The sequence below is a fragment of the Myiozetetes cayanensis genome, unplaced genomic scaffold, assembly GCF_022539395.1.
Source record: "Myiozetetes cayanensis isolate MyiCay16 unplaced genomic scaffold, myiCay2020 scf5-8, whole genome shotgun sequence".
Lineage (NCBI taxonomy): Eukaryota > Metazoa > Chordata > Aves > Passeriformes > Tyrannidae > Myiozetetes > Myiozetetes cayanensis.
Genome location: NW_026087742.1, coordinates 98928075 through 99216432, shown reverse-complemented (window position 1 = coordinate 99216432; position 288358 = coordinate 98928075). Strand labels below are relative to the sequence as shown.

Here is a 288358-nt window from a genome sequence, read left to right as displayed (position 1 = left end):
ACACTCCCCACGTTTCACAGAAGATGCTTTACAGCGCTGAGAGAAAGATTGCTGAGAAGTCCAGCTGTGCTGCTTTTGACTGAGGTAATTTTCTTTACAGTGGATGGTATGTGGCTCTGTTTTGGATTTTTGTTGAGCACTGTGTTGATAATATAAAGATGCTGTTGCTGAGCAGGGCTTACACGGAGCCAAAGCCTTGTTTGCTTTTAGTATTGCCATGATGGCAAGGATGTTGGGGGTGCATGGGAAGTTGGGAGGAGGCACAGACAGGACAGGTGACCCAAACTGACCAAAGGGATATTCCAGGCCATATGACATCATGTTCACGTACATAAAGTAGGGGGAGGAAGGAAGAAGGGGGGATGTTTGAAGTGATGGCATTTGTCTTCCCAAGTCACCATTACATGCGATGGGGCCCTGCTCTCCTGGAGATGGATGAACATCTGCCCGACCATGCGAAGCAGGGAATTAATTCCTTGGTTTGTTTTGCTTGTGTGCATGGCTTCTGCTTTCCCTATTAAACTGTCTTTATCTCAACACACAAGTTTTCCAGTTTTTACCCATCCAGTTCTCCCCCTAATCCTGCTGGTGGGGGAGTGAGCGAGCCGCTATAGGGGGCTTGGTTGCTGGCTGCGGCTAAAGCACAACATCAGCTAACACCAGCTTTATCCAGAAGCATGTGATTTTTCCCAAGGATTCTCCAGTGTCTGGCTTCAACCTGCTGAAGAAGAAAAAGGAATTAAAGTAGGTTTATTATTGTGTACTCCATCTTACTTCTCTTCCTTGTCCATGTCCTCTTTCCCAAAAGTGTCAAGCACACGAGAATGGATCCATTTGAAGAAGGCAGTTTATTTTCACAATATGCAATGACAGCCATAAGCATGCAAAACGGAAAGCAAATGGTTAATACTGAAAGAATGCAAATAAACTATTTCCAAATGCACGATTTTACAGCACAGGCAAAGAGAAGTTTCTACGGAATAAATCAAAGCAATGAAATTGGAAAAAGGAACATGCTGAAACCTGTACTTCAGTACTTAGATAAAATACCTATAAAATTTAAAGCAAGCTTTGCAAGCAATTCACTAACTGGTTGTTCAGATTCCATGACTTTTCATAACTAAAATGACAAATATGTAAGGTAAACATCCAGATGCAGCATGTCAGTTTTCCCATCTCCAAATCCAAGTCCAAAACAAATTACTTCCCTTCTGTGCTTGGACTCAAAATTAGAAATAAGTAGAGCTGGTTCACTTTGTGCTCAAGGGATTGACTTTCAATTGGCTTGCTGAGTTAGGGAGCAGCAATAAGCTTCCTGTTTGTAGAATATAATCTTAAATTTGGCACTTGCTCTCCCTGAAGTCCTCTGGCACAATGGCATCTATTCAGACTCCCTACTTTAGTTGCTGAACATGAGTTCTGAACATCTCAGAACTGGATTCCTGGCGACTGCAGGCATCATTAATAAGATAACTCAGAGTACCCAGCTTAGGGCTACTTAGAATATGGAAAGAGCCGGGCCTGAAAGAAGGCTCCTGAAGAATGATTCAAAGCGCTAAAGAAGATGCCAACTTCCCCTTGCAGCCTGGAAGACCCTTAACAATGAAGAAATAATCCTGAAAGTTTCCTTGGGAGTACTAGTGCATAGCTGAATAGACAATTGTGTGAAGAGGAGGAGGTATACTCTCAGCAGGTGCTTCTCTGAAATTTTTGCATTAAATGTTTGTGTCTGCATGCATTCAAAATGACAAGTCCTCTCCTGTGGGCACCACATCACCTGTATCTGATTATTTGATCTTTGATCTTGTGCTGTCCTGGGGACTGGAACCCTGGCTCAAGATAAGCACCCCCAAACAGAGAGTCAGTGGGGACTTGATCCCAATGCCCTCTTCCCAGAGATGTGCCATTTGTTGCTTCCCTAGAAGTCATCTAGGAGAGCCCATCTTCATGCACTCACATACCACAGCAGCACAGTGGATACTTTTTCCTGAGTAATTCATTAGGTAAGTGAAGTAGACTATATTACAGCCCCCCACTGCAAGTTAGGAGCTGATGCACTGCTGGCAGCACAGTGATACTTTGTTCTAATACATCCTGAAACATATATGTGTCTACATCCATATATATAAGCCATAAAATATGAATATACGCATTCGATATATTTATATAATTTCTAATATCTAGATTAAACACTATATCATACATGTTACAAACAACTGCATTCATTATGAATATTTATATATTCTATATAAGTAATATATATAAACTGAGATCTTATTCAGAAAAATTATAATTCAAAGTTTCTTTCAGACTTTCTGTGCTGCACTTGTTAGAGCATCTGCCACTGTCAGAAAACCTTGATCCTGTCCCCCAGAATGGGATCAACAAATATAATGATGGGGTTTGACAAAACATAATGCTGCAGTGAAAATCTCATCAAGATCTGAAATGATATAAAGCAATCAGCTAAACTGAACCTCTACTTCCTCTGCTTCAATTTTTAAGCATGAATAAATGTAACATAAATGTAGAACAACCATAACTCTTGCAGCATCTGCAATCTTGTCTTTCTAGTTTTTGATTGAATTTGCTTCATTTTGTGACTTAGTTTTCCCAGTACTGCTTTCTGATTCAGTGCAACATACTGGCATCGTACATTAAAAAAGTGTAAAATGTACAAATAAATTTCATTCATAGTTACAGCAAGTCACGCTAAAGCTAAGCTGCTCTGCCAGATAATGGCCTGTAAATATCAAGGTGAATTGCACTCTGTTAGTATACGCAAATATAGAACAATTTAGCTGGAATCAGTGGATATTCCAAGTTTATATCATCACAAGCAAGTACAGAAAGTAGATTAACACCTAATACTAGTAAGTAAGCTTTAGCAATATTCTGCCTATTTGATGAAGTCACATTTTTCAGTTTGTTGTCAGCATGACAGAAAGAAAAGACAATGAGACCTATAACCCTTTTCTTGAAGAGTAACTTATGTGAAATGTATTCTCTGTCCTGTGTCAGTTCTCTTATATTCGCTCCCTGCATCTTTTCTAGAAATTATCTTCTTCATGTTTCTGTCTTCCCCTGTGTACTGGGTTTGTGTGGCCAGGTTTTTGTATCAGGAGGGCTACAGGGGTGGCTTCTGCCAGAAGCTTCCCCCATGTCCTGCAGAGTCAATGCCAGCCAGCTCCAGGACAGACCTGCCACTGCCAAGCCCAAGCCAACCAGGAATGATAGAAAAGTCTATTTGACTTTCTGTGGGGCAGAAGAAAATTGCAGCAAGAGAAGAGCAGAGTAAGAACATATGTACAACAGTGTAGACGCCAAGGTCAGTGGGGAAGGAGGGGGAGGAGGTGCTGCAGGCACCAGAGCTGAGGTTTCCCTGCAGCTCATGGAGCAGACCATGGTGAGGCAGCTGTGCTCCTGCAGTCCATGGAGGACCACCGGAGTGCAGAGATCCACCTGCAGCCTGTGGAGAAGATCCACACCAAAGCAGGGGAATGCCCAAAGGAGGCTGTGACTCCATGGGAGGCCTATGAGGGAGCAGAGTCCTACCATGGACCTGCAGACCCGTGGGGAGAGGAGTCCACACTGGAGCAGCTTTTCCTGGTAGGACTTTTGGCTCTGTGAGTGGCCCACACTGCAGCAGCCTGTGCCTGAAGGACCCCACCCTGTGGAAAAATAACCCACGTTCCAGCAGTTTGTGAAGAACTGTTGCCTGAGGGATGGACTCACGTTGGAGAGGTCCATCAAGGGACTGCCTCCCGTGGGAGGGACCCCACAGGAGTAGGGGATGGACTCCTCGGCTTGAGCAGCAGCAGAAATAACTGACTGTAACCCCCATTCCTCATCTCCCTGCACCCCTGGGTGGGAGGAGGTGGAATTTAGAAGGAGAGAGGGGTGGGGGAAGATGTTTTTAAGATTTATTTCTCATTGCTCTCCTGCTCTGATTCTGTTAGCAGCAAACCTAATTAATATCCCCATTTCGAGTTTGTTTTGCCCCTGACAGTGATGGGTGGGTGATCTCTCCCAGCCCTTATCTCAACTCATGAACTCTTGGTTATACTTTCTCTCCTCTGCCCAGTTGCAGAGGGGAGTGAAAGAGAGACTTTAGTGAGTTTCCGGCATCCAGCCAGGGTCAACCTACTACATCATGAAATAGAACTTTCTTCCCTTGTGAAATGGTTTTTTTTCAGAAAAAAATATCAGAACACCTGTGTCAGTATTGATGTTGTTTTCTAGGATTTTACAGTCTTTGGCCACAGGTTATGTTCTCTCCCAGGATGCTACTTGCTTGGCCCCAGCCTCATCAGCAAGTAAAAAAACCCCAAATGCCCTATTGTCATATATGTCTGGTTGTCGAGTACGGACATACCACGGATCTGGCCATAATCATTTGTGGACTCAATGTCTTCTAGGCAGCATAAATAAAATTCCCTGTATCATGGACAATAACCAGAGGTAACAGAGAAAAACTGAAATGATACAAACTTTGGCTGTGCACCTGCTTAGCAGCACAATTTGCTTTGCCCTCAAAAACTGGCAAGTTATCTGCAGAGAGAAGGCTGTAACTTATAATAGCACGTCATTCAAATTACAAATGTGGCAAAAAGAGAAAATTATATTTGAATAATAAGTCACCAAATGTAAGATGATTGGCATTTGCTATTTTTTCCTTCATCATTTATGTGGCATCACTGATATCCAAAACAGTATGCAATAGCTGAGCTGAGGTAAGGTGAAGGACTGGTCATTACAGAGTCAGTTGAAATGCATGGCTCATACTCCAAGACATAAAATATTGTGAATTGTATTCTGGCTGTAGGTTCACTGACTTTCCTCTTCAGCCATGGTCAGCTGAGCCATGAATCGCTCCGTTGCTGGGGGCCACATCCTCACTGGTACATACCTTGTGCCAGGAGATGTACACCCCAGTGTCAGTATCTCGTGTCTGTGATCTCTACTCCCTCACAAGTCACCACCAAGTCCTCCAGTTCCTCCACCTCACAGCTGTCCTTCCTCATCAAAGTGTTTAATGGGTTTATCATAAAAAACATTGCGTAGACTAATATTAATCTTCAATACCACAGAGGCCTGAAATTTGATTGTTGTGGGAATTCCTCTGGCTTTGCGGCATTTAAATTCTCAGCCACAATCCCGTGTTAATGTAGAAGTTATTGTGTCTTGAATAGGTTTGTGCCTTCCCAGAACAGCATTAGATTAGAGCTTAACACTTCGGTATCGCTCAGCTTCTTGTCGCATGGCTTTTTTTGCAAAATTAAGTCCCGCTTTATCTAGTACATACTAATGAGTCCAAGCTTCTTCTGTTTACATGTTGGGAGTTTCCTAAGGCTAATGTTACAGGTTGGAAAGTCTACCGTGTATTCTGTTCCAAGGAAAGAATAAAAAAAGCAGAGTGGAAAATTAAATCCTTAAGTAAAAAGACAAAACTAAGAAAATTCCCCAGGCCTTCAAGTACGTGCTTGCTTATTCAGGCCTTGTTATGTTGCCACCGACTACACACTGATAAAACCAATTTTGGACTATTTAGACTTGAGCAAAAATTCTGTGAGTTTAGGGAGTCAGCATGAAAATCACTGGCATAATGACAAGCTCCAGTAATAAGAAAATTCAGTTAAATCATTACACAGAAACATAAGCACCAATGGAATTTTCACGGCTTTAATGAGGCTGGTATGGAGTTCACACCCTCTGTGAAAAGTGTGTTTAACGATTATGGGCTGGGCCACTGAGTGCCATTATTTATTTAAAGTCCTAAAAGGGAGCTTGTCTTCCACTGTGGATGAGTCTAATCAGCATTAAAAAATGTTAGCCTAAATAAAAGATATGTCTCTGCCTTTTTCAGCCTTCCCTTTACTAGCACCAGAAAAGAAAGAGAAAATATAAGTTTTGCAGCAGTTCAACTTTATCCATGGGTCATGACAATACTTTCATGGATGTGGGAAAAGGATTATTATCATATTTCAACAACTGCTAAGAAAGTTGTCAAAGTAGAAGGAGAACCAGTGAACTGGGGTTAGAGTGCACAAGAGAAAGAACTGTTTATATGGGAAAACAAACAAGGTAGGAAGCTCCTGAGTTTAAAAGTAAAGCATGACCAAATAAATCCAACATATAAGTGATGATAAGTTTAATGGTGGATAGTTGAAAATCAAAAAGACTATTCCTGTAAATCAAATGGCTAATTTCAGATTTAACACTGCTAGGCTCCGTTCTTTACATCACTAAATTGTTAGCGATCCCCAGTACAGTTGAGGAGCATTTCAACTAACACTATTCAAAAGTTTCCAGTCATGACATTTCAAAAGTCATCACAGATAATCCATTGGCATGCGGCAGCTTGTATGAAAGGAGGATTGCTTATCAGTGTGGATTCAAGGTGTCCCATCTCATGCAGCAACAGCACCAGGCAGCACTCCCAGGCAATTTCCATGAGCTGATGTAGATATAGCTAGAAATTTCATCTCTTTTTCTCCAGTTATAGGAGCTGTACTCATTTCTGCTCCTGAAGAAAGACAGCAAGAACTGATGAATTTCTGCCCCAAGCCATTGCTCGAGAGGGCAGGATACTGGCATTTACTGCAGTGCTGAGTTCTGGGCGTATGGTCAGAGCTTTTACAAGAAATTAAATCCAAACCAGAAAAAAATGTCAGCTGAACGTGTCATGAGACAATTTGTGTGGTCATCTTTATTTCATTTGGTTTACTTGGATTTCAGATCAAGCCTTGAAAACACTAAGTACTTTGGACTCCACATGAAGTCCTCAAGTCAAAATTTTATTAAGATAAAACTGAATTCCCTCTTTAGGGAGTAGACAAAATGAAATCCAACACCAAGAAAGAGAGAGAATTACTTACTTCAATTCTCACAGGAGAAGTGAAATGCTATTAAAAAAAATGCACAGTGGGTAAACACAGCTCCACATTCTCTCTCAGAGTGCATATTAGAAATATTTTACTAGGGTTAATACTACTCTTAGAGTTGTTTTGCAGACCTGGGGAGAAAACACTCCTTGGCTTTCAAAGAACTGTGCTCTGCAACCTTCAGAGGATCTTTTTTGATTTTCAAACTTTCAGTGTCTCCATCTACTTCTCTTCCACATGCAGACAGGACCCTTGGTTGAGTGTTTATTAAACAGATATATGTTTTCCTGCCACATAAATACTGTTGTACTGACATTTCCCATGCTAAATAAGCCTTTCTTTGGCTGTTTAAAATTCACCATGTAATAGTCAGTGTTTGTAGAAAGGTGCTAAATAAAATGAAGGAGAATAAAAGAAAGGGAGAAGAATGCTTCAGGCAAAATTTCCCATCACCTTCTTCTTACTGCAATTACCACCACAAAGCATAGCAAAAAAATGGACCAGAGCAAAACGATTTATCTAATGTGATTAAGTAATAAAGGTTCGATTCCGATTTTCTGGTATTAATCAGTATTAGAAAGAAGTCAGCTCCTCAGTATTCTACACCTTTCTTATAGCTAAAATGACAACACAAGACCCAGAAGAGTGGGGACTTACACATTTGGGAACATTACTTTATTTCCTCCCAGACCCTGATCCAGCCTGTTTTCAATGTTCCCACTTCCAAGGAAGCCCTCCGATGTGCTGTTTTCATCACTCCCTGTTCTCAAACGTCTCCATGCTGCAGGGGACAGTCTGCAGTCAAGGCAGTTTGCTCAGGAGGATGCTATATATTGTGCTGACTATGGCCTCTGCTCCCTCTTTAAAGAGCAGAAAGAAACATCTGTAGATAAGCCCTATTTTCTGAGGAGAGAGAAGTTATAGAAGTTATTACTAAAAGAAGCAAGGCAAGAACAGAGAAAAAAAGTAGGATAGGTCCAGGAGGGGACATAGGAGAAAAACAAGCCCTGAGTTGCTGTGCTTTTTATAGATGTAGAGGGATTGCCTTTCAAATGTTGATGTTTGCCAAAGTAAATCAAATATTTATTAAGGAAATCGCCTGCCTGGGTGGAAAAAGGGAGCTCTTCAGAACCGATGATGTGTTTACCTGGAGCAAATAGAGATTATTTTTTCAAAACAATCACCTGCTACAAAAAAAAGTAAAAACCAGACTTTGACGCAGCATAGTCAGAGCAATTACTCTGCACTGTAACATTTGGAAAGAACCCAGGTGTTCCAACATTTGATATCTAATGTAGCTCAGATTCCTACTTGCACTTCTAAATAAGCTGCAGCCGCTGCTATAGGTAATGCCTGTAAAACAGGCTGTGTTGCACAATATTCTGATGGGGATGATTTCTGCTTTGTCTTTCTGCTCTGCAGCAGATTATCTTGCAAGTGTTTGCTGCAATGTCTGATTATACCTGATGGAAATATAAAATAAAAAAAACAAAACACCACCCAGAATGTTCTTGCCAGGAACTGCAATCATTTAATCTGATTGCTATGGGGTTTTTTCAATCCATGAAAAGGACTCGTGCAACTTTAGTCTGAATGCCTTTACTGGGGAAGGGGGGGGAGAAAGAAAAAAAGGGAAAGAAAAAAAGAAAACAACAACAGCAAAAAAACCTGAAACCACCCACAACCACTTCTGTGACAGAAATTCCCAGTGTTTGTTTGCTTTGTTCTGCCCCAGTAACATCTCTGTTGCAGACAGCTCTTTAGAAACCAGGAGGCAGAAAGCAGAGAAAATCAAATGATAATTGCATCCATGTCTTTTTCTTTTTACCCAGACTGGAAGCTGTTCCCACAGATATTTTGTGAGAATTTTCCCTCCTGTTTGTTAGGTGCAGAATCCCCTTGGGGTTTTAATCTATTTGTGAGAGTCCCCGAGTTTGACATAGGAACACACACTGATGCATTTCCCAGAAAAGGCTTGAGTTGAGGGTATTTAAACATTAGCTATATATCACACAGTTTTCAGGCATGTGAACAACAGGTGAAATATAATAAGGCTTTAGAAAAGAAAGCTTTTTATTCAGCTGTCCTTCTCTGATGTCATTATTTCTTGCAGTTTCCAGTGCAGCTTATTTGTTATGTTTTGGACCATGATCATGAAAGCTCTGCTGTTCATGGCCAAAGAAACAGCTGTGAACAAATGGAATATTTTATGACCATTCTTGTTGCAGGGTGATACAATGATTTCTGTAAATGACCATCAGAGCTGAAAATTTTCTCTTGTCAATATTAGTTGACAGATGCTTTGTCTTTGACCTATAAAAGCCTATATAAGGACTGGATGTTTTGAAAAGCACAAAAAGACAGTAGTGAGATGGCAAGTTTAAGGAAATTAAACCACCAAAATTCAGTTGTTGTCAAAATGCGTATCCAAAAAAGATTTGATGAAACAGAAGGCTATTAATTGTACAGCTACAGCAAGAGCATTAAATAGGTGACAACCATATTTCCAAAGTTAGGTAACATTTATATCAGGGTCTACTCCTCTTTACTTGCATTAGTTTGTCTACTCTGCTGCCTCCACCTCCTTTATAAATATAATTACTTTTATTCAGCCTTATGCTTCTGCCACTCCAAACCACAGGCTTGTTCCCAGCCCTTCCAAATGCAGCAACTATTACCTCTTTTTTTCCAAACAAATCCTTACAGTGCAAGTCATGTCCATCCCAATGCTCTATATTCCAGTCAGGACTGCAGCTTCTACTAGGAGCTCCCAGCACTTTGCCTCACCCAGGTCTCAATATCTTCTTACTTTTCAGCCAGCTCCCTCTACATCTACGCAGACCACTCAAAAAAATCACTCTTTTCCAGATATCACTGGGATTTATCCCTTCCTGCTTCCATTTCTGGTGTGCCCTCCCAGCTACACGAACATCCCCCAAGAGAACTGTGCACCTCTGCCATGACCACCGTATGCTTGTACTGAAACCCCCCCCCTCGCCTGATTTGAATGTTTTAAGTAGTATTCTCAATTATTTTGAAATGTTTTATGATTTAATATACTTTATATTATTACTTTCCAAGCTCTGTCATCAAAATTCCTGCAGTGGCAGAGGGAGAAAATGTTGACAGAAAAACTTGTGGCTGGCCACCAGCACAACTCTGCTGGATTTGTGCTGCTTCTGTTTTTCTTGTTTAATGAAGTTGATGGAATGTGGCCCATTTGTATACACGTGAAAACTGCATCTCATTAGTTGATAATCCTCATAAATGTGTCAAATACTATAACATGTATTAATGTGCTAAGGAAAGACTTCTACAATCATTACAAGATAATGAAGACATTGTGATCTTGGTTAAATTTATTGTAGGAAGATATAATGAGCCAAAATTCTAAACTAAAGAATTTGAAGGCTGTCTTGAGAGTTTGAAAAACGTAATGCCTTATGAGCAATGCCCAGACAACGTAACACAATTAATTTTGAATAATATTTAGATGCCAAGCAAAGGCAGAGCACCCTACTTCAAAATGAAAAATACAAAATTACAGATTTCTGTAAAATCTATAGCAATGAGAATAGCAATGAGATAAATGAGAGGAAAGGAGTGAAGGTGAAAGAAATTAATCTCTTAGACACTTGTGATACAAAGCTCATCATTTAGTTTTTCTGGGTTTATCTGCATTATTCTTGGAAAAGTTTAAGGAATTCTGTGAAGATATTAGCATAACATGTACAGCACTTTTTCACCTAGAAAGGCATGCTGCAATAAAGACTATAAGAAGAACATGCCTACAGGGAAGTCTGAGTAGCACCCTAAATGTCTTCTGCTTTTGAAATTCACCTTTGGGACCTCCATATCCTAACCACAGGAGATGTTCTAGCAGAAGCACTGGCTCAGTTGGAACAGCCTCACACAAGAAGACATGGCTTTCCCTTGGCCACTTTCACATCCCACTATTTCCAGAATAAACAGTCCCTTTCAGAACAAGAAAAAGTGCTTTGAAACCACCTCCAGGCTGGATTGACAACCAAAGAGAGCATTACCACTGCTCTGCATAGTGAGTGTTTGTGATTGTCAGTAACCCGTCTTCAGCACAGCTGCGCCCATCCTTTGTAACAGAGTGAAAGCGTGTCAAAATGACAATCTCTCTTCCAGTCAACACAGTGATCAGAGGTACCCTTAGGCTACACAACCTCTGAAACCCCTGGATGCAAAGGTAATGAAAGTATGTAGTGCAGGCTGTATGCTGTTAACAACCCACAGGCTGGAACAAGACTGGTGAATCAAAAATTATTGATGTCCAAGCAAGCAACTGTGTGTGGTAGGACAAACTGTCCTGAGGGTCACCTCATACTCAGATAACTCAGACCTCGGTACACAGCACCAACAGTTGCCATCTCCTACAGATATGCTGTCATGTTGCTATATTGCTGCCTTTTCCTCCTCTAATGCTCACACTTGCAAGTAAGCATGCTGCTCCTCTTGCTTTGCCCTGACCAATCCTCAATGCTGGCTCATCCATACACCTTCAGAAGAAATGCAATCCATACACCTTCAGAAGAAATGTAATCGCAAAAGCTTTTTTTTTTTTCCCCCAAGTGTATCACAATACTGATGTGTTGAGCGGTATTATGTTCTCAGGAATAAACCCTGGAACCACCTCTGGATCTATCCACTGATGTCATATTGTACCCGTTACAGCAGCATTTGAACACCTTCCAACTACTTATAGTACAAATAACCATCTCTGTCTCCTCTTCCACAATAGAATTATGTTCACATTCATAGTTGGTTTGTGTTTCTGGTGTCTGTGTAGTGTGTATCGCAGCTTGTCCAGTGTCTCTGGGTACAACATACAGTAACTATAACAAGAAATAACAGAAGTGAACCAATAGCTGTTTTTTCTGGTAAGATTGTGTGTTTATACAAGCCTGGGAAATTGAATGGGGAAATATTGCATTTGCTTTTGAAAGCAAGTATTATTTATCACACCAGCATGTTTCTCATTTTGTAGAGGCAGATTATCATCTCTACTGCTGAAGATTTGTTGTCACACTGGTTCAATCCCATGTGCATCTCCTTCCTTGTAAGATAAACCCTCCATGAAATACTGGTAGTGAGATTTTGATTTTCACAGTCATTTAATAAAAAGCACTTCATTATTCATTCTATAGGAGTCTCTCTGGAAATAGCAAGCTCTCTTTTAACAGGGAGATGCTTCAGCTGTAAATCATAGGATGTCAAACAGTGCAGATAAAACTTGCAAAGAACTTTTTAATTAAGAGAATGGATGAACAATTCATAATTAATTATTTGGGAATTAATGCCACCTCAATTTATCATCAAACATTTGCAAAGGCAATACATGCACTTGTATGCCTTTTACAGTCTTTATGGTCACTACTGAATGCTGGCCCAACCCACTAAAATATGACAGATATAGTCAGGTTATTAGTCCTTCATTGACTTATCTGCAAAAACTGTATGAATAATGATGTGAGTAATCATTTAAATGCTCAGCTTCTCTGGGGATAAAAGAAGCAGGAATTTCAAACTTTGTGCCTATTAATCACTTCTGTGTAACTGGCTGTAGGTTGTTATGCAATAATTTGTGGAATCTCTTTATGTACAATTTGAAAATAGTTCAAATTATGAATTCTCTGTGTTTAATTTGTGAAGACCAAAATTTCACTTCATATACAGAGTTTGCCTTCCCTCACCTTTGGTTGTCTTATCTCCTCATTTTTATTTTATACTGAAATTCTCAAGGATAGTGATTCATAGCTAATAGCTGAGCAGGGATGCCACCTTTCTGCCAGCACATGTCACATAACCTGTTATGTTATGGAGACATTCAGCAACTATTCACCACAAACTTTCTCATTCATATAACCACACCTGCAGCATCGGAGGAGCATTAACAGGATCCTTCCTCTACTATGGTCATTAGGTTTATGTACCATCACATACATTTGCACCATTAGTGCAGAAGGAGTATTTTGGGCACTCCAAGCCAAAAGACAGTTCCAGAGGATGGTGAAAACTGGAGTAAGCATATATGTGGAGACACTCTTATTCTGATTTCTTGTGAAAGGTAACAAAGAATTACCATTTCCTAGAAAAGTTACCACTTGCATCTCCACACAGTCAGAGCTCTGAGAAAGATTGAGCAACACGGTGTGAGAGACAGCAAGGGATCATTTTTGCTCCTGGCTAGTTGAGGCTTCTAGACATTGAAGACTTGTTTCTGATAAAGATGCTGAGGCTTCACAGATTAAGTTTATCAAAGAGACAGAGGAAACAATACCAGAATTACTCAAGGGGCAGAAGGCTTAAAAGTACACAGGATCAACAGAATCCATCCCAGCAGTGTGACATGTACCCAGATTCTTTAAAAATCTTGGTTCAAAGTTCACATTTTGTCATCTGTCAGGATTATCAGAATTCAGCTTGGGCCTTAAGACAGAATGTCTAACACAAATGCAACACAGATAATGAGACTCAGAAGTAGCAATTAATGAATTCTCAAAGGAAAATACATTTACTTTCAATGTTAAACAACCAGTTTCTGTACAAAGACATGTTACCAAAATATTTTGAGAATTTCCAACACTGTTCTGTATCAATGTTAGCCATACTCGAGGTTCTCATGCAACTTTTATTCAGATTGGGAAGAGAAAGATTAAGTGAAGCCTTTGGGATTTTTTTTAGTTTGTGTCTCACAAATCAACACTATCTACATGTTGCATGCAGGCCACTCCTTTGGGCTTGCATGCAGCTAGAGTCTCCTCTTTTGTCCATTGTGGGAATTTTTGGTGGAGGAAATACATTTGTCTGCAATTCCTGGCCTGTTGTATGTGAGGAGGTTCCTGAGGTTGCATTGCCTATGCAGAAGTGAACTCAACACTGGCTCTGGAACTAGATAGGGCTGTTGGAGACTTGCTGTAGAACAAATCTCATATACCCAAGCTGCCCTATGGTTCCTATACATAAGCAAATCAGTGGCACCGCAACAAACAATAGATCCAACCTTTCTCAGTAGCAGAGGTCTTTCTGTGCTTTTAGGACACAATGTATAAACACATACTTCTGACATTTCCAAGGCTCAGATTTCAGCTCTCCTTCCCGGAAGCAGAAATCAGCTTCCCACAGATCACCAGCACTCAGATTCCATGGGTGAGAGCGGAGAATATAGTGAAGGCAAGATCAACACGACTCAACTCCTTCAGACCACACACAGGCTTTCTTGAGGAAAGTTGTTTGCCTTCTTATGCCCTTATTCCTAAGGAGACCCCCACAGTGGTGGGTCCTCAGGTACTTCTGTACAAGAACAAACTACGCTGAAAGAGCAACAGTAAATGTTTCAACACAAACAACAACCTAGGAAAGCATTCTCACCGAAATAACATAGTGGAGGTAACTATACAGAGGAGCCAGGTCCAACTCATGATTACGAAAATGAAGTAAAACAAACTGATGATGCTCAAAATACCTAATAATCTACCTGGGTTTTTTATGAGTCATTCCTACTGCAACAAACATGCTATTTGTTCCCCTAAATTGCTTTTTTTCTCTAAGTTGACCAAAATATTTGTGTCTGAGTACTGCAGTATCTCTGTCTAAGCTAGCAGAATGGCTTGCCAAATAATGTCTGTGGACACAAAAGCTGGAATGAAAAACAAAACGTTTTCGCTGGTCTATAAACAGAAGTCAGGCTTTCAAGGTCAGCTAGAGGTAAGTGGTTTGTTTGTTCTCATGGGGGTAAGTATTAAGCCTTTGAGGCTTAGAAGGGAATTAAGCGCAGATGTTTCATTTTCTAAGGAAGTGATGTACTCAGCAAGCCATTCTATAATCAGCAGGGGCACATTCATCATGACTTTTCATTGCCACCTAAAAGAGAGAGATGGTGTCCTTTTTTTAGGGAACAGCTGCAGATAAAGTTGTCTCCATGCTGCAGTTTCTTAACCTTGTTCTCACCTACCTCTGAATACACAGCAGAAGTACCCAAGCTTGTATCTATGTTTGGTCTAAGGTCAATGGGGTCAGCCAGAGAGCTTAGCTGAGATGCTACGTAGGACTTTTCTCCCGTAGATGCAGATCTTCAATGACTATAAAGTAAGGACAGGCATTTCAGCTGGAAACTTGATAGGAAAGTTGATAGAATAAACAAAAATACCAGTATAAAGGTTTTCAAGTAACTCTCTGGGGTACTCAACTGCCTTCCTGAGTTGAATAGAAAACCACAGACATGGCTTTTGGCTTTGCATCCCACCTTGTGGATTAAGGACCTAAAAGTCATCCACCTATGTCTTCTACCACATCTGTCTTTTTCTTTTTCCCTCTCCTCCCAGTTACTCAACTCCACAGTCATGTTCAGGTTTCACAGATCTAATGTTGATCCCTAAGGAACTACCCTGGAAAACCTCAGAAACCCTCATACTAAAGAGCCACATGTAGCTCCTCGGCTGCAGGAGATTTACAAGAAGTTCAGATGTCACTCTTACATTTAAGCTGTACCTCTCAGGGCTGTGCTGGCCCAGAGCCAGTGGGTCATCTCAATCTTTGGCTGATAGAAGAAGCTGCTGAGACTGACTTTGCTGGTTTCCAATCCGACTGCACCTAACTCAAGAGCCATTGCCATCTCCTGTCCTTGCGTTCAGAACATTCTGTAGTGGCATTAACAGGCATTGTGTCATTCTCAGTCCTATGGAGACTGAGCAATGAATTTGCAGAGTCAGGTAGTTTCCCATTATTTGGAGCAGGTTAACATGAGTACACACCTAATTATATTCTTCACTGCTTCCCATCTCAGTCCAAAGTATCTGTGACTAAAGCCTTTCATAGTCACAGAGGATATAGATAACACAGAGCAAGCCTTTTGCATTGTGAAAGACCTCCTGTAGCAGGGAGATCTGTCAGCAAGGCTGTTGTCAGTCTCAGGATCTAGGTGCACCTATGTGTAGAATTACTATCATGCACTGCACTGAGCACAGCCATCTACAATTGTGGAAATTCCAAAGGTCATGGAAACACCATCACTGAGGCAATCTGCAGTAACAACTCAAAGTGGCTCCCAAACAAGCAGCCAGCATTAATACCTGTGGACACAGCAGGGAAGTACAAGAAATAATAGAAGAAAGACAGAAATAGAGGAAAGATGGAGGACAATGCTAGCAAATCAAACAGCTACAAGGCCTGACAAGGTATGTAGCTGAGGGATTTTAACTGATCTCAAAGTGTTATTTAGCTCTTCTGTGACTAACCACTGGTCAGTCGAAACCTGACTTTTAAGGTTATGCAGAAGTTAACACGTGCACAATGATGAACAAACCTGATTCCAAACCACAGGATTTCCACGAACTCTTTCCACACATAGATGCCTATGTTTTGTTGGAATCTGCATACCCATGCCTCTCAGGCAGTTCATGATATTTCAAAGACCAATGAAGAAATTCAGTGAACAAATAAAATCAATAAGAACCTATAAATTCTTTTAGGATGCCAGTTGTATCTCTAATATACCTTGTTTTTCAAAGCAGAGGGGGAAAAAAACCTGACAAAAAAACCCTGACCAATGCTTTATTAAAAGGCTGAATGTTATGTAGTCATTACTGATCCTAAATCATTTGCAAATTCTTACAGTGTTAACATACAATTGAGTGGATTAAATATGAGTTTGGGGCATTAACTTGGATATCACTAGTTTTGTGGACTAAATTCTAATAATTAGAGGGGCTGGTATTTCAGTATGTCTATGTTGCATTCCATATGCATTTGGGATTCTTTTGAGAGTTAGTAATGTTACAAAAACTGAAGGAAAAATGCAATAGTGAAGGCAGGCACAGGGCCAATTTAAGCCACATGCAGTTTGATCCAACACACTTTCTTGGGGCCACATTCAGGTGTGAGGAGCTCATATCAACCAGACACTTACTTTGTATGCAGTAGCATTCAGGCCAGGAGAATTGCTGATGGAGTGGAAGCTACTCAGCCTAGGCAGACCAAGCACAGGATTTAGGAAGAGACCTGGTCCCATCACTTGCTATTGTGGTTACTTCCATTTGACTACACAACTCTTACCTGATCTAATCAAGGCACAAAGTCTCTCCTTGGGCAAAGAAATCAAAGGAATCATATGGCCACATATTCTGATGTCTTTACAGTCTTCAATCTTATCATAATCTCTTCACATGTTATCTACTGACTGCCTGCATTTAAAGCACATCTGATGCTATTACTGAGTTTTCTCAATTAAAAATGATTGATAACAAATTGAATGACAATTCAATTTTTTTCTAAACAAGAGAAATATCTGTATTTTCTAATTAAAAACTTCAAATGTTGTTGTTGTATAACAGTGCCAAAATTAACAAAGATACATAAAATAAATCCAATTACTAAAGACCAACAGAATGAAACTCAAAGACAAGATGAAAATGTATCATTATAATGTTTTATTGTGTGTGCATACTGCACACAATTACCTCATAAATTTCTAATCTAAATCATCATAAGTTTCTATGTCATGTGTTCCAGTGTTAAGCGTCCAGGAATGGAAATTTAAGAGTTAGCTGAGTGTTCAGTTGTCTTTTGCCTTTCGAACTCTGGAAATCTGCATGGTTCAAGATCCTTCTGTTAGCTTTCAAGAAAAAGGGAGAATTTTTGCCATCTGAAAGGTGAGAGGAGATAGCATATTTTAGCAAGCCAGAGGTACAGGAGTCACGGTTATTTGGCAGCTCTTTTACTCCTCCAGAGCAACCGGTTTAGACTCTCCACAGCACCGCTGTTTTGGGCGGAAGGTTCTGCATTACCATTTACAATGCTGCCATCTATTGACGTCCGCCGGCTTTTATAAGAGCCCTCAGCAACTTCTTGCACTTCTATTGTTTTTCTCAATGGGATTTATCTGGCTAAACATACACACCTGCAATAAACGCACCTTGTGAGAATTGCCTCAGGCTTCCTCGAAAATCAGTGGAAGAAGAAAGCACTTCTGGGGTGTGATTCATTTCTACCCAAAGTAGATAACCAACATGTATCAGATGAACAGCACCCAAAAAGCATTACTGTGCTTTGCCCGTGGCTAAAATGGTATCTGAAGAGTGACTAGCTCAGGTGTAGTGATCACTGTCAGACTGTAAGTAAGCACATAAAGACAGCAAAAGAAATGCCACCCCCTTATGCAGTGGGGAAAGGTTTCAGAGATGCTGCTGATTTTTAATTCATTAACTTGTATCCATGTTCAGTGAGGCCACAGGCACTACATAAGAGACATGCTATCTATCTACATCTAACTTTGAATAAGAGTAATGTCATTTGGTGTAGAAGTCCATTTCCACTTCTTATTTTCTTTGGCAGTAAAATTTTCTTTAAGATATTTCTACCTGTCCCCCAACTCAGCCTCTAGTAGCCTGTCCCTCAGAAAGCTAGAAGTGATTAAGAGAAGTCTCACATGTAGTTTCCCGCACACAAACACATGCACACATTTCCTCCCTTCCACCACCCTTCCCCACCCCAACCCCCCCTTAAATTTTATGAATTGTAGATTCAACTTATACAAGAGCTAGACCTAAGCAGGACCTGTTTTAATCCAAACGTGGAATTTGCACTACGGTTAAAAATCTGCTACAAATAATGTAAAATATGATTTTGTCTTAATAAAGGACAAGCAGAGTCAATACTTTGACCAGTCAATAACTGATACAATAACAGATGCAAACTTCTTGAACAGTGACACAAGAAAAACAGGTTACTGCTTACTTTCCAAATTCCTGTCATGGCCCCCTGTTCTGGAAACTTCCACCCTTTCAGATCTGATGACCAGAATGCCGTTTTCAGCTTATATAAGCAGTAAAGTGTGTTGCAGATCTAAACTTTCTATACTTTTTTACAGAACTCCAGTGATTAAACTCATTGCCTCCTAAAGAATTCATTAATTAAATTAATTGGCTAATTAGTGAATCAGAATAGCTGACAAAGGTATTCTAGGATGTTCAGACTTCACAACTTCAAATGCTGCTTCTCATGAAGAAATTTTCCTACTCTAATAGCTGGTCTAGTCTAACATTTCATTCTCTTGCCAGGAAACATTTGCCAGCAAATAATGTCCTTATTTTCAGCCTACTGGAGCAACACTGAAAGCTGCAGGGAACACAGTCATGGCAGAAAGTAGTTCCAAAGGGACATGCTGCATTATGGGACACCATTGAGAAAACTGATCAGTGAAACCAAAGCTCCCCTGTGATGCATCTGGCACCCAACCTGCAAGAGAAGATCTCATGTTGGAATCAATAGGAGCTACATTTCCCTCACCAGCACTAGCTTTGAGAAACAAACTGCAGGAGTACTCACTTCATTCCAGACCCAGATTACATTTTTCATATTTCATGGGTGCAGAAGAAAAGTATTTACAAATCAAAAATTAATGTGAGACCTTCTCTACTGTTGGGTTGTGTGAGGGCCTACATAAGGATGTCGTCTTTAAAAGCAAACTTTTCTTCCAGGTTGCTTCTTGTCCTCTAATAAAGTAGACTTCAAACTCATTAAATATCTACATGAGTTTCAAGGAAAACACAGCTCTTGGAGCAGGAGATATTTTGTGGACTAAATGATTCAGAAGTGATCAAGTGAAAGTGATCAGGTGAAACACAGAGAAAGAAATCAGTCTTCAGCAGGCAGGAAGTTCAAAAAATTTATATAATCAGAGGTTGATTTAATGTGATATATATGTATATCTTAAAAGACATATATATATATCTTGTAAGATAGATAACTTTTTTTGTTTTTCTGGACAATAACTGTGAAATCACAAATATGTCTAAGTAAGGCAGGTAGAAGGGAATAAGTAGGAAGCAGTGAACAAAGAGAATTTTAGAAGTAAGACTATCCTAAAAAAATAGTCTTTAAAACTGAAATATTACAAAACTAAGAACAGTATGATTCCATTTGCAAAATCTACATAGTGTTACTTGAAGTCTTTGCTTGAGACTGATAACGTTAATAAAACCAACACACGGGCCAAGACTTTGTGTAGTGTGCCTTGATGCCTTTCTCCCACACAAAGTACAGCAGTCCAGCAATAATTCATGCCTTCATTTTAATATATATGTAACATAAGAATCGCTTCACTGAGTCCAACCAAAGGCCATGCTCATGTGTTACAGCCCAACACGAATTGCCCAGAGAAGGGCACAAATGATGGGGTTGCATGGTCTGGTGAGAGAATTGTGCTATTCAGTACAGTACAGCTGAGAGGTTTATTGATCATGAATAAACACAATAACATTATGGCACCTGTGAGGAAAGGCTGAGAGAGCTGGGTTTGTTCAGCCTGGAAAAGAGAAGGCTTAGAGGTGACCTAATTGCAGTTTCCAGTACCTGAAGGGAACTTATAGGAAAGATGGGGCAAGACTATTTACAAGAACATGTAGTGACACGACAAAGGAGAATGGCTTCAAACTGACAGGGTAGGTTTAGATTAGATATTAAGAAAAAATTCTTTACTGTGAGTCTGGTGAGGCACTGGAACAGGTTGCTCAGAAAAGTTGTGAATGCCCCATCCCTACAAGTGTTCAAGGCCAGGTTGGATGGGGCTCTGAGCAACATGGTCTAGTGAAAGGTACCCCTGCTCATGGCAGGGGGCTTGGAACTAGATGATCTTTAAGGTCTCTTACAAATCAAGCCAGTGTATGATTCTATGATCCTATGATTCTATGCTAATAGCAGACAAATTTAACAGAGATAATATAAAATGCTACATGAGGGAAAACACAATCACTGCTCCACTGGCCATGACAGGTCCCCAGAGGGCTGTTCACACACAGTCCTATGAAAATACTAGCTCAGTTCAAAACCTGAACAGAAAGTTTAGAAATTAATGAAGGAAACAAATAATAACCAAAGGGTGAAGTATGACAATGCCACAGTTCACCCAGGTTTTGAGATGTAAAGCACTGTACTCGCTCTGGGACTAGAGGCAGGAATGAGGGGTTGGGTAATGAGGGGCAGCAGGAGCTCACAGCTTGTCCAGAGAAGGGCAACGAAGCTGGAGAAGGGTCTGGAGCACAAATCCTATGAAGAGCAGCTGAGGGGTCTGGGGTTGTTTGGCGTGGAGGAGGCTCAGGGATGACCTTATTGCTCTCTACAACTGCCTGAAAGGACGGTGTTGCCAGGTAGGGTTGGCCTCCCAGGCAACTATGAGAAGACAAGAGGCCATAGTCTTAAACTGTGCCAGGGGAGATTCAGGTTGGACCTTAGGAAGAATTTCTTCACAAAAAGGATCATTAGATGCTGGAACGGACTGCCCAGGGAGATGGTGGAATCACGATCCCTGCAAGTGTTAAAGGAAAGTTGGACGTGGCACTTGGTCTCGTTGATATGATGGTGTTCGGTCACAGGTTGGGCTCGATGACATCAGAGGTTTTTTCCAACCTAATTTATTCCGCGATCCCGTGATTCTGTGAACTCCCAGTGCCATCTCCGTGCGGGGCAAGCGGCCCCACGGGGCACGTCCGTCCCCGCGGAGGCGGCTGCGGGTCCGGCGGCGCCTCGGCCCGCACCACGAGATGGCGCCGCGGGGCCGGGCAGCGGCCGGGCGGAAGCGGCGGGGGAAGCGCCGCTCGGCCCCGCCGGAACGGAGGGAGGGAGGGAGCGCTGGAGGCGGCACCGCTCGGCTCCCTTCGCCCGCCAGAGCCTCAGGCTGCCCGGGTGGGTGCGGGGACGGCGGAGGTGTGGCGGCAGGAGCGGGAGAGCCAAGGGCTCGGTGGGGAGGTGTGAGGTCGCCTAGCGGGGCGGAGCGGCGCTGGCTGTGGCACCATGCGCTGGCTGTGGCACCATGCGCTGGCTGTGGCACCAGGCGCTGGCTGTGGGACCATGCGCTGGCTGTGGCACCAGGCGCTGGCTGTGGCACCGTGCGGTGGCTGTGGCACCTGTACGGGCGTGGGGGCTTTTCCATTCCTTTTCTCTGCAGCACGTCGTCCCCGGGCCCGAGGCGGCGGTGAGAGCGCTCGGGCGAGAGCGCTGGGGCCGGGGGGGCAGCCGGGGCTCAAGGCACGGGGGGCGCCGAGGCACAAGGCCTGTGCTCCTGCCACCCCTCGGGTATAATTGTTTGCCCTGTTTGCAGAGGCGAGAGCTGCCCATCGCTTCTGTGAGCCTTAGAGTCAGTGGCCAGAGTCGGGGCATGACCTGTGTGCCACCAGGAAATGAACTATGCTTTCAAAAGGAGTAGTGGTGAAGTTTCATCCTTTTCCTCATTTATGACTAAACTTACCAGCCATACACGAAACATAAGCTTACTGGGACTACTGATAATTGTACAGCTTTAGCACTTTGCTTTTGGCCTCTGAGTTTTGGCCCAAATAGCTTTTGGGTTTATGTCCTGGAGCTCAGAGAATAAAGACCCTCTTTTGGGTAGCCACCGATGATAACACTGTCTCAGCCTCTGCTCAGGCCAAAAGAGCCATACTAAATACACTAAAGTCTAAAAACATTACTTTGCTTTATGTGTAATTTGTGTCCCATCCACAGGAATTGCTACTGTTGTTGTAAGGACCCTGATGTGGCACCACTGATGTGAACATTCTAGTGATAGGTGGGTCTTCATAGCACTCCTGTTGGGATGAGGAGCTGTAACTGTACTGTAAGTGTTGGACAAGTCTTGGATTTACAACCATTTCCAAACAAGTATGCGGTGTATAGTGTTGGGAATTTCTACCTCTTTTTTTTAAGGGATATAACTTTTGCTACCAACTGTCTTGGCAGTTACAGGCTTATATTTCTCTGTGGCTGTAACTAGGGCGCTTTGGTATTAAAGTTAACGTCATAGACTAGCAATGCACAGTATTAATCTGAAGCACAGGATGTCAAACTGCTTTTCAGACATTTCCCTCTTCTGGTAGTAATTCTGCACCAAGAGTAAGCATCAGAAGTATGAAATTAAATAGGTGTTTATGGGCGGATGCTCACATTTTGCTGAAGTTAGGAGGAACGTGCCTGAAAAAGTAATTCCTGTGTGCATATTCAAGTGTCATGCTTTACTGAGCATCTCTTACTGCCAGAAGCTGGATGCTGAGTTAGGGACAGCTCTGGCCTGACACAAGACAGGTCTCATAGCAGGGACAAAAGCAGCAGTGGGCTGAGGGGGTGATCAGCTGTCTCTTGTTTGAGGCATTTCTGATTCAAACATAGTTGGTGTTTTCAGGAAAGCTTTGTGTAAATGTGTTTTTTCTAAACCTGCTGAATTTAATGCCAGCTTATCATAACACCATGCAACAGGTTAATTAATTAATCTTTCATTGATCAGTGTTGGAATAGTTGAACCCTCACTAATCCCACACTGGGCTGTGAACTGTCCCTGTCACCTCCAGACCACATGGCAGCGCTAGATCCAGCACACCAGTAGTCCCAGAGCGGGACTTATTTACCAAGTTATAAACCCCAGTGTGTCATGGTTGTGTCTCACGATATGACAGTCATGGTCTCAATTTCTGTTGACTCCGAGGGAATTAAATGCTGTCATTGCTTTGATCAGATTTGTTTATTTTCACTGATGCTCACCTGCCTCAAGCTGGCAAGGGGACAGGCATGTTTTGATGAAAGGGAGTGAATCCCTGATTAATTATCAGTGAAGAAATACTTTAAAAATGTGAAAAGGACATAAATAATATTAATTAAAAAATGCCATCATTAGTGAGTGGCATAGGCAGACAAATCTCTTTCTCATTTTAAATTCCACATTTGCTGGTGAGTTTCATATGTTCAATTGCTTCAATATTTTATTTTTAAAAGTGGAAGTTATAGAAGTAGACGTATCACATTTATTTTCTGCTGCTTGTCATGTTTCTTATTTTATGTAGTTTGTTTTGGAAGAGTAATTCAGCTGAAAATAAAACAAACTCATTCTTTAATTTAGTGTCCAGGCTTGCAGCATTGTTTTTCTCTGCTTTATATTTGTAGTCTAATGTTTCATAAATTATTTATGACAATAATTAAAGTTTCTGTGTTTGGCAAAACAGGTTTTTCCTATTTGGTAAACTAATATAGCTGGATATTTTTACCAGGGTTTTCCCCCTCCTTCCTTTTCAGAAAGCATATGTACATGTTGGGTATTAATAATATTAATAATATCAGACTTCACCACTTACTGCTTTAAAAATTGTAGTTACATTAAGCTTGAACCTGATTTCTGTTTATGCTGAAGCTATTTCAAAGAATTTTTTGTCATGTAGGAATTAGAGTGAACGTGAAAGTTAAACACGTACTTTTTCTGAAATGGAAAATGAAAGAATTGGCTACATGGGCTTAGGTTTCTAAGTATGAGAAAAAGACATTATGGCAACCTTTACAGCATCCAGATGTGTGTGGGAAAGAGACAAAAAGTATATGTGTACATCATGAGAGAGTGGAGATAAAAGTTTTGAAGAGGGTTATTGTTAGAAGTGAGATGTTTGAAATGCACAAAGAGGGATGGCACAGGAATCTTTTATGCATGTGTGGGTTTCAAGTGTTATAAGTAATCAAAGTGTTTTGCGATGACCTCAGTGCTAGGTTTCCTTCTTCCTCCAAGCAGGCAGGAGAGAATAAAGTGAATTCACATGCTTTGGTTGCCTGAATCAGATTGACTGGATCTTCAACCTTTGCTGGCGTGAGTTGTCCCATCAATTGCAGTGCAACTGCTCATGTATGTAGAGCTTCTTGTAGATAGGTTGGTGTTACTGGGGATTTATGAGTTGGAGATTAATGTGGGCTTTGGAAAGGACAGTAATTTGCCTTTTTGGTTGCTGCATGATTTGCATTTTGTTTGGATATAGCCCATCCCATTCTCCTTTCACACAGTCTGGCTGCGTGAGGCAAAAACCCGCTCTTTAATCAGTGTTGTTACATATGAGGCCGAACACAACTGGTGTATGTACTGTATTCATAATCATTTTGAAAAATCCTAGTTTTATGCTCTTATAAATCTACAGCAGTTTTAAGTGCTGTCTTGGCTGTATTCCAGTGTTTCTGGGAATAGTATTTGACCATTTCTTAGGGGTAGCAATAGGTAGTTTAATGTATTGAGTTTCTTTTACCTTTCACTGGCACTCACCTACCAAAGTTCAAGTTGAGGGTGAGAGAAATATCAGGAGAAATATGTGGATGAAGCAGCTAATGTCTTAAAATAATAAAATAATTGCCAAATAGGGAGGGGATCCAGAATGTTTCTCAGTGATTCATACTGGTAAATCACAGTGAAAATGTTGGTAATTAAAAATCCTGCCTGATGGTTATGGATGTCATGCTCTCCCTCTTTCCTCCCCCTTTTTTTCCCCTCATCTAGTTGCTTCTCTCCTTTTCCTCACGTTTAAAAAAGGTGGCTGTAACCTGAATTGACTTGTGTTCTCTTTATGGGAGGCAGGATCAGGGGCTGAATGTGAGATAAGGGAATGTATGAAGTTATAAGGAAGTTATAAGGAAGTGTATGAAGTTATAAGTGCACCACAGGTTTAAACAGAAATCTATTGCTTGAGTGGAGTGAAGATAGGTTGAAACATTTAATGTCAATTGCTTCTTTTATACAAGTCCCTGTGCAGACACCGTGAAAAAGGGAGAATAGTGTGTTTCCTTCAAGTATATAATTTTTGTTTGGTATTAATTTGGAAAATAAAGGTTGTAGAAGCATGAAGTGTGGGAGAAAAGTAGAAAAGAAAAAGGTAATGGAAAAGTGTTCAGTCCTAGTGTTTTAGGCTGCATTGTTTAGAAGGTTCTCTTTTACCTTTCCTTACAGTAGTGGGTAATTTTAAGGAATGGGATTTTTACTGATGTTAATCAAAATATATAAATAAGAGACTTCAACTAGCCACAACAGAGAAGGTAAGTTTAATAGTTGTAGGCCATAGGACTCAAACATAACAAAACTATATTCAGTGCCTATGGCAATCTTAATACCTATATTACGAATTTAAAAGCTACTGTTTTCTTTTCTAGTTCAACTTGATCATCACCAGGACAAACTCTACAAGAGATGGTAAGAGGTCTTTATGGGTTTCTATGTGATAGCTTAGTCACATTTTATATACAAAATGCATATAAACACTTATTGAACTGTGAATGCAGACATTTAAAAATCAGACGTGAAAGTAGCTAAATTGCTTTGAAAATAGAATTCAGATTACAACAATGAGTGATTTGTCTACTCCTTGGAAGACTCCAGAGACATAAGGGGAAAATAACAGAGGACTCTGATCATTTGCCTTAGATTTATAGCTTTTGTTTCCTTGAGGAAATCTCTTATTTCCATTTATTCCACAGCTGAAAAAGCACAGACACAGAACTAAGTTAGACTAAAAGTATTCCTTTCCCTTTTCCACCCCAGTGCAAAACATTTCTGTAATTTCTTTTTTAACAGATGTATTTTTAAAATGCAAATGTAAGAGGGTTTTCAAGGGTCACTTTCAACAAAAAAACCCACAAAAAGTAGCTGGATGAGCACCAGGATCACAGTTCTGTCTAAATGAACTGGCTTTTTGTCTTCCTTTCCCCTAAATTAACAACTGGAACTAGTCAGCTAGACAAGTCAACCAGCTGGATTCCAGAGCTTTCAGTAAAGTCATCAATGCCATTTTTAGAAACATTGTAAAAGAACTGGAGAAAATTTTTGAGCTTTAAAAGAATTTATTGTCTTCTTTGGAGGTATATAGAATGTAGGAGATACCTGCTTTTGTCAAGCTTCATGGTATTTCAAAACTGGATTTTAAAGTATTTTAATATTTAAAATAAAAAAAAAAAGACAAAATGTTTTAAAAGTAACCTGTGAATGTGTTAGATTTGATAACAGGACATTCTCATCTGTCTACTGAAGGATGAGGAGTCAGTGTGACATTCTTAAGCAAAGGGAAACTAATTAAAACATAGTTCATCCTAGCTTTTAGGTAGTTGGATGAATAAGAGTGAAGAAATTCCATATGGAAGGCAGATGCTTTTCTTGTACCCACTCATTTTGGGAATAAATAATCTAAACTGCATGGTCTGGGATAGCAGAGTAATGTTAGACCAAGAGGAGACTAACAGTGAAGTTTCAATTCCATGAATTCTTACTTTTCAGGAAAGATAAGTTGTCTCAAATAGGTTGTAATTTTTTGATCAGAAATATCTTAAGGAATTTAAGTTTGTTGTGGTGGTTTTTCTCTATGTACCCTGTTAGCTGAAGGTATTTTGTTTCTGAGAGTACTTAGCAATGACCTTAAAAAGAGATAGCATTTATAGATCTCTTTTGGGATAATGGGCTCAATTTTGCAGAAATGTGGCCGCATGGGAGTTACAATTATTATTCCAAATTCACTAGTATTTGCATTATTACCTGAGAACCAGAAAGTGAAAACAAATGTAAGTAAACTAAGTTAATCTCTCTTGATAGTGTTAGCGTTAAATGGAAAGTATTTCTTGGGTTTGTGTTTTCTGTTTTGCTTTGGGATTTTTTTTCCCAAAGAATTATTATTTTAAGACTACAGAATGGCACTGATCAAGAAAACAGACTTAAAGATTTTTGTCTCGTATGCCCTTTAAAAAAAAACCCACTTAATAAAGGACTGTAAATGTCACATTCATCTCTGAAAACCTCAGTTAATCTTGCCATAGTTTTGAGTACTTGCCAAATCAGGGCTTAATTAAAGTTTTCCAATTTGAAGTACAGGCTTTCCATTTTAGCCCAGATAAAAGATTTTCTGTGGAAATTAAGACGTGAGTAGGAAGGAAAAAAAAGATTTGCTGTTTAGTTTACTTTATGGCTTTCTTTTAAGATCCTCTATTATTGCACTTTTTGAGAGTAGGATAGAGAAGGGAGATGAAATGGCTTGTATGAGGGGAGCTTAAGGCTAGAGGGAATGTGGAGCTTTGTGCTTGCTGGTGAAGTGAAATCTGAACAGCATAAAACTGTTTTTTTCAGGAAAACTAACATTTGCTGGAAGACAGGAGAAGGTGTGTTACAGTATGTTTCATTCTGTGGAACTGTTTTTCTCCGTACTTTATCAGTGACACTTTATTACCTCTTTTCATGTTTTGGTTGCTGATGAGTACAAAAGGGAGATTTACTGGCAGCTTGCATTTGGCCAAATACAGTCTTGTTTTTGATCGAGGCCATGATGGATATATGAATTGTCTGAATTGCCATTTGACCTTTTCTGAGAAACTTTGGCAGGCAGAGGCAGGAAATATGTTACTGGATAAAATGAATGCCTTTGTTTAATATGGAGGAATTTTAATCTCCTGTGTTTTCTGTCTGCGGATTTGGAAATCAGGTGTGGGTTGTAATACCTACACCTTGGAATGATTCAGTTCTTACAACTCATGCGAGGGGCTAAGGAATTGTGGAATATATCCACACAGCACATTCCGTAAAAAGAACTGATTCCCACAGTAGTAGCATGAACACTTGGAAAATACGTTCTGGATACTACAGCTCCTCTATTACTAGTTCTTCACTGGTAGTTGTGTAGATGCCAAAACAATCTCTTGTAGGAGTAATGAAGTGTAGGAAGTAATGCACGTGCACTGTGTTACCGTTTTTCAAATCTGCATGTTTTATCATAGATAAAGGATGACTGGTAATTAAAAGGCAGAATTGTGTGTGCATTTACAGTGTTTCTCCCTTAATTATCATTTGTTTACTCTCTCTCTCTCTGTTTGTGGCTCTTTATTAAAAAATAAAGAGAGGGTTGTAATTTTTTTGTGGTCTTTCCCTCTCCCCCATGTTTTGGCCACAGGAGGACACCGAACCGTGGTATTCTCAGAAGGTGTACACGAGATACTGGAAGCACTATGACTTAGCCATGCGCTGGATGCGGAGGCACCAGAAAGCCTACAGGAAAGCCATTGAGTCCTTTTATCACCTACCATGGCATCCTCCTGCAGCTTCTCCAAGTAGCCACTACTCAGACTGGGATGGGAATGATCTCCTACATACCCAAAACTATTCTGCCCGGTATCAACCGCATGGCAGAGCTCCGTACCATGGGGGAGCTCAGCAGTGCACAGGTGCCCACCAAGGGAGGCAGGATGCTGAAGAAGACTCTGAAATGGAGGAGGATGCTGAAAGGGACTCCGAAATGGAAGAAGACTCCGAGTCTGAAGGGGAGATAGAATATGACTTGAGTAACATGGAGATCACAGAGGAGCTTCGCCAGTTTTTTGCAGAGACAGAGAGACACCGGGAAGAGCTGCGTAAGTCCATCCTTGTTCTGTGTTTTCTGGTATCTGATGGCCATAACATAGAGTGCTGGATGGCTTCAACTTTGCAAGAATTCACAGAAATAGGCACTGCAAGTAAGCATGCCAAGCAGAATGAAGTAGGCAAAACTGATGGCTGTGTTTCAGTACCATTTATTAGAAATAAATCTGTGAAAATGTTTGGGAGTTTTTTGGTGAGGGAGAGAGGGAGAATTACGACTGCAAAGAGGAGAATAACACTTTTGTTCAGAAGACAGTAAGTCTTCAGCATTGAAGAAAAAACACCAGTATTTTTATGGTTAAATCTAGTTAACATGCTATATTTCTGAGAGGAGAACCCACAGGAAATGCTTTATTACATCACTGAACCCGAGAGTAAGCCTCAGTGTATTTTATAATGTGGAGCAGCCATTTTGTTTGTTATTCTTTGGCTAACCCGACAGTAAAATTTCATGACCCTTTTCTTTTCCCCCTGCATCCTCTTCATTCTGTACTGTACCACAAGTTTTGTTTCACATCTTGATCTGAACCCAAGTCCTTTAGCAGGGATTGTAAGCCAAAGGCTTAAGATTTTTCTCAGGTTTTGATCCTCAGAGGTATTGGTCATCTTTTTTCTGTGAAATCCTTAAAAGAAATAAAGGATTATACTGCACTTTATTGGCACTTTACTCATATACAGATGTTACAGGCAAATTTATTTTGCTCTTTTAAGAAAGCAGCATGATGAAAATAACTTCACACATGACTCCAGTAGTAAATGCCTAGAATGAATGCTTAGTAGAGCTTTCTCTGAAAGAGAAAATGTTCTGAAAAGGTATAATAAAGGCAGTGATTGGGAGGGAAAGACAGAAATGGTTTTAAGTTCTTTGATCAGGGGGTATCCAGTGAGTTGAAACAACTGCAGGCTAACTTCACACTTCTTTCTCATCAGTATGATGCTCAGTTGATCTGGTTAGCAGAGGAAAGTGAGTTAAGAAACTCCATTGTAGTGCCTGACATGAATCCCTTTCTCATCATGCTTTTGCATAATCAGCTTGGTGTTCTCTGTTGAAACATTCCTTTGATGAGGTACATGATGCTTTAAGATGCTGGGCTGCTTCTGAAAATGCAGAACATTTTCTTTGGATTTATTTTGATTGTTATAGGTTTGTGGTGTTTAAAGGTATGTGAGTGATTAAAGTGATATACTGGGAATTGGGAAATCTGGGCTCAGAGATGTTCTCTGTTGCAAATATCCTGTATGACCTTGGTATAGCTATTTAATCTCTTCCTGACCCCTTGCTGGCTGCTCTTGCTAAAAATATGATTTGGTTCTTTGTGATGAGCAGGTGAATTGGGAAGAGGTTTGTGACTCAGAATACAGATTTTACTGCTGTTCCTTCCACCACAGCAGTACTTGGAGCCGTTTGGAATGATTAGGTCTCTGCTGTGTGCTATGGAGCAACCTAGTTCTGGATAAGTGTAACTCCATTCACCTCAGTGTCACTGTTGCAGATCTTCATGCAAATTTAAGTGGGCTCTGGTCTTTAGCTACTGCACGCCTCAGTTTCTTCAGTAGCCTCCCTGGCAAAGAGAGGATAGTACTAAGTAATTGTCTGTAATTCCTCAAAGCAGGAAAAAGTAAACAAGTACTCGATTTAATTGAAATTTAGAAGTGCCACAGAAGTCTTGGTTGAATGGTGCCATCTAAATGCTAATTTTGTGAGTAATTAAAAATACATTTTGATCTTGTTCAGAAATAATTTTTTGTGCATCGTGAGGGAAAAGGAAAATAGAATAAATTTTTTATTCTGTTGAAGTTTCTCAAAAACATAAGCAGCAAGGAGCAGGGGAGAGTCATTGTTTCCCTGATGGTGTGAAAGTGAGCTTGTGTGGAGTTGAAGGCAGTACTACTGTACTTCAAGAGATAGTTCTACTAATTTTTCTGGTTGCTGTTTATGAACAAAATTAAATTTAGAGGTTCATTGAGCTATGATCCATAATGATGCTATCATGTTGTATCTTTCATACTGTGTGCAAGAACAGTTGTCATTCTGTATTGATGTTTGAGAGATGGGGACAATGCATCCACAAAAGAAATCTGTGGTTACTTAAGTATTTTCTCCTTAATGCCTTTTCCTCTTAATCCCAAACTGCATGTCCTGGGCTGCCTCCTCTAATTTAGGAGCAGATTTGCAGAGAAACTTGGGCACTATAAATCTCAGTAATGCCTGAAATTTAGGCCTCCATGTCTGAAAGAGGCATTTGTAATCGTGAGTTCTACATATTCTTTAAGGAGAATGGAAATGTTTGGGTATGTCAAAGTGGAATACCAACAGAGATCTGGATGATTAGTTGAAGTATAAGCCAACTGTTAGGGAACATTAAGGGGAAAGGCTGTGCCTCATGTTTTCTTCCTCTGGCATAAATAAGGGACTCCAGGTGGAATTCACAGCCTTTGACCCCTGCACTTTGATATTCACTTGAGAAAAGACACCCAGCTTGCTCTTCCAGTAAAAGAAGAGTTTGCAAGAGTTTGATACGTGGTTATCTGCAACTTACATGGGTAAAAAGCAGCAATGGGACAAATAAGAGAATGGAAGTTGGCACATAAGGGAGGGGATACTAATCTTTGTGAAGGATAAGTTCTGTTAGTCTGGTGCTTTTCAAGCCCTGCAAAATTAGGAAATACTACACAGCGTTAATGCAGGTGTTTTGGACATGCATAGTGAGAGTCTGGATTTTCCAAGTAAGATATAGTTGGTTCCCACACATGATCCAAATCTCATCACCATGTAGAAGGATAATCGAGTAGACTAAAATGAATACCAGCTGATGTCCAACTCTTCAGTAACAATGCCTGATCTAGAGCCTGATGGAAGTGAATGTAATCACAAGCATCAGAGGATAAGATCTTGCAAGCTTTAACTTTAAAAAACTTATATAAGCCTGAGATGTAGGTGGGAATGAGATGACTCGAAGATCTTGGAGGTGTTTTCCAGCCTTAGAGATTGTATGTTTCTCTAGTTCTTGTGCCTGGATAGTGACATACAAGCCTTAATGCTAACTGCAGAGAGAGGAGTTTCAAAGATAAGAAAGCCATTGTGTCAGACTAACCAAAGAAGAAAACTTCAGGTTCATTTCATTTTTTGGTAAACGCCACGAACTTGAAGAACAAGCAGATTCCTTACTTTAGTAAGCAATTGCTTTGTTTTGTTTTCACAATGGGCATTTGCAGTGATTGGCTGACTTGCAAGGTAAGGGCTTTGAAATTGGCAAACTTGCTGCATGATTTAACACTTCCGCAGTGATACAGTTCACAAGCAACCTCTTTTAAAACAATCTTTTTTTTTGTCTTTGAATTCATGTCAAATTCTTACTAGTCTTTAAATTCATGTGGTGTTGCAGTCAAGTTACATGTTCCTGGAATGCCCAGAATTAATTGCAAACAAAGTTTTGCTGAGGCTGTATGAATTCAGACATATTAATGCACTACAAACTTATCTAGGTATATAGTGCATTTGGTTAAAATCCGTTACAGACAATTTTAATTCCTTTCCTCTTCAGCTGTGTCTTCATGCACAATCATAATTATATAGTGATTCTCCTTTTTTAGAGGGTTTTCTTGTCAGGCTAGTCTGTTGTTCTGGTTCTTTCTTTAACTGGGGATTCTAATAGACTATGCTCCTTGGGGATATCTTTAGTTGCATTTAAAAGTCTTCCTTCTGGCTGTTGGAGAGCATGAAGTTGTTATCCTGGGTTACCATGCCAGCTGAACCTAGGTAGGGTACCAAATTCTCCAGACATCCAGGATATAAAGGACAGAATGCACTAAATTGCCTTTTATATTTGCAAGAATTAAAAGGGTAGAGACCAAGAAAGGAAGCTTCACAAGCCTAACAATTCTGTAAATTTTCTAATTGCACATATTTATTACACTTTTAAATTTAGCTTTGCAACATGTAGTTTGTCCTCATGTAGTTTTTCTTTGTTCCCTTTTACATAAAAGAGAAAACACTGTAATTGGGTGAGTACAGCATTGTGAGTACATTGAGAACCATTCTGTAGTAGTTAACAGGAAACAAGACAGTGTCCTTTATTTAAAAACAAAGAAAAGGAAGGGAAAGCACCGTCATGTCAGTTCATTACTGAAGGATAATAGTCTGTCATTTGTTAATGCTCTGAATAGTTTTTTCCTTTAAAGCTCCTGTTTCTATTGCCCACACATACCCTCCAGCTTTTCCCAAAAATATTGTTGTCTCAACTTAAAATTTTCATACTAAATGGAAAACATTTTTTTAAAAAAACGAAAGGAAATGGTGAATGAAGATGTTTCTTTCGAAACTGCAGTTTGTAAGTTTTTTTCCCTCAGGTTTCTTTTTCTCAAAATTCATAGTTACCACTGCCTCTTTTGTGAAGAGGGAGTAATTTAATTTTCTGTGTTTTGAAATTTGTTTGAATTGTACCAGATCCGTGAAGCTTTTGGTTTTGTTTAAGGCCCATGTGCGGCTTTGGAAAAAAGACTTTGATTCAGGGGGTTTGCAAGTATGTTTTCCTTCTTTCCTTTCCTTTGCTTTTGGAAAATGTTTTGCCCTGTTTTGTCTTTTTCTCCATCAGACTGTAGCTCAGATTCTTGAACTACAGATTCCTGGTCTCCAGCATTTCTGTTTCTTCCTCCCTGCCCTAAGCTGTCCAAGTATTATGGATGGTGAACTTACAAATATCTGATCAACTTCCTTGGCTTTATCAGCCTTGGCTGACAAACTTTTTGACAACCAAAAACCCTGTTTGGCATGAACTTTCACCACAATCTTTAGAAGTTGAGTTGCTGAAGCTTCTGACAAATGCCTGTGAAATAAGAGTGCTCTCTGCAATGTGTGTGGGTGCTTAAGAGATGCTTTTGAAACACGTTTTAATGTGAATTGAAGAAGAAATATGAAAGTCGCTCCTTTTTTTACCACATCTCTGATCTTGATGATTGAACATTTTATTGTGTAGCAGCAGAATCTTCTCAAGTGCACACACTGTGTCCAACGTAGAGGCTGTGTTATTTGGTACTGGAAGCCAACGGCTGAGAATGTGCTTCCTTACTAGAGAAACAAGGAAAAGTGCCACAGTTTTCGCTGCTTTAATATTAAAAACCTATCTGTACTTGCAAAATTAAAGGGTCTGAACTGCAGCTGGAGAGCAACAGTTGGGCACAGTTTTATATCCATTTCATGATAGACAAGGTTTTCTTTGTACTAAGAGTATCAATTTGGGAACACAGCCATTCTTACAATATATGATAGTCAAGAAGATGTCCTTGGATCTTATGCTAGAGACAGAATTTGGGCTTAGGAGAACGTATAACTCTGCTGTGTGACCCTGCATCTTTCCTATCAAGCCAACAGCAACAAGTGGACATTGTGCTGTACGGGTGGACCTGCTGCTGGAGGAAGTAGAGGAAGAAAGACACTATAAAGCTTGAGGAGACTGCACTTTTGTGCCATTGGACCAAGTGCAGTGACAAGTGGATATCCTCTGCTGCGTGCTCCGGAGAGTTGCATGGGAGTTTATGTGTATACCTGGAAATTATATGTAAAGTCTTTCTTATTTTTATGTGCCTCAGACTGAAACTGACAGTGTTGACAACCAGTACAAGGCCAGGCATCTTGTTTTGCTGCTAAGGGATGCTGCAGGTTTCAGCTCCTAGGTGGAATCTGGGGATGCTGTGGACCATTCTCCCGTGTGTGCAGTGTGGACCATTGGGTAGAGCTTGGGCCTGGAATGCCACTTCCCTGTCTGCCAGTGGCTGTACTTGATCTCAGTTCTCCCTAAGCATGCTGTGGAGTAATGGTATTCGAGTTAAAGCAGGTTAATGCTAGGAGTGTGGGAAGAGAAGCTCTTGTGGTTCAATGTAACTGTAGTGTAGACATTGCTTTAAGAGGAATGCCAAGATGTCAAGTGCCTTTACTTCCTCTTACATTTGATGGAAATGAAGAATGCTGTCCTAATATGAAGGTATTACTCTTCAGGAATTTGTGTGTGAAATTGTCACCTGTTATTTGTCTTTCTGCTGTGTTCCTGTTATTATAGTGAGCTGGTACATATGTTAGATGACTTCTTGAGAGGTTCAATTTATTCATCTTTATAAGGCATTTGAGTACCTCAGCAGGAAGTAAGCAAAAGCCGCAAGTGTCAGAAGGATGAACAGTATGATCTGAGAGAATTGTTCTTTACAGACCTTAACATGCCATTCCTGTGCCCAGAACACATCTTGTTGACATCTTTGCTGAACAAATACAGGATTGGAGCTACCCTGTCTCCTAGAGGGCTATTATCCCAAAGTTTTTCATTTCAGTAGGAGAAGTCTGGTAAACTTGAACTGTTGCTGTTCTTGCTAAATCAGTGTTGTGGTAAAATTCCTTCTGACTGGAAGGATATTCCTTGTCTTGAGGATATGGGAATAAGATGTGCAGAACAGAGACAGGTCATTGCTGCTCTCATCTGCTGTATCCCTCACCATCCGTGTGCTATAGCTGCTTTTGATAACTGTTTCCTCATAGTGGCTGGTCGCAGAAGGATCTCCTGGCAACAGGTCAGTGGCTTGTTCTGATGCATTAACCCTTGGAACTTTCTGTTTACAAAGAAAATACGTGCAGTTTTAGATGAGTTAAGCAGAGTGTCAGTGCCTGTTTTGTGTCTGTGGGGTTTCCAGAGTGTGAGGGTATTGCTGTGACATACCTGGTCCCTGCAAAGTTTTGGCAAAGAATAAACAGGCGGGCCCCAGGGCTGAGAGGCCACTTGTGGAAGAATGAATCCTTCCCAGTCTTATTGTAAGAACAAAAATAGCTTTCAGAATGCTGTTTTGGAAGATTGCTTCATTTGAGAACAGTTTAGTGTGGGAAGATGCAGACACTACTTACACTCGGAACCAGTCCTGGTAATCTTTTGAAGGCAGGTCTGCCTGCTTGCTTATTCCATTAGCATCTGCAGCTGCTCTGAGTGGCTCCTCTGGTCTCCCCTTCATTCTTTGTCCCTGTAGGGGAGCCTGTGAAAGCAGCTGCAGCTGCTGTGGAAAAGAGCAGGTGAGACCATGCTGACAGACACAGCTCTAGAGAAAAGTGGCATAAAAGTATCTCTGTGCTAATCACTCAACTAGGGCAGTCTGTCTTCACAGTTGATGCACCTTTCCTTTTTCCCTAAAATTCCTCAATTACTGGTTCCATCTGGGTGCCACATGCAGCATTTCTGTATCTCTAAATGATTTTTCTTAGGACAGGGCTCTGTCTCAGTTTTCTGCTGATAAATCTGAATTCATCTGCCTTTAGTGTAATACTTTCAACCTCGTAAGTGGACAGTGACAATGTGGGCTGTGAATTAACACAACTTGTTTTGCTGTCTACCTGGGGGAACTGTTGCTGTAGAAAGAGTGTTTAAAATTTCAGGGTGTTCCACATTGGAGTAATTGAGAAAAGTGAATGTCAGAGACCAAGGTAGAAATGGATGTAATAATGATGGCTGCTTTCTGAGTTCATTGTCTACTAAATCTGTTCAGGAGCTACAACAGAGCATGGCAGCAAAATACCTCAAGCGTTACACATTTAAGATCTCTCTGTTATAAAGCAAGCCTCTTGTACAGATTTGCTTGGAGGCACATAATTTATCCCTGCTAATTTTAATAGAGTGTTGTTAATTCCAAGACTTCAGAGGCAGCGTTTGGTTTTCAACTTCTCTTACTGCGCCTCAGTATTATAAGAAGCATCCAGATGGAATTCACATTCCTCATCATTAGGGAAATGTGGGTGCTGTGATGGCAGAAACTGAAAGTTTGGAGACTTCTGTCTACCTGGGTCTTTTCAAATCTCATTTCTTCTCATATTCAAAATCAAGTGAGAGAGACAGGCAGAGGCTGTTAACGCCACTCATCTGAGAATTGAGTGGCCTGTACAGGCTTCCATCATTGCATGGGGCTAGATCCACAAAAGCTTTCAACATATGTGAAATTTTAGAAACTAATATCCAAAATAATAATCTTTCTCTTCCAACCATGCCTTCCAGAAGAAGCAAGCTAGTTGTTTATACCCAAAGGATGATACATGTTAAACCCAAAGGTTCGAGGGAGCATTGTCTCTCTTGTCTTTTCAGGGGCTGAGTTGAGCTCTGTGCTACCTTGTGATATGATCTACTGTGAAGCCTGTTCCAAGGAATGTAAAGCACATCCTGCTCTATGAATTTGTGTCCATTTTCTTTTTATTTAGATGTGTAATACTGAGGTGATAGCACTTCTTTGTCACTCAGGAAAATAGAGAAGGTTGACATGGCAACATACCGAGACACAGTTGTGCTGCAGCCCTATGAAATACTCAGTTCATCAGTGTTACAATTGTTGCTGGCCTCCAAAGTACCCAAAGCTGTTTATGTGGATATCAGAATTTCCTCCTGATATTTTGAAGGACATGTGTCTGAAGTTGTCATAACACTGCTCTGGTACACTGAAATCATGGAGGTAATGTAAGTGAAGGCTAAATGTTAAAGGAATATTTGTACTGAAATAAATAACGCGGGTATTACACTATTGAATGTTATTGTTAACATTTAGCTGGATAAGAATCTCCTGGGTTTAATTTCATTTGTAGTTGCTGAAGTGCTTGTTGCTCTAAAAGTCAGCTCTGTATTCACAGAAATTGGAGAAACTTTGCCAAGGAATGTAGGTCTCCAAAGAATATGCTGGGCCTCAGCAATTTATAGTTGTTCAACTAACTAACAAACCAACGCACAAGCCTTGCAGAGCACCTTCATTTCAAGGAGGTCTGCAATTTCTGATGTGGTTGCTGAGCAGAGGGTTGGAAGATTCACTTTAAAATTCATCAGTTATCATTGCATTGGGATTTTTGGCCACTAGTAGGGTGGGAGGGAGGCTGACAAATGTGGAAGAGTCCAGACTTTGAAGACTGCATCATGTGTGACATGTTGATGGAGGAGGTGTTGAGGTGGTAGATTGCAGAGCAGCTGGCTGGGTTTGGAGGAGTGCAGGAAGAAGTATCTGCCTTTTTCTGATCTCTCCATTTCTCCCTAGGTAATTTTAGTGGTGTGTAGGGAGTTGCATTCCCTGCTTTTGTTTTCTTCCCTTGGCATTAGGTACTGACCTCTGTCCTGAACAGGCTGTCAGGCTAGATGGGCTTCCAGTCTGGTGGCTCTCCTTGTATAAAGTCTTCTCTTCATCAAGTCACTGAAACACTTGCTTCATGTGTGAATTATCCCATTGAAGTGACAGGACACATGGAGCTCCTGAGTGCTAAGAAGTACAGCTTAACTTTCTGAAGGGTGGGATGCCAGCTGCCTCTTTGAAAGCAGACAGTGCTGACTTCTACTCCAGCAACCCAACCCAGAATTACTTCTGAAGTCAAACATTTTCCATTTGCAGAAGGTAAAATACGCAGACATCTGTAGATTTCCTCTGGCATATTTTCCCGATGTTTTTTGTTGTGTTTTTAACACTGGGCATAGCAGTTACCCTCATCTATTTAAGTATTTAGCTTACTAGAGTGCTGAAATGAGCAATGAGAAATGGAAAAGGTCATAGTTTCCGAATCTACCTCTCAGCCCTTTCTTTCACAAGTTGTGATATGCTTAACTGATTCCTTTAGTTTGACCCTCTTTCCAGATGTCTCTTTCCAAATGCAGCGCACGCAGTTTACTGGCAGCATGGAGAAAATGCGTATTTACTTGCTGAAATTAATTTTCTCTGGATCAGACCTTGTTATTTAATTCTGCATGTCTGTGGTAATACTAAATTATGGACGTGCCAGTTAACTGAAAGGTCAGTTCATAACCTGAGTATACTTCCCTCCAGAAAATCAGCAACATGGCTACGCATTACTCTCAAAAAAAAAACGTTTTTCAAATGTTTCTGATAACATAGCTTCCTCATATCAGACAATAAACCAAACTTCACTTCAGCACTGTAGTCTGTGGCTGGAGTCAAGAAAGAAATTTCAGTGTGAAGTTCAAATGTGTGAGTTTGATTTAGAAGACTGACACAGGCTGCTTCCTTTCTTTTTTCCTGAGAACACCAAACTCAGTATAATTTAGCTGTCTAGCACTCTGTGCATCGTGAAACACATTCTTCCAAGTGCATATGCTTAATTTCTATTCAAAGTACACAAAAAAAATTATTGTGAAACTCATATTTCTTCAGTGTTCTGGTTTGCTTTTAAAGAGGCACTTTTAAATTTGAACATTTCCTTGTTCAAGCTCCTCTGACTGTACCATACATGTATGTGTAGATACAGTTATATATAGATTTAAGTAATCCTTCTGTTTACTCTAGCAGTGTTGTCTTTGTCTGGCATCAGCATTGTTGCCATCAGTGACAGATTGGAGTTGTTTTGGGGGATGGGAGTGCAGAGTCAGCTGGTCTGTATTTAGTCTTATTGCTGTAGACTTGATCCTTACTAGAGGCAGCTGCCAGTGCCTGATCCTCTACTAATTTTTAAGCAGTGGTTGGTCAGCAACTTCACAGCAGTTTAATTCTGTCAGATGGCACCAGCACAGTCTGGACACCTTGGTTGGTGCCTCTGGTATGATACAGACCCCTGATTACACTGGGTTCACCGGTGTGTTTTGTATCCTAGATGAGCAAATGCCTGATTATGAATTACGTTAAGAGCATTCGAATTTCTAGAGCAGGCTTTCACTTGAGGTTCCACTGGACTAGCTTCATGTTCATAGGGTTTAATTGTTTCAGTTCATTTTCTGGTTGGGATAAGGATATCCCTTTTTAAGGGTTTCATTATGAAGGTAATAGAAGAAAATAAAAGGTGATTTCATGCTTGGCTGGGCAGTAACCATTGTAGCCTGGTGCTAGTGTAAACATGGACATGAGGGCATATATTGTTTCCATGTAGGACTGTTGGCAGTTTGTTTTGGAGACCACACAATAATCCTTCTCAGGTTTTAATCCTATTTCTAAAACAGAAATCGTCCTCCTTATTGTCCTGTTAGCTGTCAAAATTTCTGCCAGTTACTTAACCCAAATAACAAAATAATGTGAGGTAATTAATTCTTTAAAACATTCAGGTAGGACAGATTAATTACAGTGAGGCCTGTGCTTAATTAACTTAAGAATGATACATACCACCCAGTAGCAAACCTTAAGATGGAACACCTTGGCTCTAAGCTTCCTTCCTTCCTTTCTGCTTATTTTTATTTCAAAGGTAATTTTCTTCACTCGCTGTCTTGGTAAGTAATTTTGTCCTGTTTCTACAGAACTGTCCTCTTCAAAATGTGTAGAAAAGTTGGATTACAGTGAAAGAGAAGGTATTGTAGTACTTCAGATTTGTAAAATCTGTTTGCTGTCTGCTTAGACAGCCTGTTGCAACTGAGTCTGTCAGAGAGAGTGCAGTCTCTCACCTGAAACTATTTCCTGCTCTTACCAATAGGTTTCAGTTGGGCTGTGCTTCAAGTTCAGTGCCAAAGCCAGGATAAGCAATTTTTCTTCTTAGATGTTTGCTCCTGCTCTGGTGTTGCCAGGACACTGAGCTATACCAGAACTAAATATAGCTTGCTGGGGTTGGGTTTGGGGTTTTCGGGGAGGGGGGTGGTGGTGTTTATTTGGTTGGTTAGTTGGTTTTTGTTTGGTTTTGGTTGGTTGTTTTTTTGGGGGTGGTTGGGTTGTTTTGGTTTTTTTTTCAGGATTCATTCTGTGGCCCCTTACACAGTTGTAACATCGTCCTTGAGGGGCCTGGGAGCTGGAACATGCATGCATGGAGTTAAGGGAGAAGGAGGGAAGCAGAAATTGCATAAGCTGGTTTTCTAGCTGAGGAAAGAAAAACGTCCATGGAACCACGGTTTCGAACTGCCACAAGCTTGCCAAGGAATCACATCTGCTCTTACTTCAAAGCCTGTAACAGAAAATTTTCTTTTTTCTTGAGAATATTGCATTGCTTGTAGATACATGTGGTGAAATATTCAGTTTCTTTTAACTTATTCCCTCCTCAACTAGCAGATGGAAGCTTTGTCAGTGTAGATACTTGGGGCTTGAATACCTTCAGCATCTTTATGGTGGTTGTGACTCTGTTGAAAGCTTAACATTGCAGGCAATTACTCACACTGGAAGTAATTTTTATTCCAAATCAGTTTTTTCAAGCCAGCTACAGCACTTGATTTTTCTGAGTAGATCATACTGCTGGCATAGCAATATACGGCCTAGCTGTCTTTGGAGATCAGACTTCTGTTAAAAATGGGAAGGGGAAGGTTACATGGTATCATGGGGAATCCTTTCATCAATTTTTTGCAAGCACAAAGTTTTAAATTTAAGAATAAGTTTAAATAGAAGTCTATTGTCCCCAAACCAACTTATAGCTAGAATGAAGCTGTTCATTCTGCTATAAAATCTTAATTTTCTTTTTTCAGTATGTTTCCACAATTTCTGTAAGTTACTTAGTGTTCCAAGGTAACCCTCCAGTAAGCAAGACCATGCTGTTTTCGGCAACCAAGAATATTTATCTTTACACATGTGGGGGTGAGTCACAATTGTTTGTATCTTGCAGGCTCCCACTGATGGAAACTTCTGTCCTGCAAATCTTTGCACTTGGTGAAGAGTAGTACTTGAGATGTCAACCCTTTGGAAATCCAGAGCTCTGTGGAGCTCTGCAGAAATTAAATTCTTTGAATATCCTGTTTACAAATCCTCAGATTTAAATCCTTATTTTGCTGAAATTCCTTTAGGCAAAGATTTTGGTTTTCCCCATGGTATGCCTGATTCCTGCAAGTATGGGCACAATAAAAGGGCCTGATTCTATCACCTCAGGAAAACTCTTAGGTTTGTGGTAAAGGTATTTAGCTTTTCTAGGAAGATGAAGAAGCTGGCATTTTGTGAGAATCCTGTGTGGGCAGAACACTTAACACAGCAGATAGGCTCGTGGGAAGTGGCATTCAAAGAGAGAACTAGGAGTTTTTAATCAGTAGAAATGGGTAATGTTTTTAACTCTGTTAGTGTGGGCTGCTCAAGATAGCTCAGGTAGCATTTAAGATGAAAACCTCAGAAAGTGCACACGCAGCAGTAACAAAATAATTCATCACTTGAAGTAAGCAAAGATATGTGAAGGGGTATAGGTCAGTCTGAAATCATGGAGAAGAAAAAAACACAGTGGGACTGGGTAAAGTGCAGTATTTCCTTGAAGAATCATATGCTAACTAAGCAAGAAATTGAAAGTCAGTAAAGGCATATGACACTTAGGAGGAGCAAATCTCTTACTGTAGGTACCATTGTGTGGGGCAGCAGCAGAGTGTGAGCACTGAGGGACCTGGGGGAAGGCTGGCTGTAGAAGAAACGTGTTCAGATTGCATATGATCACTGGCTGCAGTCAGCTAAGGGTTGGATGTATAAATACTGAGAGCTAAAAATGGCATGAGAAACCACACAATGCTGGGTATGAATCTTTCATTAAAAATCCGACATAGATAATTACCCTCTCTACTTCTATCTCCTTTTAATGTTGCAAAGTCTCTCCATGGAGACTTTTTTCTAAATCAGGGAATTTATTTGGATTTTGGTTTTGAGGTTGTTTTTTTCCTTGTTTTGTTTTGTTTGTTTTTTCTTTTAATAAGAAAAGGATAAATTCTGGAGAGCTAATTTTTTTTATTACTGCTTAAGCTTCTCAAAGGATATTACAAAGAAAGGAAAGTGAAGTGGATCAAACTTATGGCAAGTGTGTGACATGTTCCTGTTTATAAAATGAGAGAAACAAGACATCTGAGTTTCTAAGGGCCTTTGGGGAAAATAGGTTATGCCTTGAAGGGCTTAGGTCATTGTCTTGCTGAAAGTATATAAAGTTGTTTGTGTGCATATGAAGGCCCAAATGCAGTGAATAGTTAATATACTAGTTACTGTTCATCCTGCTTCTGGCAGACCCTGGGGATAGAGGTAGTTGTCTGTATTTGTTCACTTTCATTTTCAGCTCATAAACACTAGATTGAAAGTCATCCATAAAAAGTGGGAGAAGAGTTGGAGGGGAAACAATAACCCAAAGCTTTCTTTTGGAAGGCCTGGAATCACTGAGGATGCAGTATTGGTTAGGTAGATATGCTGGTTTTGGCTAGGGTAGAGTGAACTTTCTTCACAGTGGCTGGTATGGGACTGTGTTTTGGATTTGTGCTGAACACAGGGTTGATAATATAAAGATGGTTTTGTAATTGCTGAGCAGGGCTTACACAGTCACCAGGCCTCTTCTGCTTTCTGTGCTGCCACACTGGCAAGGAGGTTGGGGGTGCATGGAGTCTGGGAGAAGACACAGACAGGACAGGTGACCTGAACTGACCAGTGGAATATTCCAGACCATATGACATCATACTCAGTATATAAACCTGTGGGGAAGAAGGAGAAAGGAGGAGATGTTTGGAGTGATGGCATTTGTCTTCCCAAGTTACTGTTACACACAGTGGGGCCCTGCTCTCCTGAAGATGGCTGAACACCTACCCAACTATGGGAAGCACTGAATTAATTCCTTGGTTTTGCTTTGCTTGTGTGCATGGCTTTTGCTTTCCCTATTAAACTGTCTTTATCTCAACCGACGAGTTTTCCAGCTTTTACCCATCTGATTCTCCCCCTGATCCCACTGGTGGAGGAATGAGCAAGCAGCTGTGGGGGGCTTGATGGCTGGCTGGGGCTAAACCACAACAGATCTCAACTTTTTTCCTTCATGGTTAACAAATTATATTTACTGTGTCTGGAAAAAGGTGTCCCAACTGCCTTTGGCCGGGTAATGATGACTTCCCAGCAGAGCTGGACTTGGTAGGAATAAGTTTTGAAAAGAGCTTCAAGAGAGAGAAAGAGCATCTTTGAAAAGAAATGGAACTGACTAATTGGGAAAATGTCAGCAGTGCTTTTTCTTTGTGCAGGAACCAACTACCACTGCAACTGTTTTCCTGCCTTATGAGCATTTGCAAGATACTGTTCCCTGATTGGGGAAAGCTTGCCAGTAGTTGAAGCTGAATGCTGTAAAAGAAAGCGTATTTATTTTAGTCTGTGTGAACTGGAAGGAGGAACTACTTAGAACTGTGTAAAAATTACTTGTTTCATGTCTATAACTTGGCAGCACAATGACTTGTGAATTTGGAATGTGAAACTGATCTGAGGATGAGCTGGGGACTTCATTGCTGCAGGCCGAGAATTAGTGTTTGGATAAACCTTGCTACCTGCTTCATGGATGAGTATTTGGTGCTTACTTCAGATAAATTCTGGTTGCTTCTATGGGCTCAGGCCTATAGACAGTTTATAATTTTGTGTTTTCCATTTTCAGGTGCCTGTTGTCCTCTTTTTGATGAAGAGGTAATTGCACATTTAGCTCAAGTTGCTCTGCCTTGTATTGTTTTTAAAGTAAACTCTGAGGTAATGGAAAGAACCCAGACTGCTGCAAATGAGAGCAGTTCTACTTCCCAGCCACTGCCCCACCAAAGAAAGTTTAGTGTTCATCTCAACAGGGCAATACTTTCTCTGCTGTTATCTGTTCCTTATATCTATGTTTGTCTGGAAATACTGCTTTTGGAAAGGCAGCATTAGGTTTCATTACTTCTTTACTGTCCTTGGGAGCAAATAGTGCTGCCAACTGTGAGGTGGTGGGACACTGGGACAGGTTGCCTGGAGAGGTTGTGGATGCCCCATCCCTGGAAGTGCTCAAGGCCAGGTTGGATGAGGCTCTGAGCAACCTGGTCTAATGGCAGGTATCCCTTCCTATGGCAGGGTATTGGAACTACATGATCTTTAAGCTAATCCCTTTCAACCCAAACCATTCTATGATTCTTTCTGTGACTGTGGATTTTGTCGCAGTAGTATCTCTCCTCAAATAACAGATTTGAAACTGCAACATATTCCACACAGCTGCAGTAATATTACCAGCAACAGCTGTCATGTTCTATGCTTAAATTCAGCCTTTGGTGCAAAAAACTGTGGGTCTCTGTAGCCCGTTTCTGTCCCAAGCTTCTGCCTGGACTCTGTAGGCCTGATTTATATGTCTGAGGCTCTGTAATGCAATCACTCTGGGACTTTTTTTAACCAGTAGCTGTGAAATAGCAGAAGTCAGGTTAGAAAGTTAGGGGCAGTACATCTAATTAGTGTAAAGTAAAACATATGTTCCAGATGTCCAACAGGTAATTTTGAGAATGGAATTTAAATTGGTATTATTATTTTGATTGTTACTACTAGCATCTGCAGATTTATGAACTACTCAGTGCTACAAAATGGAGATTGATGCACCCTAAACTGTAATCCACTCATCCATCATAAAGCTTCTGCTACAGACCCATTTAATTTCCAAACAGAAGAATTCATTATCTATCTCCAGGGAAATTAATTTTTCTTAATAATAAAGCATTAGTGTGTTCAATGAGCTATCAGAGAGCATTCTATGGCAAGCAAGTGAGGAAGCAGCTGTCTAGCATGCAGCTATGGAACTAAAGAATAAAGAATTTCCATGGGCAATACAGAAGTACAAGGAATTATCTTTGTGGCCCAAGAGAGTTAACAAATACGGGTTCAGTTCATTGCCTTGCCAGAAGTTTGCTGTGGAGAGACATTGGTGTCCCAGGAAATCGATTTCGGTGGGACTCAAGTGATCTGTGTAGTCACAGCCTGGGTGCTATACCTTGTCCTCAGAGTGCTGAGCCTTCTGTAGGCAGTGTTAGCTCCTCCTTTAGTTCAGACCTTGTGGTTAAAATGGCCTGACACCAAATAAATCTGACTCTTCCAAAAACACATATGGACTCTAATGTATGTTTCCATGTGAATTCTGGCAGTGCAGCCAATTCAGGGTGTGCCCATAAAGCAAAGTCACAGAAACGGCTTTCTGGAGTAGATTGCTAGTAACTCCTCAAAGCCTCCTGTCCTTTGTCGAACAGCACAAAACTGTTAATGGTGTTTCAGATGACAGGACAAAAGCTTTCTGTGTCCCTGTCAGACAAACAGATGCCAAAATTGAAGTTTGTGATTATATTCTTTAAAATACCTATTTTATGTGAATGAGGTATGGGGGATAATTCCTTTAGGAAGGCTGACAGGCAGTTGGCTGCTCTGTACAGTACTTTTCCAGTGTTGCCTAAAAGACTGAGGAGGAAAAAAGACTCTAGGCCAATTAGGTAGGAGATAAGATAAGGGAGCAGAAGTTTTAATGAGCCTCCAGGCTCCAGGAATACAAACCCATGTGCCCGCCTTTCAACTCAGGTGTTACAATTTTATAATGATTTCCATCCAGTCCCCGTTCGTCCATTCCCCGGTTCTACCCCGCAACATGCCCCTTTGGGAATTGAGTCTTGGGGTGTTTGGGGGACCCCCTCTTCCTCATCTTCATCTTCTTTGCAGCACATGCAGTCCTTAGAGCTGTTCCAAAGCTCCAGGCTTGAAGATTGTTGCGTCTATGTTTATATCTTCTGGTGCAGATTTTAAGGTGTTTTTCTACAATTCTACCTTGAAAAGGAGACTAAACACACTAATGGAATTTAGGGGAATATGGAATGGAGTAATAGGGTTGGGTATGTGTAAACATTATGCTGCAGGGTAAGAGGTATAATACAACTACGTTAAAATCTACATTCACTGTACAACTACTTCTAAAATCTACCAAAAGAAATTAAAATATCAAAACAATCTGAGGCATCACCAGTATAAAAATAAACTGCAGATGTTTGACACAGATCTGTCAGGATACTTAACTTTGGGTTGGGGTTTGCAGATGTCATGTGTGTTGTGGAAGCTAAATCTTTGCCTTGAGGGGAGAGAGGGAAGAGGTACATGGCAGCAAATACTGAGAAGCATGTCCTGTGTGTGTCTAATGCATTCTGACCTGTGAACACTGTCCTTTTTGATATTTTAAAAACCCCAATGCTGTCATTAGTAGTGAACTGTGTCTCTTATGCAGTTTTGAGGACAGTTATTTGTAGGCAAAGGAGTTCAGCTGCCAGGTGATTTTCTACATCTTGTAGAAATGTCCCAATAAGAGGAGAGTTTTGTATAGAACTTCACTGTTTTAACTGCACAGAGCATTATTTGTTTCATCAAAGCAGCACCCAGGAAGCAGAGGTAAGTTTGGACATGCGAAATCAAGTTCCAAGTTGGGCTTACCAAAGAGAATTTTTGTTGACAGATTGATCCAAGTGTTTTGCCTCTGTGAATTGTTTTAAATCCTCTTTTAACAGACCTGATGCATGGATTTATATTGGTGATGTTTTGTTTGTCTTCAAAGCAACAGAGTAAGGCTGCCAGCTGTGAACTTTGTGAGCCTTGAGAAGTGGATGAGGTTGGATAGTTTAGTAAACACAGTGCTTACAACTGTTTCATTGAATGCACTTAATGGCAGACATGACAGACCGATTTGTTCATTTTCATAGAGTAGCAACTGATTACATTTTCTCTTGGCTATGGTTCAGCTGAAGTTGCATTGTCCTGTTGCATTGTTTCCTTTCTCAGCTGCTAAGTCATTACTTTGGAAACAACTCTCCAGTTTGTTTGGGGCTTTTTTGTTTGTGAGAATGGATTGGGATTTTTTTGGTTGGGTTGTTTCTGTGTTTTCTTTGTAGGGGGAGGAGGATTGTGTTTTGGGTTTTGATTGTTTGGGTTTTTTTGTTTTTTTCGCGGCATGTGTATGTTGAGAAGAAATGGCGCTAATTTTTGCTTACTAGTAATAATACAGAGGTTTTCTACAATTTTAGGATTCAATTCCAGGACCTTCTTCCTTTTTTCCCTCTTCTTCCACCCTGGCTTTATCATGATATTTAGTAGGAATTTGTCTTTATGCAAAATGAGCACAGCTGCACCCTGGAACATGTGAATTTTGGCCTTTTAAGACCCAGCAAAAATATGAATATTTTTAAAAGCTAAACTGAAGCATGATTGGTTGATAGCTCAGATAGCTCAGTAATTTACATCTCTTATGGTTTGATTGTCTAGGGAGGCAGCAGCAGCTGGAAGCTGAGGACCCATACGTGGAGGCTGATCAAGACCTTCACAGGAGGATGGAGCGTTCTGTGGAGCCGCCTAGGGAAAGACCTGGGGAGAGGCGAATGGCGGAAATGAAGAAACTGTACGGTGCTGATGCTGCCAAAATCCAGGCAATGGAGGCTGCCATGCAGCTCATCTTTGATAGGTGCTGTGACAAAAAGCAGCCCAAATACTGGCCCATTATTCCCCTTAAGCTGTGAGTACCTGGACTGTGCTCTGACATGGCACGGAACTGTGCCTCAGTCAGGTTGTGCTGCTGAAAGAACAAGCTGCCAGTTTTGGGTTTGGATGGGCTTTGGGATGGAATCTGGCAAGGACAGCATGTGTTTCTTTGGCCTTTGTTTCTTTTACACTGTCTGTCAGCGATGCTCACTGTCATTCAATTCCATACAGTTGTCAAGTAGTAATAGGAGGGATGGGAATATCAAACCCATCTTAAGTCAGACATTTACTCCTTTGATATGTGCCTGCCTTGACCATACTTGCAAGAAACAATGTCTGTACTCAGTGAACTGAGAAAACTTAAAATGATGCAAATAAAGACTGTAGGAATTGTCTGCTTTTACTGTTTAGGAATTTGAGTGATTCCATTTTTTAGTCTTAACATAGTAGTATTTGGATCCTGTTTCACATAGCACAGCTTGAAGTGTTATGTCTGCTAATCTTCGATTTTTTTTGAGGACCAGGAGCCCACTGGCCAAGATACAACTTATCAAATTACCGTAGCCCAGACATTTGAATTCTTTTTCAAAGGTTTATAATAACGCAGGAAGTTTTTCTTCCAGACTGATACTCATCTGGCAGAAGTTTGTCTCTAAAGCAACATTATATGGAAAAATGTTTTAATGAAGGGAATGGGAGGGTGGGACAGAAGCCTGATGTGGTCCTGTCTGGTTAGAGATCTGTTTAGCAGAAGAGAAACTTAAGAGGACACATCATTATAGGGGACAGTGTGTGGAGTGATTTTTGCTACTCTAATAAAAAGCATCTGACAGGTTTGAAGCTTTACAGAAGGCAACTTTACAGAAGGCTTATTATTTTGATAGACTACATCTGAACAATATATATGAAGGTATGGAAGCTGGGTAGCCTTGCAGGCTGTGTCTCTTCTAGGTGCAGCTTTCTAATGCCCACCTGCCCATGACATGCACAAGGCTTAAACACAAGCAGGTGGATGTGCCTCTGTGTGTACTCATCCATCTTTACAGGCTGTTTGGTTCCATTTCTGTCACTCTCTACTTTTGGTCAGTTGTGTTTGCCCTACCAAGAGATAACGGGGTGGAGTGAGGCACACAATTGGTCTGTGTAAGAGAGGCAGAACTGGCCCCTCAAAACCAGTGATTCCTTAAAAAACAGTACCCTGAGCACTTCCAAGGACTCTCGGTGAAGCACTCCTGCTGCTTCTCATTGCGTGCTGAGGGGCTGCAGTTTGTTTCGCAGCATTTCCATGCCAGGGCAAAGGAACCTTCTGCTCATTTAATAGTGACATATTCATCTGCCTTTCTGGCAGCAGACGAAGGTCACAACTAAAATTCTAGCTTCAGTTTATTCCCAGTGTGTCCAGAGTATCCCTGTATCGTGTGTAGTTTGTAATGCACACCAGCCGTTGCTGTGCCCTCTGCAGCAGCCAGCTGCAACAAAGCAAGTCTGCAATGCAGTTTGAAATATCTTTGCTTTTACTAGCAGCTACTAGTAGTTACTCTGTTTTTTCCGAGCAGCATTTCCATGTCAGTTCCACCTCTTTCACTTTGGGTGTGACAAGATGAAGTTAAATTGAACGCTGATGTTAAAAAGCGCCTAGTTTCCAAGACTTATTGCTAATGTGATTAATCTGAGAAACTTCAGTGAGACAGAAGAGGAAAAAGGGTTGTTAACAGTCATGCATTTGTCTTCAGTCTTGGTTTTGGTGGGTTTTGTCAAAAATTCTGTGTTTTGTTTGGGTTTCCTTTCATTGACCAAATAAATTTTCTTCATAACACTTTGTAATTTACTTTTTTTTTTTTTTAATAAACAAACTTCCATACTTAGAGCACTTCAGTTCTCATATGCTAAAGCTTTCTTTTAGCTGCTGCATTGTTTAAGGAAGATTGAACTTAGAGCAAGAACAGTTTTAGCATATGGAGAAGCACAAGGAGCGTTGACAGGAGTTTTCACAGGAGTGCCAGTCAATATCACACATGTATGATATTGTACAAAATGAATGGGAAGTTTGCTGCATCCACAGGGGGAAAACCCTGTCCCAGATTAACATACATAAATCTCTCTGTTCCTAGTTGAAGTGTTTCCAGTGTGGTGATGGTGTTTTCCCTGTGCAGTTCAGTTCAGAAAAAAAGGAAGAATGGGTAGGACTGTTCTTGCTTTTTAGCACAAATCCCAGTTCTTACTGTGGTTTATTCTGCACCCAACTGGTTCTTCTAGCAGAAGCAGAAATTCCAGTCTCCAAAAGTATTTGTAGAGACCTCATACAAGACAGCATTGAATTCCTTTCCTACTTGATATAAAATACAAAGGAAATTTCCTTTTCTTTGGTTCTTTTACCTACTTCTAAGAGGGTTTAATATACTTCATGATGTTAGAAGTAGAGGGAGCTGGATGAAGTGTTCTCTAGAAACTTTGTACTAAGGCCTGAAAGGGAGGAACACACTACTGCAGACTTAAGAGTTGCTGCCAAATGATGTCATTTCAGGGGAGGGGCTGTTGCTGGTATTTGGCCAGATGTCCCATCTTGCTGATAATTCAGCAAAACTTGAAAATTCTTTGTTGCAGTTCTTTTACTCTGTCTCCCATGTGGTTTTAAATTTTTTAAGAAATGTCTCACATAAAAACGTGTGATCATGGAAGAAATGCAACAGCAACTCAAAAATACCAGTTCAGTCATCTGCAACATTCACCTTTCTTGCCCATATGTATTATGCTGCAGTTCTCAGTCATGGGAACAAGTGCACTTTTTTCCCCCAAAGACACAATGTTACACCACCCTCTTGACTAGAATGCAACTGTGATGCTGCAGACCAGATTCTTTCTTGTCCAGAACATTGTACCTTTGCTTTCAGTTGTGCCAACTGCTCTTGTAGTCCTGCCTGAAGGGAATTCTTCACTTGGTGGTGGTGCTGTTTCTCATGAGCTTTTTCCAGCTCCAGTAAAAGGAATTCCAGCCTGAAGTTACAACTTGTCATGCAGTTAGTCTTAATTTCAGAAACTGGTTTCCTCATTTGTTACGTGCAAAATCTGCAAATCAGCCTCATTTTCAGGAGAAGAGTTTGTGATTGGCTGAAGTCACTTCAAAGATTGGAGAAAAATGTTATAGGTCTTCTCTACCGAAAGCGTTCTTAAAAGAAATTAAAAAAACCTTTCAGAACTGGCACAGTATAATTTTATAAATTTAACATACAAATGAAGTGATGACCTCTTGTGTTTCCTACCAAAAGAAAAACTGCTTACTTTTATGCATTGCTGACATTGTCAAGAGCTCTTGTTCTTCTGAAATTGTTTCCCCATGAAGCAGGTGGTGGCTCAGTATGCCTGTGTGTGCAGGCAGCCTGAGAAGAGATTCAACCATTTTACCAAGAGTAACTTTTTTCAATCAACATAATGGGTAAGTATTCATACCTTTTGACAGTGGTTTTGTTAATGACTCGTACTTGGTAGAAGCTTTAATAAAAAACAACTTAAATTTCTGTAACAGCCTTTGTGAAGGATAAACACTTACATAATCCACATGGATTTGTTCCCTCGTGTCTTTTTCTCTTTGTAAGAGCTCCTCGCTCATTCATTACATGAAATACATTGCAAATATTTGTATCTTCATCTCTTGTTATACTCATAGCAATCCAACTCTGAATAGAAACTGAGAAAAGCAAGACACTGATTCAGCTGCTTAAATTTCAAGTTTTAAGTGTGATTTTTGGCATATTGGTCTGAACACTTTGGCTGAAAGAATTACAGAGGGGCCAAGATTATTGCCCAAAATGTGAAATACAGTCTGTCAAAAGGAAACATCCAGAACTCTATTTTCCTTGTGGTTTCTTTAAAGTTTAAGCTCCTGGGAAATACGCTATTTGATAAATAATACATTCAAACTGTGACAATTCTGTTTTCACGTTTGTGTGCTAATTAATCAACTGCCTACCCTGTCTAACCTGTTGTCTCCCATGATCCGTCTGGATAGTCCAAAGTAAAGAAACTCATATGGGCTCTTCCCTAGGTAGAATAGCAGCCCGTGAGGGAGTCTTAACTGCTCCTGAAGGGTGGTTATAGCTGGAGTATGTTCAGAGCTTCACATCTCTTCATATATTCTCAGACAGCCGGAGTTGCTGACATGAATAGACATGAATAGACTGTGCCATTGCCATCTGGGCATTGTCTTGGCAGCCTGGCTGTTGTAGCAGAAGAATTGCTTGGTCTCAATCTTTGGAGTAGATGAGCACACAGACATCAACCTCAACTTAATTTCAACAGAACAGGAGCGGCACAAAAGTCTTGCTTGGCCAAAAGTGCAGAAAGACTTGCTCGTCTTGAGCTTGCAGAGTGTAAATGAGATTCTCTGAGCATAGATTCTATTACACAGTCACAGAAGGGTTTTTTTTCCCCCTTTAATCATGAATCTTCATCTTCTGAGAAAGCAAACAAGCAGAGTAAGAACATACATAGTTTCTGAAAAGAAAATGCTTTTCAATCTAATGATGCCAGTATCACTGGTTCCCTAAACTAAATTGAGATCTTTTGCCTACAAAGCCTTTTAAAAAGCCAGAATATACATAACTGCCATCCCCATGACTTTACAGCCATCCCAAAGACATACCTTTGCGGGAAGGAAGGGATGAGAAAAATGGAAGGGCTGGATAGGGGTTTTTTCCAAATAGAAGTGGTCCTCCTTAACTTCTACACTTTGTTTTAATAAAAGCAACAGTTTCTCAACTTAATAAAGATGTGAAGCGTAAGTGTATGAGAGGCTGTTAAAAATGAAGCTACATCACTGTCTTGGGATGTCCCTAAGCTACACCTTACTGGAAGTTAGGAAGGAGTAACAAAATACTGCTTTATTCATGAAGTTTTCTTACATTGTCCTCTAGACAGCTGCCATTGGGTAATGGCCTAGGAAGATAACTAGATTTCTGATCTGTTTATAGAGATGTTTAGAATCTTTCCACATGCTTATACTGAAGATCAAGACTGAAATACCAGGCTTGAGCTCCAGCTTTCAGTCATCTCATGCATCCTTTATTTCTAGATACAGAAATTGCTCCTGGGACTCAACTCCACCAAAGTTTACTATCACTGAGGTCCAGAGGAGTCATGTTGGAAGAGACTTAACTGCTGTGCTGTTTAGTGTAACCCAGTTTATTTGTTTTTTGGCCCAAGATTCAGTCAGCCCTTTTGGTCTAGACTTGTACAAGAATCCAGCAATAAAAAGTCTGTGCCCTGTATTTAATTAGGTTTGATTCTCACATAGCTGTCTTAGTCCCATCCTTTGCACTGGACAGGAAAAGATCCAGGTCATGATGTCTAGTTTCTGCTACCTCCAGCAATCACATCATCTAATACATTTCAGAAACTAATTAGGAAATTCCATTTCCTGTCACCTCTACTTCTGCTAGTTAAGACTGCAGGGCCTGCTTCTCTCTTGCAAAACATAATAAAATATCAGGAATGCCACGGGTTTAAGTTGTCCTTTGTCAGAGAGCTCCAAAAAATGTAAATGCAGGTACAGATTATGTATCTTGGGCTTTTTTTGTGTTAATTACAATCATGTAATATCCTCCCCCTGGACAGAAGGAATGGAGTAACTGTTGTGACAGAAATAAATGCTTGAAGTATGTTTTTACTTAAGCAATAACTCATCAAAGGCCACACTTCTGACCTGTAGCATATTCCATGAATTGGCTGAGTAATAACTGAAGGCTCCCATTCGACTGTCCTTTCATGACAAATGCTGAGGTTGACCTAAAACTTAAGCCAATGCCCATGAAACACACGTTTGATGAGTTGCTCCAAACAGAATAATCCTTATGTGACTGCACCATATAAATCTGAATATAAATCTGGACTGTAAACCAAGAGCAATCAAAAAAATAGACATTACATTATTGCATCTGGGAAGACAGTTTAACATTCATTACTTTTTATCAATTTTCTATATATCTGTTGATAAATTTAGAATTTCCAGTAATGCCAGATCACACTGCACTAGAGAGAAGAAAGTATTTATTGAGCAAAACAGGACGTTTTCATTAGTACTGCTCTACCACAGAGCTGTGTCTCAGCAGTGCCACAGCTGCTTTGTGGTCCTGTTTTAGTGTCACTGGCCTGCCCTGTTTTCAGGGGCACACAGGAAGTCCTTCCTTGGCACCTCCTCTGAGAAGCCCTGTAGCTGAGCAGCACTCCTGGCAGCTGTTTTTATGGTTTTATGCTGGCCCTGTGGTCCTCGTTATCTTTTCCTGCTGGCTGTTGAACATGCAGAGCTGTTCTGCCTGCTCTGAAAGCCTTGATGCTGAGTGTGTGATACATGTGACGTGACAGTCCCATGACAACAGAACATGGTCTCATAAATGCCAGATGATGAATTCATTTCAGGGACACACCAGGGAGAATATCTGCATTGTGCTATAGAAAGTCCTTACTCCAGAACTGCTCTAGAGAAAATGACAGACAAAATTAAGTGCTCGGTTTTCCCTCCTTCGCTTTTTCTGTTGAGCAGATCCCTCTTGAGGTCACCTACAGCTCCAATGTGAGAGCATAAGCATGTCTCTCCAGAGTGCAAAAGTGCTTCTATGGATAACTTCTAATGAGATTAGGTATTTGCCCTTCCAGAGTGTGTTTTACTATGCAGACCTGCTTTAGAAAGATGTCCTGTACTTTCCCTGTCAACAGCAGTTAAATCTTGTTTGGAAGGAGAAAAAGAGTTGCCTTATTGTCTCTTCCCTTCAATAGCTCTTTTAGTCTAGCAGTGTTACTTGCATTATTCAAGTCTAACAAGATGAAATCTGTTTCTAAGGCATGGCTATGTCTAAAGTTTTTTTGTGGTGAGTACATTGATGATAAGTAGCTGCACTAGTTACTGTGTGGAAACTGTCATTCCAGGCACAGCCTGCAGTGCCGTAGTTCCCATCATCATGACAGAATTGTTCACTTCAATCGAAGAAAATACTAAGTTCTACTAGAATAAAACTTACCAACTGTTTATATTGTTGAAATTTTTTAAATACCTAACCACAAATCAGTAATTGAGCAATTTTGTTTTGCTATTTTAACTTCCTTCATGCCAGGCTATGAAAGTCTGAATTTATGTAAAACCACTATAATGCTAGAAAACATTCAGCATAAGTACAGTACAGATTATTTTTTTTTCCTAGTAGGGTGCCCAAAATTATTATAATTATTTTAAAGGGAAAAAAATTGTGTTTGTTGGTTTTTCCAATATTATTTTAATTTCCTGGTTTCCAGAATTAAAAGTTGAGGGTTTTTTTAATATACTTATTCGTCAGGCAACCTTTAAAGTATTGAATGTCTCAGCAGCCTCAATTTCAAGGCCTGAAATAACATCTGAATGTATACTAAATGCAGGAAAAACACCTACACTGCCTCTCCCACCAGTACCGTCCCCATGAAGCTACTTGGAATTAAATGGTTATGCACTGTTATGTATTTCTCTTGCCACATCCATAATACTTTAGATCTCCACGGATCCATCTGAGCAGTTTCCTGGGTTTCTCTTTATCTCAGCCTTTTTCAGCATACTTATGCTCTTTTCTTGTTCCCTTGTCTTCTTTTTCACAAAGGCTCCTTCCTAACTTGTATCTCTGCACCCCAGCAAACACTCTTCTGCAGCCTGATGATGCTCTCTCAGCTCCTACCCTCCTGTCTGCCTCTCACCTGTAGGGCAAAAAATGCTGCCTGGACACTCAGTAGCCAACAGAACAAACAAGAAGGACTAATCTGGACCAGATTTTTCTGATCAGTGCCTCTGGCACCATAAACACTGAGAGCAGAAAGCGCCAAGACCCTTCCTACAGCATTGTCCCTGACCTGTCAGTGAATGAGGAAAGATCCTTCTCTCCTTTTTTCCTACCTAAGAGACAAAATTTCCTTACTGCTGTGCAAGTGGTGGGAATTGTGTCAGTGCCAGTTCATTTCTCCCCACTCCAGTCAATCACCCAAAGCCTTTCTAAAGTTGCAGTGCAGTGAACCACCACAATCCTGTTGAACACCAGGGGAAGTTTTTGTAAGACTTTCCCCTAGTGGGAGAAACAATTGCTGGATACAGTGCCTGGACTTCACAATCCATCTGTTTAATTTATAGTGTGTCTCAACCGTACATCTCTGTCAACTCCACCTCCAATGGCAAGGCATAACTGTAACGTGGGAGCTCAGCCATTTGGAACACCAACCAGGCAACCATGATCTATTCCCACCCAGCAGATGAGGATGTTGCTAAGGCAGTTTCTTGATGTAAGAATGATTTTATCTCTTTTTCTCTCTTTTCAGCCCTCTTGGCCAGCTGGCATCCCGTTTTCTACTTTTCCAGCAGGCATTGGTTCAGCTTGGCCTGATCCTTCAGAGTGGGAGCAGTAGCCCATTTAGAGCTTAAAACTCATAAAGCCTAACTGGCTGCAACCCCAGAGAACAACCTAGCAAGAGGCTGATGAGGGCACTTAGCCAGACCATCTCCAAAACACTGTTGTTAAAAGAACCTGATATGCATGTTAAGTAAACATCAAATATGCAAAATCCAGCACACATAACACACAGCTAATAGCAAAAGGTAATGGGCTCTAACTCCAAATAAATAATAGCACCCTCATTAACCACAAGCAGTTTCAATATTTTCTGTTCACTTTCATTGTCCTCTGGATGGGTCATATCTATAGTATAATAAAACTCCCACAGTCTCCAGCATGACTAGGATTTAGTGTTAAACCCTGGCTAAAATGAGGGGAAGAAATTTCTCTAACACACAAACAGGCAAGAACTCTAGAATAAATGTGATCCAGGAAGTGATTATATAAAGGCATCGATAATTTCATTTGCATATAAAATAATAACAACAAGAACGGAAGCTAAATTATCCATATATACAGAAACCCTGGGTGTTCAGGATTGGCTATTCATTATTCTCTTGTCATATAAAGCAATTCAGTCTGCAGCTGCATTTCTCTTACAAATCCAATTCAATCAAGAGAACAGAAACATCATTAGCAAACCCACTGATTTATCCACCAGTAAAGTGCTGATACAGGCTTCTGTTCCTTCTGCTAATAAATTTTCTGCATAGGAGTGTTTGCTCTCTCTAGGGATCTCCCATTATTCTAATGGCTACAGATTTCTAACTTTACCACTGGAATTTTTAAACCTGAAAGTCTATAATAGTAGAGTTCAAAACCTGTGGGAGTCATAGGAAAAAAACAATGCAAGCCATGTACCCAGGTGCTTCAGAGATGTGGTTAGATGTAACTGCAGGTGAAGCACACCTGGTGCCTTAGAAAGCTGCTGTAGTAAGACCTTTTTTTTTCCTTTCTGAAATACAACCATTATCTCCTGTTTTGCTCATCACTTCCTCTCCCTATTTCCCTCAGTGGGTTTGCCTGCAGAGCCTTGCCTCCCTCTCTGTACTTTTCCCTGGCTCCTCCTTGGTTTGGTGCCTTAACTGCCAGCCTGGCAGGCTCATTTACCTCTGCCTCAAACCTCTTTTCTGTAGAACTGTGGGGAATGCTCTGAAAACCCCTGGTAGGTGTTATCTCCTGTTCTTCCTGCATGTCATCTACCACTGGGGTTCTGGGTGGTCACCTCCAAGCTCATCACAGCACTATCTCATTGATGTTTTCATATGCATGAGCTCTTACACTGTATTTCAAGGCCTGGGCATGTACTTCTGAGTCCTTTTCGGGGTGGACTTCAAACAGGGAAAGCCCATAGGGTATTAGGAGTGACGTTGTCTTTCGGGAAAAATTTCCCAAGATGCAGTTCCCATAACTTCTTTAACGGCCTTGGGTAATTTTGTCTGCCAGATTCATGTGACATTTGTTTTGCCTGTGGCCCTGTCATCTTTTAAACACAAAGAAGCTATTTCTTTGGAATATGGAGGGCAGAATTGATGTTATAGGCTATCTGGCAGTTACAAAACATTCACATTCATCCCGAACTTAATTTTTTTTAAAAGAGTACATAAAGTAAGAATCCAGACCCACCTGTGACAGTAGAATGTGTTTAATATAGCTTTAATAAAAAGATTTATTACATTCCTCACTTGGTATGGTATTATGTTTCTATTTGCTGAACAAGATATACAGGATAACAAGAATCAGATAACAAGTCTTAAAAAAAGAGTTCTTTATTTAAAAAATACAGTCTCTCTTATCTATCTTATGTATGCTATAAATAAAAGATAAAATTATTACCAATATAAGACACTTGACAGTTTCATTTACTTACTTTTTCATCTCTCCTAACTGGAGAATGGTTATGTATGGATGAGTAGTGTGTTCTGCTTTTATATTTTTAATCATATACTCATGCATTTGCAAAAAATTCACTGTCTGGACTGAAAACAGGAGGGAAATTCTCATGTTTAGAACAGTTGTTTGGATTTTTTTAAGGAAAAAATCACCATGTTTATTAGTCTAGGGAATGAGAAGTTAAACTAATATTCTAAACTCAATCTTTAATATCAAAACGTCATCTCATTGTTATTTTTCAAGTTCCTCAGTTGCATTTATCCTGGTTGGGCTTGCTGGGAGGACTCTCACTCATCTGACCAGAGTGGCTTGTACTGGTTTACCCCATGAGTTTCACATTTCTAGCGGGTCTAATATGTTTGGCTTTCTCTGAAGTCAGAAGGAGGCGAAGTGTTTCCATGATGTCAGCAGATCTGAAACCACACCTTCTTTCCAAAACCACACCTCATGAAGCTGATGGAGGATGTTGCGCCTTATTCCATTACCTCCCAGTGAAAAACCTTCAGGGTTTTGCCATCTCCTGTAGCTCCCACAGCCCAAGACACCCATCTTCTGCTGCCTGTTGGCACTGTGGGCATGCCAAGCACATTACACCATTGCTGGGTCACTGAGTCGTTCCCATCTTTTCTCCAACACATCATATTTTTGCCACAAACCATAACTCTGGTTGTAGCCATTTGCCAGAACTGGACTGTGCAAAGCAGGAAGGGTAGTACAGAAGCAATAAAACATAGTATGTGTGGGGAGAAAAAACCCCAACAGAGAACCCCAAACAGCATTTTGGAATGTGTGTTAGTAGAAAGCTAAAGCTGAGTAGCCCGTTAGGAGAAAATTTAATGTGGCTTTGTAGTACTGTTTAAGGCACCATTCATGTTTACAGACCAGCATTAAAACCTGTAATAAGTTATGAGCTTGTGCCTATAGACAGAATTAAAAAAAATGAGAACTAAAATGAAATCAGCTGGCTGTTACTCAGACTCCACTGCCCAACTAGATCAGGAAAAGTGTTAAAATGACTCCTGCAATTTTTCTTCACAGCTCTTTGAGTTTAATTTTCAGTTTGCAGAAAAAGGCACCTGAGAATGTTCTTAAACTCTCTCTGTGTCTGCCATCAAAGGAGTTTTCTACTTCAGAAAAAGAGAGCGAGCCTTGTCTCAAAATGTACTTTTGCCAGGAATTCTGTCCTGATTAGGCTGCCTTGGAGCACTTTCTTGGGTGGGTGCCATACTGAAGTTATTGGATGGCAGCCATGTGTTCAACATTCTTAAAATAAAGTCTATTCCCTTAATTTGCAGTGCAACAGAAAACTGAGGTTAAGTCTATTGATGCCACTGGAGGGTGGGGCTAACATACATATGTATGCAATTATTTTCAGGATATTGCAGTGAATACATATATGCTCACACAGAAGTTGCTCTGAAGTCGAGTGCTAATGTTCCTTGGGTATGCATTTTATCCCTACCTGGGTTCTTCATTCGCAAATTATTCCACATTCAGATCTCTCCACTGGTACTAATGAAAATGTTGGATAATCCATACATTTGAGTCAGCCCCTCCTAAAAACTCTCCAGCCCACATGATCCTACCCCACAACAGGAACTTAGCAAAGCACTTCAGCAAAGATTTATGTCCAAGCCTTCTAGACTGAACTCATCTCTGAGCAATCTCAAGTGCTTTTTGAGCCTAAATGTTTTAGAACGAGGCATGTGGAAGAATGCCTTCACAGGATTATTGTATTGTGATTCACATAGCAGGAGATAAGAAGACTTTTCTCTCTCTCACTTGGAGAAAGAGTTATCAGCGTTTCTCATCTACATTTCACAGATCCATCAAGGAGGATGAAATGAGATGGGCTGCAGGTGGAAGGAAAGGTTGTATCCACTTATGTTTTTTCTGTATAACAGTGATCTGTTTTTCAGTATGTTAATTCACTCTTTCACTCACGTGCTTTCTACTCCAGATAATGCTTTACTGAGACCATTCATGCTCTTCAGACCTCATACTATCTCCTACATGGTTCCCTACCAGGTGTGGGTTATCTGTGTGGCATGCAGAGAAAGGCACAGAAGCAAGAGTGTATATCCAGAATAAAAAGAGCTAATATTGTAATCTTCTCTCTGGTGTCCCCCAGACGTGGATCTCTCATAGATGCTCACAGAATATCCATGTGCACAAGCATATAAATACTTGTGCTTAGGGTGAAGTCCCTCATGCAAGGAAAGTGAAAGATGGTTCTTTAGTTGCCAGAGGTCCCAATAAACGTACTAATCCTTCATTTCCAATGATATCTCCTAAAATTTTTTGTACCTCTAAAATCACAAAGCAACATTGGTTGTTCCACAAGTGACTTGGGGTATATCAGTACAGAGATGAGTCTATCTTTTAACACTGAAGATGTATTTAGTACTCCATAATTAGCACCAAAATGGTAATCACTAATTTTCAGATAAAATTAACTATGCTGCATTGGGAAAAAATATGCATTCTGTTGAATATATAATTATATATTTTCTAAAGCAATCACAGCTTATATTTACATTTTGAGAAACAGTTGTTGGAAATGTGACCTACTTGGTAATAAGAAACAGTTTTCATTTTGAAAACTATTTATTTCCTACAGTATCATACCTGACTGTCAGATTCTAGGAGGAGTATCTAAATGCTGGCTAAATTGCATCAAATTACTTCTCATTTTTTATCTTTTCCTTGCTCTCTTTTCCACCAGACTACACAGTACCAATGATCTGAACAATTTCGTTCATCATTTTGCTGGATGAGCTTTGCAAACACCTCTCTTCGCTGAGCACTGAGAAGGGGTTTTGGTAGCAGAAGTTGGAGTCTAAAGTGGATCAGATTCACATAACAGGTACAAACAACCCAGGAGAGCATGAATCATTCCCCTTAATCTACACCAAGATACTGAGAGGTGACCAAAGAGGTCACCTCTTCTTTACACACAGATGACAGTATAAAGTGATTCAATTGCCACCTTACTTCTCTTTAGAATCCATGGCCTCTGTAACAGCACTTTGAATGGAAGATCACATGGGAGAGAAAAGTCCCAGTAGGCCTTAACTGTATGTGGAATCACAGAACCTCAGCACAGAGAGGACGGATGAACCCCCCTTGAGAAAGGCCAGAGAGAACATTCACTACAACTGAACCTGGTTTCTATCACTTCTGATTTCCTTAAATCTAAAATACACTCATGTTAACATTCAAAAGGAAGCTGGTTTATGACTCCCTGATTGTATAATCTTCTGGAAATTTGCAGGGTTTTTGCAAAAGCATAGGAGTGGCACCCTATACATTCGCTCTAATTCTCTGGAAAGAGGCAATGACTGCTATCCACTGAGACTGCCTGTGTAGTAGTCAGAAGAGGTAATATCACGATTAACCACTAGCTTCACTATTAGCAGAGGGAGCCATGGGAAGGGGCCTCACATACAACCAACGTGGGACCTGAGAACCCACTGAAGCACACAACCCATTAGAACATCTTTTTGTTAAACCACTGTCTTTAATGCAACTGAATGTTTAGTCAAAGCTAAAACATTAAGTGGAAACGTACTGCCTTTGATTCTGTTTTTAGTTGAGAAGGTTTTGTACCTAGGGCAATCTGTCTAGTTAGACAGCCTGAGGAAGGACAGTAGGAGTGGAAAACAGAGAGAAACACATAGGCGGCAGTAGTTATCACGCCTCTCTGTCCACACAGAAAATAAGACTCATTTTAGAGCTAGGATGTTCTACACTGGAGAAGTGAAGAAACAGATGGAGCCTGGTAAATGAAAACAACAAAAAAATTAATTATGTGCAATGAGCCTTCCCTTGCTTTCAAAATCTGTTTCACCCCTCACTGCTGGAAATGGTCAAATACAGTAAAATACAACATTTCAGACTGATGCCACACCCTCAGTTACAACTAATGAGACCCTCCCATGCCATCTCACCTCTTCCTGACTGATCTTGAGATTGCAGTTAAATTTCCTTCTGCACATTAGGTGGCCTCTTTAAAACATCTCCAGAGATGAACACACTGCTCCAGACTAGGTTAAGGGGTACAAGATATCCAAGGGTATTGCTGCAGGGAGTGAAGGTGTCTTTTTGAAATACCTGGTATCACATTAGTATTAGAGTATCACTACATCTAGAGAAATGTTTGTAGGTTGTTACCTAAACTATGGAAAAGGTTTTGAGCACCCAGCGTAGACAAGGACATAAATCAATAAAGAATTCTAACCTTCACTTTCTCTTTTATAGTTCAAATCTGCAGAGACACCAGGTCATTTTATAATCCCGTGATGCCAGCACTTTCTGGATCAGTCTGGCTTCCAGTGTAATTTACAGCAGGCCTTCAGCCCTACCTTACAGCTACATGTGTAGCACCCAAGGAGCCATTCAGCTACCGAGAGTCAGCTACAGAAATGCTGCACACTCCAGCCTTTCTTCTCTTTGTTGTGTACTAGTTACAAGAGCAAGAGCATGGACCAGAATCCAGCTGTAATTCCCAACTGGGAAATACCTGTTTCTACAAACATCTTGGTTCTGAAATGAAATCCATTCGTTTCTATTCCTAGTAGAAATTTCAGCCAAGTATTCTATTGCTGTCTTCTTGACTGCAATTGAGTATTGTAATGTAGTTTTGCTTAAGGAACCAAAACTTCCAACATCAGCCTGGTCAGTTCCTCTCTGCACTTGTCAGAGACTCAGCATCTCTGTGAGTGGAAATTCCCATTGACTGCTGAGCCATAACCAATGCTTGGACAGCTGTTCTTTGCTTTACTCTTTGGACAGAAAAATGACCAAGATTTCTGAGTATGACAGAAAGGGAGTCCTTCCTCTCACTGCGTATGAGTTAAAAGGGATAACTTCTTCTGAGCTACCATAGGAATGTCTACCTCATACTTGTAAACCCAGTCTGGGCAGGACTGTTCAACTTCCCTTAAAGAATTAGTCCTATGGATTTTAATGATGCAAAGTTGTCCATAAGTGCAAGTACAGTCTGAATCAGGGACATTTTTCAAAAGATTCTAATATTAATCAAGCAGTATGCTGCAAGAGCTTCACAGAATAAATTTAACTAAATAATATATTTTTAAAAAGAAAATATTTTATACCATGTTGCACACAGTGGGATGCTCTTACCATTTGCCTGCCATTCCCACCATATTTCAGTGCTATTTAGTGGCACTCTAGTTAAGGGTCATGCGCTATTTCCATAATTAGTCTAATTTTTCAAAGGTGCATAGCTCATCTACTTTAATTCCCACTAGGGTCTGGAAGCAGCTTGCTAGTGATCAGCTTTACTATCATTTTTTTCCCCCTATCTTTACAAAATGGCTTACTGCATCAATCCACTTATTACCTCTTCTCTAAGAGGCATTTACTCCTTGATCCTGCAGTGCTTGTATGGTGTTGGACCTGTAGTCCTTACCAGAAAAACATATGTGTTCCTTAATCAATGCAAAAGCCTCTGATCATTTTAGCCTGAGAGACTGGGATTATTGTAATGGAAAAGAAACCACACGTTAACATTGCAACTTTTTATGTGAGCACAGACACACACTACTTCAGGAGCAGGAGCCTGAAATTGCAGGCAAAGTACAAACTAATTTCCTTGAAAATTAGGGTTCACACTTTTGTCACTCCTTTACCTTTGTGTTTTATTAATATGTTCTTAAGCAATCGATCTCCTTTAAAGTGAATAATATAGTTATACAATTGAATAGATCAATTTGTTAATTATCATGGGAGAAGATGAAATATATCCTTCTACTTCACATAAATAACAGAAAATTAGGGTATTATTGTTGTCACAAAGACAAAGGATATGCATGCCAAGTACCCAATTAATGAAAATCAGCACAATCAGACTGATATTAGTCACTGTAGATTCACTTACTCTGACTGAAGCACTGGCCTTTGCATCTGAAGCAATCAGACTGCTCTAATGGTATAAGTCCGACTTAGGAAAGCAACTAAACTGCAAAAAGCTGACTTTGCTACTCTCTTCTATATCTGTCCTCCATGTCTATGAATGCTCACTCCTGTGTGACACCTGTTTTTGCCTCCAGCATGTCTAGGTATGGGGTGGGGGTTACTGGTAATCTCCGATGGGAGAAGCCATCCATATGGCCCCCTAACCACCCAGCCTGTTACTTCGGGGTCCCATTTACTGTTTCTTTCCAAAAGCTAATATGCAGTGTGCTTAATTCGTCACAGTGCTTGACGAGATGACAAAGTCACTGCAAGCACCGTTATGTGGCTGGAACGTCGTTTAAGTGGCAGCTCCCGCAGTGCCGTGTGACGCTGAAAAAGCGGCATGAGCCGGTTCAGAGGGGGATGTGGAGGTAAGAATCACATTGCTGAGCACGGATACAGACATCAGTGAAATAATGTTATGTTTGGGCACAGTGCCCTTGCTTTTGTCATAGAGAAACTTAAGAGGCAGTTGTCTCTGAAGGTCAAGGGTGCCCCTCAGCCCAGGGTTTCCCAGGAGAGAGGGTCAGGGGTCCTGCCTGGCTCCGGCTGTTCATCCCTGGTCAGCCGCCTGAGGACGATTAATGACAGACTGGAGGAAAGCAGTATGAAACTGACATGAACATATGTAAACAAGCGCTCCTTTCGGGGACCCCAGCCCCGGCCGGGACCCCGCAGCCGCAGAGCCCGGGTTTCCCCGGCGGCCGCCGGGCGGCGCTGCCCCCCCTGCCCCGCGGGGCCGGGCCGGGCCGGCCGGGCCGGGCGCCCCCCGGGCGGTGCAGGCAGGCGGGGCCGGGCCCGCCCCTCCCGCCGCGCCGCAGCCGCCCGAGGCGAGCGGAGCCCGCCAGTGTGTGCGAGCTGCGCTGCCGCCGCTGCCCTGCGCCGCCCGTCCCGCCCGGCTCACCCGGCACAGCCCGGCTCACCCGGCACAGCACAGCCCGGCGAGGCACGGCACAGCCCTGCGCCCCCCGCACCGCCCGGGCGACCAGAGCCAGCCATGGGTAAGCGAGCCGGGCTGCGGGGGAGCCCTCGCCACGGGGCCGCAGGGGGAGCTGCGGCTGCGGGCGGGGAGGGAGCGGGGGCAGGTGCGGGGCAGCCCCGGGGGTCGCGGCGGCAGCAGCTGCAGCCTGTTGAGCGCCCCGGCAGCGCCGGGCAGGGGGAGCGGCCGCCCCTCCGCCCCCCTCTGCTGCCACGGGAACTCGGCACAGGGACCGGGAGCGGGGACCTCCTGTCTAGCAGGGCAGTGGGACCTCGCTTGCCAGCTGCAGAGCGCTCCCTTCCTCTGAAAATAAATCGGTGTTAACACGGGATCGCGGAGCTGTAGTTTCTCCGGGCGGCTGTGCGCGGCCGGCCGGAGCGCGTCCCCCGCCGCGGTCCCGCAGAAGCCGAGGGGGTGCGGGGACGGCCGCGGGGCCGAAGCGGCCCCGGGTCTCCCTGCGGGTCCCGGTGCCGCCGCCTGGCTCTGGGACCGACTCGGTGTCGGACCGGCTGCCCCTCGGGGTAAGGCGGGGCGGGGGGAGCCGCTCAGCCCCTCTGCGCCAGACCCGCGTCCCTAGATCAGTTTTTGGCGGGGAGTGAAGTGTGGTCGGGAGAGGAGGAATAGCCTCGGGGGACAGGAAGGAGAGCCGACCTGCCTTCTGGAGATGGGCAGCGTTGAGTACGCCCTTGTGCTGGGCGTGATGCGTTTCGGTGTGAGCATTAGGGAATCCTGCGGGCTATTGGGATAACGTGGTGCGCTTTTCTCTGTTACAGCTTGGGGTCTGCGTGGTGGAGGGAGTTGGGTGTGGATGGAAAGTGGCAGCTTCTGTTCCAAACTTGTGGGAGGGGGTAGCCCTTGCGTGAGTGTGTTAACAGGAGTAGCAATGGGGCCCTAGGGAGGGAAAGATTCGTAGTGCACATGGGTCGCTCGGTAGTAAGCACTCACCTTGAGCATTCGCATCCTTTTAGCATGAGCCTTTTAGCGTGGGCTGCTTCTGGGAACTCTCCTTTCGACCAACAATTTTTCCAAATTAATTAAGTAATAATGAAAGTTATGAGGTTTGGTGGGGGGGGAAGGAAAGAAAAGACAGAAAAATGCAGCTGTATCTTTGGTTTAGTTTGCCAATGGCGTGTTACTGCTTAGAGGTTGCAGCTGCTAAAGCACAGCTATCAGTGCGTGCCCGGGTGTTAATATGCACATACTGATGCTGGCACTGTCTTTGGTTTTAATTAAGAAGAAAAAAAATTAATTACTCATCCAGAGCTAAAGGAAGCTGACAGAATTCCTATGGTTGCTACTTTGTTAAATTAATTCGCATCACCTAATTCCTTAATTTCTAAATGCTTATTAACTGCTTTGTTCCCTGGCTTAGTGAAGATCAGACTCCTGTAGTATTACCATCTCTTTACTAAGCTTTTTTTAACTTTCAACACACCCTTCCATGCATATTAAAGTACTGAATCCTGTGGTGTCTGCAACTCTGACAGGTGAAACAAACCAACCAGCTGTATCAAATCAGCATCAAAAAGCTTATTTTTGCAGGCATATTCTGATACTCACTTTTTAGACTATACTTTTCCTATGTGAACTTTTGGTATTAAGTGAAACTGCAAACTGGAGAGCCTCTCCCCTGTCTAGACCTTACTATTCTTCTCTTATCTTACACTTTTACTTTACTACCATGGGTTAATGTCCAGTAAATCTTGGAATGGGGATGGAAGAGGGAAAGAAAGAAATAAATGATTTTTAGTGTCTTATTAAGAGAAGTGTATTGATTTTTAAGATAACACATGTAAAATTGTTCATAAATGTCTTTGCTGCTAAGCGTATGAAATTGATTTTTCTTCGGTAAATTAAGTTACTAGCAGTTTGAAATCAAAAAGTTGTTTTAAATCTTTGTCAGTGATTCATGTTGAGGAGAAGCACATTTTTATTTTAGTCCTAAAATCTTATAAAAACACCAAAGTTAGTCTTGGAGGTTATGGGTCTGCAAGAGTGTATGAAATATATCATTTATGTCTGTATAGAATGTGTTGTCCTGAATGTAGCAACTGAGGAAAAGAGGAGTGAAGAGAGAAAACATTTCTTGAACATTTTGCTCATAATGGTGATGATAACAAAAAACTCCAAGGTCTGTTGACTTCTTTTCTTAGAAGCATCGTTGGATGACCAAGCTGTGCCTGACTGGGCAATGGCAGTGTGGTCAGTCTGGAGAGGGGACTTGGAGCATAGATTTCAGATTAAATACTTCAAAAAGAAGTCACAAAAAGAAGCCTTTGTCAGCTGGGAATACAGTCCCCCATGAATACAGCATTTTGTTTCTGTCATTGCATAACTGTTGCCTTGGCATTAGGTAGGCTGAGGCTGATGTGATTGTCTCACCAGGACTTGTTTGGAGCCCCAGTGCTGTTGTTGAGCTTCCTGATCTGATGTCAAGGATGTGTTTGACTGGTTCTCATTAGGGCTGTTTGATTGTCATTGCTTGCACAGAATTTTTATATAGAACTGGCTTAGTAAGGGTGATTTTTTTTTTTTTAATTATTTTTAGAGACTGAGAGCCCACCACTGTCACTGTTCATTGGGAGTTTGGCTCCCTAAATACTTCTGAAAGTCAGTCTTCAACACCAGTTAGGGTTTGTGTCAGCTGGAGGGAGGGTTGTCAGTAATAACCAGTGCAGTGCTTTATGCATCTCCTCTGAGAAGTCCTACCTGTGGCCATCTTACATCTAGAAGATTGGGAGTGGGGCTGTTACTTGACAAAATGAACAAAAAATGCAAAAGATTTTTGTTCATAAATGTTTGAAAAGCATGATACAGTGTCATTTCCTGGGAACTGTGTGTTCTCATAATTTTACAATTTTTCTTCTTTGTACTCCCCAAACTGTTGCTTTCAAATAAGAAAAGTGGTTGTAGCGGAGTGGGTACATGTATTATGTTTTGGTTGTTGGTTTGTTAAGAAAGAGATACTGAGAAGAACACTGCAAACAGGGGAAGAAATTACTGCCTGTCAGACTGCTGCCTTGTGGAGCCTGCAAGCCCAGGAGTTCTCAGGGACATCACACTGTGCCATGCTGGGGCCATCCTCTGTGCTTCACACCTTCTTCAGCACATCCAGCTCCCTCATCAGTTGTTCTTACATCCCTGTAGCTCTTCCCTGCATCCCAGAGGGGAACATCCCTTTCCTGTGGGCAGTAACCTCAGGAGTTCCACCTCAGGGTCTTCTACCACCCATAGAAGTGGTCCTCGCTTTTACGTGAAACTTATCTGAACCAAGTTCAAATATGCCCTAAACCAGGCTTTCTTCTTAAAAACAGCTGGGGGCAAATTCTGAAAGAGAATCAGTCCTCATTCTTTCTATTCAGCTATACACTTCATTCAGGCAGGAGCTGGAGTCTTTTGTGTCTAACATTAATAGTAAAATCTGATTAGCTTTGGTCATTAAGGGTGGCTGGATTTCAATTGCCAAGTGTTGTAGTCCATATTTTCTTAAATCATACACCTCTTAAATATAATTAACCTCATTCTCATTAAACTTAATATTAGTTTCTCTTTTTTTAATCTTCTTTTAAAACTTGTGAAATGCAAAATTTTATCCCGCTGCCCTTCCTCTATCTCCACAACACCTGCCTGTGCTGTTAAAAAGCTACTTAATTTTTACCTTCTCACTGTAATCGTTCTTGTCTGAGAAGGAGGCAGAGGAGAAAAATTTGTGCATTTCATATATTCCTAGTATCCTAAACAATTTGTGTTTTCACCATATTTACAGGTTCTCCCTCTTGCTCTCTTTCTAAACATGTGGTTCTGTAATAGAGGAAGTCTGCTGCCTTGTGTATGAATTCTGTGTCTGATAGATCTTGAATTTTTACATTTCAGAAAAACATACTGGATTATAGATTACATCCCTGGGAGGTCTGAACTGTGTGCCTGACTACCTGTCTTTTTGAGAGTGTTTATAGAGTTTTTTAATCCAATTGAAGTCTGCAGGTGTCTTTCAATGTTAAAAGGACTTTATTTTTCTCAAGCCAGCACCTTTTTTTCAAGTTTTCTTCCCTGTGTGATAATATGCAGTTGTCATGTTTCAGGCATAGTTTCTTTAATGTAATAGTTTTTCTATAACCTTTGTTTTTCAAGATTAGTGCTTTTAATCATAGAATGTTTTGGTTCGGAAGGGACCTTTAAAGATCAATTAGTCCAACCCTTCTGCCGTAGGCCTGTTCAAAGCCCCATCCACCCTGACCTTGAACACTTCCAGGGAAAGAACATCCAAGGATGAGGTATCTACAACTTCTCTGAACAATATTTAATAGTATCTAAAGTCATTATTCCAAAAAATAAGCCCAGTGTGTATTCAGAGTAAGGTTAAAAAAAATTGACAATAAACTCAGTGAAGCCCACTTCTGGGTATCTCTTTTCCTCATGCAGTGACATTGTGTTGTCCATGAGTGGGTGCACGTTCTCATAGCGAGGATTTTCTTTTCCCTGAGGTACACAGCTGTTACAGCCAGATACAGAATCATTGCAGCTATTGTATTTCCACTGATGGTTTTTGGGTATAAATGTATTATCTTTTTAGAAATGTGACAGCATTGTATCCAGTGAAATTCCACTGAGTTAAAGCGTTTGCCAAGGGAGCTGCTGTGGGTTGTTGTGTTACCACACTCTCCACGATGGCTGCTCTTCCCATGGAAACTGATGGATTTCTCTCCTGTTTGACCTCCCCTGTGTGCATCCCGGCTGTGTGTGCCCTTTGCCTTTCCTCAGACATGCACACACCTCACACCTGGTCCCCATTAATACATCACCTTGCTCCTCTGTGCAGCTCCTCAGGCTGTTCCCACTGAGGTTCCGATAGCCTGCACAGAGCCATGGGAACTGCCTTCCTGTGAGTTACTCAAACCCATCTGCAAAAAACTAACTTTTTAAGGGACTGTAGTATTAATGTTGTGGAAAATGTTTGAATATGCTTATTAACATTAACATGTGCACTTTTAACATAGTTGCTTTTTGTCCTGGGGCGTGGGGATAAGGCTTACTCCTCATGAAGCAAATGGCATCTCGCTTGGGTTCCAGTTGTGTGAGGTGTGTGGTGACACATTTGGGAGGACACAGGGTTTGCTGAAGTGTGCTTGTGGCTGGATTGGTTTGAAGGAAATCAAAATTCTTTCTGTTCTCCTGGCTGGCTCCTTAAAATATATTCAGGTATGAGTGCCTCTGGGTTTGAGCTGGTGTGAACAAATGTAAGGAAAGATAGTTTAGTTTCCATGTGGGACATCAAAGATGGTTGTTTTAAAGTAATGGATCTCAGTTGAGGCTATGAGGCTCTGTACAGATGCAGAATCCTGTGCTGGTAGCATTACTGGGTCAATACCCACTGCGGTCAAAAGGCAAAACAGAGCCACATCCATCTTGTAAGGTGGCTTCTTCCAGGTCATGTGCAATTGTAGCCTGTGGCCCAGAGGAAGCAAACTTGGCTTGACAGTACCCAGTGAGGAATCCACACCTCCTGATCCCCTCTCAACCTTTCTTCTGCAGGCAGGCATGAACCTCAGACAACTTGGATGCAGGGATGGCTGTGCCAGTCAAAATCCTGTCACCCCCCCCCCATAAATACACTGATTATCAGTGGAGATGTCACCATTCAATGCAACAAATAGGTAGCATCCTATGCACCACTTAGTTCTCAGCTGTTTGTTACTTTCTGTTGCTGCTCTCTCTTGGTGCTTTGGCAGTCTTCCTCTCCATAATTATTTGTCTCTTGGGTTTTAGGCTCAAAGGCTTGCATGGGGAGCTGTGGCTTGGGAAACATTTACGAGCAACACAAAGAACTATGAGAATTCAACGTCTTTTGTTTTCCCTGGTTTTGGAGCTGTTTGACTAGCAGCAATTTCAAAATGTGAATGGAGCTTATGTTTCATTAAGAGAAAGATGTGCCAGATGCAGAGCTATCAAGAGCTAAAACCTCAGTGCCTTGCTCCACATCAGTTGTGGGTGTGTTTGTTTTATGCTTTGATAATTGTGTACATGTGACACTTGGAAATTTTAGCCAGTTTACAGCCAATGACTTTCAGGAATGTGTTTGTGCTTTGATGTTTGGGACTTTTTTTTTTTTTTCTGAGAGGAAGATGTTGAAAAGGACTGTGGTTCAAAGATAGCTGGGACCTGGGTCATGAGTAAGACTGGACTTCTTGAAGTTATGAACTGATTTGAAGTAAGATACATCCTTCATAATTTTTGAGCTGTTTTGAGTTTTTTATAATGTTTATTAGGTGCACAGAGCAATCATTGCATACTGCAGCCTAAAATTTGTTTGTGTATACTTTCTTTCAGTGCCAGGGGAAATATAAGAATTGCCTTGGTGTAAACCAAACACAAATCAAAGAGTTGGATTGCACTGAAGGCAAACAGGCAAACACCGTTAGGGAAAAAAAAAAAAAAAAAAGGGGGAAACCTGTGCAGTTAGTGGCTTGGGAGTAAGGAAGCAGCTGGCTTGCCTTCCAGGTGCTTGTCTGTGGATTGACAGACAGAAAGGACACCTTGTGTTAACAATGCAACTGGTTGGGAGATCCAAAAGGTGGAGTAAATGATGGGAGTCCAGCCAGAGGAGGATTACATTTTGAGTAGTGCACTGGTTTTCTCAATATTGGAAACATACATTTGGACTTATTGGTTGTTTTGCTGAACTGGAGCTGTGGAGCCTGCCACCAGTGGCTGACTGAGGATGAACCTGACTCCCCTCGTGCTGCCAGCAAGGCATAGCTAACTGGCACTCTTCAGTGTCTGGTTTTACCTTTTATGTTTTTGTCAGCTTGCATGTGAGCAAATTCATTAAGGCTTTTCAGTCCTAATGCTGAGTGTGCATTACCATCAGTGAAGCTGCTGGGTGCAGGTGAGCATAGGTTGCCTGCAGTCACCTGCTGACACCCTTTGGGAACTCGCTTGGGAGGGTGGCTGCTGTTGGGTCTTATTTTTTTTTTGCTCCCTGATGGGACAGAAATGTTTTAAGACAGTGCTTTCATCACCTTAAGTCTTCTTTTTAAAGCATCTGGAGTTCTAGGTTCTGGGAAGCGCTGTCAGGATTTGCTGGAATGAAGTCCTGGGCACACACCATGCAAGTCTGAACTAGTGCAGAGCACTGACTGCTTTTGTAACTTCAGTACTTTTTGTAACTTCTATACTAAACTAATTTTAAATTTCTTGTTCATTGTGTTTTCTGTGTATTATGTTTATAGGTTTATTTTTTTTGTTTGTTTGTTTTTTCTAAGGAATAACTTGTGAAAGGTTTTAAGTGATTGCTGTTTGTGTGTAAACTTACGCCTTTGTTACCAAAACTGTGTTGACATAAATGTCCTGCACTTTCCCAAACAAAAGCGTAAAATGAGTTGTTGTATTTGTTAAGCACACAGCTGAAAATAAGTTTGCCACATGGAACTTCCCTTGTGGGAAATTAAATGTTTTTCTTGAGCTGTGTAGGCAATGTATTACCAAAAAAAAAGAAGTCATGAGGAAAGAGAGATGACTAGTGGGAGTATTTGGAGTTGAGAACTTTTGGTGCAAGCACAGGGATCTGCTCCAGCACATCTGTCAAGAATCCATGACTTGCAAGGTGTAACAAACAAGAACACTTCATGCAACATCTGCTTAGGCTCTGTGAAGGGCGCTGGTACAAAAGCCTTGAAATCTCTGAGATATTTGTCATGCCATGTCAGGGGAATGTAACAGAATATAGTACATCGTTTATTACTGCCTGCTCCAGCCAGGGAAGTTATTAGGTACTAAAGCTGATAACAGTTACATTGAGCCAACGTTTTAGGTAAGCGAACGCAAGGAATGCAGTGTAGAGGGGGCTTTGCTCTGTGTGGCTGATGTAGCCTGTGTTAGCAATTACTTCCCTCATGCAATGTGTACCTTCACTTCATAGACATTTCTCCCATTCTGTGCCGAAATCGAAATAGTGATTTCTCATGCTTGGTAATTGTCTGATGAAAGTCACCCAATTAAGATAATGTCTGGAAACTTAAACAAATAGTGAGGTGGAATGAAAAATAGCCAGTTAAGTAATTTTGCTGGTTTTAGTCTGCAATTTTTAGTCTCTCCCTTTAAATTATTTTTAAACAGTTTGAAAATACCTATTTTTCTCCTCAAACTTTATCTGTGACAAACATATAATAGATATTTAATCTTTAACCTCCTCCTGAAATTCTTTGAGGTTTTTCATTTTATCTGCCACTGATAAACTTGCAACACCATGTTTGAGAAATTGTTGTAATCTACCACATCGTGAATTCCTCTTATTCCTTGGTGGAAACCTCAGGGAAGCAAAAAAGAACAATGAAGGCATAAAACAAACTCTTAAAAGCACTAATTTAAAATAACCATGGCAGACTGAGGTAGGTATTTGGGGAGTGGGTGGAACTGAAATAAAAGACAAATAAGGTGGCAGCACGAGTCAAGACTCAAATGATTTTAGCCTTAAACAGTCTGAAGATTTCATTAAAGTTATTTTATCTTCCTGTAAAACTTTATTTCTGGATTTTCTTAGGTTTCCTATGGCTGTTGTCAGAAAATCTGCTGAATGTTTTCCCCATTATGGTCAGCTTCCCAGCATGGTTTAGGCTTTTTTCATCATCGTCACAGAGAGAAAATTCTGCACATCATGGTCAAACCTTGTCCTTCCCTCCCTCCAGGCTGTTTTCTAGCAGGCTTTGTGGGCAGGCTGTGTGTGTGGGTAGATAGTTCCCTGCCTACCTTATTCCTTTTGGTATTTGATCCTCCACGGAAGACTTTCTCCCTGAAGTGGCAGCCAGAAGCGCGTGCTGGTTTTGCACGCATGTGATTCACTCGTGGTAGATGAGCACAGCTGTGACTGTGACTTGTACTTCCAAGTAAGTGATGTACCTCTCCTAGAGATACAAAACAGAGAAGACCTTAGCAGAAATATCTTTAAAATAAACAGAAAGTCAGGACACACTTTCTTAAAGCAAAATTAAGTGCTTTACTGGAGGGAAGTTGGAGTCTTGAATTTCTATTTCTGCAGCAACACATGGAATATTAAATGTTGTTGCCAAGGCTAATGGGAATGTCCCAGCTGCTGTTCAAACCTGACATATAACTGTGTTAATTACTGCACACTGACTCTTCTGTTCTTATAAGAATATACAAAGAAAAAAGTTCAGGAAAATACCAGTGTAGTTACAGTCAGTGCTAGCTACTTCTCCCCTTACAAAAATGCATTTAGTTGATTAATCTAATTTGTTTCATGTTTGGCTACTTGATATTAGATAGCATAGGTATTTTTTGGCTATAGAGATGCCTGCCAAATTGGTCCATATGATGGCCACAGGATGGCAGTTTACTTTCTGAAGATTACCTACCCTCTTAGAAAAAATTATGTTCAAAGGGGTTATTTGCCACAGAGTTGTTAGGGTTTAACTGAGGGATGAGAATGGAAATAGTACCTGAGTTTCTGTTAATAAAAAAAGAAAAAAGAAGAACCAAAGAAACAGAAGAAACTTACCAGCTACTTGTAAATGTGGTACCTTTGTTCATTAGTTATTCCTTTGGCATGCCAAATGGGTCCCTACGCAGGACTCCTGAGAAGAGACGTATGTGGACTTCATAAGAAGATACAGAAGGGGAGAAGCAGTTATCCAGCCAAAATGTGAGTTCCCAAAGAATTCCTTCCTTTCTCATCGTATAAGGCAGGTTTATGGATTCAGAAAATGCCATCATGCTTGCTTAAATTCTCATCTACTGTAATCCTTCCTAAAATACATGATCCTTAACCCTTTGTTTTTTAGGGAAGAGAATGGTAAGATTAGTAGGAGGGAAGCATGCCTTTCTCCTTCCATACGTGTTCGCGAGCGTGACTGCTGTGCCCACTTCCCACATGGTCAGTAGTCTGTCTTCTGCATGTGTGAAACGTCCCTTATGTTAGCTCCTGTACCTTGTAAATAAAGTGTTTTCTATTGCCTTACTCAGAAAATATGTCAGGCATTTCGTTGCATATGCTTCATTGCTCCAACACTTGCACTTTGCGTTTGCATGTGGTTATTAGATCTCTGTGGAGAGACATTTCTTCTCCTTACCCAAGTTTAAACATAGGAGAAAAATCAAAGAATCATAGAATGGTTTGGATTGGACATTAATTTAGAGGTTATCCAGTACCAACTCCCCTGCCATGGGCAGGGACACCTTTCAGTAGAGAGGTTGCTCGGAGCCCCATCCAACCTGGCCTTGAACACTTCCAGAGATGGGGCATCCACTTCACTGGGCAATCTTTTCAGTGTAAGCTTTTTAGTATTTAATCTAAACCTGTCCTGTTTCAGTTTAAAGCATTACCCCTTGTCCTGTCACTACAATCCCTGACAGAGTCCCTCCCCATCTTTTCTGTAGGCCCCTTTAGGTACTGGAAGGTGCTGCAAGGTCTCCCCAGGGCCTTCTCTTCTCCAGGCTGAACAACCCCAACTCTCTCAGCCTGTCTTCATAGGAGAGGTGCTCCAGCCCTGTGATCATCTTTGTGGTTTCCTCTGGACTCACTCCAGCAGGTCCATGTCCTTATTGTGCTGAGGACCCCAGAGCTGGATGTAGTACTCCAGGTGGGGTCTCACCAGAGCAGAGTAGAGGGGCAGGATCATCTCCTGACCTGCTGGCCACGCTGTTTTTGATGCAGCCAAGAGTACAATGGGCTTTCTGGGCTGCAAGTGCACATTGCTGGTTCATACCCAGTTTTTCTCCCACCAACACACCCAAGTGCTTCTCAGTAGGACTGCTCTCAATCCTCTCACTGCCTGGCCCTGTGTGCATGGTTGGGATTGCCTCAACTCAAGTGCAGCAGGACCTTATATTTGGCCTTGTTCAGCTTGCATTTATTTGCCATTTTCATATTATTTTCTTGTTTCAGGTTAAATCACTGGCATCACAGCAGTATCCCAAAATGGAATTGATCCTGAGCTGCTGCATGTGCTCCCAGAGACATTCAGGCTTTTGCTTTTTTGTGACTTCCATAGTCACAAGTGGACTTGCAGAAGGAACCTTCACTTTTCAGTGGCAGACAGGGATGGAGCTGTGGTGCTTAAAGCCTTCAGGCTTGGTAGCTGCTGTGGGTCCTGCTTTATCCTGAGGGGGACGGCTGGAAAGTGCACCCCAGTGATAGCCTGCATCCCACAGGCTTCCCACAGCACTTAGGACATACCGTGACAGTGCTTCCCTATAGGAGATACTGGCAATTAATTTAAAATCCTTCCCCTAGGTCATCATGACTTTTAAGGACCTTTTGCACTTACTGTCTTAGAAATTGCCTTTCTTCTTTGAGCATGACCTGCCAAGGCAGCTGTGTTTCTCTTAAACGTTGAAGTTACTGATACAAAACATGATGCTTGAGAGGAGGAGATCAAGATTAGAGTTCTTCTTAGCTGTGTACTGTCACCGACCCTTCTGTGGGAGACTAGCATGATCAGGGCTTTTTGTGGCTGCTGGACAAAGAGTAAGGCCTGGCTTGGGCATCTGTGATCTTTTCTGCAAGGGCTTTTGAGGATGGTGCTCGTATGGCCTTTCTGGGCTTAGCGTGAAACAAGGCAAGCTTTATTTTATTCCCTGGTGCCTGTTTTTGTTGTTTGTTTGTTTTTTTTATGGAATGCAAAGTAAAAAACTTTTTTCAGAGGTAACAGTAACATTGCATAAAAAGGTCCTCCTTGTGTTTGTGATGCTGCCGACATACACTTTGGTTAAGCTAAGCCCTGTGGAGAAGGTGACTTTGAATCAGAGGGTAATCACAATGCCCTTGGTATGTGCTGTGGCACAAGCTGTGCAGTGTGGAAATCTGGTAGTGTTTTGTCTGGACCGTGTAGCTTCTTTCCTATCAGGGTGCACATAGTAACCTAAACTTACCTCTGTTAATGTAACCTTAAATGGGCCATCAACTCAATCACACATTGGCATGCAGACTTTCTCATTTCCTACTTTTGCTTGGGAAATCCATCTCCTGCTGTCTCCTGCATGGGCTTACCTGTATTTGCATGGTAGGAGTTTGTACAAGGAAATACCTTCCAAATATTAGCCCCAGCAGCTGTACCCCTGTGGAGGCACGTGGAAGAGGCAGGGCAGCAGTTGCCAGCAAACATCACCACCATCCTTTGTTTCCCTCATAGCTATGGTGACCCTGGATGTGAGACCAGGAATGTATGCACTGGACATGATTTAAGGAAATGTGCAGCACTGCATACTAATTAATTCAGGTCATGGTACTCATAGGATAAGCACAGCAGCTTCCTGCCTCCCAAGTGGTTGCTGCGGTTCTGATTTGAACCTCTTTGGTTTATGCCAAGAAAAAAACTGCATAGTAATTAAAATTAACCTGACCTGCTTTAGAGGAGCCTGGTTTGAATTAGGGCATGATTATTAACTCTAGCAGTATTTGGCTTTGCTAAATCTTTCCCTTTCCTTCCATGTTGTTCACTCCCTGCCGCTCCATCAGTTCAGTAACGTCTACTCAATAACTTCTTCCATCTATTTGTAGGAGACCCCTCATCTCTGTAGAGGAGACCAAGGCTTGGCTAATATATACCAAAAGCCTTGGTGGGACACTGTCAGGGGTGTGGTGTCTGCTGCAGAGCTTGATGGCTGACAGGGTATTGCATTGTCCCATCTCCAGAAAGCCAGGACTATGGGAGTAGAAAATGGGAAGTGAAAAGGTAACTTTATTGTGTGCATAACTGACCTGAATGCTGTTGTTCTCATGGGCATCTAAAATAGTTAAAATAATCAGACTGCTTGGAGTTTACAGCATTAAATCCAAGTCCTTTGGGCTTTAAAGGCATTGCCTTTTGTATCTGTGTGTGGGAAATTCAAGAAAAAGCAGGAGTGCAATAGAGTTTTAATCTCAAACCGTGGAAGCTCTGTTGGTTTGAAGGCTCAAAGTCCCTTGCTTGTGGTTTTCTTTCACATGAGCTAGATGATGTATCTGTTTTATTCTTTACATGTAGATGATACCATTGAATAGTATCTTCAAGACCTCTTTGTGGGGTGGGTAATCTGTGAACATGAGTTTTCATCAAAAAATGCAGCAAAGGTTTTTTTGAAAAGAAACATTTTTGCATCAGGTTGTCTTGCCATCAGGGCGCCAGTTTGAAACAGAGTGCCAGTTTCAAAGCCTCTCGTCACAACTCTGCTACTTTTTTTCCAAGGCATTTTTCAGACAGGAGCCGTTGGAAGCTGCTAAAGTGTTTTCCCAAATTCTTCTCTGGTATAGCGCCTGGACGCTCTGATGTCCCTACCTTGTTCTGCTGTGCCATACAATGATGTGGAAAGACCCTCCATGTCTGTGATCCCTGGTGATGGAGTGAATATGCTTTTTTCACCATTGTTTGTTTTTACAGTGTTTAAAAAGTTAATGCTGGCAGAAGAACAAAAAACGATAGGATTTTTTTTTTTAATCCAGACAAGCAGGATACTTAAGTTCTTTCAAGACAGAAAGGTCTTTCTGTCAAGAAATTGAAACATCCTTTGTGGAAAAAATATTTGAAATGCACATTGTGGTATGCTGCCTCTTTTTTCCTCTGAAAGAATTGTCTCTGCAGTGAAATGAAATTGATGTTTAGTTTGAAGGCTCATATCGGACATTCCCTCAGCTTGGGAGCAATTGGAAAGCAAAGAAAATGTAGGTGTAGGCTATATTTTGGGGTCTGATTTTCGCTGATTCTTCCTCTGAAGTTCTAATTTATATTTGGAAAGCATGAGAAATTTGAGGTCACTAATCATAATTTTCTTTTCTCCCGTAAAATGACAAAGCATTGATAATCTCTAATCATGGCAGTCCCTTCTCCCTTTTCGAAGAATCACATTTTTGCAAGATATCATTATCCTCCACTACCAGTGAGATGTCTCGTGCTCTTTAGATAGGGCATCTCTGCTGTCTCCTTGATTTCTGTGCAGGAGGTAGATGAGCATCTTTCAGAGAGATGCTGATGTCTAATTCATTCACGCTGCAAAATCTTTGCTCTTGGTTCCTGCTCCTATCCAGCCACTGTCTTTTGTATTCCTTGAATGGTGAAAAATAATCACAAGACCTGCTATTGTTTTGGAGGTTTTTGCTTGCTGTTGGTTTTCTGAGCATTTAGTGGCTGGTACTTACTTCAAATGTTCCCCCTTCCATGGTGATGGATGGAAATCTACTTTCTGGGGGTTTTTTTCTATTTCATAATAAAAGATGCAGTTTTTCATGCAGGCTTCAGAACTGGGACTTGAGTTGGGCACCAGATCTTGATAAGCTTGGTGATGGTATTGCAAGAAGTAGTTCAAGTGTACATAGCAGGCCTCTCTTCTTGCATGACTCTAGTACCTTTGCTCTTGCTTTGGGAAAAAAAAGGCTAAAAATTTACCACACTACTTCCCCTGCTTTTCATGCTCTTCTCTTTTGTACAGGGATTATTGTTTCAGATCTACAGGAAAGCACAAAGCCTAGACGAACTCTGAGCCTATAACACCTATGAAAGGCCTATGTTTTAAGGAAGCATGTCTGAAACTGAAACAAAACAGGGATCAGGTTTTTTGGTAGGTGATACCTATTTCGATAAAGCTAATGTGTCTGGAGGAAAAGTGTTGTCACATAACATAGGGACAGTACACTTTAAACTATTGGAATACTCCGTGTTTCTTTTCCTGTCTTTTCCATGTAGTGAAACAAAATCTTGCTATAAATTTATTGTCTACATTTGAGCGATGTCATATGTCTGTCTGATACTTCTGTGCATTCCCTGTTCAGTCACTAAAGGGGCTCCATAAATGTTTAGTTTAAAACCAATAAATTTGAGGGTGGGAGAATGGGGATTTTCACGGTATGTCATTAAGGAAATGTTGCAAAACTGACGTAAGGGTCATATTTTTTTACTCTGCAAGCTCTGCATATTTCAGGCAAACTTTGCCATAACGGAGCAGTTAGGAAGCAGTGGTTAGTGGGTCAGACAGGCCCAGGGGGCTAAATTGGGTTTTGTTCAGCTAAATGCTAGTGCTTTTTAATCAACACTGAATTTTGCGTGCAATGCTCACTTCCTTCCCCAAAGCCATAACAAAAAAAAAAAAAAGGTGTTCAATTGGGTCATGCACAACATCTGTCCTTTACTAAATCAGTTAGGGGGTTACCACAGCAAGGGAAGAGAAGCTGCCTATAGCTGCTGTTAGAGCATCTTTTCACCGCTGTGGCTTTGGTGATCTGGTCCAAGCAACTGTCGATGAAGTTCTGTGTGCAGTCCTCAAACTCCCTTTAGAAGGAAAAGGAGAACTTCCTTTCATGTTTTGTGCAGTATTTTTACAACAAGCGCAAACTCCCAACCCAACACTGTCGTGAATTTTGGAATTGCAATTAATTTACAGTGCTGTGAAATAATTGCATAGATTTCTTTTCTCGCTGTACAGCTTCCTTAGGTGTTAGGCTGCTTCACACTAAGAAATTGTTTTTTCCAAATCTCTACTGCCACCTGTTCGGTCTCTAGTAAATGTAACTAATGTGAGGGTAAAATGACAGAGGTTTTGGCCTCTCTTGTCTAGAGGTTTTATATATTCTCTACCATAGACTGTGTGTTAATTGGGCTAGCCTAATAAGTTTTTTGACAAAAGGCTTCATGGAGGCCAATTTGATTTTTTAAAAAGTCCATTGCAGTAAAAAAGCTTTAGTGAACACACAATACAGGCATCTTTGGTTTGAAAGTTTTAAGTTCAGCTAAACTTCTTCAAATTAATGGGAGTTTATTAAGTTCATCACCCAAAGTAAACTGAGTCTGTGCTGTATTTCAAGCTAAAATTTAATCACAGTTTACTGGATACTTACTGGTGTCTGCCGTAAAGGAACCTAAGAGGGAAAAAAACCGGTAGTTTTCTTTTTTTAAAAGTTCTGAAGTAATTCACTCTCTTCCATGAGAAGAAATATGAGGATCTAGTTTGAAGAGACCCACAAGGATCATCAGAGTCCAACTCCTGGCCCTTCACAGGACCATCCCCAAGACTCACGCCATATGCCCAAGACTATTGTCCAAATACTTCTTGAATTCTCTCAGGCCTTGGTGCTGTGACCACTTCCCTGGGGAGCCTGTTCCAGCACCCAACCACCCTTTAGATTAAGAATCTTTTTCTAATATCCAACCTAAACCTCTCTTGACACAACTTCAGGGCGTTCCCTGGTGTCCTGTCACTGGTCACCACAGAGCAGAGATCAGTGCCTGCCCCAGAGCTTGCCTTCATGAGGAAGCTTAAAAATAAAAGGAGTAATTATTCTTAGAGGGTGTTTTTGTACAAAATGTTGTGGCAGTGGATGACTTCCTCCTGAAACTTCCAAATACAAGTAAGTTTGAAAAGTCAAGAAGATTGGTCTGAGCTGGATAACTCCTCTCAGGAAAGCCGAGACTAGTTGTCTTCTCATAATGCTCAGTGTTGGCTTCTCCTTTCCTGGTGTATGGCAAGCTGCAGAGAGGTGGTGGGTGCTAATGGAAGTACAAAATTCATATTTTAAAATCCCCAAACAAACATGCTAAAACATGAAACAAAATGCACACTTTTTTAACTAACTGATTCTCAGAGCAGAACTGTGTTTCAGGGTAAATCTCTTGGCATCTTGTGCTTGTTAATGTGAAAATCTGTCCCAGCTAAAAAATGCACTGATAGATGTGTCTCCTTAGAAGCACCAACAAGTGGCCTTGTGAGCTTGAGAGGCAGAGTTGGTGTCCTTGGCTGTAGAACATGCAAAAGAGTCTGCTAGATCAGGGTCTGTATGTGCATGCTTGTGTTAAAAGACATGTTGGAAAATATCTGTGGACAGCAGATAGAACTTAGCTGATTTGAGACTTTGCCATAGAGTTTTATTACCGTTGCAAATGCTTGTTTACCTTAATGAACAGGAAAAGTTGTATTTTGTGTTACACTTAGAAGCAGAAAAAAAATGGTATGGAGTGTTGTTTAAAGCATAACTTGGAATAATTTTTATTTGGCTGAAAAATTGCATTAAAGACCCAATGGAATACTTCCTTAGCTTCATCTTTCAGATAAGTAATTACAGAAATATGCATTGGTATTTGATAACCCAGGAAACAACTTTTGATTATAATGAGATCTACAAAACATATTTCATGCTATGAGCGCAGTCTTGGAAGTGTGGTTGAAGAGCACACCATGGAAATGAAGTACGATGCAACTTGGATACAAATGATTAAGCTTATGTAGAGAAATGATTCATGAGAGCATGGCTACTGGCCTCTAACAGATGTTTCAGGCTAGCAATGGGGCAAAATGCATACACACTCTGGCTTGGAACTCTTTTTTCTTTCCGGAACCACAAAACACTTTCTTTTTGCAAGTCTGTTAACAATTACCACTGCTTTCCATCTAGCACTTAAATACATTTTAATAAGTAAAATCTTGTTCTGCCGTGGAGATTGTAAGTATAATTTCAAAGTTTTTGCTGTTTCATAGTTGCAAAATACATTCATTAAAACCAGGGCTTCTGACAGAGTCACGAATGTGGTGGGAAGTGCTGAATTGATAGCAAGGTCTGCAGGAGAACAGGCTTTTCTGAGTTGCATTTTTCAGTCTTTTGTAAAAATGCAGAGACACACCAAATGCCAGTTAATTTTTCAGTAAAGAAGTGCTAGCAATTACTTTTACTGCAGCCTTTCTGGATAATAATTCTTATATAGATAGCTCCCCTTATACACGCATTTAATGGCATCAACTAATTCTATAATACATACACTATTTCAAAACTGCATTATATTTTGAAGAAACTTTAATCTCTGAAATGCTGAAACTCCTTTAGATATAAGCATACATAAACCTACATGTAGCAGCTAGGTGGCAGAAACTGTGCCTTTTTAAAATAAAGTGGCACTATAAATGCAACAGTGTTGCTTTGTAGTGACTGCTCAGTTTCTTTTAAAGATAGAATTTCGTGATACCTTTGTATTGCCACGGTGTATCCTTTGAGAAGACACTAGTAAGCAACATCCTTTGGTTTTATTGATGGCATCTTTAGGTGTCTGAATGGTCAGAAATAGATTCTTCTGTTGCATGTCTAGCATCTGTGTGGTTATAAAAGAAAAATAGCTGAGAGATGTCACCTTGTGCTTTTACCACTATGACTTTCCTAATGTCTGCTCTCAAGTCGTTCACCTGTCATACCTTGTAAACTATATAGGTACACCAGTTAAACATTATAATGCAACAATTTGGGGGGGAAATGGGGGAGGGCAGTGGGGAAGGGAGATTTATTCAACTTTGAGATATGCTACTGTTTCAAAAAGTAAATCAACCTCAAATGGAAATGGTGCTGGTAACAAATACTATGCCCTGATTGAAAATTCTTTAAACTCAGTTGATTACTGCAAGTCCACATAGAGTTTGTTCAGTCCTTTGCTGGGCAGTGCTCACCAGCAGAAGTAGTCAGATATTTTGGTGTATTGCTTTAAATTCTTTGACCTTCCAACTGTTTTTATGTAGAATCGAACTGATGGCCACTGTGTTTGGGACAGTAAATCAGAGAAAACTTAAACTCAACTCCGCACATATGTCTGAACTTTGAGACAGGGCTATCGTTAATGCTAGCAACTATTAGACTGAAGCAATTAAATGGTTAGGGTGAAACCCTTGCTTTCTTGCATAAGAAACTCCATAGGGTTCTTCAGTTGTACGGTCATGATGGTGATACAAAGAACAGTCAAGTGCTTTGAGTTAGAAATGAAGCAAAAAACATCCAGCAGTCTGTAAGCAATGGTGGCCCAGCCTTCTGGGTTTTCCCTCTGCATAAAATGTTGGCCCAGCAATGTGTGAAGGAGCTGTTTAATATGTGAGCTACCCGTGCTGTATCAACAGCAAAAAAAGTACTTTTGTGTGCACCATCTTATCAAAGTTACACAACTTAGCTTGTTTTAAGAGTGCAATAGAGTTACCGAGTAAGAACCAAGGTATTTTGGTGACAGGTTGGGAAATAAATGCCTTGTTACAAAATGAGGCGTTTAAGAAAGTGCTTGTGGATGCAGAACTCATGCCCTCTCTAACTGAACACTGTGTACAAAAGCTCTCTTAACTCTTGAATTTCCAAAATGCTTGATTTCTTAACAGCCAGGTTGGTGGGAATTTGGAACATAGGAGCTGCAAGATAGTTCATTTGTTGTGATGTTTACACTTCAAATTAAATGTTAAACTAAATAGGATTTTATAACTTTAGTAGATTCAGAAGACAACATGCAAGTTTTCCTAATAGCTGAAATTGTCAAGAGCAGGGTGTCCTAAACAGTAGTGAGAGGGAGCAGTGTATCTTATATGTATTGAACACTGAGGAACACAAATCTCATGTAGCAGTTGAATAGTTTGTACAGTCACTGTAAAGTCCTTTCAGTCACTCTTGCTTTTTAATGTCAGTTTTGGACATCAACATTATTAAAAGAGCACTGTTTTTGACTACAGAGAGTGCTACCTGATTAATATGTTGTTGAGAATCTTCCCAAGTGCTTTTTTTACAGGAACAAGGCACATTGGCTTAGCAAAATGCTAAGCTGTTGATTAAGGCAATATGCTGTAGCTGCCAAGCTCATGTGATTTACAGGAGTTTGAAGCTGTATCTGTACCTGTTTTTTGCTTTTATGACTTTGAGCAAATGAGTTGAATTCTTTTAGCACACATTCTCTTTCATTCAAGATGCTTAATGGGTTTAATTATTATCTTCAAAATGCTTCAGTGCCTAAATGGAGGATGACGCTGAAGGGGCTTCTCTGGAAAACATGTGATTTAAGAGTTCCAGGTTTGAATCATACTTGTTCTTAGCATTATCAACTACTGTCTGTTTGCACTCTCCAAAAGAGTGATATCTGAAAAGGCTCATAAATCCTGACACCTTGGTTTCTTCTGTTGCAACTATAAAGCAGAAGATCAGAAACCAAAATGGGTGGTAGCTGAGGAAAGAGACATTACCTTGCCTTTCAGAAACCAATGGCATATTTTCCCTGCAATTTAGTTTCCTTCTAGCACTCTCTGGCATGTTGTCTTTCTTCCATGCCTTTCCATCTATGCTAGTCTAACTATGAAAGACTTACAGTTTCTTATCATTTAAGAGGAGGCAAAAAAACCCTTCTACAAAACAAATCCCAAAAACTAAGCAAGAAAAAAACCTTGGAGAAATCCATTACCACATCAGAATTTTGATTTGAAACTCTCTGGATCTTCAGAAACGTGAAGCATGTCTCAGCTTCCAAACAGCCTGTTGTTGCTTTGTGTATTTACAAGAGAAGGCCGAGTTGCATCGTCATCCAGTTGACAGAGGGACCTGTGCCTCTGCTATGTGACTGAGAAAGAGCTGGTTGACAGGGTTTAGGGTTTTGAAAAGAGTAACTGCATTTCCTGGAGTTTGTATGCTTGGAGGCTCTTGAATGGAGAAGCTCTTCTACTCTTTCCTGGTCTTAAGACATGCAGTCCCTCTCTCTTTGTCTTCCCATCTTTAAAGATGAATTTTTCCTTGTGCTCTGCAAGTGAAGTTAGCTGTACTCTGTTAGTGGTCATTCAGAGGAAGGCAGAGACCCTGCAGCTGGAGCGGGAATGAGGTACATCTGCTGTGAGCCCCTCTGAGGCTCTAATCCCTTTTCAGCTGGTGACTGAGTGACCTGGGTTGAGGAGGAGAGGGAGGGGGATTGCACTAGATTTGGGAAAGGCTGCATATGGGGGGAAAGTGGAAAGTCGTGGGAAAAGAAACACTTCTTGCATATGAGGTTAAAAAAGAAAAAGTTGTCTAAACGGGAAGTGAGTTAAAATTTGTGCTTGAGACCCTGTCAATTAAATCTTGATTTATCTCTTCATACAACTTCTGTACGTAGTTTAATATATTATTACTGCTGTGGATGTCAGTACATGCATTTTATTTTGGATATGCAATGCTAGTAATGGAATGTGGCATAAATCATCTGGAATTTAGACTTGTGTTGTGCCTATTTCACAATTTAGTACTTCTTTCCACTGTTAAATTATTACGAGTTATGGTCTCTTGGGGCAAATTGGCTACATGGCAAATTGTGGGAGAGAAAGTGTATGTGAGTATTGCTCGTTGCAATTTTAAGTGTAGCTAATTTCTCTTTGTCTTTCTCCCTCACTTGTTTCATAAACTAATCTCAGTCTTAGTTTCAGAGCCACAGATTTACTTGTATGAGCAGTTTCTCAGCTGAGCGGCCTCTCCTCCAGCCTCAGGTAATGATTCCTCATGAAATAAATACAGAATTCACAGTCTGGTTCAAAAGAATTTGGGGAGATGTGTCAATGCTTTACATTTCTAAAGGACAACAGGGTATGGTATTTTCAGGCCACATTCTGATATCCCTTCTTAATCAACCATTTTCATTGCAAAGAAGTCCAAATACAAACACTGAAAGTGGCAAATCAGATAAAAGCAGCAAAATTTTACTCTTTTTGGCTTTTACCATGTCCTCTGTGAACTTCAATAATGTTTTTTTCATGATGTTTGTGAGATAATCCCTTTCTTTTCTGCTTGATTTATTTCTAACAACTCTGAAGGCCAATGAATATGGTATTTTCTGGAATAAAGTGTGTGTTTGGAGGCTGGGGGGAGTGTCAAGCTGGTTTTTGTCCTTTTGTTTTGAACTCCTCTTCCATAGAAGACACGGTGTCCTACAGACAGTTAGAACAATGCTATATTCCGTTTTAGCATCGAATCACAAGCAGGGTCTTTGGAATTAAACTTGGCGAATTGCCTGGATATGTTCAGTTTTTAACAAGCACTGCTTTGTGCATTAGCACCCTACGCTTCCTCCCTCCCTCCCCCTGACGCTGCCACTGAAGAGAGAAGGAGAAACAAAAAAAAAACCAAAACAGAATAAAAGCATCTGTTAGAGTGAAAATGAGGAAGAAAGAAGGGATGAAAAGGGCAGTAAAGATCTATGCCAGAACAGCTGTCAAATTTGTCAAAAGAGCTGGAGAGCTGGACATTTTATGTTAGTCACACTGAGTATCTGATTACCTATGCATAATTTTTTTTTTTAACTTTAGGTGCAATGTAGATGCAACACAACTTTTAGTACAGAATGCAGCTCGATTTTCATCAGAATGTTTGAATGCTCATTTACCAGGACTTTGTACCAAGGCATGAGCATGTGAAAATTTGATGCTGACATGTTCAGGCTCAAGAGAGTAAGTCATGTGAGGAGTGACTGAGGCACTGGGGTTGTTTAGCCTGGAGAAAAGGAGGCTCAGGGGAGATCTTGTCGCTCTCTACAAATGCATTGAAAAGGAGGTTTTAGCCAGGTGGGGATTGGCCTCTTCTCCCCAGCAGCTAGTGATGGATTGAGAGGACATAGCCTCAAGCTTGCCAGGGAAGGTTCAGGTTGGACAACAGGAGGAATTTCTTCCTGGAAAGAGCTGTTAGGCACTGGATCAAACTGCCCAGGGGGGTGGTGGAGTGACTGTCCCTGGAGGTGTTCAAGAAATGACTGGGTGTGGCACTTAGAGCTATGGTCTAGTTGACAAGTTGGTGATCAGTCAAAGGTTGGACTCCATGATCTCAAGGGTCTGTTACAACCTAAATGATTCTGTGATTCTTTTTTTAAGTATACAATTGGACATAAGCTGTGGTAAGCAATATAGATCATATTGAGCATAATAGATGTCAGGCTGTAACAGGTACATGTTAAAACAGTATTCTATTAAATGTTATTGTTTGTGCTGTTTTTTGGGTTTTTTTGTTTTGTTTTTTTTTATTTCTCAAAGGATAAGTGGAAGTGTCAAGCTCAAAGGATTTATTTTCCTTGAAAGAGATCTGTGAAATTATGTATCTCATGACCTGAAAGACCTGTGAAGAAAAATATTGTCCTACTGTTTGTAAGCTTGTTGTTAACTTATTGACAAAATTGTAGGTGAAGACCTCCTTCCCACCCCCTGGTCCCCTGCTTTAGTTTTGTCAGACAGGGTGATTTATTGTAAATCACCATTAAGGTACCATTTTCACTCAGCTGAAAAATGTTTGTCTGCTATATTTAATGCAATGTGTTATATCAGCCTGTCTACAGAGCAAATTTCTCATTTAAATGAGAATATATTCCTAAAATTACTACCTTGCAGTGGCTGCACCCAGTTCTGTGCTCCAAAGAGGAAGGAATCATGAACAAGTGTGCAAATTAGCTAACTCTTTAATGAGAGAGGGGAGTACAGAGGAGGTGGCCCTCTGTGCTCCCCAGCTGTGCTAAACTCATAGGAGCTGGAGTTACCAGGCAAAGCTGAAAACTGAGAGCTGTGAAGCTGAAAAGAATTCTTATAATTCTTCTGAACTGCAGGCAAAATTATTTCACAGTGAAAATTCTAAGAGAGGAATGTATAATCTCAAATATTTTAAATTTAGAGACGAAAGGGAAATCCATAGTCAAGTAAATGGCCATAACAGATGGTGGGTATTTTCTGCATTTACATTTTATTTTTGACCCAGGGATGAAATTCTGAAGCAAATCTCATTTTTCCTTATGCACTGTGCTTTGATTCAAATCTCAGAGCAGTCCTAGAGTCTATGACCTGGTTTCCTTTGGGACGATAATGGACAGAAACGTGCCCTCCAAGAGGGCACCTGGAAAGTTTCTGGCATTGAGGGTTGCTCAGTTCATGGGATCAGGCTGCAGCTGGTTTGAAGTCACCTCTTCTCCTGTGAAAGTGCATGTTCTGTGGGTACTGAGACCCCAGCAGAAACTGTTTGCCTTGCAAGTCTGCTGCTATTGCATAGCAAATTTATTTTCCAGTTGGATTTCCAGTGACCACTTAAAACATGTTGGCTGAGCTATAGATAGCTTTTGTGATAAATTTGCATGTCGTTTTGCAATGCATACAATTTGCAGATCTAATTTAAGAAGATACATAATCTAAGTTTTTGAGTTTATTACAAGATGGAGGATAAATAATAAATCAGCTTAAAGCCACACTTTAAATGAAGAGCCCATCCTTTTAATGCACTTCAACATTTTCAGTATTTATCACTTGACTAAAGCAAGGTTAAATAAAACTGTATACCAAACCTGCCTTAAAAAGGGATGCACAGGTACTAAGTAGAAATAGTTGCTTCTGGTCACTCTTGACCACATGTATGCTGTGTTTTAAACCTGCATGTGACCTCCCACATGGTGTCAGTGATCCACACTTGTTTGGACACAAATCTTTGTGAGAAGGTCTGAGAGGAGCTGGAGAGGTGGGGAGCCCTCCAAGGGAGGTGGGGGATCAGGGGAGCTCGTGCTTGTCCACCCTCATGCAGTCCCTCTGCCTCTCCTTTCTGCAGTGGGGGTGGGCTGTGAGCACCCGGCCTCCCGGCTGCCTCTGGCAGCATCGTGAGGAATCCTGCCTACAGCAGGGTTAGTGAGCTTAGATGACTTGTACTTGTGCTGTCTAACGCAGCCTGGCAGTGCACTGCTTTTGGCAGAATGGTGATCCACGTGAGAGGCGTGCAGGACCAGCTCTGGGAAGCACTGCCTGGCCCATGGGCGAAGGGGGTGGCTAAGGTGTTTTTTTCCCCAATATGAATTACTTTTTCAGCTTTAAGTGACCAGGCTAGGAAATAAATAAAATGAGCAGGAAAATGAGAGTTAAAAAAAAAAAAAGCTATTTTAGTAATCTCTAATTCTGGGTGCTTAGCTAGTGACTTCTTGCTAATCTGATTTGTCTTCCTTTGAAACCTAACAGAAAGCATAATCTGTTTGGGTATGTGCTACATGCAATAATCAGGTAGGTGATAAATCAATGTAAACTTCAGCATAGGTTTTCAAAGATAGAGGTAGTTTTGCTTATGAGGAAAACTGACCAGGGTTCAGAGTAATGTCTGTGCCGAAGGAAATGGTGCATGTGAAGTACAAAAATATCAGAAGGTGAAAGGCATGTCACAAGGGAGTGAAGTTATTGTGACTTATTTCACCCTGGCTTTAACTATGTGATGCTTTTTTTATGTTTGTAGGGGTTTCTGTAATTCTCCCTTTAAACTGTGTTTCGATTTGACAGAGCAGACTTCAGGAACAAGTAAAACAATCAAGTGATGCTAAAATGGTGGTGTTGAATAGGCTGCAGCACAGCTTCTGAGCTTCTAAAGAGCTTATTAAGATAGAAGGACCACCAAGTTGATCAGAGGGATGGAGCACCTCTCTTGTGAGGAAAGGCTGAGAGAAATGGGTTTGTTCAGCTTTGAAAAGAGAAGGCTTAGGGTTGACCTAATTGCAGCTTCCAGTATCTGAAGGAAGCCTACAAGGAAGATGGAGAGGGACTCTTTTACAAGGGCATGTAGTAATAGGACAAGGGTGAAAAAAAGAGAGTAGGTCTAGATTAGACATTCCTTACTGTAAGGATGGTGAGGCACTGGAACAGGTTGCCCAGAGAAGCTGTGGATGCCCCCTCCCTGGGAGTGTTTAAGGCTAAGTTGGATCTCTGAACTGGAGCTCTGAGTTGGAGCTCTGAACACTGGTCTAGCGGAAGGTGTCCCTGTCCATTTTAGGGGAGTTAGAACTGTACGGTCTTTTAAGATCCCTTCCAACCCAAGCCCAATATGATGCTATGATATTTTTAGTCAAACTGGACACTCGCCACAACTTTTTGCAGCTCAGTAGCTGAAACCTGGATCTCTTCCTGGGCCTAATGAGAGCTGTGGCTCTTCTGCACCAGGTCCAGGTCTGCATGGAGTGGGACGGAGGTGGCCATGTCCAGTGCAAGCAAGGAGTGTGACTCATTAGGGTTGGTTCTGCAGTGTGAAACCACTGTTGGTAAGGTCTCAGTGTCCTTGCTGAACATGTTACTGTAGCGTGGAGGGTCATCAGTTCTGGTTGGGGTGCATTGTGTGCTCCTGGAACAGAGGTTTTTGCTTAGTTTCATTAAACAAAAAGTCAGTTTGTGTGCTCTGAGACTACACCACAATATGGGACAAGAGGAATGGCAAGGGGGGGTGATTGGGAGATATGTGGAAGATGTACACTTGTCACTCCATCTAAATAGTAACTTCTTAGGGTTTTTTGGTCCCTAGCTGTTAAATCTCTGTGTTTTTGTAAAAGATCAGTGCTGATTTTTCCTATTGAATTTAGCATTAATGTTCCCTGGCTATTGAAGGTCTTCCTGCAATGTCCCTAGCTTTTTGTTTGTTTAGTTTTGGCTGAAGCATATCACTTGGTTATAATTCACATGATATTGTCTGTCACTACTAAACCTCAGTGTTGCCCTTGTCAAAACTTGGCTCCAGCTGTTCACCAGAATGGTGTGAATGGTGTTTGAGTGTGCACATCTGGTCATTTTGGAACAGGTTTAGTACATTCTTTTCTGTGCTAGAGTTTAATTTGCAGCTGGAAAGCAGACCAGCACAGCACTAAATTACTTAGTTTCAGATAAATGCTTTCTTTGTGACTGCTTTGTGAAAATGATTTATGGGAATACTCTGTATCCTGATATGTTTCTTCCCCTTCTTCTGCCACTTGCCTGAAGTCTGACATCCTAAATTTGTGTGCTAATCTTTGCATCTTTTTGTAAAGTATATAATCATTACATCAGCTGAAGATACAGTTTGTATAATTAAAGCAATAAACTGAAATAGAAATTTAAATTGCATACCTTTTGGCAGTTGTAGAAATTGAGAAGAATGAAAAATTGAACTCTTGCAGATGAGTACCAGCAAGTTCTCTGTCCTGCACTTGAGGAATGTTTTTGTACTTTGTCTCAGTACTCTTAAAATAAAGCTAAGAAAAGGAACTTTCACTGTCTGGGAGAGCCAGAAATTGATTCTGGGCAGGCAAAATTAGATTTTTTTTTTTCCTATGGAATTGCACTTGAATGTTTTGATTAGTAAGGCCATTTTCCAGAGGGGTGTGTGTGCAAAGATAATTACTGATCTGGCATAGATCACAGTGATGCTCAGATTCAACAGAGTTCCATTCTCAAGACTTACAATAATAAACTTATTATTTATTAAGTGAAATATTAAAGTACTTATTTTCCCTTGCAGACTTAGATCGTGATATTTCTTTCTAAATAATAAGGGAAGAAGGAGAAGTGGAGAATGCCTTTTTGCCACAGTTGCATCTTTGTCTCTGCTCAGTTTTTGACCTTGTCCTTGGTAGTGTCTTTGCCTCTTGCATCTCCTCTGAGTGAAGATGTTAAGGCTGTACCTGTTTTACCATTTGCAGTTTCTAAAAGGATCAGTCTACTTTATTTTTAATTAATAATAAAAATTAAAAATTTGATTATAAATCATAATAAGTGAGAAGTATCATTTATTCATTAAATTTGAGCATAGAACTTCAACACTTATGGTTACCTGTATTATAGAGGTGGTTTTTTTAAGGTACAATGTCTTTTACAGCCAGTTGCTGGACTTTGTTTCCTTCTTCAGTTCTCATTACTGGGTGAAAATTCTTTTTGTCCCACCTTCCCCCAGCAATTTCCTATCTGCTTGATTGCTAGAACCAGTTGGTGCAAGCTCTTTCCGTGTAATTACCAGTTTGCTGCTTCAGCAAGTTTTTGGGATAGCTTGCACAAAGAAATGGTGTTTCCAGGGCCAGTCAAAATTGGTACCAAGTGTTAGAGAGACCATGGGAAGTGTGGCTGATGATAACTTGCTATTTGTCACCTGACCTGAACTGTTGCATAGTATTTATGCATCTTGCTTGGGATGCAGGAGGAGAACTTGCTGCAATTATCTATAGTCTTCTCTAAAAACCCTCTCCATTTTACTCTGCTTTCTAAAATGACTTTGAGAAATACATCATCCAGTTCTAGCGAAGAGGAAGCATCTAACTGTTTATTGGTTGTACCATTCGGAAGATGGATAATTGAAGTGGAGGCCCAGATGTGTTTGCTTTGTATCCTCATGAGCAAACCTGATCAGGCCGTATATGGTGGAAGCCACATGCATCACTATGCACAGGGATCTCAGGACAACCTTTCTACTAGTGAGAAAGTTATTTCTGTTGTGGAGGCTTTTCCCCTCTGCCTCAAAACAACGTATGCATCCACTGTGATAGTATACTCACTTATTTTTTATCTTTGCCAACTTAATTTAACTGAGTTAACAGACTGCTAACTTAAAATCATTCAAGTGCTTAATAAATCACTTACTAAATAAATCACTCAAAAGTATTTTACTCTTAAAAAACTATAACTGACTACTACATGTTTTTCATTTGATGTAGGTCAGTTTTGAAGCCTCATGATTTTTGCAGACTGCTATTTGGGAGGTAGTTTATGTAAAGAGAAGCACTTTCTGAGAAATTTCTGAGTGTTTTTTTGTTTGTTTGTTTGTTTTAGTATTGAGCTGAAAGAATTCTACATTAATGTGGAAAGTCATGTTTTGTTTATTGGGTGGGAAGCAGTATGCTGTTTGCTTTTCTCAGATGGCTTTATGGAGCTGAGTTGGGGCTTGGATGGTTAAATTGCATTTCTTTGCAGGAGACCACAACTCCTTTAAAATCAGTCAGAACACAGACGTCTGGATTTTCCTTCCTGTAAGCCAGCAAAAATTCTTAGTGCACATACATGCACAGGCACATATATGCAGACATATAGATATGAAAATACCCTCTTGTACATGGTCAGAGTATTTATGTAGTATTGTAATCCTTCTGTTTTATCACAAAATGCATATATTATATTTGCTGGAATATTTTATGAAAATTCCTCTTGAACTTTCTAGGTACCTCTTACTGCTCATAAGTAAAAGAAGTAAACTCTTCATGTCCAGCAAGTTTGGTTTTTATCCAAATGCTGTCTTGATTGATCTTGGTTGTTTTTGCAGTGCATTTAGATTTATTCCTTTTCTCTGTTATGGTAGAAGACTTTTGACAGGAGTGGTGGCTCTTAGTGAGAGGTCAACGAGACTGAAGTTGTTGACGAACTTCACTGTTGCAGACAAGAAGGAGCATGTCTTTTGGACTGCTTTTTTATGATCACTGCTTATTCAGAGATTTGTTGGTGCTTCTCTGTTGTGTCAGTGTAAAACCCACTAAAATGCTCAAAGCAGATTAATAATGACTTGTTGCTCCTTGATCTGTCACTCCTTTGTAACTACTTTACATTAGATTGAAAGATCAGAAAGGGAATTCCAGCAGAAATCCGGTGAAATATTTAGGGGACTGGAGCATATGAGAAAGGAGTCAGAGGGAAGAAAGAAGGTTGGGGTGCTGAGGGGTAGGTCTAATCCCCAAATCATAATGGAGTTGTGTAAAGAAAGTGGAGATGCACACCACAAGGATAGGGGGCAGTTGTCACTTGTTGCAATAAGAGAATTTTTTTAATTGGACATAAAGAGAAAAAACTGTAGTGAGAGTGGTTAAGTGCTGGAAGTCACTCAGAGAGGTTGTGGAAACTCTGACCTTGGATATTTCGAAACTCAACTGGACAAAGCTTTGAGTAACCTGGTCTAACTTTGAAACTGTTCCTTTTATAAGCAAGAGGTTGGACTCGTTCAGCTCCAGAGGTCCCTTCCAAATGACTCTGGCTTAATTTACACAGTTCATGACACACCTTTTTGGGGTGTGTATGGTCCTGGTTCTTCCCCCATTTCTCCTGCACCCCTTCAGGGAAATATGGTCACATAACTGTGGGAGAGAAATTGCTAGAATGAAAAAGGCTTTGTATGCTTATTATCAGAGTTACTTGAGAAGGTTCTGACAGACAACTGGTCTTTCAAACTACTGCCAAACTTCACAGGGAAACTGATTTGTCACGACTCTCTAGGTGAAAAAGACGCGGGTCAAATTTTGAATAGATATGAAATATCAGTGGGAATGTGTTCCTATAACTCTTAACAGCTGTATATGACCTTGTAGTGTTATACATAACTTTTAGTAATGTCCTGCTGTGAGGTGAAGACTCTGCAATGAGGTTGAGTTTCAGCTCTCAGTTAGTGCACATTTGTACTCTTCTCCACCCTTATCATCTAGTCTTGTAACCTATTACTATTTTTTGTTGAGTACGTCATTAATGGAAGATTTAGTGTGAGTGCCTGTTGTTTAAGCATTATTTAATGAGTCAGGCTGTTTTATGAGAATTCATGGCTGGCTCTGTAATCGCTGCATAATGCCAAGACTGGGCAACCACAGATGAAGATGGAAGTGACATCAGACAACCAGGCTATTTTCCGTTTTCACCTTGAAACAGCAAACATTTATTTTAAAAGGTTGATGAAATTTTAATAATTTCTCTATACATTAACTGGTCAAATTAATAGGTTCATCTGTTACTATCTCTGTTCAAGGATCAGATCATCATTTTTAGAAGCCAGAACCAACAGTACAGCAAATGTTAGTAATCTTTCCCAGCTTGAAAAAGTATTGTGTTTAAGCTAAGGTTTTTTTTTTTATTATCTTCTACCACTTTGGGTGATCAGTGACTCTTGTGTTTCAGTTAAAAAGGAAAAGACATGAAGCACATTAACTGGCTAGAAGAGGGAGAAACCAAGGAGTTCTGCACCTTGATCCTCTGTGTGTCACCATAGTATTGCCCAGCTCTACAACTACTTCCGTATATGAATGCAGTTGTGTGATGTAACTGATTTCATAGGCACAGATGAAATAGTTGAAATTATTATTCCATGTTACTGGATTAAAAGCTGTACAGATTTTTGAAGTGTTTACATAGACATCCATTGAATTGTTTTCTGACACTGAGTTTTTTAACCACAGATGCTGGGTTTTAACTCCTTGTAAAAGATTGTCTAAAATATATCTGGTGGTTTTTAAGCAAACTGTCATTGAAAAATACAGTTGTTATGTGGCTACTGTATTGTAGGTTCATAGCTGGACTTTTCCTGAATGGAAAAATTGCTTCTAAGAAGCTGATGACCAAACAGAGCAAATACATATGTTGAATAGTTTTATTTGTGGAGTGCAGCCAATACCAATGTATGGAAAGAACTGCATAAGTCTTAGGAGATACTGGAAAGAACTGGTCACTAATGAACTATAAAAGATTTTCAGAAATTCCTGGTCTTATTTTTAAATTTTCTTTTGCTTTCTGTGATAGCTTTAAGGACAGAGATGCCAAAAATCTGTGGATGAAAGCTGTTATGCATTATCCAGAGCATTATGGTACCATTTATTTAACTACACAGTTAAACAAAGAAAAGCAACTTCTACAACACTTCATTTTAAAGGATTAATATATATGAGTATGAAGAGGGAAGAAAAGAGCTTAGTTGTACTCTCTTGGAGTCAATAAAAACCTCAGCGTGATCAAAGTTCTTTTACTGACCTAATGAGAAAAAATTGTTATGCTTTCAAAATACTGATCTTTATGGATGAACAACAAAATATCATTTTCTGTCATGTACCATTCAGTAAAAGATAACTGGGTAGCTGAAACTGGTGAAAAAAACCTTTATTTCCACTCACTCTTTGGATCGAAAAGGAAATTGCCAGTGTCCCAGCTCCTCAAAATCTGTCAGATTTCCTTGGATGGATCTTTGCTTTGTGTTGAAAGATGGGAGGTGTTGTTCAAGTCATGAGATGGGGCAGGGGTGAATTGTGGAGGCTAAGAGCTTCTCCTCCTCTCTTTAGGCCTTTTAAAACATCTTAGATTGCCATTCACCTCTGGTGAATGCGTTTTCTCTAATGGGTAATCTCCTGTCAGCTCTCTAATAGATACATGGCTGTTGATGAAAGCACTTGTAAGACAGAAAAAATGAATTAAATCTGGTAATCGTGACACTGTAAGAAAACACACTGATATCTTCATCCCTTTGGTTCTGTCTTGGTTCTGCTCCTTGCAGTGTCTGTGCAATTCCCAGCATACCTTTGTGTCACCTGTTCTGACAAACCTCCAGGGACTGACACGGTGGGCATGTCTAGGTGACCTGTTCTGGGCCTTACACCCAGGGCAGGCCCCTGTCTTTTCCATTTGTTTTTTTTCATTATTCATCTTCCCTCAATCACCACCTCCTCACAGTTTCCTAATAATCAGTCTAAATTTCTTTTTATCATCATTTTAAACCAAGTGCACTTTCTGTCCCTGGGGAATAGGGAGGATGTTGCTCTCTGATCCTCTTTTCAGAAACCTTTCAGATATTCAAAATCTTTTGTCATGCTTCATTCTTTTCATTATAGACTATTGATCTAATGACAGATGGAGGTCTATCTGAGTCTAAAAAAAATAAAGATATCTGTGAACCTACGGGTGTGTTCAGTAGCAAATACATAGCATAAGCAGTTGGAAAAAAGCATATGTACACTTTCTTCCTATTGATCATTCTAACCTTGATTTACATGGTATTAGGCTGTGATCCTGAGTTAGTGACCCGTAATGCTCAATAACACATAACTAGACAATGAAGAATGACTTAGAAACAGCTGGGAGCAGTAGTTCAGCACAGCTGATTGTTTATTCTTGTCTATCTGGTCCAATATCTTGGTCCGACAGAGAGATATCCGCGATGTTCGTCACACCCACCTGATGCCTAGTGCAGAATGCCAAACAGATCATCGCCTTGTGCGCTGTAAACTTAACCTCCACCTTAAGTTCAAACCTAAAAAGGACGGCATTCCTAGAAGGAGACTTCAAGCTAACAGTCTCCAAGCAGCTACAGTGAGGGATAGCTTCCAGGCAAATCTTCAGTCCAGGCTCGAAGCTCATTCCACAGATCCCTCTCCTGTAGCGCTTTGGCAACTTATTAAAAATAGCATTCTGCAGTCCTCTGAAGAATCCTGAGGGTTCTCCTTCAAGAAAAACAAGGACTGGTTTGATGAAAACAATCATGAGATCGAGGAATTGTTGAGGAAGAAGAGAACTGCTCACCAAGCCCACCTTGCTCAGCCATCTTGTCATATAAGAAAAGCAGCCTTTCGACTTGCATGCAGCAAGCTGCAACAGAAAATTCGTGACATCCAGAACAAGTGGTGGACCAGTCTAGCGGAAAAATCCAATTATGCGCAGATACAGGTGACTACAGGGGATTCTGTGAGGCTCTGAAAACAGCCTACGGTCCTACACACCAGGTTCAAAGCCCTTTACTCAGTGCAGATGGCCAAATGCTTCTCACAGATAAAGTTTCCATCTTGAATCGATGGTCTGAACACTTTCAGACTCTCTTCAGTACTAACCGTGTAGTTAAAGACTCAGCATTGCAGTTCATTTCACAACAACCCGTGAAAACTGAACTGGATACTGCCCCCACCATGGGAGAAACTCTTAAAGCAATACAGCAGGTGAAAATTGGCAAGGCAGCTGGGGTTGATGGAATCCCACCTGAAATCTGGAGGCATGGTGGCCAAGCACTCCATGCTAAGTTTCACGAATTTGTGGTGCGCTGTTGGGAACGAGGTGAACTACCTTCAGACCTTCGTGATGCTGTCATCGTCACCTTGTACAAGAGGAAAGGAGATAAATCAGACTGCTCAAATTACCGAGGTATTACTATGCTCTCCATTGCTGGTAAATCCTTGCAAGAATTCTTTTGAACAAGATTAATACCCACCATAGCAGAAGATCTTCTACCTGAAAGCCAGTGTGGTTTCCGAGCCAACAGAGGTACCACAGACATGGTATTTGTTCTCAGACAACTGCAAGAGAAGTGTCAGGGAACAGAACAAAGGACTCTATGTTACCTTTGCTGATCTCACCAAGGCTTTCGATACTGTGAGCAGAAAAGGTCTGTGGCAGATTTTGGAACGTTTAGGATGTCCTCCCAAGTTCCTCAAAATGATCATCTCGCTTCATGAGGACCAGCGCAGTGAAGTCAGATATGGCAATGCACTTTCTGAACCGTTTCCAATAGCCAATGGTGTGAAGCAAGGCTGCGTTCTTGCACCAACTTTATTCACAGTCTTCTTCAGCATGATGCTCCAAAGGGCCACGGCAGACCTTGATGATGAAAACGGTGTCTACATTCGATATCGTACGGATGGGAGCCTTTTCAACCTAAGGCGACTGAAGGCTCACACTAAGACTTTAAATTATCTTATCCGTGAGCTGCTTTATGCCGATGATGCCGCCCTCGTCGCTCACACAGAAGTAGCTCTGCAGCGTTTAACATCTTGCTTTGCAGAGGCTGCTGAGCTGTTTGGACTGGAAGTCAACTTGAAGAAAACAGAAGTTTTATATCAGCCTGCACCTCAGGAAGTCTCCCATCATCCCCATATCACCACTGGTGAAACAGAGCTCAAATCAGTCCAGCAGTTTAATTACCTGGGAATCATCATCTCCTCAGACAGTAAGATTGATGCAGAAATAGACAACAGGTTAGCTAAGGCATACAGAGCTTTCGGTAAACTCCATAAAAGAGTGTGGCAAAACAAACACCTGAAGAAAAGTACAAAGATCAGCGTTTACAGAGCTGTTGTACTGTCTACTCTTTTATATGGATCTGAATCATAGATCATTTACCGCTATCACTTGCGTCTCTTAGAACGCTTCCATCAGCATTGCCTCCATACAATCCTAAACATCCACTGGACTGACTATGTGACCAGCACATCTGTCCTTGAACAGGCAGCAGTCACGAGCATTGAGGCCATGCTGCTGAGAACACAGCTGCGCTGGGCAGGGCACGTCTCCAGGATGCAGGACTACCGCCTCCCTAAGATCGTGCTCTATGGGGAACTTGCTGGGGTTCCCCAGCTTATGGGGCTGCCGCAAGAGAGGAGCCCCAAAGAGGAGATACAAGGACTGCCTGAAACACTCCCTCAGCCTTGGCCATATTGATCACCACCATTGGTCTACCTCCAATCGGGAGGCCTGGAGACACACCATCTATAACGCTGCTGCTGCTTTTGAGAACACACGCAGGATCACTCTCGAGGAGAAAAGACAACGCAGAAAGAATCGCGTCTTGTCAATATCACCTGGGGAATCTTTCTGCTGTACCTTCTGCAACTGGACTTGTCTATCTCGCATTGGCCTTTTTAGCCATCAGCATGCTTGCAGCAAGCGTGGGTAGAGCCCTTCTCAAATCTTTGTTCACGAAGCCTAGCCATGATGATGATCTGGTCCAAGCACTGCCTGTAGCTGAATTGGAAAGGTGGATTTGCTTTGACATAATTAGGTTTTGTGACTCTGATGTCCACCCAGTCCAGAACCAAGCACCTGCTTGTGCCTGGGTCAGTCTCCACAACATCTGCAGTGAAACACCCCTCTGCCTGAGCCGGTGGGGGGATTCTAATCTGGCACTGCTTGAAGTGGCTGTTTTTATGGAGTGCAAAGAGGCACCTTTCTGCTGTTTGGCTTCAAAAGGTCCCACTGGTTTCAGTAAGTGTCCCCATCCAAGGTCCAGAAATAGTCCTGGAGGCCCAGACTTGAGGTTTTGTCATTTTATGATTTCTTTTAAAAGCGCATTCACAGAGTGAACTGTGCAGTCTGCTTGCAGAAGTTCTAGATGTTGCCTGAAAGTCTTCCTACTCAGGAAGTAAAAAATGGCTTTTTAATTAAAGCTTTTGGATTAAGCAAGAGCTTAATCAGCTGGAGTTTATGTTGGTGTGTATAAGCTCTGAAACAAGTCTTGGCTTGAGCTGGCCGGGTCACGCTGCATTTGTTAGTCCAGTGGCAATTTATAACTGTTAAATTGAAGCAACCTTGTTTGGTGGTACAGACATGGCTTTTTGCATGGTTTTTTGTGTATTTTTTTCATCCAATTTCTAAAAAAGGAATGGATATAGGAATGAGGCTGTTGTATACATAGGAATTTGAGGTGATGACAGAACTGGGGAGAAAACTGAGAGGAAAAACAGCTGGCCTGTATTAGTTTTCTCCTGGTAGAAATGGGATTTGACATCAGTTGATGAGTATTCTAAATTGCAGGAGGATGTAGTAGGGATGACAGCTTAACCCCAGCCTCTTGGTAAAGATTCACTGGGATTTCTCCTTTGTGAATGCCACAGCACTTTGGATGATGCCCAGGAAATACTGTTGTGTTATTTACTGTTTGTTGGGTTTTTTTTTAATTTATGCTCTTCTGAGTGTAGTTATGAGCTTCAGAATAAAAAAGAGAGAAATTAAAACAAAACTGAATAATACACAAAGGACTTCTGATGGCTGCCAGTGATGAAGCTGGCTTTGATGCCTTGTTCAAACACTGGTCAAGGCAGAGATGAAGCCCTGATCCTGTCTCCAGTCTCTTTTCCCCTTGGTGTGGGTGAACCCACACACCTGCCTGTGTGACTGAAAACCTGTTCAGCTGGGTTTGTGGTGGCCTCTGCTGGTGTTCCTCTGCAAAGGAAAGAATCACAAGCTCAGCTGTTCTAGTTTGCTCCTTTGAAAACATAATATTCCAGAAAATCTCTCCTTGTTAAGTGAAGTTATGGGTGGGAACTGAAAAAGCCCTTCTAGCACATCTGCTGTTGTGCCCCTTTGAATCAAGATCTGCCATCAAAAGTACAGCTCTCAAGGCTGCATGTGTTCCTCTGCTGAACATTATGGGTTTATTGCCTCCAAGAGCAGATGTGACCTGGGAGAAACTTGTCTTGAGCCTCAAAGCATCTCCTGCCAGCTCTGGCACTGTGTTGCAGCTGCAGACTAGCTGGGGTGAGGCAGCTGGGGGAGTCGGGATGCTCTGCCCTGTGTGCTCCTTGGCGAGGCTTTCCTGCTTTGGGTTGGGAGTATCTGCATTCTGTCTTGCTGTGTTCCTGCCATTCCAAAATAATTCAGTACCACAGGTTGTTAAAGCTATTTAGAAGTCTTCTGGCTGTCATGGACAAAATAAAATGGATAAAATTAAAAGAGACCTTGAGCATGTTTATCGCTGAGAGGATGCTTCAAACTGATGTAGGTACAAGGCTCTTCCCTGCTCCTGCTAGGCAAGAGAAAGCATCTCAGCAGGTTTGCCTGCCAGGGAGAGCTTGGTGTGGAGAAGCTGGTGTCGGGGCAAGAAACATCATGGAGAGGAGTTGATGTCTAGACTGTGTCTCTGTCCTTTTTAGCTGAAGAGCAAGGCATTACTCTGAGTAGCAAAAGACCTTCTTGCTTCACCTTCTTGCTTCAGGTTTAAATGACTCTTCACATGCTTGTGAACATCAAACCTCTGTGTGTTTGTAAAGCCCTTTTGCCAGTAAATTATGAGTGGAGAGAGGGGATCTGTAAATGGTTTATCTATCAGGTGTGTTTGGCTTTTGCTCAGAACTAGAAAAGTTATCAAGCTCTGGGATGTTCTGGTCCCACCTGGCAGGTGTAGTGCAAATAATGTATGGGCTCTTATCTTTCAGTTTGTTTTTTTTTCCCCTTGGCTGCCCTAAAGTTGAGCTCTGGAGGTGGCAGAGCAGCGGTCAGAGCTTCTCAAATCAATCTGTCAACTGACCTGCTACACTTACCTATCTCAGGGGGATGGTGGTCTGATGTGGAAAGTCAAGCTGTTGGAAAGTCATGGCCCAAAAGCACATGACTTGTTTTTGAATCGTGTGCTTGGAGTGCATCAATTTTACCTGTTGGGGAATTGTTAATGGTTGCATATTTAGGCTTTTTATCAGAAAAAAATGGAGGCTAGAAAAGTTGGGTTTGTTTTTTATTTTGAAGAACTTATAACTCAGGTTTAGCTGCTGAGAAATTGAAGTCCTGTTAACAGCACTGAATATCATGAGACTTGAAGTAAAATCATGAGATGGCAGTGTTGCTTCTAGCAGCTGATCTCTTTGGCAGTGCTTCATTTTCTAGGTCTCTGTGCAAATGCTTTTTGCTTGCTAAAAGCCTTGTATTGACAAATTACAGCCAAAGCTAAATGCATGATTATTTCCACTGTCTAACCTGTTTATCACTTCTGTGTTGCTTCTGGATTTGTCACTTGAATTTCTCATGGGCACAGATTAGTGCACTTGTTTTCCTGGCAATGCATAGGTTTTGAATATGGTTAAATATGCTTAAATTAATCTGACATCTGGAGATGTGGGTAGTGAGAACGCGTTTCCATGTTACCAGCTAACTTTAGCCTCGTAGCTGAGGAGACTATCTAGCTAACTGTGTGGGGTGGCAGGAGGGAGCTCATAAAAGAGTCCTTCGGAGACTGCAGTTGGTGTCAGGTGTGCTATGGCAATGCTGGCCTTCAAGAGCACCTGAAGGGACTGGCCTCTTGACTGATGTGCTATAATTTAATCCAACCCATTTTGACCACAAGAGCACTGTTGGCCTAAGAGCAACCAGGGAACTTTCCCTGACAAGTTCAAGTGATCCTTCAACTCCTTCTGGCTGCTTCTGTGTTTAGGTTTTAACCTGAGTCTATTCAGGCATGCTTTGAAGGAGGGCATCGCCAGTAATTGCGGGAGTACCCTTGGTCTGGAGCAAATATTCTACGTCATGCTAATGCAGGCAGTGCTTTATAAGCTTGTGTTTAAGTGTTTGAAATTTAAATGTTTAAGACTCTGCCTCCTTGGGCTTGCCAGGTACATCAAGACTCAGCTAACAGTTGCCACCAGAAGAGCTTTCTGTGAGTCAGTGTCATATGCCGCTTGTTTGTCTCAGTCTGGTGGCTCTGTAATAACACTGCAATGCTTCCATACTGAGCTTAAAAAAAGGTCTCGGCTTTCGCAGCCCTTTGAACAGGATCCAGTGCCTAGCAAGATCTTTTCACATGGATCAAAGGGTAACTATACCCTTTAGGTACTTGGGGTTTTTTTCCCCTGGTCTGTCCTTCCTAGCCGAAAGCCTTTCTTCAGTTTGTATACTCAAGGGGTAACGTTTTGTTGCTTTCAGACAGAATAATGGCTGCTTTTGCTACACTTGAATAACGCTGATGTCCTTTGAGCAGTGGGAGGCAGAAACATTTCCTGGCTGGACAGTAAACCAAACTGGTGCAGGGATAAGCTTTTAAACAGCTTGCATGCTGTGTGAGCAGCCTTGTCCATGGACTACAAGAGTGGGAAATTAACTTCAATATCTGGATTTTTTTGTATGGAAATCGATAGTCTTATTTTATGCAAATATGTTTGAGAGATTAAGACCTGAGGTTTGTTGCTCTTGACTGTGGCTAAGCATGGTGGCAGCTACTTCAGAGCTGCAGCAAACTCAGGTGACTGAGCTTGACTTTGCATGATACTGTGGTGATGGCCTTTTGGTTCTCTGTAGTGCTGTGGAAGCAATGAAACGTGGCCTAACAGTGTGAACTCGGGAGGAACAAGTACAAAAATGGTGGGTTAAAATAGGGCAATGAAATGTAAAAATATTCTTCCCTGGAAAGGGCCTTCATGCCATTTAGAGAGGAAAAAAAAGATGTACCTACATTCTTCTGCCAGGATCCCCAGTGCACATTGGCTTGGCTTCAGTAATTTTTAATAGAATTCAACTTCAAGTGCTTCCAAATGAACGAATAGGAAATGAATTAACTTAAAGAAGGACTTGAAGGACTCAAAGGACTGTGTCCTTTGGAGGACATTGATAACAAAAGAAAAATTCATTATAGATATTAATGAGTTGCAGATAGCTTCCTGCGCCTCATTATGAGGTTTTTTTTGTATTGCTGAAATTTTTGCACTACTGCTGATCAAGCTTTGCAGGATCTGTCACAGTGAGGGTTCATTTTGGAAGGCTATAATTTACAGGTAGGAAAGGATTCAGGATTTCAAGGAAAATTTCGGTGCTAAGTTCTAACTCCCCACTAACAGCTTTAATATAGCAATTCCAAATCCTCAGTGAGTATAAGGGGAAAGAGATGCAAAAAATGGCCAGACTCACATGATCTTTTTAACATCTGCTGTTGTCATTGTCTGAGTCAGAATACCAGGCTATTGCTCCGACACAGCTGGGCATCATTACTTATGTTTTTAAGCAACATGAAATTCCTCTTCCCTTGTTCCCACAAACATCATGCTATAGATATTTTTTCTCTGTGTATACATATGGACATGTTTATTTCCTAGGGGATGCATGCACTCTCATAGTGCTTATCTTCCCATGCTATTATTTCAAGACTAGTTGATGGCTGCAAAAGATAATTCCCCAAACAGGAAGATATCAGGCCTAGCTTCTTTTAAAGCTTATCTCTGGCATAATGCTCGTTAGATGATGGGAGGTTTCTTACAGTGTAATGTGGGGTTGAGGAACCTGAAGGGGTCAGCAGAAAGTTTTGTTGCTCCACTTAATTTTTTCAGTTAGGTGTTTGCATCAGGCTATATGGAGACAATCTGCACTGCAGACTCCATATAATCTCCATGAAAACTTCCCAAGTTAACTCATACAGAGTAGCTTCAATGACACATTTGTTAAAACTTTGTCACCTTGTTCTCAGAAAAGTCGAGTGAGGAATTTCATCTTGATTTTCTTAAGTGGATTAGCCCTGGCATAGCCAGGATGCTACTCAGTCTTCAAGGTGCCTTCAAGGTTGCAGTGTCATAATGGCTTTAGCAATATTGCACTCAAAATGTGCCTGCTAGCAATTTTCAGCACTAATGATAAACAAAATGAGGTGAATTCATGTAGAAAAACTTTACAGGGAGTTTAATCTTCTATCACAGTGTAGAAATGTTTAACTGATGTGTAACTTCTTGTACCTTAAGATTATGGAATTTGTTTTTTGGTTGGGTTTGTGTTTGTTTTTGTTTTTTTCTTTTTGCAAATGTTCTGTTTCACAATCTGTTGCAACTGGTTGACAGTCCATGTGTCTAGTTCAGTTGGTTTTGGAACCAAAATTCTAATTGGAGGCTTTAAAGAGCGAGACCCAACAATATTAAGGTGTGGTCCTCTAATAAGTTATATCATTTATGGACAAATGGGGAAGAGAGGATGTGAAATTCTGTCCTCAGGACAGATGATTGAGAGCCTGACTTGGTTTCTCCTCATGGGTTTGTGTTGCGTTGAACTGAAGTGTCAGTCCCTTCAAAGCTGAGGATGGATAATGTTTGTTTCACTGACATGAAGTTTTGAATGGATGTTGCTTTAGATGTGCAGCTTCCACAAGCAGAGTAGTACAATGTCTGTCAGACTGTTTCAGGTAACAGTTGACAGTGTTGCAGAGCATAGATTACACAAAGTTTACACCTGACTTTGAAAATTGTTAAAATTGGTACTGTTGTCATGCAAATACTGGCTGTTGCAAGCGTGCTTTGGGATTGCAGTGTTCTGATTCAGAGGTGCCATTGTATCTCCTCCAGTGCTGTTTATCCATCTGTGCTGACAGTTTTCTCCTGACTCTGCACAGGGATAAAAGGGAAAGAGACAAGTCTAGATCTGATGATAGGCTCCATCATTCTCATATACTTCAAAGGCTATTGCTTGTTCTCGTCACCTTCTGCACTATTTATATTTTATGTAAATCATCTGATCCACGTTGTGCTCCTAATAATTCTCAAGCTGTTTGCCAGAGTTGCTCATCACTGTCCTTGCTGCTATGGAAACAAATTGTTCCCAGTTTCATAGGAAGTATATTTTCTGTTTCTGTGACAGATTTGGTTATGATGCATCAGAAATTGAAAGTCCAGGCATCATTCTCTATAACCAGGTGCTCTTGAAAGAGTTTTTGGAGGATGGGTGATGCTGCTTAACATTTGTTGTTTATTCTGTTTGGAAAATCAACTGAAAGAAAGGGGGGATGGGTATTCAATCATATTTGCTGCATTCTGTTAAGGAAAGCGCTGCCCAAAATCTTGCTGCAACACGTCATTTTAAAAGATGAATGACTGCCATTGTCTTTCCCTTGTCCTTTGCATCTTCATGACAGTATGACTAGTGTGTTCTCGTTGACTTTTTCCTCTGCCAACATTGAGCAGTTGCTACTTATCTGAGCCACATTTGAACTTTGCATCCTGGTGAACAAGAAGTGATGAGTGGAAAAAACAACCCTTCTAATTGCAGTATCCTATGCATACACTAGTGGGATTTATGGTGGTACAATGCCAACTTTTGACTGTTTTTAGCTAATCTGCTGCTGGACTGTTACTAAAATCTCAAAAAATTGATTAAATAGTTTTTCCTTTTTTATGCATGGGAACAATGCATGTTTTTTATGCATGGTGAAGGGCCTTGAGAGGAACCCATAAGAGAAGCAGGTGTGGTCACTTGGTCTGTTCAGCCTGGAGAGGAGGAGACTGAGGGGAGACCTCCTTGCAGTTACAACTTCCTTGTGAGGGGAAGAGGAGGGGCAGGCACTGATCTCTTCTCCTTGAGGACCAGTGACAGGACCCAAGGGAATGGCCTGAAGTTGTGTCGGGGGAGGTTTAGGCTGGATATTAGAAAAAGGTTCTTCACCCAGAGGGTGGTTGAGCACTTGCACAGGCTCCCCAGGGCAGTGGTCACAGCACCAAGCCTGACAGAGTTCAAAAAACATTTGGACAACTCTCTCAAGCACCATGGTGTGAGTCTCAGGGATGTTCCTGTGCAGGGCTGAGTGTTGACTCTGATGATCCTTGTGGGTCCTTTCCAACTAAGAATGTTCTGTGATTCTGTGCAACAAGGTATTCTGACATCTGTTTATGAATTCTTACTCAAACAATTCTTTTGACTTTCCTTGTGCCTTTTTTTTGCACACACTTTTGGTGGTTCGTAATGGTGTCATGGGCATGTAGAAAGAGCTCCCTGTCTGGAAAGGTGATGCTTAGCTAAACACACCCTTCCCTATCAGGCTGGCCATGATCTCGAGCATCTGATTGAAGTCTCAGATTTTGATAACATGTGCCCTGATTTCACTATTGCTTTATCCTGTTAGTCCAGGGGTATTCCTTCCCATCTGTTTTTTTTTGTTTGGTTTTTTTTTTTCTGTTCAGCTTCTTGTCTATATAGCATAGGATTCAGTCTAGGATGACAGCAGTCTGCTTTCTTTGTTTCTGAAATTCCTAGCACAGCAGGAGACATCTCCCTAATTGAGCCTTGTAGGTTTTAATGCACTAATACCTTTGCTGACAGCTCACAGGATATGGCTACTTCTCAGCAGAACAAGAATACCCTCACACAGCAGAACTGCAGGGTGGACAAGATATCCTCAGCAGATCAGTTGCAGTTTTGCATTTCACCGAGTGGAGCAAACTTGCATCAAAATGGCTGTGGGTTCTCCTTCTTGGTACCTTGAGTTGAATTTTATACTGCTGTTATTGAACATCTGTGCTCTGGGTTCTGCCTGTCAGCGAACTGTAGCAGTGTTTGATTTCAGATTTGGTGGGGACCCACTGCTGACAGAATGAGGAAAAGGAGAGGGAACAGAGGAAATGGAGATGGTTTTGACTTATTTGGCTCACAGATCATTGAGTGACAACTGAAATAGGCAGAGGAGAATGAGCTCCATCACTCCTATTCTGTCTCCCCCTTTCAGCAGTTTGGAACTTGGCAGATACATTGTTTTAAGCATATCTAAATTAATTGCTCGATTTTTCATCCTTAAATTTGGCAGGAAATACATCAGAAAGAAGCTGGGTTTTTTTGGGTTTTTTTCGACATTGAGCATTTTAATGTAAAGAAGAGATTTCTAATGAAAACAGGAAATCTGCAAGCAAATCATTAAATTACATACTAGCTAATGATCTGTGCCTGTCTCGTACTCCAGCAGTCCTGATGGTAAACCTTGATACAGGACATGGAAATGAAAATTAAGTCTTTGTGATCTTTGTGATTTACAACCAATGAAACTTGACAGTGGAACAAGAGAAGAGAAGGCTATCAGAAATACTCTTTTGTCGAATACTGTAAGTAAGCAAGAGTGTCCAGTGCCCTGCCAGGAGGATTTGATTGGGTGGTGGTGTTCTCAGCCATCCCGTTTTGAGGCGGATCAGGTGCAGGGCTCTACAGACATTTCAGAGTGCAAAGTAGTTGGGGGTGAGTGGGTGAAACACTGACTGACTTGTGTTGGCAGATGGGAATTCAGGGATTCATTAGTCATGCTATAGTATCTTGTTTTGCAGTGTGTCGTGATGATATGAGAGAAGAGAGTTGCCTTTCGATAGCTGAAAAGGGCTTTTAAATACTGCAGGCTGAAAACCCCTGTGCTTGAATGATGTTGTCTTCGACAGCATTTGATCACTGAGATAGTTGTCTTGCAGATCAGAGAGACACATATGATGGGATTAGCATTATCAGGCTCCTTTGATTACAGAAAGTGGGCTGCTGGACCTTATTTTGGAATGAGCATAGAATGGTCCAAAGAGACTCTGTCCACAGGTAGGAAGATGTTTTTTAGCTGCAGCATAATCATACAGTACTACAGTTCTGTGTAGTACTCAGTTATCTGACAAAATTAGGGTCTGTTCCAATAAAAATCAGTCAACTGGAAGATAAACAATTTTTTTTTTCAAACCATCTTACTTAACTGTACCTTTATGATACCCAGATGTGGGTTCTACATCTGTCTTTGCTTGCTCTTTCCCCAGGAGGCTGTAGTGTGCCTACTTAAAAGAAGCTTTGCCTTGACATTCTTCAGTGATTCACTTTTTGGGTGGAAATTAGGTCTAGACCTGTGGTATCTGTCAAAGATGTATATGTTATGAGATATGCTGTCCTGGTCACATCATTTTAATTTTAGATCACAGGAGGGAGGAGGAAGACAAGCAAGTCTTTCCAGCCACCTACATCTTCAGGATTGAAGTCACAAATGTCTAAAAGGGTGTTAGTAGAAATGATTAGCAGTGAAATCATCCATGTAAGTTAATAGACGGGTAAATATACGATGAAGTGAAAGATGCCATAAAATTAATAGTTGAAGAGACATGAATATTTGTAACCTTGCTAATGTCTATGGCAAAGTGAAGTACTCTGGAATAAATTAGAATAACAATGAGGGGAGTAAGCTTATGAACAGTTTGGAGTATATTCTGTCAGAATTGGGCAATGTTTCTTAATCAGTCAGATCTCAGATATACACTTCTGCCTGAGGAAACACAATCAACCCTTGTGAAACGTTCCATACAAGAGGAAACCAAATTAATGGACCATTTTGCAGTGCTTGCTTGATACAGAAAAATGCAAAATTCCTCCACACAGTGAGATAATTTTAAAGGGACTAAGTGCTGGCAGCCCCTGGGTGAGAGACTTCAAGGCTCATTTTCACCCCTTCTCCTACTGAAGTCTAAGTAAATACAAAGGTTTAAAATAGGTGTGCCTCAGTGTAGTAAACGCAGTTTCACCGAAGCTTTTCACCAAGTCTCCCCTTGGCTGCCTCTTAAGACATTAAAGGTTATGCTTTCCCCATGGTCTCTTCTGTACTTGTTGCCTTGCAAGCATTGGAAATTTTTCATGGTAGCACTCAGCCATTACTCTTTGGGTTGCAGTGCTGGGCACAAATACCCTTCTAGCTCTTACAAGAAGGGTCATAAACTGCTCTGTTTTAGATAGTTCAGGTAAGCACAATATTTGGAGGTGATCTCAGACTGTTCTTGAATTAGGGGAATTAACCTTTTTTTTCATTTCTTTGTTAGCTGTGAGTGTCTGACACGTGCCACTGACTGCAGAGCCTTTCCAGGAATGGTGCCTTTGGAGTGCTTAAATACAAATCAAGGGACCACATTTGTGTATCTCTTAAGGGGCTGCTTCTGCACAAGTATGACCAGGGTCCTTGCAATGCTGAGGAGAACTAGCCTGATAAAAACTGAAGCCCCATCTCTGAGCAGCTTCTGGATATAAGTGCAGTGCAGGAGCAGCTTTTTTACACGTGGGGCGGGGGGGAAGAGCTGAAGAGTTTGATATTTCCAAAATGTTCTAACCATACTGTCAGTGTTGCTTAGCAGCAGAGGGTTTAAAATAGCGGTATTACTCAACAGTGTGAGCCACATTTGCACATGGTAATGTTCTGTGTCCCGTATTGACTTGCTGCATTATAAAAGTGCTAAGTTAATGTAAGGAAAGTGAAGATAGCTCACCTCCTCCTCTCTTAACTTGATGAGCAAATGGCTGAACGGTGACATGTCTTCCTTATAGTTTCAACCAGCAGATGTCCAGTACAGACATGCCATGATGTTTCAGTCCCCATAGGTGAAATGCACATGCACATGTAAAGGCCTTTCACACTCCCATTGGCCTCTGAACAAATTTAGGTCTTGACCCAGCAGCCTGTACTGGTGCCAGCTAAGGCTGTACTGTTAATGCAGCATCAGTTGGCTTGGGGGGCACTGGCAATGAACAGCAGAGACACTTGCAAGTGCAAAAAACACTCAGTGATCTCCCAGCAGCCTAACTTCTCAGTCCCTGTTAGGGCACATTCCCACCACTGGTCTGCCTCCTGGGTGGTTTGTCTTCTCAAGTGATGCTGAGGGTACCTGAGGTGGGGGTATCACTTACCAATTGTCTGTGGGAGTCCCAGCCTCTGCTGGAGTAAGTCAAAGGACTTGTAGGACTGCAGCTGTACTTGCTGTTGTCTCCAGAAGAGTGAAATTATAGTGATGAAGGCAATAGATTAAGGTGGCCTAAGTGAAAAGCTTGAGTATCAAGGAGTTCCAGAGTTTTGTCCTCTACAGGATTAAGCTAAGGGCGGATGGTTGTTAAGTTATATGATAGCTACTGAAAGATATTATTTGCTGATGTAAAGATGGACAGCTCAGTGTATTACACATTCTTCCTGCTTTGAAGAGCTTCAGTTATTGCTTTAGAGCTATAGAAATTATCCCTTAGCATTGCTAATGATCTTCCTAACAAACATGACTACGTATTGTTGTGTCAGTATAGGATCATATTTTAAAACCCTGAAGTAAATTAAAATAGCAACTGGATCTGTCTTTAGCGTTTTGTATGCCGTACCATGGAAATAAAATGTTTACCAGATGTGGATGTTTAAATGCTGACCTTAAAATAAGGCAAATATGTTTCTTAAGCGGATCTCCCTGTTTTTTTCAGTATTTAAAACCATGGCCCACTTCTTCAGTGAATGCTTGTAAACAACCCATCTTAAATTGCACAGTTAGAACATCATTTAAATTTACAGTTATTTTATTCACGCTTTGCTTGAAGTATCGGCAACTTTATGACAGGCATTGCCTCAGCACACAGTATATGAACAGTGGAGGAGTATGGCCATTAAGTGTTAATCTAAGACGGGGAGCTGTGCAAATAAAGTACTCCATTCAGCCACTTGCAGTTTGCAGGGTAATGTTTTAAAAAGAAATGTGGTAGTGCTTGTGACAAATAGCATAGTATAAATTGTGATAATTAATATTGAACTTAAAATGCTGGTTTAAAGTTTTTGAGGAGGAGAGCTGAGTTCAGTTAACGGTTTGGGGTTGGAGGTAGCAGTGGATTTAATTCTTCCATGACTTACCACTGTAGAGACTAAAGATACAAGAAACAAGGACACTGAAAAAAATGATTATGCCACTATTGCTTGTAAAGACAACAATTTTCAGTTGTTAAAAGAAAACAAAACAGACATCCCATTTTAGTCAGAAAAAGAACACCTGATGTGCCAAGGGCTGACACATTTTTTTTTCCCCAGAATGATTATGAAAGACATGAAGGTCATATGAGAGACTTCAAATTTCCCTGCACACATGCTTTGTAATTCAGAAAGCAGTGAATCTCTTGAGATGTCAGTTGCTAAGAAAAATATGCTTCTGTTTCCAATTAGGCAAGCAGGGTCTTGTGAAACCATCTCTGCAACCTCTTACAGCTTTGTTTCAAAGCTGGTGGAGGGGCGTTCATAGGAGCCAAATTTGCAAATTCTTCAGGTGCATAGGAGATGGTGCAAGTAATTTCTGCACTACTGGCTTTTTACATTGGGCCCATATGTTACCCAGCTGATGTACAGTGTCACGTGCAGACTGAGGATGTCACTGTCTTATGCTGGCTGTTTAGCCTCTGAGCTGGCAAAGCCTTTTAGAGAGTGTGATTCAAGGGCAGTGCTTAAGGATGCACTGCAAAGAGGAGAGAGCTTTTTCAACTGGGATCCCTGTCAGTGAATTGCTCTAAACAGATTCTTGACTGGAGGAAAGGAAAAGTGGGAGATTGGAAAGAACTCGGTCCAGCTGAATGCCACATAGATATTATTTACCACTTCTGGTTGGTCCCTGAACAAATAATTTTTCCATATCTGTGTACATGAGGATGCCTGTGTGCTATAACCAGGCATTGAAATGTTTATCCTATATTTCAAAAGTATCTTGTTCTTGTGATTTCTAGTAACAGGGCTTATCTATGACCTGTTTCCTGGATGGTTTCCAACAAACAAAAATGTATTTAGTTAGAGGAAAGGAGCTGAATGAAAATTAGCTGGCTACATACACAATATGGTCCTTTATATGACTGCCTGCCCTTGCTGACACATAGAGATGAGCAGGTCTTCTTTTCTTTGTAGTAGGTAGAAATCTTGCTAGAGCTTGAAGTTTTTCACAGGTTTGCAAAATGATCTCTTAGTAGCTTTACAGGACTCACATGGGCTTCAGCAGGGCTGGGGTTTGGTCCTTTGACAGAGTTTTTTCTGTATATGCGCTCAAAATGTGTGTTGTCTCAAGGCTTGCATGTTGCCTTAGATTATCAGTTTGTTTTCTTGGAGACCTGGTGACTCCGTACAGGAGGAGGAGTGAGATCCCAGTTCTTTTCTGTAACCTTCCTTGACTGTCCTACAGGTTGGTTTCCTTCATCATTTTTTGTGTCCCCAGGCCAGTCACTATATAAAGGAGGAAAAAAGCTCCATGTTCAAACTGCTGCTGGCACGAGCCCAGATTTGCCATGAGTGTCTCACATTAGGCTCTGAGGCCAGGCCAAGCAGAGAGATACATTTCCGGGTTCTCTTTGGCTTTACAAACTTGTTTTACATCTGGAGACAATACTTCCATGAATCACTTATTCCCTCTGGGCAGAGGCAGATGTGGGCCCTGCACACAGGCTGTGTACCAGCACCCGGATGTTTGTGACGCTCTGCTCAACTGCTCATTCGAGAGCTCCTGGGTTTGCAGGGGCAGAGATGGGGGAGCAGCACCCCTCCTGCTCAGACATGGGGTGATGGGCACTTCAGGGCAGGCAGCTGGGCAGGTGCCTCTTCTCTAGTGGAAACCCAGGAGGGACATTGGTCTGCATCTTCTGCCTCTGGTGCATAGTGAATGTAGTGGTGTTTCTATTTGTGCTTAAGTATTGCATAAACTACTGCATAAATTGCAGTGCTGATGTATATGCACATGCCTGACCTAACTGTGCAAGCTCTGTTCTTGCGCTTTTGCACCTTGCCAATTCAGGATCTAAATAATGAAAAACAGAGCTCAGCTGCATGGTTATGACTTCACTTCCCTGAAGTTTGTTGCTTTCCCACGTCAGGCCTGGTTTCACTCTCTTTGCCAGCCCTGCAGGTAGCCATAAGCTGTGGGGAGCTCTTATGCGTGTCATCTCCTGTTCTGGGATGAGTTAGCCTTTTGCTGTTCCTGACTTTCCTTGTTGTCTTGAAGGGATTTTTTTCTTAAAATTTTTCCTACAGCCAAGTGAACAATGTGGTTGCATGTTTTTGTTTAATCCTAGGGCTTCTGTTTTCCAAACATGGATTGGCTTTACTCTGTTTTGCTACCCCGGAGCAGCAGTTGCTGCTACCTGAAAAGGCTTTGTGCTCGCAGTGTTTTGTAAGCGTGTGCTGTCTACATGTAATTAAGGGGCAGGCCAGAACATGACGACATGTGGCTTTTCTTCTATTCTGTCCCTGGCTGCCTGGTAGATGGTTATGTTCAAAGTATCCGTCTTGGTCTTCCTTGCTGAGGGAGAGCTTGGGATGTCACTGCTGCTGCAGCTTCTTCCCCTCCAGGGTGACCATACTCCTGACAGCACTTGTATGCAAACCGGTATGGATTGGTAGGAAAAGCTAAACCTGACACAGCACTGGGATCAGCACCTAACTGCTGGCTGAGGTGTACTGTTTGGTGCCAGGTTTCTTAACTCTATGATTTTCCTTTTGGTGGGTAGAAGTGTCTAGAAATCGCTTCAGAAGCTTGTACTTGCAGAACTCAAACCAGTGCAAAGTCCACTTATAATTTGGTGGACATTTTTTTGTTCTGTCTGCTTATTTCCTGGTGGTCTTTCCTCTGCAGTTTAGATGTCTCAGAGCTGCCAACACTTAGTGGTGTGTAAGAACTGCAGGATGGGAGGGTGTGAGCAATGCAGTCCTAGATATCTCCTTGCTGCTTCCTGCCTCCTCCAGCCTTTCTCTGTTGCTGTGGCAACTCTGAGCACCTACAGGCGTGGAGCATTTGTTGCCTATCCTTGACTTCATGCTTCATAATCCTTGTATTACTTTGCCTCTCAATTTATCGTATGTTTTAGGACTTGGGGTTTCTTTTGATTAAGGCTAGAAACTGCTAACTTTTTAGGAGGGCATTTGTCTAAGACAAGATGTCATAGATTACTTTTCGTCACGGTGTATGTTGTATTGCGTTTGTGTTTGATTAAAATTCTTCAGGCATCTTTTCTGAGTAAAGCGAAGCATGTGGTCATGCAGTGTCCCAGTCACACGGTAACAAAGGACTCCATTACAATATTTCATTAGAAGTCTGTGTATATCACAGTTGTTTTCATTTCCAACAAGAAACGCGCGAACAACCCAAGGGAAAGTCAAATATGTGTACAGTGCTGTCCAGCTATCTGCAGCTGTCTGGAGGTGTTTTTGCAATCCCCATCCTCTGTTTTGTTAAATATTTTCTTGTGCTCTTTTTAATTATAGGACTTTTTTTTCTTCCATTTTATCAATTATTAAAAAATTTGAGAATTATACAGAATGTATTTTGCTTCAGTTTCTACAATTTAATACTTTATCTTCCACTAATTAAGCTCTTTATCATGAGCAATTACTGTCATCTTATACAAACAATTGCCAAAAGGTTATCTTGCTTTAATAAGAGCACAAGAAATTGTGCTAGGGATTACAGGCCCTGTGGAGGTTTGCCAGTAAATCTTCTGCATAAAATATTTGTAGTCAATGTAATTGCATACTGTGCTTTGTGCTAGTGCAGAATCACATTCTTCCCTCAAGTTCATTGTGCCTAAGTCTTAGAGCTTTTACGGTGCATATGTGTTTGACATGAACTTGCTTCTGCAGCCAGAAAGTAGATTTAAATTATGGAGGAAAGAAAATGGCAAATATTTTGCTTGTCTTTATTACTGTGCTATTAACAGTAGTAACACAAATACAGATATGTGTGGTGGGCAGAGTGTCATACCTGAAGTGCTGTGTCAATCCCTGTTACTGGATATGCCTGTAGAGAAAGTGCAGGTAAGAATGAGTGGTGTCAAGTCAGACTCATCAAAGTAGACTTGCTTTGATGGGGACTGCAGTGAAAGTGTGGTGTTTCACCCTTCATTTCAGATGAACTGACTTCATACAGCTTGTTTTTGCATCTCTTTCCATTTGACTTGGCTTGTGATTAATAATGATACAAGTCAGAGAGAATCTAATTTGTCTTCCTATGCTACCTCTGCACATCTAACAATGATGTGTGCTGGAGAAAAATGTATGAAAATTGTATGGGTCACTGTGAATACTTCCAGTCATCCCCATTCCCAGTTTACAGAATCACAGAACAATCTTAGTTGGAAGGGACCAACAAGGATCATTGACTCCAACTCTTAGCCCTGCACAGGACAATCCCCAAGACTCATGTGCCTGAGAGTATCGTCCCAATGCTTTTTGAACTCTGTCAGGCTTGGTGCTGTGACCACTTCCCTGGGGAACCTGTTCCAGTGCCTGACCACCCTCTGGGTGAAGAACCTTTTTCTAATATCCAACCTAAACTTCCCCTGATATAAGCTGAAGCCACTCCCTGTCACTGGCCACCAGAGAAGAGATCACTGCCTGCCCCTCCTCTTTCCCTCACTGGGAAGCTGTAACTGCAATGAGATTTCCCCTCTGTCTCCCCTTATCCAGGCTGAACAGATGAAGTGCCCTCAGCCACCTTTCGTGTGGCTTCCCCTCAAGGCCCTTCACCATCTTTGTTACCCTCCTTTGGACACCCTCTTATGGCTTAATGTCTTTCTATATTGTGGTGCCCAAACCTGCACACAATATTCAAGGTGAGGCCGTACCAGTGCAGAGCAGAGCAGGACAATCCCCTCCCTCAACCATCTGATGATGCTTTGCCTGATGCCCCCCAGGACATGGTTGGCCCTCCTGGCTGCCAGGGCACTGCTGACTCATATTCAACTTGCTGTTGACCAGGACCCCCAGGTCCCTTTCCATGTCACTGCTTTCAGCATCTCATTCCTCAGTCTGTACGAACATCTGGGGTTGCCCCATCCCAGGTGCAGAATCCAGCACTTTCCCTTGCTGAACTTCCTGTGGTTGATAATATTGTTCTAGCCAGGAGTCCTGCAAAAACAAACACTGAGTATTAGAACACAAACAAAGCTTTTTTGGTTTTGATGGTCTTCTTTTAAATAACGAAATGCCTTCTTGATAATTAAGATCAAATGAGGTCTCTGGAATAGTATAATTAGTTCGATATTGACCCCAAAACGTTTTGAACAGTGATATCTTTCACTAGCAAACTGATATCCAAACTTTGCCAATTGTACATCCATCTATAGGAAAGGTCCTGCTGGTTATTGGACTTGTAACATTTAGTTGTGTTTGCAGACACATGTATCATAGCTCTGTATGTTCTATTTTGATTGCAGCAATAATGTGTCTGATATATTGTATCTGAACAAAAAAATTATGGTGCTGTAGCAGCAGAGGCAGTATCATTGTGAGGGACAGTAACTTCAGACCAAACCTCACAGCAGAAGAGACTTCGGCTACAGAAGGCCAAATTTACAAATGTGAAAATCCCTACCCAGTTAAATTCAGAAAACTTGTCAAGTGGCATGAGCTTGCTTCTGGGTCCCAGCCTGGCTGCCAGCCTGCATCACCCATCTTCTGCAGAGCCTCCCTGCCTAGCTCAGTGTACCAAAATCCAGCCAGAGTGAACCAACTGCAGCTGTCAGCCACGTACAGCAGCTGTTTGTTTTTCATTGTGTAATATGTTGAGTTCCAGCAGCAAGGCAGTGCTGGGAGTAGAGATGTGCGGTGGTGGGGTATGGAGAGACCCTGCAGTGCACTTTGCATAGCAGGTCCATTCTGTAGCTGATCTATCCAATCCTTTGGTCCTTTTGTCCATAACCGTAGCTTTTCCTCACCTTTTCTTCACAGGTAATCTTGCTGGTATGGGTGGGATGTGTTTTGACTCTTACGTGGATTGGGATTTTAGTAGGCAAACTGCATTCAGGAGTGTTGTCCATCCCTTGATCCAACTCATGCTATTTAGTGTGTCAGGAGCTCTCTTCTCATGTCGTGCTTACTTAAAATATATAGCATTTGAGATTGCCTGAAGTAATCAGTTCTAATGCTTATCTAAAGATACAAAACTAAAATGAAATCTAAATTTAAGGTTTCCAGTATATTGTTTAATATAAAAATAATATTTTCTCACCTCAATTGCAGACTTCTGAGTCTAGTTCTTCAGTGTCTCAGCAGGCCCCCAAATCTACTATGCCACATGCAAAATGAAGCTACCAGCTACTCTGAAGCCAAAACTGGCCATTATAAAACCTCTGTAAGCTGGCTGGTAGTCTCAGAGTTCATTATGAGAGGAGGTCATTCTTCCTTTCTTCCTTACAGCAATGAATGTAGCTTTTGAGTACATTTTAAAAGTTTCATTTAATCACAATGTGGACGAATTGTTTCAGTCGTGGTCGCCTGATGGGAAACTAACTTTCTTCTTCCTGGAAGAAAAAATACTGTGTTGATTCTTGCAGCAGCTTTTAGAACTACAGGATGTGATTTCCTCTTTCTTTTTTTTTTTTTTTTTTTAAAGACTTGAAGATTTTGGCAGTGACAAAGGAATTTTCTCTCTCTCTCTTCTCTGCTTTTTATTTTTTCAGTCAGTTTTCTTTTAATATTGGTCAATATGCAGAATAAGGTCTTTAATGGGCTCTTTCTGTACATCCTCTCAAAATATTTTTCCCCAAATGTGTTCAGCTTCTCCATAAAAACTGTGATTGCAAAATGCTTTGAAGAGTGTATCAGTTTCATATTTGGCTAAAATGTTTTAAATAGTGGAAAGAAAACAAGCATATTCTTATTTTTTGTCGTGGATAATCTTTCATTCCCTAATGGATGAGTTTGGAGAAGATACCAGGCTCACCTAGGAGATACTACGTATTAGGATGAGGAACCATGTCCTCACACTGGAACACGAAAATTGCCAGTGAGATCCAGGGAAATCTTTTCCCTATAAGGATGGTTAAGCATTGGAAGACATTGCCCAAGGAGGCTGAAGATGCTCCATCCTTAGAGATCACTCAGTGTAGAACTGGGCAAAACCATGAATAATCAGCTGACCCTGCTTTGGCCTGGACATTGAACCAGAAGCCCTCCCAACCTAAATTATGCTGTGATTCTGTGAAATTTATCTTCATTGTGTGCAGTATCTATAGGATTGGATGAATTTGTTTTTCTATTATGCAACATTTTCTGTATGATTGCTGATAACTGCAGAGAAATGGAGAAGGGATGGTCTTGGTAGAAGTGAGAAATCTACAGTGGCACCTAGTTGGAGAGCAGTTAGAGTCAAGAGTCCAGTGCAGCAGGGTACTGCATGTTCAGGATATTATCCTGCAACCATGAAATTATGGTGAGAGTGTGTATGTTACTCCTTGGCAACTGTCTGAGGATTGTCATGCTGTAAGTAGCTGTGAAGAGGTATCCCCAGCTTTGATTTTCATTATGTGCATAAAAATGTGTTGGTGAATGAAAATAGTAAGCTTAAAGTACTGTATAGCTTTACTTTCCTAGTATGGACCCTTTGCCAGGACCAGTTTAGAAGAATCCAGTCTCATAGCACTAGTCCGTGAATGCTGAGAAAAACAAATTAGCAGTGCTAACACCTGTGTTTTCCCAGCAAAACTCCAGGACTTTTTCCAAGTAAGTACGTGTTTCAAAACCTGTTTAAATGTTACATTTTCACATGACTTAAACTAAACACATAAAGTATCTGGGATATTCAGTTCTAATCATCTCTAATCCTTTTGATTACTTTATGGTTTTTGAAAAAGCTATTGACTGCCTCCTGCCAGAGAGAGTCAAGACAAGCAAAAAGGCATGGTAATATGTATTACTTCCCAACCCAATAGATCAGAAAATTCCTTGGCATTAATTATATTTAAATTTTTCAGCAGAAAACCATTATGGTTTCCAGAAAATGTTGTGCTCTCTGTTCTAGATGTTTCTTTTCTTGCTGTTTGGAAGTAGGTCATTAATTCAGGTTATCTTAGTTTTTAACATGGATATACCATTGCTATCCTGTTGCAGGTCCACAAAAATTCTGAGCCTTCATCATCAAAGAAATTCTAAAACAATTAGGTGAGTGGTCTAGGCTGGAAGGAGATAGGTAAGATAATCTAATTTCCAATCACAGTCTTCATGTTGGTAAGGAAGAGTACAGACCTTAGGAAGCACTAGACAAAGTTCACTGAAAGTCAAAGTGTTTTGTTTTCAGATAGATCTGAAGAAGAATTTTTTTTCTGAAAACAGCCAAATAGTGTTGAGATATATCTTCAACCCTACACAGTTGCAGAAGCCATTTAAAATGGTCACACTGCTAAGCTGAGATGAAAATCTTTGTAGCTGTTAGCTGTGATTCAAAAAGCAATACCTGGATTTTTTTTCATCTCTCCCATCACCCCTAGAAGTGGAAGAGTAATTCCTTTAATGCTAGCTGTCCCTGGAGTACCCAAGCTGCATAGTCCAACAAGTCTAATTAAGGGTGAATGTTACATTCTTATTAACCAACAAGGAAAAAGAAATACATCAGAAAATTTTGGTAACACCATTTAAACAATAAAGAAATGCTACTATGAATAAATTATACACGACATAAAGTGTCTTCATAAAAATCCAGTGGGCTTCAAGTAGAAGTTGGAGGGGAGGGGGCAGTGTATGGATAGGGGAGAAAGATGATCTGGTTTTTAATTAATTCAACCAGCTGTAGGTGATGAAGATAGAGTATTGATACAGTTGAAAAAGAGATTGCATCTAGAAACTAAATGTAGGTCACAATCCAAGAGGGGAATGAATTCCAGTTTGAGAGGCACATACGGTTTGTGAAGGATAATGAAACATGAGCCCTCAGTGCAGAGCATTCACGGAAGGGATGCAGCTGATCCTCAGTACAGGAGTGATGAAGATTCAGCACTGTGTGAAAGAGATTGATTCACAAGAGTTGCAAGGAGAACAGTAAGTCTAGAAAATTGTGAGGGAGTGAGGTTTTGCTTTGATCCAAGAGATGGTTAACATGTTGCCAGGTCAATCTCTGTATGGGAGAATACCAGTGGACAGAGAATTGATTCATAAGGCAGTGGCATAACAAGTTCTAATGTCTGGAAGCTGTAAAACAAAATACATGCTACTAATAAGTAATGCTCTTTATTATGCTGATGATTCATCTATGAAGGAACTAAGCCATAAATTTAGTAGGTTCCTCATATGGCTTTCAAAACATCAGGTTAGCTGTCTTTCCCCAGAAGAAATGGTATAGCCTTGCCTACAGGGCAAAGGTCAAAGACAGTGAGATGACAGAGGGAGTCTTGTGGGCCATAATACCCTGTAAGCTTTGTGAACTGGAATAAGTCTGTCAGGAACTGGAGTGAGGCCATCAGGTTTTTTTCAGATAGGCTGCTGAGCAGCTGTCAGACACTAGCTGCCAGATAACATAAAGAATGTGTCCTGCATTGCCAAAATGTCTAAGTGGTTTTGGCACTGGAAGGAAATGTGGGCTTGCTTCATAGTCTTTTCACCACAGGAATGCATGATGCACATTATAATATGTTCTAGCAGAGCATTTGGTAGGGCATCAGAGGAAACAAAAGAAAACACAGATCAGTGCCCTGTGGAAGAGGGCAAGACCAGATCTTGGACACTTTTTACATAAAGTTTCACTCTTCAGGAAACTTTTAGAAGCAACTTACTAAATCGTGTAATATTTTCTGTTGGCAGTTCCGAATTGTTTGAAGCTGTATGCATCACTGCTTGAGAGTGGCTTCTGCTGGACTCACCAAAGTTAGAGATGGGAAATTTGTCTGCTTTTATATTTCTGTTGTCCAGCAAGCCTTATTTCTCTCTGTTTAGACTGTGCCAGTTTAGGGCTAATGCCCTTTCACAAGTGTCAGAGCTGAATGTTATGCTTTATACCCAAATGGATGCTGACATCCTGCTGATTTAGGTGTCCCCTTTTCCCAAACCCATCTTCCTGGGGCCTTTACTCCTCTCAAACCAGGTGCACATGGTTTGAGATGCAAAATGTAGACCATGCAAATGTTGAGAGGGAAACTAAAATTCCTTGTACTACAAATCTCTTCATTTTCTTCACTGCTCTGGAGTTACCTTTTGCTGCAGTCAGTCTTGTCCTCCAACGTGTCTTGTGACAAGGCTTGCTATAGCACTGCATCACCAGGTGTTGGGCTGGTTCAGTGATTTGTCTCCTGCCCATTAGGACAGACTGACATCTCTAGGTGCCAGATTTTTCTCTAGAGCTTTTCAAGTGAATATCAACTATGTTCAGTGACTCTTCATTACTAACTTGTTGTCATCACTCTTTGCAACTTTCTTACAAGAAAGGGATAGAAATGGCAAAGATGTCAAACATAGCTTGAATTCCTCAGTTTGTAGACATCGTGGTACAGTCTATAGACATAAAAATAGATAAAAACAAGGTACCCTAGATTGTACAGAGACCACTGTGAGCTGTCTTGAAGGTACCTCATCTGGAGAGAGGCATGAGGAGGATACCAATGCTTGTCAACAGTGATCAACTGGCAGCCATTCCCAACCTCACAAGCTGATAGTGAAGAATTACGTTAAAATAGTGACTACTAAGTAAATTCTAATGAATTGGAAATCAGGAAATAAGGACGGATAAATATACTACATAAGCACAGCATTATTCAGATAGCGTGGATGTTTAAAATATAACTTCTCTGCTAGTACTGTGAGTCTGCTGGAAGTCAGTCTTAAAAAATAATCCATTGCAATGAAACACAGCAAAGAAGTTATAATTAGTTATCTCTCATAATAATCACAGATATGTGTAATTCGTGACTATTCAGCTCTATGAGATACTTGTATCTCTAGGAAAAACATTCAGGAAAGCTTCCAGGGTTCACATGAAAGAGGGGATCAATGCACTTTCAAGTAAGTTTATTTGATCAGCCAAAAATAAGCATATGCAAACATTGTAGGGTTCAAGGGGAAACCAGTGAACCAGCTAGCTTCCAAATGAAAGATCTTACTGCCCATGTGTTTCCACAGAAAAGCACCACTAGCCATCCCTGTATTTTGAAGGACCACTATTGTTGGGTACTTTGTTCTGTAACTGGTATATAATCAAAAATTACTAGGAGCAATTAAGAAAGTTCTTTTATAGTAATTCAGGAATCAAATTCAGTGCCATCAAAAAGAGTAATTGAACTGGATGCTATCCCTCAAATGCCTTTTTTGTTACTGTTGTCAAATCCTCACTTCTTTCTGTAAAATACTTGCTTTGCTGAAGACTCCCCATGTTTCCCACAGCAAGTCCTCTCCCCCACTAACTCCAGGCTGTGCCTGTAGATCAGGTCTTTCTCCTGATAAGGTGACAGTTTGCACCTCATCTGATCCTGGGAAGTTCCCATAAGCTTCTTGAATTTGCTATGCTTTTCTGCAAACAGTGCTATATTGCAAACTTCTACGTGGTGCTGTGAGTGGTGAAGGATGAGAGCGCAGCTTAAATTTCTCCTTTGCACGAGGGTTGACAGAGAAACCCCAATGAGGTTCTCATGTGCTCTGGTTACTTCTGAGTAGCAGCCCAATCTGGGGCTATGTATGTGCCTTATGCTGTTTAGTGCTGCTGTGTGAGAAAATGAAGCAATAAGGCAAAATCTGAGCAAAAATTTACCACCTTTTACCAAAAATGTATTTTGCATACCAACCTTTCTGATTTTTCAGCCTTAATTAATCCTTTTCCTTGATTACTCACTTGAAAATGAGTGAAGTCTAAAAATTTGCAAAGTTTATTTAGGTATATAGAGCCATGAGATATATTTACATATGGGATGATTACTTCCATGAACTTTCCATGATTTTTGTGACTAGCTCTCTGAGTCTGGCAGCGTGACTGATTTCCTGGCATTGTAATGCCTTGCTGGGCTGTCATGGTGCTTTTGGAGAATATCTTAGGTATCAAATGCTGGAGGGAGAGAGGGGAGCACCCACCTTCTACTTGTAGTGAGAACTAGAGAGAGTGAGAAGAAACCCACTGGCAAGTTCAGGTGTGTCTACACTGCTGTACCTGCATTTATAAATTTATGTGGTCACAGGCAAAGGTGTTGCTCCTCCTCATGAGATGAGACAATTCACAGAGAAGAGGAAGTTTCTGCACCGCAAGGGCATTCCTGCCAGAGGAGAGATTTTTGTATCAGAAACATTGAACAGGCTGAAATTATATCTAATTAATGACTGCGTAAGCTGGCCTTGTGCTAGAAAGCCATATGTTCATTTGTGTAGACACGGTGAAGACAGGCAAACAGCATCTGCAGCGATTACAGACCTGCCCCAGAGCTGCTTACTCACTGCGAAGCACTTGATGAGGGAGGCAATGCTGATGCCAGCCACCTGAAGTAGCACTGGTGCTCTCTGATGATACATGAACAGATATAACAATATGTGAATTACCATGGCATGTTGCTGCCTGCAATGTTTTGTCACTATGGGATGGGGTCCTCGGCCTGTTGACTGGCTGGGGGTACCTCGTCTGTAGAAGGGCTGGGTTTTCAGGTAAGTCCTTGGGTACTAAAGGCAGCCTGCGTGTGCAGCAGTAGCATGGCAGAGAGTGTGTAAGCAGGTGTTTCTTTCTAAAGAGAGGGTGGCATGGGTGGGAATGGCTCACCTGTGTGGAGTTACAGCTGAGAACTTTTCTCCAGCTCATGGGAGCAAAGTGTCTTTCATCACCAAGTCCACTAACTCTGAAAATATGTACCATGGTTAGCAGAAATGTGCATGTGCATATACCTCTTTTAAGTATATTTCCTGCCAAGGACGGAAGAGAAGGTGTGCTTTAAAGGTGGGCAAATAAAAAATCCCTTCCAGAAATCTCTTTTAGAAGGTACTGAGAGTGCTTTTTAGTTGCTTTTCTTTTCTTCTTGAGGACTTTCAGGAATGTTTCAAGGAGCAAATAGGAGACTTGGGGAAGGACCAGAGCAAAGAAAATGTTTTTGCTGTTACTCATTTTGGTGAGTGGTGACCATTTACCTTTCGCCGCAGTTGCATTGTTTCAGGGGGGAATGATGCCTTGGATTGTCTGAAAAAATTCTATTGAGCTAGAGGAGAAAAGGCATTTCTTTGTCCTTGAGGTGTTTTTCAGTTGTCCTCTGCGATGAAGAATAAATCTAACAGGCTAATTTTGGAAAACTAAGAAGTCACATCATCTTTTCCCCTGGCATTTTTACCATTTCAGACAGCTCTGTCTTTCTAATACCATTTTTCTTCTGACTCTTACTCTGCCAGGAACCAGCATCCTTGGTGAATGGCTTCCAGTGCTCTTCTGCATGTGAGGAAGAAACATTAGCCAAGGGAAGAGTCAGAGAAGGGGTATTGTTCAGCTTTGAGGCCACATATATCCTCCCTCTCTCTGAAGAGGAGCCCTTAAATCCTTCAAAAATGAATATGAATAATGAAGTGCATTAGAAGATCGGAAGTTTTGTAGTTACTTGGAGTGATCTGGTACCATTTTAACATCTGCCTGTACACCATCAATGGGCAGGTGGGCTTTTCTGATCAATTGCAGAAGAAATTGGAGAGATTTTAGTTGTCTCAGTATCTCTGTGGGTTTAGTCCTTAATTATCCTTTTGTGCCACTCTGCTGAAGCGTGTTTGCTAATCACTCCAGAGTACTTTAGCTTCTTTCAATATATTGGATTCCACTTGGATGCTTTTAAAAGTGTTTGCGCAGCATATGCCTTTCTTAGGAGTATGGGAAATGTCCACAGTCTGAAACAAAAGTGCAGTGTTCCAAACTCAACATCCATGTTGTTATTCCGTAAATTAGTACGTACTGTGCTGTTACGTAATTTTGTCTTGTGTCAGAATAATAAAAGCTGAGTGTGCTAAAAGGCTGATAAGCCTGCCATGAAGAATTACATTTTTCAAATTCTTCTGCCTTAAAATAACACCTGTTGCTTTACCAATGTGCTGGTAGTATAGTGTGTCTTGAAACCTAGTATAAAAAAATTAAAAAAACAAAAAAAAAGGGGCATTTTTTTCAGCCGTTCAGGTCTGAGCCTTGGCAGCCTTGAATTTAGTATTGTCTCTGAGCCACTCTTATACAAAAGGACTACAAGAAAGCACAGCTGTTCTGTATTTTTGAATATTAAAAATGGACAAAGTCACTTTTCAGTAATACTGCAGTAGCCTCGAGGACCAAATGCAAAAAAACAAGTGCTCCTTCTGTTGGCAGGTGGGAAGTTCAATCCCTTAAAATGCAAAATAAAAAAATAATAAAATAGATGGTTGTGCAGATTCTGAGGGTAGCCTGCAATGAGGGCGAAGGGACAAGCACGCCACAGCTGCTGGTGGAAATCACTGCTGGCAGTGTGTGCGCATAAACCAACAGTGCACTTCCAGCAGCCCCTAAATAAATGGTGGGGGGGAGAGGGGAAGTTCACCCCTGATACCACAGCTCTGCACAATGACCGCCTTTCTGGGTGCCGGGGTCACAGCTGCTGTCTGGAGATTACGTACAGAAGCACTCTTCTTCTCGGGAGAATGAGGTTTCCTGGAGGATTAAGCACAGGCTGAAAGCGGGAGGAGTTATTTTGGAGGGAGACAAAAGAAAGCGAGCTCACGGCTGTGACAGGCGACGGGGGCGGAAGACCATGAGTGAGAAGACGACTGCCGGTAGTTGCTGCTTGGATGGGAAAGTCTCCAGTTTGGGATCCTGAAGTGGTCCAGTTGTTGGGTGAAACCCACTGTGGGTTTGGCACGACCTTGCCTGCTTGCAGGACCCAAAGCGCTGTTTTTCCAGTTGTGTGGGAGGTGGATTGGGTCTGACAGGGCTCTGCCTGCCACCTCCTGCATCTCAACTAAAGTAATTTCTTTACTTACAATTGGAAGTGCCCTTCAGAAATAGTGATCAATGCAGTAATCTGAATCCCCATGTAAAGGTACATTTGCACTCCCCATCTGCTCAGAAAGCTATGCTTTTTTGCATTTTCCTCTATCACAAACATGGTGTCCCCATGCCTTCTGAGTCTGCTGCTTTTGTGCTTCCTTATTAGCTTTCTTTTTCTTTTTTTTTTTACTCCTCTTTTCCCTCTTATCCTGCTATTTCACCTCTTGAGTGCATACATTCCCAGGCAAGTATCCAGAATATCCTTCTACCCACGTATCATGTGCCAGCACCTCTGTTTTGTGTAGGAAGGTCTTCTATATTTGAAACCAGGGCCATCTGCCTCAATGCTAAAAAAAAAAGAAAAAAACCCCCAAAAACCAAACCAAACAAAAAAAATCCCAATCAGGTTTCTTGCTGTTTTATGCAAGGGCAGTGGCCACAGTTCTTCTGTAAAACTTCAAAAGGAAAAATGCAGCCCATTCTGTATTAATAATATTTGAAACTTCTAATTATCGGTTCTAAAGTTGAGTCTTATTTCACCTACTGGATCAAGTTTCCCACATATCCCATATGTCGACAACTTCTTTTTAGTGGCTTCAGAATCCACTAGTGCTTTTTATAATCTGAAACAAATGCGTGCTGCACATAATGTAGGAAAGGAGAGGTGGAGGCAGAGGAGGCTGACAATGCATGCATTCAAAGCATGAGAAAATGCAAGTGGGAAAAATATGACTGTGTTGGTAGAGCTTGTCAAAGGACATTTAAGGCATATCATGTATTAGCAAATCATAGCTATTTTGAAGGCAAAAGAATGAAACTTGTTAAAAGGAGCAGAATTCCAGAAGGATGGTAAGGAGTAAGTATTGGGTGTCATTGTTTAAATGCAATGTCATAGTTGCTAATTATTGACCCTACTGCATAGATATTTCATAAGAGCAGTATGAGTTTTAACCAAATCACTTTTAAAACTGCATTTCCATTTGCATTTCAGTCCATCAAATCCTCTCTAAAATGGAGCATTGTCAAATAAATTGGTAAGAATTAAAATACTGCTGTTGCAGCTGAAAGTAGTTCATGCTTTTGATGTTGCATGTAGGTACAAATATAAATAAACAGGAAATCATACAAAAGCTATTGAGGGGAGAAATTCTGTATGAGGTAGAAATGTAACCTGTGCTGCTTGCTTCAGGCCCTGGTTGATACTTTCGTTAAGAGCAAAATGCTTCAGTTCCTCCTTGCAAGGAGGAACTGAAGCAACTTCAATTTTTTTTTTTTTTGAAGCACAAGTCTATAATATGAATAGTACTGATGACTGCCCACATCTGGTGAATTGGATTAGAATCTAATTAACATGCAGAGTTTAGAAAACTTTTATAAAGTTTCAAAAATAATATGTGAAAGAAATAAATAGCTTAGCTAAAAATTCAGAGAAGTATTACTGAAATGTTCCTTTGGGGACATCTTGAAAGTAGCTTTCCTGCTTCTTAAAGATGTAGCACACATGAATGGTAACCTATTTTATTTGTTAACATTTTCTGTTCAGATAATTTGGTATGTTTAAAGATATCTGTTGTATCTAATTGACCCCTGTAGCTTCAAGTCCATCTGGAAATCTAGGCACATACTGTGAAAGATCAATAAAGTGATTTTACTGTTTGTGAAAGCAGTTTTTCTGGCCTAGTTTTTGCATTAAAAAGGATAATACACCTGTCCTACATTTGTGAAATATCTCGGCAAACACGAAAGGATAGTGTATTCAGTTTATGTACTTAGTTTTTCAACACTGTGTTGTAATAGCATGTTTCCAAGCAAAACTGTACTTTCCCCTCTAATCTCATTCACTTACATATACATCAACTGTATATGTATAGCAGAGAGGTTAAATTCAGGCTGAAATATGATCCAAAGCAGAAATGGAGGCAGAAACTCCTTCTATAATTCTTACTGTAGAGGAATAGAAATTCTTTCCCCCTGTCTCTAATCTTAGGGTTTTCATCAGCACTGAGAAGTCTTTTTGAAGCGAAAAAGATGATTTATGAAATAGAAATTACAAATATTTTAAGATGCAAACAGCTGCCTTTTTTGTCTTCCCTCTCCATTGCAGTTCTGACTATCTGCTCAACTTTAGGTGTGCAATTTCTTTTTTTCTGTGGGACTGCCCAGGGCTTATTTGCAGAGCATATAAGTCCAACAGTGCTTCAGCTTGTTGGAAAGTGGAAACCACTCTGTATTGTTAGTATGCATTTTGTGTCACAAAGGGAAAATCTCAAACAACATTTATGAGACTGGACCAGCATGACTAACACTATGTCAGATGATTCAAAACTCTGGAAAATTTACATTTCACTTATGTAGGGCATCTCACATACTTAGTTGCTGCATCTTGGATTAGTTGGGAATTTTATTTATTTATTTATTTAGTTACTCATTTGTTTATTTATTTTCTTTGCTCTATTTAGAAGAGAGATGAAGTCTTGTCAACATCTGTAGTGATGTTATACTGCAGATAGAGCATAGGTAGAAGGGAAGGAGGACTGTATCTTTTAGGGAGAGAAGGATTTGTATGTTTTTAAGCATGCAAGCCCTTGAGTGTTTCTGGGCTTGTTAGCTCAGTGGAGTATTTTCTGTGAGGAAGTCTCTCTGTAGCAGAACACAGGATATTTCTCCCCAGTTTGGGATCATCTTGTGCAGCATGTCTGGGACCATGAAGGACCCTCGTGGGAAATTTCATTGCTGTAGAATGATAACCTTTGTCCAGGCAGTGTATTCCAACTAGGATGGAGTGGGATGATACTGATGAGATGTGGGGAAGCATTTACTTCCTCTTCTCATCCTGCTCTGTGCCTACTTGCATCACCCTGCTGATCTTGGTCATGGTGTGACTGGTGGCCTAGCTTCAGTATTTGTTGTTGCTTGCTCTCCAGCCTCGATCTGAATGGAATTTTCTATTTTATGGATCCTGATCCTTTCTCCCAGGGCAAACTTGAGAGCCCAGGATGCTTTTTTCTTTAATATCCATGTGTTTGTCTAAATGAGTTCTGGGACTCTCGCATTTAGAGCATAAAATTTAGACTAGCAAATTTCTACCGTAGCCTGAGAAGTCTGAAAAATCACCTCTGCCTTGATTCCTGGAGCCAGGTTCCCCAAGTCAGGGCAATATTTAGAACGTAGTAAAAAGAGTAATGATCAGTTTTGTTGGACTGAGTTAAAAAAGGACAAGGAAACATGAGGGGCTTGTCCTGCTTCATAGCACATCAATCTCATGTTCAAATGCCAGTAGTTTTGGGGTTTGTTTTCTTCATGAGATTAATTTAGAAGGGCAGAAACTATTTCTGCCTACAGGAGCAGGCATAGTATGTCCTGAATGTTTTCTGTGGCTTCCTTTTCTCACTGAAAGCTGAAGCGTGAAGCATATTCTGAGATAATTCTGTGCTGTGCGCTTGCACTGAAGAAAACAGCAGCAGGTGGGATACTGGAAAAGTTAATAGCTCTTACTCAGTGTGGAGGTAAGAAGGTAGTTTTGTTTCAGCAAGGTAAGTGATTCATGATGCCAAAATGAATGTAAATGAGGATGGTTTATTTTAACTTAGTTATCATACATACCTGTTGAGGTCTAAGATGAAGCAAGTGAACCTTCAGTAAGTATACTGTCAGAGTTCAATACCCTGTAGTGATCCAAGCTGTAAAAGCCCTCCTCATCACATGAGAACACAGAGTGCTCTTTCTGGGGCCCTTTGAAAGAAAGAGTGGTGCCATTGTTGGTGGGGTGCTGCCCTGTGCCAGAACGCCACAGCGGATGGCGGCATGTGCTGTGAATTCATCGTTGGTCTGAATCCAGCGAATCTGAAGAATAACTGAAATTTGAGATTATTTCCTCGATTGGTTAGTGCTGTGGTCAGGTCCCTTGGGGGCAACGGCAACATGAAAGGCACTGCTTTACCCTACTCTGAGTTCGTTCACTTCTTTTCTTCTTCACACCCCAGGCATCCTGAAGAGAAATTCTGCAGGTGAGGCAGAGTATCTCCAAGTAAGCGGAGGCCTTTTTTTCTCAGCTTTCTCTTTTCTCAGTTTAAATTCAAAGTTAGGAGACTATTTTATGTGAATTTTCTGTTGATAGATCCCATCCCTAAGAAGCCTAAAATGTCATTGCTGAGTTTACTGGACCTTTTTAGTGGACATATCTCTTACCACCTGTGGTGGATTTACCCTGGTTGGACACCAGGTGCCCCTCAAAGCCACTCTGTCCTTCCCTTCCACAGCTGGGCAGTGCAGAGAAAATATAATGAAAGTCTTGTGGATTGAGAGAAGGATAACTAGAGATCACTCACCATTTAGCATCATGGGCAAAACAGATTGGACTTGGGGAAATTAGTTTATTTTACTGCCAATCAAATCAGAGTAGGGTAATGGGGAATAAAACCAAATCTTAAACCACCTACGCCCCTGCCTTTTTCCCAGGCACAGCTTTGCTCAGGATTCTTTACCTCTTCCCCCATGTGGCACAGGTGGACAGGAATGGGGGCTGCGGTCAATCCCTCACACATTGTCTCTGCTGCTCCTTCCTCCTCAAGGAGGATCCCTCACACTCTTTTCCTGCTCTGGCACAGGGCCCCTCCCAGAGGTCACAGTCCTCCCTGAACTTTTCCACTGTGAGTCCTTCCCACAGACTGCAGTTCCTCACAGACTGCTCCAATGTGTGTCCTTCATCAGATCACAAGTTCTGCCAGGAGCCTGCTCCAGTATGGGCTTCTTTCTCCATGGGTCCACAGGACCTTGTCCAGTGTAGGTTTCCCATGGGGTCACTGTCTCCTTTGGGTGTCCACCTGCTCCAGAATGGGGTTCTCTATGGGCTGCACAGGGACAGCCTGCCTCACCATGGTCTTCCCCATCGGCTGCAGGGGATTCACAGCTCTGGCCCCTGGAGCACCTCCTCTCCTTCCTTATTCACTGGCCTTTGTGTCTGCAGAACTGTTTCTCTCGTATATTCTCACTTCTGTCTACAACTGCTAGTTGTTGTACAGATTTTTTCCCCCCTGCTAAACGCATTATCCCTGAAGTGTCGCTGTCACTGATGGCCTTGGCCTTGGTCAGTGGTGGGTCCATCTTGGATCTGGCTGGTCTTGGCTCTATTAGAAATGGGAGAAGCTTCTGGCATCTTCTCGCTGAAGCGACCTCTGTAGCCACCAAGATTTTGCCAAGTAAACCCAATATGCTACTTTTTTGTGACCTATATGTCAATGAAGCTGAGATCTATTTTATTTCATTTTCTGTGTCAAGCTGTGGTGGCATTTGATTAAACAACACTTCCAAAGAACTTAGCTCAGAAAGAGTGCTTGCAAAGTGAAGTTCTCATTCTAGTCTGAGTGAGAAAACCGGTCTCCATTTTGGTCTTTAATTCCCTTTTTCTCCTGCCTAGACTGCTTTATTACTCTCACCCATTTGTTAATGACCTAATGGAGGCCTCTGAAAGGCCTAGTAAGTCCTTCATCCTTTTACTTTGACATGAGACCTTTCTGTGGTAACTTGTGGAGGTCATATCTACTACTTTGGTACCAAGTTGTGAAGTGTCTCGGAGCATGGGAAAATGCATGTTTAAAGGCATTTTACAGGCAGTGGTAGAGAAATACTGCCAAACAATGCATAGTCCTCTCCAGCCAGATTTCTTTAGCCCCCTGAACAAACACATTGTTAAGCTGAATCTGGAGACTATGAGGAAGATTTCCTGGGGGTCATTACTGGCAGAACTGGTGCATCAGAGGAGAGTGTGACTCACTAACAGACAGACCCTTGGGCTGTAGGTGCTTGATACTGCAGAGGACATTTTGGTGAGGAGGGTGTGAGAGCATCTGCCAGAGGGAGGAGTATGTCTATGGTTAGACCTCAGTCACTGGTGCACGGTTGCCATATGGACACTGTAATGCATCAGCGCCAGGAGCTCTGTCATTCTGGTGGAAATCAGTAAGTGAAATGCCTCTCCTGCCAGGTAATGCAGATCTGCGAGGGCTGGTACCCTGCAGGAGGGAGCACGGTGCTGTGTGGACTGCTTGGCACGTGGAAGGGTTAAAGTGGATGGTTGAGAGCAAAGTGCTTGTGCACAGCAGGGACTGTTGGCTATCTTAAGCATTGCTCCTAAATAATCAAGGAGTAGAGATAGACCCTCATCCTCAGGAAAATTTCCTGAGGCAGAACAGAGGAGTCTGAACAAAGCAGACATTTCTCCTACAAGACTCCTTCTGCAGGCTGCAACCCAGGCTTTTTTTTCTGAAGAGTTTTTATATCCACCTTACTTGCAAGCTGCCTGCCTGGGATCTCATTGGCATTCTGCTTTTCTGCTGTAATCTCATGTTGTTAAGGAGCGTGATTTTTGTTCTTAGCTGTGCCGCATATAGAAGATTACATAAATACCTTGGAAATCTTGGGAGAGGCAAGACAAAGAAGAAGAAGAAAAACCAAACCTAAAACACCAAACCCTTCCTCTGAGAAGCATGTGTAGTCTTCCTCTCAGAGAAAATTCTGTTTAATGTAGGAGGAAGGCAGTCATGTCTCTTTTACAAGGAAAGCCTCAAACTGGCTTCCTAATGGTCCAACTGTGTTAATGAGCAATTACAGACCAGCACACTGAGCAGAGGTAGATTTGTTCTCCTAGCAGCTGTTACCCAAAGATGTTTTGATGCGGGAGTGCTTTTCCCTCCTCTTGTGCCTGTGTTGAACTTGTGTCATTTCCATCTCCTTCCTCTTGCCCTCCTTGCCCTGGTAAATAGCCATTTACTTTCTAACTTGAAGCCATTTTGTAAAGGTTGTACTTCTCAGGTTCAGCTCTCCTGCTCATAACCCTCAAGTTAAACCAAAGGATAATCTTGGGATGGGAGGAGGGCTTTCTTTGCTCCTCCTTACAGCGGAGTAGTTTAGTTTCTCATTTTTAAAACTGGTATTTTCAACAGTGTGCCCCTGGCACAGTGGTAAAATTGAGCTGTGAATACAGGACCCTTTCTGTTGGGCTACTGTGAATGTATTCGAGTTATGAAATTCTCGATGACAGGGTCCATGCAAGTGCTGAGCGCAGCCAGACAAGCTCACTGGGGAATGGACCCTGAGCTGCAGTTCAGTGGAAGCACTACACAGCACCGTGTTGCTCTTTAAAAGAAAAAGCCAATCATTCCATATTGCAAAGTCTGAACCTGATCAAATAATAAGATTTTTATCAGTCGTGCTTCCTTCTTTACAGAAAGAGTGAAAATTTGTTAAATATGCTTGCAACTCGGGAGGGAGAGGGGGAATAAAACTTCAAACAGTGCTGCTAAAAACAGCCTGGGCTGCTTTTGTTTGGACTTGCAAACCGCAGCAGCTTAATGCCTCCATTGTATGCAGGGGGAAATATGCTAATTCGAAGCACATTTCCCATCAGAAGCCCTTTCAGGCCTGTCATCGTTGAGATATGAAGGATGATAAAAGCGGGGAGAAGGGGGAGGCCCGTATTCTGGGAGCGCGGCTGCTGGTTATTGTGCGCAGGGAGCGGGGCTGAATAGGGCTGACGAGCCCGGTCACCCGTGAAGCCCCAGGGCCGTGCGGGTTCCCATGGGCGGCCCTGGCCCTGCTGGGACCCCCGCCAGTGCCATTAGGGCAGGGGTCCTGGAGGGCGCTCCCCAGGCAGCCGGGACAGGGATGGTTGGGGTTGATGGCAAGATTCACAAGCGCTGACCACCATCACCCGTGCTGCAGCTCTATAAACCAGTATTTCTTTCTGGCTAACACGGACAGCTACTTTCTGTTCACTTTAAGTGCAGTTTAAGCTGAAATAACAGATTTTTCATGACAAGACTTCCATCGGTTCCTTTCCAAGTTGCTGATGTGTGCAGGGCAGTGGTGCTCACTGGCTGCACAACGCTGAGCTCTCTCAGTAAAGAGCCGCTTTGACTCGGGAAATGGGGGCTGCTGCAACTGGGGTGATTTTTTCCTTCTCGGTTATGCAACAGAAGGGAGTCTGTGAAACGCTACTTAGTCTGTTACCACATGTATATGATTATATTTGAGGTTGAAATAAATAGATTCATCAGTGTTTGGTATGTATTGAAAAAAAATCCCTAAACACTAGTCTTTACTGAATGATGTAGATAAAAGCCTAGAGTTTAATTTTTTCCTTCTCTCTTAAAGGTATGAAAAGGTCTTTAAATGGTGGGGTTTGTCACAGAAGCCTGACACTGTTGGTCCAGAGCTCAGGAGATGCTCAGTTCATCCAGGACTATATTTTCTGTTTTCTTTTAGAAGATGCTAGTGTTGTTTTATTGAAGAGAATTTGGGATTAAGTGAACTTGACTTCTGATAATGTTGCTATGATATTTGCTTGAAAACTGCTTGAAATGGCAATGGAAATTTAGTTAGAGTTGTTTGTTTGGCTCTATAAACCTGCAGTGTACTAATGGCAAATTACACTAAGAAAATGGGCTTTTGATTGCATTTGCAATCTGGTGATGTTCTCTCTGCATTAGAAGTATGTGCAACCCTTGAACACACAATTAGTTTCTGAGGACCGTAGCTGGAATTAAGTGCTTAGAAATACTTTTAAAGCTGTGGGTGGTCTTCAGTTTCTTCCCTGTACTAATGAACTTGTGAACAGGCAAATTGGGCTGGTTGATTTTGGCTTGGCATGAGAAGCTGTGATCTTTTTCTGAAACCTGTGGGCAAGTCTCTGATCTGCAATGAGAGGAGCTCTGTCCCAAGTTGAGCAACATGCCTTTGGTCACTTTGAGGACAGTTAGCCCATACTTGACGTAGTAGAGTTTTTTGGATACAGAGACACAGTTTCTCCTACAGACAAAAGAAAGAACGTTAGCCAGAGCTTTGGGTGCTTTTTTGCCTTATGCTTTTCTCATTGTTTTAATTTTTTTCCCAATATATCCATCTCTTCTCCCTTTCCTTGATTCCTTGGCTTCTTTCTTTTCCTCCCCAAATGGTGCAGAAAGGTAGAGCAGATGACTGTACTTCAGGAATTGGTGGTGGTGATAGATGTGTCTGTACTACTACTGAGATCAAAAAAGCCTGGTGCCATTTTGCATAATGAACGTGAGGGTTTCCAGAGTAAACAAGTAACTATAATGCTTAGTGTTTACACTTGGGAAGCTCTGAGTGCAAGAGAAATTGTTACAGAAGTACTGAAACCCAGAGAGCAGAAATAAAATGGGATGGGAATGATACAAGGAGCAGATGAAGAAGAGTACATGCTAAATGAATTTCACTCTGACTCATGACAAAGTGCAGAAATGAAGCCTTTCAGCAGTTTAAAACAAGTGAATGTCATGTTTAGAAAGAAACAGAGAAATGGGGCAATAACTAGGCAATGTTGGGGTGGGATCGCTCAACAGAGAGTCTGGGTGGTTTTCAGGCAGCAGGACTGGAGACCATTTCAGAGGCTGGGATCCTGCTACTTCTGGAGAAGCTGCTCCATCTGCATTGACTGCAGTGGGGGCCTGTCATTGTGCAAGCCCTTCTTTGTGCCAAGCCTCAAAACCTGCCGGGCCACAGAATGGCTCTTCCCGCGAAACAACCGAAAGGCTCCAAGCTTGAGACACTTAGAAAATTAGGCGGGACAGTGTTGGAAACGTATACTCTAGGGAATAATCCTGCCCTGGCAAGGGATTTTACTTGACAGCCTATCTGGGAATCCAGGCTGAAAGCTGCTACTTTGTCCTTAACTCACCCTATAGCACTTTTGTCTTGGAGCTCACTTTGTATGCAGGATCACCCACTGCTGAGGTTCGGCAAAAATGGAGGCATGACATGATCCAGACAGAGCTCCAACCATACTCGTTGTTAGCAGGTTAAGTCATTCCCTGTTTATAAAGGTAGAGGGTGGGTTTTTCTCTTAATTTTGCTGAACTCCCTGAGTGCACACTTAACTTTCTGTGGGCGCAAGTGAAAGACCTGTTAAACATTTCAGCTGCCGTTGTTTGTTGTTCATCGGCGGCGTTCTCAAAGGCTTTGCAGAGCTGCAGAAAGAACGACTGCTTTATACATGACTGGGATCCCAATTGCTGCAGCTAGAAAGAGAGGACTGGAAAAGCTAGGCTGGGCAAAGTTGCCTGGCACATATTTAGTCGATGAGTTAATTGGACACCCTCAAAGTGGGACTTGTTAATGTCCTGCTGGTTTCCTAATGAGGATATCTGCTCTTGCAAAGAATACAATGATTAATTGGGGACCCTTTCATTAGTGTCTTAACTGAGGATTTCATGACTAGTGTCTTGTGTGTGAACAGAAACTATACTTGCAATTCAACTGGCAGTCCAACGCTGCATGACAGGACTGGTCCAGGATCTTTCCCAAAGTATAGTTTAATTACACTGGAATGGGAACTTTCTGTGTCAGGGAAACAACTGTAGTTGTGGTGATTTACAAGGTGCTGAAACTTCAAACAACGAATTTCAGTACCTCATACCAATCATTATTTTGATGTTTTCTTTTACAACAACATTTTGACTGCCAAATTAGGTGGGCTTTTCAAAATGTTGACACACAACTACTCAATAATCCATGAATGGGTCTAGGAGTGACGTATAGCTGAGCCTTGGACTGGTGGGGCCATCCTTTCACCCTGGGATGCTGAGGTGAGTGGATAATGGTGCCTAAGAAATGGTGCTCCTGCCACACAGTTTAGCTCTGCTGCAGACTCAGTCTGATGTTGGGTGACTTGGTTCCTGGCCCAGAAATCTTGAACTGGAGGACCACTGGGATGGTTGTGCATTCACTATCAAACTGAGTACAACTGTGTGACTCTGTAAATTAGTTTGCATTCCTCGCAGTGGTTCCAGGGATGCTCATACGCTTTTCTGCTCAGTAAAAATATGTATGGAATCCTATGCATCTTTATATACACATGAATACACACACATACTTGTTTTCTGCATATGTGTACATACACACAGCTACATGATTTATGCATGAAATCCTTCATGACATTGATGAGGATTCTCCATGCCTTACTCTCCCCATGTGCACCCCCAGTGTGGGGTACCCCATGTGAGGTACCTTTTTATAATCAGTGCCCCTTGGTTTCTTTTTGGGGAGCTGTAGCGTTTTGCACTTCTTTATATTTCCCTGCTTTTTTCCACACTTTGTGAAAAGACTGGACTGAGGCCAAGACTGAAGAACAAAACGAGCACTGAATAGATGAGAGATTGTAGGTGGGATCCTGAAGTCTATGTGAAGAGTGGGAGGGTAATTTTGAAAATCAGAACTGGATGTAAAGTTAACACAGGATTGTCTGGTTAAATTTCATTTTGTGGAGAAAAAAGATAAGTTTGGGTCAAGGCTGAACTCAGTGAAGTTGTTTATAGATAAGAGAAAAAAATTCAACTGGTAACCTCCCAATACCAGTCCTGTCTCAAACTCTTATGTGTTTGGAGATGAAGCAGCTGTATTAGCAGGAGTATATTATGATACCTTTACTGCCTTACAAATCCCTGGCAGAAATAGCTCTTCTGCAAGTACAAGAGGCACTTCTACTTGAGTCCTAGCAAGTGAGACATAAATATCTAGGATGCTATTTCAGTATGTCCAAGTATTCAGAAGCTCTAGTTATTCTTCTGAGATGGCAGTAGGCTTTGGCAGTAGTATTGGAGAAGAGGGTTCACAGCAAAAGCTAAAGATGTTGGATTGTCTTCAAGGTGCAGAATTAAGGGAACAAAGACAAAAGACTTGAGCATATTATTTTCCTGCTGCACTGCAAGGCAGAGAATCTCCCCTCAGTTGTGAGGGACAGAGGGAGCAAAGAAAGGTGGTTATGTGTGCCAATATCAAGAACCTAGCCCTTAAAAGTATGGAGCAGCATTTGAAGTATTGTTGAAGGGTTTCATAAATTAGTCATGTAAGTGAGGATCTTGCCACTGTTGAAGAGAAGAATTATGCAAGATTGGGTATCTCAAAGCCTTGTTTTGCTTCCTAATTGCAAAATTAAAGCATTTGAAACTTGCCATGCAGTATACTTGTAGAAAACTATACATACTGCCAGAAAATTGTTGAGCTGTAGTAGAAGCTGAAGACAGCCATTGGAGCTGGAGCTCTGAACACTACTTGCTTAATGAAAGCTCCTTCTAGGGGAGATGCTAGGAAGCCTTTGCTCTGGTTTTCTGTATTTCCATGCTCTTTCAACTGTAGAGCTCCAGTTGGGCTCCAGTTTGTCAGCATATTTCTTTCTGGCTTGCCAAAAGCATGGTGCTACTCCAGGCAGCCTCATCAGAAAGGGGTGCAAGAGGTGATGCTGCTTCCAGCTTAGTTTCAAATGTAACCTATTTTGTTTTCATTTTTATTGTTTTTCCTCAGAAGTCTTGGACATGATTGAGATTTCTGTATTTTGTCTGTCAGAGTTCCAAATTGTTTTCCCCAGGGTTTTGTTGTTTTGGTTTTTTTTTTTAATACAAGTTTCTTATGCCCAGGAAAATGTTACTAAGGCCATTAGTTAGATTAGATAATTTTTTTTTTCTGTGCTGTTAACCACCTTTCATAAGCAGAAAGGAGCTCCCACCTGCTTAAGAACACAGCTTTTGCTTTGGTTTTGACTTTGATTACAACTCTTTAGGCTTTTTTTCTTTAGTAGCCTTCACATCTCTGCCATCTGAGTCATCTTTGGGACTAGGACTTGATGAGACCTAGCTGCTGGAAAAACTGTACAGAGCCATCTATTCACTTTCTAAGGGATTTTTTTCCACCCTTCCTTTATGTTCCAACTAAAGGTTAGCCATCCGTGTATGTTCTGGATCTGGGCTGTTTATTGCCTTTGATTCTCACTGGTGGCTGTGACTGCAGTGGACTAAAGCAGCGGTCCAGCTGGAAACAAGAAGGCTGGACAGAGAAATGTATGAAGCCCAACTACTGAACAACATCTACTTTGCCTGCCTGCTTACTGCCAGGCATTTAGCTTGGCAGCAGTTATTGCCATCTTCATGTGGTTTTATTAAGGGGATCACAGAACTGGTTAATGTTTGCTTACCCTGGTGTAGGTGCATTGGTTAACTCAGTGATTTTCTTTGGTTGCAGACATAACCACTTAAGCCTTTACTTTTGCTCTTCCTTATGGAAATCTGAGATTTAAACCCTTAAGTGAAGTGCAGACTCATATTTTTAGTAGTCTGTATTTTATACTGTGTAAAAGTACAGGGGTTTTCCACTATTATTCATTAATTAATTTGGATTTCATTTTCCTAGCAATTTAGTATGGCTGCAAGAACAGACCCCAATGTTTTTTCTTAAAAGTACTTGCCAGATATATGATTGCTGCACAGCTAATAACTTGTTGTCATGCTTTGATTTTATCACATGGAAAATTTACCTGCTTTTGCATAAGCATTTGGATTGGGCTTTCTATGCAAGTCTTTGGCAACTGATCTAAAGCTGGTTTGAACGCAAACAATTACATTGCACCAAATGACTTCATGTGTATTTGTTCTTTCTCCTGAATATTTTTCTATATTTTCTTAAAAAAAACAACCACAAAAGTATTCTACAAGTTGTCTGTAAAATTAGCTGTTTGAACTATGTTTCAGTCTTGCTTGAGGGACAGTCTATGTAATTTAACTTCTGGGTCTTGAATCTCATAGGCAAATCTCAAATTGCTCTTCAGCTATGTGAGAACACTCTTTATTACAGCTCTGTGAAGCCTTTGTAGAAATCGCAACTGTGTATTCATCTCCTGAAAGCTTGTGAAGAATTTGCTGTAGCTTATGGTAGAGCTTCTCAGCCTTCAGGAATGTAAACTAGATTCAGTGACATTAAAGATAGATGTTCAAAAGAAACTGGCACATGAACAGAACTGGGTTTTTAATATCTTTTTTAACTTCTGTAATTGTGCAATTTTAACTGACTGAGCACAATGATTAAATAATAGGAATTTTTTTTTTTAAACCTAGATAAAATAGATTTCAGCCTGTTTTTTTTAAAACTCTTTTGCAGTGAATGTGACTTGGTCTGCAGTGCCTTCACATACTTTCCTTCACTGCTATTCATCCTGGGGTTTGGCAGTAGGCTCAGAGCTGTACTTTAGCAGCAGAAACCCTTGCTGCTAAGCCCCTCAACTCATTTTCCCTTTTATTTTGGTGTGCAAATAAAATGCTGGGCTGAACTCCTGAAATGTAACTAAATGTAACTAGCTGCCTTCCTTGGTTGCTGGTTATCTAAATCAGCCTGATCTGCACAGCAGGTTTTTGCTGAATGTCAGAAATGTCAGTCTTTAAGCGTTTGGTTGGGGGGGTTTTGTGTGGTTTTGGTTTTTTTGGTTTTTTTGGTGTTGGTTTTTTTTTTTTTTTTCTGTAATGTGTGTCTTTGTGGATTAGTCTTTGGTTGTATTGTCACAGGCATAAACTTGATGTCTCCCAGTCTCATCAGATATTATGAGAAGGATGTATCTGATTAAGGGAGGGAACATTGGATGAGACAACTTGCTGGCTGATATTAATGCTCAAAGCACAAGATCAGCACTCATGTTAGCACTAGAGGAAATAGCATATAGTTTGTTTTATTTGCTGTGTTTATCTATGATGGGGCAGAAACTTGAAAATAAAGGAATTACTTAGGATGCTAAGTGCTTAAAACCTGTCATACGTTACAGCAATCTGGAAAATAGAAAGAAGGAAGGGGAAGAACTTTACATGCATGCCTCACTTGAAGCTTTAAGAGGATGATTTAGTAGGTAGAATTAATGCTTTTGAGTAATTGGGTTTGACAGTTTTTGAAGTCTTCGGTTCAAGCTCTTGTGAAGTTGATTCTGGTATTGTGCACTTGTTTCTTCATTGCTTGTTTGGGGAAGGGCTTATCCTGGGAGACAGTAGAGGAAATAGTCTCCCAACCTGTTAGGTTTGGGTTTCTGAACCATCATCTCTGAAGTCCTGAGCCTGCCTAACAAATTCTGCTTGCCAGCAGGAAAATGTGCAGCTGTTTGAAGGAGTAGGTCTCACTGATATAGAGTGGGGGGCTTTGTTTGTGGGTTCCCTCCAGGGAGAGTCTGTAACCAAAGGTTCTGTCTAAGATATTTTCTGTTTAAAGAAAGGAAATTCCAGATTATGTTTGTATTTTCTGTGTATTTATCCTGATAAGTGCATTGAAATTATGTGACTTGAATTAGTTTATCAACAGGCTTTTTGTTACTTTTGGTAGTCAGAAGAAATGTTTCAACCTTTTAAAGTTTTAGGCCTTTCAGTCTAAGTAAGCCACGATCATTAAGAATCAGAGCTCTAGGTTGTGACAGCAGTGAGCAGAAGTACCAACTGCACAAGGAGAAGTTCCAAGAAGTTCCATTTTAATGTCAGAAGCAATCAACTGCTTTGACCAATGACTAAAATTTGTGTGACTTTCAGGACGTAGAGTGTGTTTGGTATGGATTTTCAATCCTGCTGATGTTAAATGGGGAAAAAAGCACTCTTTGTAGAATATTTTCTTTGTATATTCAGCATCCCGAATGTAAAGAAGATTTTCCTTTCTTGACTGTGGAATTTGAATAATTTTTAGTAATGGTTAAAAGAATATAGCAAACACGTCACCTACATTTTCACCTTTTGGATTATTCCTTCAGGGAATGTGTTTGCAGTGCAGGGCCTTGCTGGGGAAGGATGTCAATATGTGTGTGGATTTCAAAATGTGTGGGCATTGGAGAAGAAGACTGGAGAAATATGCCTTGTGCCTGGGTTGAGGTCTCTGCTTGGGCTGCTGATTTGATTACCTTCAGGAACTCAACCCTTTGCCTCACATTGATTCCTGAGGATATTTTGTCTCCTCTACAAATTAGCTTCATCCTGCTTATAGAAAGGTCTGCTGAGGTGGGAACTTCAACTGCAGGCTTTTCCTGGACTGCAGGAAAGCATTTTAGGCAAATACTTGACATCAAGTTTTGATGCTGTCATATGAAACCTTAGGATAAGTCCAAGATCTCTTGGCAGCTGGGCTGGAGCCTGAAGTCTGAGCAAAGTAACAGCTATGTTCAAACCAAAGTAACAGCTATGGTGGCTGTAGTGAGAGAAGAGGTTTTGTGCACTAATTTCGTGAAAGAGAAGGGAACTTTCTCTAAAGACGTGGTGTGAGGTTTTTTGTGCTTTTCACTGTGGAAATAGACATCTGTAGAAATAAAAATGCACAGCAAAATTGTGGATATAATAGCTTCAACTAGCTGCTGAATTGCAGCTACAGATCTTTGGACTGCTTCCCTCTTCCCACTCTTCTAGTTGAATTTGTTATAGGGGACATGCAGTGTGTAGGTTTTAACATCCCCAGGGTTTGCTGAATCTGGTAGGTGTCTTTGCAGGCTGCAGAACTGGCTGCGGTGATTGGACCACAAGGACTATTGCTCCGTGGTTGCTCCATCATCCTATGCACAAAAAGGAGTGCCTTTGGGCACGTCTGCCCTGTGCAGTGTGTTGCACTCTGAGGCATTGAAAAAAGCAAAGTGATAGGCAAGGTTAATTAGCCTCAGCTCAGTACAGCCTTAAATGTGTCAGTTGTCTTGGGGTTTGGTAGGGGAATAATACCCCTGTGGGGAGTTGCGGGCTGGAGACACCTAAAGTCACCTCATGCAATGCAATGTTGACATGTCTTGGGTTTGTTGGTACCAGAGCCAGGCTAGTACAGATTGTTAGATCATGCTACAGTCTGCCTGGATTTAGGGGAGCAATCAAACGTGCTGAACAGCAACTCTGTGCTCACTTCCAAGCGTGGCTTTAGGTCTCTAGTAGCAGACCTCCTTTTAAAACCCAAGCTGTGTTTTCTTAAACATTTTATCCTTTAAAGTGTTGCACGTGCATTTGTTGCTTGAGCTCACTTCCTTTCTGCTTGGTTGGATTTTCTTTTGCTTTTTTTTCCCATTGTGCTTGCTAGTCAGAGAAAGAATTTAAATTTTCCATGTACATACATATATGCCCACTTTTGCTTTTGTGCTTCTCTCACACAGTCTTTTGCCGTGGGTGAGCGGAACTTAGTCGGCAAAGAAAGCAAACAGAGAGAACAGACCCATCACCCCCCGCCCCTTGAAAGAGCAGAGGGCATGTGGAATAAATCAAAATGCGAAGCATAATAACAAGGTCCCATGGGAAAGGGAGCCTTGTGATTGTGTGCCGGCGTGCACTCCCCTTAGAGACGGCGGCCGGGGGGCTCACCCCACAGCGGCTGGGGGGCTCCTTTCTTTCTCGCTTGCATCTCCCCTCCCGATGTCACCGATCCATTCACCACCCAGAGAATTGATTAACATTTGTTGGGAGCCTTGCGAGACGGGGAAAGAGGGGGAGAGCAGAGGGCAGGAGGAAGGGGGCGCAAGCGGGTGATGCTGGTCCCCACGGTGTGGCGAGGCGAAGCGCAGCTGGGCGCAGGATGGCTATTTTATAGCTGGGGACCGTGATGACGTATAGCTGAGCGCTCGCTGGCACAGCTCCTCGTGGACCAGTCAGCGGAGCGAAATTGAAGCTGACAAGACTTTTCTGGCATTTTGGAAAGGACTGTAATCTACTGTAGGGGAGAACAGAGCCGCTCAATCACCGCCGCTGTAAATAGGAGACGGAAGGGAGTGAGAAAGGAGGCGAAGAGAAAAAGTGCTTGCTGGGGGGGGAGGGGGGGGCGGCATTTTTGGTGGATGGTATGAAGCCAGCCATGGAAACTGCAGCGGAGGAAAATGCAGAACAAAGCCAAGAGAAAAAAGGTACCCAGGGGTCTAACAATAGCCTGTTTAAATCTTTTCATTCAGGGGGCTTAAAGAGGTTTAGGCCAGTTTTGTCACTTTTTCAAATAGCTCTTAAACAATCATTACTGCATCTTCGGGCTTTCAGCCGTCCTTTCCTGCATGGCTTGACAACAAATTAATAGAGCAGCAATCTTTCTGTCTGCGTCTGTATTTGCTCTGAATCTGTCCTAACCCTACCTGAATTGATGCTTGCAAAAGAAGTCTTGTTATTGCTGCATCTTTGAGGGATTTTGGTAAATTTGGTTTACAGAGGTAGCGTGTGCTTGTGTGTTTGCATGTTGTTTTCAGAGCCATAATCTGGTGTTTTCATCGAGACTAGTCATGTAGCAAGGCTTTGCAATGCAATGTGGGAGACCTAGGTTATAGCAACGTATAATAGATTATAATGTCACACAACCTTCATGTTGATGCCAAACGCTACTCTTATTTTTAAATTCCTTTTCCACAGTGTCATCTGGCAAATTTTACTTTTGTAGAGATCTGTGTGTACTATGATAATGGGGTACAATGCAATGAGTTTTGCAACATTAGATTACAGGATGTGTTAATCACTGAGAATTGCTGCCTTTAACAGAGAGAACAATTCCATGGTAGTGGTTCTGTGGTAGGGAGATGGCAGCCCAGAAACAGAGGTGCTTCATCCATTCCAGCCTTACAGGTGATTCCGTTTGGTCTGGGGTGCTGAACTTCAGAGGGTGAATTCAACTGGCAAATGTTGTTTTGTTTCTGTGTCATATCATTTATACATGTTCCTCTTCAATGTAGCAAACTACTTTACACATCATAGCAGTACTTTTTTTTGGCTAAATGATACAGCAGTAACAATTATTTGAATTTCCACTGCCTTTTTACATGAGTCATAGTATACTTTTTAACCTGTTGTGTATCATTTATAAGCAATCTGAATATCTCATCTGGGTATCTCATAGGCTTAGGCAGCTGATACACAACTAATGTATTTCCCCAAGCAGAATTCTTTCATCGATTGTTAAACAGTTCAGATATGAGCATGATAAATTATGGTGCTGTCCAGTGCCAGATTTTGTTTTCCTACTTTGAATTTGACTTCCTATAATTCAAAACGAGCTTCAGTTTCAAGTAAATGAAATTTGTCAAGTGATTAGACATAGTACTACATAATCCCTTAGGGATTTCACAAAAGGAGGTCCACTGATGAGAGATTAAACTGAAAGCCATTAGTGTATGTGGACAATAACCCACCTCACTGCAGATTTTGAGTAATTAATGTACAAAATGGCCTGAATAGCTTGACTGCAAAACCACCTTGAACTGATAGATCCTTCTTCAAAAATGACAGCAATTTTTTCTTCTCATTGGTAAGCTTCCTTTAAACTGATGGAACTCATGTTACAATAAACACCAAAGAAAATTATCTGTATGCATTAGCAGCTGTGCAAAACGTGTTGCTGAGTGTGTTTTTGATGAGTTTATGGTTCCCCTTTCGTTTTGGCAAGGGTGAAAGCACAACAAGTAGAACAGTAAATCTGCTACCAAGTCAAAGTGGTTGATCTGTTGTTTTTGTCGGATGCAAGCAAAGGAACCTCCTATCCTAATGTTACCACCATTTCCTAGTTTTTTCTGTGATAATTTTGTACTTTGGATTTTTTATATAGGTATGTGTATGTAGCACTCCTAGGCTTTGTTCTTGCCAGTTCTCTGATTTCTTAAAGCAACACATGGTCTCTCACATTATGCTCTGTATTTCTGTTCACTTAAATTCCCAATATGTTTCACAACAAATTAAAATGCAGAAAGCTGAAACACTCCTAGTTTCTATAGAAAAATTAATAGCCCAAATTCCCTGCAAAGTTACTGCCATGGTCAGGTAGGAGGTATATTTGGTTTTGAGAGGCAGATTTTCCCAAGTGCTAAGTCTATTGAGCCTGGTTGGGATTTTGATGGGTTCAGTGGGCATCAGGTACGTCTGAAATGAAAGGATTTTTCTAAAGGGCTCTTTCACCAACAGCTCCCATGAAGGAAAATGAGCTTTTTCTCTATGTAAAGAAACTTGCAGGAAAATGTTGCTACTTCATTTTGGGGTATCAAACAGAAGCTGACCCCTTCAAAAATGTGCCTATTTACTCTCTGGACTGGATCTCTTACTTGTTATGCCTTACATGCTTGCCAGGCTTGCAACATTTGCATCTTACTCCCTGATCCCACTGGGACTTAGTATAATGGCCATCCTTTTTGAGATGCCCTAGATCCAGTGATTGCAAGGCAGCTGCCACAGACTGAAGTGCTATCACAAAGTCTTTTAACTCTTCCTTCCAGAAACAAATTTCTAAGCCTAAGGAGATAAATCAACATGTGAAAGTGTTTGGGAGATACTGCTGTTGCTAAAACTGAGCAAGGGAAGATCCTGCGTATTCCGATTTGGGTATTCAAATTCACACTCATTATGCTTTGCACTGCCAAGTTCTGGGGAAAGTACCTGCAGTTAACTAATAGCAAATCGTACTTTTATTCTAAGAGGTTTTTTCTCTTTATCGGAATTTTAAACTGTGGGTTTCCAGGTTTTGTTTTTCATGCAAGGACCTTCTCAATGATGTACTGCAATTTTGTGGAATAAATGCTTGGAGGAAGTTGGGCTAGGACTACATGCGGTCTGTATACAGGGCTCCCCATACTTGGGAGAAGATTGGAGAGCAATGCTGCCAGAGCTCTTGGGGTGAGCAGCAAGGTCTGTATTGAGTTTGAGCACTTAATACAGTCATATCTGAGCAGTGGTGTCACACAGGTCCTGGTTTGTGTTTCCCATCTCTGTAGCAAATGTGAATGGCTTGCTATTTTGGATTGCAGTGTAATTGAGCCAATTTACACAAGCTAATGTGATTTATGAATAATTGCTGATTGATAGATTAAAGTGATTGGTCTTATTTAGATTTTTAAAGTTTGCTAAAGTCCAGTTCTATATTTTAATAATTATTTCCATGAATCCCCTGCCTGATTTAGGCTACTGAATACTACCCAACTGATGGATTCAGTGTTTATCCGACATTTGTTTCTCTGCACCCAGATGAGTGGCTGCTGCCCCAGTTTTTTTAATTGGAAATGGAACAACCCCCATGTTGATGGAGATAAGAAATAAGTCAGCTTTATGCTGTGTATCAGCAGCCCTTATCAGAGGAGAACACCATGAAAGCTGAAGCAAAATGTTTAACAGATACTTTGCAGGGCTGCAGGACAGATTGGATTCATTTTAAAGATGAAGGTTTACAAATTATTGCAAATGACAGGGTTTATCTTGCAGGCATTAAATTAAATCAAAACGTGAGGACTGGGCAGGCAGATTTACTGAGGTAGAATAAATAAGAAAAACGAAATGCCGTTTTGCATCAGCAGTGACGGATATAGATCCTGATACACATTAACAGAGACAAGAAGTTCCCCTCTTCATTTAACTGTTAGAAATATTACCAAGTTGCAAAATTAAAAATAATTTAAAAAAAAGGAAAATAACCCCCCAACTGTGGATGACCATGGTGAATTCACCAATTACACATGGGATGGAAGAAAGCCATTATACTAGGGTGTATTTCCTTATATAAATACATATGATGTTCAAATTGCCTATGCTGTGCTGAGGAATAATGAAGACCAATCTAAGCAGCTGTACCGAAGGTTCCTTTTAATTGGCTCTTCACTCCTAATGTGCTCTCGATGAAAGAAGACCTCATGCTCAGTAATGACTGTGAGCTTTATTATTTTCACGATATATGAAGTGATGTTTCCTCTTTTAGGCTCTAAATAGACAAGTATATGCTAGTCAATAATAGAAAGAAAATACTTCTTCTCTTGCACTGTTTCTCACATCTGTACAGTTGTGTTTAAATGAAGCTGTGAAGTGCAACGTGAGAAAGGAATGAAGTTTATTTCACTTTTAGTGAGATTATTTTACAAAGTGAACTTAGGATGTTTTAATGCATCATAGATAAATGTATTTTCATTACAACAAAGTGAAAAAAAGTCTTTTATATATATATGTTATGATCATTAACCAAAATTTCAAACATATCCCCTTAATGTTAGGCTCACACAGTGATATCAGAGCTGTCAAGCCATTCAAAGATTCTTAGTATGATGTATATTTTTCCCCATTTTAAGCAGTTTATTGGTGTTTCAGATCCACTGAAAACAATAACTGCTCTAAGGATAAGTCCCTGAAGAATACGACTGTAGGAAGAGAGATCCAGCTGAGGGAGAATCTGGGACACGCGATATTCTGGGGATAATAATTTGGTAGGCTTAGTGATTTAGGTTTTAATGAATAGGATTTGGTTTCTAAATAGGAGGGGGTTGAAAAAACACTCGGAGAATGTACTCATATTGGTCTGAATGACCTCATGAAAGCAGAAAACCTAGACATATGTGGCATGGGATATGGTAACGGGGGGTGGGGGAAACCCAGATGGCACTGTACGTGCACAATGGATTCTGCAGCAGAAGCAAAGGGACTAAAGAGGGGTGGACGAGTCCCCTTCAGTTACTCTGACCCTTTCCCATTTTCTGGCCAGCCTTGCTCCTAATGCAGTATTCGTCACCAGACCATAAACAACCAAATGGCAGCCCTCTCCTTGCTCCCATGGATTACTTCTTCAGCTGAGACAGATGAATGTCAAAACTGTTTGTTTCCTCTAAAACCATATGATAAAGGCAGCAAGCATGAGGATGTTAGGCACTGGGAATTTTATTACAGGCATGTAAGATGATTCATCCCAATGAATACTGAGCACCACAGCTGCCATCCGTGTGCCTGTGTGGTGTGACATGGAAGCATTGTCAGTTTTGTGGCTGCTGTGTCCGTGCAGGATTGATACAGCCTGGATCTGACAGCAGGCCTATAGCCACAGGAGCTTGGCTGTGCGTGCAGGGTATTGTAGCCTAACCAGGGAATGCAATTAGTGCAGTTAGTTCCTCAAAAAGCGAAAGATAAAGAAGCCATTTAAACCTATTTCCTTTTCTAACTATTCAGGATACGGAGTTAAATTCCAGTTGATGCAGACTGTATGCAATAGTTGTTATGCCACTGAAGCCTGTGGGGCTTTTGACCTGGTGGTGATTTTACATGGGTGGGTCCCAGCAAAGTCACCAAGAGATATTCTTCAGCTTCAGAGGTCGTGCCAGGCATGCAGTAAGGGCTACCAAACAGCCATTGCTAAGTGGCTCTTTACAGAGCAGTGGAACAAATGAGATTCCCTATGGAATTTGAACTGCCTCCTAATGAAAGGAGCCCTGTTACTGGAAAACCAGAAATTGCTAATTAAAAAACCCAACTCCAAAGAATATTTTCGTTTGCAGAAATGATGCTACAAATTTTGCATGCTGTCTCTATGTTTCAGGATTTGATGTTTATTCTGCAGCAGACAGGTGACTTCACCAGTTCTCCCCCAGGCTAAGGGAGAAAGGCAGCTGCCTGCTCTGTTGCTCTGAGCCAAGTGCTTTTTGTAGCTACTGCAGGAGAAATTTCTAACTGTGGGTTCAAGCCTGGTAGGATAAAATGCTCTTGCTGTCAAGGGTTTGGTTGAGATACTGCTGCAGTGCAAATGAAGAAATCTTTTCTTCCTGGAAGTCTTTGCAGCTGGTTATATTTTATTTTATTTTATTTTATTTTATTTTATTTTATTTTATTTTATTTTTATCTGAATTTGTTACCAATGTTTGATAAGTAGCTTCAAAAAAGCAGGGAGCAGACATTTGAGAGGTAGAGGAGAGGAAGTATCCAGTACAAGCAAAGAATTCTGTTGTTTTTCATTTTGTATTCTATTCAATTATTATGGCATTCCTTGTGATCTCACAAGCAGGATTGTTCCTCTGTAAGCAGAAGGAGATTATATCATCCTGAGTGTGCGCTGTCATTTTGGAGCAATACTTCCAATATATTTTGAATTTTGTTATGCTCATAAGATGTGGAATTTGTCCTTCCTAAAAGAAAGGGTAAGCCATATAAGACAGAATAATGTCTTTTATGGAAGATTTACTAGCTGATACCTGCTTGCTGGTTTGTGTGTGAGATACAGAGTGGGGAGACTTACCATGCCACAAAGTACCCTTTACAGAGCCTTTGATACTAAGTTTACATCCAAAACCCGAAAGACTGCCTTAGTACTGGGCATTCGTATCCTGATAAAGGAGACAAACAAATTCTTGTTTCAGATCTCTAGATCCAACATTTGGATTCAAGGCCAAGATTTTTTTCTCTTCTTGACATATGCAAATGTAGCTGTGCCAAACTCCTCATTGCACGAGCATCAAAACCCCATGAGATAGGGACCAAGTCCAAGACCTTCCAAGCCCCTCACGGGCTAGAAATTCATGGGTTTTCTACTCCCCCTCCCCCCTGAAATTCATCTCTAATCTAGTCTAGAGTAGATTGGGTTTTCATTGTCATAACCTTCACTTTTTCCACATGCCCAAACAGTGCCGAATTGGATTTAATTTGGCCAGCAATGATGGTTGCTTTCTCATTTAGCCACTGGAGGGGGGATGGGGGTAGGACGACACTCTGGTACATTTTAAATAAAGATCTATCAGTCTCCCCCTGACAGCTTGGACAAGACCATGGCAGTGCCAGTGTAGGTTCAAAAGCAGTTCAATGTTTTACAAGTGGCCTCTTTCAGGGGGCTCAGAAACCCTGTGCCAGTGAGTGTGCAATGAGTGTGCGAGGTGAGGTGAAGTGTGCTACTACATGTGGGATCTTGTTGCTGAGCTGTCCTCTGAAAAGACAAGGAGAAGCATGACTGCTTTTCTTCATCATAAACCTGGAACAAGCCTGTTTTAACACACTTGGTCCAGATTTTTGGATGTATGCAGAGCCTAAGTGAAATAAAGCCACCATTTTTTATTTTTTTAATGTAAGAAAGTATTGGAGCAATACCTTTTCAGAAAGCAATAAGCTTTTTCTTTGGCAGAATTATAGTCTTTTTATGAAACAGGTAATGTGGTTTTCTGTGACTTCTCCTTCCTTTCCTTCTGAAGCAGAGCTTTTTCCCATGGACAAAGAGAGTGAGATGTGAGAATGGGTGGGGGTAAGGAATACAGAGTCCTTCCTTATGTGTTTTTAACAAAGCCTAGGTGGAGTTTTAGCTATTCAACCTTTCTTAACACCTATGTGAGCATTTCCCTGTTGATCGTCCCTCCTAATCCCTCTCTTGGTCTGTAAGGTTACATTCTTTCAGTTCTGAAATTGTAGCATATTTTTCTGGGCTCTTGTTTTTAAAGTTAAATGACTGAAAGTACTGAAGTAAAGCTTGCTGGTGACACTGACTTTTTACCACCTAAAATTGGCAGTGATCACCAGACCAGAAATGGAAATTGGCAGGTACCACTGGATGTACAGGAGTTCAAGGCCACACCGGTACCATCATGTGCCAGCATTGAGAGGCAATATTAGTCCTTTGGGGATTCAAGGTAAATAAAGGGCTGGGTAAAAGGGAAATGAAGAGTTCAGAAATGGTAGTAGCATAAACTTAATGCTTTACACTAGTCCTAACAATTTAAGATAAACGTTCTTCTATTTTTCTTATTTTGTTTGTTAAGGCTGTAAGGACTCTACTTCTTTTGTATGAATACTTGAATAAATATAAATTTCATTGTTAATGCTTGAATGTGGTGAGGGACAGCTTCCTTTTAACGGTGCTGCCTGATTGCTTCAAAACCATTTACAGGTGAGGTGTCATAGTATGGGGGTTTATGCCGATGAATCTATCAGACTCAGCCACTAAGGCTGAAATGACACTAAAGCACATCTGACTTACTAGTCTCCTACAATATGTTTCCAAGACAATATTCCATAGTTTTGTTGGCATTTTTCCCTTGCTAGAAGCACTAAGTACATATGTCAGAGTCTAAAGGAGGATTACAGCTGAGGCTTCAATAAAAGATTTGGTGATTCCACTTGCCCGTCCTTTTGATGTCTGGCTTGAGACCTCAAAAAGATCCTATTTTGTTTTCGTGAAGCTGGATTTTAAGAGTCTGTGGGGAAATTTGGTTTCAAAACATCTCAGAAAGGCACCAAAAATCAAGCCTGTGATTGATTGCATTGGAAAATTCCAGTCTGACTGAGGGTTAGCACAGTGAGGGATATATATGCTCAGAGATAGCATTTGCAGCTAGCTCTATGCAGCAATCCTCTTCCCTTTATGGAGCTGATTGACTGAAGCTTGCTTGACAGCTTGTTTGCTGGAGATGCCTGCCTCCGCACCAGAGACTTTAATAGCAATTGCAGGGAAATATTCACCAAAGCTTGCTGCCTCATCCTTCCCCTTTCCATTATATTTTCACACATTTGTTCTTTAGGATTCAGATGTTTATGGATTTCAAATGGCTCCATCCCCTCTCCCCAAATACTTAGGTTGCCAAGTATGATTTCCATCTTCAATATCAATATTAATTTTGACCATTTTTTATGAAAAAGTACCTGGGTGACAGATTTGGGGCTACCAGAAGATCTTCCCAAACTTCAGATCAGTGCACGTGGGATATTTTGTACATGGAAGAAATGCTTCAGGAAGGAGCAATAGATTATGAATGCTGCCTTCTTGGGCTGTGGAAGACATGGAAGGAGCAGGCTGGATGCCTGGTTATCAGAGTCTTGTGCCCCTTCAGCTGTCCCCAGTGATGAGACATGTCCTTATGTGCTGGCACAGATGAGCCAGGACATGGAGATGCACAGCCTTCTGTTACAGCATCTGGGAGTCTGGCACCTAAAATGATGCTAGAAACCCTTGTTTAGGCAACTGAACCCTATTCAGTCTGCCTTGGGAATCTTTCTGAACTAACATGCAGGTAAATGTGGTGGCTGTCATGGAGGAGTTAAAGATGAAAGGATTCTTGTTGATGGACTAAAAAAAACCAGATCAACAAAGCCCAGAAATGTGAGTTCAAAGGAAGGTGCTTTAAATGGCTGCACTTAAAGAAATTAAAAAGCTTTTAGGCAGCAATGAAGCAGCTCTGAACAGGTCTTCAGTTAAACCAACCTTCCAGTGCTGGATTAACTACTGTGAAATTATTGGTCTTTGCTCCTTTTCCCTAGACTGGAAGGAAGATGTCATCTCAGCCTTTGCTGCTGTGCTGAGATAACCTCTCTGTTTCTTTGACAAACCACATTATTTCTGGGATGCCTTTGCAGTATGATATTTCTACTTTACTACTGACTCTATCAGTGTCCAGATGGATATCATTCTGAGAGCACTTCTGGCAGTTCTGATGGCATCCACCTCTTCTCCCAGGGTCTCCATGTACAATATGATCTCCCTTCTGCAATTTAAACATAAGTCCAGCACTTGGGCAGCAAGGGAAGAGTCAGTGTGGGAGATTCACTGCAGTTGTGGATCCAAGATATAGGCACCTGTAAGCCTAATGAGCCTTTCAAAACGCCTAAAACAATTTTTCCCCAGGGAAGCAGAGTACCATCTTTTTCTTTAGAAAGAGAAACTCTGCAATAGTTGTTTAACATGAGCTTAGCTGTAGGCACTCTTCCAGGCTGGGTGGGCGTTGTTTGCTTAATAGGATTTTTTCTTTTTTTTTTTTTCCAAAATTTTCTTTCCCCAGCAGCTGGGAGGTGTTTCATCCGCTTTGTGAGGGCATAAGGGCATGTGAATGTGGAGTATCTCTCTGAAACAGCCTGCTCCCTTACCAAAGCAAGCTTAAATTTTGGAAATAGCATGGTGAGGACTCAGCTTAGGAAATATCTGCAAGAAGGACTTCTGCAGTTACGGTTCAGGTTTCTTACTGCTTCTCTTGTTCCACAGTTGTGCAAACTCATAATGGCGTAAACGTCTGGCAAAATCTTTGCATCTTCAGTTATCTATTAAATTGAAAATTTACCTTTTGAATTCTTACATCTGTCAGGCTGGAATACATACACAGGTTTTAGTTCTTAGCTCTAGGGAGAGAGAGGTTGTGTTTCTGTTTGCTTCTTTGTAGCTAGGGAGGAGTCAACTGGGGAAGCAATCGGTAGCAGTGGCTGAAATCCAGTGTGGCAAAAGTTTTGCTCTCCTGCTGAGTGCTGAAGGCTGATGGAGAGTGAGGTGAGTTACAGCTGGCAGAAAGGTGGAGCTAAGAGTCTCAACTCCAGTCTTCAAGGTAAGATATTCACCTTTGATTAAAGTAAAAGTCAGCTTTAAAAATCATGTCAGCCAAGTTACAGGTTGAATCAAGAAAATCCAAATGTCCTTACAGACTTTCTCAGAACTGCAGAAGTCACCCACGGGAGTGAAATGCTTCCTCCACTGAGCTTGTCTAGACCTTCAGACATTTGACTATCTTTGGTAGTCTGCCTGTCAGTTCATCTCTTTTGCCTCTCTACCTTGGGTTTGTCCAAAATTACCACCTGGGCTGGCACCTATTGAAGCAGCAGTTCTTGCGTGTTGACCCTACTTAGTCTTTCTCCAAAAAGACAAAAACAGGTGAAGCAAGGGGAAGGAGGGAAGGATGAGGGCAGAAAGGAAGAAAGGTCTTCAGGCATGTTGACATGAGCAGTGAGTTGCTGATATGTCAGCTGAGAGTTACAGCCACAGTTTGGACCAGCAGCTGCCCTTGCTGGTGCAATGTGTTTGAACCTTGAGCTCTGCGTGTCAATGAGCACTTGGTCAGGCTGTGCTGAAGTCCCAAGGGTCATTTTGGATAATAAAACACAAGAACAAGTCTCCAGGAGGAATTATGCCAAAGCTTTTATCAATAATGCTCAATCTGTCCCTTATGAGAGAAGTCTCTTTAAATCACCAGCTTAATTTTTTGTTCTGCAGAAGTAGTTAGAGCTAAAACATATTCCTCCTCAAGAATTCCCATGGAAACCTGTTTGAAGTAAGGCCTTTTCCAAAGTATAAATTAGGTCTTTTTCTTCTGCTGTGATTTCCACTATTTCATAGGCCAAAAGTAAAACAGAGAAGACATGAATTAAAATAAACAAAGTTCTGCCTGATCTTTGTCCAAGAGCAGTAAAGGTGGACAAGAGCAATACTCCTGTCCCACTGTCCCGTGGGGCAGTGATGTTCTTCCCATCTATGTCTTACTCTGTGCTCTCACACAACAAACACCTGGGATGGGCACTTGTAATATGTATGGATATAGTGATTCCTATTTTGTAGATTTCACTGTCTGAAAAAGATGACTTCAAAACACCTGTGAGCTTAATGGACCTGGCAGAGGCTGGGAATGATATGGATGAGGAGTGTATGTATTTCACTAAATTTGAAGAAGGTAAACTAGATAAGGCCTGTAAAAAAACATTCCAGTCATGTGTCTTTACATGAAATGGGTTTGCTTTCTGTAGTGTGAATGAAATTTTGTTTATATATATAAGAAGTGCTGGTTTGGAAAGAAGAGATTTGAAGGGAAAAAAAGGGTTATGATTACTATTGTCTGTTTTTAGAGGCTTGTCTGCATCATTTAACAACATCCAGAAGAAACAAATCTTGCCTGGGTAAAAACAGCCTTTTCTCCAATTTGAATGTCGTGCTTCCTTTAGTGAAAGGAAAAAAAATTTAGCTTTTGCTGTGCGTGAACATTTATAACCTCTGCAAGGTTGTTTGATTTGTTTGGGCTTATTTGTTTGTGGAGTTTTTTGTTAATCCTGGTAGCAAAAATGTGCTTGATTTTAAACCTGTGGTTATTGCATTTTTGGTGACATCTTCAGGAGCCACCTCTTTTTGTTATATATACAATACCACAGAGATACTTGGTGCTCTGTGGATTTGAAAAGGGGTTTGCTAATGGTGCTTCCAGGCTGTGAAATGCTTGTTGTTAATGTGCACCAGTTCTCCTGCTTTTTCTGTGTTGGTTTCCAGCACACAGGAGGTGTGAACAAGGACTTTTAGTTCTCTGCTACACATAACATGGAAGCATCTAACTGCTGACAGAGAATAAATACCTTCTCAGAAGTGGGGAACTGGCTGTATGACAGTTCTGAAACTGTCTTGCATCCATATCAAGAATATCTAGAGAAGACGCAATTAAGGCTGATAACCTCCAGAAAGGAGCTTCTTGTTCTTCAAGTTTTCTGGCTCTCATGAGTTAGTTTTCAGTATAAGTCAATTTCACAACTTCTAATTTGGGTAGTACAAAATGGCAAAATTAGGAAATATCGAACTTGAAGTTTTCTGTGGAAGAGCTTTAAGAGGTTTGAGGAAGGAGAAGAAAGGATTTTCTCTGTTTGAGCTCATCATTTATTTAGTCTGTTTAAAGCTAATCCAAAAGTGTGGTGAGTGAGCATTTATTGTACGTATATGTTTAGCTTTGTGTCACGTTTTGTAAATCAGCAAAATTTAAGATGAGTAGGAATGGGTAAAGACAGAGCTTCGACGAAGACTTCCAGTTCATTTAACACAGAGCCTTTTTTTATTTAGTGCCCTTATTAAAGCATGGAGAGGTATTTGACACATGCTTTAAAGTTACGCTTGTAAAGTTAAGTGTTTTACCTTATTGTACTGTTGCCACTGACTCCTAGCTGCAGGTGTGCGTGACAGATGTGAGAAGTAAAGTTATCTTTCTGCCAGGTACTGGCCTAGTCTCATACAGAGAAGAAAGAGGTAAATTCTAATTTTGCTTCTGAGGTATTATTGTATTCTCACATCCCTCACAGCTTCTCCTGTAACTGTCAATCATGCTGTAAGGTAGGAAAATGTACATCCTAGCATGCATAAGCCATTCAGCATGGAAATTTAAAAAAAAAAAAAAAAGACAAGTAGGTGGCAGACAGTAAAATTGGTATTTGCTTTCATTGACATAATGTTCATTTTCTGACAAAAATCCATGGTGGTTTAGGACTCTGATGATATTATTCACACTTGGTATTGGGTAATCTTCAGCACCGGGGAAGCAGGAGGTGAATATCAAGTACTGAGTTCTCTTGCATTTATTTGAGAATTAGGAGTAATGCTACCAACACTAGGCTCCTGTGGATGTGTAATAGTAAGCCTGATTTACATTTGATGGCTGCATTTAAGATGTTATCTAATGCTTTTTCTTTCCTTGGATTTCTTGCAATCTTCTTTTTGTTAAGTTTCTCCCCCTGTGCTCCCTGGGCTGTGGTGCTGAAGCCAACAGAGATTGTGGTCCTGTGGTGGAACATGATGTGTTATTTCTACCATGTATTAACTGGACAGGTGTCTAACATGCCACAATTTCTAAAAATGCATTATACAATTACAGGAAGTAAGTGATGAGGAAACAATGGTGCCCATTGCTTTATCTTTCAGAATACCAGGACAGATTTATGGGAGGGGGACCTACTGAACTTCTAAGGAAAAGAGAGTGGAAAGTAACTCAGAAAACAACCACAGGAGCCTGGAGGTGTAGGAGAGCTTTTCAAACTTCCTTTCAGGTTTTCTTTGTTCCTTGTTTTAATTCCATAGTGACCTTGACTATGGGCTCAATGATTAGTGCCTGAGATACACCACGGCACGAGTTCAACCTAATAGGAGTTTGGGACATTAAGGGAGAGGCTGGTTTTCTATCCAGGAGGTGTGGACACTCTTCATTTACAACATGTTCTCCATACTGTGCTTTGAGGGACAGCTCTGTGAACACCTGTCTGTCTCAGCTCTTCAAGTCTGGGCTTCAAGAACTGATGTGTGAACTTCTAGAGCAAGCCCTAGAAATAGTTAAGAAAGCTACCTGATCCCATTCTCTTGTCATTTCCAAACAACAGATTTTACCTTAGTAGGATGAGTTACACTCTGAGAATTGCCTCTTCTTCTCTTTTACTTTTATTTTAAGACCTCTTTCCATTAATTCTCTACTACCTTGCTATTCTGAGTTAAATCTTGAAGGTGTACCTAAAGTAACAAAGAAGGTTTAGCCAAACAGTCACCATTTGGCATGGAAATTTGAATGGCTAAGACCCTTCCTATGTGCAGCAGCGTGTACGCTGCTGGGTAGATTGTATAATTGTTCTTCATACATTAAGCAACCAATTGCCGATTTATGTACATATGTAGGTTCATCCTTTACCAATTTCCTGTGACTGATAGCTTCCAGGAGATAAAAAGAATAGCTGGTTCCTGCTTCTTTCTCTTCTCTTTATTTTTGTCCTTTAGCAAGAATATTTGTGTGTGTGTGTGCGTGTGTGTGTTTAATAGCATTCATTCCCTAGAGAATAATCTCAGTCTTTGTTTTAGCTGGCCTCCTTCTGAGAGTGTGTTAAATCTGTAGCCAAGATCACAGGCAGCTCTGGGCAAATCATTGGGCTGTTATTAACCTGCCTCCATGGCAACTGCTGCTCACCAGCCTGAGGACAAAAAATGTTTTTATTCTGCTGAGTTGCACAAAAGGTTCTAGTGATGCCTTGCACAAAATGGTCATTGAAAGGGGAGATGCGGTGATGTGTGTTTGTGCTCTACAGTTTCATATTTAAATCATTTTACATTGTTATATTGGGAGTGGATATACAGCTGAAAAGTTCAGCATTTTGGCCATATGGAAAGAAAAAATTAGCAGAAAATTAAAACTAAACTTATTTTCATACAACTTTTGTCAGCTTGAGTTCACAGGCCTTCAGCCTACAGTTGTCACCAGTGCATTTGCAAATTGTTTTGTGAACATGAACTAGACAAACATCATCATGAATTTCCTGTTGTATGCATGAAGATAGTCACTGACTTGGAGTTACAGAGAGAGATCATAACGCAGGTTTCCTGGAAAGCTTTCATTTTTTTTTTCAGAAATCCTCTGATTTGCTTCAGTGCTTGTTAGGGAAGCTTGGTAAGTGTATCTTAGTTCTTGATGAGCTTCAAATTGTAGCTGGTTTTGAAAGCTGCTCTTGGCAGTACTGTTTTAGGCTTATGTTAAAACAAAAATTACAAAATCAGCTATATTGCTCAGGCTAGGCATGGATTTAATCTGCTCATAGAGAGTCTTCACAGTGGGATCTGGGGGAAGGTCTGGCAGCCCCAGCACTGTGATGAGGTTGTGTCCCACAGTTAGTTACCCTCTGGTGGGAGGCTGTGCAGCTCTGCTGTCAATTTGTCTGCAGAATGACTATGTATGGATGGATGTTGTTGCTTGGGATGCTTCATGCACTTGCAAGCTGGCTGCATGCTATTTCCAGGTGTACTGAAGTCCCTCTGCTTCCTGCTTTAGTCTTGGAGTGAAGGTGAGTAGTTCCTGCAGGTCCACATTTGAGCAGTCTTCTCTACCTTGCTCAAAATAATGTGGTTGCTTTGGGCACCTCTTAGGGCCTCCCTTGGCCATGGTCTGCACTGATAAAATGAAGGCCACCCAAATACTGTGATGCCTTTTCACCTGGGCTTTAAAAGAAGACAAAGAGTGTGGCCAGCAAGATGGTCCGTGCAGCTGCCGGTGGCTGCGAGGTGAGAGAGGGTCTGCCACTGTTGGCTTGTGTTCAAGGGTCTGTGGATTAGTGGCAGATACTGTCATGTATTTGAGTAAGGGATCCAACAAACTCCCCAGGGGAGTTCTGCCAGGGGCCTGGAAAGCCGGCTGTGCGGTGTGAGGTACTGGGAGGACAAGTACCTAGTTAGAGAGCGTTAAATGTCAATCCTGGGTCTACACCAGTTTTTAGTTTTGTCAAGCAGGCTGCTCCCGTTATCTGAAACCAGTAGCTTTTCTTTTGGATCTTGTCAGTCCCTTGGTTTACTTCCAACTGTTTTTATTTCCTGTCTTTGATGGGATCCTTCTGCACAGCACTCTGTAGGCTCAGCATGGTTTAGGTGATCAATCTCCTCCACACTGAGCAATGATCTGGCGTTTGGTCACCTTCTGCTTTAGGAGTGCAGCCCGAAAGGTACTTTGTTTTGTGCTGGGCTGTGGCCACATGTGTGTTGAGCATTGTCTGCTGGGTTGGAGCGTGGTTACTCTTGGATAATCCTTCATGGCTAATCCTGCACCAGGTGCAAGCATTTCTTGGATTAACTCTGGGAGGCTTGGGCCTGACCCATGAGCAGATGCTGCGGAGGCGAGCCAGCCTCACGTGTATGACTGGTGTTGTGTGTGGCTTGTGAGCTGCACTCAGGCAGATTCCCTAAAGAAGAGGATTGCTCGGCAAGGTCTGGTATCTGAATTCAGCTTTGGATTTCTGTGGTAAAATGAGACCCAGAGATGATTTCCTCTGAAAGCATGCATTTGGATTTTGTTTGCCCCTACACTGCTGAACTGCAGTGTTTGTTCATTTGGCAGTATTTTTGTCATGAAGATAGTTCTGACTGAATGGACTCCAGCTGTGGGCTAGACTATAAAAGCTTCACAGGCTTGTTTCTATACAATTAAATCTTGTCTGCAGCTAGTGAAGTGGCATTTCATAAGTCATTTCGATAGTGATAACTGCTTAAGCCTGACTAGAGCACTTGCCAGTGACTGTCTAAAAGAAGAGTTTCTCACTTATGAAATGGGAAAGCTTTCAATTATCGGATGCATATTATTCACGGAAGTGCTTCATGGAAGTGCCTGCTCTGCAACTCATTCGTTAATGGGAAAGGGAGGGGGATAAAAATAAACTTGCTTCGTGTGGTGGCTGGAGGCTTGCTGATCTTTGTAAGGCATTCTTTGGGTGGGAAGGTGTGATGTGATGTACTCATTCACCAGCTGTTTCCTTGCCTTCGAATGCTTTGTCCCTGTAGCTCCTTGCCGTAGAAGCAGCGGGCTGTTCCTGCAACGTGCAACGCTGGTCACTCCATTAAGCGTTGTCTTAATGGCTTGTGTTTTGCGCAGTTGTATGAAATGCACATTAATGGAGACAGCTTAATGCCATCACCCTGAAGTAATGAATTGGTATGGATTGCCATTACCATTATAGCGCAGTTAAAAGCTGTGCTTGTTTCCGATTTACATTCCCCAGCTTTGTAAGCAGATGGGTTTTCAGGCCACGCAGTTGGAAGGAACCTGGCAATTCAGCTTGCAACCTCCTTATTATAGTGTTCGTACAAACAGCAGTTCCAAGGGGGTCTTTTGTTAACTCAGACTGCTTAAATGATGCATTTCAGTTGACTATGCTACTGCAAACTGTATTCAGGGATCACTGTAAATCCAGTGTATCCTATAAAGCTGGAAATGTATTATAATACAGCTTCATACAGCTGCTCTCAGTAACAATTGTTATTCTTTGGTCCCCATTCAATTTTTCTGTTGTTAAAGTATTTGTATCCCTACAACCTGATATTGATTTATACAAAAAGATAATTTGGGAGTCGTGGGAGAGCACAGGGTAGTTAAGTTTTGCAGACCTAAATGTGTTCCTCTTCCAATGAAAGTGCAAACTCTTTCTTTTCCTAAAGGCTTCATTGTCTTGAGTATTTGCTTCTCTGACTGCCAGAATGTTGCCAGCATAGCTGATGCTCCTGCCATTGGTAATGCTGAAATGTGGTGAGCTCTGTATGAGCAGCTGAATTGCAGTGGATCACTTTAGACAGTGATTTTTTTTCTTTTTCCATTTCATAGGCTGTCTCATCGATCTCCTCTTGATTTTGTAAAGAGAGGAGCACTCAGCCCACTTTCTGGGCTTTGAGTCCGTACCAACAGATCTGTAGGTCACTGCTTTAGAGGGTGATGCTGTCTTGTACCACCTATAGATTTTTTGCTTAGCATGTCAATGCCTGGGCCTTTTAATCCCTGTGGCTTTTACCAAGTGGAGGACAAATATTCTTTTCCTCATAATTTGCTTTTTGCTCATGACGTTTCTTTTGCTTTCTCTCTTCTGCTTAGGTTGCTTTGAATGTTGCATTAAGTGCCTAGGAGGAGTGCCATATGCTTCGCTCGTGGCAACCATTCTCTGCTTCTCGGGGGTAGCGTTGTTTTGTGGCTGTGGCCACGTGGCGCTCACGGGAACCGTGTCTATCCTCGAGCAGCACTTCTCCACGACTGCCAGTGACCATGCTTTGCTGAGTGAAGTGTAAGTATGCCTCCCATTTCCATTATTCATCATAACACCCTCATGCTAAATGAGTAGAGATGGATTCAGACTTCCACCTCTATTCCTGAGTGTTCGGTTGCTTGTTTTCCTAGCAGCACTCGGTAGCTTATTGGTGTTCACATACAAAGAACCCAAGTGTGTATCCTGCTAAACCAGTTTATATGGGGATCAGTACTATTTAATATCTTCATCAATATCATAAACAGGGTGCTGAGTGCACCCTCAGCAGATTTGCAGATGACACCAAGCTGAGCGGTGCAGTTTGTTCACCAGAAACAACGGATGCCATCCAAAGGGACCTTGAAAGCCTTGAGAAGTGGAACTGTGTGGACCTCATGATGTTCACCAAAGCCAAGTACAAGGTGCTGCACATGGGTCAGGGCAATGTCCAGTATCAATACATGCTGACAGATGAAGGGATTGAGAGCAGCCTGACGAAAGAAGACTTGGAGGTTCTTGTGAATGAAATGCTGGCCATGAGCTGGCAATGTGTGCTCACAACCCAGAAAGCCAATTATGTTGGCTTTCAAAAACATCATGGCCAGCAGGGCAAGGGATGTGATTCTGCTCCTCCTCTCCACTCTGGTGAGACCCCACCTGGAATACTGTGTCCAGCTCAGGGGTCCTCAGCACAGGAACGACATGAACCTGTTAGAGTGAGTTCAGAGGAGGCCACAAAGATGATCAGAGGGATGGAGCACCTCTCCTATGAAGACAGGCTGAGAGAGTTGGGGCTGCGCAGGCTGGAAAAGAGAAGGCTCTGGGGAGACCTTATAGCAGCCTTTCAATACCTAAAGGGACCAACAAGAAAGCTGGAGAGGGACTTTTTACCAGGGGCTGTTGTGACAAAACAAGGGATAGCGATTTTAATCTGAGAATAGGTTTAGTGTTTGTTGATGACATAAAGTTGGAAGAAATTACAGGAATAACAGGGAAGCATGGTTCTGTCCATCCCCCCTCAGAAGCAGCTGGACTGGTATATGAGAAAAAACTGGACAGGTCTGCAAACATAGCCTTTGGACATAATCACTGGTGAAATATTTGGGTCTTTCATGCTCTGAAGGCTTCCCCGTGAGGCCAGAGGAAGGTCTGGAGTGCTGCATCAGGGCCTGTGCTCAGCACTCAGCCCCACCAGCATGACATGCATGTCTGTGAGAGGGGGGTCCCTGTGGTAAGCACTGTGGGCGTGGCACATGTAGGGGTCCATGGGCAGCAAGCAAGGCACCTTTAATTTGCTTACCTGCCCCAAAGACCCAAGATTTGGGTCTTTGATATCTGAAGATTTTGGTATCAGGGTCCAACGCAGCACACTTAATTCTCCTTATTTTTTTTTTAATTTCTGTTATCACTGACTGGCTTTATATGCTTCCAACTGGCATAGACCTGCCAGTTTGCTGCATGGCCCCCTGTCGCTGGTGTCAGTCCTACAGCACCTTTCCAGGGCTTCCCCCTTCCATAAGACCCTCTGTGCCCGGACCTGCTCTGGGACTGCTCCCCAGTGGGGTCCCCCATCCCAGCACTGCCCACACTCAGTCCCTGCTGTGGCTGGGCAGTGCGTCCCCAGCTCTAGTGCATGAGCCATGAGGACCCTGCAGTTATCCACAACTTTTGGTGAGAAACTGTAAGCAGCTGTTCTTCAGTAACTGAATATTAAAACACCCTGTGCTGGTATCAGTCATCGTTTGAGCAAAAAAAAGAAATTGCAAAAGCAGCAGTAACAGGCAGCAAGTTTTACATTTTGGGGAATTGTTGACAATGTTTCCTGTCAAGTCAGCATCAGCAGCTGGGGAAATGCATAATTCCTACCAAAGCAGCTCAGGGCTCGGGTTCTGTGGAGTCAAGGAGGTGGCAAGGCAGAAGAAATGTTAGAAAGGGGCAAATAATTTAAGTCTAACAGAGACATAAAATAAATGAGAAGTACGTTAGTAAGACACCCTTTGGAAAAGACTTTTTAAACCAGTTTTCCTATTACTAATTTCTGCTAACATGCATCAAGTTTCTCCTAGACTCTTAATGATGCTGAAATTAATTCTTCTGTACTCTCTTAAGTCCTGAATTAATTTGTTCATGCTTTACAGATGCAACAGATTTATCCTGTTATTTTTAATCAGTTTGGAAAACAAATATAACACTTCTCACAACATTTTAAATGAGCAATATCCTATTTTTATACAAGGGTAACATTTAACTATATAAATGGTGGTCATCAATTCTCTTTAAGCTAAAACATGCATATGCTCTTTGGAGATCTGTGCTAGCAGCTATTTAATGGAGAGTGGCAGGAATTGGAAAAAAAAAAATCTGAGGAAAATATATTTATCCTTAGAAAACTGGTAGTGTGGATGCATAAAATTAACCTCTTTGTTCTGTGAATAGCTTCATCAAAAATAACCCTCCCATCAATCAAATTTCTTCTAAGAAGTTCTGGGGAAGCTGTACTAATAACAAAGTATTACTTTTGGAGACTAGAAGTGTTGTATGGAAGATCTGGCATTCTGATCCTTCAAAACAATTGGCTTCAGATATTTAATCTGATTGATAATATTTAGAAGTTATTCTTCCCATTTACCTATTCTATCATTGCAGATAGTAGGTTTTTAAGGAATTGAGAACTTTCTCAAGTAATACCTGAGGGAGGTGCTTACACTATGTGCCCTGAGATCTTTTTTCTCTGGGTGGTTCCAGAGTACCTAAAATGGAAGCATTTCCTCCATAATTCTTTAATTTTAAAAAAAATTTACTTACATTGTGGGGAGCTCAACACTGTTGTGACTCAAGGCACTGAAATTACCTGCTCACTTGGAAGTACCCCTCTAGGCTGTAGAGCAAACCATTCCTCCTCAGGAGAAGTCACCGCTCACTGCACACTCACTGAGTTTTGTATCAGACAAATATTGTTGAATTTAGAAATTTTTGCAAACATAAATTAACTGGATTTTACAAGTAAAAGTAGTGAATTTCAGGGACTGCTTCTTTTCCCAAAGAATCACCATGGTAGTTCAGCCAGGAGTTCAGCTCCAGGTTTTGTCCATTTCAAAGCCCTGCATTGTCCCTGTCAGACAACACCAAGCTAGGTGTCAAGATCAGTAACAGGAAAAAGAACACCTCTGTAGTGGAGGTGTGAAACTTCAGCTTTAACCTGGTGAGTAATATTAGTCAGTATAAGGACTGCAGCACAAACAGGGGATGCTCAGGTGGACGCAAGACTAATGCACATCTGTATTGCTTACCTGGGAAGTGGGGCAATCATACCAGTGCTCTCCTGCAGCCTGCTTGCTTAAAATGCTAAGGAGCCTTGAACTGTGTTTCTAGAAAAAGAGTTCTCTCTAATTTGGGATTTGGGAGGACTGACTTTGTTTTTAGAGGACTGAAATCTAATTTTTTTTTTTCTCTTCCATTATAGAATACAGCTAATGCAGTATGTAATTTATGGCATTGCATCATTTTTCTTCTTATACGGAATAATCCTTTTGGCAGAAGGTTTTTATACAACAAGTGCTGTGAAGGAGCTGCATGGAGAGTTCAAAACAACAGCCTGTGGCCGCTGCATCAGTGGAATGGTGAGTAGCATCTGAAATGAGAACAGCAGTCTTTGCTGGCTAAAACCTGTTGGGCTTGGTTTGACTCCTGTGGTTTTGAACAACAGTATATTACTGCCTTCTTTGTTTAATTCGTTATGGGTAGCCAGGGTCAATCCCTGGTCTTGGTCCTTCTTTGAACTTCAGGAGTGCTTGGTCAAATTGAAATTCTGCAGATGGACTGTTGGGGTGCTGCCGTGGCCTCCCCAGTCATAAAGCTGAACCCACTAGTCTGAACTACACTGGGGGAGACTGTTAATTTTAAAACACTCAATGTGAGCCAAAATTAATTTTGTGCTTTTAAATATGTAACGCTAGTGATGCTTAAAGGCAGAATGTTAAATGGCTGTGGTTTGCAGAGCTATCTAAATATCAAACTGTAATGCCTCTGACTTCCATAGTGAATTGTGCTTGAGTGTCTGGATCCTTCAAATGAACAGTAATGAATGGATGAAGCTTCGCAACATCTTTGCACTTGAGTCAAGTATTGATTTGCAGATGGCAAAAGGCGTACAGATAGAATAGTGACTCTTTTTCACACAGCTGAAACATTTAAAGCCTTAAAGTTACAAGCCATATTCCCTTCGGTATACTTCTGTATTAGAACAAAATTGTAAGCAAGTTTAACTAAAAATAAAACTTCAAATTCTCACCCACATTGTCCCCTAGGGCACACTCTGCAAGAACAGCCATAACTATGTTTCTGAGACAGGATTTCAAAGCTATTACTGAAAATCTGAATTCAAAGCTCATAGTTATGGAGGAAGCTAAGCAGTATGACAGATCGCCCACGGGAAAGTGTGGGTGAAAAGAGAAGAGGCTTTTGATGTGATCGTTGCATTTTAATATACAGTCTATATCCTGTACTTAAAAAATATGTACTTTCAGCTGGTTAAATACAAAAGAGATGCATGTTTATTTTCACGAGAGTTAGCAATTTTCCACTGTACTGTTGGGTACTTACTGAATTTTTCAACAGCTAATAAAAATAAGGCACCTGATAATTTTCCAGTTAAGCAGCTATTTGCTCACTCTTTTTCTAGCAAGTATGGTCTTCACCAAGGAGCAAAATTAGATCTAAAGCAGTGTTTTTCAAAGATCCAAAATAAAGTAGAAACTTACACCTGCGTGCATCTTGTCAGTGCAGACAATTGCTTATGCAGCTTAGTAGTTGCAGGCACATGATTGTCAGCTGGTTATACAAACACGTGGAAATATGAGAGAAAACTGTTTTCATGTTTGCCCATATTTGTCCACACAGTGAAGGAGAGAATTTACCAACTGAGTAATGGCTTGGAGCTCTGGTAAGACACATTAATGTTTGGCAGTGACAGGAAAAGTGCTTGTATACTGCTGTGTTAAACCCTAGGCTTAGAAAAAGGTTTGCAAGGAGATATAATATTTAACAGACTAGTGAATGCAGCTGGGTACAGGCAACAAGGTTTTGGACATGCAGTGATCTTTTCTTTTGTCTCTGATCAAGAGCTCCTCTGCTTCCTTTGTTACATTACCGAGTGAGGTCCTGAAAGGAGTCCCATCTTGCATGAGGTTATTACAGAAGACAGGCTTCCAGCTTCCCTAAATTATTTGTATTGGCTCTAGTAACACAGAGTAGCCATTTCCCACAGTTATCACTTTAAATGTGAGAGTGAGTGTATTTTTTTCTGGCTGTTTCTTAGGAGTTAAAGGCTTTGCGAACTTTCTCTCATGCACACTTCCACATACATGTATGCAAACTCATGTTTTATGTATAATGTAGAAATCTTTTAACCTAGTCCACTTGGTCCTTCCCAAAATCCAAAGAGAGGATCCTTAACCTTCACATAAAGCATAAAGTTCTGGTATATGGCACCCTCTGATAGGAAATAAGGTATTTCAGTTGAGTTGTGTATAAATTAAAGTCTAGCTGGGGTCTTATGGGCCATAGTTTTGCAAGCACTTCCACCTCCTCACACACCACCTTCATTGACTGAAGCCTAACCAGTTTGCTCAGCTTTTGCTCTAACGCTTGGGGTATTATTCAGGGTATTATGAGGATGCAAACTTCCACCACTGCAACATTAGTTCAGTCTCTTGGTTCTGGGTTAGACTGACACAACCTCCCCCTTGAGAGCCTTTCCCATCCTTGCTGTTGTCCTGTGGCACACAAGTTTTAAGTAAGATAGGAGGGCACTGGTGCTTTCCTGGAAGTAAAGCCTTTCCAGTCCACCTACAGTTAAGAGAGAACAGCTACAGCCAGTGGTAAAAGGAAGATGCAACAGCATTCCCCCACTTTCCAAGCAGGATCCAAATCCTAGTCTCTGCAGGAAAAGGGAGCTAGGAACTGGTGCCAGAGCTACTGTTTTGCCATAAAACTTAGAAGAGGAGGGAAAAGGGAAGGGGCCCATTGGGAGGGGGAAGCTGGAGACTTCCAAAGCAATCAGTTCCCTACATTATAATCTTACAAAAGAAAATGCACAGAATATTTTTTTTAAAAAAAGCAAACCCAAAGCACCAAATTTCAGTGGACAAACCCGTGGTTCTCTAAGGGCAGTAACTCATTTGCTTCTTGGCAATGTGTATTATATCAATTGAATCCTTCTAATCTGCTGTTAATGGTCATGGTATGTTTGCAAAAAATAGGTATTTTTAAATGTTATAATCCAAATTGATTTCAATAAATCAGAGAGTATGGGAGAACTCTGTGAACATCGATTCACTGTGTTGTTTTGATTTGCAAGTTGTATAGAAATGCTAGTGTGTTATAGTTAATTTAAAAAAGCCCTTAAATTGATTTTTGTTGGAATTTTATTGGTTTTAGCCTACAAACAGCATCCCTGCTTAGCACAGAATCTTGAGAAATCAATGGGCTTCTCTTTCATTTGTTTTCTTGAGCAGGCTGATTAAAAAGGAAATGTCTGAATTACTTTCTCAGTAGCACTTAAACTACCAAAGTAACTGTAAACAGTGAGAATACTGATTTTGTGTGCTTGGAAATCAAATGTTTTCTTACCTGCATTCTGCAAGTGTGCCTAAAGATTATTTTGAAGCATTTTTAAGGACAATTCAAATAGTTATTTCAAAGAAAAATGCAAAGTGTTTGTATTTTCTCTGCCCAGTTTGTTTTCCTCACCTATGTGCTTGGAGTGGCCTGGCTCGGGGTCTTTGGCTTCTCTGCTGTGCCTGTCTTTATGTTCTATAACATATGGTCAACTTGTGAAGTCATCAAGTCTCTTCAGACAAATGTGACGGTTCCAGGAGACCAGATCTGCGTGGATATCAGGCAATACGGTACTCATTTTAATCTCGATTAAGTGCTTCATCCTTTCTCCTCGGTCTGCCTTCAGTAGTTTTGTCTCAGCCTTATCAGATGAATCAAATGCAAAAGCATCTTCTATCTCTGAATGCAGTATTACTTTTCTAATTAATTCACATTACAGTGCTCTCTCTCAAGATGCAATCAATTTAACTGAACTGGCAAGTCATTTATCTAAAATGATTTTGTAGCAGTTTCCGATAGTGTAATATTGGGTTTGAAAATAGATCAGCCTCAAAATAAACTACTTGAAAACAGTGCTGAGAAATAGATAACCAGATTTGGTTTTTGAACCCACACACATATATTTTTTCCTTTCAGAAAGTTGGTTTACATGTAAAGATGAAGTTAACACCTGAACATTGCTCTAACAATTACTTTCAGTTAAAAAACCAAAAACATGCAATTAAAAGTCTACCTTAACTAATAATAAATTAATACTGCTTTCTGATGGCACACAGAAATCTGAGGGAACTGAGACACTAGCTTAAAATAGGGTTAGGCTTTTCAAGTTGTTCATTCCTTAAGGTGAGTTTTTCCTGAAGTTAATCTTTTCAGTTTCCCTTGTGCAGAAGTTCTTTTGTCACCATTACTTTTGACTTCATTCTAGCTAGCATTTTCTATGAATGTTTCTTTCTTTGGACTAAGTCATTCAAAGCTGAGAAAACGGATTCAGAGTTGAAAAAGTAAGAAAGCTTGGTTTTGCTCTCCTGTCCAGGTAAGTCCAGTAGAAAAAAAGATACTAATTTTAAAAACATGAAGTCTCCAGATCAGTTGAATGTTTGCATCCTGTTTTATAGCAGCTGACAGCAAGAGGCTGGGAAGACATTTCCTTCAGCAGCAAAGCCTAGGACTGAAGGGAGATGTGCTCCTCCACTTTGCTGCTCCTCCTGGTTGTTTTGCAGCTGTATTAGTTCAGTATAGGGCTGGATTGTTGCTCTGATCAGTAAAATCATCTGGGTTTCAAAGCATGATGGGAGAGAGCAGCTCCTTAACAGGCAACTTGTTACTGTCACTGAACTGTCCTCATTTTTGGGTGGAAGTGGTAGCTAAAAGGCTTCTTCAAGAGAAGAATCTGACTTTAAAGTAAATCCTGTAAAATCTTTTTGAAATTATTCAATGACCTGCTGCCTATGGAGTTGCTAATTCCAACCAGCTGGGTTCAAATGCAAAGTTGTATGGGGAGACAAACTGGTTTTCTCCTAATTCAAATGGGTTTTGCTTAAGCTTTACATCTGTTACCGGCCTAAAAGTTTAGGTTATTTCAGATGTGGTAGATCCTGTTGACTTTTCAGACTTTCAATTGTGTAAGAAAAGTAATTGGCAGTAAATGAGGTGCATCAGATTGAATTTTCTTGCAGCAGTGTTCACTTGATGCTTTTTACCTATTGGAACTAAACCAGAAAAAAATCCTGTAATTCTTCCCTCTAGCTCCAAATTCACACTCTTCCACAGTAGTTACTTGTTCAAGTAGAACTTAATCTAGTAAGTGCTATCCTGCAAAGCGCCAAGTACCTCTGAGATGCAGATTCTCTGCTCGGTGCTGAGTGGGGAGTAGGCAGCATGCAACTGGACCCAAAGTGCAAAAACTCAACCGTTTGGCTGCCATATGGGAAAACCACATCTGAGAACATGCCTTGGCAGCAAGCCTTGGTGTAAGGAGAAAGCATAACTTGAGGGAGTTGTTTTAATTCCTCCTGCCAACTCAAAGCTGTACTGGTCAATGTGCAGATGCCCAGAATGGGAACACAACTGGCAAGTGGGTGGAAGAGATGAGAGAGGAACAGAAAGTGTGTGTTGATTGCTAAAATTAGTGGTTTCTTTTGCTGTGGTATTTCAGGTATTATCCCTTGGAATGCTGTACCTGGCAAAGCCTGTGGCCCGATTTTAGAGAACATCTGCAACACGAATGAGGTACAGAAACATAACCTGTGTGCAGCTTTTGCCTACAAGTTACCTGGGCACCATGTAATAAATACCTTGATGAAAGTTTTTGGAGAGAATTCATATAGTAGTATAAAGAATTGCATTAAACACAACCCTGAAATAATTGTGAAGTCATCCATAAAAAATGAAAATTATTTCAGAACATTTTCACTTTCTAAAGGTTTGCTACCTTACTACAAAGATAGGTTTATTATCATTATTTTCTAGAACACTTGAAATGCATTTTACACTATCCTAATGAATTACTTCAATTTTTTTAACATGTTTTTTCTTTAGTTCTACATGTCTTATCACCTGTTCATTGTGGCTTGTGCTGGAGCTGGTGCCACTGTCATAGCATTGGTGGGTAGTATTTTTTGGTTTTATTATGTAAAATGTTCATTTCAGGCTTAAGATGTTTTAAGATTAAATTTTGTGTATATTAAAAATAGTGATACTAGACATTAAGGAGGGTGAGCTGTAATCACCATTATTTGCTGCTATGGTTCGGTCATTATCAGTCAGCAAGTCCCCAACTTTTGCTTTAAGAAGTCACCTTAACCCGCCTCCCACATACTTAGAAAAAAATTACTCACATGTCCTTTGAAAATCCTACTTCTATCCACTATTTCTTCTTTTATGTCCACTATTTATTTTCATTTTTGGAGTTTATTTGATCAGCCACTTGTAACCTCTTGGTTTTTTTTGTCTGGACCCAGGCAGATTGACTAGTCCAAACCTGCAATGCCAGTTACAGGTAGCAGTTGGGAAAAGGGATGTTAACAAGATGACTTGCTTCCTATGTCTAACGCTTCTTTTAGCGGCCAGCTTCTAACCTTGTGCCAGCCAAACCCAGGTGTAACACTCACAATTTGTTGACAGAATAGCCTTGGGTCTATTTTGGGTTATCCTCCCCAGATAAATGGCAGGTTATTTATCTTGCATCTTCACCCTGGAAGAAGCTCAGAACAACGTCTGTTGTAAAAGTATCGACAGTTGCCCAAGTGGGCTTGAGCCGTCACCTTGTTGTATCTTACTCTCCTGTATTTTGTTCTCTTCCACCAGCTGATCTACATGATGGCTACTACATATAACTATGCTGTTTTGAAGTTTAAGAGTCGGGAAGATTGCTGCACTAAATTCTAAATTGTATAAGCCCAGTAAAGAGCTGCATTGCGTAGCTTGAAATACCACTGACACCCTAGGCTAAAAGTCTAGCTTTCTGAATTTTGTTACAGTAATTGTAAATAGCTTCAGTAAGCATCGTTTAGCTTATCAGATTAATAAAATGACTTCTTGTATATGAACTATGATGTGGACGAGATCTGGCTATTTTTTTTATGTTGAGAGGATTCAGTTACTGTAGGGGTGTTTATAAAGCGTCCTTCTGAAAAGGGGATGTTTTCATTTCAAGTCTCCAATTGCTTTCTAACAGTCATCTCAAACAAATACTGGAATAGTTCAGGGTCAGAATTATTAATTTATTCTTTAGCACCGAAGCCAAATACAATACCCCCAAGCATACAAAATATATATGATGCAAAAGCAAAGGAATAATAAAGTAGTGCCAGTCTTTTTTTGGCGGAGACCAGGTATTATGAATTAATTTGCTTATAGTTCCAAGTGATTCCATGGATGATGAAGTCGATTTTTTCTCTTACTCCAAGTAATTGTCAAATCATGCTCTTTCTGGAAGAAAATATATCCTTGTCTTAGCTCTGCGTAAAACAATCACATTCTTTCTTTTGGACCCTGAACTAGTAAGAAATGGTACATAAATCACTTTATGTGTGTGGCTGCACTTTAGTAACTGATTTCTCAGTAGCCAGATCTCAAAAATGTAAGTATGACTGCACGGGAAGCAAAACCATGCATAGATCACAGGGAACTTTTTACACTGTTGGGGGAAAAAAAAAGGAGAAGCGAATTAGTGTTTTCAAATATAGATGTTTTTGCATGAAGTATGGGGAAAAAGAAGTTGGCAAGAGACAAATGCACAAACTAGAAAAAAATCTACACAATAATTAAAAAAAAGAGAACCGTTTGTTATATACAATGTAAAACTCTTCACCTGAGGTTGGACAATGGAAGTTTAAAATGTAGCTATAAAAGTACAGAATTAAGACTTCTTAACCCAGAGATTGCATGCTTTTGCTTAGTTTTGGACTCATACTTTGATGTTTAATTTTTTCAATGTGTTAATGTAGCCTTGTTTGCATAAATAAAACAGTTCACAGTTTCAGGTTTTTTCCATGGGGAGGGTGGAATTCTCATCTGCTTGTTGGGGGAAAAGAGCTACCAGGCTCTGGGCTTGGATATACATAAACATCACCACCTTAGAAAGCAGTTCTTCTGAGCACCTCGTAGTTTACAGATTACGTGTATTGCCACGTACAAAACTGTTTTCCTGCTTCCCCCATTCTGCATTTTAATTGATCCGTATGACTCTGTAGCTCTTTTTAATATTGTTATACTAACTTTCTCTGAATTGTGAATAACCAACTGAATTTTTAGCATGCCAAATTCTAGAGATCTTTGAAAATAGCCTCTGTGCTTGTTTTAATAACAGAATGCTTATTAACGTAGAATAACTTGGTTTTTTTGGTTGTTATTTTAAAGAGCGTCTATTAATCTAACTACCAGCTTGCTTTGCCTCTTGACATGCTCACTCGCCATCATGCTCACCCTTCTCTTCCAGATCCACTTCCTCATGATACTGTCTTCTAACTGGGCCTACTTAAAGGATGCAAGCAAAATGCAGGCCTACCAAGATATCAAAGCAAAAGAAGAGCAGGAGCTTCAGGATATCCAGTCTCGGTCAAAAGAGCAACTCAATTCTTACACATAAATGTTTGCCACAGTAATTCACCAGAAGAGTTCTGTAGCTCTGACAAATCAGCAAATAGCTGCTCTGCAGTACAGATGTGTGTCTACCAAACAAAATTAGAGAGAAGTGCAAAAGCTTCACATTCCAGCTCCTGGAACACTTTAATAGGGAAATCTTCCCATGGGTAATCTTCCATCCTTTCATACAGAGAATGGAGGATTTATTCCAGGCATTTTAAAAGGCAACACTTTACAAAAAGTGACCAAATTATTCTTCTTTGAGACTTTTGGTGTTTAACATTTGACTTGTTGTACAGCATCATGTCCTGCACAAAACCGTGGCAGGTGCTCCAAACCAGCAGGCCGGAGATCTGTGCAGACCTCAGGCACAGGCACGTGCACGGCATGTGACTGAGTGTCTCCCAAACAAACCTGTGGCCAGCTGGCATTCCTGATGTAGGCTCCTGCTTAGTGAGGCACAGCTGCAGCATCTCCCAAATTGCAAGGAGGCTGTCTTGGAATGTGGGCCACGGGAGCAGTGCTCCACCCTCGTGCCACACTTGTCCATGATGAAGCCGTCATGTCCCTGTGCTTACCTGAGTGTTGAGCAGATGTCCCAAATTTTAATCTTTTTATTAACTATTTAATGGAATGTAGACCCCTGGATCTGGATAATGATCCCCTTCTTTGAAAATAAATGTCAGCTTTGCCTTAATATTTATTTTCTATAAATGTCTTAGCATTTATATAGTGGCAGGAGACCATTATCCTACATTTTAAGTAAGTGAAAAGTGTTACCTTATTAAAATGACACTGATTTGACTATTCCAAATGAGCGGATGAGAAAGTTTGCAGAGTTTTACACAAACAATAAAAATTACAGCCATAAAAAAGTAATACAGGATGTCCACCTTTTTCTATCTTGGTGCTTAGCAAATTTATAGTCAGTGCTTATGTGTTTTCCTTTTTACAAATTAATTAGCACACTAAAAAAACGTGGTGTTCAGAAAAAAAAAACAAAACAAAAACAAACAAACTGGTGCCATTTTAAAGTCATTTCCCATAGAAGTCTGCCTTCTAATTAATGTTTTTTTTCGGAAGCATTCAGTGATATCTTGAGTATTAGTGATGGTATATTTGGTGTTTGTTCTATATGATATATATATATATATAAATGTTGGGGGGGGAAAGTAAAAATACATCATTCATTTTAAAAAATTAAATATTCAAGTCATACCCCTGCTAAGCTGATGTGTGGTTTGATAGTTCTAACTGTTTGCTGAATATACATCAAAGGAAGCACAAATTCCTTCAAATCAGTACTATGAGAAAAGGCATTTTTTGGGGGTATTAACTTCAACTATAATTTTTTTGTTAAATATTGAAGTCTAATTTGACAGTTTCAAAAAAGGGGCAAAGTTGATTGATGTAGAGCAAATATGACAAAATAGCCTAGTGTATGTTCTTACCTGTTGCATGAAGGAGACATTTCTACAGCAATGCAGGTGATGTTCTAGCCCAGTGTTTGCATAAGGGTAATAATGGAGGCAGTGTCTTAAAGCCTAATTCTTTTCTAATTCAGTGTAGCTATTACTGGGAGTTTTTGAAGTTTTGTTTAAGTAGTCTAATATTTTTATGTAAAGAGCATTAAATTTTGCTATGTATAAATTTTTGTAACCTAACAGTGAATCAATATTTTCTATCAGTGCCAAGGGCTTCCTGTAGTTACATCCAAGTGTTAAAATAAATATTTGTAGATAATAGACAACACTTGTGTACGCTTATTTGAAAACAGCTACTCCATGGCAGTGCATCTCTAGGCTTTTTGTCTCTATCTGAAGTGAAACACGTTGTGTTCCCTAGTCCCCCCTCCCTCCTGCAGGGGAAGGGGATGCCCTGTAGGTGCACCCTGCAGCGTGGTGAGGCAGCCAGTGTGTCTAGCATGAAGTAGTGGTAGTTGTTCCAGGCCAGCATAATGCAACAAGCACTACCCGTCCCGTTCCCGACACCGAACAGGAGGAGTCTCTCAGAAATTTTGTGAAGGCCAACGTGGCTGCAACAGCAAATTAAGCAGCATGTAAAATTAAGACTAGCCACCATCTCACGTTTTAGCTTCATTTCAAAAAGCAAAGTTTGTATCTGTCACGTTTTTGGTACGTTGTGTTTCAACATCCAGTGAATTCAAGACAGAGCTTTGTTTTTTGCCCCTAAATTCTGTCAAACTTGGCTTCATGTTCTTGTAGTTAGATCAAGATGAGCAGCCTCAAATGCAGTGCAAGTTGTAATATATGCTGCCACCCAAAATTACTTCATTGATAAAAACTTACTGTATTTTATACTGTAAATAAAGTTTAATGATCTTGCCTATAATCTACCTACAAAATACAAAGCTTAAATAAAGATGAGTTAAATAGCATTTTTATTTTAATCTCTCCGTTCTGGGCTGGTTAATACCAACAAGGTGATACATGAGATGGGCTGCTTTTGGAAGCAGTCACTGCCCCCGCCACAGCAGCAGAACGGGCACGTTAGTTTGCGTCTGTCACAGTCGACACTCTGAAACTGTGCAAGCCAAGTGTCTCCACAGGACACCTTTAAAAGCAGGTGATGATGACTGGATGTTTTGTTGCCTGCACGCAGTTACTTTCACTCACACATTGTGCCATTTGGAGGAGAAGGGGGTGGGGGGGTGGAGGTTGTCAAAGTTTCCAGGAATTCAGTGCCAAAACAAACCTACCCAAACATACTGATCAGTTTCTGTTCTCTGATTTGTCCTTTCTAACCCCACCCAAGGGCTTTCTCCTGGATTATTGGCACATCAGGACTCACTGTTTTAAGTCAATGACTGAAGTGATGAGATGGCTCAAAATCAGCTTTATTAATTTATAATTACACAGCCTGCAGTGTTGGTGCCTAACATTTATTACAACTTTTTACAGGCAGAAAGCTGCGTTAACAATGTCTTTCTTATCAGAATAATAAAAATTAAAAAATCAGTAGCTATTGTTCACCAGAAGCTTTCATCCATGTCTCCATGAGAAATGTCTGCAACACTGTATTGACAGAGAGAGAAAGAAAGTGGTATGAGTCCAAAGTAGTTTCTTAACTCTCTTTTTAAAATGAGTATCAATATTTAAGATTTAAGAGACTGCCTCTGCTGCAATTCTCTTGATGTTTCAGTGAACTAATGGCAATAAGCCAGCCCTTAAGGGTGAGAATTTGGGCCTTCATTAACTAAAAGCCATCTCTCAAAAAGCAGAACTATCTATCTGCTGCTTCTATAGTGCTTACCCAGTGAAAACAACACTAGTGGTGCCACCTTAGGAACACCAGGGTAGGGTCTGCTGTGTTCAACAGCACTTTAAAGGCACAGATAATAACGAGTCATTACTACAGTTATGGTGAGTCTTTAGGGCTTTAGTTTTTTTAGCTGCTCCACCTTTTTTGCTTATTTTCAGTTCTACATCTTCAAATAAACTGAAAGACTTGATAGGAGGTTGGTTGATTTTTTCCCTTGCAAGCAACTAAAACCTACATATCCTTATTTATCAACACCTAGAGAGAACCAGAGGAAATGCCCGGGCTGTCGTAACTCAGTGCAGCCAGGCAGAATCTTTGAAAAAAGCATGTTAAAAGTCCATGATGCTACTGATAAATCAAAGCTAGAGTCAATGCTAGTAACAGACTATGGGCAAGGTGCAGCGCAGACAAATCTTCACACATGGGGTCATCACCCAAGAGAAATCCCTCATCAGCTCACTGCAAAGGAATTTGGATCCTGCTCAGTTGCAGATAAAAAGTTGTAACTGCAACAGCTGTTGCTGAAACAGATCATTGAATGCAGCTCCCACATGTGAACTCCACATAGTGCTTAACCTGCACGTAGTAAGAATTGGAAGGATCCTCATTTTTCCAATATATTTGCTCTTGATTGCAAATTTATTTTGCTTTTTAAGGAGGCAAATGTCTCTTAACTGTAATTCATGTTATAACTATTTATTAATTTGAAGTAATAGTAATTAGTATTTTTATGAAGTAATTAAAATTTTGGATTAGTATAGAGTAGTAGAAATTATTAATACATGAGTCTCACCTGTCATCCTTTTCACTAGACAGAAGTCCCTCTGAATGTGATACTTCTCCTATTTCTTCTTTTTTTGAATCCTGGCAACCAAGAGAAAAAACACACTCTCTATAACTGGTTCTTAAGTCAAAGTGTAAGTGACTCTATTAATAATACCTGTATTTTTAAGACATGTGCCCAATGTCTACAAATACTACATTGAATCTAGAATAGTAACACCTTGGAAATTCAGATTGGAATTGTGTGAACAAAGCATCCTGCATTCCTTCAGTGATGTCCACCCATACCTCTTTACTGTCAAATGTTCCATTTTGCCAGAATAAATTCTATTAGTTGTGTTAGCGGAACACAAACTGACCTGTAGAGATTCAAACTGTATTAAAACACAGCTTAAACTAAAAATTGAGGACATTTAAATCACAGAATATGTCAAGTTGGAAGGGACCCACAAGGATCATCCAGTCTAACCCTTAACCCTGCACAGGACCATCCCCAAGACTCACATCATGTACCTGAGAGTATCATCCAAATGCTTCTTAAACTCTGTCAGGCTTGGTGCTGTGACCACTTCCCTGGGGAGCCTGTTCTAGTGCCCAACCACCCTCTGGGTGAAGAACCTTTTTCTAATATCCAACCTAAACCTCCCCTGACACAACTTCAGGCCATTCCCTCTGTCAGTGGTCACCACAGAGAAGAGATCAGCGTCTGCCCCTCCTCTTCCCCTCACTAGGAAGTTGTGACTGCAATGAGGTCTCCCCTCAGTCTCCTCCAGCCTGAACAGACCAAGTGCCCTCAGCCACTCCTCATACAGCTTCCCCTCGAGGCCCTTCACCATCTTCGCTGTCCTCCTTTGGACACTTTCTAACAGCTTAATATCTTTCTTATATTGAGGTGACCAAAACTGCAGACAATATCCAAGGTGAGGCCACCCCAGTGCAGAGCAGAGTGGGACAATCCCCTCCCTCAACCAGCTGGAGAAGGTATGCCTGATGCTCCCCAGGACATGGTTGGCCCTCTTACTGTCCTAGTACCTAAAAAAACCAAAGTAACAAACTCCCTGCCCAGACAACACCATCAACCCTTACAGAAGAAAGTTTTCAGTGTTTTTTCTTTTGGTTCATCACACTTTTTCCAATACAAATCCAAACACTCTGCCCTGTAGGTTGTTACATAAAGTTTCTAAATGAAGAAAAAACTGAAATGCGAGTATTGTTTTCATTCTAAGTATGCCTAGCAAGACACAAATTCAGTAAATATTTCTGAGACCATGTTTTGATGATAATCACCTTGTTTGACAGATTCTGCTCTCTGCTCTGCTGAATTATTCTCATGTATTTTTCTAATGGATTTGGAGGAGGATCCTTTACATGATCTTCAGTACCAGAATTGCTATTCACAGATTTTACTCCCTCCTTATCTTCTTTTTCTTCACCTACTGTTATTGAGTCTTGCATATACTTAAAGACACAAAAAAGCAAAATTAAATACTGATCAGAAAAATACCTTTATACCTTAATGCCTGCACTATGTGCAGGATTTCACGTTAACCTCAGTACAACACATCAGTCTAAACAGCATTAAACTTATCTCGTGCCGTTCAAGATGAAATTGCTTCCACTCAAAAAGTGATATTCAGGAAATCCCACTCTAACCCTGTCTGGATGTCCGATATGCTGTGGGTCCTGAGGCTGCAAGTGTGACAACTGCATGTGAATTGAAAATGATGAGCAGGCACAGACATGCAAGTTTCCTGAAGGACCTCATTTGCTGGTGCCAAGGGTTGTGTGACCATGTCTGATCAGTACCAACCACTGCACTGAACCAAATTAACCAATTTAAGGCTGAGGAGAGGAATATTAAATAGTCAGGAGTGAAAAGTAAGTTTTACACAGGACCTAGAAATCCAGAACACTATTTAACACATGTTAATAAACACTGTTTAAACAAAGACTAATTAACAGATGGACATTAACATGTTCTGGTGGGGTCCCACCTGCACTGATCCAGACTAGAAAGACAGTGAATGTATAGCTTGTTCCAATTGCCTGGTGACAGTGGCCTTCCAAGTTTTGGCCATAAAACTGTAGCTTCCAGTTACATGAAGCATGGAAGGAAAAGCATCTGTTTCCAGTGAAAAAGTTACTTGGCATAAGGAGACATTCTAGCGAGACTCTGGTTAATCACACAAGTACATAAAATAACTTAGCCTCTGGTACTTTCGCTTCATAGAATAAAATCTGTTTTTTAACCAAGTGGCACACATAGCAATCCTAAAATGCAGGGCAGTACAAAGCTGCACTACTGTCAGAAATTTACTAAATTACCATGTCTTCGTTAAGCTTTTCCACTTCTTCTTGCTCTCTTTCCAAAGCTTCCTGTTGTTCTCTCTCTCTCCTTTCTTCTCTTGCTTTCGTTTCTTCTTTTAAGTTTTCCTCAGCTTCTCTGTTCTGTTCTTCAATCTGTCTTTGATCCAGCATCACTGTGAAAAATTATTTCAACATCTGTCATCTGATTTATGTAGTTCAGTAATTGCTACAAGAGCATACAAATAAGTACCAGGTTCCTGTAAACCATTAATAGTAAATGAAAAACAACTGTATCTACTGTTTATACATACACCAAAATTATTCTTGGGCACTGGGTAACGATTTTTCCCTCTGAACATTTTCAGCCTCTTACTCACTAAGAGTTAAGCAGTAGAGCCGAAGTAGAGGCCAGAGAGTTGATGAGTCTATGCACTTCCTGTTCCTCTCATGGGCATTCTCATTAAACTTTTGTTATTCCAAAGTTCATTTCACTATATTCTTTCCTCTCTGCAATATGGTTGGATACAATTTTTTCTATTTATAAAGCAAAGTACTTAAAACCCCTTTGTGATTTATTGCAGGACACACTGCTGATGTGACCAGTGTGTTTAAAGAGCTGTCTACATAGAACAGCATCAGGTAGTAATGAGAGGGGCAAACTTAAGTACTGGGAATCATGAGATGCTAGAAAGGTCTTCTTTAAATAAAAATAATCATAATGCTTCCATCTAGAGCAATCAGAAAAGCAGCACATGCCGACTGAAATCATCCTCATCTACCCAAACAATTAAAACAGTCTTGTGATAATACAGTTCACCAACAAAGAGAAAAGAAAAAAAAACAGATAAGCAGTACATAAAATACTTTAAGTACATAAAGTACTTTAAAACAAAACAAAACATGTCTTATTTCTATCAAGAACAAAAATTGTATGTAATAGTTATCTTTAAGAAAAGAAAAAATCAAATCACCTCTGCAGAAGCTGGACGGGGGGTGGGACAGGTGGCAAAATATTAAATTAAAATGAAATTTAACTAAAACTAGAGTGAAAAAAAGTCATCCTCACACAGAACAGCAAAAGAAAACATTCCTTCCTGTTTAGTAAAGAATTAGCACTTTTTGGAAATTTTTTCAATCACAGCAGTATACACACCTACAGACTGTTAAATATTTGGCTTTTGATTACACATTTGACATATAAAAAAAGCATTTTCTTTTGTGTTTGAGCTGAGAACTCACTTAAATCCTGCAGTGAAGTGGCTGTTGCTGGCACAGGAGCTGTGACACAGTTTCCATTAACGATGTCCCCAGATGGATGCAATGCATCATTTTCACACTCCTCTGGCATGTCCCCCTGATCTGGAGATGAAATTTGAACAATGGCTTCATTATTTTGTAATTGCAAAAGTGGAGCACAGCAATGGACACAAAGTGTGGGAATGGCTGAATTAGAACACATAAATATGAGCACTAATTGAGCATTTTCCCTTCAATTTGACCATGTCCCTGAAGATTAAGAATTACCATAGGCATGATACAGAATTGTTAGTTTTGAAATTAGTTATTGCAACACATCTGTTTATAAAGCCAAAACAGAAGAAATATGCAACACAAACCCAAAATGTTTTAATTTCTTTTCATAATCAAGATACAGGTCACAGAAAAATTACTTAGCTCATCCTTTCTATGCATATAAGAACAATCTTTAATTACAGATCACACAGTCTTTATTGTGTGCACAGGATGGATGGTAACTCATATATTCTACATCATACTGTCTTCTCCCTGTGCAAGGTGGCTCTGAATTCGCAAAAAAACAATTATTGTCCTTGCTCTGTGATCATTGCTATGATACGCAACTGCTTCTTACTTAATTGCAAAAAAATGCCGACTGCTATTATCTCAATTTTACGGGAGAAAGAAAAAAAAAAGATTAAAAAGGTTAGATGTGGCCATTTTCTCTAGGTAGCCAACCTGAAATACACAGGACCATTCTGCCAAGCATTTAGTGTAACACAGCACAGAAACCTTCTATATCTCCATAGGTTTGCGGTAAAGTTTAGAAAACATCAATATTCCATTCTTCAAACAGTGTCAATGTCTCAAGCATTCTTCTTTTCTACATTACAATAAAACAAATATTTTGCACGAAATAAAACGAGACAACCAAACTGATCAGCCTCTCACTCAGAAGGGTTCGAATTTCCGTAAATTAAAATTCTTTTAAAGGAACTATAGATGAAAGCATCACAGAAAAAATTTGTCAATCTGTCAGTCTAGTTAATTTAGGAGAGCGTTTAAGTTTCTTACAAAAGCAACAAAATCCTACCAGCTTCACCTACGAAAATAAATTCTATATATGTTTTTTTTTTTTGTAAGATGAAAATAATGGGCTATCACGCCCAAAAGAAAATCTATTCTGTTTAAATTATAAAGTTACCAATAACAACAGTATTTCCATCAAAGTATGTAATATTTAAAGTAAAAAATTTCCTTTCGCAAATAGGTCCCTATTTAATAGGTTAAATATTATGTCTAACTTCTAAATGTCTGCTAACCACATAAACAAACAAAAAAGTGCAAACCAAAACCAATATAGTACAAAACATCTTTAAATTATCCTTCTGCAAAGGAAAAAAAAGTAAGTTTCTTTGTACGCTTTCACTCCCTTATGTAAGGGTGACCAGTGAGAAATGATTATTCCCTTAAGATAGGCACATCATTTAAAAGCAATTTCTGCCAACAGAATCGGCCAATCTTTTCTTGCTAGAGTTCACTCACAGCAGGACTAAAAGACCTCCATATTTTCTGGTATCCACTTCATTGTTTTTAATACTCTTATCACCTTCTTCCTTCATTATATATTTTTCTGTATTTACTTCTTTGATTTTACATTCTTATCCCACCCCTCCCTGCAATTCCTCCTGAGTTACCTCCTCTCCTTTTTAGCCAGTCTGATTTCCTCCTACATATTGAGATTGTCTTTTGATGCAGTTGGACCCAACTAAAGTACTGTTGATTGAGAAATCATCAGCATATGCAAACTCTCAGAATTATTGACTACCACACGTCACTAAATGATACAGTAGTACCTTACTTGTGCACAGCATCTACTCAGCCCAAATAGCCAAGAAAATGCCAGTCTGTTGTCATATGTAATAAAATAGAAGTGAAATATGTAATGTATTCCCCAAAGTCTCTCATACAAAATTAAACAAATACATCTAAATCTAATTAAAATGTGAGATGAGTAGAAATCATTAATGGCTACGGGCTTGGTTCACATTCAAATAATGCATTTAAATCTTATAAAAAGGAAATTAAATGAGATAAAAAAATATAACTGAGTAAAGCTTCACAGAGAAACGTACAGATGAGGCATCAGCTTCTGCTACTTACTATCACTAACTAAACACTATCAGTACATTTTCTGTTTAAATAAACATTATCTTTTTTGATTGGTTCACTTTAAAATACTGAAAGTCATGTTCTCACAGGTCCAGGAGAGCAAGCAAGGGCATCACTCCACCTTCCATATGACCTAACCACAACCAAAAGAATAAACCAGTCTGGGACCCAGGAAAACACTCACACCAGTTAGAATCACTGGTTTCAGAGAAAATATCCCTAACACTCCCACACAGCAATTACAATCACCTCACCAATTATGAGTTTAATTATACCACACACTGCCACATGTCCACCAGCCTCAAGACGTCACAGACCTAACAAAATCTGGAAACAGAAAACACATTCAGGTTGCTGTTCTCATCTCTCTCATTGACAACTTCACTTACTTTACATCCACAGTTTCAAGGGAGATCAAGCTGCTCAGGCCAAACACTAGGATGTCACTCAAATGCTGAGAAACTAGGAAATAAAGCCAGTAACTGTGCTTCTGTTTCTCTCTCTGTATACAAATGGCTATAAAGTGCATTGAGTTTTATTATCCTCCTCTTTCCACAGTACCTTAGTTACATCAAAGATTTTTGAAAACTGACTCTACAGCATATAGAGACAAGGAAATATTTTATAGCATGCAATCAACAGAGAGCAGAAATGCAAATAAATAAAATGCTGACCTCAGAGAAAAAAAAAGGATAAAATTCAGGTTTCAGTAACTGAACCACATATTCCAAAACTACTCAGAGATGCTGATTAATGACAGCATAATTGCAAGAGCTCTTCACACATTTACACACACTGTAAACCAAATTCTAATTCATAATACTATTTTAAGCCTCAATTACTGAAATACAAATCAAGAGTGTATGCAATGGCTGCTGAAACTTATCTTCAGAATTACAATCAGGTAATATTTTTTTTTGATATTGGTCTATGGTAAACACTCCCTGGAGTTCTTCTACTTTATGCAGCAAATATAACAAAGCCTCAATGTAGCTCATATACTAGTACACTTTTCTGTTAAAAAAAAAGACATAATTCTAAAATATTCTGAAGCAAATGTCCAATCTACAGCATTAAGCAGAACAAGGTTATGAAAGATTTCTGAAAAAAAAGATTATTACAAATTCCAGAACCAACTCGATTTCAGTGTCTACTTATTACTACATACCATTATCTAAAAATACAAATGTGAAGAAAATTAATTCTTCATCATCTGAAATAATTGTTTTACTTATTTCCAAAATCAGTCAGAAATTGTCCTAAAACTGTTAAGCCCTAAGGTGTTAAACAAACTGTCTGAAATGCACTAAAACTTACCCTCAAGAGAATAAATGTGTTCTTCAAGGTCCTCGTACGTTAGTTTCTTAGGTTTGTGCATATCACTGAGATCTTGTTTATCTGTTTGTTGACTCTGAAGTCTGAAAGAATAAGGAAGAACATAAATAATTTAATAAATATACATGCTGAATCTTGAAAAAAAAAATCTGAGATTTATTCACATGCTAAGTAACAGACTAAAACAAACTTAAAATCCATGCAACTGAAACGCTGGAACTTTCTGACTCAAGAAGGTATGGTATTGAAATCCATTCTCTAACTTTTAGTAAAAGTCATCTCCATCTTTCTGAAAGCCATGTCCCCAGAGCCTTTCCCCAAGGCCTTTATATGACATCAAGTCATTACATTAAAACAAAATACACTATCAAAAGGAATACAAATGAGTAAGAAAAAACAACAAAAAAACGAGAAATACAATGAACTGTTGACACTCAGTCAACTGAAATTAAGAAATTTGCCTTTTTAAGCTCTGTGTTACAGTTTAATTCCCAATTTGGTGTCATCTTAACAGATGTGTTTGAAATGTATTAGGATTAGATGTCTGGCAAAACGTAGACACAGGGGTGAAAATCTGGGTGCTATGAAAAATGGGGTTAGTGCCCTCATTCTAAATCCCCGTTTATCTCATCAGAAAGATAATATGAAAGAACAATGCCTCCCACGTGACCCCGCTACTAAACTCTGACCAGAACCAGAATGGCAAAAGGAGTGCAGGTCACTAATGAAATTCAGCAGCAGCACTTCATAAAGGAGCTTACTTCACACCAGCTGGTGCTCTTCATCACAGCCTAAATATGTTTGTGCTTACAATTTCTAAGGAATTCAGGTCTTCCATGGAGCAGAAGTGGAGAACAAACAAAACACAGCCCCACAATGAGATTTGTTCATTAAAAAAAAATGTAAATTTGGGCACAAACAAATAAATTTGCATTGTCAGAAAGATAGTTCAGTAACGTCAGTGGGGAAAAATACCCTGTAAACTAAATAGGACAGAGTAAATGGAATTTCAAGTTTTTGGAAGTCTATTTCATGTTTTGAGTCTTTCCTTCACAGAAATGTTTAAGTGTTAAATGATTCTTACGGATACAAGGTTCAAGGACATGCATGCCACTTTCTTCAGTACTGTGTCCTGCAACACTGCTAGAAAGACAGAGAACCCACTGCCTCAGTAACTACCCTCAATCAGTTTCTTTAGGCCTAAACAAACAAACAAACAAAAATTTAGGCAACAATCTGCCTTATCACTCTAGCCTTCCTGTCTGTGTTTATTGGCTTCCTTCATACCACTCATATCCCAGAACATAAATAAACAAGGAGTTTCTGTGGTCACAGAAGAAATTGCTCTTCCTCACTGACACAGGTCTGACTTCTAACGGCTTACTGGTGTTACAGGATGTTTTCTTTTCAAAGAAGTTCCCATTGCCACTTAAAATCTACACGTCATAAACTAATCCCACAATACACATCAATAATGTGGTATTTGCCTAATAATGAGAGTAAATAACTGGAAAAGCCCACACAAGCATTTCTCAAATATTTCACGTAACAGAAAACAGTTCAAGGCACAAGAAATTAAAAAAATATGCAACAAAAGAATGTTTTTCCTTTCCAAAAGAAAGTCTTGGGAAAGCAGCAAGTTCAAGACAACTATTGGGACCTTATACCCTTGCTTTGTCATAAGAAACGAATGCAACTACAACCCATAGCTGCCTGCCCAGACCTGGGTTCTCTGTTCTCTGCAAAACAACTTGCTCATACTGTTCACTCTTCAAGCAGGATGGACTCTGCAACATCCTTCAAAGTACCATTCCTCACAGGATCAGAGCATTTTCCCACATCACCTTCACAAGCAGGTTAACATTCAACCTTCACTTTTTAAGGTCTGTCACAGAAATAAAGGAAATCTCTGACATATGATAAAAAAGGTGAATGGTGAATGAGTAGGAAAAGAAGAAACAGCCTTAAAGGAACACTTAAGAAAGTAACCTCACAGTCCCTAAAAATCCTGACAGCTCATTTTCAAGGCCAAGAACATACAGGCTCTCCAAAAATTCTAACCACATAAGAGAGCCTCTCTACATTTAAACGTACCTTGAGGCCTTGATAACAAAAGAATAAGAAAGGCCTTCTAATGCCTCCTACAGCTGCCCCAGGACAAACTGTCTTCACCCATCAAATCAGGAATGATGGCTAGCAGGTTAAGGTCAATTCCACGGTCTCTTCTTAGGAAAAGAATATTAGAAGTTAAATACTAGAGCTTTTTCTGAAGACACATATTCAGGACTCTCATTTTAGAGAGTGGAGGCAACAGTGGTCATTAAGAACAGAACTTTACATACAGAAATGGGAGAAACAGACAGGAAAGAGAAGTCATTTTTATGCAAATCTTTAATTTTGTGAAGTTATTAATTTACCTAAAGAAGATTTAAAAAAAACAAAAAAAACAAAAAAACAAAAAAAAACAAAGAAAAGGAGAAGAGTTGTGTTACCCATCCCCCCAGTCCCACATACAAAGGAGACTGGAGGATCAGGCACGTGAACAAGCGTTTCAGAGAGAAAAAAAAAATAATAAAGTTAGCATTACTGCTCATTAATGAATGAAATGAGAATGTACAATTGCCTTGATTTAAATTCTCAAACAGGTAGCAGAAATTCAAATGCTTCAATCAGCAAAAGCTCATCAGTCAGGTCACAGATGAGAAAAACAGACACAATTAAAGAGACATAGCTTCGCTCAAAGCAAACCAAAGTGTTTGCAGGCTTTTTATAACCAAATTCCTCTTGAGGTATGATATTCAAAAATGGAAATCCTTATCCACCTTTAGAAAAGTTTTCACTTATAAAATTAATTGCTTGCTTGATTTGTAAAAGCAGCTACTGCTGTGAACAGTTAGATATACGTTTCTTTAAAAAGCAGGTTAAAAATGTTGCTTTGTAAACAATGTTACCTGATTTTCTGGGCATGACTGGATGGTGAGGAAGGAACAGACTCAGAAGATGAAAGCAGATACGGCTTTGAAATAGGAGAAAGCACCTGGTCAACACTCCTCTGTGAAGAGGTAAGGGATGAGCTCTTGATGTCTGCAGAATAAAAATCCCACAATTTCTATTAGTTATTTGTCCTACCATTTCTCAGATAAGGCTGGTTGTATAACGCGTGCACTACTCAACTGTGCAGGCACAACTACTCAAGGGCAACTAACATCCAGATCTTAACATGAACTTTTTTGTACTGGTTATTTCTCTTCTTTCTTTACCTCTCCTGTGTGGGAATTCTCCTCCATAACCCTTCTCCATAATCATATTGTTTCTCCTCACAAAGCCTATCCTTCTCATCACCCCATAGGAGGACCATGTTCACCACCAACTGTAGCCCAACACCACATAACTTCTCCCATGCTCATTAGAGGAAGCACTCACAGACCTGGATTTCAAGCTAGGGATGTGCTTACTAACCAGCAAAAGATAACACTTGAGGTCTCCCAAGGGCTATTCTTCATTATGAAATTTAACCTACAGGTTTCACTCTCTACAGATCTGTAGAAGTGGGTGACAAAGCAAAGAAGAAAATACTTGAAGAATTTATCCTTTTATCAACAGCTATGAAGTTATCACAGAATGATTAGAAGTCTTGAGTCTTCTAAGAAACCAAGTTAAAAAACAAAACTGCATTAAAAAGCCTTTTAATAAAACTTGCTAAGTCCAGCACTTAGGTTAAGTTTTGCTTTGCAGTCTTAATTTTCCTTTCCTGTGTAGCTGCACAGGTCTTTCATTACTAGACTACAATCTACTAATTTTCCCACAAGATATGGTATTTACTAAATAAGCAGGAACTGTTGTTTTTCTTCTCTTTATTGATCAAAGAGTCAGTGTTTATTTGGTTCAAGGGATAGATGAAAAGCCACTACTAACACTTGCACACCTGAAGTTCTTTCAGGTGGTCATATAGAAGTGCTACCTGTTCATGGTGCACATCGCACTGCAGAAGTCAAGATGCTTGAGACAACAGTTGCCCATGGATTTTTATCTCCAGGCAGTCCCCAGGCCCCCACAACACAGCTGAACACCCTCTAAGGAAGCTGCACACTAACAGAATGGGACCCAGCAGACATATTGTACTCATGTATTGGCAGTACCTGTTTGTGGTGGGAACCCTCAGCTTACCCACATCCAATCTTTTTTCTAAAATAACTCGTCAAATTTTCACATGCAGAACAAATGGACAAGAACAGCACATAGTACTTATTTTTTTGGATCCTCCTGACAGAGAGGTTTTATTCCTGCATCTACAGTTGTTGCCACAGAAGCAATAAATTACAGGACTTAAGGTATGAAAAAGCACTTAATTCTCTTTCCTTTCAATGTCATGGGATTCTGGGGTCTGTGAAGCAGTAATTAATCGATCCCTTTTCACCTATTCCACATCACTCATTGTTTTCCAGATTTCCCACAGCCTACCTCAGCCAACTCTCTTCCAAACGAAGCTGCCCTTGCATTTAACCTTCCTTTATGGAGAAGCTGATCATTATCTTTTTTTTTTGTTACTATCTATTTTTTTCATCCTATTAAATCCACTTTGAGCTAGGGTGACAAGAATTGCATCACTAAAGTAGCAGACATAGAGCAGATTTGAAATAACATAATTTTTTAAAAAAATGACAATTCCTCTCTATTTTGCTTGCTTTTCTGTATACAGTCCTAAAAAAAAAAAAAAAAAGGAATAAAGAGACTAACTATTAGACACTGTGAAATTAATAGAAAATTAAAATTTTTCAACCATGACTAAACCCTTCCCTCTTAAAATTGCTCAGGAATATTTGATAAAGATGTCACAGCAAAAACAACAAACAAAAGCAAATCTGGACCTCTCAGACTGGAAACTCAATTTAGGAGAAGCCAAAGCAGTCTTCTGCTGCACACGTTAACCAGATTAGTTAAATGAAAAGTAAGAAATACAAAAGGGATACAATTAATGTTGCAAGGTAGATATACTTCAAAGCACTGTTCAATGAAACTCTGCATATCATAAGGTTACACCTGTAGTGAATTATATGGCATAGTCTTCTCTTGAGAGCTACTTAAGACATGTTTAACTTCCCTCAATGTATTTCTCCAGTACTTGTTTCCAGGAATAAGCAATACTCCAAGCAGTTAGTATATCTTGTCTCTTGCAAAACCACAACTCCTGACTTCTGCATCTTAACAAACAAGTGAAAGACTAACACTGCTAAATCTTTCTCTTTCCATGGCGCAAGAGGAACAGTAAATAAAATCCAACACTGCACCAAATTAACAACTCGTGACTTACCATCTGGAATTTTCTTGTTACTGAGATCTCTCTTGGATTTGGAAATGGGAGTAGAAGAAAGGCGTCTTGAAGATGATGCTCCTCTGTGTGGTGGTGTTAAGGGATTTTTAAAGATATCGGCCTGCCCAGTTCTTTTGATGTGTTCTTCACCTCTTGGACTGCTCAGAGGGGAATGTGGGAAGCTGGGATTATCCTCTACAAATTCATGCTGGGTAGTCAAAGGGGGTCCACCAAGAGCACGCTGTAGAATTAAAGGAGACTCCATCTTTCTTGGTGTTCTGCTTGCAGCTGCATTCTGTATGACTCTGTGTTGGTAATTCCTGTAGGCTTCTTCCAGGTACTCTGCCTCCTTTGATAGCTCTTTTACTCTAGCCCAGGTTTGCGCGATGTACTCCAGGTCAGAATCCGGGGAAGCACTGCGTGGCTGTAACTGCTGCCGACAGCCAGCTCTTGGCACAGCATTTACCTGCATCCCATCAGTCACAACATGATTCCTCAGGAATGCACTATCCATGTAAATATCATGGGGTACAGCTCTGTCACTGGTGAAGTCAAGGACGGAGCGATCAACGAGTGAAGGCTTTGGGTTCCGATACACTTCATTTTCCAGAGCTAAATGACAGCAAGAGAAAGTGAGTGACACTAGAGAGAGAGAGGGACACCCATAACAAAACAGAAACAGTAAAACATGGCATTTAAATTCAATTTTCATCAAAATTATTTTAACATGGAATTGGCTTGTATTTTGAGAATTTAATGGGTTGATTAAATGTATTTTTAATGTGGCTACAAAGCTGCAAATTATCACTACTATTTTTTATTATAGAATCCTTCCATGTAAAACTATCTTAAATACATACTCTACAATGTTATTATTGAAATTATGTTTAACTAAAGAAATACGAAAACATCACCACTTTGGATACCTCATATCTAATCATGCTTTTAAAGGCTGAAGAACACAAGGCATGCCACAAGTCTTAACTTCTATTTAACTTCTATTTAGAACAAATATTTTGGAGAAAAACAACACGGCACACAGAAAATACTGTGGGGTTGGTTTTTTTTAAAGTACTCAATAATTGTCAGTTAAATTGAAAGTTTTGGGGTTGTCTATTTTCTGGCTTGCACTTGCATGCTACAACAAGCCCATAAACCAATCTATAGGGCTGTTTCTTTCCCAGCAAAATTACAACTTTGTTTTTATTCTACATAAATGGTTCTTCAATGACTTCGTTAACTCTGATGTAAATAAGTCCCTGCAGTACTTACAGTCATTCAATTAAAATATTTATTTGCTATTTTGACACAAACAAATTTCCAATTCCAAATGGTACTTGTACCATAAATGAAAATGTACATATCGATCTACTGAATAATATAAAATATTACATATACTGAATTATGATGCAACACATGTTGTATATAATGTATAATCATTGCAGAATTTAATTCCATATTTTTACATTAAATATGCATCCCAAAACTTTTACTTATAATACTTGACATTAGCAATGGCATAGGCATGACATAGGCATCTTTAGAACTACATTTCTTCAGTGGACTGAACTGCTTTATGCAAATGCCTCTGTTTCTAATGCCCATACAAGATAAGTTAAGATAGGCAAAAGTTATTAGCCTTGACAAAGTCTGTTTATGAGTCCCACTTAAATTTCTGAGATATGTAATACAATTTCAAATTGATTATTTTTATTATGAACATTCAAGAATCAAAATGCATTAAAACACAACTTGCCTGCTGGAAAATGCTGTTTATGTTATCAACAAACATTAATGTCTTCACACTGAGGAAAAACAGACAATAAAAATATGCAACTGCTCAGGGAGGAATGTTTTCCCTTCCTCCTGTATGTTTCTTTTCTGAAAGGAACTTTGAATGAGTTTGCTTTTTAAACTGGGCTTTTAAACATATTCTGATTTTAATCTTTAAATCTACTCCCTAGTGGTATATTAGTTTTATGCAACTGCAGCTTTTTTAAGCTTCTGGAAATTCTTACACTTGTCCTTCTTAAAGGACTGCTGTGGTTTAAGATACAAACCTGCCTGTGTTTGTTTCACTTGCAGTTTCAGTTCTTCAACCTGCATGTTTAATTTTCTGACAGTAGCTTCGGACTCTAACAGTTGGGTCTCTAACTGGGCACAACGCTCAACCTATAGGAGATCAAGAGAAGAACAAAACACAGCATAATTAAAAAAAAAAAAAGAATTATTTCAACAGGCTGAATATTTGCTTTCTAAATGTTTTTCAGGTCCAGTCAAACCATTATCACATAATATCCTACTGAGAGTCAGTACTGACAACTTGTTGACTTGGAAAGATTTGCTTTGGTTATGTTGGGTTGGTTTTATTTTTTGGTGTTTTTTTTGGTGTGGTACATGTTTTGTTTTCTTTAGAGCTGTTTACAAAAAATAAGCACTGTACAAACAATCCTCCTAACTACATGCCAAACAGCCTGCACAGCCAGATGGACAAACGTGAAAAAGAAGACAGGAAGAAGAAAGGGTTCAAATAATTCAGAAATAATAATTTACCTTACTTTGTAGTTGCTTTTCCAAAATCTGCTTACGACTCTCAAATTCATCCAGCACCAGCTTCCTAGAATGCTCCACTCTCCTCAGCTCCACTTGGCAGGCCAGGTACTCAGCCGAGGGCTGGGACAGCTCTACCCAGAAAGAGAAATACTAGACACTCAGACAAGCGTGCACTTTTCTACATGATACCCCTTGAAAACATAAAGCTGATTTGTTTTTATGAACATAACAAGGCTTTGCCTGAATAAACTACTTGGGGATTTTTTTCTTCCTTTTACAAAGGACTGAAATTTTTGGTGGGGTAGTCATACATCTCCACTCCCCTGTAATCTCAAACGCACATTAAAAGTACTTGGTATTTATAACTGTAGTTAGGTAAGCACTTAATAATACCATGTTCTTTTACCATTATTAACCATACTAACATCATGGTTAGAAATACTGCACTGCTTTTTCAAAGGGTGAAAGGAATATCCTTCATATTATAGCTACCACTTAATTCAGGATTTCTACCATACGGACATATGAAAGAAAATAAACTTATGTCAAGGACTGTTTATTTTATGCTTGGGTTTCATGCAAACTACCAGTAAACATAATACAAAGAAAGTATTTTAATGAAAATCTATTTCTAAACAAGTAATTGTAGAGAAAGATAAACAAGAAAATTACTAAATCATTCACACTGACTGTCTCGGAGATGCTGGTTCTCACTGCGAGCCTCATCCAACTGTTGCCTAAGTAGTTTATTCTGCACTTGGAGCTCCAATTTCTCCTCCTTTAGCAAAGGATAGTCTGATAACTCTTTCAGTTTCTCTGTCAACAATTGATTCTGTTTATTTGCCAACACCATCTGGGCCTTCACTGACTCCAAATCCAGCTGCAAATAAAGAACAGTTTAGAAGCTTATGAACCTCTGTACTACTTAACAATTATTTTTATTTCACATTTTCTTTTTTATTAATGTACCTTAACTGCACCAATTAGAATACAGCTTCTTTAAATTCGTATTTACAATTACCTCAAGCTCTTTCGTGCGTGATACAGCTTGCTTGAGTTCCTCCTTTTTTGAATTAACAGCAACGGCTTCTTCATGCAAAAGCATGGCTTTCTCTGCAGGAATTACAAATGCTGAATTAAAATTGGTAGAGTATTACAGTACAAAACTGTATCAGCAAAAACCAGTTTTAAGCTGCTGAGCGCAACATTCGATTTAATTCAAAACATAAAAATGACTGAATGTCATACACTTTCCTTCAAAATTAAGTAAATCACACTGTTTGTATATATATACATATGTATATACACTTCTAGAATTAAGTAAACCAAATTCATATGTGTGTGATATATCATTTCTTACACATGTACCTAAAAGTCTAAACATGTTATCTGTTCCAGCTCTCTTCCCCAAGCTCCAGTTAAGCATCTTGTGCACAATAAATGTAACCATTCAAGGGTATGGTACCAGAGTTCAGGTAAAGAGTTTAGGTAGTAGTAGGACTTCAGAAGGAAATGAGACACTGGAAAACCAGGAATGCCTTGCAGTCTCTGTGAAAAGCAGCAGCTTACAGCTCCCATTGTGTTCTGAACAGCAAGGAGTTGCTGACTTGTCACTGGATCCTGCTACATCTTTTTAAAATCTGTTGTGATGGCTTTTCTGTCACTTATACCACTGTTACCAAACACCGTGACTGTTCAGTGGTTTGATATTTGTTAGTAAAAGCTCTAGAGACAAACAGGTACTTTATCAATCTCAGACAGATGGTTACCTTTATTTTTTTTCTCATCTTCAGTAACTTTATTGGTTCTGGCTATGTATTCTTCTTTTAATTCAAGCTCATATCTAGAAGCAAAAAGAATTATGTATTCCCAAAGTATGTGTGTATACACACGCACAGGCATTTGTGTAAATTCCAGTCTTTCCCAAACTACACTATAATCACACTATTATTTATGGATAAAATTAATTATTGCAGAGCCACCAAAATGGTTGGAAAGGGCCCTGCCAATCACCTCATTCAACCACCTGCTCAAAAAGCAAGACAACTGCCAACTCTACAGCAGGTCATCTGTGGCTCTTCCTAGCCAAGTCTTGAAAAACCTCAAAGGACGTATGTTCCACCACCTCTCTGGATAATCTGTGCCAATGCTGCACTACTCTCCCATTAAAAATCTTTTCCCTATGTCCAAGTTAAATCTTCCCAGTCACAATTTATAGCCCTTGCCATATGAACTCATAGGTCACATTTGAGAGTCCAATAACTATCCTGCTGGTCTTTACTAGGCCCCCTCCAGTTTCTTCATGGTTTTTTTGAATTGGTGAGCCAAAACCTGGGTATGGTATTCCTAGAACAGCCTTCCCCAATACCTGAAGGAGCCAATAAGTTCCCTGAGTCTGATGGCCATGCTGCTGCTAATCTTACCATCATGCTGTTTGCCTCATTTGCTAGAGCATGCTGCTGGCTCATAATCAACCTGGCATTCACTGTAACTCATCCATCTCCTCTACAGAAATGCAGCTCCTCAGTCAATTAATTTTCTCCATTTCTACTACCTCATAGGGCTATTCTGCTCCAGTCATGGAGCTTTTACATTTTCCTTGTTAAAATTCCTAAGATTTGCATTGGCACCATCTGCAAGCTTAAAGTTTGAACTCCGCCATTTGTTGTGGAAACCATTCCTCTTAATTAAGCCTCACGTTCAAAGTTGTTGAGGATACCCTGTGTCAACATCCAGATGAAGGTGTTGGACAATGTGGGATGCAAGACTGGCCCTAGGGGTTGCTGCTGGTCATGGACCACCAGTCAGACACTGTGCACTTCCCAGGTACACCACTAACCACAGCCCAGCAGTCATCCAACTGTGCCATTCTATTTTACTGGAATTTATAGAAGCTAAGAAAGTTCAGCATTTTGCATGATTGGGACATAATTATAAATGGTTTCAGATACTGCCATATCCACCCTCCTGCATTTCTGCAAATGGCCCAGACAACTCAGATCCTTCTCCCAAATATGGCACTTAATGTTTACTGCAAAAATAAAAAAGATTAACTTTCTAGCAGGCATCACTATTTCTGTACAATAAATAGTAGGTTTTTAATACTTTTCATCAAGGATGTGGGACAAAGACATGGATCTTATCTTTCTGAGCATTTGCAGCATATCTTAAAATATTTTGTTTGTTAAGTTAGAGAGCAGCAGTTTATCCTTAAAATACTTTGCTTCTCCTCACGAATCAAAAGGACTTTACAATCACTATTTGTAAATAGCTGTTATAGACTAGGTAAGATAAGATACCAAGGTGAGTCAATTAGTTGCATTTCACTGTTCTCTAACAAAACCATCAAATTCTAAAGCATTATTTTTACCAAAACCTACGTTCTACACACTTCCTCTGCAATTTACAGACACACAAAACCAGATAATACTGTTCACTGGTTTGCAATAAAAAGTAATTATACATCAGTCATTTATTTTAACTGCCTAACTGAGATTGGTTCATGACATCAGGTACATGAGCAACAAACATTCCAAGAGCACATGTCTCTAGTGAAGCACCAAGGAACCCTTGAACTGACCAAGGCACTTCAAGAAAGTACAACAGCAAAGTTAGGACATACACACTGCAACACCCCAAAAGCAGTCAGAAGTGGTGTTGTCTTATGCTTCCAAAGAGCATTTCTACGCAAATTCTTTGAAACAGTGTTCAAACAATATGACTAATGTCACCTCTCTTTTCCAGATATCAATACAGACTTTAAACTACAACAATAATATAACCTAAAATCAAGAGAATTTTTTTCTATAGCAAGTTTTTTCTGAACCTGACAGAATGTTTTCCCTTACTAGGAAAGAGCTAAGCAATAATGTTAAGAATTCAAGCTGACTAAAACAAAAACATAAGTGTACATTTTCAAAGTCCTTGCTTTGTTACGCTTTTCAAAAGAAATCTTATACAATTTATTATTCTGTTTTCTAAGGAAGTAGCATATGTCCTACTAGAGAAGAAAGAAAAATTTACTTTAAGAGTTCTGTCTTCAGCCTTTGGTCGTATGTTTCCTCTATGTTCTTCACAGCAACCTCCCGACGCCGAAGTGCATCATCAATAGCTTTATTTTTCTCTTCCTGAAGTTTCTGAGTGCTGAAATATCAAAAATTATACAGATAATGGCCAGTTAAAAAGTCAAAACTTTTTGTTTTCTTTTCTACAACAACATTTATAGATGTCAAAGGGTAATGTGCTTACTTGGAATACTGTAGCAATTTGAAATTATCATCAGAATCTGTCATTGTAGTTCATTAAGAACAAGGAGATGTGACACAAACTAAATTGCCCTATTTAAATCCAGTACTAATCAATTATGCAGCTCTTCTGGGTTAACCCTGGCTCAGTTTCCCACACCAGAAACACTTCAGAGGAGAGAGTGCTGTGCAAGCTATTCTATCAGCACCCTCTGCTGGGTTGATAAAAAACCCCAAGTTTTGGTAAGTGGGATAATCATTTTGCTCACAAACATTAGGTAGTATTGAAAATTTGACCAAAAATGGTTTAGTTATTTTTTTTATTTACCTAAAGAAAACTGATTTTATTAAGGACAAATAAAAAAACCCAACCCCAAAACATAGGGTTAACAAGACAAAATATCATGTGACTCATGAGTGTTAGGGTTAAAGACTGTGTTCTTTGTTTGGGGGTTGTTTTTTCTCTTAATTTAAGGACTTCAAAGCAAACATCTGGTTCCTTGCCCCTGAAGCAATGCTGAACCATTTTGGTTGGATGAAGTGGAATAGAAAAAAAAACAAACCCATCTTTTGTGTAGGGTATCCTGCTAATAGAGACAGTATAAAATACTGCTCAAAATGTAAAATGTAACTGCTGGGACATATAATCTACTTCAATGTCATAGTAGCAGAAACATCCTGAAGCACACTTTTCACAAAAAGGACAACAGCATCATTTGGCACTGTACATACATCCTTCAGTAACTTACAGTTCAAATGCCTCCATCCTCTCCTTCAGCTCTGCCTCCCTGGTCCTTACGGCTTCGATATCTTTCAGTAGACTTTGTCTCTGAGCATACACTTCCTTTGCTTCTATCTGAATCACAAAATATTATCCTTAGTTTTACTCCACACTTTATATGTATTCACTGTTTAACATATTCAATTTACAAGGATCTTCTTCTGAAACCAATCTTACTCACATAAATATTAATTATAGAGTAATAATTTGAAATAACATCAAGAATCAATTGTATGTATCTTTTTGGATTCCCTTTCTACTTTTACTCTGAGTAAAAATGTTTTAAATGGAGTCACTATTGGCTACCTGTAAACACTTTTCCTTTAAGAAACAGTACTGATCAAAACTCACGTAAAAGGAAAAATTACAGAATAAATATGTTCAAACACCTGACTTTTAAAAATAAAAAATAGCTTTGTATGTTTTCACAAAAACCTAAGTGAAAAAACAAATACCAAAACCCACGATGATACATGATTTAAAACTGAAACTGAGTAAACCAACAGCCTTTCAGATTTTGCAGTTTAACTTACAGAACTCAAACAAATTGTAAAAAGGATTCTCCAAGTGATGAACATATTAATACCAAAAGTAATCTATCCTCTATTACTAAAAATGGCTTTTCTCATCTATAAGCACAAAAGACATTATTTTTCTCCAAAGAAGTAATAAATGTCTAAGAAGAAAATTATGATTTTGCTATACAGGTGCTAATATCAAGTTTGAAAGCTGTGTGCATTTGACAGTGCTGAAAGATTCAGCTACTGTTCCTGGTACAAAAAATTGAGCAGTTTTTCAAGACAAATTTTCAAGTTATCACAAAGAAGGGTTAAATGACCTGACACATTTAATGTAAATATACCTGAACTCTGTTAAAAGAATTCCCAGGTAAATGAAACATACAGTTCTCAGTGAGTTCAGAAGCTGACAGAGAAATTAAATATTCATACACAATACTTGACAGCTATGTTGATCTAGTAATTTGATGTAGGTTTTTTAATTATTGAATTAATTTCACACCCACAAAAGAAGACTGATAGCATAAAATAGATGGTTTTCTTGTAAGCTTCTAAGGACATAACCATGAAATAAATTCATGGCATAGTGACAAAATGTTTAATAATATAGTAATACAAAAATCTATACAGAAACCTGTATGACTGCTTTGTTAACCAATACCACATATTCTCAGGGAAAAAAAAAACCAAGACACTAACAAAACCATAAAACCACAAAACCACCACAACAAAGCAAAAATATGGTTAGCATTTGTGGATAACTATTACTTGGATATGAAGGTCTTCTGCAGACAGCAGGGGGGTAGCCAGGCAAACAGGCAACAGGAGAGCAAACAAACTATTCTCTCAAAGACTGAGTTAATAGAGACTGAGATAAGCAATTGAGAACTACATACAAATTATTGTGTGCTATAGCAACAGTTACTGCCCTGGCAAAACACCAAGAGTTAACAGCCCAAAGGAGTTGAGCTTTTGAAAACAAAGTGTTCATAGAAACAAATGGAGACGCCAGTTTACAGTAAAGACAGTGGTTGTTCAAAATATTCAACATATAAAGACAAACAGAAATGGTCTACCTGTAGCATACAGGCTATGTATTCCATTTAGGTTCAAGTCCTTCTGAGCAGTTAAAAGAACTTAAAGTTTAACTAAAAACTATGTCCAGCTTCCCATGGGGAAAAAAATCAGTGATCTGAATTTAGCAAAACTATTAAAACAGTTTTTAAAGTATTTATTACATTTAGATCCTTCAATGACAGCTTCCAGAGCTGTTCCTTTTCTAGCCACCTCTACTTAGATATTTACCTGTACTCATTCTTGCAGTTGCTAAATGCATTCCCCTATTTATGAGAACAAAAGTAAATTCAAAGTTTTCCCTAATAAGCCAAGTAACATCTGAAGGTAAATCTCCAAAAGACAAAAGAACAGTCTCACCAACTCGCTGAATCATTTTGTAATAGATTAAGGAAAAAATACTTGGAACTTTACCTCTTGTTGCTTTTGAAGCCTCTCAATAGCATTCTTTTCACGAGAAATCAAGGCTTCAGACTTTGCTTGATGTGTTTTCTCTAACTCGTGACGCAGTTCAGAGATTTCTTTCTGGGTCTGCACTTTCTCCTCCATTTTAATCTTTGCTATTTCAACTTCTTTAAAATGTTCCAGCTATTACATAAAGGAGGAAGAGAGGGCTAAGCAGGGCCATTTTAGAATTGACAAAGACAATCCCCTCTAGGACAATTCTAAATTTCACCTCCAAAATCTAGTTATGAGATGATAATTTGATAAAAATTAATTACTGTGATAAAAGTATCTTAGCAGCACATACTACTTGCACATCTCACATGGTTTTCATGTGTTTATCTGGCATCCCAAAGCACATCTTACACAAAACTATTAGCTTTAGACAAGAGCAAACCAGAAACCTATGAAGAAAAACACACTGTGGAAGTGATATTCTGCTTGGAATTAAGGAATGGTCACACGCTTTAATTCCTCTTCTAACACTGTCTCTATTCTCGCTCCTTTCCCAAAGAACCACTTTTGACTAGTGATTCAAGAAATGGTAGAAACAGACCTGTCCTGCATTGCTCAGCAACCACAGAAGTTCATCTGGACTGGCATAAAAAATGCAAGACATGTAACTCCACATAAAGAGTGATTCCACAATCAGGTTACAGTCCTGATTCACTGACTTCTAAGCACAGTTGAAAATAAAAATAAATGCACACAAACAAGAATGTAAGAATCTTGAAACTGCACAGAAGAAGAACTGTAGGGAACACGACTCCATACAGTGTGTGAAGTACAATGTATGCAAGAACAAATAGGATGATAAAGAATTACAATAAAAATTTGGATGGTAAGGGAAAGCAAGCATACAAGACAAGAAAGTGTAAGGAAAAAATGAGCAAAAGAATAAAAAGAGAATGACAGAAAAACTGTGAGACTGGAGAAAAGATCAAAGAGCGGAAAAAGCACAGTTGCAATGTTTAATCAAGGAATTCGGGTCTGTGGGCATAAATTTTATGAAAAAGTAAAGAAACAGTGAGACAGTACAGCACCATTTGTATATAAACAAAGTCGGTTAGAAACCTCTTACAGTAATTCACCCCACATTGTTAAGGAATTCAAGTAAATCAATTGAATTTAGAAGGGATTTATACCTGGATAAGATTCCAATCTCCTTTCTTACAACTGGTTTGCTTAAACTGATACAAGCTTAACAATACAGAAATTATCATGTTTTACATACTAAACAGATAGTGACAGTTGGGAAATAAAGACTAAATGAAAAATGAAGGTAAAATACATCAGCAGTTTTAACTCTGTATCCTTCTACTTGTCTAGGTGAATAAATATGACTACACTGATTTCCTCAAACAGCTTATATGCAGCTGAGTGCATTTAAAAGTGTGTCTAAGAATTCTGATTATTAGATTATCATTTTTATATCCCAATAAACTACTGATCTTGACAGAAACTAATGAAAAAAATTATTAAAATTAACTACAGTTAATTTTTTCTATCTAAATAAACTGTTGATTTTGACAGAAATTTATGGAAAAGAAAAAGATGTATTTAAATGAATTGCAGTATATTCTTTCTGCTACATTTTTCAGACACACGGATTATAGGATTACATGACAAAATTCTAATTTTATTCCCAAAATGAAAGAAATAATTAATAGCACTGTCTGTTATGACTTTAGTGTTTCCGTGCAATGCTTTGAAATACTATGCAAGTTCTCACCAGTACTAAAAATTAACTATCTGCCAAGTTACACAGTAGCAAATCACACCTCTCAGTTGTTCACATTATATTGAAATTCAAGAGTCAAAATCAAAACTGGTAAGGAAAATTAATAATATTAGTAATTAATAGTAATTACTAAGCAGAGTAAACCTTTATCCATAAACAAAATAATCAAAGAGCAAATAAAATTTACCAAATTAAAGCAACCAAAGTAAATGTTTGTTACAAATCAACATCAGAATAAAAAGTTTAACATTCTGTGTACATTTGAAAAAAAAGGGGGATTGCAAATATACATTATATTGTCAAAGTAACAATTGACATTGGATTAACTTAACCTTCTGTGCTTGCTGTAACTATTAGATCTTTACCTTCAATTTACTTTAAGTATTAAAAGTTTGCAAAGTACAAAGTCAAAATTAACAAATGTCTCCCTCAAATTCATAGACCAGAATTATACCTTTTGATGCATTTCTGCTTGAAGCTGCTTCTCTATTTCTTTTCTATATTCATGAAGTTTTACTTCTAAAGATTCGTATTTCTGATGCTGGGGATAAGAGTCTGCAAACTGCTCATCAATCAGCTGAAGCTTCTCAGCTATAAAAAAGGCAACATATCCACCATACATAATAATATATTAACAAAAGCGTTCATATTATAATTCAAGAACTCCCAATTTATGCATAACTTGCACTGAAACCCTCATAGAAGGAGAATTAAGGCATGCATTTTACAATTATATTTCAACACATAACATTAACAGTCCATCTGTCATAGTTAAATGTCCAAGAAAACACCTGAGTGAACAAAAAAAAAGAAAAAAACTTAACAAGACTTTTGCCTTTTTTAAAGAAAACTCAGAAATTCCATTAATAGACATGACATTCACTTATTACTACTTCAGGCTATACATTTGAATAAGTAATAAAAGCATACCATTCATACAATACATAAATCCATACCATTTACCAATATGAAAGTATTTGGGGAGACTTGGTTGCACGGGCTACACTTACCAAGAGATTCTCTATAAGGAGGCACTGAGGTTGTCTGAGTTTCTGTGTTATGAGTTTCCTTATTTAGGTGATGCTCTGTAAGCCCAATTAAAATCTGCATAAGAAAACCTGGCAAGATCCAATAGATCAGTTAGTTCTCATTTCATAACAAAACTGAATTTGAGCCTGTAATTAACAAAGTAATTTTCAATGTACAAGAAAACCTATTTGATTTATAGAAAGAACAAGTATTTAAGTAAACTACTGTGGGTTCATTATAAGCATGCTCCAGTCCATCTCATTCAACAAAAGCTGTCCTTTTGGAATTTTTCCTCCCATCCATGTCTCTGTCTCTTTCACTCCCAAGGACAGTTGAGAGTGAAGATTATTACTACTTAATTATGACTACTTAATTACTACTACTTTAGGTTATATAGTATAGCTAGGTTTCATCATGCAGACATAAGAATTATTTCTTATTCAAAACAATAGAAAGTAAATTAAACCTGTAACTAGTTTTTGAAGTACATTCTGCAAGCTAATACTGTATTATAAACCTAACCCAAAATCTGAGTTTGCCAAAGGCAGTGTGAAAAGCTTCCAAAGAGTATTATATTTAATACCTGATTACAGATTTTTCTCATGTTTCTAATGTTCAAGTCATTTATTTCGCATGCGAATGTTAACACCTAATCCACACCACAAACAGGAGCTGGATAATCCTGAAATATAACATTCATCACCCTGGTGTACTGCAAGCTTCAAAATCCAACTGAATCTATATTATTCCATACCATCATGCACTCAAGAAATCTGAATTTTTATTGCTCACATCTTAACAAAAATGAAGTTAACACAATTATCCTTGTCTGCATCATATATAAACATCTTATACCTTTATTTTCCTTCTGGATTCCTGAAGTCTGTAAGAAAGAAAAGAAGTTTTAGCCAGTCTATTTTCATCACCACTGTAATTTAAGCTTATTTTCAAAATCAAAATAACTTTACCAGTGATTTGTAAAAACTGGATTTTGGGCTGATTCTCATTAAGTGAAGAAGGTCTTGCATAGTCCACAGCTTTAGGGAAAAGAAAGATCAGTTAGAAAAGGTTAATTAATTTAAAATAATTTCAAATATGTTAACAGGCTCCACTTTACAGTTGTACAATGTTTTCCATTCATGTAAGATCTATTTATCGTGTTGTAAAATCATTCACAGGTTGCTGTTCTAGTACCACATTTAGGTATCTCCCTTACTGAAGACATGCAGCAGCCAGTATGTAGCTTTATGATCAGCTGAAGCCCTGAAAAGAGATAGTTTTGTTTCCTCTCCACCCTAGATACACGCCCTCGCTACTTTCCTTGCCTCTTTTCTTGATTTATCATACAAGTCAGATGAGCTCACTAACCCAAATGGTAACTAACTACTCACCAGGCCAAGCAATTAATATTCAGTTAGAAACAACTTCACCCTATCACACACTTACAGAGAGGAAAGAAAGAAAAGGCAAGGACTGCTCTTTTCAGCCACACTTTGTAGTTAGAACAGCTTGAACTAACCATGACCACAGCTTCAGGGAACTGAACGGCCAAATAAGCTTTTACCAGGATCAGTTCCCCAAACACTGTGCCACACAGCCAGACTGTGGCTACTCTTTCCAGAACAGCATCGTTATGTTATTGCCAGCTTAAAGTACTCATGAAAATGGCCCTGAATAATGAAATGTTTTACAGAGATCATCAGAAGCTGTACTTGCGTTTGTATTTCCCTATCACAACGTTTTTTTCAATTGTTGGAATATGACAACCCACAGAAAGCAAAGCTCTTATACATCAGGGAATAGGTAAATTACTGAACTTACCTTCTTCTTCTCCAATCCACTTTCTGGAAAGAAAACTGAAAGTGAATACTCGTAGCCACATCTCTCTAGATGATCTGCCACCAGACTGTTGGAAGCTGTGATCAAAAGTGAACTGTCATTGCTTGGAACTGTCTGTGGCTGAAGTTCTCCACTCAAAATTGGGTGCATTAGTTCATGGATTAGCTGGTTTCGGAGCTGTGTCTGATACAAAAAAAACACTGTATTCTCAGTTTACATGTTACCCAACGAGAGTTTTCATTTTTCAAAATCCAGGGGGAGCCTCATTTTACTTGTGCAACCCACATAACAGAACGGAGCAGACTAATTTTGGCAAAATCTGGAAGTGCACTTGGGAAACCATGCCTTTCTTCAAAACACTCTTAACGGTGGATACAGTGATCTTTGACTTTCCCTCAATATGTATCAAATGTAGGACTGAAAAGAAATATTGTTCTCAGTCAAGAGCTCACACAAACACCACCCTATTACCCTAGCTTCATTTTCCAATCACTGCTTTCCTGTTCTCCTTCCCTCTGGCTTAAAGCCTGCCTGATGTGGCCTCAATTGCAGGTGTACTTGGAACGTTCACTAGTCCTCTTCTGAATTTCATATCAAGAAGCTGCTGCCATCACAAAAGAAGATGAGAAAATAAACAGAAAATTCAATATCTTTAATATCAATTATTTTGTAGGACAGCAAAAGGATACTAATCAAAAAAGCCTAGAGACATAATTAATAATAATTAAGTGGCATTTTTTCATTATATATTTGCATTCTATGAGTTACAATACAGAAAAAAAGTGACCTAAAATCAGAAAATCTCCCTCCTGCAAAAGGAAGAAATAATTATTTTCATTATATAGTTATACAAATTGTTTACGGCATACTAAAAGATCACGACAGAAACAGAGTTTTAAGCTTTCAACAGAAGGTATGCAGCCGTGACACAAAAAATAATACATTAGTGGAGAGAGTGAAGACACTTGTTTCGGCGGGGCTTTCACTGCTCTCAATGTTAAGCACTGTACAGCGGATCACGGGTAGCACACAAAGCACACCTTAAGTGTGTCCAGCACGCCTCGGCTCTTAAAAGTCTGATACAGCCTTTTCCGGAGCTCCTCTTGGGACAGCGCCTCCCTTTCAACCGAAGCCATCCTGCCCTACAACACCGTGGGGGGAGAAAAAGGGGCATTACTGACTCCCAGCTCGACCCACGGCCAGCAAGACGCCGAGCGCCGCCCCAGCTTCCCTCTACCCACAGGGAGGGCGCCGGGGCCGGGGAGCAGAGCCGGAGAGAGGAGCCAGGAGCGGGGCAGGGAAGCAGGGCCGGGGAGCCCAGGCCCAGAGAGCGGAGCCGGGGAGCGGGGCCGAGAAGTACCGCCGGGGAGCGGGGCCGGGAAGCACCGCCGGGTTCGCCCCGGTACGGCCGCGCTGGGGCGCCGGTGTGGGCGCAGCTCCGGAGGCCGCGGTGCCGTCACGGAGGCGCCGGATGGGGCGGGCGGAGCGCGGCGCTTCCGGGCGGCCGCGGGCAGCGGGGCGGATCATCGCGGCGAGGGGTGAGCGGCGGAGCCGGGCGGGACCCTGCGGTTCTTCCCCCGGGCGGGAGGCGGGACGGCTCATACCTACCGGGTAACTGCGGAATGCCCGCGGATGGGGCCGCGGGACTGCCCCACGGCCGCTGTGTGCGAGGGGGGACGGCGGCCCTTCCCCTTCCTGCTGCCCGTGGGCAGGGTCCGGGGAGACACGGGCGAGGAGGTTCCTCGGAGGTTCCTCGGAGGCGGTGCCCCGCGTTACTGCGTGGGATCGCCGCGTCCTGGGTGGCTGAGGGGGCTGTCAGGGGATAAATCATCGGTGAACGGTGCAGGAGGCCTTTGTAGGTACTAGTTAGTAGGTTCACTTCCAGGAGACGTTCAGCTTTCTAAGGGCATTTCCCCCCTTCCCCCAGAATCACAGAACGGGGAAGGTCGGAAGTGATCACAGTGGGTCGTCTGGTCCAGCCTCCCTGATCAGGCAGGGTCATCCCACAACATGTGGCACAGGATTACATTCGTATAATTCTTGAATATGTCCAGCGAGGGAGACTCCACAACCTCTCTGGGCAATCTGTTCCGTGCACAGTCACCCACACAGTAAAGAAGTTCTTCCTCATATTCGGGTGGAACTTCCTGTGCATCAGCTTCTGTCTGTTGCCTCATGTCCTGGTAGTGGCCACTACTGGGTCCATCCTCTTGATGTGCATACCTGAGTGTTTATCTCTCTTCAGCCTCTGGTAAATATGAACAGGAAGCATGTTGGCTAATTTTTAGGATAATTTCTACACAGACTATGTATAGACTTATCAGCATGTCTGTTTTTTCTTGTAAGGAGCACTATTTTGAAGAATGTCTGGAAGTTTCTACTTCGTGATAGTTGGTCATCATGATAATCCCATATTTGAAATGGAATTTCTACCTCCTGGAAAAGTAGAGTCTAAGGTGTGTTTTTTCCCCTATAACATTCCTATGATGTAATTACTGTGCATTTTATTTTATAATTTTACAGTGTATTAGAAATACAACCAGCACATTACTAGAAACACAACCAGCATGTATCTACTGTTTTCTGTTTGGTTGTTTTTTTTACCAGAAACTTTGTCATAGGGAGTAGAACTCTGGAGTTCTCAAGTCTCTTAAAAATCCTTACCAGATCATACTAGTTCTTCATAAAACACATCTTCCTTAACTATTTGCTGCTGTGTGTTATAGAATATATATCCTAGTTATGCTTTGGTAATTTCTCTTAGTGTGTAGAGGTTTCATAATAGCTGTTCATTATTTAATGCTACTTACTTTTAAGGCATCTATATACAGTAATAAGGTAAAGTAATGAACATAAATTTGAAAGCTCCTCAATTTTTTATGCTATAAAATATTTTTTAATCATCTTCACTAGTCCTACTTGCTTTTAAGTAAGACAAGCTTAAAACTTGTATTGATAAATAAAGACTTTGAAAACATGAGAAATGTAAGACTACTTGATCAGTAGTGTTTCCAGTGGGAAAAGAACAAATCTATCTGTAGTGATATTACATCAAAGAAAAAACAGACTTCAAAAAAAAAGTACGTGGATCTGTGAGTGTATCCAAAAGTGGAAGTGTGTGCTGTCACAGATTTGAACTGCATGGCATCATCTGTATTTTGAGCTAGTGTCTCATAAAAGATCATAAATAAGGCTACTCAGACTAGACTTAGTGTCAGGATGTGTCAGATTGTGGAAAAATTAATTTTCTGCATTCTGCTAATGGAAATAACTTGGCTCAGGTAACCCTCTTGTCTGACTGAGCTTGGAGTACTAATTTTGGTCCTAAGAGAGAACCTAAACTTGACGTGCACTGAAGGGGAATGAGCGGACATTGATATGTTTTAGCAACTATTACTGCTGTTTCTGAGACATGCCACTGCAGTGTGAATTCAGTGCCAATGCACAGCACCCTAAGGCAAGAGGTTTGCATAATGTGCGTGGTAAATCAGCAGAAGCTTTGCCCCTTTGACTTTGCTACCTAGTCTCTTCCTCAGTATCGCTTAGTGGAACTTGCAAAGCTGTTAATGGACTGAGCCATACCTGATTTGTGGGAAAAACTGGGAGGTGAGAATGGCAGTAACAGGATCCCTGTATTATGAGACACAGTGCAAAACTACTTATTTTTCCAGTCTAATAAATCTTACAGTATAGTTTTGTTCTGTATCTCTTCTTGGCAGATGTCTTCTGGTGTTCTAGGTCTTTGCCTACACAGCTTTTTAGTGATAGGGCCAAACACTGATCACTTTTATGAAGGCCATTGATGTTTGTTATAGGAAGAGATGCAATTTACTTCTGTAAGCACTACTAAGCATTAATACTAGTTGCAGGATGTTTTTCTGCACTAGGTTTTAGGAAAAAGAAGACCCCCAGAACAATAAAACAATCCTGTTTCTAGGTAAATAACATGAAAGGAACAGAATCTTTTGGTGATATTATCAGTATACCTGTCCTCTCTATGTTTCAGCTTTCCCCATCTATCCCCCAGATTTTACACATTGTTCAGTTTCTGCCAGATTTGCCAACAGAAACGTTACAGTCCAAAAACCGCTACACTGGTGTAAATGTCAGCACAAATAGGTGTCTGGAAGGAAGAGAAAAGTACATACCAGGACTCTCTTGTGGAATGATTTAGCAGTGGGAGTTTACCTACTGGTAAACAAAAGAATTCATGCTTGAATTCATTCCTGAGTGATAAATACAGGCTTTCTTGGTTTTTCTGCTCTCAAGACTGGTTTTGTGATGACCAGTGTTTTTGTGATATTATTATGATCTTTTTTCTCCCTTGAATCGTGACAATATATATTTGTTTAATTTAATTACAGGATGGCACACGTGGCAGAAAAGCAGGGTATATGTAACTTTATGTAACTTGAGCATGAGTTGTTTAGCAACTTGAGCAAATTATTGTTTATATTTCACTCCTTTCACTGAATTACTAATCCTCTGTCTTCTGGGAATACATTAGGATGATCATCGTCATCTCAACCAGTTCATTGCCCATGCTGCTCTTGACCTAGTGGATGAGAACATGTGGCTTTCTAACAACATGTATTTGAAGACCGTGGACAAGTTTAATGAATGGTTTGTTTCTGCTTTTGTCACAGCTGGACATATCCTTCCCTATTCTCTACCCTTATATTTCTATAGGAAAAGCTTTTTCCCAGAATGACGTAAAATGAACAGATTTTCTCTGGCTATTAGCTGTTATTGTTCGAGAGAGTCACCAGCTTCAGGAAGAAATGTGTTGGGAGGCACAGCAGCTGTTTCAAACTGGGAACAATTGGAAAGGTGGATTTTTACTTTTGGAGCAGCTGAAATATCCTAATGAAGTGTGGAACTCACATGGAGTAGAGGAAAAGTATGAGAGGGTCTAAGCAAAGCTCATATGATTCTCTGTTCCAACCCCTTGATTGTGCTAGAGAGGAGAGGTGGGGATGAACACGCTTCATGTCAATCACACCAGTCATAAAAATGCAGCATCAAGGCTTGATCTTATGTACAGGTAGTCCTAAAAGTGTTTGTGGAGGAACATTTGTTATACATAGCAAGTAACATTGAATGTAATTTTAACTTTGGGGTTTATGGTAAAGGTTCAGAGAGCATCATCCACATTCAGAAATATAGCTTTAGAAAGAACAACCTTGAATAGAGTGGTGATTATTTTCAAATAGGGGAATTTTAAAATTTAAAGGTAATGCTTTTTAAGTGTCACTGCTTCAGTTACTTCTTTAAATGTTTCCTCCTGTGAGTCACTGCTGTTTCATGTACAGCTAAACATATTAAGTGTATTAAGCAGAATTAGGTGTAAATGCTTATCTCAGGGTATGTTACATATCTCTTCTTGAAAGTTCTGTTTTCCTTAATTGCTGTACATATGAGATTTATAATGCTTCATGATGTAAGGCTAGAAGATGGAATTAAGAACTTCTTTAATGATGTATATGAGTTGTACATAAAGGTAAGAACCCATTTCTTATGGTCTTGCTGCAGTACTTTTAAGCGTGTTCTACTGTACATGGTCAGGCACACGTGTTTTAGCATGTTTTCTCATGGGGGCCTGTGTAAGTGGAGAAGCACCTGTCCACATCAGCCAGAGTTGGTAATAATATGTGACACAACATGCTTTGTTTTGCATTAAACTGAATAGATTTTTCTAAATTGTTATAAACTGTGCTCTTTCAGAATTTACTCTTCATTATAGTCTAGTGCTTTTTCATGGAGTAGAATGGTTTGGGTTGAAAGAGACCTTAAAAAATCATCTCATTCCAACCCCCTGCCATGGGCAGGGATACCTTCCACAAGACAGGTTGCTCAAAGCCCCACCAACCTGACCTTGAACGGTTCTAGGGATGGGGCATCCACAGCTTCTCTGGGCAACAGAGAAGTTGGGAGGCAACTTCTCTTGATGCATTTTGTGGCAGTGTTGTGTCATTAATAGTGATAATAAAAGGAAAGGACTGTTCTACAGAGCCTGGTGGCAGTGCTTCACTCTCAGAACACGTAGCCCTGTTCTCACATCCCAGCGTCATTTCCACTAGATGGGATAATGGCAAAGTGTCATGGGAAGCATCATTATCTCAGTCTCCTGCAGGCACTCAAATGATGCTAATTTCCAAGAGAAATTTCAGCTGGTGTTGTGATGGATTTGTTCTGAGGAGCTGGTGCTAGGGGATAGCTCTGCACGTACATGGGGAGAATGCAAGGGCCTGGAAAGAAGGGACTGTTTAGGAGTTCTGTGCTCTTAGTGGCACAAAATAGGCCAAAAGCTAGTAGTAGATTTCACCTGAAGTGACATTTTCCAGGGCTGGATTTGTGCTTATTGATAAGTTTTTCTTCTTTCCCCAGTTTGCAATGAATCCATTTTATGAACTCAATTCCCCTATTCGATCTACTGCCTTTGAAAGGAAAGTCCAGTTCCTTGGGAAGAAACATCTTTTAAGCTGAATAAATAAATTTGCTGAGTGAGTGTTTTTTCCATACATTCCTGACTTTTTGAACTGTTACTCTTCTGGTTAGTTCCCTGCATGTTTGATATTCATCTTCTGAAGACTGACAAATTGGGTGCTGAAGGAGCTTTTATGTCGTATGAAGAAGTTTTAAAATGTTAGAGGCTGCGCAGGTACAAACTGAGACATTTGGGTGTCAATACATATGCAAAGTGTAAGCCTCTTACACAGGGTGGGAGGAAATCAGATCTAAATGCAAAAGATGTCTCCAGCCATCTGATTTAGTATGAGTAAATGGGAATTCTTGACTGTTTGGCCTAAGTGGTTAATTTTGTTATGAACTTTGCTACTTGCATTCCTTCACTAGAAAACTTACTCTGCAAACTAACCAGACTAACTTCACACTTTGTGATAGTAAATCAGATCTATTTATTAATGTGTAATTGTGTGTATATAAAGTGCTCAATAAAAATAAGAGGATAGATAGAAAAGCTGTCTCCAGTATTTCGAGAAGCTTTGAGAAAAAAACTTAAAAGTTTAAAAGCTTATAATTTCAAATTCACCATATGTGTAGTGCAGTACATGTTTAGCTGCAGTATTGCATCAATGAAAGGAAGTAGACCAGAACAGCCATGTCTGCCCTAACATTAATTATAATTCACACACAAAACCCCTAAACTAAATTTACATGTTTAAACCCACTTCTTTCCATTACTTTTCAAGTGCTGGAAACTTTCTTTTTGCAAATGTATTTAGAGTAGGATCTCTGAACCATGAAACTCCATTTGTTGAGGTTTCAGAAAGGCATTATTTGGCCCGTCTGGCTCCTATTCCATTGTAAAACGTGTTAGGGACCCTTTTGCAAAACCTACCATCATTCCAAACCAGTAATTTTTAATATGCCATATATGTACCTAATATTTTGTTTAGGTTTACAATCCTTTGGGTATTCTGTTCCTTTTTGCAGCAAACCTGTGTAAGCTATCTTCTTGCACTTTTTTTTTAAATGTCTGAAAAGTAATTTCCAAAGGAAGTGACATGGTGTTCTAAGAAGTACATTTTGCATAGTCTGTATAATTAAAGGGACCACGTGTATGTGCTATATGTACAGTCAGTCATTATTTCTACACTTACTGCTACACTGTCACTGTAAAATATACCACGAGAAAAAAAAGAACATGATACAAAGATTGAAATATTTACCTTAAATAAAACATGGAATTATGCAGTATGTATGTGTGTTGAGTATACCTGAAGTGCTTTAGAAGAAAACTAGACAACCGTGGTAACATTACCTGGTGGGGTGGCAGATGAAGATGGGAACACTTGTCTTTGCAATGTTATTTCATACACAGGGCATTTTGGTAAACCATGTAATTTTATATAAGTCAACTGATTTTTATTTTTTTCTATATAAATGAAAGCAACAGAAGCACACTTGAGGTAAAGCATTCTTGCCATATGACAAGGAGCAGCTGTTGTTTTCTGCCTCCTCCCCAGTAGGTTAGAAACATTCTTCCAGCTGGTTGTAAAAATATTAACAGTTAAGATCCACTGAGGAGGTACTTAAGTTAAATAATCACATACATAGCAGTAAAAAAGGGCTTGGCAGGGGTGGAGGATTAGTACTAACAGTTTCCATCACTTACAGAAACTGTGCATTTTTTAATAACTTTATTCGTTGCTGCAGTAGGACATGAAGTAAAATGAAAGTACTTTTTTCCTTGCCTGATCTCTGAAGGCAGTTAGTCAAATGGTGCCCCAATACATCTTTCCCTCTTCTGAATATAGGAATTGTAGATGGGAAATGCAGTCTCAGGTCAATCTAGGCTTTATGAAAACAGACCATTACTGACCACAGGAACGGTAGAATTATGTTCTAACTCTACATTTATCATTATAGAGTTTGCGGTCGAGGAGCATTGTCTTGTGACAGAACTCTCTAAGGCCTTTGCCAGGTAGCTCCAAGTTTTCTGTGCATGGAGGAACACCTGTTTATGCTTTTTACAAGGTTCTATTACTGTTTAGGTAACCTGTCATATAACTTAAAGGAAGATCTGTTCAAGGTACAGAGAGGCCATTGAAGGAAGCAGCCTGGTTCTGGCAGCAGTCTCATGCTAAGCACTAATACAGTTTGCTGTGACATGAGCTCTCAGCTGCCCTGGCTAGTTTCTTCTTCCCCTTCCCATTCTGCTGTCTGTTCTAACAAGCATAGCTTTCAGCAGTCCCACCAATCCGCCACAACACTATTTTTTGCTCCTCATTTTCAAGGACATCTGGAACTTTGCATACGTGTTATGCAGTATGTTGTGTCACTCTACAGAACTCTAAATAACTGCTAACAGGACCCCCTAATATTTGAGGTACATCAGCACTTGAAACAAAACAGTGAATTGAAACATAAGCCACAAATGCCTACCTTACACCCAAATGGAACAATACTGAGCTTTTACAAAGTACAGAAATGAATGGTTGTTATTAAGCTTTTTTTTTTTTTTTTTTTTGGTATGTAGAACTGCTTGTCAGTAGTCTCCCTGTGAGACCAATTCCTGACCTCAATGTAGTTCCTATAATTACTACAGCCACTTTTGATTAGTGTACTGTTGTGGTAAAACAGCTCCCAGGGCATAAGTAATACACTTCTATGGGATGATGTTTTATTTAACTTTATTAAGCCTAATTCTCAGATGGAGGCTTGGTAACCATGATGTTACGTGGAAAGGGGACAGATGGGAAGACACAGATGGATGCCTGGGCACAAGAAAGACCACAGTGGTTCTCATCATTCAAATAAAATTGCTAAAAGGAAAAAATTAAGGATATCTACAGTCATATACTCTAGTCACAGTATCTTCAGCTCCTATTTTGTTTCAACCTTAAGCTCTGCTAAAATGAATGTTAAAGGAAGCGTTTAGTAGTAAGGTAGTAGTTGTACAACAATTTCATGTCACTGGCTTAGTGGCCCCTAATGCAAACAACCTTCATTTCTAAAGCTTTTTGTTCTCTCATACTAAGATTAGGAGCCATTTAGCTACGATTTTCTTCACAGATCATTCATTGACTAGAAATTAAACATAACAGAAGTAGCAGTTCAACCTGTATTTAGCTGCTCAGTGACTGAAGCTTAAAACACAGTTCTGTTGCTGTATATGCAGGACTGCAAGAATGAATCAGCCTTAGAAATGCACAAAAGGTAAGATGATGTCACTTTTAAGCAGGAGTAGCAGATCTACAGAGTAAAGTTGCACTGGACAAGTTCAATCAAGAATACAATACATTCAGAAAAGTGTACTAAGAGTGACAAGGAGGGTTTGTTTTTGCAAGCTTTACTTCCAAATAAGTACACCTGGTACAGACTGATCAGATACTTCAAGAGAAAATGCTTGCTGGTATCATACTCTCAAGAAAGGCTTTTCTATTGGAACAAAAAAGTTGCTGTACAGAAAGCAGTTGTGTAATGAATAACATGGCCTGTCCTACAGGCCTCAGACTTCCTTTTTCAGTCCACAACATGTGTACATGTGTGCCTCTTAGCAGTCAATTCCAGATAGAAGCAACAGTGCACTATCAGTTTTGCTACTGCAAGGACAGTGGTTACTCTGAGGGCCAATATTGAACAATTTCTCACAGAAGTATTCTATCACAAACTGCAACTGAAAGCCTCAAATACATTTTCTGTGGTTTTGTCTGCATGACTGCAAAAAAGACTTCATTAAATACAGAATTTGCTCCTGTTCGTCATTATGAGTTCAATAATAAAAAAGATATTATCTTAAATGTACAAGTCCATATCCTAAAATAGCAATTTAAATAAGGATCAAATTCAGCTCAAACACTATCTATAGTTATATACTTGTATTACACTGAACGCTGTCAAAATCCACTGTAAGCTTCCTGAGTTCTCTACATATTGCCAATCCTTAGTTTCACAGTGCAGGTTATTACTGGTCAACACATTCATAGCTCAGGTTAATAGGAACAAGAGGTTTGGAACATTAAGGCTGTACACTAAAAATTTTCCTAAAAAATGTCATAATGTGGATCCTTTCAAGTGCTGTTAAAGCTGACTGAATAAAGCATTTCTTTTTCGAAAAATGTTTATACTTAAGTTACTCAGATTTTTCACCTTATTAATCAGAAATGCCAGAATGGACTTAAGGCAGACACATTAGCTTTAAAAATCATCAGTATTTTGAATTAAACTGCTGGAAAAATTAGTGCAGCATTAGAAGAGTAAATGAAAAGAAAATGAACACTGAATCTGTAGGAAATTTATTTCCTACTTAAAAACCTACACAAATTACAGCAACATTAGGCAATTAGAAGACCTGGAGGTAATTTATGTTAACTTATATTAAACACTTTAGAGATGAAGTACCACTCACAGCAAAAGGAATGTAGTGAGACTGAAGTTTAATATCTAGCATTGTTAAGAATCTGATGTCTAATGAAACAAAAGTGGAATGCTGATTTCATAAAAATATACACATATAAAAGTATCTTTGTGCCTGAATTCCAGAACAGTTTCTCCAAAGTAGTGCTTCCAGAACTTTCAAGTTTTAATTATATTCAAAGTATTTATCATTTGAGTAAAGTTGGCAAATTACATTCTTATATTATGTTTTTACTTGACATCTTCCTAAACAGAAAGTGTCACTAATTCAGTAACAGGTCACTCATGAATGGAGATTTTTTTTCCTCCCCCATGAAAGCAGCAGAATATTACAATTTTAATATTAGAGTGAAACCCACTTGTTATTTTATCTACTACACCTTCCCAATTAATTTATAGAGCAAGCTAGTCAACAGTAATTTGGCAAAAAGAAATTTAAGTCAACAACAAGATGAACTGGGTTTCGGTTTCCGATGAAGGTTTACTGTATCTGTTTGAATAAAGTGATCTGATCTATCTTCAGAGGCTAGAACTCTTCTAACAGCTTCTTCAAAGGCTGCTGCAACATTAGTGGCATCTTTTGCACTGGTTTCAAAATAGGGATGGTTGCCATTATTCCTGCACCAGTCTTGGGCTTCTTCTGTAGACACTTGCCTTTCATCAATATCAACTTTGTTACCCAGTATCACAAAAGGGAAGCTTTCAGGCTCCTTGACGTCTGCATAGTAAATGAATTCCTTCTTCCAGTTGCTTAAGTTTTGGAAGCTTTGAGAGTCATCCACGCTGAAGGTTAGCAGGCAACAGTCAGAACCTCTATAGAAAGGAGTCCGCAAGCTCCTAAATCGTTCCTGACCTGCTGTGTCCCATATCTGCATTGTAACAAAATGTCCATCGACTTCCAACTCTTTATTTAAGAATTCCACACCTATTGTATGAAACAACTGTGCATCAAATTTGTTGGTGACATATCTGTTCATCAGCGAACTCTTTCCAACTCCACCATCTCCCAGCAATATTACTTTAAGGAGTGATGATTTTGCTGCCATTGTTAGAGGAAGAGATCCTCCTGATTTCCTAGACCTGTAAAGATTAAGAAAATCATTAAAAACAAAAGTTGTGAGCAGCAAATTTTGCACACAGAAATATCTAGAACATGTTAAAGTCCACCAACATCAAGTTTCATGTACAAAAGCACGATACACTAAATGGGTAAAGTCTAGATACTCCACTAAGAATACCCTCTCAAAAACAGCGTGTATAAGAGATGCCTCTTACACAGACTGCACTCTGTATGGCAGTCTAAACAGTACACTGCATGAATTACTGGTCTGTCACTTAAAACACTTAAAAGCCCCAAACTCTTCAAATCACCTCCCCTTTGTGCAGAAGGGGTATCACATCACATTCAACAAGTGCAATGATTAATTTATGTTCACTGGAAAAGATCCATGAAAAAAAAAGCAGAGTGAGAGAACTTTATAGAGCACATGCCTTGAACTAATAACTTCAGTGCTGCATTTCATTAGCAAAGTTAATCTAAACTAACTCACTGGGAACACAGTTATCTATAGAACAAATGCAAATGCTGTAAGTTTATTTTAAGTCACGTGACTAGGTATCAGCAGACAAACATTCAATATTTTATAGTTTACTCCTTGCACAACAGCATTGATGAATGGAACACTATTACAACTACAAAAGCAAATTCACTGTTGCTACTTCAATGGTACTCAAGATGCCAGATTACTGAGGCCAAGTCTACACTGACAGTTCAGTTAGTAGGTGTCAACTTCCCATAGTAAAACTGTCAAAAAGTCTGGAAGTGCTGGTGAATAGTCTGGCTGCCAGCACACTGTCAGACTTAAAAGATAAATTTAAAAAAAACACAAAACCTCTAGCATTAAAGTACTTTGCTCATTAGTGCTTTGTAGCAGCCCAACCTTTGCCATCACTGCCACAGTGTTTATCTAATATTGTAAAATGGTGTTTTAATTGCTTGGGGCTAAAGTTTCATTTGAATGAGCCCAAACTTAAGTTTCTGTACAAGGAGAACTGGTGTTCCTAAACCTGCCTGATAGTAAAAGAGCTCAAAGTATTCAGCCCAAACAGGCTTCTCTGAAAATAGCACCTATTTAATATGGAAATGGGTCATAAGTTGCCTAGTCTGTCTCTTTCTTTGAAGGAAGGAATGTGGTCTTGCTAGTTGTAATTAGTGTTACTGGCATATACATCACCCACAGAGTATGACTGTAGAATTAATACCTGACAAGCTGGCATGAGAGTCATATGACTCTGTGCCGCCTTACAATCAAGTCCCTACACTGGGACTGAGAAATTTCAGGAATTTTTTTTATCAGTGACTTTCCATCTTTGAACGGTTTTTTGCTAGACACAACCTACAGTGAGACTGAGGGAATACTTTGAAGCCTCAACACAAATTTCAAAATATAAGGACCTGGCTGCTTCCATTAAAAATCTGTTCAGAGCAAGTAATTTAATTCATTCATACTGTGTAGTTAACAATATTATTTATAAATCATTAATTTTGTACAGATTTGTATCACAATGTTAAAACTGCTTAGAAGCAACAAGTAGACTGTTCATTCACCCTTCAGAGAGCTATGGGATAACTGCTATGGCTCAGGGTATGAACACATACATTTTAATGTATGTGAAATGCCTTAGCAGAGTCACTGGACTACTTGCATAAGAGTTACAGATTCACGCTTAAGTCTTGAAAATGGTCCAGTGTATTCATTTATCTCCCTAATTTCTACTGTTGGTTAACAAATAAGTTATCTAAGCTACACCATTAGATAGGAGCTGCTTCTTAATAAATAATGCTTTCATGAGAACAGAGGGTACTGAATGTTCTTCTGTTCTTCCAATCCAGTGTAGGGTACAAGTTACAATTTATTTTTTTCTGTCCTACAGAAATCAGAAGTTCTCAAGAAGACACAATGTGAATAAATAACTGGCTTAAGTAGTTCTGACTGGTACTATGCACTTGTTTCTTTAGCTTCTGCATTTTAAACAATGGCGGTTAAAATTCAAGTAAGGAAAGTGTTAACAGTATCTAGTACTTCCACGCATCCAGAACCTGCAAAAGTTATTTTGCACAATTTCATCTATGTGGGCCATTACAGAGAGGTGTAAGAGACTGATGACCATCAAATTAGTTTTACTGGGCAGACAATTACTCACCAACCACAAATTATTAAAAGTGTTTTTTCAACTAAAACCAAACTGTTCTTTTCACACCAAGGCTACAGAAACAGTCTTCCCAGGACTAACTGAAACTAAGTATCTCTACCAGATATTGCAGGATACCTTGCTTTTCAAAACATTCAGTTTCCACAACATGCTAGGCTAGCTTTTAAGTTTTTGTCAAGTTTTTAATACAAAATAATGGAATATATATTCAGTAATTTATAAATGCTTACACACTGGACCTGAAAGCAGGAAAGAAGCATGTTACAAGCATTAAGAAGTATTTTTGTTTGGAAGCAGCAAAGTCTTTATATAATTGCAGTTTTATTACTATGTAAGGGACCCATATGTAGCCTCAGTGATTTAGAGTATCTGCTGAACCAGAGTGGTAGTTTCTAGCACAGTAGACTGCTGCATTTTTTTTCTGCTTACACATCTTTAGATAAGATTTTTAAAGAGCTCAATTTTTGTAACTGTTTTTCAATTGAACAAATAATGATAAAATATTTAAGACACTTGCAGAATTAATGTTATTTCTCCTATTATATACTTTGAACTTATCAGCATAATGTGCTTTTTGAAAGTTTTTGGAAGGGATGGTCAACATCTGATACCATGTTTCTGAAGATTTATTACCTTAATTGTTCAGTTTAAATCGTCATTCAGCATCTGAAAACAAAACAAAAGCTTAATTCCTAATGTGCACCTGATTGTGCATCAGAAACTGCAAGACAGAATTACAGGTAACTATTTGTTCCAGTTATTTCTTACTGAGCTGCACAAATTATTTAAAGTAAAAGTAGTCTCAACCTACTACACAGAGGAGTCTGTAACAAGAAGAATTTTCCCTCATGTTCATCTATCAATATTAAAAGAAAGTCAGAGCAAATAAATAAAAAGCATCCCCACTCAGGTTCATTTTGATAATATTTCTGAACTGCTTCCACCAACTTAGAAGGACTCAAGCACTTAAATCACTGACTTCAGTATTCCTGTTAAAAACAGGGAACTTTTTCTACTAAATATAACTTCTAACATGATCATATGCCATAATACAAAAAGTAAATTATTGTACCTTTCAGGATGTCCCTTTTAAACAGTCAAATGAATTGCAAGTCAAACATTTCCATTATCAGTTCAAATATTTGCTGTCAAGACTAAAGATGACATGCTAAGCAACCTCAGAAAAAACAGTTTGCATTACAAAATCTTTGATTCTCAGTCCCTCAAAGCTTAGTGAAACACCACTGCCTTGTCCAGTCTATCCATCTAGACTGTCTTATGTCTTAGTCTAAGAATTCGTCTTTTTTAACTACAAAAATAATTTCATAGATTAAGGAGGATCTGCTCACACCAGAGTACTGAAGGCTGAAGACAAATGATGAATTTAAGTTTTCTCTATGGAAAAAGTGTTTCCCAACACAGTAACTGCATTATATCTATGTTGTCAGCAAGCTACAACCCCACATAAACTATTAAGCAAACCTAGTCAATTGGACCTATTTATAATTTCACTTTCACCACACAGATACCAGCCACCGCAGCACACCATGAAAAAATCCAGTGAAACAGAAAAACACGCATAGGAACTGATATCTCGGAACTGATATCTCACCTCCACTCCCCTTATTTTAATAAGACACCAAAAACTGGATCTGTTGAAATAGCACCACTGACTTCCCTCAGCATTCTTGAGGAAACAGATGTAAAGGACACCTCTAATTTCCAGACTATTGTTTTTCCACTTGTATCTACTTTCTTGGAAACAGGCAACAAAATTTATTTCAATCACCATTTTAATTCAGCGGTCACTGATGAACCAACCATCTGCTGTACAAAAGCAAGACTAGACCCAAAGGTTTTCTTGAAGATATGCAGTACACTGGCCTTTAACTGGAGCTGTCAGAAGATACAGAATCCAAGGTAAGACAGACTCAAATGTTTTCTAACTAATCAGGCTTAATTACAACCTAATATGCCTTCAACCAAGAATTATTGAAAAAAAGGGGACATCTTTGATTTGAGAAAAAAACGCTGAAGTTACCAACAAGCAGAATTAGCAGTTCTATATAAATTATGTCAGCAAACACTGACCCTATTTCATAACTTCCTTTCCTCAAATTTACACATTTACAGCACATCCATTTCAGCTTTGAAGCTTATTCACAGTTTTATTTGCTAAGCCACCTTATTTTGTTAACCACTGGCATCAGATATTAATAGTTTAAAAAGGCACACAACAAGTATTTTGACTGACAAAAACATTTGCCTTTCAATAAAAATATAAATTCACAATCTCATTAGTAATTAATTGCTTCTCTGTAAAATATCTGAAAAGAAGTCCCAAGAACTATCAGAGTTGCAGCACAAGGGACAGAATCCAAAACTATCTAGTTTTCAACACTTACTATTTGTGGAGATTTTACATCTCTAAACTTGTTGCTTATAGCAGATCTGCAAGTTTCCAAAAATCTGAAAAGAAAGGACAGAAACAAATTTTCTCACTTTTCTCCCCTTAGCCAGACCTTGCTCTTGTATTTAGTGGTTTACACCCTGGCCAATTTAGTGGCACAAGAATGTTTTTTTAATGCATAAGAGGTGTGTTTGACCTTGAAAGATTTTTCAATTCAAAGGAAAACATCCAGATATGAAGTCAAGATGCTACAGGCTTTGTACTTTTGAATGTGTTACAAGCACAAACATTAGTCAGCCTCCAAGCTGACCCTCCCCTCCACGGGGCAACGATGTAATAGCTGTGGATCAGGAACACCCCTTTACTGACAGCCACTTGTCAGCTGCCTAGTTCTCCGGAAGCCTGGAAGCCCTTCAATCATGCAGCTCCACCTATCAAAGTCCTAATCTCCTTGCAAGTCTTCCTTCCTATGAAGATAGTCTGTGTTTTCTTTCAGATAGATGAATTTGCTGGCAGGTTATCTGAAAATTGCCTCTATTTTAAGCAGCCTAGACATGCTTTATCTAACACCAGAATATCACTAGAATTTATTTGTAATTTCTAATATGAACCCAACCCAAACTGAACTGATATACAGCTGTTGCCACTCTTTTGGATACCAAAAAAGTTCTATTTAGGGGTATCTTTATGAGCTTGTTTTTAACTCCTATGTAGTTCAGGACTCTAGTTCAAACAGTTACCTGGCATGACTCAGGACTATGAACGAAGCAGCAGCCAAGGGGAGGAATCCTCAAGTCTCTATAACCCTTGGATCAGGAAATCATCCCAGTACCTACTGCCAGAATCACTTCTTTTATTCTAACTTCTATCGAGCCACAAAGTCAATCAGCAAAACTTGTCAGGAGAAATACACACCTCTGCCAGTTTAATCTTGCAGAGACCTGGCTTCATTTCTCAGCTCATTCCCCAGATTCAAGTAGAATGAGCAAACTATTATTTATTGGGATTTAATCAGAGCTGACATTTCTCAGCAGCTCACAGTTAAGTATCTTCCAACTTAAATATTCTATTACTTGCAGCCAATTTCAAAACACCCTTCGGGTGCTGCTGCTCTTGGTCCAACATTTCTAACAATGCATCAGCTATTTGACATTCTCCTTGCAACCTACTCCTCTGTTACTGCTTCCACTCTTTCAATAACTTATCCAACAATTATTTCTGCTCATGTGCTCATCTTTCTCTCTTGCATTGGTTTCCCGTTTCCTTCAGGGAATCTTAGTAATAGCAGCCTCTATTGGTCAGGCTACATTGTACATTCATATTCTTCTCAGTTTAACTATGTGACGAAAGCCCATCCCTAAGGCATTAAGTGGGTTACGCTGTACCAGGCCAACATACTGTCTGCTCTGTAGAGAATGAAACCAAAAACAAAACACCACGGAGAATGAACATTACTATTAAAAAAAAAAAAAAAAAAAAAACCAAAAAAAAAACCAAAACAAACACACCAACAAACCAACCCTAAGGACTTCTTACAAGCCTTTTTTTTGGGAAGGTTTTCTTCATTGTGAAATGTTTATGTAAAATTCCAATCCTAAGGAGCTGAAAAATCTGTTTCTCATGATTTATTACTAAATTGACACAAAATAAAACAAAGCTTGAAATCTAAATATCTTATTTGACCCTCTGCACATATTTTTAACTCAAGGAAATGGATGGTTTGTTTGAGCACTCAAAAGCAAAACAAGGACTGCTAGAGCTTTGGGGTTTTTTTAATACACACTGTCTGTCGCTTTTTAACTTTACAGAAAAGGCTTTACTAAAATTAAGACAGTGAACAGAGCTTCATGCAACCTGAAAGAAGACAGAGGAAACTAAGAGTCCATTATAAATTTGATGTTGGTATGAAACACAACTACAGCTGTACCATCCTTTGGTTAGGTTTCTCTGGAAATAAAAGTATTTTGGGTACGTCTGAGAAACAGCTCTCCCTCCAGTCTGCCATTACAGCTTGTTACCTTATAAGCTACTATAATGTCATGGAAAAATAGAAAAAAAAATCATAAAGGAAAAAAAAAAACCCAAACCACACACACCAAAAACCCCCAGCCACGCAAAACAACCCTTGCTCTAAAAACAGCAAGCACTGACAACTTCAGTGTTGCACAACAGTTTAAAAGTAAAGACAAATAAAACCCACATGCTTATTTAGTATAGCTGTAAATTATTGTGGGCAAGAAGGAAAACAACATGTAGGACAGGAGGCTGCATAACAGCTAACTGCAGACAAGTGTTTTAATTCCTGACGAAAATTTAGCCAAGAAATTCCCTACCTGCCTATCTCACCCAAGTTAATAAAAATTAAGTGGTCTCTACGTAGTTCATTATATGTAATCTTGCTATAAAGGCCACTCATTGAGGTTCTTAGAACTAGTTTTTTTGCACTTTTCTGTTATCCACTCAATTGTTTTGCACAAGTTAGATGCGACAAGGAATCACTCGCACTGCCCATTAACCACCCAGACGTAAGCGACTCGCCAATCCTGCCCTACCCCTATTTCCTATTCCTACCCTCCCCAGTTATCCCCACACCTGAGCCCACACAGCCACCTGCCACCACTGGAAACTCCCCGGGCCCCGCAGAGGGGCTGGATCGAGCCTCTGGTTCAAAAAAGAACTGAAACCCAAGGGTGCCCTGAGCACTTCTGTCCCTCTTCAGCACAGAATCACAGAATCGATTAGATTGGAAAACACCTCCAGATCATCCAGTCTATGACCGAACACCACACCACCACCTCAAATAGACCATGGCACACCACTCAGTGCCACGTCCAGTCCTTCCTTAAACACCTCCAGGGCCGCTGACCCCACCGACCCCTGGGCAGCCCATTCCAAGCACACAGCAACGAGAAAAGGCGATCAAGGGAGCTCTAATATTTCTTCTTTTTCCCATCTGAAACGTGCTGAGGACACAGGTACGAAACGGAGCTTCACCCTGACGGATCAGAGATCTTTGTCAGTGCTGAGGAAGCGCCGCCGGGCCGGAGCCGGCCGGGAACCGCCTGGCAGGGGCCGCGTCCCAGAGGAGCCACCGCCTGTCCCGGGTCACGGGATCCCGGATCACGCCACATTCCCCGCCACCCGCACCGGCCCCGGGGAGCGCCCGGGGCCCTCTCCCACCGCTGCCCTGGCCGGGGCTGCCCTCCCGCTCCACAGGAGCGCCAGGGAGCCACGGGGAGCGCCCGGACAGCACCGGGGGAGCGAGCAGGAACCGCGGCGGCGAGAGGAAGGAAAAGAACGCAAGCTCACTGGGCTCCAGACCGCGGGAAGGGGACTGCCGCCGTTCCCGGGCGCGCTGGGGAGGCCGATCCCTGCCCGCGGGAAGGGGCTGTGGGTGCTCCTGCCGCCGCTCCCGGCCCCGCTCCCGGCCCCGCTCCCGGTCCCGGGCTGCGCCACTGCCGGGCGCTGGGCGAGCAGGGAACATGGCGGGCCGGGCAGGGGCGGTGCCGGCACCACGTGATCCGCGCCGCGCGCGCACGGCCCCGCCCCCGGCACAGAGACCCCGCCCCCGCTTGAGGCGGCTGCTCAGGCCGGGAGGGACAACGGGAGGGGGAATGGGCAATGGGAATGGGAACGGGCAATGGGAATGGGAATGGCTATGAGAAGGGGCAATGGGAATGGGAATGGCTATGAGAATGGGCAGTGGGCAGTGAGAATGGCTATGGCTGTGCCCACAGCCAGCACACAGCACGCCCAGGCCTGTCGAGGGCCATACCTCTCATAGAACACTATCGTGTGATGCCTGAGAGCGGCCCACCGTTCTGCTGGAAACACGTAACACTTACTTGCTCCAGAACACTCTGAATCATGAAACCCTAAAATGCCTAAAACCATTCAGAGTTATTTATTAAAGGCAGTAGTCCCACTGTGTTCTGCATTAAGGACCCCAGGCAAGCAAACTCACAATTGTAAGGCAGCTTCACTTTATAAGCAGAAATGTTGAAAACTATACTTGTGTCAATGAAGGAATTAATCGACATACAAAGCACACTATTTAAAAAGAGTAGCCAGGCACTTTTTTCCCCTATAATAATTCAGAATAACAACGACTTGACTGTTTAAACAAGATCACAGGGAAAAAAGGCTAAAGAAGCTGGTGATGGTCTTTTCTGTGCTCTTACAACTCACCACGAGGATAGGGTAAAATATAATTAAAATGAAAAGAGCAGAAATTAAAGAGGTTCTCACATCATCAAGAGAAATAGGTGGTGACAGGCATAAGTACACCCATTAGCTCAAACAGTCATCACATGCTTCCGATCATAAGGGAGATGCAATCAGACTGGAATTGCCACTTGGCAGAGTCGTTTTGTTTTCCATCAGACGTACAAAACGGCCCAAGGAGTGGAAAACAAGATCTCAGTACCATCAAAAAGAGATGTCGCCTATTGACAGGAGCAGGATTATGAAAAGGCAGTCCATGCTAGAGGCAAATATGATGACACGAGATCCATTCCTATTTAACAAAGCTGGACTTTGAAAATTTTCAAACACTTTATTCCCAGGATCTGCTTTCATCCAATGCTAAAGTAAAATACAAGTAAATGCTGGAGAGGCAGAAAAATGGACTCTTTAAATTATGATAATTCTAAGACATGAAAGTTCTGATCATCTAGGGCATTATTTTGTGATTTAAAGAGAAAAAAATTCTTCATTTGGAAGTGGAGAAAATAATTGCTCTATTTTGCACTTAATGCCTTGTGGGGTGAAGCTACCATGTTTTTGTTTTGAGACAACATTGGTTTTCAGACACTTGGATATATTTAAGGAAATTTAGAAGCACATTTTGGGTTTGAAGGGACCTTTTAAGGGTCCAATCCCCCTGCAGTGAGCAGGGACATCTTCAACTAGGTCAGGTTTCTCAGAGCCCCATCCAGTCTGACCTTGAATGTTTCCAGGAATAGGGCACCTACCCTCTGGGCAACTTGTTCCAGTGTTTCCCCACCCTCATTGTAAGAATCATATTCCTAGTTTGCATATAGTCAGTCTGTCCAGCTGGATCTAGGCTCCTTTAGTTTAAAACTGCTACCTCTTGTCCTACTGCAAGAGGCCCTGCTAAAATGTCTGTCCCCACCTTTCTTATAAACCCCTTTTAGGTCCTGGAAGGCTGCAGTGGGGTCTCCATGGAAACTTCTCCAGGCTGAACCACCGCAGCTGTCTCATACTGTCCTCATAGGAGAGGTGCTCCAGCTCTCTAATCACCTTGGGATCCCTCCTCTGGACTTGCTCCAACAGGTCAATGTCCTTCCTGTGCTGGAGTCTCCAGAGCTGGATGCAGCACTGCAGGTGGGGGCTCATGAGACCAGAGCAGAGGGGCAGAATCACCTCACCTGCTGGTCATGCTGCTTTTGATTCTTTCTGGATTGCAAGGGCAACGGGTCGTGTCCAACCCCATCCACCAGAAACCCCAAGTCTTTCTTGTCAGGGCTGCTCTCTGTACATTCTTTTCACAGCCTGTATTGACACCAGGAGCTGCCCTGACCCAAGTCCAGCACCTTGCACTTACCCATATTGATCCTATGAGGTTCACATTCTTCAGCTTGTCCAGGGATTACATTTTTTTCAAGTTCTAGTTAGAAAACAAAATAATTTCTCAGGTAAGATGTATTTTTATTTCTTTTCCATGGGAATATAAATCAAAATAGAAAAGAACCATGGTGTAACCATGGCTATTATAGTTATGATTTTATAGGCATAATGGAGTATCACAGGGTTACACTCATGGCTAATACACACTCATGGTTAAAACACACCCATGAGTGCTTGAAGGATCAGGAGCTGAAGGCCCTTTTCCCTCATGTCCACCCTGTTACTGTTATTCATGTACGTAACAAAACCAATAGTTGCTATAGAACAATCAAAAATCGTAGAACAAATAATGCCACTGATAGGGCTGGGTACACCAAGTATATCTGCCAGTTCTGAGGTTAGGTACAAAAAAATGCCCAGCTAGGATGTGGTTTGAAATGTGTGCAGCAAAATCATTCCCATCTTAAATCCTGCAGACAACATAGGGTCCCAATGGTGGTGCTGTGCAGTCTCCCCCTGCCCGAGGCTGCTCCCTGACCATTCCATTGGAGGTGAGCAGGGCTGGGGCAGTGCTGGTGGGGGCAGCTGCTTCAGGGTCCTGATGCCAGCAAAAGCCACATTTTGACTCAGTCACTGAACAAGCCTGGTGGCCCCGTTCCTGAACCCCACCTTGTGCCCCAACACTCATGCAACACCACAAACTCCTCCCCAGACCTGCCTGGTTCTCAGTGGAGTTTTGGCATATTATTGTCAACAGACCTGCCCTGCTCTTCTTGTTTGGGTGCTGTGGGACAGTGACCATTTTACCAAAGTCACTGTCCCTCTGTGCTCGCCACCCTCCCTCCACTCCTGGCTCACCTCCTCCTGTGCAGCAACCTGCCCTTGCTGCTCCCCTCATGTGCACCTTCCTCTGAAAGCTGACTTTGCACCTTGAGGATTTTAGAGAGGTCTATTCATGAAGCCATGTTGTTATGTCACACCATAGCCAAGGGCACAAAAAACATCCCAACGGCAAATAAAGGGCAATTTTTTCTGTGCGAGTATGGGGAAGTTCTGTATCAGCAAAGCTCTTATATAAAAGAGCTTGTGAATGCTTTTTACCATCTGTAGTTGGCAAGGAGACTTTCTCCCATCCTGGCAAGTGATGACATGGCCTCAATAAAACATGACTTTGTCACCTCTTGGGATGAATTCAGCAGTACAAAATAAGGGGATATGAAGTCATCTGCCTTTATGGCTCTGTTCATACCAGAATGCAGCAGGCCAGCCCTCAAGCAATCCAAGAAATTATCAAAGTGCTCTTGTTTCTTTCCTTATCTTTCAGGCAGTCAGTGAATTGGCCATTTACACTGTGAAGAGTCTCTGAAGGACTGTAATTCAACATATTTGCTCCTTAACCACAGCCTGTTACCAGGTAACTTTCCTTTTCTCCAGAAAAAAAGACCTGGTTTTTTTTGTTGTTTAAAGAGTTGCAGTTCTTGGCTTCAGTAGCAAATGTACATAGCACAGCAGACAGAAAAGGAACCCATTTAAAAAAAAATAAAGAGCATAAATTTCTTTTTGGATTTGAAAGGAAGCAAGAGTCATAAACAACAAATGGCAGCTGAGTATCTCCCTAAAAAGTGTATAGTAAGAGGGTTATGAGGGAGATGGAAAAGGTGCTCGACAGAACAGAATTAAATGGATCTCACTGTAGATCTCTAAGAACCAGAGGGAGTTTCATCACTGGTGTTAAGAAAGCAAGATTGATTCCAATTATAGAGCACTTCTTAGAACAGTATCTTTGTTTTTACATTCAAAATTGTGTGAAATTCATTGTTAATTTAGCTCTCATCTTCTCAAGATATGTATCACAAGTTCTGCAGCTACAGGCTCCTTGATCTTTGAGTGCAATTTATGTTTAAGATCTTACTGCTACTGTTAAATCACAGGATCCAAAAAGCAGCTGAATTTCCAACATCGCTAGAAAACCCAGTGAAAACAAATACAGACTTTAGCCTTATTCAACATACATTTGTCCTATGTTTTTGTGGATCACCTCTTATGTCACACTCCTTTTTGGAATAGCACCATGGACATACTAAACATCCTATCAAAACTAATTGTCTATGCTTTAAACAGTTAAGAGATCTTTTAACCACCTGGAACAAATTGAAATACGGCAACTTCAACAAAATAAAAGAATCTCAATTTTCTTTTATCCTTGTTTCTGGACCCTATACTCCCTGTACTCCAGTGATCTACACACTCCTGATGGTATGTACACTGTGTAGCTGCAAGCTGACTTCTTACAGACATTTTGAGACAAAGCATACAATCTTATCCAGCCAAATATTTTAAGCCTGCACAGTTACACAATCCGGGTAGGGACAATATAACCTGTTGACAAACTGTGGCCTGGAGTAGTACTTTGCTTAGTGAAACTATGACCACACCTACTTAAATAAGAGCAGTGATTCACTTGAATGACCATCTCTCATACTTGGCACTTCACGTCTGTAGACTATTCCCATATATAGCGGTACATGCTGCCACACATGACATTTGGCTTCTACTAAACATTTCAAGAAAGAAGCATCAGGTACAAATACAGATGGAAAAATGGCCAAATTGGTAAAGACCTCTGTGAGGTAAAAATAACCAAAACCATAAGATGATCAAGAAAGTAATACAATAATTTATGACTTTGTATACAGTTTCACTAACTGTGACATGTGAAGTTGCGGCAGCATGTTTATCAGCATGAACTAAGCATAAAGTGAAACCAAACCTAGATCGGTTTTTTTCACCAACCCTGGAACAACAAAGCCTCATTTCCTAGAGATTTGTGTCCTCAGCATACTTAATACAGTGCAGTTCACTCTCCCTGTCCCCCAGTACCTTCTACTCTTTTCTGCCAGTACTCCCAGGTGTCCTCCTTGTCCCAGACTACCATCTGAGGAAGTGGAAGCATATTTTTTGCCTGGCTTTTAGGTAATACTAAAAACCGTCTGTGTGTTTTGAACCAGCAGCCAGCAGCTTAGACTAGGTAACTCCTGAGTAAAGGTTAAGGGCTCTGTCAATTTCAACAGGAACAGAAATTCTTTTTATGATTACTGGATTTCACAAAATTTATCAAACATATTCTCATCTTTTGATGTCTAGTTTTAACTGGACTTGCTTCAATTGTCGTTGGGAAGGAAAACAATGGAAAAATGCCTGCTCACAATGTATTACCACATAAAACTAATTTAAAATGCTGAGTTTACAACTGCAAGGGTACAAGTACTTTCCCTAAGAGTTCTGACTGTTCTCAGCTTGTAACAGAATAAAGTTAAGGGACCAGTTTTAAAGGGGCATGGTTATAATCCAACTGATGACTATTTGTAGTTTCTATACCATAATCTGCAACTGAAGTTGCTAGTAACTGGATTTTATTATTCCCACATCTTAAAAGATAAGATCAAGATGTGAAAGGCCAAAACCAAATGACCCTCTTGCTGCTGCTGGCATGGCTCACTCAGATCACAGTGAGGCAGGCTTGCTTAGGGATCTGAAAGCTTTGGGATACCTGCTGTTTGCATACTTGCTGTTTACATGCTCAGTAAATATGGATCATAGTTATAGCTTAGCACTACACAATTAGGGTGAGCAGTTCAAAAGAAAATTATGTTACATATTATGTCACAAATGTAGTCACTATTACAGCTATAAATTTTACCCTTGAAATATATTCTGTCAAAAACACTGTCCATGCCTTGTAACATTTCTCTTTGGCAAGATAAAACTTGGATGAGCTCTACGTTACTGGAATGGCTTCAAAACCAACTGCAGGCAGAAATTATTTATAAGTGTCTGTTATTCACAGCTAAAATAGTCTTCTGTTACGCGGTGTTCTGACACAGCACAGTACTGCCGTACAGCTCTCCTCAACAGGACCATGACCTTCAAAATTACTGCACACAACGACACTGTGCTTACTGTGAACCAGTCACACATAAGTTTGCCTTCCTCTAGTTTCATTGAAAGCTAAAAATAATACTTTACACAGTAGTACTCCCACTTAAACAAGCAGGACTACTTGTAACCAGCAATTCCAGCACACGGGTAAGGGCTGGGAAGGGCAGATATTAACTGATTGGTTACACAGCTGAACACCAGGGGTCTGGTGTAAAGCTTTAATATGTATTTTACATCAGTGCAATTCCCCTAGAACACACATTTTCATATGATAAAAATCTTTAGTAATACCACAGTAGATCACACCATTGAAAGTTAACTGTTAATACTCCACTGAATGGAAAGATTTTTCTTCTTCTTTTTTTTGTAGAAAATAATTTAAGTGTCTCTTCTTAATAACAGGTTGCACACCATTTCCCCCATATACAGATAAAAGCCCTGTCTCTTAGTCCTGGCTGGCTTTTAGTTCCCCAACAGCTATTTTCTCACCTCATGTCCCTAACTCGTTTCTCTGACAGGTCACGTGGCTGGAGAGCTCCAGGGCAGTGCCCCAGCTGTGTCAGAGCCAGACGGGAGCAGGAACTGACCTCAACTCCTCCAGCAAATACTCACCAGGTTTTTCTGCTCTGCTGATGCTGATGTTTAGCCTTGAACTGAAAAATGCTTGTTGTGCATTTGTAAGAGATACAGGGCTATTACTTAAGTGAGAAGAATGAGAAAATGTTGGGTTTGTTTTTTTTTTTGACAAATAAATGCTTATAGTATACAATCAGTGAACATCCTGTTGACTCTGGAACAAAAATATGTATAAAAACAGTAGCTGTTAGATTTCCTTCTATTCGCTGTTTCTGCTTAAGCAGAATGCACAATATAAAAACATTAATTTTCTTAGTTCAGGACAGATGCCCCAATTCAAGTGACAATATCCACTCAGAAAGTAATTAATGCCTATTAATTTCATGCCTCTATAACAAGGATAAAGTCAATAATATATTTACATAATCTTCTGAAATAAACCATTCGCTAAATCCTGCATTAATTTCTTAACGGTTGCAGGACACATCATCTTATACTGTAAATCTGGACTGCATACTGACAGACTATCACAAGTCCTGTTTTCTTTCCAGTAGCTATAAAAAGCTAAAGCAGGATGCCATTCTTGTTTTCATTTGCTAGCTGTTTTCTCCCCCTTTTACATTGTATTTTTTGTTTCTTTTTTCCCTGTTAGAAATTAGCTCTCCAACCAACTTAACAATTTAACACTTACTTGCAAAAAGTGATTTAATTAAGGAATGAACCCATGCTGAACATTCTGCAATGCAGGCAAGTATGTGAACTGCAGTTTTGGAAACAGTTTGTTTAGTGTAAATGAAACTTAGGTTCTGTGAAAGAACTCCTGCTGAAGGTAACAAAATATCCAAATACTCAGCCCCTTGAGAAAAAAAATGCAGCACTTGGAATATTTTTAATGGATTTCCTAGTGAATAATTTTACTCTCAGATATAGCGTAACCATGTGTCCCAGTTTAGATGAGACAAGGGTCTTTTGCTGAGGATGGATTAGGAGAAAAAGACCCAAACTTCCCTCTCTAAGCAATTATAAATCCGAAATTAAGAGGCTCCGACTGAAGGAAAACAAATTATGGAAAAGGGAAAATAACAGCCCTTTATTAAAAGATATGTGTGTATTAACAAGAACACAGGAAAGGAAAAAAAACAAGTAAAACAACCAAGCAATACTCCTATACCCACCAAATAATCCCCTTCAAGAACAAAACCGATAAACTGGCAAAAGGAAAATTGAATAGTTCAATTTTTTTTTTTTTGCACCCTTTGGTGCAGTTCCAACCACAGTCAGCAGGGGGCGCCGTCAGGTCACTGGAGATGCAAAATTTGTAATGTCCTGTACCATTCACCAGGTGGCGCTGTTGGGTCACTGGAGGTGCAGGACTTGTAGTGTCCTATTGTAGTCACCAGGTGGCTCTGTTGGATCACTGGAGGAGCAGAACTTGTAATGTCCAGTGCCCGTCACCAGGCGGCGCTGTGGGATCCCTAGTCTGCCCTGTGGGATGGGGGGAAAAAAAACAACAAACAATACTCTCCAGGTATGTCAGAGGGAGGAAAAAAAAAACAAAAAAAAACCCCAATAAACCAAAACCCAAAAAAACTCGGTTCCCCTTCCCTTCTCACACTGGGAAAGGAGAGAGGGAATGGGGGGGGGGGGAAGGAAAAAAAAAACAGCAATGAAACAGAAAGTTCTCCCAATGGAAGAAAACACAATCTCCGACTAATTAGAATCCACCTCAGGCAAAAAAACCCTGCAGCTGGCAATGGCTCAGGGCAAAAAGAGACAGCCGGGAGCTTCTCCAAAGACAACGTGTCCTGCCGTCCCAGCCCCAGCCACACCGTAGCCTCCCCCCAACTCCTCACACTTCGTTGCCCAGGAGGCAAGAGAAAAAAGTAAAGTGTAAGTCCTTATCTGCCTTGTTTCCTAGGAAACTAATGTCCGGTCATCAGCCATGAGGCTAGGTCTTTTGTATTCTGAAGTGCTTATCTTGATAACCAGGGGGGAAAGGAGAAAATTCTTCACTTGGCTTATGAGAGCTAGCTAAAACCACGACACCATGTCACAATTTTTTCCTTTATTCTTTTATTTTCTTACATATTTACATTACTTAAAAACACATAGATTTATTGAAGCCATCTTCAAAAATACATTAGCAATTTTTTAAAACTGATTTTGTACTTTGTAGTGACAGCATCTACATAGTATCAATATAGAATTTAAAGTTATAAGTTTCAACAGAGGCACCTTCTCATATCGATGTTTCCAAACCATTTATTAGGGAGGGATAGTGTTACAAACAAATCCATCTGCTGTGATACCACTGCTCTCCACATTCATTACAAATAACGTAAGTCAACATTTGTTCATCGGGATTTGTGTTTTGCACCCAACCGGGAAGAAAGAGAGTTCCTCTGGCAATCATAGTGACGGTGCAATCAAATTTTTCACAGCGCCTACACTTTATTTTGTTTGTCTGTGTGCCATTAATAACTTGTGGAAGCTGATGTTCCTGAACAGACGATTTGGTGTACAGAGCCCTGAGCTGTTTCAGTTCATCACTGGCCATTTCCATCACTGTCATCTCAGCAAAAGCCTTTGGGCTCAAAGTCCCTGTAAAAAGGTTATGTTTCAAGTGGCAATTTTTAGGATTCTTCAGGTTAGAGATTTTACTTCTGATGCAATTTTTATATTTTTTGTCATTTTTAGCATGAAGAGCAAAAATACGGTTTTCAATTTCTTTGGATAACTCTAACCATTTAACAGTTTCTTCTTCATCTTTGGCAGAACCAATCAAAGCTTTACATAGAAGATCAATAGATTTGCACCTAAGAGCTCTCATCGGGTCCTGCTGCAGACTCGCTTCATTATCAACAGATTTAGAATCTTCATTAACAGTGTGTTGCTCCTCAACAGAAGAAAGCTGATTCATACTGCCTTCTGCATTGTTACATATCAGATTTTTAACAGTTTGTGATGGGACCAAAATGGTGGAACTAGTACCACCTAATGCCTCCTGCTGACATGGTCCTTCTGACAGCAACTGCTCTCTAGGAGCCACACTGCAATGCTCAATTTCCTCTTTCACATACACAGAAATGGACTTTTTAACTTGCATTGACTGAACACAGTTATTCTTGTAAAGTGCTTTCCACCTTGATAATAACTGCTTCGCTTTCTTTTTCAACCCTCCTGAAGGGCAGCTCTTGAGTACTCTGTATACAGCCTTGGCAACTTCTGTCCCCTGAAGATATTCTACAGTCATATCAACATCTTCAAGTTCTTTAAGATGATCCTCAATATCTTGCAAATTGTTCTCAGACAGCAGTTTTTCAATACAACGGGTTCTGTGTACAATATTTTTCTGATCAGACATTTTTAAACCTGAAAGCCAAAAAATCATCACATTTACTGCATTTATGACATTAATTCATCTTCTGTATATTCACAAAAGGTCTTCTCTTTCATTTTATGTTATTTTACACTATTTTATTTGTATATATCACTGGTTTTGCCACCATTTTCTTGAAATTGTACAGAAGAATTAGTGAAGCAAATGCAAAATGCAGAGGAGCCCAGGTCCTGGAAAAATGCAAATGGGAAGGCTAGTCTAACTCATTCCAGAAAAATACTGTCAGACAGGAGAGCCCAGAGGGACTTCTGCTGGGGTAGGCAAGTGACTACAAATGAACTCAGTGCAAGGTGTCAATGACACAGAATAACAGAAAAATCAAAGAGAGTCCAAACCCTTCACATTGTGAGGTGCTTTTTTTTAGCTGCTGTTTTTAGGGACTGCATGTTTAGTTTTAATTTTGATTTTGGTTTTTTAAATTAGTCATTCCTATTAATATACATTAAGCTAAATTTTTTTTCCACAAATTCTTATAACAAATGCAGCAATGTTTGGCTATCTGTGGTTTTGTTTCAGTGAAATCTGCAAGTCAGAAGAAATCCTTTAGATAAATTCAAATACATAGGATTTGGCATTAGAAGACTAACTTGGAATAGGGAGCAAGGTGTATCATAGCTATGTTTCCACAAATTTATTTGGTTTTGCCACTGTATGTTGTAGCCTATGCAATGGAATCACTGGTAAGTGCATTATGAATGACCCAGAAAACATATAAAGTTAGAAAGTTTAAGAGAATTTGCACAGTCACATAGTTTGAGTCAAAATTTTAACTTCTACAGCAGACAGATGAGATACTTGTGATTTTTGATTTTTTCATTTCACACTTTTTCCTCAACCCTTTGTTACTTCAAAAGAATAAAATTAACCAGCTAATGAGGACGTGGCATCTGACCAAAAATTACTGACCTAAATGAGTTTTTCAAGTACCTAACGGAGATGTCAGAGTTTTCAGGCCTTTGGAGTACTTTTTTGTCACCATAACTTGATATTACAGACTTCTTCAATTAGTGAACAGCAAGTAGGTGAACACATTTTATTGGGAGCTGCAAACTGAAGTTTTGGGGTTACTCTGCAGCAAGTTTAACTAAGTGAACTGACATAAATCAGTGAAACTTAAGCCCAAAACACCATCCTGGTTCCTACATGATCCTCTGCTTTTCACTTGCTATGCTATATCTCTTCCAAAAAGTTTCTCTTTATAGGTGTTATCAGAGAAACAATTCAAAGTAGTAAACTTCTAAATTATGTCCCCACTGCTGCCTTTCTCTTGCTAGCTCTGGCTTCATATTGCAGTTGGATTATCAGGATAGGGAAGCCTAAAAACAGTGACACCTGCAAAAGTTTCAAAACTATGACATTTATCAATTTTGAAAATTTTTAAAAGTTAAAAATGCATCCCTCTATTTCCTTACAGCTGTAGCATTATTAAAGCATGCTCCCATATATTCCAATGTGTAAAGGAAAACAAAAGGGTGTTTTCAGAATGCAAAGTCTCATGGCTTGAATAAGATTTCCTTTTGATTCCTTTGCATCAAACTCTTTGACCAAAAAATGCTCAGTGCATTGTTATTGTAAATTTACACACAAAAATATGTTGATATTACTAATGTTATTCTTCTGCTTGCTGAAAAGGAAAATTAAATGTAGAACGCGGTAATGGATGGTGTGTTAACATTAAGTGTTCCTCTTTTCTGCAGTTAGTCTTCTAAATTTATGCACAAAATCAGTGTTTTGTCTGAAATTACATACCTCCTGATTCTACTCTAGAAAAAGTCTTCTGCCTGACAGAGGCAAGGCTAGCTGCACACGTCCAAAAGAGCTCATAAGCAGGGTTCTCGCAGGATCATTGTTTCCATGATGAAAACTCCTGAGGACGGAGGTAGAGGAGGGACAAGTGATACAGCTGGGGAATGTGCACGCTCTGTTGCTCTCTATGACCACCAGCCTTACAAAGAAATTACCACACACAAAGTGCTCTGTTTATGCATATACTTTTACCCTGTGACAAAGGCGAAGTATTTTGATCTTTCACTGAGCACTATGCTTCATAGAAAGCTTCCTCTCTAACATGGCAGGGTGAAGATCTGTATGTAAGAAATGGTGCAAGGAGCCCATGGATATCACCTGCTTCATGGTAGTGGTCCTTGCTCACGGTGCAAGGTGCATCCACCTGACCCTCAGAAGCCCACCAGGGTGGCAAGGTTCTACCTAAGGACATTCACACTAAGGAAATTATGAGATTAGTGCAGTTGGTTAGAACACATTGCTAATAGCACCAAGGTGGCAGGTTTGATCCCCACATGGGCCATTCACTTAAGAGTTGGACTTGATGATCCTTGTGGGTCCCTTCCAATTCAGAATATTCTGTGATTAGAAATTTTAAATCTTCTTAGTCATGCATTGAACTTTTCAATGTTTATGCAGCACTACATTTAAGTTCATAAATATTACAGCAGGAGTTAAGTAAACAAACTGAAAACAGAATATGGACATCAAATTACAAACAATTTTTTTAAATAATTTTGGAAATTAAACCACCTAACAGACTGTTCACATTTAAGTCAAAACAGTCACTTCTAAGGGAATGCTTCCGTCAACATGTACAACTTTATATGAGGTGAGACTGAATGACTCCCTTCAAACTTACTAACCAAAGCTAGGTAAAAGTAACAGAAAAAGTAAGTAATCAAAAATATGACAAAAACAGAACTAAATCCATAATTAAATATTGCAATGGAATGGGATATTCACTGGTAAATGGCAGAACCAGCCAGCAGAGAAACCACTGAATAAAGGTAAAAAATCAATGACACCAGAGAGATTTCTGCAGGGAAAATATCCTTGGAATGGCCCTGGCTTTGTTGTGTGTACCTAGTTTGCAAAAGATTTTAAGATCTTTCAATATACACTTCTGAAGTATTACACTAACTATTAAAATATTACACTAACTACTCGAGTATAAGCTTCATCTCTCTTTCCAAATTAAAAGGAAGTGTACTGAAAAAAAAAGTTGTGCATTTGTTGCCCTATAAATCAAGGAAGGACTGGACTGATCACCAAGGTTGAGACAGACCATTGTTTTATACAATCAGAAATTAAACAGAGACTCCTGAACTTATAAGGAATATATAAGGTAATCAAATGGTTGATTTTACCATTCAAAGGATGAAGCAAAGCTCATTACTACTGGGAACCCTGTGTACCATTTCATATTAAGTCTGAATCAAGCACCAATTCTGCTTTTTCTAATCAATGCACAACATGACTATGTCAAACAACTGTAGAAAACATGTTTTTCACATTCTTCTAGGGAGAAATAAGAAATCACTGATGCTGTGGTAATACTGCAGTGTATTTTCTAGCTGAAGTTCATTGGGAACCCAAGTATAGCAAGCCTGAGTTCTTCCCTTTTCCATTTGCAATTCCATATGGAAAATTATTTTACCACTTGAGGGAGCTGTAGCATAGAAAACCCATGGAATCTTGTGAAATGTGCATAATGAGAAACTCCAGCCTGTGAAAAAAAAAAACAAACAAAACCCAAATAATTTCCCTATGACCTTCAGGAGACTTCACATTTTTACGGTACCTATTTGTCTAATTTTGGCAAAAAAAACCTGTAGAGTCCATAGCTGCTGGGATACAGACAGGAGGGAAAGGATGCACCCCTTATCCAACCATTGTCCTTTACATTGCTCTTTCATTTGACTTTTTAGAGTTTGACTGCTTTTCTATCTGATTTACTGCAATTTGACAAATGCTGCTGAACAAATATTTATAAAATTAACTGAATTGTACTCAGTCAGCACTGTTCTGCTGTCTTCCTAGTTCCAAGGGACAAGAAATCCAAGCAAAACTATTTTCTTTCTTAAGTTATTAAATGAATCATGCACCTTTGTTAAGGTAGGGAAAGAATAAATGTGTCACAATTTTGTGCAGTACAACAGAAACTTTCTCACCCCTACCACAACTACACAAGACATTTCACTTAAGTAGTGCATAAAATCACATAATCAGAGAATGGTTTGGCTTGGAAGGGACCTAAAGGTCATCTAGTTCCAAGCCCCCTGTCATAGGCAGGGATGCTATTTACTAGACCAGGTTGCTCAGAGCCCTATCCTGGCCTTGGACACTCCCAGGGATGGGGTATCCACTACTTCTCTGGGCAACTTGTTCCAGTGCCTCACCACCCTCTGAGTAAAGACTGTTGCCATCACTCCATCACAGGAAGCCACCAGACTGGTCAGGTATGACTTGCCCTCAGTAAAACCGTGCTGGCTACCTCAAATTGCCTCCTTGTCTTTTATGTCCCTTGGCATATCTTCTGGGAGGATCTTCACATGCACAAAGGTGAGGTTCACTGGTCTGTAGTTCCCTGGATCTTTCTTTCTCCCCCTTTTTAAAAATGCGAGTGATGTTTTTCCCCTTTTCCCTGTCACTGGGGACTTCACCTGACCACTGTGGCTTTCCAAATATGCATAAGAACATCTGTTTGAAATCCAAGAGTATATTGAAGGTTACAAGCTAGAGATTGGCTCGTGTTTACAATAAGACTCTGTAATGACATGCTGATGAAGCATTTTCATTAAGAGTTTTAACTCTGACTGCACAGTATAATGAGTCACTTGTTTGCACAAGAATAAATGAAGACAATCAATAAAAATCTTGTAAGTCAGTTTGCTCCCAAAAAGACAAAAAAAGATTGGGCTACCTCAGGTTTAAAATATGGCCATTGTGTAATAGTGCCAAGTTGAATCAGAACATTTTTAAACAGTATAATGACTAAGTAGGAGAAAACAGAAAAAAAACAAACAAAAAAAAGCCCAGCCTAAGACACTTGCTGCTAACTGCAAAGTCAGTCCCTGTGAAAAACACTGGCCTCTACAAAACCATTTGGGGTAAATGCCTTGTCTTTGCTATACACCTCATCTGGTGCAAAGCCATAGTCTATTTTGTCTTAGCATGGACAACCCTGAAAAACCAAGTCAAACTCAGAATGCATCCAAGTAAATGGGTATGAATATCTTGGAAGGGTGAACACCGGTTCTCCGTCATCCCAAACTCAGAAGAAAATCCAAACCACAGCCAATACAAGGATCAGAAGTCAAGTACTCCTAATGGCATAATAAGTTTTCTGAAAAAATGTGGTAATGCTATAGCAGAGATGATGCATGGGACAGTCCTGGAGACACAGGCTTACTTTGGGCAACCTAAATTCCATATAAACAGTAAAAATTATCAATGCTATTTTAAATTCAAGAGTCTACGCAGAAATCAGAGAATTCTCACAGCCAGCTTCCAGACCCAAAAACATTCCTTCATCCTATCTGCAGTGGGAGAGTAGATTTCAAAGATGTCACCAAGAATCCATTTACTGGGGCTTTTATTTCATCTTGGCAAAAATCAGAGCTCTTCCTGCCTCTCAGCAGGACTGCCTCCCACCCCTAAAAATTCTGAACTAGACCGAAAATCATCTTCAAAGAATAGCCACATGAATAAAGCTCAGTTAATACAGTAAGAACTGAAGCAACACAACAGCATAATTGCCAGCTGTCCATGGCCACTGACACCTCACTGACCAAGAGAGTCATCTCTCGGTCACAGATCCAGAGGCAGCGGAGTGCACAGCACTATTAAGGAGAAATAGCTTTGTTCTGTATCTTTTACATCAGTGACTGCTTCAACTACAGCGCTCTTAACTAATCTGGAGCTATACTGTCTCTGTCCCCTGTTTCTCTCACTGAAGTCACTCTCCCACGCTTTCTTCCTAAAACAGCGAGTTTGCAGGGGAGAAATGGCAAGAGTGCATCACATTCATGTGAAGATGTACACAGTAGCCTCTTCTACAAGACAAATTTTTAATCCGGATTTGGAGTTGCTTTTCCCAGAACCCCCATTTTTAATTAAAATAGAATTCTTATTTTCTTAAAAAAAAAAAAAAAGGGAAATGAAAAGATAAAACAATCAATAGAGTGCATAATGAAATTCTCAAGCCTCAGGGATCAGTTCCAAACTAGAGCTGTCAGCACATTTTTCTAATAAGATCAAACAAACATGCATGGATTTAATGAGATAGGAAAAGCTGTTGTCCTTACCAGACTGCTTAGCCACTGGCTTCGTTTGACATCAGCCAGAGCTCAGGAAAAGGCTCAGAATATTACAGCTACACTAGAGGAATAACACCCTCACTTGTTCCACAACAGAAATTACTAGATGAGAAAATTCTTTACAAATTGAACAGCTACAGCTACTCTTGAGTTCTAGCTGATGTTAGAGTGGATGCACACATCCCAGCAGAGACGTTACCTTGCTAATGGCTTCTATTAATAATTTAGTTCAGAATTAAATTGATTCTCACTAGAAGATGATTTAGCTTTTCCTATATCCTAGCTGTAAATTCTTCTACTGAATTAAGTAAACTAGTTGAAACCCTGAAAATGTTAAAAGTAATGCATTATTCCACTGATATCTTTATTTCTATTGATATGGTTGATCTTCTTAATAAAATACTTTTAAGGAGTTAAAAATTACTAAATTTACTTTTAACAAGTTACAGATTACAAGTATTGAGTGGAGTTATTGGCTAATCTCTTCCACTATAGGACAGCTATACAGACTCACAATTCATTCCAATACATTCTGACTCAATATGGCAATAATAAAATGTTAATATAGTTCTGAGAGATTTTTTATCAACAGTTTCATTGAAAATTATGTATAAATAATGTGTACTTCTATTTGCTTTAAAATTTGCAGCATTTCACATACAGAAACGCTTGGTTTCTCTAATTTACAACCAGATTATTTTTCATTATCCACTAACTTTATTCTACATCCCATTTCCTAGTTTGGGTACAAGGTCACAGAAATGTTCCACTGGGTTATCTGGTTTTCCAAATTTTCATGACAAAGACTTATCACAGCTGGCAGAGAAATCCCTTTTCTCTCAGCCTCTTTCCAGTGCTTGGCAGTATGAGGTACTAACTGGGGCTTCAAGCAGGTCAAAAGTCAGGCTTTTGACACACAGGGTACATTTTCAAAACGTGAACTTCCATTACGGCCACAAGTGACAAATACACACCAGAAGAGTGTTGAATGAAATTAAAACAGATGACTCAGGCATGAATTAATGTTACGTAGCTATGGTAAAGACACAGATTGTGACAGATGTATTTTGCACTAATTAAGGTGACCTGCTACAGTGTAGTTTATCACAGGATTCAGGCTTTTTGTGGGGCTGCACATAATATTTCAAAAATCATATAATAATTTTTGTGATTATAAATTAACAGTCTCCTGCAAACTAAAGAGTACAGCTTATCATCTGCACAAACTCAAGCTTGTTAAAAATACATCTGACATTTTCCCAACATGCCTCTACCATGAAGAGCAAAATTTAAGCTGGGACAAATAAAAAATGATAATACCATTCCTGTTACATCACCTGACTCAGTACCCAACCAAGACTTCATGGTGGGAAAAAATTTTTTTTGCGCTTTATGAAATAATTGCTTAATTTCCTAACATTCATGTTAACAGATTTTAAAACAAAAAATAATTATTATTGTTAAATCCGATAGACAATATGAACAATATTTCACTATTTTCCCACAGCAAGAGGATGCTAGAAACATTCTTCCTCATTTAAGAAACCTTCATTGTTTACTAATTAACTACTTTTATCCAATATAGCTTAGCCTCCTAAACTGTTCATCTGGATGGATGCAAATGTTCATATCCATATTTCACAGAATCACAGAACACGCTGAGTTGGAAGGGACTCACGAAGATCATCAAGTCCAGCCCTTAGCCTTGCACAGAACCATCCCCAAAAGTCACACCATGTGCCCAAGAGCATTGTCCAAATGCTTCTTGAACTCTTGTCAGGCTTGGTGCTGTGACCACTTCCCTGGGAAGCCTGTTCCAGTGCCCAACCACCCTCTGGGTGAAGAACCTTTTTCTAATATCCAACGTAAACCTCCCCTGACACAACTTCAGGCCATTCCCTCGGGTCCTGTCACTGGTCACCACAGAGCAGAGATCAGTGCCTGCCCCTCCTCTTCCCCTCATGAGGAAGTTGTAAACTGCAACGATGTCTCTCCTCAGTCTTCTCCAGCCAAACCAGCCAAAGAATTTCAGGAAGGCTGTGATACCTTCAAAGTGGAAGCTGGTTTCTTCAACGTACATTAACCATATTGACTTACACAGGGAACAGTTCATGAAGTGTGTGCGTGCTCTCTCTCTTTCTGAACACCACTGGGATTGTATCAGACATCTGCTCTGCTCCCTCTACTCAATCTCTGCACAAAAGAAGCATTCATAACAATGTCCTCCCAACACAGAATTCCCAGTACACTGAAATTGGCTTATACACCATAACGCTTTCAGAAGTAAAAAACTGGGAACTGTTCTACATTTCCTCTAAGGCTGTAAGCCTCTAGTGTTGCCATCTTTCCACCATAGACAAAATAACTAGGAGTTTATTTTCTGAAAAAAAAAATATAAATCAGAGTTTTACATGTTCTATCATAACTGCAAAAGACAGACAATTCTTTCCCTGTTTTCCCACAACGATGTTACCTGTCATGTTCGTGCTTGGTATTAGACTTTAGATATTCCTCCACTATTTTGTATCTTCCTTGTGAATTTCTTGTTCAGTTAGAATTAATAGAATTATTTTTTAAACCTACCAAAAAGAAGAACATGTTGTGAAGTGCAGGTTTAACATTGGCTTTTAAGTGCCAGGTTTTTTACAGTCCTCAAAAATATTGCTTGTATCCTCTTGCAGATGTCCAGGTTGTCTGAAAACTGGACAACCTCAACCTAAATGAAGCTTTCCTAAGGTGGATCCTTTCAGTGAGCTTTTGCACTGGCACAAAAGTCCAACAAAACAGACTGGCTAAAATTTAGGAGTCTAAATAAACAAGTAAAAACGTACTTAAGACGTATCTATCCAAAGTATATTTGTTCACTTAATACTTTAGAAAGAAAATATGAATCATTTTGGAGAGGAACAAGTAATTCTTTCTCTTGAACACATTTCCTTGATAAAATAGCTTTCAAGATTATTCTTATATAGAGCTAGCAAGGACTTCAATTCTAGCACACTACGAGCAAAAGTAAATGTTCAGTCTCCAATGCCATTTTATGGATAACTGTGCTGACAAATTCATATTAAAATGGAACATGTAAATAATAAAAACATGCTTTATGGATTTCAGTGAGCTTTTCGTCATTTTTCAGATGAACACCGACATTTTATTGCTTTAATGTTCATTTTTTAAGTTAAGCATCAGTTCTATACTATTTCTATTTGTCATTCCATTGCCAGGGCCATACTTAGATTAGATACCACTTTATTGTTCTTTTACAGGTTTTCCACTGAAAATTTATATAACTTTTTTCCTTCAAAAACAAATCCTTTGTATGTAGAAGAGAACATATGTTCCTGACCCCTCTACAGAGATAGCGTGATATAATCAAAAAGTATTTGTAAGATATTATTAGTGTCTGCTAAAATTCTTTCTGCTATAATATGAATAATTAGATGTAATTTCAGTCTTGATCAAGACACCTGATGTACTAGTTGAAATTATGAGAAATACACTGGAAATGAAGAGTGGGTTTATTTATTTAACTATTAAATGTACTACACTGAAAAATGCGAAGTCTCTAATTCCCTTCTATATTTATGCCAGCATGTCTTACCTCAAGACATCAATGCTGCATAGCAACCAACAAAAAAAATACATTAAAATTCCCATAATATTGCTGCATTTTTCAAGGTCAGCCACTTCTGTAGAGTGGAATTATAGACACTTTTGATATAAATCAGAAGGATAATACCAGCAGCAGGGAGCAGCAGCCCAGTATGTACTTGTCAGGAAGCAGCTGAAGCCAGCAGCAGCGACACCTTGTCTGGCCGAGGTTCGGGGTTGGACTCACGGCACGAGGAGCTGAGCATCACTGTCATAATCCCCATCTTGGTCACTGGCCCAAGAAACTTGGTGGGGATCAGCCTGCAAATCTGCCAGCAGTTGCTCCCACAAAACCGGTGGGCCAGTGAACACGATAACTGATCCATAATACCACTAACTGTGTTTTTTCTCCAAATCCTTCATTAAAACTTCACATAATCAATTAAGTTGGAAAAGACCTCTGAGATCATCCAGTCCAACCTATGACCGAACACCACCTTGCCAACTAGGCCATGGCACTGAATGCCACGTCCAATCTTTCCTTACACACCTGCAGGGATGGTGACTCCACCACCTCCATGGGCTGTCCATTTCATTGTCTCATCACCCTGTGAATAAATTCTTCCCAATTTCCAACCTAATCATCCCCTGGCTCCTCATAGCCCGTTGCTGCAAAACATCCTTGGACCCCTCTAGGTGAAGTCTGACTGTCTTGCTCAGGGCCCAAATGCCGCCCCTACTCGTATCCCTGGCACGGTGCGGGCACAGGAGAAAAAGCAACCACGGCCCTGCCTACCGAACCTCGCTTCCCAGGAGCGCTCTTACCGCTGTTCCCCGATCCCCCTCGGCCGCCTCGGGCCAGCCGGAGCCTGCCCCGTGCTGAAGGGCAAACCGGCGCTGGGGAGCATCGAGACGGTTCGTGTCTCCCGGGGCTCTCCCCGCCCCTCACCCCCAGCTCCAGGGCACGGGGCAGCGGCTCCCCGGACATCACGGAGGAGGGGAAGCTGCACTCCCGTTAGCCCCGGCCAGACACACAGCGCTGCCCCCGCGCCCCCCGTGCCCCGGCAGCGGGGCCGGCGCCCTCACCTCCCCACCGGGGCTCGACATGGCGCCTGCCGCCCGCCTCCTGCGCCGCCGCCATGTCCGCGGGCGGGCGGCTGCGCGCTGGCCCCGGCGCTGCCGGAGCGCTGCAGGGCTGCGGGCTCGGGCGGGCCCGCCGGGGGCGGGAGGTGCCCCCTGCAAAGAGGCCATGTCCCTAAGTGTCAGAAACTGTGTGGCGAGCAGGACCAGGGAAGTGTTTGTCTCTTTGCGGCCGCACCTCAAGTGCTGCGTCCAGTTCCGGGCGCCTTAACTCAGGAAGGACACGGAGGTGCTGGAGCGAGTCCAGAGAAGGGCACTGGAGCTCGTGAAGTCTGGACACAAGTCCTATAAGGAGATGGGGTTATTTAGCCTGGAGAGGAGGAGGCTGAGCGGAGAGCTTACTGCTCTCTACAACTACCTGAGAGGAGGTTGTAGCTGGGTGAGGGGTGGCCTCTTGTCCCAAGCAACCAAGTCTTAAGCTTCACCAGGGGAGGTTTAGGTTGGACATGAGGAAGAGTTTCTTCACAGAAAAGTCACTCAGGTGCTGGAATGGACTTCCCAGGGAAGTAGTGGAGTTACCATTCCAGGAGGTGTTTAAGCAAAGACTGGACATGGCACTTAGTGCCATGGTCTAATTTGCATGGTGGTTTCCATCAGTCATAGGTTGGACTGGATGATCTCAGGGGTCTTTTCCACTCTAATTGATTCTGTGATTCTGCCGTCAGAGGGCCGTGGTGGATTGGGGTGTGGTCTCCAGTGATGTCCCCCAGGTATTCATGTGATTTTAAACATTAACCTCAGTCATGACGTGGTCCTTTTTAAGCAAACACAGCTCGGGAAAGCCAGTGTGACACACCAGATGAGTGACTATCAGACCTAAGGCTAATGGAGAGTAGAAAAAAACATTGTAAAAATTCTCTTTTTCAACATGGTACTGTGTTGCTTTAGGTATAATCAGATCATCTTTTGGATGACAAATGGAGCTATGCACAGGGTTAAAAAAATAAACTTTTATAAAAAACACAGTTACAGCTTTTGGATATAATGAAGTATGCTGGAGATATCAACATCTAAAATTTGATGTATTTTAGTCGAAGCAAAGATATTTGTCATTGCTCTTCTCTTTCCCATGTTTTACATAGGTGTTCAGAATGATTTCTCAAGAGGTTAATACTTACAGAATTTTGGCTCTACAGCAAATGTACAGGTAATGCTGGGGTTTACACTCAGGTGCGGTAAAAAGTTGGTATGATTTTTTAGTACATGTTTTGGGGTTTATTCACTAATGAGGCCTATGTTGCCCTCTGCTGTAAGTAATCTGAGTTTACCTACCTGAACTTGACAATATGTTTCAGCAAGAATATTGTGTACTGCAGACACATCTCTTTTTCCCTATTTTCACATAATGAATTTCACCAGTACTAATCACAATGGAAAAAAAATAGCCATTTATTTCTGTAAAGGATGTTAAAAGTCACAAGTTGCTTAATTTATTAAATTATTGTACTGAATCAGATGATCAGTGGTCATTACTGAGTGGTCTCAAACCTTACCTTCCAGGTCCAAATATGGAGTGTCATCCAGTGGCCTATCTTAAATGTTTTGAAGTATCTTTGCAGCATTCATATGTCATGAACTCAGCAGCAACTATCATTGCAATATTGAAGAGTCAGCAGTTTAGTTTCAGTTTGGGGCTCCCAGGATAGGGCTCTTAAATTATTGCTTTCTTTAGTCTTTCTCTGTTTGTGTGGTTGTGAGCACAGTACATACAGGATTCTTTATGCCCTCAGCTGGAAGTGCCTTGCCTACTGCAGAGGCACAGAGCTCCCTGGACAGGAAGGCACAAAAAGGAATATGACATTCCTCATGATTAGCCCTCCTTTGAGCAGAGATCAAAATGGAGGATGTCCCTCCTGGAGGTGCTTTCCTCACTCAAAGAGTTGCTCGGGCAACCATTAAATGGTCTTCAATCTAATGAATAAGGGATCATTATTCCAGTTTCCCATTTATAGAACAGATCCAGTGATGTTTTCTCAATTACCTATGAAGTAAAGCAAATCAAAACAAAAATATTATTAAAATTATGTGTTCATTAAATTCATACATATGTGTGTATGTGTGTAATGATATATGTGTACATCTTTGTGTTTGCATGGTTTAACAGGATAAAATCAGTGCTACTCTAACAGTGACCACTTCCTTGAGACTTCAGTATTGGCAGTGATAAATATCTTCTTCTCTAAAAACATAGGCTTCTATTCAACAAAGTGAGATATTCTGCCAGCTGATAAAGTATTAAGTATCCACAGAATTTGCTGGAAAAATGTTGGTCAGTGTCCATCATAAGGTTCCTGTAAAGAATAGTATAAGTTTCAAATAAGCTTCCATAATTTTTTTTCTAAAACAATGGTTCTATTTAAAGAAAAAAAAATCAAAAAACCAAAGTGCTTGGCTATTACTTATTCATAAAATTACTGTTTATATTTTTATTTTATTTTTTAAATTATGTCATATCATATCATAACAGGATCCATGACATTCATTTAATGGTTCACCACTATAGCTGTTTCTGGAGACCTTTCTTCAGTTTCAGGTTTATTTATTTGAAGGTTTTTGTGCCAAGAAGTCTGAATTTATGTTGATTTTAGAGTTCCCAGAAAAAAAGTCAAAATCTATCTATGATCTAGAAATGTGATTCAGTTCATGAAAAGGCTCCCTACCTTTCTACTAACAAGTGAGGAAAAATATAATGTGAACATTATGAGGTTAATCATAATGACATGAAATTAAATGTTTTAAACAATCATCTCTTCCTCCATCCTTAATGATACATGGAAGAGAATCCTACCAAATGTCATTTCCAGACTGTGAAAATCCGAGAACTGGGCCATACTTTGGGACATGGACAGATTTAATTTTGTGAGAGTACCTCCTCCACAGCATTTGGAGTGTGTTGATGTCCTGGGTGGCTGTTCATTTCAAAAGTCACTTTCATGTTTTTAGGCTCTGATCCAGTTTGGAGAGGGAGATGGACGAGCCCCTGAATTTTCTGAGGCTGGCATTGAACTAATGCTGCTTATGTGTGATCAGATGAAACCTTCAGCACAGAGCAGTGGATAAGCTTGGCAGTAGTGCTGCTCAGCTCTCCTGGTATGGCTGCCCATGCTGTTTATTTCCATGTCCTGAGATCCCTGTGCATTTTCTGTAACACTGGAATGTCCTGAACTTAAGGAGGATTATGAGGATGATGCACATAAAGTTAACTGGGTAGTGTTAATGAGACATTTCCCTTGTGTTTCCTGGCTCTTCCTCCTGGCAGGAGTACCACTGCATGGTGGGGGTATCATGCCACCAGGAAGGCAAAATTGAATTGCCAGGAGTATCTGTGAAGAAATTTTACCAGTCAGTGGAGTGTTACAAAGCCATCTGAGTAACTTGCTTAGTTAAGTACTGCAGAGTACTTCACTTGAGAGAAATTGAGATAAACAGTCATCTCTCTCCATGTCTCCTTTTCTGCTGTGAACACAGTGAACCAATCTGATGTTAGCTAGTCAAATATGAATTTGTTGTGGCAGCCCTGGGGTTGTTTACATACACACAGTGCCCTTGAAATAGTAACTAGATGTTAAAGAACAGAGCTCTCAAACTACAGTTAACATGATTTAAATCCATTGAGGCTTCTCCTGAAGGAACCAGCAAGAAGATCAACTACAAAGTGCCTCTGTATGACATGGGGGACAGCAATGTCAGTACAGGAAATATGGGACAAATACATGGGAAATGGATCTGGACAGGGGGCATTTACTTGCTTGATTTTTTTTTTTTTTTTTTTTTTTGTCTTTTTCAGTGCAATTGAGCTTTCCAAAGGAAAATGCAGTCATTCTCAGATCATTTTCCTTAGAGGCATTAGCTAATTTGGAGCCACTGACTACATATATATGATATGATGAAGATTATTTATTCCCATTGCATTACTTTGCAGTGATCCACAGTTAATTTTCATATCCCATTTGCTTGCACAGTCACTCAATATCACAAGATTCTTTGCAGCCACCTTTCAGTTTGAGTGTTTGAACCATAAAGGCAAATATTTTTATCTTGCTGTTCCCACTCTGACACACATTTTCAATAGTGCTCATAGTCAGGCCATTCTACAAGTCCCCCTTACCTTTAGAAAAGGTGACTGTTTTAACATTCTGGCAGTTTCAAAGAAGACAAAGAAAATTAGGACTGTCGTATATTTGCACCCTGGGCAGGAAAGTGATGTTGATGAGTAACTCACTGTAAGTGAACATGTAGCTTTCCTGAGTACAGTATCTTTTCTAGCACTTTTTAAATCAGCTGTGAACATTACTGAGTTTAGAATAAAATTAGTGCTTGAGGGCAGAATGGTTTTTTTGTGGGTGAATTTGAAGTATATTTTTTCTGATAACCTTAGGGCATGTACTTCTAGAAGTTTTTTATTATGTACCATTTTGTACCATTATCATGTATGATAATTATTTTGCACCATTTTATCATGTTTGTGACTTCCTTTTTTGATGATACTAATATAGTTGTAAATTGAGTCATTTTTCAGGTGGGAAGACAAATCCTTATGCAGTACACAAAAATATGATGTATTAAGCAATCAAATATAGCAAGAAAATATAATACTGCAGTGAGTCAAAACACAGAGGTTACAATGACTGTAACAACCTGCAGTGAATAAAACCCCAGAGATTTAATGTTAAACTGCTATCAACCTGAACTCAAGGCCAGATTCTGATTGCCTGCTTTACCCACCTAAGTCTGGTTTACTGACTCTACCCTGGAGGTGTCCAGTTCAGCAAACAGATTTTGGGCATCAGAGTTAAGCCCTAATGTTTCCTGTACAGCCAGAAGAAAGCAATGGAGCAGGGCAGTCAGCTTTGGAAAGTTTCAAGTGCCTAAATGAGCTGCTAACTTTGCTATTGTCTGTCTATAGAACAAACAGTAAAAAATTAAGCATACCAAGAAAACACATGGAGCCTTTGCGAGTGACCTGCCTCCTCAGAATGATTCTTGGAGCATTTTGACTCCCAAGCTCTGCCTGGGAATTATTTGAGGGAGAGCTTGGACTTGGACCCTGTCAGAACATGTCTGGGGAGCTATTCAGTGCTCCTGCACACCATCCAACTTGTTGGAGAAGCATCAGCTTTTCATGGAAGTAAAAAGAAGGATATGAAGAAAAAACTATTAAATGCTGTTTTGAAGCAAGTCTAGGGAAATACCATTTCCTTTACCTCAGCCTTTATTTCTATGGGCATCAAATACACTTTTTTCATAATATGTTGTATTATTCTACGTAATAGTTAGCTTTGAAATATTTCCCTTTCATTTGAAATTAATTAATAAAAAACTCCAAATGTGGGATTTAGGTTAGCTTTAATCTGAGAATCTAGAAAGATCACTTTTAAAATGATTTCTCAATCGTGTCTAAAGAGAAGTTTTTTCTCAGGAGTATATTTGAAATAGAATTGGTATAATGCATTACAGAAATGTTGAGAAATTGAGAGATTTTCAGACTGAGTATTGGACTATTTCCTAAAAGAAAAAAAAATTAAAAATCACTGAAGCACTGTAGGCTGAATATTCCCCAGCTAAATATTTCCCAAATAAAAAATTAATCATTAGTGTTCCCTCAACAGTTCTATAATATGCTCTTCTCGAAGAACTGGGGATGGTCAGAGAGACTGTGTCTAACTTTGTTGAAATCAAGCTTTAAGGTCAGGTACTTGAGAGGTTAATAACTATCACAATTAGAAATTTGTTTCTATTAAAAATCTTTTGCTGTGAGGAGCTTTAATGTAACAGTTACACATACGACCGAGTAAATTCTTAGTCACACTTTCTTGTATTTACCTTTTCATTTATATATTGTCTTGAGTTTCAACACTTCCGGTATATGCAGGTGTATGAATCTATCATTAACAATATAGCAACTTTGAAGTAAATATGAACCCTTTTTTAATACATAAACATAACATCTAATATCTGGAAAATGTTTTAAGTTTCTTTCAATTGCAGGTTAAAAGAACACACCTCTGCATTTCCATGTATTCACTGTTGACAAAAAAAATGTCTCCATTAGTTCTTTTTTCAGTTGAAAAAATATGATTCAAACCTTTTGTTACCACATTCAAGATTAAGTGATCAGATCTGTTGAGTAGTTTTTGAAGGATGTAGTATAGATTTGGGTAATTAGCTAGAAGCTCTTTTTTTCCCATTAACTTGTAGGCAGAGTACTGTCTCCAAAGTGCGTAGACTTATTAGACTTAAAAGTTATAAATTATGTTATCAAAGTTCAAGCTGCTTGATTATACCACACATGTGACATTCTCAAATACTACCAATGCAGTTTCCTTGCTGTCTAAAATAATCAAGCAGATAATGGATTTCACATTTCACAGTAATGGAAAACTGTCAGGAACATTTTGAGGCATTAATGACTGTAGGCTTAATATGCCCTTTAACTGTTTTCATCTGAAGAAGAAACATGTAGCTTTTGCCCTGAGCAGTTCCATCTTTGGAATGAATGTTGCAAACAATATCAGTTAATTTGGTGATGTGCTGATGTGGTTTATATGAATGTCTATACAGTATGGATTTATTTGGGTGCTTCTTCAGAAACTGTCTTTGAATTTATTCACAACAATAAAAGATTTCAGTTTTGCTACTCAGATCTTATTATGTTAGAATTATTTTTATTATCTGCTATGATGCAGACTATCTTGTATATGACAATCCTTTGCAAACAAATGAGAAACAACTTCAGCATCTACTACAGAAAGAATTGTTGCAGCTATTGCAGTTTGTACTGATCTGTGCAAATCATTTTTTTACTTGTTCTCACCTCTATGGGGTAAAGTAGGCCTGCAGTCCAGGCCTTTCATTCCTGAAGGTCAGTACATAATGTGAAGTTTCTTAAATGTTAATAATGTGTCATTGGTTTTGCTATTTTTTTCTCTACCAGTTGGTAACATCATCTGTTAATGATGAATATTAAATGCTTATAAAATTATAAAGGGATTATTTCTAAACAATGATTTGTGTGACTCAAAGACAGTGATGACAAACAAGGTATTTTACATACTTTATTTTTAATGAAAATATTCCTCAAAGGCATGGATCCACTTAACAACTTGCTTAGCTCCATAAAGAAGGAAATAAAGCTCCTCACTTTCTTCTTGCTTATTCTGAAGGTGGAATATTTACCTGATGTCTAAGACAAATAAATTGTCAATAGAATTGCCTTATTGAAGTTTAGGGCTTGACATGCTTCAAAGACCACAGACCCAGAGGGGTAACAAAATTTGGGAGGAAATGTGTGCTACTGCAGGACGTCCAAGATAAGAAGAAACTAACAAAACCAGCTCAGCACAGCTCAGTAATAATAGAATAGTAAACACTGAAGACCACCAGGTCACCCAAGATAAGAAGCAAGCTCAGCAATAACAGAGTAGTAAACACTGAATATATATTAGATGAGTGAAATACATCAAGATTAACAGCATATAAATAGTGGTCATCTTTTCTCCTTGGTGTGCTAACTTTGTGGCTTTGCCATCTAGCACCCATTTGCACAAATATAAAATAAACAAATACCTCAGCTCTGCGTGTGATTGGCTTACTTCACAGTGGGTGATGAACCCTAATTTTTGGTACAACGTACCCACTAAGTAAGAAGATAAAATTGTCACCAGAAGTAGCAGCGTCCTCTTAAATACTGCTTTATGTTCTCGTGAAATAGAAGGCTTAAGTGTAGCCTTGAGAAGAACTTTAAGAGATAAAAGCATGTAGAATTTGTAAAAAAGTTAGACAAATAATACTTTAGAAACCCTGACCTTGAATTATAAAATACAGTAGTATTACACTCAAAGCATGTATTAGAGTTAGAAAAACTCTTAAAAAAGTGTACTCTGCACCTTGCATTTTTCCGTTTGCATTGTTGCATTAAGTTTAAGGCAAAGTTTTATGGTTTTGATTTGGTTTTTTATAAAGAAAAGGATACAAAAATACACTACTAATAAGGCAACTATGAAAAATAAGATTAAATTCACTATACTGAAATGTCCATTATCAGGTATCTTCTGGGCATAGACCAGAAATTAGTATAACATTGTCCACTCCAATTTCACCAGTTTTTCCCTTCCCACGTTCTGATTCAAAAGTGACCTGTCACAAAAAAATACATGTATTAGCAGTGAATATGTAGACTATGCAAACATTTAGCAACTCTTAGTGTTAATTAATTATAAGTCTGTATCTGAGGAATATTTTATCGCAATACAGGACTTAATGACTTAAATCCTTGCTGTTTTTAGAGCTTCCATGTATTATTGGAACTATATTTAAAATCCTCTGTGCAGATTAACAGTACCAAATGGATTACTTTAATAAGATTATTCATTTTCATTGTACAAAGAAAATGCAAATTGAGTGAAATCCTCTTATAATAATGTAGTTTTATCACAGTATGTGATGTTAATGCACTTCATTTATTAAAGACATTGCAACTGTTCATTTTCAATCTATTTGGATCCTCAGGTTTTTTGTGTATATACTATATATATTTACTCTCATGTATTGAGTATAGTATGCATATAACATGGAGATAGGAGGTTCATTTTTATGAATAGAATGCCCAGGGTTTTATTTTCTAGTCTTTTTCTACTTTATGTGAGGGCTTTTCTACGTCATTCCAGCTGTGCAAAGGACCTTGAAAAGGGCTTGCATTTCCTTTATACTCACCATATTCAATTATATGGTAGAAGCCTTTGCACAGCACTGAAAACGTTCAGTCACATAAATGGAAAGCAGGCCCCAGAATGTCAAGGAGAAACCTGCTGAAGTCCTGAGTGAGACAGTTTTCAGGTGTACACCAGTGCACAGTATTCTAAGGTGATTGCCCACCCTTGATTATACATGATGTCTCCTTTTGCTCTAATGGTTTGGCTTAGTGTGGTTTGAGAGCACCCTCTTCTATGAAACAGAAAATTTTCATTTTTCCAGGCATGTATGTAGGCTTCTGTTGCATGAGATATTAAGGAGAGATTTTGCTAACTTGTGTTAATTTATGATGTGATGCAGTTTTTTTACAAAATGACAGAATTCCTGGTGTCAGTGCTCTAATCGATTGTGATAATTCACTTCTGAAATTACAACCAGGTGATAACTTCTCTGCCTCCTAAAATGTGGGCTCCTGTTTCCCCTTTCAGATAAGCCTTTCGATTGCTGATGCCTGTAAAACAGTTGAGGGTCAGGAAATTAAACTGTTGTGTTGGTTATGGTAATTGGCTTATAAATTCTGTTATACTTACATTGTTAGTTGTCTCAGCTCCCTGAAATATCTCTATTTTTCCAGTTCTCCACCTTTCATCTTTTCCTGTGTTCTGCTCCCAGACAGGAGCAGTTTTTTTGTTTGCCAGGAACACTCGAAGTTTCCCCACTTTCTCACCAGCAAGCCGATAACTGAAAATCAAGCAGTAGCTGCTCTTTGGTTTCAGGTCAGTGAGAAGAAGTTTTAGACGCCCCATATCCTTCTTATGTCCCACAAAAGCTGGAACTGCCATGTAGTACCCGTCACCTTGTAACACAAAAAAAACAGAAAAAAAAAAAAAAACCAGAAAAAAAAAAAGCATCTTTAATGGATTTGTGTTATTTATGAGCAAATTGAATACATCTCCGCTAAGAAAATAAGGGGAAGCTAGTTTACTTGAATAATTTAAAATCAGACTGGAGAAAAGCAGCAGGGAGTGTACTTTGCGAGGAATAAGCTTGTACGGTTGGAAGTCAGATCAGTTTACAGAGGAGATGAGTTCATATTTCACTGGCAATTACAGTCATTCTTCCTCGCAGTATCTTTCTAAGGCAAAACCATCTGTTTTTCAAATGCAACAGCCTGAAACATGCTGCTGTGCCTCTGTGGTCAGATAATTTCAGTACTTGAACTAGCTCAATACTCTCTCCGCTGTCCTCTGCACTGAGGAAAAACTCTTAAAGGAACTGATAGCTTATTCCCCAGGTCCTGGAGGACCAATGAAGTGACAGACAAACACAAAAAGTGACGAAGGAATAAGACATCTGGGCCCATAAATAAAGTCATAATCAGCAGATGTTAGTTCAGTGAGACAGAGTAAGGCCAGGATAAGGTCTTCCTGGAAGTGACAGCACAGATAAGGGATTTTGAGAATTACATGGAGCAGGAGAGGAAGAATTAATGAAAAAAGACTGGGATGGAAAGACTATGAGGGAAGAGGGAGAGAATGTGCATGAAGGAACTGGAGCAGTGGCCTGAAGGATCTGTAGGATGCACTGGCCCCTACTGCAGCAACTTCTGCAACATTTCCTGTGTCACAGGGGAAAAGATATCCTTTCAAACAAATTCTTCCAGCCACACCTTTTTATGTACACCCACACAGCAGTCACATATTGCACCCATGGAGCTCTTTCTCAGGTTTATGCAGGCCTCCTCTTGGTACCTGGTCAGGTGTTGGTTGTTCTTGAACAGCACCTTGCCCTTGGCTCATTCTGAGGAATGTTGTCACAACTTTGCCTTGCAGAGTTTGAAACTTCTGAGCAGCTACCCAAGTGATCTAAGCCATGTGAGTGACTGCATTGCCACACCCACCTAAATTATGGATGTGTGATTAAATGACTTGCCAATCTTGGAGAGACACAATATGTAGCTGCTAAGGTTTCCATTGCCTTGTACCTTGCAATTCTGAACAGTTATGTTCTAATAATTTTTCTTACAATTTGATTAATTTGTACTGAAATATGTTGCTGACTACCAGTTGTTACTGGATATTTCAGAGAAATAATATCTACTCCCAGTATCCTCTGCCTCCTTTCTTCTTTTATAAAAATAACCCATTGATTAAAAAGCTAATTTTTTGATTCTGATTCTGGTTCCCCTCCCTCCCACATTTTTTTGAGAGGGTGAGCCATCAAATCAAAGCCTAGGTAGAGGACTGATATTTAAATACCTCTATCACGATCAGCAGGATTCCAGTCAAAGTCATCATCAGCATCTTGTTTCCAGTCACAGACTCCTCGACTGAAGCTACAATCAACTGGAAAAAAAATTTGTCAAAGAGAAACACTATATCATGGGTACTGTTAAAATAATTTGCTCATTATTCATACCACTATTAATGTACAGGTAATTCTAAAATTATCTGTAATCTGAGTTCACATAGTCTTGACCTAGATTACATTGCAAAAAAAAAGCAAAACATTAGCATTTATGTAGTAATCCTTTCTTTAACTCACAGGAAAATCTGTTGTGGCTTTTTATTGTCAACCTTCCACCTGCACATGAGTTTATATGCTATGACTGCTGTATACTGAGTATCTGCTGATCCCCAAGTGTAGTTGGAGGTGTTAGTTTTGAACTCCAGTGTCAGAAATGGTTTGGGATCTGGCAAATTTAGAGCTCTCCTCTCCATTTGTTACACTGCTGTAGTTGTAATCAGCTGAGATCAGCTCCAGTTCTATCCGTTGAGAGAAGCTGGCCTCCCATGAGCAGAATTCCTTATGTCAGTACTTGATACTCCTACTACATGGAGCTGGGAATAGCCCAAATCAATTGACCTTTAGAGGGTTCTGAAGGATGAACTGAAAATGGTGTCACCCAGAGCACACCACAGTCTTCATGACTGTGGAGATGAAAAGCATTACATGCACAAAAGAAACTTCAAAGTGCATGAAGCCATTTTCTAAGGCACAGTAGAAGCTTAAGTTGTGTATATAAATTAACAGGTCTTGGACCTTCTGTGCTCCCCTGATTTTGTAATGATTTTTTAATGTGAAAAAGAACAGGTAGCATCATCTTACTGTGATATCCATGAGACTTACTGATGAATAGGGAACTATCACAAATTCATAGCCAGGCTACGTAAGATTCAGGGTGAATATTTATTCAGTCTTGTGCAGGGAAAACTCCTACTGACTTCTGACAGAGGACCAGGAGTAAAACCAAGATACAGCAGACAGACATTGGCATATTATTGTGTGTCATGGAATGTGTTCTCATTTTTTATATGATAGAAATTACTTTTTTTTTATGATTATGAAATTATTCAAGTGAAATTCAATTACAAGTCAGGTTCCAATGTGGGGAAACTTTCTGTATATGGATTATAAACAGTTCTGTTTGGAAAAGGACATAAAACCAGCTTCTCACATGGGAACTGGCAGAATGGTTTGGCCAGATACTGTCTCTAACATGTTCACCAAATCTTTGGTTTGTGTTAAAGGCTTTTAAACTCATTCTGACTTGCTTATATAGGTTGTCATGAAAATATACAACACATAAGAAACTAAAAACTGTAGAAAAAAAATAATCTACCTTCTTGCTCTGGTCTTGACACTGGAACTTTTCTGTGTGCCAGGTGAGGGCCAAAGGCAGCTGCTTCTTTCACCTTGGGAACTAGGGAAAACAACTGGTCAAGTGCTGAGTCATCATGGAAACAGAAAATGGAACTTTGTTTCTTTATACCAGATGTCATAATTTATTTAAGTGAGTCAATGTATGTATTTTCCACTCCACTACCAAACTCCCATTCCTAACCCCAGTCAGACACTATGAATTTTAAAACTTGGTAGATGTGTCTTGTGCCAAACTGGAAGAGTCAGTACAGCAATGAATGTTAGGTGCATCCTCCAAGACACTGGTCTGAAGGAGGTACTTACTTAAGAAACATTATTTTTCAGCAATAGCATCAGAGACCAAGGGAAAACCTCTCCTGTCTGGTGAGGTGTAAAGTTATAGAAGCTTAAGTACTCTTGTTTACGCTGAATAATACTCTGAAATACTGTAAGTATTTTAAAGTTCTGTGATTAAGCTTCTTTTGTACTATTTTAAGTGATTAATATAGACGTGCACTTAAAAATAATGACAATCTCAACTTCTTTATGCATATTCTGTGTAAGTAAATAATCACACATGAGAGAAAAGATCTGCTTTCACTGGTAGAGGATTCTATTCTTTGCAAACATATAAGCAGATGATACCTGTTATATATTCATGCACACCTCTGAAAACAGGAGGAGCTTAAATGTGTCGTTTCAGAGGAGGAATGAGGGAAGATCCTCTGGATTACTGCTTACAGAAGGTGTTAGTGGAAAGTCCAAAAGACTGAAATTCACTTTTCAGCCACACCCTGTGGGCCTCTGTGCTAAGGAAAGCTCAGACTGCCTCAACAATTCCAGATGATAGGAGCTTTGGAAATTATTTTTCCCTACTCAGCATTGTATCATATATGCAAATGCCAAATATTTTAAGAGTCATTACTTTCACATGCATGCACATTTGTTCAGAGGGGAGTTTTTTTCCCATGAGTTGAACTGAACTAGTGATTTCCATCTAAATACTCCGATATACAGTTGTAAACACATACTCAGTTTTACAAATATACTTGGAACCCAATGGAATCCAGAGCCTCTTAGCACCATAAAGGCTAAGCCATCTACTCAATCTTTCTTCTCCTTCAAAACTGTAAAAAACTGCTTTGTGAACACCAGTGAAATCACACTCTTAACGAAGAGGCCCTGGAGGTATTTCCAGAGGTGCTGAATTGAGCTGAGAAAGAAGACTCATGCAATTTTATGAGCTTTCTGTTGAATTGCCAGGAGCGTGTCCTCTCTTGTTGTCCTTGCAGCCTTCCCCTCACCTAGACCGTTTCTTAGATCGCTTGGATAATATTCTTACTTAAGGCAGGGGTTAATACAACTTTCTCCAAATTAATATATATCTACATATGCACAATTAGGAATAGGCACATAGACATTAGGTGTTAAGTTTACTGTCATGCCATAAACTTGGCCTCATAGTTAGTGAAAGAGGCTCAGGCTGAGAAAATCCTTGCCAAAATGAAGAGAGCTACTAAAATATGATCAGTTCTGGAGAGAGTGATTTAACGGAAGACAACAGCTGCCAGCATGATTTATTTGTGAAGTTATTGAATTACACTTGAATTCATTTGAGGGATATACATGCAGGTGTAGCTGTGTGCTATCAAGTGAAGAACTGTCATACAAAGAAAAAGAGTCCAGTTTTGTATCCAAATCTATTTTTGTTTTCAGTCAGGCATGACAGTCAGGTTTTCCACTTACTGAAAGATATCAGCTGCTTATTATGAGAAACTGTAAGCTTCAGCTAAGAGAAAGGTTTCCAAGAAACCTTACTGCTTGGAAAATTCCTACCTTTTACATCAAACCATCATTACACATAGCCAGGATACAAAGTTTACTCCCTGTTAAATAGTAGGCAGGAGTCAAGATTACTCTTTTTAGCTCTTCTGCTACCAAGCGGTCTTGTACAAAGGCAGGCCTCATTCCATGTTCTCTAAGAACATACTGTCACCAGTGAAAGTGCATGTAGTCCCACTTAGGCACAGCAGAGTCCGTCCTTCTTTCTGTACTGCTGATGCCCTCCCATCTGCTTACCTGCAGCACTAGCTACTATGAAATCTCTACATATAAACCCCTTCATATGTTGGTGCACACATTCTTAACCATTCATGTCATCATGATACTCTTATCAAGTAAGATGGGTTGATCTTCAGAGCCAGAATTAGTGGCAGAACCCATGTAACATACTACTATCAAATTCCACAGGAATTGTGTCTATGAATGTCTGTGACAAGCTGAGCATAAAAAAATTGGAGGTGTTCTGATCCTGAAAACAGCCAGCTCATTGCTGACACAGGTTCTTGCATCTGCAGGAAATTCAGTGTTGCTACCTGCAACATATATCTTTGAGCCATGCCAGGTGTAGTTTGTCAGTTGTGTTATACATCAGGAAGGGCAGCAGGGAAGGAAACACATCCTTTTATACAGTGTACAGCAGTGCCCTCCTAGAAATGCAGGCAAATACCAGTTCACTCTGCCTGTCAGACAGAATTGTTAGCACTCGTCTGCCAATTGTGCCAACTTGGAGCACTTGAGTTCTTTGGAGCTGGGTTGCACCTGGCGTGCTTGGAGTACAGCTTGGGTGAGCTGAGGGCTATCTGAAAAGTGCCACATAGATAGACCCTCAAGTCAGTCTGTAAGTCAAATAAGGGCCAGTGAGATCACAAAAGCAATAGGAAGCTTCAGGAGCACATCTGGAAAAGCAGTGCTTGGAGTAAACTACAGCATTTAAAGGTTCAAAGTAAAGAAAAAACAACAACAGCAACAACAACAAAAACCCAGTTGAAAACTGAGCCCCCTAACACAACAAGCAGAAGCTTAGTAGAGCAAGTCTGTGGAGCACTGTTTTATGGACACCCCTCAGGAAACAGTACAAAAGCACTGTTAAGCATCTGGTAAGTGACTGATGCTAAAGGAGCTTTCTGAAAACACTGATAGATTTTCCTTTCTGTGAACTTCATTTCACCTCTTTGCTTTGCCAAATGCTGTATATAAAGTCACTTATAGTGCATTTGGAAATGGTATTTTAGTCTGAAAAAATATGGCTTTGTTTATAGCCTGAAAGTAATTTTCTATTTGTCTGCAGTAATGCATGTGCTATCCTTAAAGCTTTGATTCCTTTTTTCCCCCCATTATTGTGACTGTATTTTTTTATAAAGCATCTGTGGCATCACATTGAACTCTTGCTGAGGTGGCTATACTGGAAGAGAAGATATATAGCAGAATATGTATTTAAGTGTGCTAGTTGTGGGCAATGTGGTATATTTTAATTTCTTGATACTACTCTTTGAATTTTTTTTCCCCTGGAAAATGCAGGTGGCTGTTTTTGCCTAGGTAGTCTAGTTAGTCTAGTTAGTCTAATGTAAAAATAACATACTGAATTTGGGAAAAATAACTAGCTCTTGGTAATTCTAAAACATAGAATATAAAGTACCTGAAACTGCAGCATGTGAGAACTCTCACAAAAATTGTACTTGCTGTGTTCTCTAATGTTCAAAGCTCATTAAAAAACCCAAACAAACAAACAAGCAAAACCCCAGAAAACTAGAGTGAGCACTGTAAAAAAATCAAGCAAAATATCAGAAGTAGTAAATTTAAGACTAGCTTCCTATATATACAGTATATCACTATGTCAGACTTGAAGGAATATACCATATCTCTGCTACCACATCCTGCTCTGAAAGAATTACATTTGCCAGATGTCCACCATCTATAGCTCTAGACTGAGATGTGGTCTGAGCATTATAGCTCACAGAGTGGTGTAATTATCAGAAAAGTATAAGATTAAGAACAAACATCATGATTAACTGAGAGAGAGCCCTTGTTCAAAATTAAGAACCCTGAAGCCGTAAGAGAAACAGTGCACTTTTAATATTGCCAAATAAACCAGAACCCAAAACCTCTTGGTGCTACCAAAGGAAATGTCTCTGTAATAACACAGCTGGTTACATGATACTACGGAAGTTTCAAGCATGATATGAGTTTCATAAACTGATAAAATAGAGAATATAGAATTTAGTTGCAGTTGGCAATACCATTCTGGATTACCAATGGTACTTGAAAAGCACTGAAATGTTAGAAGCTGTCAGAATTAAGGTTGTGCTTAATCAATGAATTAAGTGTAGCTTGAGTGTAGCATCTCTACAATCACTGCTTATACAACCAAGTACTTTGGTCCAGCTTTCTGTATCTTCTTCCATATGTAGAAAGGACATTTCTCACAGAGTAAGGAGCTTGCCAATACCTTGCTTTACTCTCATTTTCTATACATCTGCAACTTTTACAATAAATAGGACACATTTATTGAACTATTTATTTTAAGAATTATTAATAAAAATAATATTGATAAATAATTAGTCTATTGATAAATAAATATTCCTATTTATTAAACTATGCCTTTCACAACAAAACATATCCTTCCTTCACACTGAACAAGGCAAAGATCCCATGGAAAATAGTAATTTGAAGTCATTAGAGACTGTATCGTAAGATAAAAATATAAGGAAAAACATTTTCATGGATGTCCTTAATTTTGATATTTGATATTTGTTTTATCTCTGAACAATGAACACTACTCAGGATGGTAAGCATGCCTATCAGAAGTCAAGGCTAATTATTGTCTTATAATCAAGCAGCACACGATCTTGTTTTGCTGGAACTTCAGTGAAGAAAATGAGGAGAAGCTACCTGTAAGATTCTCTGAAAGCACAGCCTGCAGAGCACCAGTCAGGATGGTGCAGGCCCCCTCTGCTCACAATGACTGCAGGCTGATTCCCTACAAAGGAGATTTGATACCTTCAGTCTAACCAGTAGCTATGCTAGATTGCTTTTTGTACAAGGGCATGTAGTGATAGAACAAGAGGGAAAGGCTTTAAACTGAAAAAGGGTAGGTTTAGTGTAGATATTAGGAAGAAATTCTGAACTGTGAGGGTGGTGAGACAGTAGAACAGGTTGCCTAGAGAAGTTCTGGATGGCCCATTCCTGGAAGTGTGCAGGGCCAGATTGGATGGGGCTTTGAACGACATGGTCTAACAGGTGTCCCTGCCCGTGGCAGGGGGATTGTAATTAGATGATCTTTAAGGTTCCTTCCAAACCTAACCATCCTATGATTCTGTGATTCATTTTCTACAAGTAAATTCTGCTCAAGAGTCTATGATGTTTTGTAGTGGTTTTGTTAGTGTTTATATATATTCTTATATTGAAGCCAGATTTTTTTTAAAACAAAGAAACTTACAAAAGACATCTCCTCTAAGGCTTTGCTCGTCATCAATTTGATTCTCAAAGTCTTCCTTCTCCTCTTCATCTGACTCTTCTGCCTCCTGTTCTGTAGTAGCTTCAATTTCTTTCTCTTCCTCACTGTAGCTCCCACCAAGACCAAGACCACCTTCATAGTCCAATAACTGCAAGTGGGTCTTAGAAGGCGATGTCACCGCTGCCTCTGGGATCACATTCTTGATTGTTTCATGCTTTTTCACACTATTTTTATGTGCAAGAAGTTTCTTAATTGTGTCCTTAGCTGTTCCAGGGATTCTTGCAATTTCCTTTACTGACTTTTCAGGGATAACTAGAACCAAGAAGAAAATAGTGAATATTCATCTAGGGAATCATTCAGCAATGACAACATTTTTAAATAGGACCGTGATGTCCTTTACAATGTCTAGAGACCCATACAGATGAATTCTCTATTATGAGATACAAGTTCAGCTCTGCACAGAACCGAACACACGTGCATGTGTTCAGCTCTTTATGTGCTGTGTAGACAGATCTCTGTCTGAGTTACAGTGAAAAAAACCAAAGCGATCCTCTGTCATGAGTGCCTTGGACTCCTGTGTAACACAGGCCATTACAGTCCCTTACATTAATTATTTTTACACTGAAGTTTGTGTTAAAAAAAAAAAAAAAAAGGAAAAATAAATCCTGCTTCAAATTGTGAACTACTAAAAATTGTCTGTGGAGGTGAGATTCCCTGCACAACTGTCAGCTTACTAATAATGACGAATTTTCTTAGCTATCTTTTGTGAACTTTTCTGGCCTAATTTTCCTTCCATGATAGGCTGAAAGCCACTGAAATAGAGCATATTTTGAGAAGACATACATCAAGGTGCTCCATCATATTTCATTTAGCTCTAAGGGGTAAACCCCAAAATTCAGAGAGGCATCCAAGAATGGCAAATTATTATCATCTTGCAATTCCAAGATGGAGTAGAACATAGATGTAAAATTTCCTCAGATTTTTACTATTTTATGATTCCTCTTGGCCATGAAATACTATAGGTTAACCTTTTGATAATCTGGTATTATCCTTTTAGTTATCCTGATATTATCCTTTTGGATAATACTAACTGTGGGAAACTAACTATCTTTTTGAATAACCATTCTTGTAGTATCTTGCAGCTTTGGATCCTGCTCAAAAACACAAGGGCTGCCAGAGGTGAAAACTAAAAAGTAGGATAAAAGTCAATCAAGACTCTTCAAATCTGCAAAATGAAAGAAAATTCTGAATTTGGATTTTTACCTATTATGAAGTATAATGAAGTCCATAGAGTCTATATTCAGGCACAAACTTCAAAATATTAATTGGTAAGAGGACATTTTTACATTTACATGGCAGCTTTGATTTTCTAATCATGCTTTCCTTGTCAATGCATTGAGTTTCAGGACACAAGCCATTTATTTCTTTTAGAATTCAAATTTTTTTCTCTCTACAATCACTAAACTATGTTTGGATGCTTGAATGAGGGACATTTTTCATAGGAATGCATTTGAAGTTGAATTTCTAGGCATGTGGGGAGGCAGGATTGATTTTCCACCAGTGGTGGGACCTAGTAGCAGAACAAAGGGCTCCTTTGAGACAGTATGGTGGGCAGCTGTTCTCCATGTTCTCTTGAGATAGAAAAATTATCAGTTTACATGAAACAAGATATTTTAGTTACGTATTATGAAAAACTTGCTTACTATCCTTGCTTTAGGATAGTGAAACACAGGAGCAAGCCTCTTGGGTTATTTGAACTGTATCATTACAAGTTAAAAAATTGTTAGGCTACCATCTGTCATTAATATGCTGGATATGATCTGCCTCAGAGCAAAAGAACAGCCTAACTGATCTTTTTTAGTCCCTTCCAGATGTACTCTTCTCTCATCTGACAAAGACTGATGGCTCTTTGTGCTCATGACCAAATCATAACTGAGGGTTAAAGCCAGGAGTACTTTGGATAAGTTTGTTCAAGGTATGTGTACAGTACAAAGCAAATTCAAATGAGAAATTATGGCAATACTGCAGGTGTTTCCTTTTATCAGCAACATCAGTTGCTGCTCAGCATCAGTCAAGAACATCATTGTGCCAAAATAAGATCTGAAAGGGTTTGTGTGACAAGTATGCAAGTTTCAGAGAAGATATTAATCTGAGAAGTTCTAGTTTATGAGATGATCACATCCCATCATAAGGTCATCATAAGACAATGAGGCTTTTGAAACAACTGAATTTCCTTACTGCTATGACATGACCAACTCAGTCCTCTAGTGCTGAGTACAGCCTGAATCTGAGTGGGTGAGGAGGAAGAACTGGTAATTAGGAAAGAATTAACGTGTCATAAGCTACTGACAGCCTTCTGTAGTTTGAGTCCTGTACGTGAAGTACCTGGGAAACAATGAGAGTTGAGCAGTTCCAGGGTGCTCTGCAAAAGCTCTTCCATAGAGAGAGGCTATGTCTACTGGTGGGCCTTATATACTGCTTTCTGTCTTTAATTCTTGATCAGCATTGATGCTGCAGTACCTACAATCTTTTTGGGTTGAAAATAATTGGGGAAGTTGGCTATTTTTATTTCCCTCTGCTTTTGCTGTCTAGTGATTTTATTAACAGAACAAGAATATGCTCCTATTTTGCTCCTTGCTGTGTAATAATGAAAACTTCATAGTAGTATTTTGGGACAGATGTACAGGACTTGTAACCTTGGGTAGTACTTTTTTTCTGTGCGTTTCTTTTCATAGAGACATAGCAGAAGAAAAAACACCAACTAATAAAACATAATTGTGAACTAGTAAGAAAAGGGGAAAGTTCTCTGAATTTATGTTCACTCCTGGAAAACGGAATTGTATTGTGGTGAATTTGTCACATTTTATTTATGGGAAGTACAACTACATGCTATCTAGTATGTCAGGAACAGAATGAGACTCTCTTGGTGTGCTCATTGAAGCATTGAGGGTTTTTTGGAAGTTGCAGTTGGAGTAAATGAATGCCAATAAAACCAAAAACTGAAGATTTTTTTTCTTTTCCTTTGTATAAAACTTGAAGCCTTGACTGTCAAAATACTTGCAAGTATACTCTTTACTAATATTCCACTAAGTGTCCTCTGGAGGATGATGTCATGAAGGATGTAAGGTTTTCTAGGCCTAAACTCAGAATGTAGCAATAAAATTAACAGGAAAGTTTAATTCCAAACAAATTTCCTCTTGACAATCAGTAACAAGAAACTTCACGCTATTAATAAAGGCTATGGGGATTTTCAAAGCAGGGCTGACTGCTCAGCAAACCTGAACATCTGCTTTTAGTTTCTGCTTTGAAGTCTTCCTTGTGAAATTATAAATTCTTACAGCTCAACATAATAACTTCTGTGGTGTCAGAAAACCAATCTCCCTGTATGTGCAAAATTAAGACGTGCAGAAAATCAAATGATGGGAGTGACAAAAACAGGGAGATGAAAATGTCTGAATTCCCATGTGCTTGCAGACTCCAGGTTGCTGCTGCACTATGAAAATCTGCTCATGGGGACAAAAGGGATGAGACAAGAAGCACATTTTAGGACATACCAGTAGTCCCCTTCTTATCTGCAATCAGCTTTAGAGTAGCTGGAGATGTGCTTTTAAGGTTTTTTTATGTCTGCACATACATTGCAGGAGGAATAATCCAGTGTAAGGTTACCCCACCTTAAAGTCAGTCTGTTCTTTTGTTCTTGTGGACTTGCCTGAATGAGCAACTCACCGTCTCTGGCAATTTGGGTTGCTACAGCTAAGGGAGTGATTCTTCAGGGCCCTTTGCGCCAGGAATGGAGATAAACGTAGAGGTGTTGGTCACAAATATTTAAGCACATGACTACATAGAGAATTTTGGAAAGTGAGAATAAATGTAGTGCATTTCATCCCAGCTCTTGCTTGTGTACCTACCATCAGGAAGCATGCAGATTAATGCCTCCTGCTCCTACAGTTTGTGTTTATTGCCCTAACGTGAAAATATCTCGATTTTCAAAGGCATTTTCTTTCTTTGAATTAGAGAGAATTAAAGCAAGAGGTAGAAAAACAAAGGCAAATGGTGGCTGGGGGATAAAAGTAAATCTTTTCTTTCATCAGTTGCTGTACAAGATTATGAAACCATGGAAACGGATTGGTATAGGATGTCTAATGACAAGTTGCAAAAATTGAGTAGAAAATAATAAAGAGTAGATGCCAACCCCTGTACTGCGTGCTGCATTGTATAAAGGGAAGTACTCAGGGGATGATACAGGAGAGGGACAGACAGTGATCCATTTTCCTTCCACACACCCTGTGACCACAGCCAGTACTGGCCAGGGCTCTGAGTGTACAGGAGATGCAGAAGGAGAGAGCTTCCTCTGCACTCCAGCAGGCTCCTCACTGCTTCCACCTGCACACCTAGCAATATATTTTAAAACCTGATGAGAGACTAGCCTAGGAAAGTAGTTTACAAATCCTTTTGTAGCTCCCGTTGTATATTGACATTTAGATATCCAGCAAAACATAATGAAGAGCAGTAACCCCTGCCTCCAGCCCAGCAATAAGAAGAGTGTGTCATTGTTGAGCTCCCTAGAGTGATGCCTGAAGGTTGTAGACAAAGTTAGTAATCCTTTTTCCTGTTATTTTGTAGTACCAGAAAAGGTGAATCAAAAATAGGTTCCTTTTTTCTGCAGGAATCTTAACTGCTTATGGAACCTTGTGAGACTGTATTCTTCAATAAAAGTTGAAATATGAATAATAGTATGTGGCAGGGGAAATGTGGGTTTTCAATGCACAATAGAAAATCAGGAAATACATGAACCTGAGAGGAGCAACAGATTGCAGCAAGAGAGAGACCAGATGTGGAAATGGCTACGAACTTTTTAGGGATCATTCAAAAGGTTATGTCTCTATGGATTCTCAAATTAGATGGGCTAGAGACAGTTCAGAAACAGCCTCTAGTGTTTCATGCAAATTAGGAGTGTTAAATGGCAAAAAGGTGCCTGAAAAATCACAGGTCATATCCATACCAGCAGTAGTATTTGCTGTCTGATGTTTCAACTTTTTTCTGAGTTAGCATAATGACATACAAATTGAATGAAAGAATTTACCCCACCTTGTGTGCAAAGGTGAATTATATATTACCTCACTTATTAGGTTATTTGGTGGCATGAGGAGATGTAACCATAGGCATTTCATTATGAACAATGTACTTAGTTACTCTCTTTTGATACTCCAAAAATTAAGCTATATATTAAAATATTTTTCATTTGTTATAAAAAGCAAATACTGCTGCCATGGTAACCAATTTGTTATATACGAGAGGCAATTGCTACAAAGCATTAATGCTTCCCTATGAAAACAGGATTGCAGCCCTGTGGGGATACTTATGTAGAGTACTGAGGACATGTTTAAGAAGCCTTTCATTTAACTGCAGCACAACTCCAGGCCCATCTGTTGAGAGCTGGGATGGGACACAGAAGCTGTAGCTGCTGTCAGCAAAAGAAGTGTGAAGCCCCCAAAAAAGCCTTAAGCCCTTAATTTCCCAGGATGGTGTCCTCATCCTATTAAATCCAAAGCAAAACTTTCAGCTTCAGTAAAGCCAAAGCTTTTCTACAATTGCCATATGACATGGAGAACACTTAATGTTTCAGTGTACTGTTTGGTACACCGGTACATCCAATTGGTGTTTGTGTTACTGTTGGAAAAAAACATTTTCCCCAATAGCAAGACACGTGTCCTGCCCTCATCAGTTATACTGGTCAGACTTTTTTGAGGATTGCAGTAAAAATCAACTATTGAAACATTCAAAGCTAAAAGAATCTCCTCCTCTTCCCTTTAAATAAAAGGTGTATGTGGGGGAATGCCCACAAGAGAAACCAGTCTCCCTTTAGCACCACTGCTTTTCAGGTTTTACCTACCACTGATTTTAGTATTTTTCTCCTCCTCAGTTGTTGTATATATCTGTCTAGCTAGACACTCACCTTTTGATCTTCTGCCTGTAGTTGTGATTTCTCTCATTACTATGTGTTATTCTTCTATCCTCTCTCATAGTAAATCACTTTTCCATCTAGTGTATTTTGCTAAGTTTATGAATGCATGCCTCCTTCCTCTGCTAAGCAACTAATGGACTTCAGTAATTGGAAAGATGACATTAGGAAGTAGTTAGAGAGAGGGCAAATAATGTAAGAGAAACATCAGTGAGAAGATAGGAATCACATGACTTCAGGACTGATTTTTTTACAGGGCTAGACATTAAAAAACTGCCTCTACACAAGCAAAAATATTTCCATTGTTCATATTGAACTGTTTCTGTTTGAGGAAAGAATGTTTTATACATGAACTTAACCAAAAAGAGATTGGAAATTGTCAGCATCTTAATAAAAAGAAAACAAACACACAAACAAATGAAAAAACACAAAAGAGGTAATTTTGCTCAGAGACATATTTCATCAGTGGTACATTTTGTTTTAACAGGACTATGTCAAAATATGTCATGTCAGCTTGCTGTGGTGTTCATTCAGGTCTCAATCCCCCTTACTGTATCCTTCCACTGCAGTAAACTGCAGTGACATATCACAAGGGATGTGGTCTAGCAAGGAAACTGCCTCACGACATTGAATTTGGGCAGGAGAACCTTACAAACAGCTCTGCTGTGGCAATCTATGTCCAAATCAAACCTTTTGGTACCAGTCAGGTTTTTGTGTGTTTATTTTTGCTCATTAGAGATCAACATTTTTTACTGGAAATAGGAATTTAACAAAATGGTATGATACTTGGGGCTGTCCTGTGCAGGGCCGGGAGCTGGACTTTGATGATCCTAGTGGATCCCTTCCAACTCAGAAAATTCTGTGATTCTGTGAAAATACTAACTTATAAATGTGTATTGGAAGTTGCAATTACTATCATAATGGGAGTAGGAACATGGGTAACAGAGGGTCTCATAGAACATCTGTGACCATGAAATATAATCATAATATACATATCTGATCAAAGATTACTTGAAAAAGGCCCAGGAAGGTCTACATATATTATGTAGAGTTCATTTGCTATAGACAAAAACTTTTAAAAAGTTTGTACAGGACTCAGATGTCCTCCCTAGGAAAACATCTCTAATAGTGCAGGAGAAACCTCTGCCAGGTTTAATACAGGTATAAATAAAAAGGTTCATTTTAAATAGAAAGAAATGAGCAGCCTTTCTTTCTTTCTTCTTGAAGGGTCATATTCAGTTAGAACTGAATGGGCAATGACATCTTTATAGGAAGTCTTCAATATTCAGTAGAAAAACAAAGGCAAAATTTTAAGGGAAAAGAGTTTAACACAGAAGTCATAGCTTTCCTCTCTTTTCTCATTTTTTGCTAAAGTAGCCTGAAACTCTTCTGGATGGAACTGCACAGCTCTCCAAAGGGCTAGCCTTGGGAGTTCATGGAAAATTCACGGTATGTTTTTAAAGCTGTGTTCTCTGTTTCTTCATGACAAATACTCTTCTCTGTTCCATTTGTGACTCCTAGAGATACTATGAGACTTGAAGACTCATGGGCAAAATTAATTTGGACAATTAATACCTGTACTAACTATCCCATGACTCCTACAATTAATATTTTTTTGTTGAGATGTCTTGCTTGGTTGGTATTACAGCACTGTTCAGCATGACATTTCCAAGAAAATACCTTAGAATGATCAATTGTTGGAGAAAAACAATATAGTGGTATTCCTGACACTCAGTGGTACTCACCAGCACAATCAAATCCAGTTCCTCGGTAGCCCTGTTTACATTTGCACTTGAAGGATCCCTCAGTGTTGAGGCACTCTGCATGGAGGTTACAGCTGTGTGTATTTGTCACACATTCATTCACATCTAGGGAGAGATATAAATGCTTTAGTGAAAACCCAAGGTTCATGACAGCCTGTTTGTGCCAGGCATCTGTTTCCAGGTGTTGTAAGCACTAACATTGGACCAAGACCATCCAGTGACCATCAGGGGCAGAAGAATTCACAGCAGGAGAGAATGCTGAGTGTCAGCTCCACATGCAGAGCTACTGGTATATGCATCCATGGAACATGTAGAGCATCTCAGTGAAGACAAAGTGAATGTAGTGATTTTCTGACTGAGAACAGGATTCAAGCCATAGGTTGAACACAGAATGCAAAAGGCACCAAGAGAATGTGTGACATCAGTTAAAAAACAGCTCACCAAAACTTCCTCAGTCTTTCATTCACTGTAGAAGAAATGCAATGGAAAGAAAATCTGAGTATACCAACATATTAAGATCTTTAATTTACCTCTAACATTCCAGCATACATATAATGCTGGATGAAAAAAAATAATCAGGAAAATTCAGTAGAAAATACTACAGTCAACTCAAAGAAAAACGTAAAAGCACGAAGAGTATTTCATTTTGTTCTTCTTTTCCTTATTTTTCTCCATCACAAAGATATTTCTGATTTCTCCCACGAGAATGGGAGCACAAATGTTTGCATCACTGGCATTTTATCCAGATTGCATAATTTTTAGTAGCTGACAGGTCCTCTCATAATGTAAGTCAGCAAACAGACAAGTAGCAGGAAGACTGACTCAAAAATCTGGTATGTCTGAAAGTGAGACTTACATTTGCAGATAAAATCCTGACTACTGAGACCTCTCCAGTTTTTCCCCCATCCACACATATTGTATGAGAAAATACTTTTTCCACTTTAAGACTCTCAGGGTTTGCAGAAAACAAAGAATGAAAATTTAAGTCTCTGAACCTGCCTCATGATCTCCCTCCCACCCCTCAGTCAATATCAATCAAATATAAACAAAACCTATGAGTTCTCTTTTTATGCACTTGTAGTAGTTCTAACCCTTCCAGGCCCTTTTATAGTCAACAGCTTGAACAATACTCCTGTGACACCTGCTGCAGAAACTTATGCTTTGCTGTTCTTCCATCATTCAACTAATGGATTGAAACAGGAGTAAAGGTGATTTGACATTTGTTTTGACACCTGAGCATGTCAAGATAACTTTTGGGCTGTATTTATTTTTGTTAGAGAGAAATTTGGCATGCAACAGAGACCTGAAAAGTAATTGAAACCTACTATTTTCACACTTTTTTTTTCCATGTTCTGTACTGTCCATCCAAACAACTTGTTTTAAAGTCAGGAAGGCCCTTGATTCACATTCCTCAATAATGTCACATTAAAAAAAAAGAAAAAAAAAGATTGTAGGGTTGCTTATTCATCACAGTTTGAAAGCCAAGACAACAAAAAATGGCTCTTTAACTAAACCTGTACAAGAAGTGTCATTTATTTTAGTCAACTGTTGCTAGCTTACTGCAAACTCTTGCATATCTTGACTTGGTACAATGAGGCAATTTAAATTGCGAGTGCCAGTGGCTACATTTTTCAGAACGCTACAGAGAAAACCTGGAGAAAAAATTAAAGTGTCATCAAGAATATCCTTAGGGTGACATCTTTTATCCATTTTTGAGGCAGTATCCTCAGGCTAGGCCAACATGCTTCAGGCAATGACAGGGAACATGCACAGTGTGGGAATAAAAGAGAAGGAAGAAGGAAAATTCGTGGGCTAACTCTTACCTACACAGTCATAATGGCCACTGATGTATTTCAGCTCATAACCAAGCTGGCACTTGCAGTAGTAGCTTCCAAAGGTGTTGACACATCTGCGGTTGTAAGAGCAGAGAGCTTTGCCAGTGGAGCATTCGTCAATGTCTAGAGCAGAAGGGATGCTGGTCAGATCCATGAGAAGGTAAAATGGGAAAGCAAGAACTAATTGGGATTTGCGTGGGAATGGTTTGTTCTTGGCTATCACATGTTGTTTAATACATAACTCCTGTAATTTCATGCTTGGTGGTGGCTTTTGTCTTTTGCATGTGTTCTTCTGAATGAAACAGCAAAATGTGAACTAAGTTCATGGAAGATTTTGAGACCTGACATGATAAAATTTAGGGTAACTGGCAGTGTGGATTCTCCTGCACTGGGGACAATGATTTGCCCTAAGGTCTTGGAGCAGGCTCAGGAGGAAGTACACAAATTCCTTTATTTCCCAAAGAATGGAAATGTCAGAGAACAGTTTAAGAGAAAGTTCCAGGAACAGGAAATTGAGAGCAGCAGCAGCAGCTCTTCTACTGAACCTCTGCACCTCCCCTTGCTGGGCTAAGGCAAGACGTAACAGTTTCCAGACTGTGAGTGGTCTGTCCAGGAAGGCAGATGACAGGGACAATGAAGAAGGAAGCCTGTTATGGGAGGAGCCTAAGAACATGATAGTCAAAAACCATTGTAATTTAATGCTACTAATTTAAATTTGTTTTGTTGCAACATCAAATTTAAAATACTGACAGTTATGGTATTTGTCATTCCCTATCACATTTTAGCACATAGTAGTGACTTTGAATGTAATTCATCTTGCCACACTGCTGCCCTTTATGGCTTAGAACTGCTGTGATGCACTGCTGGACACCACGGTCAGTCATTTTATAATTTCTACCATTTGTTTCCATGCTTAGGTGATCAAAGGGAGGTGGACAACAATAGAAAAATATTTAAACAAACCTGTGCAGCTTTCTGAAGACAAAACATTGTATTTAATGGCCTCATAGCAATAAGGAGAAACTGAATCTGTTGATGACTCTAAATCATGTCAAAACATTTAATTAATTATCGCAGATGAGACTTCTCAGAAGAATTACATGGCCAATAGTACAAGAACAGTTATTAAAAAAAAACCACACAACTTTACATCACACTGTGATTAACAAGAAGAATTATTCAATACAGCAAAGAGGATTAACTACTTCCTGACCTTTCCCCAGAATCTTTTGGTTTCAGGGATCCTACAGAAAAGAGAGTGAGCTCTCCAACCATACCAATGCATGTCCTTCCATTTGGTCCCAGCTGAAGGCCACCTGATGGACAGAGACACTGCACCTCCCCTTTGACTTCTTCACATCCGTATTGGCAATTCACCATGGCGCATGTCCTAGAACCTGAAAACAGCATTTAAAATTACAAAAGGAGCAAAATTCTAGGCTGGGATCACACACTTAAGTTAGATCTGGGTAAACACAGAAATTCTCCAGGACAACAAAATTCCATTCATTATAAATAAAGTTGTCTATACATTAGCTTATTAAAAATTCTGGAGTCCATGGGATAGATCTTACACTTGGATCTACTTTGTTCTTTCCCTATCAGCCCTTATTCCTCTCTTTTTTGCTGATCCCAGTTCTGAGACTTTTTAATATCACCCTTTAGACTCAGAGAGAGAAATGGAAGGAAGAAATATCCATTTCTCAGGGATCTCAAGGCCCTGCAGCTGCTATCTGCCAGTAATACACACCATGGTTAGTAATGCAGTGGCATGAACCTGAGCTGTGATGTATAGATGGGAAATCCTCCAGAAGCTCTGGCCTCTGGGCACCTTTTGTGGCAATTTCAGTCTCCCTGCCATAAGTGAGAGAGAGTAGGAGCTCTGGATTTCAGACCTATTCTGCAGCTGCAGACCCTGCACTCCTGTAAGTATTTGCCAAGGCTGGGTACTTTTACAATTATTCTGACTGACTTGCCAGATGGGCACCCTGTCTGGTGAATGGTTTTCTCCAAGATTTGGAGATCAAAGACTTTCTGAATTTATTGTTTTCTCTCATATTCATGTGAAAGACTGTGCTGTACCCCATACAGCCAGGTCCTTTGGTTTAGAATAGAGTTAAACAGATTGTTCCACTGCTCAGAAGAACTGTCTTCCTTGTCCAGCTGATGGATCTGCTCCAGTCCAGTGAACTCTATAAAGGCCTGTCACCATGTTACCTGGGTTTTGTGAAATTCAAAGCCAAAATACCTGTATGGAACTGCTCAGGTGAAGGAAAAAAAGGTAGTTTCTACAAACAAAACTCTGTGATTGAAAAACAAGATGCTTCCTCAGGGCTGAAAATCAGGTTGGCTAAAAAAGTAGAATGCTTTCCATTTCATGGTGGCTTAAAGACAAAGAAGATAGGTAGAAATATCTATTTTCCCCAAAATTTAGATAAGTCTCAGCTCAATGAACAAATGTTTGCAAGAAGCTGGCAGCAGCTATGAGAGGAATATCAACACAGATAAAATAAATCAGTCATGGAGACACAGAAAGATAAAGCAAAGAATAATGGCATGTAAAAAGTAGCCTGTATTGGTGCTTTGCTTGGATAGATTCATTTACCCTTATTCAGCAGGTGAACTGGCAGGACTATGCACCAAGATTGTACTAGCTGTCCTTCATCTGAAGTAGAACTATCAATGATTTTTAATTCTAGCAGGATTAAAACTCATCTGAACACCCAAATACAAGTATGATCTAGTTTACTTTATCCAGAAACTACCAAATAGAAAAGTCTCTTTCAGCTGCAGCAGTACCAGAGAGCTGGGGTAAAACCCCTCTCCTGAATAAGCTAAATCTGTTCATCGCAAGAAGGAAATCTGCTGGGATTAAATGTGATTAGATGATTTTGCTGTGCCTGTTCCATGAGCTCTATTACTTACTTGCACATGTGCCATCTGGCAGAAGCATGTACCCGTTGAGACAATAGCACTTGTAGCTGCCATGTGTATTCATACATCTGTGCTCACAAGGACGTGGCTTCAGTCCACATTCATTCAGATCTGCAGAAGTCATTGGAATTAAGTGAGTGCTGGGTTTTCTATACATATATTCATACATATAGGTGGATAATATTGCCTAATGCATTGGGTTCCCCAGAGTAAAATCGTTTGGATGGAAAATGAGCCCGCCCCTTGCAAAATGAGAGTTTAGCAGACCATCTGGCTGAAAGACTGCTAGTAAAACCAACATACATGGACTTACACACTTGAAAAACTAAAGCAAACTCTGGCCACATCTGGCAGCTTGTTAGGAAGAAGTGGAGTGGTGGAGAGAGAATTTAGTTACTCTCTTTTTGTGAGTTATTTGTCTGGATTTCCCTGATTCTAGTTGGAGATTTTAGCCCTCCAGCTGACCTCTATAGTAGAAAGGCAAAAATGAGACTGAGAACCGCAAATGAGTTTAAGTGAAACAAAGACTTTTACTTTTGTTTTTCTGAGCTACACATTGGTACCAAGGTTATCAGTAGTAGAAATTAAATACAATATATGATAAGAATTATGTGACTTTAAAAATAAAAGGCCCAATCTCAAAAATCTTAAAATCCTGAGAATAAAAGCATCCTAAATCTTTCTCAAAATCCAGGATGTAAAGGCTTTGCAGAAACTAACTCAATTTCAAATTTCCAATAGCTGTTCTTCACAGGGAGAAAATGAGAATTCTAAAAAAGTTTAATTTCTTTGGTATAGGGTGAGCAGTATTCACAATGATATTTGGCCTATGACAAGGGGACAAAAATCTCTGTTTGTGACTTCTGTGAACTGACATCTCTACCTCTTCTAATGATGAGTAAACAGACGGAATGCATTAACAGAATGCACCAGCATATGCAGCCCTTTCAAGTGCTTAACAGAACATACGACCATAATTATACATTCAGTAAAGATGCAGCTCTCCAGGCAAGGACTGAGTTTGTGTAGCTCCATTTCTAATGGGAGAAGCATCTGTTCTCATGCCTATGTACCCTGCAGACCACAGGGTCAACCATTCAAAGCAAAAACTTTGTGGAAGTGCAGATGTGTTTGTTACAGCTCAGTCCAGGGAAGAAAGAGATTTTCTATTTCTAAAAGGCATTCTATTATTTAAATGTAGAGTGTGTTTGAAAAAGTACAACCTATCTGCTAGCAAATCACACTGGATTTTTGTGTTACTGTGGCTCCACTAAATAACCAAGACCCTTTTAACAAAGTAATTAGGGAGCAAACTGGAGAACAAAAGTTATTCCACTTAGACCATACATTTTCAAAAGTGCTTATCTGCACCTATCTCTGATAGCATAACAATGCACTGATAGCATACACAGCTCTAAAAAAGAACCTATGGAGATAAAGCTAATTTGGCTCAGACTCGGTGGCAGACTAATACAGTCCCCTTATCTCTGTTATTTTAGTTAGCTCATGTTGAGCTTGCTCAGCAGGGCATTCTGTGTAAGGACAGACCAAAGCAACATCTCCAGTAAATTAAAAGTAGATATGACCATTCCTGGCTGCTGGAACATGACCACCTATGTGGCTATACTGTTGAAACAGCTCTTGGACACTTCTGGGCTGTGCCAGCCATCACTTTACTGAAAAAATCCTGGCTGCGTTTCAGAAGGCAGAAGAGCCCAGGGACTAAGAGGCGATTTGCACATGTGGGCCTGTGTGGTGCTGCCACCGTGCCTCAGACTCTGAACCTATTGCAAGTGGCACCAAACAGGATCTGATTGCCTACAGAGGGCATTTCAAATGCAGATGGAGTCACTGCACAGAGAACATCTAAAAACTGTTGCTTTCTGGTAACATTTCAGCTGCCAAAAATTTTTGAAGTTAAACTTCTGGGTTTAAAGGTGGAAGTTGTAAGTAATGCCTACATATCTGTTACATATAACCACAGCTGCTGTTTCCCTTTCCTCTCTAGTGGTACTGAGGAATTAAGTTCTTTCCCTGTGAAAAACATCAAAAGTGCAAAAGATGGAGTTTTCTAAACTACTTAACAATGTAGCTTTATGGTATATTTTTTGAAAGATACTATGTAACAAATGGGTTGTTTTGACTATTAAAAAAACGGCTTTTTAGCACATCAATGCAAAATTTTCTAGCAAAGGCTGCAGGAGCTTGGTAAGGTAGCAAGGACAGACCGGTCCCTTTGTGTTGTCTTTATGTCATGCTTCCATCATAGCACCTGCAGTTCACTCATCTGTGCTGCAGTAGGATGGACCTACTCCTTTCGTCTGATCCATCACAAGGGTCTCATATATTGGAACAGGAAAAAAATAATTGAGTTCTTACCAATGTGTTAGCTGAAATATTTCTATGTTGAATTGCAAGTTTATGGAGGGAAAGTGGTGCATTTAAAGTTTCTGAAAATGCAATTATAAAGACTCCCAATTCTGGTTCTCAGAAATACCATTCAGCATTTGCAAACAGCCCAGGCAGCTTGATAAATTACATGTCTAGCATATAATTGCATGTCTTTCTGATTAGAAAGTTAGTTAGAAAAGAAACATGGATTGCTAGTTGAGAAAATAACATGGGTTCTGGAATTGACTGCCATCTCTTCTGATGATTTCCTATATAATCTTTCTATGCCTTAATCCTCTGACTATAAACATGACAGTTTGCCCTTGTCATCAGCCCATAGGACATACACAATATAGGTTCAAACTTCAGTTTGCTGAAGGAGACTTAAGGCTCTTACATCTCCAGCATCCCAGGCAAGCTCTAAGTTCTTAAGTTCTACATAAACATGAAAATCTCCTGGTTTACTATTTTGAAAGATGACACAAACCATAGTATAAGATAAGAAGACAGAAAGTTAACAATCTGCTTTCTGGAGCATGTGCACTAACCTTGATTACAGGTTTTCCCTGTAAATCCAGGAAAACATTTGCATTTGTTTGGTCCCATGCACTCGCCATACTTGCAACCGTGTCCACAGGTAGCTGGTGGAGTCAGGCAGAGAAAGGAGAGAGAAAAAGTTAGAAATATTCTATTTGAAAACTTTTGCCCTGCTTAGTTGCCTAAAAACCTTTTACATAAGTTCAGTATCCTCCATACCTCTCCCTCTGTTTTTTAGCAGTTTTGTAAAGACCTGGAAAAGTAGGGATTACTTTTAGGTCTCACCCTCATATTTTTTCTTCCATGCTTACAACTCACATTTAGTAATTTTGTACTCTTGCATTTTTCCTGTTTTTAAGAAGCCTATGTGAGAAGCAGCTGGTCAGCAGCTTGACTTGCTAGGCTTGTCATCTGAGTAGGAAAGCAGCAACAGACTCTCTTGCAGCCAAAGGAGACACCTTATCCTACAGCAGTTTTACAGTCTTGGACATTCTCAGTTACAGCTGAGGAACATGTATATTCCATGGTGGAACATCCAGAGCACATCTGTCATGAGGCAACTGTCCTTACTACACATCCCAATAAGTATAATTGCATCTGGTTTGCAATAATTTGAGAGGACTATGCTTAACCTGGATGAATTAAAAAGTAAAATTTTCTAACTCTCAGTCCTCTAGATCATCAATCAGAAACTAAACTGACTATTATAAGGCTTAGAGGGCTCTTAAAGTTAATATGATTGTCAACATGGGGGTTATTCAAGAAGAGCATTTAAATAATTTAAATGCATTTAAATATTTAAATAATTAAATGCATTTAAATCAGGACTAGCTCTGTAAAAACAATGAAGAAGTAAGCACCAGAATGCACATCTCGATACCTTTTGTAATTAAGCTGATCTGCAAACTGTAGGAAAGTCACAGTGTTAATTACTATATAGCGAAATGAATAATTAAAATTCATACTTCTGAATTCAAGTATCTTCCCTACCTTTACAGAAGCATTCAGATGTACTGATCCACTAACTCTACAGACTGAGGCATTTTTCAGCACTAGTTCTATCCCTGAAGGCAACGTGGCACACTGCAAGACCAGCTTGTTCCCCTGGGATCCCATGCATCCTTGCTTGGCATGGTCTCCCATGGGATGGACACATTCCTCAGCTGCAACTGAGGAGATCCAAGACTGGAAAAGACCAGCTTGCAGTGCTAACACTGAAGCAGAGAACACTGCATCTGGATTTACAATACAGAATTACATTATAGGTGGCTTAAAGTAATTTGTCAGAGAAGAGTCTTCAAAGTTTATGAAAACCTATTGCTTTAAAACAAGACAGCCTACTCCACTGGCTGATCAGAGCTGTATTTGTCACTTGTCCCTCAATTTATTCATTTGCATCAAAACTAAGGTGTTATTAAGCCATGCAGAGATATGAAAATAATCCTTTTTTCTTTTTTAAAATGACATTATATATATAAAGCAGAGACATTTTATGATTTTCAGCAATGAATAACCCTAAGCCTCTATACAAATTCACCACATACAAAATGCCAAACCCTCTGGGACAACAGGTGCAATGTCTGAAAAAGATTTCTAAAACATGTATTTTATGATTTTGTTGTATTTTGCCCAAGTACAGTTGAAAAGAAAGATTCCACATTGCCTTCTCCTTGGGATCTGTAGACTTTTTACAAATTAGAAATGTCTTAAGAGCCATTGTCTCTTCACTGAGCCAGGATGCTGACCATCCACAGACCAGGATGCTGACTGGCTACCCCAGCCTAAGTCAGGTGCACCTATTGCTTGAGTTTTATTTATATTTTCAGAAAGTTAAAACCTCCTGGTTCTCAGAGGCTGTGTACTCTGAAGATAAAGGATACCAACTGATAGAAAACTATTTTAGGGTCCTTATGTAGCATTGGAAACCACTGTGATTTTGGTGCATGCTCAACGGCTGTGACAGTACCAAGTACGCAGCCACGGAGAGGAAAAAGCATAAAATTGATGTTACCTTCACAGTGGCCCTTGTTCTTTTTCCAGCCATAACAGCAATCCAACCTGGAACCATAGCGACACACCCCAGGCTGGCTCACAGCCACCAGCTGCCCACCAGCTCTCAAGCTGTGTAAGGAAGGACAAACACCAGCTTCATCAGCCAAATGCACTTTAGTTCATTCCTCTGCATACTCCATTGCCCATTTCCCTTATGTTTTATCCCCTGTCAGGCATTTTCAATTCATGAAAACTAAGGCAGTGTTCCTAGACAGGAATGCAAAGTCCCATTTGATTGGAGAAACAGGGGAGATGGGAATGATTCACCTGCAATAAATTAACTGTGCAACATAAACCCTTTCTAATAAGAAACATGGCAAAGGCAAAAAATACAGGCAGGTCTCCTGCTAGAATGAGTCATTTTTAATATCACTGAAGTCAATGGGGCTGCCTCAGTTTGTGCCACGTGAACAACCTGGATCCAATATACAATGCCACACCTGACCGCAATTTTGCATTGGATGATGAAATACTGATTCTACAGAAATGCATGTCCTGAAGATCAGGCAGCCCCATAGAGGATAGTGACTTTCAGGCTCATAGTCACTGCATACATGCAAATTGATTGCATAAGTGCAGTCTTGAGCATTCTGGTTGCACGAAACTGCCTGACCATAGTGTTAATTTCACCTACCAATAAACCCAGGGGGTTCAAAGTCACTGCAGATTAACAACTGCAAGAGTTGGAAAACCTGCCATGTTAGCTGCCAAAATTATAAATCTGATGCAATTCCACAACTGTGTAAATCTTCTGGACCTACTCTGTGCTGCAACTAGTACTGTGGCTTTAGTTGCCTTCTCCCTCTGTTTGCTGTTATTAAGTTCTTCAATACCACATGCCTGTCTCCTTCATAAAATTATTTTCTTTATCCAAAATCCTCTGTCCCCACTGCTTTTTCCAATCCATAATTTAAAATGTGCATTCTTCAAAAAGTCCAAAGTGTTGGTTTTGACACAGAGTACACCTTATTGGTGGTAGCTTCATAGTAAGTGATTTGAGGTACTGAGGGGGCAATACACAACAAAAAGTAATCAGGCATGGAATTTTGTATTTTTTAGTCTGAGGTACAGTAAAGACATTGCTTTATCACATTACAGCAGCGCTTTGCACTTCTCCTGTGGTTACCTATAAGGGTTGCACTTAGAACAGTTACTGTAAACATCACTGAGGTAAACTAATAAAACAGCTATATGCATACACTTCAAAGATACAATATGTTACACCAGCGTTTTCTTTAGTAGCGGAACCACTGGAAAGAGAAGGGAGCTCAGAGGAAATGCATAAGCTCATGTACTGGAGATACTCTGAATGAAGAGATGGTCTTCATATCACTGGGCAAGTAAAAAAGCCTCAGTGTTGGACTGAGTTGTTCTGAAGTCACCCAACCTTTGCCATCAACCCAGTGATGTAGTTTACAGGAGTACATGTACCTCATCTTCAGGCAGGTGAAAAAGTGTATTGAACAGCTATAACTCCTCTGTGTGCATCTGTGAGAAATCAACACCCTGCCTCTGCATCTATAGACAATAAAATAACTTTTTTCCATTTTGTTCATCCAAATGCTGCTGGCTTAAATCACTTGCAAGTATACAAGTTAAAGAGCATATGTTATGTTTGCAGGCTAGAAAGTGCCCTTGAATTTACCTGGATAGTAAATGTACATTCCACTTCCATCTCAGAAAATCCCCTTAAATGCATCTGGATAGTGCTATGACTCCGCTGAAAGGTTAAAATGCCTAAAGCTTGGAGGAAGAAGGATCTCATTCCTTTCCAAAAGGTGCTCATTTTCACAGGAAAAAATTCATTCAGTAACATTTTATTTATTAATTCACTTCAAAATCAAATGACAGTGTCTTTACCAAATATGCAATATATCTCAAGATTTCATTACAAACTTCTCTTAAAACTGGAAGCGTTTCCTAAAACTGCAGATGAAATTAACATAACTGTACTCTATAGATACTGCCCTGGAAAAGGTCTTTCTCGTGTTCTGATTTCCACACTAAGCACCAAGTTAAAACTTACCTTTGGCAGCGGGGAAGATCAACTAGACTATTGAGAGCCCACCTGGATCCCAAAATCTGGGAGGAAAACCAGTTTTGCCAGCTTGGGCCCTCTGACCCATGAAGACTCAATATCCACCAGCTCTGCCATTGCTGTCAGGAGTTCAGCATTTTGTGCAAAAGAAATAAATTTAGAAAGAGGAGATCCTTTCAGGCAGGCAGATCCTTTCTGGGAGAAAGGATCCAGAACCTTTCTGGATATTGTGGGAGAAGTAATGCAGACTGGAAGCAGTATGATACTCCTGTAGGATTTCAGAGGCCTGAGTGTGATGGCTGGGCTTGCCACTGTCTGCTCAGTGTGCAAAACATTCCTGGCCTTGAAGAACCTGCAGCCCAAATGCACAACTCAGGAAGAAGGGCAAGAGAAGGTAGACTGTGCAAGTCAGTGGCAAGAGTGGTCTCCGAATTTCTAGCAAAGAACTCTGTCCTCTGAGAGTCTGTAGCTTACAGCACTGGTGCTAAAGGTAACAAGTGGCATACTTAGCTGTCCAGAGTGCCTAGGCAGGAGAGATTTTGTATGGCTCTGTTACTGCTGACATCAGTAGGGTGGTATTTAGCAAAGAACAGTGAAGATGAATAGCAACTACTGCAGCCCAAGGCCTCCTTAGTTGAGGTGACAGAAAGAAAGAGCTGCCTGCATTAGTTATCACAAGATTGCTGTGAGCCACTAGCACCATCATAAATTAAGTGGGACCTTCAGGTGTTCCAGTTAAAATTCTAGGAGAGGTTTACTGCTACTGGACCAGGCTGTATTGTTGTGGTTTAGCAATGGTACTCCCCAGTTCAGTGCCCCCTCCGAGACTCTCCAAACCTGTTTTCTCCTCCTGCTTCCCACTGCAGTGGGATGGAATTGAGAATTGGAGGCACAAAAGGTAAAGATCTCAGGCTGAGACAAGAACTATTTACTGGAAACAGCAATGAGATAAGAAAAAAAAAAGTAACAACAACAATACTAATGACAGAGGGTATAAGAAAAGAAGCTATGCACATGAAAACCACCTCCAACATGAGATGGCTCCTTGTGCAATGTTTTCTTGACTGGAAGGAACCCCTCCTCTCTGGAAGACAGTCCCCTTCCTACACCCCCAGCAATGATGTGAGGTGGTATAGAATAACATCCATGTCCTGGTCTTGCCCCCTCCTGGTTACTAGCAAATATTAACCCTGTCCTTGCTGGAATCAGGATGATTGTGTACAGTTCTTAACATCCATGGTGAAGAAATTTGAATTATGTATGGTGTATTTGATAATAAAAGCTATGAAGAATTACCTGTTTACAGAGGATGATAAGAACTTGTATTCAGTTGAACAAACCAAAAGCTGAGAGAGGAATCTAATTGCTTCCTACTGCATGCCAGGCATCTCCAAACAAGACAGAGAAGAGCTCATTAAGATAAAGACCAGTTATAACCATTTACTATTATGCTACCATCCTTTAATACTCTGAGGGGAAAACATGAACATGAACGTCACAAGAAAGGTGAGAGTCCTGAAGAGCTTTGAAGAACCAGGAGAAAAACTGCACCCTAAATTTAAGATACGTGGCCTCTTTCACAGACTGAGTAAGACCTAACCTTGCTTGTAAGGACACAAACATAGGTATGAATGAAGTTGTTCCTCTTTGAAGTAATATGAAGATTATAAATCCTATCCCCCCAAAAAATCAGACCAATTCAGAGCAAAACCTCTAGATACCGGCCAGGATCAAGTAAGTATGTAACTTAATTCCTACAGTGGTGTGAGGAGTAGACCTTTCAGCAGAGCAAAGTTGATTTATAGGGTAGGACTGATATCACTGATACCCCCAATAGCTTAAATACATACTCAATTGCAAAGAAAAATATTAAAAGTGCAATAAAGGGTGAAAATGGGGGAGTAAAGCACACCTAAATATTGGGACTTACTTGTCCAACAGAATCTTCCTTCTACTCCTACCCCTCTTTATTGTGGTTTCATTCCATAAAATAAAGGAATAGTTTTACATTGCATAATTTTCTCAAAATTAGTTTATGGTCAAATCCAAGCTACTAAAAAGGTCTGGATACCAATGAGCAGTCAAAATTTCAAATCTAATTACTGGGCTGTTAAATGTGCTGGACCACAAACTTCATTACCAGCCGTTTAACCCATAACAGCTAAAATAAAAAGAAGTAAAAACCTCAACAGTGAACAAAAGATACTTGTCATGTTCTCCTGATCAGTGATCATTTACAGTGTAAGGCCTGCCTGAACTGAGTGATGTGACAGTAGCAGTTGCAGAGGATAAGCAAGCAAATCTGCAAAAGCCTCATTTAATCAGGTAGACAGATAACAAAGTTAGTTTGAGTTAATATAGTCCTGTTAATATTGCCTTTTACTAAAGTTTTATCTGGGAAGGAGCATTTATGAGTTTTTATTTATTTATTTATTTATTTACCAGCTGCTGAATAGATTAATGCACTGTTTCCATAAGACCTCTACAGAACACTTTTGGTTAGCTCTTGTGCACACAGTAGCTGCCTGCATTATTAGCAGCTTCCAGTTAACTTAAAGGCAGGATGTGATCCCTTTCTTTAATGTTACTCTAAAAATATTTCTGGGCATTGTTGCTAGCAAAAACTAGCACCAAACCTAAAATTTTGATCAACTGTTATATTCAGAAGGACAAAAAGATGGCATTTCATAAATTAGCAATTTGAAAGAAATGCCTTAAAACTCTTAGTGTGTGCAATACAGAGGTAATATTTGAACGCTGTGCAAAATGAAGGCATGAGGTGTTTTCTCTGTGTTGCTTGTTTGGTTGGGTTTTTGGAGTTTTGTTGGTTTGTCTGTTTTCACAAAAGTTTATTTGAAGAGTGACGTCCTTCTAGGAAAAAAAGTTCACCTATATTCATATTAAATAAAATGAATAGTGTGTCACCTAATATCTTTTAATAACTGTGTCTTAGATAACCCTTCAGTCAGTTTCAGGCACTCAACATGACAACAGTCTTGCTTCACTGCGAGTCCCTCCAGAAAGAATAAATGCAGTTTAGATTTGGCTTGCAGAATTTTCTTCTTTAAGGATTCATGTGCCCACCAAACTCATTAAAACAAGTGCTTAGAGCAAAGAAATTAAATGTCCAGGTATGAAAGCTACACTTCTGAGAGACATAAATAATCATAATTAAATCAGGCTTTCAAAACTGAATCTGATTTTTACTATTTCCTGTTCCTTCTTCATAACCATTCAGGGGCAGATAGGATACTCTTAAATTAGGATCCATGTCATCCAAAACTTCCATCAATATGTTTGAAAATCTTTTTTTTTTCTACTTTCTTCCAATGGAAATGGCAGAGTGACATTCTTGGTAGAATAGTGAGATACCATCACCACCCAACACCAACTTGGACAGGGCAGGCTATAGAGCAATAAGTCATAGGCAGGTTGTACATTTCCCATAGGTTTCTTGACTTAATGTGAAATAATATAATTTTTATCAAACATATCACTCTTGGCTTTAGTTAACTCCAGACCATACTTTCTTCTAGAAAGAGATAACATCCTTATTTTGCAGCTTTACATCTTTCTAAGTAATTGGAATGCAAATACACATCAGAAAGACTAACAAATGCAAGCATTTAAACAGAGCTCTGCTTTGAGAGCAAATGTGTTTTCTCTAAGATATACGAGCAGGTCTGGAGTTTACAAACTTCCAGTTACTGGGGAACTGACCACTCAACAGGCCCACATGTGCTGGAACAGCAGAGTGTCACTTGCTGATGACAAACGTTCCCATTCACAAATCTGATACTAAATAAATAAAGCACACAACATCTTGAAGGCTTCACCCGCAGTTGCTGTGAATTTCCCCTTTTCGAGCTACTCCCTTGCTGCAGCACTTGCTTCTGGAGAACTGGGAGGGGGAACACTGCAATGGCTTGATTAGGAGTAAATGGTTTTATTGATCCTCTCTCAAAATCTCATTCAGTTTCCAGAGCGTACCTGTCTCTGAAGAACCTAAAACCTTGTGAGGGTGGGATGATGGTAAAGTGCCTGTTTATCCAGGCAGACCAAGAACTGGAGCAGCTCACACCTTTCTATAGGTGGTGCAGCTGTTCCCACCGTTCGGACCGTCACTGACGCTGCCGTTTTTCCCAGGGCAGAAGAGCCCCAGCACTGGTGAGCCCCTCGGGGAAGGGGCGCACACGCCGCGGGAGCGCCCGAGCCGGGCGGGTTCAGCACCACGGCCCCGGGGACCGGCCGGGGGAGCCCAGCGGGCACGGGCGCGGGACGGACTTGTCAACACCCGCACTGCGGAGCAGGACCCAGCCCCAGCCTGGTCAGACCCCTGACCCCTCCGGCCCCCTCCCCGCCCGCCGTCCCCGCTCACCTGCCCGCGGCGGCCAGCCCGGCGGCGAGCAGGGCGGCGAGCAGGGCGCTCCCGGCCGCCGGCACCATCACCGGGGCGCGGGCGGCCCCCGGCGGTGTCTGTGTGTCCCTCGCTGGCAGGGCAGCAGCGCCGGAGCGCGGGCGGGCGGCGGGACGGGGCTCTATAACCGGGCGGGGCGGGGCGGACCCGCCTCCGGCTTCGCTCCCCCCGCATCCCTGGACGGGGCGGGCAGGGACCCCCGGCGGGGCCGGGCGCGGAGTCACGGCGGTGACCCCCTGGGATAGCCGTGCCGCTCCGGCCCGACACCAGCCGCTGCTGCAGGCTCACCCCGTTCCGCACCCTTGGCACCGTTGCGATGGGCTTCTGTCACCGGGAAACGGCATTTGCGTTGAAAGGTTTCCAGGCTTTGCCTTTCAGTCGCAGGACCATCCCTGACCAAACTTTGTTTCAGCCGCTAAGGAAAGTGCTTGGATATAAGGACAAAGTTCTTAACTAAAAGGGTGGCCAGGAATCGGAACAGTCTGTCCAGTGGAATCGCTGTCCCTGGAAGTCTTTGAAAACCTTTAGGTGTGGTGCCTGGGGACATGGTTTACTGGTGGATTTGGCAGTGTCAGGTTAAAGGTTGGAGTCAATGATCTTGGAGTCTTTTCCAGCCTAAACGATTCTACTATTCTAAGTTGTTATTTAAGCTGCGTATGCTCACTGGTGACATTCTTTCTTGATAG

The 288358-nt window shown here is 40.2% G+C and overlaps 7 protein-coding genes across 25 annotated transcripts; 3 read left to right on the top strand and 4 right to left on the bottom strand.

The window, feature by feature from the left end:
• Positions 1-21495: 21495 nt before the first annotated feature.
• Positions 21496-48615, top strand: GEMIN8 (gem nuclear organelle associated protein 8). Of its 7 annotated transcripts, none has more exons than XM_050331974.1 (6): positions 21506-21590; positions 22410-22473; positions 25848-25887; positions 27805-27836; positions 28622-29078; positions 47989-48615. In XM_050331974.1, the coding sequence occupies exons 5-6, from the start codon at positions 28688-28690 to the stop codon at positions 48237-48239; spliced, it is 642 nt and encodes a 213-aa protein (XP_050187931.1). In that variant the 5' UTR covers positions 21506-21590; positions 22410-22473; positions 25848-25887; positions 27805-27836; positions 28622-28687; the 3' UTR covers positions 48240-48615. The 7 variants fall into 7 exon arrangements, with proteins under 7 accessions (XP_050187928.1, XP_050187931.1, XP_050187927.1 ...); XM_050331970.1 differs by lacking the exon at positions 27805-27836 and adding an exon at positions 24451-24525; XM_050331972.1 differs by lacking the exon at positions 27805-27836 and adding an exon at positions 24451-24561.
• Positions 48616-65293: 16678 nt separating this feature from the next.
• GPM6B (glycoprotein M6B) lies at positions 65294-177017 on the top strand. Of its 5 annotated transcripts, XM_050331966.1 has the most exons (8): positions 144771-145047; positions 152401-152520; positions 162769-162955; positions 166380-166536; positions 169653-169824; positions 171690-171763; positions 172073-172138; positions 172841-177017. In XM_050331966.1, the coding sequence occupies exons 1-8, from the start codon at positions 144987-144989 to the stop codon at positions 172919-172921; spliced, it is 918 nt and encodes a 305-aa protein (XP_050187923.1). In that variant the 5' UTR covers positions 144771-144986; the 3' UTR covers positions 172922-177017. The 5 variants fall into 5 exon arrangements, with proteins under 5 accessions (XP_050187921.1, XP_050187923.1, XP_050187919.1 ...); XM_050331964.1 differs by lacking the exons at positions 144771-145047; positions 152401-152520 and adding an exon at positions 65294-65470 and having other exon boundaries at positions 174474-177017; XM_050331962.1 differs by lacking the exon at positions 152401-152520 and having other exon boundaries at positions 144789-145047; positions 174474-177017.
• A 443-nt stretch (positions 177018-177460) lies between these two features.
• On the bottom strand, positions 177461-207137 carry OFD1 (OFD1 centriole and centriolar satellite protein). Of its 4 annotated transcripts, none has more exons than XM_050331907.1 (23): positions 206877-207137; positions 206309-206410; positions 205251-205451; positions 204398-204466; positions 204285-204312; positions 203411-203518; positions 202855-202991; positions 200630-200803; positions 198592-198698; positions 197622-197741; positions 195368-195441; positions 194620-194711; positions 194289-194478; positions 193599-193729; positions 193106-193217; positions 191046-191657; positions 188686-188818; positions 185717-185817; positions 182231-182350; positions 181010-181164; positions 179972-180142; positions 178695-178765; positions 177461-177654 (listed from the first exon to the last, which is right to left on the bottom strand). In XM_050331907.1, exons 2-23 carry the CDS (start codon positions 206402-206404, stop codon positions 177609-177611), a joined length of 3048 nt encoding a protein of 1015 aa, XP_050187864.1. In that variant the 5' UTR covers positions 206405-206410; positions 206877-207137; the 3' UTR covers positions 177461-177608. The 4 variants fall into 4 exon arrangements, with proteins under 4 accessions (XP_050187864.1, XP_050187863.1, XP_050187865.1 ...); XM_050331906.1 differs by lacking the exon at positions 206877-207137 and adding an exon at positions 206510-206676; XM_050331908.1 differs by lacking the exon at positions 206309-206410.
• A 298-nt stretch (positions 207138-207435) lies between these two features.
• Positions 207436-212987, top strand: TRAPPC2 (trafficking protein particle complex subunit 2). The gene is made up of 5 exons (XM_050331984.1): positions 207436-207519; positions 207615-207724; positions 209776-209924; positions 210687-210768; positions 211656-212987. Exons 2-5 carry the CDS (start codon positions 207632-207634, stop codon positions 211752-211754), a joined length of 423 nt encoding a protein of 140 aa, XP_050187941.1. The 5' UTR covers positions 207436-207519; positions 207615-207631; the 3' UTR covers positions 211755-212987.
• A 1419-nt stretch (positions 212988-214406) lies between these two features.
• Positions 214407-225258, bottom strand: RAB9A (RAB9A, member RAS oncogene family). Of its 4 annotated transcripts, XM_050331976.1 has the most exons (4): positions 225082-225212; positions 221768-221831; positions 219996-220028; positions 214407-217229 (listed from the first exon to the last, which is right to left on the bottom strand). In XM_050331976.1, exon 4 carries the CDS (start codon positions 217193-217195, stop codon positions 216590-216592), a length of 606 nt encoding a protein of 201 aa, XP_050187933.1. In that variant the 5' UTR covers positions 217196-217229; positions 219996-220028; positions 221768-221831; positions 225082-225212; the 3' UTR covers positions 214407-216589. The 4 variants fall into 4 exon arrangements, with proteins under 4 accessions (XP_050187933.1, XP_050187936.1, XP_050187934.1 ...); XM_050331979.1 differs by lacking the exon at positions 219996-220028; XM_050331977.1 differs by lacking the exon at positions 221768-221831 and having other exon boundaries at positions 225082-225206.
• Positions 225259-233924: 8666 nt separating this feature from the next.
• On the bottom strand, positions 233925-246139 carry TCEANC (transcription elongation factor A N-terminal and central domain containing). 3 transcript variants are annotated; one of them, XM_050331947.1, is made up of 3 exons: positions 246061-246139; positions 237026-237143; positions 233925-235248 (listed from the first exon to the last, which is right to left on the bottom strand). In XM_050331947.1, the coding sequence occupies exon 3, from the start codon at positions 235238-235240 to the stop codon at positions 234158-234160; it is 1083 nt and encodes a 360-aa protein (XP_050187904.1). In that variant the 5' UTR covers positions 235241-235248; positions 237026-237143; positions 246061-246139; the 3' UTR covers positions 233925-234157. The 3 variants fall into 3 exon arrangements, with proteins under 3 accessions (XP_050187904.1, XP_050187905.1, XP_050187903.1); XM_050331948.1 differs by lacking the exon at positions 246061-246139 and adding an exon at positions 245800-245916; XM_050331946.1 differs by lacking the exon at positions 246061-246139 and adding an exon at positions 238722-245773.
• A 7083-nt stretch (positions 246140-253222) lies between these two features.
• On the bottom strand, positions 253223-287728 carry EGFL6 (EGF like domain multiple 6). Its single transcript, XM_050331918.1, has 12 exons — positions 287634-287728; positions 281177-281286; positions 279177-279269; positions 276229-276348; positions 274581-274700; positions 273292-273426; positions 271451-271573; positions 263726-264055; positions 258428-258508; positions 257064-257150; positions 255396-255661; positions 253223-254250 (listed from the first exon to the last, which is right to left on the bottom strand). Exons 1-12 carry the CDS (start codon positions 287699-287701, stop codon positions 254155-254157), a joined length of 1629 nt encoding a protein of 542 aa, XP_050187875.1. The 5' UTR covers positions 287702-287728; the 3' UTR covers positions 253223-254154.
• Positions 287729-288358: the final 630 nt, after the last annotated feature.

Excerpts from the sequence above, each read along its gene's own strand:
- RAB9A (XM_050331980.1), bottom strand. The coding sequence starts at position 217,195 with ATGGCAGCAAAATCATCACTCCTTAAAGTAATATTGCTGGGAGATGGT.
- TRAPPC2 (XM_050331984.1), top strand. The coding sequence starts at position 207,632 with ATGTCTGGAAGTTTCTACTTCGTGATAGTTGGTCATCATGATAATCCC. Across the intron at positions 207,725-209,775 it reads CTGGAAAAGTAGAGTCTAAG|GATGATCATCGTCATCTCAA; the intron begins GTGTGTTTTTTC and ends GGAATACATTAG. Across the intron at positions 210,769-211,655 it reads TATATGAGTTGTACATAAAG|TTTGCAATGAATCCATTTTA; the intron begins GTAAGAACCCAT and ends TTCTTTCCCCAG.
- TCEANC (XM_050331947.1), bottom strand. The coding sequence starts at position 235,240 with ATGTCTGATCAGAAAAATATTGTACACAGAACCCGTTGTATTGAAAAA.
- OFD1 (XM_050331907.1), bottom strand. The coding sequence starts at position 206,404 with ATGGCTTCGGTTGAAAGGGAGGCGCTGTCCCAAGAGGAGCTCCGGAAA. Across the intron at positions 193,730-194,288 it reads GAACCAGCATCTCCGAGACA|AGCTGTCCCAGCCCTCGGCT; the intron begins GTCAGTGTGAAT and ends CTTTCTGGGTAG. Across the intron at positions 185,818-188,685 it reads AGTCATGCCCAGAAAATCAG|ACTTCAGAGTCAACAAACAG; the intron begins GTAACATTGTTT and ends TTATTCTTTCAG.
- GEMIN8 (XM_050331967.1), top strand. The coding sequence starts at position 22,501 with ATGAGGAGCTGTAACTGTACT. Across the intron at positions 22,522-25,847 it reads TGAGGAGCTGTAACTGTACT|TTCAACTTGATCATCACCAG; the intron begins GTAAGTGTTGGA and ends TTTCTTTTCTAG. Across the intron at positions 29,079-47,988 it reads GAGACACCGGGAAGAGCTGC|GGAGGCAGCAGCAGCTGGAA; the intron begins GTAAGTCCATCC and ends TTGATTGTCTAG.
- GPM6B (XM_050331966.1), top strand. The coding sequence starts at position 144,987 with ATGAAGCCAGCCATGGAAACTGCAGCGGAGGAAAATGCAGAACAAAGC. Across the intron at positions 169,825-171,689 it reads CGTGGATATCAGGCAATACG|GTATTATCCCTTGGAATGCT; the intron begins GTACTCATTTTA and ends GTGGTATTTCAG. Across the intron at positions 171,764-172,072 it reads ACATCTGCAACACGAATGAG|TTCTACATGTCTTATCACCT; the intron begins GTACAGAAACAT and ends TTTTTTCTTTAG.
- EGFL6 (XM_050331918.1), bottom strand. The coding sequence starts at position 287,701 with ATGGTGCCGGCGGCCGGGAGCGCCCTGCTCGCCGCCCTGCTCGCCGCC. Across the intron at positions 281,287-287,633 it reads GGGCTGGCCGCCGCGGGCAG|CTTGAGAGCTGGTGGGCAGC; the intron begins GTGAGCGGGGAC and ends TTCCTTACACAG. Across the intron at positions 258,509-263,725 it reads CCTTAGAGGAGATGTCTTTT|TTCCCAAGGTGAAAGAAGCA; the intron begins GTAAGTTTCTTT and ends TGTTTTCCCTAG.